Source organism: Mauremys mutica, chromosome 6, assembly GCF_020497125.1.
Source record: "Mauremys mutica isolate MM-2020 ecotype Southern chromosome 6, ASM2049712v1, whole genome shotgun sequence".
Classification (NCBI taxonomy): Eukaryota; Metazoa; Chordata; order Testudines; family Geoemydidae; genus Mauremys; species Mauremys mutica.
Window position 1 is genome coordinate 115,495,780 of NC_059077.1, and position 287,633 is coordinate 115,783,412.

At 43.7% G+C, this 287,633-nt stretch overlaps 3 protein-coding genes and 3 long non-coding RNA genes across 19 annotated transcripts; 3 read left to right on the forward strand and 3 right to left on the reverse strand.

The window, feature by feature from the left end:
- The first annotated feature begins 2,759 nt into the window (after positions 1-2,759).
- LOC123372128 lies at positions 2,760-11,778 on the forward strand. Its single transcript, XR_006580121.1, has 3 exons — positions 2,760-2,883; positions 8,289-8,402; positions 11,701-11,778. It is a non-coding gene; the product is annotated as an uncharacterized LOC123372128 (long non-coding RNA).
- Positions 11,779-30,073: 18,295 nt separating this feature from the next.
- HSDL2 (hydroxysteroid dehydrogenase like 2) lies at positions 30,074-61,346 on the forward strand. The gene is made up of 11 exons (XM_045022096.1): positions 30,074-30,271; positions 33,542-33,705; positions 36,483-36,581; positions 36,768-36,882; positions 41,197-41,300; positions 42,339-42,437; positions 53,486-53,680; positions 54,222-54,293; positions 58,388-58,621; positions 58,956-59,084; positions 60,260-61,346. Exons 1-11 carry the CDS (start codon positions 30,078-30,080, stop codon positions 60,370-60,372), a joined length of 1,518 nt encoding a protein of 505 aa, XP_044878031.1. The 5' UTR covers positions 30,074-30,077; the 3' UTR covers positions 60,373-61,346.
- Positions 61,347-89,538: 28,192 nt separating this feature from the next.
- KIAA1958 (KIAA1958 ortholog) lies at positions 89,539-214,918 on the forward strand. 7 transcript variants are annotated; one of them, XM_045021515.1, is made up of 5 exons: positions 90,816-91,047; positions 104,717-104,850; positions 149,394-150,591; positions 208,321-208,493; positions 210,490-214,918. In XM_045021515.1, exons 3-5 carry the CDS (start codon positions 149,418-149,420, stop codon positions 211,300-211,302), a joined length of 2,160 nt encoding a protein of 719 aa, XP_044877450.1. In that variant the 5' UTR covers positions 90,816-91,047; positions 104,717-104,850; positions 149,394-149,417; the 3' UTR covers positions 211,303-214,918. The 7 variants fall into 7 exon arrangements, with proteins under 7 accessions (XP_044877445.1, XP_044877449.1, XP_044877450.1 ...); XM_045021510.1 differs by lacking the exons at positions 90,816-91,047; positions 208,321-208,493; positions 210,490-214,918 and adding exons at positions 89,539-89,657; positions 179,948-181,845; XM_045021509.1 differs by lacking the exons at positions 208,321-208,493; positions 210,490-214,918 and adding an exon at positions 179,948-181,845 and having other exon boundaries at positions 90,820-91,047.
- Positions 157,646-162,648, reverse strand: LOC123372901. Its single transcript, XR_006580481.1, has 2 exons — positions 162,514-162,648; positions 157,646-159,764 (listed from the first exon to the last, which is right to left on the reverse strand). It is a non-coding gene; the product is annotated as an uncharacterized LOC123372901 (long non-coding RNA).
- A 26,078-nt stretch (positions 214,919-240,996) lies between the features above and the next one.
- LOC123372886 (INTS3 and NABP interacting protein) lies at positions 240,997-256,096 on the reverse strand. Of its 8 annotated transcripts, none has more exons than XM_045021481.1 (6): positions 255,915-256,070; positions 253,911-253,994; positions 246,089-246,191; positions 244,631-244,690; positions 244,103-244,193; positions 240,997-242,132 (listed from the first exon to the last, which is right to left on the reverse strand). In XM_045021481.1, exons 2-6 carry the CDS (start codon positions 253,933-253,935, stop codon positions 242,037-242,039), a joined length of 375 nt encoding a protein of 124 aa, XP_044877416.1. In that variant the 5' UTR covers positions 253,936-253,994; positions 255,915-256,070; the 3' UTR covers positions 240,997-242,036. The 8 variants fall into 8 exon arrangements, with proteins under 8 accessions (XP_044877416.1, XP_044877417.1, XP_044877411.1 ...); XM_045021476.1 differs by having other exon boundaries at positions 242,107-243,056; positions 255,922-256,096; XM_045021475.1 differs by having other exon boundaries at positions 242,107-243,056; positions 255,915-256,093.
- Positions 256,097-283,053: 26,957 nt separating this feature from the next.
- On the reverse strand, positions 283,054-285,069 carry LOC123373002. The gene is made up of 3 exons (XR_006580512.1): positions 284,950-285,069; positions 284,428-284,460; positions 283,054-283,171 (listed from the first exon to the last, which is right to left on the reverse strand). It is a non-coding gene; the product is annotated as an uncharacterized LOC123373002 (long non-coding RNA).
- Between the last annotated feature and the right edge of the window lie 2,564 nt (positions 285,070-287,633).

A 287,633-nucleotide genomic window follows, 5' to 3' on the forward strand; every position in this document is an offset into this window, starting at 1 on the left:
TTACTCAAAACGGCATCAAACTGTCCTTTATCTAGTACACTGAATATCTATTCTATTCTCCAAACTTAGGCCTTGATCCTGTAAACGCCTAACCAGGTGTGTATTTTTTTTATTATTGTAACACAGTAGGCCTCAACCAAGATCAGAGCCCCATTGCGCTAGTCACTGTTTACGAACACATTCGGAGAAAGTCTCTGTCCTGAGGAGTTTACACTCTAAGCAAGGCAGACAAAAGGATGGAGGGGAAACAAGCACAGATGTAAAGTGAGTTGCCCACTGTCACACAGCCAGTCAGCCAGTGAGCTGGGGCTTGAACCCTTCTAAATTCCAGTCTAATGCCCTTCCACTAGACAACACTGCCTCCTTAACTTTACCCACATGAGGAAGTCCCATTGAATGTAAGTAAAGTTACAAACATGCTGAAGTGTTTACAAGGTTGTGTCCCTTTGACGTGTTATTAATCAAAATTGTAATGCGTGTGATGTCTTTGCCCATCTTCTACTCAGAACTCAGAGGCGTAACAGACACTGTCAGTGTTGCCTATGCAATTTTTCACTCTTTTTGAAAATGCCTTCCTCACCCAGTATATAACAAATATCCACCATGTTTAATAGTACAGCAGGTATATGAAATTTTAAAATCTGGTTCTATGTATCTCAATGGTAAATCATTCCAAGTGCAAAATGTGCATTATATATACCCTCTTGTCTGTCAGCCTTCTGAAGGATAGAGTGGTATGAAGACCGAAAACAAGGGAGAAGTACAAGATGTTTTGAACAATGTATGTTTAATTTACTTGACATAAATAAAGCCACCTGTAATTTCATTTTCCAGATTTCACATTTCTGATTTAAATAATTTGTAATAAGAATGTGAGAAGCCCAATGCTGTGCAGAACAAATTTGGGTTTAAAGTGAGGTCTGTTATCTTGGGAGGAATGGTCTCGACTATCTGTAGTTAGCTTTATCACATCAAATGAGTAAAGAATGCAGCAGCAGGAGTCTTTTTAATTAGTCTACATGTTTACATTGGTGATCTGGTTCTTTGTTCATGTGTGGGAAGGAGAGGGGGGCTGCTACCTTGGTTAATGTGTGATTTACTGAAGTTGTGCTTTTCTTGTTAGCTTAGCTTTTATGGTGGTTGTATTGATTGATGATTTATTGCACTGTTATTAAGAAACTAACCTTGAAGAATAAGATAATGGCTACCAAGGGGGGGGGGGAGTTTAAACTAAAAACTAAAATCTTCTGAAATTGAGGCATCAAACAGAAGTGACAGATTGCCCTTTACACTTTGCCTAGCCATTCAGTTTTTGTATGCCATCAGCAACTTTGTATGTCCTCTTACTCATCTCTACTTGTATAGCCTCTGATACTGTGAAGGTGATATGTTAGATATTCCTTTGTCCTTTTTTTGCTTATTCTTTTATTTATGATATCAATTTGCTAATCTGCACACTGCATGATCTCTCCCCTCAGCACAGATTTAATGTAATAGCAGGAACAGCAGTGTAATGATACCACCCTCCTACTACTAAGACAGCATTACTTTTACAAGACAAGCGACAAAACATTTCATAGTGCACGGTGAAGTACTATCTGTTAAAATTAAATGCAGGTTCCGGTTCCTTGCTTTGATTGTTTGATATCTGCAAGTAAGGCCGCCTCCTTCATTACGACTTTCAATGGAAGAAGAATCTGAATGTAAACAAGCAATCAGATCTGCCTGGCAGGCTCTTGCCCCTATGTGCAGCTGGTCCATTAAAGTCATTGCATAGCCTGGAGTCGCTTATGTCAGTGGTTTTCAAACATTTTTTCTGGGGACCCAGTTGAAGAAAATTGTTGATGCCTGTGACCCAATGGAGTGGGGATGAGAGGTTTGGGGTCTGGGAGGGGTTCAGGACTGAGGCAGAGGGTTGGGGTGTGAGGTGGGGCTGGGAATGAGGGGTTTGGGCTGTGGGAGGGGGCTCTGGACTGGAGCAGGGGGTTAGGATGTGGGAGGGGGTCAGGGCTCTGTGGTGGGGCTGGGGATGAGGGGTTGAGGTACAGGAGGCCCTCTGGGTTTGGGGGGGCTCAAGGCTGGGGCAGGGGCGTTGGACGCGGGAGGGGGATCAGTGCTCTGGGCTGGGGATGGAGTCTCGGGTGGGGCCAGGGATGAGGGGTTTGGGGCGGCTTTCGTTCCATTCCTTCCAAATTTGAGTGATTTACCTGCTAAATGTCTCAACTTAGTTTTGTTGTGATTATTCTGCATTCCACACCAATGTCGATTTTGAAATTCACTTATTTCTAGGGTTGCCAATTTTGGTCAGATGTATTCCTGGAGATTTAATTACATGACCAGAGGTGAAAGTAAGCTGGTATGGTATAGTATAGCAAGAGCCGGTACACAGCCGACCATACCGGCAGGGGGCAGCTTCCCCAGGCAGGCAATTTAAAAGGGCCCTGGGTGCCCAGCAGCAACCAGAGGCCCGGCCCTTTAAATCACCAGCAGAGCTCTGGGGTAGCAGTGGTGGCTGGGAGCCCCGGGGCTCTCGGCAGCAGACGGAACCCCTGGCCCTTTAAATCACAGCCAGAACCTCGGGGCTCCGGGCTGCCACCATAGCTACCGCTACCATGGGGCTCAGGACCCAGGCCCTGCGTACCGGTAAGTCCCTTAAATTACTTTCAGCCCTGTACATGACATAATCTTTCATTCTTGGAGACTCCAGGCCAGTCCTGGAGGGTTGGCAACCGTACTTATTTCATCACACAAACCAGTGTTGTAAAACCTTCCTTTGTAAAATGTATTGATTGACTCAAACAACTGTTTCTATATTATCAGAGCTTTGCCATCTAGCTGGATGTTCATGATGTCTTTTGCATTTGAATTTCTTCGCAATTTTTGGTGAGTGCAATATACTTTTGCAGAATAATTGCTTTTGTTGCATGTGTGATCCTGGCCGTCTTACGTTAGACATCCTTTCACTGTTTTATGATCGCCCTTACATTTACTGCAAACAAATCTAGTCTCTGTCCCTTGTTTTCCCTTGTATTCTGGTTTTCTGAATTTCTAATTAGTGCGCTTCAGTTCTTTTCCTGCTTTGCTAGGACTTTCATTTGGGAAGCATAATTTTTAATAGCCCTGCATATACCCAGTGTTTCAATGGCAAGTCCTTTGATGCATCTGATGAAGTGGGGTTTAGCCCACGAAAGCTTATGCCCAAATAAATGTGTTAATCTCTAAGGTGCCACAAGGACTCCTCGTTGTTTTTGCGGATACAGACTAACACAGCGACCGCTCTGAAACTTGATTTGACCTGGTGATCAATTATATTGCAAATAGTTGTTAGCTATTCAGTTTCCATTGACTTAGAAATGTAGTCTTTTTATATAACATTAATTGTCACAATGTGCAAGATTTTACCCTCTTCGGTTTGTCCTCCTTGCTTCCAGGAAAACTGGGAAACACTGCAATCACTTCCTCCACTTCTCTGCCATGTTCCCTTCTTAACTGATATTTGGGTGGGTTCATTTGCTCCAAATTTCCTTCTGGGCAGGGTGTATTGATTTAAATCAGCGAGCAGGAAACTTTAATTTAATTAATTGGATTGTGTTTTGCATTTGTGCTTTTAGATTATTTTCCTAAAGAAAGGTTGATTCTTATGGGTTGGTAACCATTAAACATGTTGATTTGCAACTAAATACACTTTACACTAAAGGTGGTGCTTCTTCTTACATAAGAACGGCCATACTGGCTCAGATCAAAGGTCCATGTATCCCAGTGTCCTGTGTTCCGACAGTGGCCAGTGCCAGGTGCCCCAGAGGGAATGAACAAAACTGGTAATCATCAAGTGATCTATCCCCTGTTGCCCATTCCCAGCTTCTGGCAAACAGAGGCTAGGGACACCATCCCTGCCCATCCTGGCTAATAGCCATTGATAGACCTATCCTCCATGAACGTATCTAGTTCTTTTTCAACCCTGTTATAGTCTTGGCCTTCATAACATCCTCTGGCAAAGCGTTCCACAGGTTGACTGTGCCTTGTGTGAAAAAAAACTTCCTTTTGTTTGTTTTAAACCTGCAGCCTATTAATTTCATTTGATGGCCCCTCGTTCTTGTGTTATGAGGAGTAAATAACACTTTCTTATTTACTTTCTCCACACCAGTCATGATTTTATAGACCCTATCATATCCCTCCTTAGTCGTCTCTTTTCCAAGCTGAAAAATCCCAGTTTTATTAATCTCTCCTCATATGGCAGCTGTTCCAGACCCTTAATCATTTTTGTTGCCTTTTTCTGAACCTTTTCCAATTCCAATATATCTTTTTTGAGATGGGGCGACCACATGTGCACTTTTTTTGTGGACTGTTATAAATTTACAACAAAATACCCAACCAATTAATTGTTTGTCGGTTTCAAGGCCATTCCTCCCACACAATTTGCTACTAGGTGGAAATCTTACAGATCAGTTCTCATCCCTAGAGTAATTTTGTATGGTTAAGTAAGAAAACAGAGACGTTTATAAAATAAATGCTAACAAACTCTTACCCATAGCAACCCAAACAGTGGCACCACATCTGCATCATTCATGTATTCCAAATTTTTTGGAAGATTTTTTTCCTCCCCTATTTTATGATTAAAGATAAAAAGATGACATTTTTGAGGAATATATTTCTATTCTTCCTTTTTTGCAGCAACTGTCGTTGCCACACTGTTTTTGTTGTTGCTATCATTTTATGTGTGCATTCAAATCTTCCACAATATGATTGGACACCTCCTTACAATCTCATTCTTTCACCAGGTTTCAATTCACCTAGAGTTAGTTATACTGAGGTAAGTAAAAATAATGCTGTATACTGAATGCAAATCTGGCAAACTGATGTAGTAACTGCAGTGTTATTTATTTTTGCTGATTTAAGCAAGATATTAAAATATCAAAAGTTCATAATGTGTCTATGACTTAAGTAAACTACAGGTATCTCCTTATGTATATGCATGAATATAACGAGGAGTCCAGTGGCACCTTAAAGACTAACAGATGTATTTGGGCATAAGCTTTTGTGTGTAAAAAACCACTTCTTCAGTTGCAACAGATACAGACTAACATGGCTACCTCTCTGATGTATGAATATCTGAATATTCTTGATAACCAGAGGGATATACTGTATCTATACACATTTAAGCAATTGTATATCTTAATATAAATTTATTCAGATTCTTAATTTTCCATTTTTATGTTAGAAAATGGTGAATGATACCTTTCTTATTTACTAGATGATGATTAATGTTTTATTTAGCTCTATTTTATCCAAGCTCTATTTGGATGGAAATTCAAATTCAAATAAAATGCACAAAATCATTTTATTTTATTTTTTAAATTAAACTACCTTAAAAGTGCTGGGTACGAAGGAAAAAGTTTATTTAAACATGTTTTGCATTTGAAACTAACTGATATATTAAACAAAGGAAGTATTATCTGCAGTTAGTGACTTTAACTGAGTGTTTCTGGTCACCATGTCCTTCATGATTTTAGATCTAGTAGATCTCATCCTCTCAAATGTAGTTTTTATTCATAGATTGAAAGAGGAAAACAAGCTTTTCTGCTTTTTCAACTCTCAGTAGTTGTCTTAACTTTGAATGAATTAGTTGAATAAACTGAAATGAAGAAAATATTCTCTCTGCAGCTACAGAAGACGCTACTTCTGTCAACACCTGGTTTAGAATTTAATAAACGCTAATTCTAGATCCTGAGCCAGTAACTTTTGCTAATTCAGTAGTTTGACTTTCTTTAAAACTTGGCGGGAAACACATCTCGTTTAATATTTTTTGTATTTATTTTAAATTATTTTAACAGATTGTAATAAGTTTAGGCCTTAACATAAGCTGTCAATTTCAAATTTAATTTTAAATAGGTTTATTTTTTAAATTAAATCTGTATTTTATTATTATTATTTTTAAACAGTGAATTTTATCCACCCTGCTTCTGGGTATAGAGTAATTACTGTAACAAATATTGGGATAAATTTATGCCGACTTACAACCTGTAGGATGTAGTTACTGATTGATTTACACAGTAATGGGATTGCTTGAGATGTTACATCACCATAGAATTTGGTCCCAAATGTTTAAAAAGTTGTTAGAATTGGTTTAATTTATTGTCTATCATAGTTGAGACTGGGGTGTCAATAAGAAGAATTTGTATGGAATTTTACACTCTTTATTGTTACTGCAATCTACATTATTTTAGAGTAGCATGATTTACTTTATCATATTAGTTATATGCTGCTCGATAATCTATTGCTGTTTGCAGTGTTGTTGTAGCTGTGCTGGTCCCAGGATATTAGAGAGACCAGGTGGGTGAGGTAATATCTTTCATTAGACTAACTTGTGTAGGTGAAAGACAACCTGAAGAAGAGCTCAAAAGCTTGTCTCTTTCCTCAGCAGAAGTTGGTCCCAAAAAAATATTACCTCACCCACCTTGTCTCGCTAGATAATCTAGTAATTCAGTACATGTTATATTATTAACCCTAATGATAGCCAGAATACTGGAACCAGGTGATGTAACAAACTTCTGCATGCTGATTTGTTGTTTGGTATAACATTCTGACAGAAGTCAAGCAAGCTGTTGTAAAAATCCTTTTTCCTGGACTTTGAAAGTCTGATGCTTTTCTAGTACATCTTACATATGTTCCAGATGTGATGAGAATCAAGCTTGTAAAGGCATACATGTTCTTGATAACAAAAGAGAAATCAAGAAAATTGTCTTAAGTGCCTTTATTTGGACTCATTCTGCATGATCGAGAAGATTAAAGCCATTATTCAATTTTTTTAAATGAAAGAGCAGATTAGCCCATACAGCTTGCATTGCATTAAACCAAAGCTGACTTTTTCTTGGCTCAGTTTGAGACAGGGCCGGCTCCAGGCACCAGCTTTCCAAGCAGGTGCTTGGGGTGACAATCTGCAAGGGGCGGCAGTCTGTGTGCTTTTGCCTGCCCAAGCAGCGTACCAAATTGCCGCTGCGGACAGCAGGGGCAGTCCATGTGTCGTTAGGGCGGCACGCACGTTTCCGCAGCGGCGGCAATTCGGTGGCAGCTTCTGTCTTCAGCCGGAAGACAGAAGCTGCGCCCCTGCAGACAGCTGAAGACAGAAGCTGCCGCCGAATTGCCGCCGCCGCGGAAACGCGCAAGCCGCCCTAATGGCACATGGACTGCACCCACCGTCCGCAGCGGCAATTCGGCGTGCTGCTTGGGGCAGCAAAAACAGTAGAGCCGGCCCTGGTTTGAAACACTGTTCTGGCAGTCTAGCCAGTGTGTTAAGGACCTGATCCTGCAAGATGTCGAACACTGATTTCCATATGGAATTGCCGGTGCTCAGCACCTTGCAGTATCGGGCAGATAGTATATCTGTTGTGCTGCAATCCAATGAAGCTTTCCAGTGAATTGTGGGAGAACTTGTCTGACCTTCTGGACAAGAAGGGGAGGGCAATTGTGGAAAGGCAGTGGAGGAGGACTATCAGCACTCAAGTGATTTAGTCTGCATCCTCACTGCGAAGTGGGTGGGTTACCAATCTGAGTGAAAGCCTCTTTCAAGCTTTAGCCTACAGTCCCAGATGAGCCAGCCAGCCATGGTTAAAAGCACCCATAAACCTAGGAGAGAGGGTTTGTGTGCAGATGGGAGGGGGATTGGGGCCAGAGCCGGCTCCAGACCCCAGCGCGCCAAGCGCTTGTTTGGGGCGGCATGCCGCGGGGGGCGCTCTGCCTGTTGCCGGGAGGGCGGCAGGCGGCTCCGGTGGACCTCCCGCAGGCGTGCCTGCGGATGCTCCACCGGAGCCGCAGGAGCAGCGGACCCTCCGCAGGCACATCTGCAGGAGGTCCACCGGAGCCGCGGGACCGGCGACTGCCAGAGCGCCCCCCGCGATGTGCCGCCATGCTTGGGGCGGCGAAATTCCTAGAGCCGCCCCTGATTGGGACAACACCTGAATGAGAGCCTGAGTTAACCCTGCAGTGACAACATATGCTAATTCACGGGGGTAGTCCCATTTAAGTTAATGTTGCCGAGTTTATGAGTAAGGATTGAAGGATCAGACCCTAAATGCATAGTTTTTATAACATAGTTTCCCCTAGATTAAATATAATCTGTCAAAGAAATTTTCAAAAGTCCCTATATAGTGGAAAAGCTACTGCAACCTTCTTGAAGTTGCACTAAATTTTTTTAGTTACTAATTGTTTGGTACATAGTCCAAAACAATGGTAAGGTTTTCAACTAAGTGAATTAAAGATTGAGAGCAGCAATTTGTTTTCTTTTTTTTTAGTCATTGGAAACATAACATTGACTGACTGGATTCCCCTTCTAATATCCGTGACTGACAGCTTGTAACTTACCTTCGTGTTACTGCTGACAAACACACCCTGCTAGCTATGTACTGGTGGGTAAAATATTACATTTCCCTCTTATATCCTAGCACCTACAATCTATAGTTTTCCTCAATGTTTTTAGTGTTCTCTCTTACTCTTGTTTGTCTAGGTAACTGGATTACAATCGGCTCATATTGAAAATATTAACACCTTTCAAGTGTTACTTTAATTTTTCCTCAGGTCTTACAAATGTATTGACCTCAGTGGTTACTAAGGCCATGTCTACATTACCAATTTTTGTCAACAAAAGTGATGGAGACATCCAAAAGTCAACATAATAAAAATCGGAACCTCATGTTCACACTTGCTCCTTCTGTCAGCAGATCGCATCCAGAGTGGGGGAACTATCATCGACAGTGTAAGCATTGCACTGTGGGTACCTATCCCACAGTCCAGGTCAACACCTTCTGTCGCTAGGTCTTGTGGGAAAGCAGAGTGGATTGCAGTGCATCTTGGGAGCTGGCTAAGTGTCCTGTGATGCATTGCTTTATGTCCAGCAGTCCATGGGGTTCCAGCTTTCTTTTGTGTCATTTTTGCAACAGCTATTTTCTGCTGTGCATCCCGGCATCTTTGTGGGAAGTGATGATCTCTTATGCTCTGTTAACTGTCATGAAGACATAGTGGACATAGTGGATGCAGTTCAGTTAATTGCCAAGTTCCTAACTGAAGAAGACTTGCAGGTGCCCAATATTCTGCTTGATGTGGATAGGAGCAATTTTAGATTGCTTTTGGCATTCACAGAGCAGCTGCATAGGGTAGACTGTTGCTTTTGGGCTCGGGAAACAAGCACTGAATGGTGGGATCACATTGTCATGCAGGTTTGGGATGAAGAGCAGTGACTACAGAACTTTCAGATGCAGAAAGCCACCTTTCTGGAACTGTGTGCCGAGCTCGCCCCAGACCTGCAGCGCAAGGACACCAAAATGAGAGCTGCCCTCTCGGTAGAGAAGCATGTGGCAATCGCTGTGTAGAACTCCAGACTGCTACCGGTCAGTGGCAGATCAACTTGGAATGGGGAAGTCAACTGTTGGGTCTGTGTTAATGCAAATGTGCAGAGCAATTAATTGCATCCTGCTACAAAGGACTGTGATTCTGGGAAATGTGCATGAAATAGTGGATGGCTTTGCAGAAATGGGGTTCCCTAACTGTGGAGGGACAATAGATGGCACACATATTCCAATTTGGAATCAGACCACCTTGCGACAGAGTACATCAATAGGAAGGGGCACTTCTCCATGGTATTGCAGGCACTTGTGGATCACCGAGGGTATTTTACTGGCGTCAATCTGGGACGGTGCATGACATGCACATCTTCAGGAACACTGGCCTGTACAGAAAGCTACAAGTGGGGACTTTCTTTCCAAACCAGACAATGACAGTGGGGGGTGTTGAAATGTACATAGTGATCCTGGGAGACCCGGCATACTCCTTACAGCCATGGCTCATGAAACCTTACACAGGACACCTGGACAGCAGTAAGGAGTGGTTCAACAACAGGCTGAGTAGGTGCCAGATGACAGTTGAATGTGCTTTTGGCAGATTAAAGGCAGGTTGGTGATGCCTTTATGGCAGGCTAGGCCTTAATAAGGATAATATTCCCATGGTCATAGCTGCGCACTGTACGTTGCATAATCTCTGTGAAGCTAAAGGTGAAAGGTTTGCTTGGGTAGAGTGCTGAGGCAGAGCGTTTGGCCACTGATTTTGAACAGCCAGATACCAGGGCTGTCAGAGGAGCCCAGAGGGAGGCAGTTCAAATCAGGGAGGCTTTGAGGCAGCACTTTGACAATGAGCGGCAGTAATGTATATCTCTGTCACCGGTGCTAGTTTTCCTAGGATGCAATGGTATCATTTTTGGCCTTATATGCCTGTAAGACAATGATAACAATGCCTGTGCATGTATTGGTAGTGCCTGCAATCTCAAGTTGTAGAAAAAAAATAAAGGTGATTCACCATTAAAGAACTCCTTGATTTTATTGAAAAAGAAACAGCACACACAAACACCTGATGGGAAAGGAGGAACCAGGGAAGGACAGACTTTCACAACTGTGTGTAGGTCCAGCTATCATTGTGAAAGTTGTCCGAGGGGATAGAGTGAAGGGGAAACTGAGAACTTGGGGGTTGGACTAGATGACCTCCTGAGGTCTCTTCCAAACCTAATCTTCTATGATTCTAACTCCCAGGAAGTGAAAAGGACTAGGCGGGCAGAGGGGGCATGGAAAAGTGTTCTGAATGTGCTTCAGGGGAGGGCGTGTCGGAGGGCATGAAAGTACCCATGGGGTTCTTGGCAGTGGAGGTGGGGTCGCCACCAAGGATAGTGTCCAGCTCCTTCTAGACGTAGGTCTTTGGTGAAGCACCAGAGCGACGGTTTGCCTCCCTCGCCTTATGGTTAATCTGCCTCAGCTCCTTTATCTTCGCTCTGCACTGCTGCGTGTCCCGATCATAGCCCTTTTCACACAAGCCTCGAGAAATGTGCCCATAGATATCCCAATTCCTACAGCTCAAGCGCAGCTGGGACTGCACAGCCTCCTCTCCCCATATACTGATCAGATCCAACAGCTCCACAGTGGTCTAAGCAGGAGAGAGTTTGGTGCAATAAGCTGCCAGGATCACCTGGGAAGATGCGAGGAGATCTCTCCATGCTGAGCCAGCAGGAAATGGAATTTCAAAAATTCCTGGGGCTTTTACGGGGTGGGGCGGATGATTGTTTACCTGGCTGCAGGGCAGTGGAGTTCAAACTGCTGACCAGAGCGGTCAGGATGGGCAGGCCCTGGTTGTGTTACACTGCAAGTTAATAGCAAGACTATACATTCAAAAAAGAAAAAGGTTGTGGATTTAAAAAAAAACAACAACTTTATTTTAATGAGCTTTTGCAATGTTTTGAACAAAAGCAGCATTTTATATCTACAATGATCTGAGTCTATCACTCATTTCATCACATCACTTCATCTCTCACATTCCCTCAGCTTGGTACTTCCATGCTAAAAACAAGTACATTTTTCACCACCGAATTACTGAGCTTGAGCTATCACAAGGTAAATACACAGTGAGGACAAGGCACTTCAGGTTTATCAGAAGGTGAACTTGCTGAGGTCATCTCTATATCCCCACGTGAGATTACCGTGGCGAGTTAACTTTGCAGTAAAACTAAAGTGCCTTGTCTTCACTGGTTTTTTTACCTCAGGATAGCTCATGTGTGTTAGGTACCCTGAAGTAAAAGTTGCAGCTTTTTTACTAGTGAAGACAAGCCTTGAGTATTTACACTGATTCCTTTGTCAGTAATTCATCTGAGAACTTTGCTTTCCTGTGTAGGTCCAGGGGCATAACTGTTAAAGGAGGAAATTGAAACCCCGCATCCAAGCATCAGGGGAATTTGCTGGTGCACAGGAGTTGTAAGGATCATCCCCTCCAGGGTATACTCCTGACACAAGAAACTCTGTACATGAGCCATTCTGGAGCAGGAGGGGGTGTGATGACTAATGTAGCCTACACTCTGACTATTCTTGCTAGTGCAGTGGCCCATAGGAGAGGGTGCAAGTTACGGCAACCCTCACACAGTCAATTATGGGCACATGCAAGTTTCATTTCTGATGTAGTGATAGCAAGTTTTACCTAAACAAAATGTTTGTAATGGCACTTCTTTTTAAAATCATTTCCCTGCAATGTTCAGTAGCAGTATGTACACTGAGAATACTCTGTTGGGATGGGTAACGCCCCAATCCTTCGAACACTTATACACATGTTTAACTTCACTATCACAAGCAGTCCCATTGATTTCAGTGGGACAATCCAGGAAGTTAAGCATGTTTCAATGTTTGCAGGATCAGGACCTCATGTACATCCTTCTGCTGAGGAAAAGACGAACATCTCAGACCTACAGTGAGAAGCAAGAACACAGAATTACTCCTTAGCTATCTGAAACCATTATTTTTACAAATACCATTGCAGGTATATTAAACTTCTGTGATAAATGCAGGCACACTTCAACATTCTTTATCGATTTTGATTTACAGCTAAAATGACAAACGCAATTAAGTGTCTAACCAGTGCTAAATATTCAGATATTTTCAGAGTTTTAATAAAGATCTTTGTTTCATGTACTTAAAATAGATAAATACTTGTTTCTCAACATTATAATTTTTGTCCGACTTCTGTTTAGGAAGAGATAAAATAGCAAAATTACCTTATTTTAAAATTAATCTTCTGTACCCTTATGAAAGAGCCCTATAGAACATAATAGAAAATGGTAACCTCGTATGCATTTTGTAAACTTAATAGAGAAGAGACTCCCTGATACAGAATTTTATATGAATTCATATAGGGGATATACCGGTAATTGTCATGTTGTATAGGTTGAAAGAGTAATTGCTGTAGAATCCTATTGGTTTCATCCTTATAAAATTCCAAGGGACTCTCCCATATTGTCTTATAATTACTGATGTCAACAGGGAAACATTTTAAAGAGTTATGCTCCAATTCTGCAAACATTTAACTTTAAACATGTGAATAATCCCATTGATTTCAGTGGGACTATCTGAAGCATTGAAAGGTAAACTGGGCTTAACTGTTTGCAGCATTGAGGTCTTAAAACAGTTTTAGAACTTTTAAAACTGTGAAACTGGGGTATGATACCTTCCTTTCTCCATCCATAGTGCCAAATCAGAGAATATGTATTTATAACTCTTCTAATCTGAAATAGTCCTTCTATTATTTTCCTCCTAATGGTGGTCTTACACTTAGTGTATTAAAACAAATTTTAAAAAGATGAAAATAAAGTCCAAGAGCCCACCAAGATACTTTGCTTAATTAAATTTCCTCCTGTCTCATGAGTCACTCTGAATAATTGCTAAATTGTTTACCAAAGATGTATATACAAGATAAGAAGTCTGTGGCTCACATACTCAGTCCTGGGTCACATATCAGAGTGTTATTCAGATTCTTTTAAATGTAACTCTCCTCCTGGTTAAGTTTAAAAGAAAAAAAGAGGAAGTCCAGAAATAATGGAATGTTTCTCTTTGTAATGCACATGCATATTTACTGGGAACAGGGAAAGAAGCTTTGATGCCCTCTTCTTGGAATTGTTTTAATTAATTAATTAAATCAATAAATCTCATGTCTTTTGACCTGATTGTGAAGGCTCAGGTCAGGGAGAATTAAATTTTTCCCATATTCAAGAAATAATTCTCTGTTGTTACTAGCTTCCGTTCAGATTCTTTTCTTATCTTGAAGGACAGTTGAAGACATTAGTGCACCAGAATTACATCCACTCTGTTAGATTCCTTGAGAGGACTTTGTAGCCTGGCCCTAACGTAACAGTTAATTTTTGTCTTGTAACAGTGCAATTAACGTAACAGTTAATTTTTGTCTGAACAGTGCAATCAAGCTCAGTAGGATCTAGCCATACAAGCGCTTCCACAATTTTAAAGCTCCTTGACCTTAGCTATTTGTCAAGCTGTTCCGAACATCTTTCAGTGATTAGATTAGTTGCAAGAAATATTTTCATATAATTCTCTGGTTCCTGAGCAGCTTTCATTCCCTGATTGTTTGGATTTTTCTCAGTCTGCTTTTCACTGCCAGTGATCCGTTTGCCCAGTTTTTATAAGTTGCAATATACATTTTAAATTGTTTTCTTTTAACAGGGGAGGGAGAATGTCAGCTGTGGGTTAATTTTTGTGTAGCATTCCCCCAGAACTGTGCTCTTCTAGTTGCACTTACTGTTAACACAAGGCCTGCTGTTACCTGTGTAGGGATTTCTGCATCTGATAGTCTCTTAGCCCTGGTCTACACACAGCCCCTGGTTCGAACTAGGGTACGCGAATTCAGCTACGTGAATAACGTAGCTGAATTCGAACTACCCTAGTTCGAATGACTTACCGTCCAGACGCCGCGGAAGCGAACTCCGCGGCTCCAAGGTCGACTCCGGCAACTCCTCCTGCTGCGGTGGAGTACCGGAGTCGACCGCGGCGCTTCCGGAGTTCAAACTATCGCGTCTAGACAGACGCGATAGTTCGAACTCCGAGAAGTCGAACTCGCCGCGTCAACCCGGCGGGTAAGTATAGACGTGGCCTTAGATTATAAACTCTTCAGAGCAGGGGTGGCCAACCTGAGCCTGAGAAGGAGCCGAATTTACCCATGTATATTGCCAAAGAGCTACAGTAATACTTCAGCAGCCCCCCCATCAGCTCCCCCACCCTGGTCCCAGCGCTTCCCACCCACCGGCAGCCCCGCTGATCAGCACCTTCCCCTCCCAATCAGCTGTTTCTTGCCGTGCAGGAGGCTCTGGCGGGGAGGGGGAAGGAGTGAGGGCACTGCAGGCTCAGGGCAGGGTGCGGGAAGGGGTGGAGGGGGGGGCAGGGCCTGTGGCAGAGCCTGAGGTTGAGCAGTGAGCACCCCCCAGCACACTGGAAAGTTGGCACCTGTAGCTCCAGCCCCGGAGTCGGTGCCTATAGAAGCCGCCGCATATTAACCTTGCGACCCCTCCCCCCAACTCCTTTTTGGGTCAGGACCCCTGCAGTTACAACACCGTGAAATTTCAAATTTAAATATTTGAAATAATGAAATTTAGGATTTTAAAAATCCTATGAGTGTGAAATTGACCAAATGGATCGTGAATTTGTGTACATATATGTACAGCACCTGGCACAACTGGGTCCCAATCCTGAATTAGGGCTTCTAGGCACTATTGCAATGCAAAATGATTATATGGCTTACTTAGCTTTAAAGTAATCCTTCTTTTTGTGCTTGTTTTATTCTCTTGTCTTGCATGGTCATATTTTTATTTTACCATCCTGTTAGTACAATCAAAGCACTTGCTGTCCCAAATGTAGCTTTTAGTGATTTATTTTAGCTTATGTAATTGCATATATGTTTTATGCTCATCTGAACCTAGGGTCTGATCCAATGCCTAGTGAAGTTTGTGGGAGTCTTTCCATTGACTTCTATGGGTTTTGGTTCAAGCCATTAAGAGGCTGCTTCATTCCAACAACTGTAGCTTCTACACAAGACTCTCTCTTACCTCAAACTCAAGTTTTGCTAATCATAGAATACCAGAGTTGGAAGGGACTTCAGGAGGTCATCTAGTCCAACCTCCTGCTCAAAGCAGGACCAATCCCCAGAGAGATTTTTGCCCCAGATCCCTAAATGGCCCCCTCAAGGATTGAACTCACAACCCACTGAGCTATGCCTCTAGAAGCCTTAATTGTCTTACTGTCACTTGAAGTGATCTGGTGGTGGGGTCCCATCCCAGCTGGTAATACTTCAGTAATTTGGGTTTCAGATGTGTTCAAATTATCTAAGAGGAGCACTCTTCAGTATTTTCCAGTCTTACAGGCAAGACACGAGCCAAACGACCATTTAAGTATAACATTCTTTATACTCTGCAGCATTGGTTGTATTATCCTGGAAAGACTCTAAACTGCATACTGCCCTACCGTTTCCAGCTGGAATGGTGGTTTGTCCATGGCACCCTCAAATCCTAAAGTCACGGCTCCACCAGTGTTGACCAACCATGGCACCAATCCTACTCAGCAGTGTTAGATGGATTTATACTCTCCGTTACTCTGGAGTGACTGCTGCCAAGGTCACTTATTTTCTCTCTCTCAGCAACAGTTGGCTACATCTCAGGTGACAGCCGTGATTAGTATTGTGTAAGTAAAATGCGGAATAGCAAGTATCCCAAGAGGCATCAACAGAACAAGCAAGGGTCAGGCGCACGGAATTCTGAATTATAAAGTTCTTTCTCTAGTCAGAGAATATTTTTCATTACTGAAAAGCACTTTGCTTTTTCCCTGCCATTTTTAAACATTCTATCCTCATGCTAGAGCTGGTAAAAACAAATTTGAAAAAATTGTTATGACAGAAAATATCTTTTTCCACTCCCCACACCCAAAAATGTATTAGCCTTTCAAAAAATTGTTCACCTTAAGAGAGTCCTGTAAAGTTTCATTCCGGTATATGCCTGTATCAGAAAATTATGAGTGACTGAAAACATGGCTTTAGGATGGAAACTGAACTAACCTTAACTAGAACTGTTGCTGGCATTCAGGCTGTTATGATAGTAGTTCCATGTAGCACTATCTATTCAATGCACTTGTACAAACATTAATTGATTTTAAAAGGCCAATAATATATACCAGTAAAAACTTCACAGCAAGTTCTGACACAGCCTGAACATTCCCATACCATATATGATGTTGCATTTCCTTATTATTGTAGCTTTCCATGGGATTCCTCCCATCCCATCCCATCACAGGGACCTTGTGGACTAATGGGAATGGAGGAAAGGTGTAGTACAGGCGGTCTTTCCACGGTATCAGGAAGGCATCCGGTACGGAACCCGGGGAGTGCCCCTGGAGAGAGCAGAACACCTTGGCACTTCCAATTCTTGCGATAGGCGAAAAGGTCTATCTGGGGAAACCCCCACTTCCAGAAAACAGAATGGATAATGTCCAGGCAAATTGACCAATCGTGAGCCAGAAAGGATCTGCTGAGACGATCTGCCAAGGTGTTTTGGACTCCTGGGAGAAATGACGTCACCAGGTCAGTCGAGTGGGCTATGCAAAATTCCCACAGGCGAATGGCTTCCTGACAGAGGGGGGACAATCACGCTCCCCCTTGTTTGTTGATATAAAACATGGCTATTGTGTTGTCTGTGAAAACTACAACACAATGGCTGGGGTATATATCTGGCGTCATAAAGGTGCCACTCCAGGGGGCGCCTCAGCCAATCCACCGAGTGTTGCTAGCAGGGGCGGCTCCAGGCACCAGCACGCCAAGTGTGTGCCTGGGGCGGCAAGCCACGGGGGGCGCGCTGCTGGTCGCTGCGAGGGCGGCATGCCTGCGGAGGGTCCGCTGGTCCTGTGGCTTCGGCGGACCTCCCGCAGGCGTGCCGCCGAATCTGCGGGACCGGGGACCTCCCGCAGGCAAGCCGCCGAAGGCAGCCTGCCTGCCATGCTTGGGGCGGCAAAATACCTAGAGCCGCCCCTGGTTGCTAGGGTAAAAATCTTCCGATGGCGCGTGCACACCTAAATTAGAATCGATATGAGCAAGCACTCAAAGAAGAATCTTTAATCTCCACCCCATCTTCAGTGCTTAGTGGTCCCACTTCTCTCCATGTTTTCTTCTTATTTATATGGCTATAGAACCTTTGACTACTGATTTTAATTCCCTTTGAAAGGTCCAACCCTACTTGGCTTTTGGCAGCTCTCAGTTCAACTTTACACTTTCTGACCTCCAAGAGGTAGCTTTCCTTGCAGATCTCCTCCCACCTTCCATTCCTTGTAGGGCTTGCTCATCCAGCTTGGTCTGCAACCCTTCCCTACAAATTTTGTCCCTGTGCTTGGGATGCAGGCTTCAGATAGTTTCTGCAACTTTCCTGAATCGCACATACCTGTACCATTCCCAGAGAGTAATTATGAAGTGAGGCCCCACAGGGATGAGTTCTGGGTCTGGTTCTCTTCAATACCAAAATAAAAAGGACTACTATACCAATTTTATTATTCATTTTCATTCACATTTAGTTCAATAAAACCAAGTATCAGAGGGGTAGCCGTGTTAGTCTGGTTCTGTAGAAGCAGCAAAGAATCCTGTGGCACCTTATAGACTAACAGACATTTTGCAGCATGAGCTTTCGTGGGTGAATACCCACTTCTTCGGATGCAAGCAGTGGAAATTTCCAGGGGCAGGTGTATATATAAGCAAGCAAGAAGCAAGCTAGAGATAACGAGGTTAGATCAATCAGGGAGGATGAGGCCCTGTTCCAGCAGCTGAGGTGTGAAAACCAAGGGAGGAGAAACTGGTTCTGTAATTGGCAAGCCATTCACAGTCTTTGTTTAGTCCTGAGCTGATGGTGTTAAATTTGCAGATGAACTGGAGCTCAGCAGTTTCTCTTTGAAGTCTGGTCCTAAATTTTTTTGCTGTAGGATGGCCACGGACCAGACTTCAAAGAGAAACTGCTGAGCTCCAGTTCATCTGCAAATTTAACACCATCAGCTCAGGACTAAACAAAGACTGTGAATGGCTTGCCAATTACAGAACCAGTTTCTCCTCCCTTGGTTTTCACACCTCAGCTGCTGGAACAGGGGCCCCCAAGAGAACAGCGGAGGCTCCCACCTCCGCCCCTCTCCTGGAGCCTCAGCGCATCAAGCGCCGTGTCTCCGGCGGAGCCCCTGAGCCCCGTGGTGAGGGGGCGGGGCTGCGAGCTCCGGGATGAGCTCTGCTCCCTCCGCTCGGCGTGGAGCTCCCAGCCTCGCCCCCTCCCCACGCAGCTCTGAGCGGGACGGAGCTCAGGCCCCGCCGGAGGCACGCCGCAGCTGTCGGGCGAGGCGCTGAGACTCCGGGTGAGGAGGGAGCCGGGGGTAAGAGGCTGGGGCCGGGGCGGGGGGGAAGCAGGACCCGCCGCCGAAGCGCAGCCTGGTCTTCGGCGGCGGGGGGCCCTTCCGTTCCGGGACCCGCTGCCGAAGTGCCCCGAAGACCCGCGGCGGGGACCCCCCCACCGCACTTCGGCGGCGGGTCCCGCTTCGGCGGTAATTCGGCGGCGGGGGGCTCTCGCCGCGGGTCTTCGGGGCACTTCGGTGGCGGGTCCCGGAACGGAAGGGCCCCCCGCCGCCGAAGACCCCAGGCCCCCGGAATCCTCTGGGCGGCCCTGTATACATACCATGTGTTCATCAGAGGATCCTTTACTGCTCTGTCAGGTATGGCTTTGATTCATTTAAATAAGGTGTTTTACACACAGCATCACCTAGTGGCTGAACAGTACAATACAGTTTAGCATTCCACTATATCTCCCCCTTTAAGTTCTACATTCTTGCCACTTACACTCCTGCTGTCTTTGAAGTTCTGTACATATCAGTCTGTTAAGTGTCTCTGAATACTACTGGTTTTCCAATTACATTACCTGAATGTGTAACAGCTTAGTCATCTGGTTATCTATTAGTTGCAAAGACTGAATGTGGTCAATTTGGAGTTGTCGTCTTCTTATTCTGCATCTGCTATCTGTAAAGTTTCTCTGTTTATAGTTCTTTCTGAGGAACTGTAGCTGTCAATAGTTTTTTTGCTGAACCCTCCACTGTCAGTGCTGATCACATATGGTCACAGTGCTGAATTCTTTTTCTTTACCACAGCTGGAGTTGTTCATCTTTTTTTCTCCAACCAATTTGACATGAACACAGTCACTAGGTCATAGACCCAGCATTTCTTTAACTGAGTGACGTCTGTTGTAAAAGTGTTAATAAGCTCTTTTAGCCTTTTTAACAAAATTTGGCTACTCTCTTCATGTCTAGCCACTTTGGAGATAGAGCTTCTGTTCCAACTTGGGAAGACCATTCAGATTCTGTTCCAATCAGGAGTTGTGCTGGTTTATATCCAATAGCTGCTACTGATGTTGATCTGTAACTCAGAAGAGCAAGGAATGAATTTTCCTGATGCAAGATTTTCTTGGCTGTCTATATAGCTCTCTCAGCCTCTCCATTCACTTGTGAATAAAGTGGGCTGTAATAATATGATCACAATCATATTTCATTTAGAATTAAATTCTTCTGCAGTGAATTGTAGTACATTGTCCATTGCTAGTTGTTCTGGAATATCAAAATGAACAAAAGTGAACTTCAGTTTCTTGATAACCCTGCAATGCAGGGCTTTGGAGCTGTGCTCCGGCTCTGCTCCAGCACCAGGCAAAAACCTGCAGCTCCACTGCTCTGGAGCTGCTCTGGGCTCCAGCTCCAGGCTCTGCTCCAAAGCCTTCTGCAATATTATGTCTTTCATGTACATTATTTCTATATACCTGGAAAAATAGCCCCCTATGACCAGGTAATGATATCCTCTGAATCACGTAAATCTGTGGTTAGTTTCTTTCTTCCAAGGTCTCTCTGGTTAAGATCGTTTGTACACTGTAGATTTGTACTGGATGTTTTTTCAAGAGTCCAAAATTCTCCACAAATTCTTTCATCCTTCTCACTATGCCAATCGTGGCTGTCACGCGGTGGCTGAGAAAGCTGTTTATCGTTGATCACATACAAAGACAAAAGCTAGGCATTCGGAATGTAGGTTGCTTCTGTGGTGAACTGGCTCATACAGTTCAGAACTGCCAGAGGTAACTTCAGCTCTGGGAGGGGTTGAAGGTGATTGTAACTCCCTTCTGAATGCAAGGGTTGAAGGTGATTGTAACTCCCTTTTGAGAGAACTGTGCCATAAGCTCCTAAATCGAAGTCAATAGTCTTGCCATCAATATTCAGTTTCACTCTCCAGGCAGTCTCCATGTTATCACAAGTGATAGATCCCAGAAACAATGGCTCTTGATTGTTTGTAATATGAGTCAACTCCCTGACTGCTTTGGTATAGCTAACAGCTACAAAATAATCATATTTCATGCAGTTATTACCACCATGTGCTTCTGGCTGACGTGCATAATCTCTTGGGATCTTTTTCCACATCTTGTGCATGTTGGCTGGAATTTGTCCCTCTTACCAGGGAGTTCTCTTTCTCTCTCTCCTTACCTGAAGGGTTTTATGATAAACTGTAAACAGACACTTGTGTTAAAAGTTCTCAGCTAGTTTCAGGTTTTTCAAGTTTGTCGGGTTCTTCTAGGTTTTGCTATTTCACCAGCTCAGAATGCTTTGCTCTCTGTCTAGCTGTAGCTAGAGTTAAATCTCTTTTCAATTGTAGCTACTGTGAAAAGTTTGTGTGTGTTAACCCAGTAACCAACCTCTCTGATATTTTCATGTTTTGCATTCTTAAAAATCAGTTTCCAGCCAATGTGTGCAGAGCTCTTATAAAACATTAAAAATTTTCCCCTGGTTCTTGAATTCTCTGGTGAAAATATGCTTTTTCATAAATCACATTTCTCTGAGGTATAAAGCATGCATCACATAGTCAGAACTTTCAAAGTCATCTTTGTGATGGTCTTCAGTAAAGTAAAAGGATTTAAAGATATGTTCTGCTGGCTTCCCCGTAGCATAAATTAATGAAGATACCTGTATATCATCAGTTTCCTTGTGGAGATTGGTAGCAATGCAAGATCTTGCAAATACTGTTTCCAGTCAGTTCATTCTGAAGGTTTGTCAAAGTTGAAGTTCTCTGGGTGCATTGAAGAGTGGCATATTGATGAGATCCTGCAACCTTTGTAGCTTTGTTCCTTCAGTTTCTATTCGTAGTTTACTCTTTACACAATATCATGTTCCTGTACCTGATATGGACTTGCTTATATATACCATAAGATCTTTCAATGCTCTGACAGCTATGAGTGAGGTTCCTTTAAATAAGGTTGTCATGGTCTCACCCTCACTTGAAACTGGGGGGTTTCAAGTTGAGGACCAGCATGTATCCCCCCACCCTAAAATCCTAGGGTAGGTCTCCTTTTTGCTGCCACCACCCGGTCAATTTACATGGGCCGGGACACCCCTGTTTTCCCCCTCCTCTTTCCAAAGACGTTCCCTGGGGAAACACAGATCAACTCACAGGGGGAGAAACCTCCCCTTCTCCTCCCTCCCTTCTCTGCCCGGAGATAAGCCTGTCTCACCACCGAGAGAGAGTCTCTTAGCTCCCTCCCCCTGTATCCACAGTAGAAGGGATTTAATCAAATCGTTACAGAAAGAATTTATTAAAAGAAAAACAAGAAAATATACAAATAAAGGTATTTTATACATATCGCCACCTAGTGGCCAAACAGTATAATACAGTTTAGTATTCCGTTACAAAGAGGATCAACAAGGGGGCAGATATGGTAGGAGTAGCAGAAGAAAGATGATCCAACCACAAACATTTTGGATTAACTGTAGAAGCAAAAGGTGAGATGCAGGGAGACTGCAGTAATTGAGATGAAATGTAATCAAAGTTCTGTTTAAGAGATGAAATGTCTCATGTCCCATGGGCCAGTGCTGGAAACCATTGTACTATAGCTAGGATGAAAAAATGTCATAAGACACTATGTTTAGAGGCAATATTAAGAGGGGAGTAGGCACGAGTTGCACAACACAAGATGCTTCCAGGTGTCCTTGCTGTTATACAGAGGTGAGATTTTAAAAAGAAAAAAATAATTTATCTGCATTTATTTTCTAACTTGTTTTAGGTTGGTAGTTACTATATCAATTACATGTTTTACTCCTCCAATCCAATCTCCCACCCCCAGAATATGACTAATGGTCCTATAAAAAAGCTGCCCCACCATCCTCAGATTTTGATTCAGTATGGTTCTTATCCTCTCTGCATTCGGATCAGGCACTCTCCTCTTCCTTGGATGATGGTCATTGAAACTACAGTTTTCAGAGTAGCAGCCACATTAGTCTGTATCCGCAAAAAGAACAGGAGTACTTGTGGCACCTTAGAGACTAACAAATTTAACTGAGCATAAGCTTTCATGGGCTACAGCCCACTTCATCAGATGCATAGAATGGAACATATAGTAAGAAGATATATATACATACAGAGAACATGAAAAAGTGGAAGTAGCCATACCAACTGTAAGAGTCTAATTAATTAAGATGAGCTATTGTCAGCAGGAGAAAAAAAAAACCTTTTGTAGTGATAATCAAGATGGCCCATTTTAGACAGTTGACAAGAAGGTATGAGGATACTTAACATGGGGAAATAGATTCAATATGTGTAATGACCCAGCCACTCCCAGTCTCTATTCAAACCCTAGTTTGCATATTAATTCAAGCTCAGCAGTTTCTCGTTGGAGTATGTTTTTGAAGCTTTTCTGTTGTAAAATTGCCACCTTTAAGTCTGGTACTGAGTGACCAGAGAGGTTGAAGTGTTCTACTGGTTTTTGAATGTTACGATTCCTGATGTCAGATGTGTCCATTTATTCTTTTGCATAGTGACCAATGTACATGGCAGAGGGGCATTGCTGGCACATGATGGCATATATCACATTGGTAAACTACAGGAAAAGGCAGCTGCCTGCTCTCCGTTCTATTGCCCGGCTGGTTCCCAGCCTGCAGCAGCCCATAGCTGCAACTGCACCGAAAGTCCTGCTCAGGCCCAGCTTGGAGCATGCCTAGTGTGGAAATAATATTTGGAATTTAATTGCTAAAACCTAAGAAGTTTCTATTGAGCATGTGCAAACTGCAAATTTTCAAAGGCTAATAACTTGGCCAAATTTCAACAGTTTTTCTACAAGGATGACAAAAGGCACATCCTTGATAAAAAGCCCCCCTGCTGAATTTCAAGTCTCGGTTTTAAAGAAAGGGTGGCGCTAGAGACTGTTGAAAAAAATATCACAAGAAATTTTTCACATTGACAGAACAATGTATTCTTTCCCCAAGTCTCAGTCTCAGAAATGACAATCGTTTGGGCTGAAATTTTCAAAAAAGTCAGTCTGAAGCAAACAGCTGGCATGGAAAATATCAGTCCAAACAGTTAAAGTCTGGGAAAGTTATAAGCTACTTAAAAAAAATAAAGTCTTATAATGGGATGTATCAGGCAACTTTAAGTAATACTGCTGCCAGCCCCACCTATAATGTTTACTGTAAAAAAAATAAATTCACCAGAGACATTTTTTGCAGAGGTCTTCTGGAATGTGAGGTATTTCCTTGGGGCACAACCTGAATTTGTGGCAAGATACAGCATTTCAGTATGAGGGCGACTATGCCAAGCTAGATTTTCAGCTATCTAAAATTCAGTTATATTAGCATAAGACTTTGTTCTGCTCTGAAAAGTGACAGTAAAATCGTATCTGGTAGTGGTCATCACTGAAGCACCATGCCGTCAGGGAGGAGGCAGCACTGGGCACAGAACAAAGTGTAGCAAGTTTGGGACAAGGTGCCGACATAGTAAGACTGGTTGGGGGGAGCATAGGCGGCAGGTTTGTATAATTTTTGGTGGGGCCCAAAATGGTGGTGCCTGCAAGATGCCAACTGAAGGTGTTGGGGACAAAGAGATCAGGTGGCCTCCTTGTTGGTTCTGGGCTCCCCACCCCCCAAGATGGACCTGACAGAGGGGTTCTGTTTTCTGTACCAACAAGCTCTGTTTAAACTGTGTTCCCGTCATCTAATAAACCTTCTGTTTTACTGTCTGGCTGAGAGTCACATCTGACTGCAGAGTTTGACTGGCTTTGTATGGAGATGTTCCAAAGCATCACAGCATCCCCTTCCACACCGTGCACTTCCCAGAAGTCCGCACAGGCACTGACACTCCCTCCTCCGGCCTTTGTCTCTTTTCCAGGCATTAGGAGGCCACCTGATCTCTCTGTTCTCCAACACCTTCAGTTGGCACCTTGCAGGGGAAACTGATTTGGGAGAAATGAAGTAAAAGCTGCCCAAACCGAGCTTGAGCACTCCTGAATTTTGAGGTGTTCAAATCTGGAAGGCAGGTGCTGGGGGTGGGAGAGGGCTGTGGGCTCCATGGGGGAGCATGGCAGCAACTGTCTGGAGCTGCACGGAGCCAGACACGCTGGTCTGAGTGGCACAGTAAGCAGTTTGGGGGTTGGAGAAGAGGTAGGGAGTTCCGGGGGGCAGTCAAGGGACAAGGAGCAGGGGAGTTGGATGGGGCAGAGGTTCGAAGGGGCAGTCAGGGGACAGGCAGCAATTGGATAGGCATGGGAGTCTAAGAGGTTTATCAGGGGACAGGTAGGGGGTGCGGTCCTGGGGGGGGGAAGTTGGGTGGGGTCTCAGGAGGGGGCAGTTGGGGACAAGGAGAAGGGAGGCTTAGATAGGGGCTGAGGTCCCAAGGGGCAGTTAGGGGCAGGGGTCTCGGGAGGGGGTAATTGGGGAACAAGGACCAGTGGGGCTTAGATAGGGGGTGGAGGTTCTGGGGGGCAGTTGGGGCAGGGGTCTGGGGAGGGCAATCAGCGGACAGAGGCTGGGATTCAAAGGGCTCTGGGCTGCTAGCAGCCGCGGGGACCCCAGAGCCCTTTGAATCCCAGCCCCGGCTGGGAGTCAGAGGACTCTGGGCTGCCTGCAACCGCAGGGAGCCCAGAGCCTTTTAAATCCCAGCCGGGCCGGGAATCAGAGGGCTCTGGGCTGCCCGCTGCGGCGGGGAGCCCAGAACTTAAATCTCAGCCGCTGCTGGGATTTAAAGGGCTCTGGGCTGCCTGCAACCGCGGGGAGCCCGCAGCCTTAAAACTCAGCCGCGGCAGGGATTTAAAGGGCTCTGGGCTGCCTGCAACCGGGGGGAGCTGAGACCCTTTTAAATCCCAGCCGCAGCCGGGAATCAGAGGGCTCTGCGCTGCCCGCTGCGGCGGGGAGCCCAGAGCCCTTTACATCTCAGCCGCGGCTGGGATTTAAAGGGCTCTGGGCTGCCTGCACCCGCGGGGAGCACAGAGCTTTTAAAATCCCAGCCGCGGCGGAATCAGAGGGCTCTGGGCTTCCCGCCGCAGCAGGCAGCCCAGAGCCCTCTGATTCCCGGCCGCGGCTGGGATTTAAAAGGCTCTGGGCTGCCCGCCGCGGCGGGGAGCCCAGAGCCCTCTGATTCCCGGACGCGGCTCGGATTTAAAAGGCTCTGTGCTCCCCGCGGTTGCAGGCAGCCCAGAGCCCTTTAAATCCCAGCCGCGGCCGGGAATCAGAGGGCTCTGGGCTGCCTGCTGCGGCGGGGAGCCCAGAGCCCTCTGATTCCCGGCCGCGGCTGGGATTTTAAAAGCTCTGTGCTCCCCGCGGTTGCAGGCAGCCCAGAGCCCTCTGATTCCCGGCCGCGGCGGGGCGTTAAAAGGCTCTGGGCGCCCCGCCGCCGCAGACAGCCCAGAGCCCTCTGATTCCCGGCGATTTAACGGGCTCTGGGCTCCCCGCCGCAGCGGGAAGCCCAGAGCCCTCTGATTCCCGGCTGCGGCTGGGATTTAAAAGGCTCTGCGCTCCCCGCGGTTGCAGGCAGCCCAGAGCCCTTTAAATCCCGGCCGCGGCCGGGAATCAGAGGGCTCTGGGCTGCCTGCTGCGGCGGGGAGCCCAGAGCCCTCTGATTCCCGGCCGCGGCTGGGATTTTAAAAGCTCTGTGCTCCCCGCGGTTGCAGGCAGCCCAGAGCCCTCTGATTCCCGGCCGCGGCTGGGATTTAAAAGGCTCTGGGCTGCCCGCCGCAGCAGACAGCCCAGAGCCCTCTGATTCCCGGCCGCGGCTGGGATTTAAAGGGCTCTGGGCTCCCCGCCGCAGCGGGAAGCCCAGAGCCCTCTGATTCCCGGCTGCGGCTGGGATTTAAAAGGCTCTGGGCTCCCCGCGTTTGCAGGCAGCCCAGAGCCCTTTAAATCCCAGCCGCGGCTGGGATTTAAAAGGCTCTGCGCTCCCCGCGGTTGCAGGCAGCCCAGAGCCCTTTAAATCCCAGCCGCGGCCGGGAATCAGGGCTCTGGGCTGTCTGCTGCGGGCAGCCCAGAGCCTTTTAAATCCCAGCCGCCGCCGGGAATCAGAGGGCTCTGGGCTGCCTGCAACCGCGGGGAGCCCAGAGCCTTTTAAATCTCAGCCGCTGCTGGGATTTAAAGGGCTCTGGGCTGCCTGCAACCGCGGGAAGCCCAGAGCCTTTTAAATCCCAGCTGCCGCCGGGAATCAGAGGGCTCTGGGCTGCCTGCAACCGCGGGGAGCCCAGAGCCTTTTAAATCTCAGCCGCTGCTGGGATTTAAAGGGCTCTGGGCTGCCTGCAACCGCGGGAAGCCCCGAGCCTTTTAAATCCCAGCCGCCGCCGGGAATCAGAGGGCTCTGGGCGTCCCGCTGCGGCAGGCAGCCCAGAGCCCTCTGATTCCCGGCGGCGGCTGGGATTTAAAGGGCTCTGGGCTGCCTGCAACCGCGGGGAGCCCAGAGCCTTTTAAATCTCAGCCGCTGCTGGGATTTAAAGGGCTCTGGGCAGCCCTGGCGGCGGCGGCGGCAGCGGCGGGGGGGCGCTCCAAGCAGGGGAGAAAAAACATTGGTGGGGCAGAGCCCCTGCTTGGGATTTATTCATGGGGCTAAAGCCCCAGAGCCCCATATAAGTCGGCGCCTATGGGGGGGAGGGCAGAGGAAAATAGCTTTACATCCACAAGGGCTCCATGTAGCCAAATAGTTATGCTGGAGTGTAACACCTGTCCTCAGCAGGGATTCCCTGTCATCATTTCAGTACAATAGAACAAGGGAAGCTTACAAGCAAAAGCTAAGTTATCTGCAAAATGGAAGCAGGCTGATTCTATCTCCTGTCCATCTCCCATTGTTTTCTGTGTCCTTCTTTCAGCCTCTGTTCCCCCACAATTTTCCCTGCCCAGTCACTGTCTTTGCTGGTAGAGCATGCTACTGACATAGTAGAAGAGTGACACCAGGGGAAATAGAGAAGGCAGAAAAATAAATTACATAATCTGCCCGCAGTGTCTCTGTAACACAGAGGTTCCCCTGGTGGTCAGCACGGGAAGCTTCAGGAGTATACCTGAAACCTGGCTGAATGCATAATGATCCTGAAAGGTTATATAGCATAGATAGAACCCTACCATTTTGGTCAATTTCACAGTCTTAGGATTCATTATTTTAGATATTTAAATCTGAAATTTCAGTGTTATAACTGTAGGGGTCCTGACCCAAAAGGGGGTCATGGGCTGGTCACAAGCTTATTATAAGGGGAGAGCTCAGTATCGCCACCCTTACTTAGTACTGTTGGTGGTGGCAGTGCTACTTTCAGAGCTGGGCGGCCAGAGAGCAGCAGCTGCTGGCCAGGAGCCCAGCTCTGAAGACAGCACCACCACCAGCAGCGGTGCAGAAGTAAGGATGGCATGGTATGTTGTTGCTACCCTTACTTCTGCACTGATGCCTTCAGAGCTTGACCCTCGGCTAGCAGCCGCCACTCTCCAGCTGCCCAACTGTAAAGGCAGCGCAGAAGTATGGGTGGCAGTACCCTGACCCTCTACACCTTGTAACACCCCCCCAACCCTTTATGGATCAGGACCCCCAGTTTGAGAAACACTGGTCTGGTCTCCCCCATGAAATCTGTATAGAATAGGATAAAAATACAAAAGAGACCAGATTTCACAGTCCATGACACGTTTTTCACGGCCTTGAATTTGGTAGAGCCCTAAGCATAAGTGTGAAAAGGCTGGTAAACACCAGACTGTCATGGAAGATGCCCAACTCCTGTCAGCCCTGTGCCCTATGACTTTAGTGCAGAGGTGGGCAAACTACGGCCTGCAGGCCACATCTGGCCCTTAAGCTCCCAGCCGGGGAGAGTAGCCCCCGCTGCCCCCCTCCCCCACAGCCACGCAGGACTTGCTGCTCTGAACAGCATGGTAAGGGGGCTGGGGCCAGGGAGTTGGATAAGGGGCAGGGGGTCCTGGGGAGCAGTCAGGGGACAGGGAGTGGTTGGATGGGGCGGAGGTTCTGGGGGAGGGGTGGTTAGGGGATGGGAAATGGCAGGGGGCTGGATAAGCGTGGGAGTCCCAGGGGCCTGTCAGGGGGCCAGGGTGTGGATAGGGGTTGGGGCAGTCAGGGGACAGGGGGGTTTGGATAAGGCGTGTGGTCCTGAGAGGGGCAGTTAGGGGCACAGAGTCCCTGAAAGGTGCAGTCAGGGGACAGTGAGCAGGGGGGTTGGATGGGGTCCTGGAGGTGGTTGGGGGCTGGGGGTCCCAGGAGGGGGCAGTTGGGGACAAGGAGCAGGGGAGGTTGGATAGGTGTGGGAGTCCCACGGGGTCTGTCAGGGGGTGGAGGTGTGGATAAGGGTCAGGGCAGTTAGGGAACAGGTAGCAGGGGAGGTTGGATAGGGGTTGGGGCCCCAGGGAGTAGTTAGGGGCAGGGGTCCCTGGAGGGGGCAGTCAGGGGACAAGGAGTAGGGGGTTTGGTTGGGTCAGGGGGTCTGAGGGAGGCAGATAGGGGGCAGGGGCCAGGCTGTTTGGGGAGGCACAGCCTTCCCTACCCAGCCCCCCATACAGTTTTGCAACCCCAATGTGGCCCTCAGGCCAAAAAGTTTGCCCACCCCTGCTTCAGAAGCAAGAAGTGACTAGTTCCAGCACCAAAAAGTGAAGACTCCCCAGCCTGCCTCTCTGTTGATCTACACAGGCCCTTGACTCTTTAGTCACACACACAACTAATACTCACCTCACCAATCACCCTCCCAGCTCCTGCCACTCCTCCCAGATACCCCCCTCTGCCCCCCATTCCTCCTGCTCCTCCCAGATACCCCCCACTGCCTCCTGCTCCTTCCAGATACCCTCCACTTCCCCTGCTCTTCCCAGATACCCCCCACTTCCCCTGCTCCTCCCAGATACCCCCCATTCCTCCTGCTCCTCCCAGATACCCCCCACTGCCTCCTGCTCCTCCCAGATACCCCCCCCAATCCTCCCAGATACCCCCCACTTCCCCTGCTCTTCCCAGATACCCCCCACTTCCCCTGCTCTTCCCAGATACCCCCCTCTGCCCCCCACTCCCCTGCTCCTCCCAGATACCCCCCAATCCTCCCAGATACCCTCCACTGCCTCCTGCTCCTCCCAGACACCCCCCACTACTCCTCGCACTCCCCCTGCTACCAGACACCGCCCACTGCTCTCCCCGCTGCTGCCCCTCCGTTACCGCCCCCTGCTCTTCCCCCCCCCGCGCGCCCGGCCCCGCCCTCTAGCCTCGTTTCCGGTGAGCCCCTGAGGTTTCGCCCCACCCCTCCCGCTCCTCCTGTCGGCCCCGCCCATCACGGGGGCGGAGTCCGGCGAGGACACGTCGCTGCGAGAATAGTGCCCCGGCCGCTGGTTGCCATGGGGGTGGAGCCAGGTAACCAGGAGGCGGGCGGTGGGCGGTGGCAGGGGCGGGGCTAGCGGTGACGTGTCGCCCCCATTGTTATGCCCTTTCCCCCAGTGCCGCTCGGCCGTTGGAATCCGGCGCGCCAGGCCCGAGCCTGCGAGACACGCGTCGCGCGCCGGCCTTGGGGCTCCCCTTCCACCACCCCGCCCCCCGCGCCGCTGTCCCTCTCGCCGTCCGGGGGCTCGGCCTCCTCCCGGCGCACGCGGCTCTCGGCCATGCTGCCCAACACCGGGTAAGCGGCACCTCGCTGTCCCTGCGCGTGTCCCCGTCTGCGTGCCCCCCCCCCCCCGTCTGCGTGCACCCGTCCCGCCTGCTTGCCCTTCTCTGTCAGCCAGGTGTCCATCCCCAGCCCCCCCCCCCGTGTCTGTGCCATTCCCACCTCTGTCCCACGCCACGTCCATCCCTGCCGCCTTGTGCTCGTCTGTCTGCCCCCCGCCTCCAGTCTGTCTGCACCTGTCATATGCTCCCCCCCCATGGTGCTTAACATGGTTGTGTGTGTGTGTGTGTGTGCGGGGGGGGGTGTCCATCGTAATAGGGAAGCAGCAGCTTTGGTAAGAGGGGAGAGTAAAGCTCAGTGACCCTTGCCCACTTTCCTTTTTTTTTTGCTCAGTTTCTGACCCTTTTTGACCCCCCCCTTCCACTTTAAGCATTGGGGACCCCTCCCCATTTCAACTGATGCCCCCCCCCCGCTGCCCTGCACTCGTGTCTCAAGCTGTGAGCCAGGGTGCAGGTGTCTATGGTGCATGGTGCTGTGAAATGCGATCATCTCCCTTATGGGGTATTTCGAACTTTGTGGGCGCTATAATTGTGCATTCTGGACAAAGCAACCAGTTACGTAAAATATTCTTGAGGGTGTTACATTTTTTTTTTTAGTAGAGTTAATGTAACGGAGTGTTCCTTATTTCTCACAGTAGTTTACCTGATTATTCACAAAGCGGTGTGAGAGTACTAAGTAACTGCCCCAAAGGACTTGCAATATATAGGCTCCCTCATGCGCAATTGGACAGAATAGCAATGCAGAGTGGGCTAGCTGGGTTTAATTGATTCATTATTAATCATATTTATTACTGTATTGCCTAAGGACCAACCATGAATGGGATCCTGTTATGCCAGGCGCGGTACAAATATAGAGTAGTTGACAGTCCCTGCCTTGAAGACTTTACAATCTAAATAGATGTAAAAGATGGAGGGAGGGAGAAAGGGGTATAACATACAAGTAAGTGTCTTAGTGACTGGTTAACCCCAAAAAGGCTTATTGAAAAAGAAGAGAGGTATGTGAGCGTTCACTGATAGTGATGCTCCCCTTGTCCCCATGAGTTTTCAAGGCTATGCTCCAAAGTCTGGGAGAGCTAGAGCCCTTCAAATAAAAGGATGCCAGAATTGTTTTAATATGAGCAAAAAACTGCACTTTTCCATAGTCTTGTTTTCAGAAACTGCTAAACCATTTTGTCTGAAATTTTCCAAAAAGCAGCCTGAGGTAGAAACCTAGCATGGACATTTTTTGCCCAAACAGTTAAAGTTTGGCAAAGTTGTAAGCAACTGAAAACAAGATGTTATAATGGGATGTGTCAGGTATCCTTAATCATGGGCAGTGCTAACAACCCCACATACAACCTTTATATAATAAAAATGTATCCTGTGTTTTCTATATTATAGATCTAAAAGGATCATTTTTTCTTTTCCATAATGGCCATTTTCCCCTTAATAAGTTGGTTTTCTTTGTGTAGAACAAACCAAATTACAAAACTATGTTATAACATCCATGTTGTAACTGGGATCCTGATTTTGTAACTGCAGATGGGATCAAAGAGAGCTGCCAGGAGAGAAGTTTCAGCAGGGCAAAGGGCGTGAGGGCGGTGGTGGGAGGAATTGAATGCAGAGATATGGGCAATGAGAGAGCTATGGAGAGTTTTGTATGACTTGCTGAGCAATATATTTAAGACTAGAAGATTTTGCAATGAAAATGATTAATCCAAATTACGTAGTGTAGCTCTACTCTAAAATGTGGATCAGAAGATATAAACACATGAAGTTGAATTTAGGGACAACTACTGCTTTTTCCTTTTATTGGGTGTGCTGGCTCTGTGGAGCCAAGAAGAAGTGAATTTTGAGTCTTTGTGCTCCTCTTTATTATCAACAGTGTTGGTTAGTAAATTTCAGTTAGTTACACCAACCCCCTAACAAGAATCTAGTCAAGTAACTTTTGAGCTTTATTTGCGTTCTCTTGATCTTATAGCTGTAAATTCACCAGTTGACCTCAATCTTGCAGTGGGATCTGCTAGACCAGGGCTCTGTTGACTTCAGTGGAACTCTGCAGGGGTTATACATATACATATACATATACATATTTGTGCTAGTGGATCCAGTTGCTGGAACAGGGGACTGGGTTCCAATCTTGCCCTTTCAAGGCCAGAGAATTTTCTCTTTTGAGTGCATTGGGAATAGGAGCATGCTCAGAGTTTGCAGAGAGCTAGCTGAGACTCAGAGAAAAGTTATGAATAAAGACTGGCCCGGATTTTCAACAGGATGTATGCTGAAGTGCATGTGTGCACAGCACTGTGTGTGTGTATGGAAATTGGGATTGCTCTTGCGTGGATTTGTGCACATTTGAAAATTTAGATCTTTGGTTTTTCACAAAATAATTGACAGTTACAGATTTTATGCAGAAGAAAATACACTTCCCATTATTTAGAAAACCTATCACTTAAGAGAAAAAGTATTGTCAAATACTTTTTACAATTTTTTTTTTAAATTCAGTAATACTTTGTACTTGTACCAGATTTTGACCTCAGCCTGTAATATGTTTACAAAGATAAGCTAGTTTTACTGCAATCATTTTAAAGTTAGCTTAAACCAAGGTACAGGGAGAGTATAAAGGCCATAATTTTTAAACTTGACATCAATAGGAGCTCACCAACTCTGAAAATCAGAACACTTATTTTTGGTTCCTACACTTCCCTGCAGCCCCTGGCATAGTATGTTCGTGTTGTGATTATGAACTGAAACATCAGATCATGTTTAAGTTAGAACCCTGCTATTTTTGTGTTTAGAATTCTGTAATTTATAACACACTTGGCAAGCTGTGTAAGTGGATTATGCTATACAGAGGAAGTTTGAGATATTGTTGAGATTACACTTCAGACACTGCACTCTTACTCTGTTATCGGACTGCAGCACTTATAAAAGTTATTGTTTGAAATGGTGTATTGAGTATTCTTGCAAAACAGAGATGATCCATTTGTGTGGCCCAAGTGGTCTTTTTGGCCCTACTATCTATAAACATATTAAGTTACCCACCTGCACTGACTTTGTCATATAATGTTGTATTGCAGCTTAATAAGTTTCTAGTATACCTACATTAATACTTATATATAAGAAACAGTCACAAGTTTTAGCACTAATTGTCATTATTTTTGCCCTTAAAGATAACTTAGAAGTCACTTAATTTATTGTTTTCACACTGGAATAAATGAACCCTTGTCATGTCCCCCCCGGTTTCTAGGAAATTAGCAGGATGTACTCTCTTCATCACGGGTGCAAGCCGGGGCATTGGGAAAGCAATTGCTTTGAAGGCTGCAAAGGACGGTGCAAACATTGTGATAGCTGCTAAGACAGGCGAGCCTCATCGCACTCTCCCAGGAACGATCTACACTGCTGCAGAAGAGAGTAAGTTTTAAAGAGAGAGAGGATGGTCTTGTTAAGATGTTTGACTGGGATTCTGGAGACCCAAGTTCATTTCGTGGCACTATAGACTGTGTGACCTTGGGCAAATCATTTAGTCTCTCTCAGCCCCGGTTGCCCATACGTAAACTAGGGATAATACTTGCTCTGTCTTACAGGGGTGTTGTCAAGGCAAACTATGGTGATGGAGACTGTGTATCTGTGTAAAGTGTGTGTTTGCATTTGTATACATGATAGCTTACGATGTTGGCACATACTATTCATTTTAAAGTTTCTTTTCAGTGTTTATTAAATAGTATTCAAAGAATTAAAGTGTTATATTATTATATTATATTAAATATTCCAATTTAAAAAAAAAGTCCTAGAATTTGATTGTTGTAATGAAACAATAGTTGGTTAGTTATGACTTGAGTTTCTTTAATTCTAAATTTTTTACAATTAAAAATATCGAACCATTAATTTAACATGCACCGCACCTAACAAACACGTTAAAAGTATTTTATTTTAAAGAAAAAGCGCCACTACAGTTGTTTCCTTACTTTAAGCCAAGCTACTATTTGTTGTCAAAATAACATGTTCAAATTTACAGCATTAGAACAGTCAACCCAGGTGCACCCCTATGCCTACGCACATACATTTGTAGGATCTAGCCCTAAAACAGTATCTAGTTTGGTTATTTCTTTCAAGCATTTTCATAAAAGGAAGAGCATGAGTTAAATTACTCCTGTACATTTTTTAATAGCGGTATGCTGTGGTCTCCATAATTTATTTGGGAGAAGCAGTATGATAGAGCGAGCAGCAGCAATCCTTATTTAGGTTGCCTAGCATTTTTAATTATAAACATTCTTCAGACCATTTTAAAGTGCTCTAGTACTTCTGTGGTTTGCAGCAGGTCTTCAAAATTTGTCAGGGGAATAGTTCTGAGGTCAGGAGCCATGTAATTCCATGCAGGTTTGGTAGGCTTATGAGCCACCTCTCACTGGTTTTATTCACCGCTTCCTGCTTTTAACTTGTTACCAGCCTTCCTCCTCTCCCACCCCCCAACTTTGCATATGCGGTGCCCCATCATGCCTCTCACAAAACACATCTGGACAGGACACAGACAAAATAGATTCTCCGTCCATTCCCCCTGTCCCCTCAAAATACCCTGTGGCCTAGTGAGACCTCTGCTCACTAGGGCTTACTCTGTTCTTTAAATAAATAAATCCGCTTGCCAGAGAAACACTTCCTTCTCATTTTTCCTGGCTCCGAGGTGTAGAATCAGTGATGAGCTGCCAAAATCTTAACAACCGGTTCCCTATAAAAAGTTCTGATTTAAGGGGGGGAGCAGGGTAGGGGCCGGTGCGGAGGGAGACATACTCGTGGGGCCAGGGGCCCCTGCAGGGCCTAGGGCAAATTGCCCCACTTGCCCCCCCCCGGCAACCCTAGAGCTTGCAGCCCCCTCCCATCATACCTTGCCGGCAGCTCAAAGCAGCAGGACGACTCAGGAGCTCAGCTGAGCTGCCCAGCTGCTGGCCATGCTGCTGCTCTGCAGGGGGGGGCTGGGGGGCGACATCCTCGTGGGGCCAGGGGCCTGGGGCAAATTGCCCCACTTGCCCCCCTCAAGGCCCTGGAGCTTGCAGCCCCCTTACCTTGCCGGTAGCCCAGACCTCAGCTGAGCTGCCCAGCTGCTGGCCATGCTGCGGCTCTTCGGGGTGGGGGAAGCAGAGGAGGGCCCGGGGAGACATCCTCGTTGGGCCAGGGCCCCCTGCAGGGCCTGGGCCAATTGCCCCACTTGCCCTCTCCCCTCCCCTCTGGCCAGCCCTGGAGCTTGCAGCAGGACCCCCCCGCACACCTTGCCGGGCCTCTCAAAAAGACTCCAGAGCTCAGCTGAGCTGCCCAGGTGGTGCCGGCGGCTGGCGACGCTGCAGCTGGGGGGAAGCGGGGGAAGAGCCGGGGGAGCTTCAACTTCCCCAGCTGGGAATCCTGGCAGCAACAGGATAGTCCGGCCCGCGGACCGGAGTTCTTTGCCCACCCCCTGGCCCTTTAACTACCGGTTCTCCACGGAGGTCTAATTTTAGCAACCGGTTCTTGGGAACCTGTGGGAACCAGCTCCAGCTCACCACTGTATAGAATTCCTCCCTCTATATCCACAAATTATCCTGGCATGAAGCTCAGGATGAGCAATATTTACTCCTGGACTTGTGACTGGCCCCTTTCCAGTCAGTTTAAGCAGTATGCCGTTGGTTATTCTAAAACAAATTTTATTTTCTTAAAGGTACATTTGGAGCACTATAAATTTATAGTGACTGAAGAACAGGCCATACTTTAACTTTTAGCTTTTTCCCCCAATAACTTGAAATATTCCCCCTTTCTCTAAGGAAGTCTCGGTGAGGAATGCATGGTTGCAGATTCCCCTTTACCTTTCATCGTCAAACAGTAGAAGATATTGCTATATAGGAAAGTTAGTGTTCTCTTAAGAATGAATGTGTCTGTGTGTTCTGACCTCTAATGCCACTGTGTGGGCTTGTGATCCTTTGCAGCTCTTAAATTTTCTGGCTTGCCACAGTTATTAACTCATTCCTGTGAGGTGCTGAGCAGCTTTGACTCCCATTGAAGCCAGTGGAAGTTGATGGTGCTCAATACTTGTAAAGATTGCATCATATGTTTTTGAAGTCTGTTGATAATCATCACCAACTCTGAGAATATTTTACCCCATGTTGGTTGCTCAGTGTAAGAGCAAGTTCAAAATGAAAAAAAAATATATTTTTTTCACTGTGCAGTTGAAGCTGCTGGAGGAAAGGCTTTACCATGCATCGTTAATGTGAGGGAAGAACAGCAAATCGCTGACGCAGTGGAGAAAGCTGTACAGAAATTTGGAGGTAAAATTAGTGATCATGAGGGTGGGGTGTGTGTGTGTGTTAATGAAAAGCCTTCTAAATTTTCAGTCAAAATAGTCAAAAGGTTAGCTTGAAAAAATTGAATAGTACACTTTGTTTTTTCCCTGCTTTTTGTTTTACATGGTGGAGTTTAAAATATTAATGCAAAATTAATTATTTTAAATCCAGGAATAGACATTTTGGTGAACAATGCGAGTGCTATCTCCTTGACTGGCACCTTGGAAACTCCTACAAAGAAAGTGGATCTTATGATGAGTGCTAACACAAGAGGAACCTATCTTGCGTAAGTACTGTATCTGGGAAACTAAATTGTTTAAAGAACAGGAGTACTTGTGGCACCTTAGAGACTACCAAATTTACTTTAGCATGAGCTTTCGTGAGCTGCAGCTCACTTCTTCGGATGCATAGAATGGAACACACAGACAGGAGATATTTATACATACAGAGAACATGAAAAGGTGGAAGTATGCATACCAACTGGAACAGGCCAATCAATTGAGATGAGCTATCATCAGCAGGAGAAAAAAAACTTTTGAAGTGATAATTAAAGCTCATGCTGAAATAAATTTGGTAGTCTCTAAGGTGCCACAAGTACTCCTGTTCTTTTTGCGGATACAGACTAACACGGCTGCTACTCTGTAAATTGTTTAAATACATCAGTAGATTTAATTACATTTTCAACCTCCTTAACAATATCACTTCATGCATTCTTATTACGCTAACTTTTTAATTTGAGGTGAAAGTTTAAGGTACAAGGCGTGTGTGTACACACACGTACATACATGAATAAATAATTGGGAGATTATGAATGAATGGTTGAAGATTAACTCTTGCAACTCTATTATGGGTTGAAAGACTAAAGGATGTGCCATGTGTCATTGGAAAGGTTTTCCCCTAGGTTTGCAGCAAGATCTAGGGCCCAGATCTACAAAGATATTTAGGTCCCTAACGTACTTTGAAAGCAATGGAAGTAAGGAGCATAAATACCTTTGTGGATCTGGTCCTTAATGTTTGATCTTGAATGCTGGTGACCGGTGACTTTGTGACACAAAAGTATTCAGGCTCTCTATACAGGAAACAAGTTAATGCAGGCTAAGTTAATGCAGTTCTGGCAAATGAACTTCAGATCATAAGACCCAGGATTTGATGAAACTTTCCTGCTTTCTTGTTGTAATTGAAATCATTATAAATGTTAACTCACTTTGTATCTTTTTGTGATGGGTGTATCTTAATTGTAAATTGCCTTCTTACCAGTGTTCCTTTTCAGCCCTATGAAGGAAAAAAGGCCTGTCAGATGATTTACAGTAAACAAATCAGAATCATTAAGAAGGAAGTCCATTTTCAGTGAAAGAAAATATGGTCTACCATTCCATCATAACAATATTGGTTTCATTACTTCATCAAATATCACTGAGAGTTGACTCCACAATTGTATGGCTCTTTTTATATTTTGTTCATCTTTCCAAATTGGTAATACACTAAAATGAAATCTTATATTTTCTAAACACTTAGTGTTTTTGTTTTTTTTAAATTGTTGAGAGTTAAAATGGAAACCTTAATTTTGAGGCTTTCATTCAATTAATGTTTGTGGTGATCAAGGAGCTCTTTGATCTTTTGAATTCTATTCTTAGAGCAACATCTGTAGTGCAACATTATAAAGATGAATTTGTTTTTATTGTCTGAGTAATGAACCTAACATAGTGAAAAGTATATTTGAAATTATTCTGATCTTTTAAAAATAGTATAAAAACTGTGTGTGTGTGGGGGGGAAAGGGCGTTGCTCTAAAAGTACACCTCTACCCCGATATAACACAAATTCAGATATAACGCGGTAATGCAGCGCTCCAGGGGCTGCACACTCCAGTGGATCAAAGCAAGTTCGATATAACACAATTTCATGTATAACGTGGTAAGATTTTTTTGGCTCCCGAGGACAGCGTTATATCGGGGTAGATGTGTAGTTTAAAAATGATAAACAACAAAAACTTCTGTTTGTTATACTAAAGGTGGTGGTTTTGGTTTTTTCCTCACATAGTCCTGGAACGTTTTACTTACCTATGGGTAAAGTGCCACAGTTCATTAGGGAAAATCATCTTTTAGAATAACAGGCAGGAAAATGTTTCAAGAAACTATTGAAAAGCACCCTATGGACGGCTGTTGCCACATCTCTGAATAAGTACTCTTCTCATTTTCAATATTACAGTATTATTTTTCTCAATAATGGCAACCACATTTCCTCGGTGGTGACATTAACTCTGATTAATATCTGTAAGGAGTGCTGATATTGCTATTTTTTTACAGGGATCGCTCTCTCTCCTTTGATTTCTACAGTGCATTAAAAGGGGAAAATAGCTTTAGTTTTGTGTTGTTAAACATTGAAAAATATGAAAGATAAATGACACCCAAAGGAAAAAAACAAACAAGTGTTGTCAGTTAGTGTGCGTGTATGCTCTCTCCGTAATGCTGTCCCAGCCATGCAGATAGTTGGTTCAGCAGACCTCGATAGTACTACCCAGAAAGAAAGATCACAGGCATGGTTCAGTGACAAAGGCACTCGGCCAGGTTTATTGCCCTCAAGGCAAAGTTAGGTACACTAACACACGAGTGCCCAGTGGCAAGGAGCAGCTCAATCAGCAGGAGGAATTTCTGCTGTCCCCTCAGCCTCACAAATGGTTACGGTGATGTATCCCGACATTTATAGACTGAGACGAACAACTTACATGCCACCGTACATGTTTCACGACCGTTGCTTGTTACCTCCCCAGTATCTTGCTCCAGGTGTTTCTGCTGTCAACCCTCTCATCTGGTGTTAGGTCAGGCTGTATCTGGGCTAATCTTTGGCTGGCACACAGACACACCTCTCTCTCTTCTTAGGAGTGCCTGTGTCCTAGCAATACCTTTGTCAAGGTCAGGTATCAGACAGTAAACTTGTAAGCATCAGCTTTAATATATGGCCTGACTTTGGTTCATGACATGACCTAACTTTGATGGTTCAGGCCTTAGATCTTACACCAGGCCCACTGCTCCAGGCTCTCTCTCTCTCCTACACCAGGGAATGGTCTTAGTTACAGTGGTAGTAACAATCAGTTCAGAAGACCTAATGCATAACCTATCCACACACTTCATCCCCTTTTTTCTTCTTCCCGTGCTGCTTATGTAGCCAGGTTCTATTAATAAATGTGTGAAAAGTCAGTTCTTTAATGAGATTTGTGGTAAATTCCACATGCAGGATATTGCATTTATTAAGATTAGTAGCATGGTTGTGTGTGGTTTTTAAATTTTCTATTTTATACATATTCTTGTCAACGTGTTCTTGGTTCATACACTTGCAGAAAATTAAACATTAACTTGAGTTATACAGCGTCAAAAAAATTGCTTTGAAAGGCACGCTCCATCTCAACCAAAACCATCCTTGCCCAACCCTCCCACTGAGAGAGAGAATGGAGTGCACAGCTGGGCCTTACAAAGTGCCCAGAAGGTGAATGGACTTGGGCTCGTTGGACCAAAAGAAGCAGCAGATTTCATAGTCATGGCTGTAGCCTGTGGAATTCAATGCAAACATTTTTCGTCAGATGAGAAGTAATTTAATGTCTGATAACATTAAAAATTAAACATTTTGTTTAAATATTTGAGTTCTGGTTGACTATGAATCAGTTATTAAAGTAGACTGGAAATTTGTTAAATCCTACTTACTATTTTAATACTTTATTGTGGCATAACCTAGAGATCTTAATCAGGTTCAGGCCCCATTGTGCTGTGCACTGTTCAGACTTGCAGTAAATGACCGTCTCTGCTCCCAAAGAGCTGACAGTCTGAAGCTGCACCCCTGCAATTGATTGCACATAACTGCATGTAGTCAGTTGTGGGATTGGGGTCTAAAAGCTTACATCAGTTTCTCGCTACTAACTATCGTAAATTACATCACTTTCCAGCAGATATCCATTTGCAGCACTAGGTTTAGAAATGGCAATTATATTGACCAGCTTTTATAAAATACAGTTTGCGTCTTGTGACAAGTGCCATGTACGCTGTAAAGTCTTTGGGCTTTTGAACTGAAGAAAATGGGTGAAGTTTTCCTTTTAATGGAGAATGGGATTTTCCCTATAGTATGTTTTTGTGAAAGGGAAAATACTTAAAGGATGACGTACATGGCTAATGTGGAAGAAAAATCTCTCTGCTTAATACATTGGAGAAATGGTTTAACAGTCTGAAAAAGTCTAGCTAAAGTGTCACAATTAGAGCTGCTGAGTGCTGAGCACTTCTGAAAATCTGATTCCATTTGTAGGTTTTAAGTTGTTTTGGAAAATCTGGCCCAATGTGAATGCATAAATATTAGGAAGGACTTTTCATTCAGATAAGATGATATTATTATATTGGTTCTCTGTTTAGATTAAGCAGAATATGGATATGAGGACAGGTGCAAAGTAATGAGATCAAAGTAATGAGTAGATTACAGCATCTTTTAAAATAAAAGATCTCAAAGTATGTCCACTGGCATCTTTAAAACATAGTGGCATTTGCCAGAATTATAAAACTTTTACTTAAAAGAGACGCACCTGACAACTACTAACATGTCTAATTTTTGTTTCATTTTCAGGTCTAAAATATGCCTTCCTTACTTAAGAAAGAGTAACATTGCTCATATCCTTAACATTAGCCCACCAATTAACCTGAATCCCATATGGTTCAAAAATCATTGTGGTAGGTGGTGTTATATTTACTTATTTTTAAAATGTTTTAAAAATGAATGAGTAGTTATGAAAGGCACAAGAGTGATAGGCCTGGTTACTGAAGCCCTTACTTTACCACAGCCTGTACTGTACCAGTTGTTGCTGGGGAAGACTAGAAGACATGCCTCATGACTGTTTCAGGGGTAAGAGGGTAATTTGATCTCCATGGTCCTGCCAGTCCTTTCCCATATAAGGAATACTATTGACAATTCCATGAAACACCATGGTACACTAATAGTTGTCTTCATTTCCTTACCTGAAAATCAGACAAAACTACCCCTGATTTGTCATTCTTTTATAAGAATAATGAAATACAATTTTCTGGTATTGTGGGCCAGAAGCAGGTCATAGACCCTATGTGTACGGAACAGCTTGATGACAATTCTGCTGTCTCTGTGCTCTTCAAAGCATTTTGTGCCAAAGGATGGTAAAAACTTAATTTTTCAAACCTACAGTGAAACTAGATCACCTTTTTTGTCTGTTAAAAGTTTTTGTAGTTGCCATTTTAATGCAAGTGAAACAATAATAAAGAAGTTAATCTTGACAGAACAAGGAGCAATGGTCTCGGGTTGCAGTGAGGGAGGTCTAGGTTGGATATTAGGAAACATTATTTCACTAGGAGGGTGGTGAAGCACTGGAATGGGTTACCTAGGGAGGTGGTGGAATCTCCATCCTTAGAGGTTTTTAAGGCCCAGCTTGACAAATCCCTGGCTGGGATGATTTAGTTGGGGTTAGTCCTGCTTTGAGCAGGGCATTGGATAGATGACCTGCTGAGGTCTCTTCCAACCCTAATCTTCTGTGATTCTATGTTCAAAACATTTAGTTAATAAAAAGTTCAATGCAGACCCATTCTCCTCCCAGTTCTTACTTTATGTAGATTGTTCCACTCTAAGGAACTTCTTTTTAATAAATTACACTACATCAAGGAGTAAAGAATTAAATCAGTGAATCTTAAAATTTCAGACATCATATTTGTACCTTACTAAATAAAATTCTTACTTTGTCTTAGCTTATACCATTTCTAAATATGGCATGTCCATGTGCGTGTTGGGGATGGCAGAAGAATTTAGAGGAGAAGTTGCAGTCAATGCTTTATGGCCTCAAACAGGTGACTTGTTTTAAGATACTATAATGTTCTCTTTGATGTTGTTAGTTGGATTTCTTCTCTGCTCAGCCTTCCGTCTTGCAGACCTCATGTATGTCACTCTGAATAGGCTTTCTTAAGATTGTTCAGAGCAGGGATTTGAAAATGAGCTCACTGTCCTGAGGGTTTTTTTCATATTCCGTGTTTTTCCTACAAAATACTCTTCCATAGTTCTCAGTTGTTAGGCCACTGTGACTTTAATCAAATGGCTGACCGCATGCGCTGCAAATAGTGAGTGGCTGCTTGCTAACGGCTTATTTATGCCTTACGTTTGACTGAAGCAACCTGTGGAGTGGTTGGCTCACTGACCCACTTTAAAAAAAATATATTTTTAAAAGTTTAATTTGCCCATTGGTTTTCTTAAGTTCTGTTCCCTTTTTAATGTGCCCAGGACTCTGATGTAAACAGCATCACAAAAGGATCATTTGTTATGTTATCTTTTTAATATATGCTGTGCCTCTGAGAAGATATTTGACAAGAAGCACGTTCTGATAGTGTTTGGAATGCCTGACTGCTTTGTCCTGCCTCGGCACAGAGAGCTGGGCTTGATAACTTCTTTAGATCCTTTCCAGTCCTAGGTTTTTATGCTTCTATGATATTTAAATACTTACCAGATCCCTCTCAGCCTTCTCTTCTCTAGAATAAATGTACCCAGTTATTTCAACTTCTCCTTTTAGGTTTTATGTTTTCTAAACCTCTTATTTTTGTTGCTTTCCTCTAGACTCTCTCTCTCTCTCTAGTTTGTTCACATCTTTCTTATAGTGTGGTGTCCAAAACTGGACACTGTACTACCACTCAGGGCCCCCCGGTGCCAAGTAAAGTGGGACAATTACCTCCCATGTCTTACATGCAACACTGCTGTTACTACATCCCAGAATATTTGCCTTTTTTGCAGCTGCATCACGTTCACTCGTATTCAATTTGTGATCCACTATAACCCCCAGATCCTTTTCAGCTGTACTTTCGCCTAGTCAGTTATGCCCCATTTTGTAGATGTGCATTTGATTTTTTTCCCCCCATTATAAGTGAAGTGCTGTGCACATTGTTGAATTTAATCTTGTTGATTTCAGACCAATTCTCCAATTTGTCAAGGTTATTTTGAATTCTAATCCTGCCCTCCAAAGTGCTCATAAACGGTCATTATAAAGAGGACTATGATCAGTTGGTCTCCATGTCCACTGAAGTTGGGACAAGAAATGATCGACTTATTCTGCAGCAAGGGAGATTTAGGTTGGATGTTAGGAAAAGTAAGGTTAGTTAAGTACTGGAACACAGGGTTTGTGGAATCCCCATCACTGGAAGCTTTTAAGAACAGGTTAGAAAAAACACCTGTCAAGGATGGTCTAGATCAGGGGCAGGCAAACTTTTTGGCCTGAGGGCTGCATCGGGTTCCCAAAATTGTATGGAGGGCCCATTAGCGGAAGCTGTGCCTCCCCAAACAGCCAGACATGGCCCGTCCCGGCCCCCATCCGACCCCTCTTGCTTCTCACCCCCTGATGGCCCCCTTGGGACTCCTGCCTCATCCAACCCCACAGTTCCCTGTCCCTTGACAGACCCCAGAACCCCGCTTCGACTGCCCCCCCGCCACCCCATCCAACCCCTCCTCTCATTCCTGACTGCCCCCCCAAGATCCCTGCCCCATCCAAGCACCCCCTTTTCCCTGACTGCCCCTGGAACTCCTGCCCTTGACTGCCCCCTTTTGCCCCATCCAAGCACCCCCTTCCTGACTGCCCTCCCGGGACCCTTGCCCCCATTCAACCCCCCTGTTCCCAACTCTGTGAGCACCCTGACCCCTATCCACACCCCTGCACCCTCACCACCACCACCCCAAACTCCCCTGCCCTCTATCCAATCCCCCCCGCTCCCTGACCACGCTGCACCAGTGGCTGGTGGCGCTACAGCTGCACCGCCCAGAGCACCAGGACAGGCAGCTGCGCTGCCCGGCTGGAGCCAGCCACGCCACAGTGCAGCACAGAGCACCAGGTCAGGCCAGGCTCTGCAGCTGTGCCGCCCCAGGAGCTCACAGCCCCACCGCCCAGAGCATTGTGCTGGCAGCGGAGCGAGCTGAGGCTGCGGGGGGAGGAGGAACAGCAGGGGAGGGCCTGGGGGCTAGCCTCCTTGGGACAGGAGCTCAGGGGCCGGGCAGGAGGGTCCCACAGGCCAGATGTGGCCCGCGGGCCATAGTTTGCCCACCTCTGGTCTAGATATACTCGGTTCTCCCTCAGCATGGGGTGACAGACTAAATGAGATTGTACTGGCACAACAACTTTGGTTTTAAAAAAGTCACATACCTAATTGAAATAATTATGCTAGTATAAAAAAAGGTAAGTAGACCAGTCCTTAGTCTCTCACTTAGAAGAAAACAATAATTGAACCAAGTAAGAATATTTTGAGAATCAAAGGTATGGGCTACATTATGCTTTATTCTAGTCTTTTCCTTTGCAAAATTTAGATATTTTCCTTCTCTTCCACCTGCACAATAAGTTACACTATCTCTGTAAAAACAGCCAGATCTACACATTAGTGATTTAAAGCAAATGAATGTAGGAAGGTCCAAATGTGTTTAACATTTGTTCTTATTTCTCATCAGTCTAGAGCTGCTATTTATGTCTTAAAGTAATGAATTTAACTAAAAACTTCCTATGACCCCTTGAGTAGCAGAGTAAATGTGTCAAGTTAGTTTTAAAGATTTTGATTTTTTTTTTTTTTGGATGTTTAATTGTTTAAGTGTTCAGTTTGTAATGCTTTGACTGGAGGTAACCAGATTCAAAGTTGCGTGGAACAGCTTGAAAAATAGAACATAACTCTTCTCGGTATTTTATCCATCTTCTAAGGCTTACCCTCCCTGCAGGTAGGCCAATCTGGCTTAAATGTCTTTTTAATTTAGGATGTATTATAAACGTGACGGTGGGAGACTCACTGCCACAGCACCTCCTGCTGGTCATCTCAGGGATTTAACTCTCCAGCCTCCAGAGCGCACTCTGCAGGCCGGTGTCCCACTGCTGCTTGGCCCCCATGTCCCTCCCAGGACTCAGGTGCCCCATTATCTGGGATGTTGCCCCTTGGCAGTAACCCCTTTCTCTCAGGGTCTCCCCAGGGAACCTCCACCCCCTATCCCACCTCACCTCAGTCATAGGCTACTGCCAGTCACCAACTCACCCCCACACCCTGGGGCAGACTGCAGTGTCAGCCACTCATCATAGGTAAGGTTGCTGCCTCTCTCTGCAACCCAGTGCCACTATGGGGCCTTGGACAAGGCCCTGCAGCCAGCCTGGAGCTCCCCAGCCCCTCTGGCCTTTCCTCAGCCCTGCCTCACTCTAGGCACCCTGAGCTTCCCAGCAGCCAGGCCCTTCTCTCTCTGAAGGTGGAGAGAGACTAACTGCTCTCACTCCACTGCCCTCTTATAAGGGCCAGCTGCGGCCTGATTGGGGCATGGCCCAGCTGTGGCTACTTCCCCAATCCGCCCAGGTTTCCCCTACCCTACCCCTCGCCAAGGGCAGTTTTAAGCCCTTCAGGGCAGGAGCAGGTGACCACCCCGCTACATAAGGTATAGCCACTTACAGATGTGATTTGAAAAAAGGAAGAGTGCTATACACGATCGTAGGGACAGCTTTCATATGCTGCTTATTTATACTCATTCGAGTATGAAGAGTACATGTATGCTTAGAATTCTACCATATTGGGCACATAAACTAAGTAATAAGGTTCGCACCTTTGCATCACTAATACATTTCAAAATTGTATTTTAATTGTACTGTTAAAAGATTCAACTTACGTGCTTCAAAAGAAGGTGTGAAATAGTTCCCGCAAAACAACTGTGGAACTAGAAAATTTCAAACTCTAGTGTGGCAGTCCAATAAAAAAGGCACTTGTTGCTGTTGATTAAAATATCCAAAAAAAGAAATCAGATGTTTCTATCAATTACATCTTTGTGAATCTGTGTCTGAGAAGTAGTTGGAATTCTCTCTCTTCCTTTCCCTCCCTCCTTTGCTCCAAAAACTTTATGGGCATTTTGATCTACTGCTATTAACATAAGTTAAACTATCAAACAAAGTTAAAAAACCAAATTAAATTCTGTATGTGAATTTAGTACTTACAACAGGTGGTGAATTGACACTCTCCAAGACTGAAGTCCTTTATTTGAACAAAAGAACAGGTAGAACAGATGGCAAAAATGAAGCTTCTGCATGCTGCCCTGCCAATATGCTTCAGCCCTGACCTGGGGAGATCACCTCTAGCATTTATCTGTACGAGGAGACTTTCCTGGTTAAACACAGTTCATAATAGCTAAGTTAGCTGCCATGGTGCTAACCACAACTTTCTGACGAGTATAGAAAAGGGCAAGTTAGGGTGAGCCACTAGTAATTAAAACCCTCTGGGATCAGACATGATACTGACCACATCATGTTCTTGTCGAAACTGATCACAGAATTGTGGTCCACATCATGTCGGCCGACTTGTTAAGAATCATGTTCAACCAGGATAACATTTCCTAATGTAGACAAGTTTTGGCGCTCAGTTCTTGATCTCCCTGCTCACACTATTGTTGTAGTGCTGTGGATTTTCCTGTGTGTGTCTGGCGTGTAGACCACACATGGAAACAATGAATATCCTCAGCCTATAGGATCTGGAGTTCTTCTTTTGAGACAGTGCAGCTTCTCCACCCTCACTTCCCCGTTGAGATGCATCTGCACACTGCACCAATCCAGGAACTCTCTGGAAAGCTCTGATTCATGGCTTTGGTGCAGACCGTGTCTCAAGCTGTAAAACGTTTGAGGTGAGATTGTATAAGGAGACTGAGGATACAGCTACACAACCTGTGGCAGCTAGCCTCCCAGCCCGGGTCGACAGGCTTGGGCTCACGCTACTGCTCTCAAAATAGTCGGTGTAGATGTTGCAACTCATGCTGGAGCTCAGGGTTGGGGGTGGGCTTCAGAGCCTAAGCTCCAGCATGAGCTGCAACTTCAGTGCACTCTCTATTGCAGCTATTTTAGCATGGTAGCACAAACCCACATCTGTCAACCCGGCTTTGGTGGCTACGCTGCCGTGAATTGTGTAGACTTACCCTGAAGCAGCAAGCTGGAATTACTACCTCAGGTTCCTTGACTTTAGCTCTTGTCAGCCAGTTTCTTGCTTTTTCTCCTTTTGTTGGGAGTTTTTTAAGATTTAAATAGGTCTGATTCCATAGCAACTGCCTCTCCTAACCCAACTGAGTTATTCTTGTGTCTTCTTTTTTTCCTGCCCTGACACCGGATTCTGTAGGAGAGGCTAAGCTTAAAGACTGTGTTCCTTGCAGAGGCAAAATGTCTGTGAGAGACTCCCGTATACCTGATGTTCTTGTGGCTTGGGTAGAAGGGCTTTTGCCCAACAGATGTTTGCTACTCTGGCCCATAAGGATCTTGAGTATTGGCTTCAGTGTTTGCCGATGAAAGAGGCTCCTGGTAGCTCTTCAGGTTCACAGTCTCTGCTCCTTCAAAACCCTGATCCCTATGGCTGTCCACGTTCATGTCTGAGAGATGCTCTATTCTGAGAGGGCCTTGGAGGCCAAAAACAGCATGGCATTTGTCACCAAAGTTGTCTCTCATTATCAAGTACCAAGAAGAAACAAAAGAGAGGGTACCAAAATGGATTGATTTAAATCAACAAATAGTAAACCTTGGTTTACATAATTGATTTTAATCTTGTTTTGCATGTGTACTTTTTAGTTTTTTTCCTAAAGAAAGGTTGATGCTCATTGGTTGGTAACCATTAAAACGTGTTGATTTGCAACTAAATGTACCATTTACACAAAATTTGGTGTTACTTCTTGCCACCCAGGAGCATACATTGTATTTATACATATTTATTTAAGCAATTATATAGTTTAACATCTATTTATTCAGATTCCTAACTTTTTTCCATTTTTATTATGTTAGAAAATGGTGATTGACACATTTCTTATTTACTAGAGGATTAATCTTTTTACTCACAGTTTTGCGTGAAGCTCTACTTGGATAGAAAGTGAAATTCAATTAAAAATGCATCATGTAAGGGTTTTTTTTTTAAAAATTAGATTAAATAAAACTACCTTAAATCTGCTGGATACATAAGAGAAAAAAGTAGTTTTAATCAAATATGTCTTGCATTTTAAAGTGATTTAAAAAAAAAAGTATTATAAAGGTATACTTCATTGGGTGGAGGGATGCACTAGTTTACCTTATGAGGTCCCTTCCAGCTCTACATTTCTATGATTATTTGTAGTTAGCAAAGTAACAAAGTAAACTGATTTTAGGGTTATCATATCCATCAGGATTTTAGAACTAGTGGATCTCATCCACTCACACCAGTTTTTATTCCTACATTGGAAGAGGAAAAAAGGCTTGCCTGCTTTTTCAACTCCAAGTTGGAGTCTTACATTTAAATGAACTAGTCAGTGAACTAAACTAGTTTAGTAAACTGAAATGAAGATATTCTCTCTGCACTTCAACAAACTCTGGGTCCAGATGCTTAGTCAGTGACTTCTACCAGCTCAGTAGTTTGATTTTTGTTAAAAACTTTTTCAGCAAATGTGTACTGCTTGAATATTTTTCAATTTAAATTATCTTTATATGCTAAGTAATATTGTAAGTTTAGGGCTTAACATAGGTTGCAGAATTTCAAATTTAATTTCAAATATTTTTATTTTTAAAAAGGAAAATGTATTTTTATCAACCAGTTTTTTGGCCATTCATCACTTTGTTTTTTTAAATCCACTCTGGATGGAACCTCACTCCCTCTGAGTTCCAGTTCTGTTGTAAGAGATCTAAGTGTGGTGCATTCAGCAGGGAAATTGTCCAGTTCCAAAAGAGGGACTTTTAATTCTTGGAGTACTGAGGGAGAAGTCTTCATCCACTGTTCTAGGGCCTGTGTTGCCTTCCCTGCTGCTGAATGAAGGATCAGCTTCCCCCAGAGATGTTGCACTCCCTTATTCTGTCCTCAGTCCCTCTTGGCTCTGTAGGAGATTCAAGAGAGAGACTATCCACTCTCCCCTGTCCTAGATTCTAACCTTCATTTAAGTTGAGGAGAAGCCCATTTCCAATTACTTCATCACTGAGGATTGTGCCAAGGGTTTCCACAGTCTGCCTTGCTGTTATCTGGAATAGAGCCTGAGCCTCGCTGTTTTGGAGGCCCTTATTTCCCTACACCTCATACTACACCTCATACTAGGGTGTTCCTTGGTTCTACTTTCAGTATTTCAGTACAAGCCCTACTTTGGCCTTCATGGGCTAACTTCAGTGTATTATGGAAGCTGTCTGCCATCTCCCACCATGGAGTCAGCAATCTCAGAGGTGCGGTGGGAGAGGAAATTGTTCTTTTGTCTCCCCACACCATACTCCAACTCCGATGAAATCGGCCTCTAAACCTGCATAATTCCAAAAGGGTGGTAGAACTAACAGCACCTGTGCAATCACACATAAAAGGAGCTCCTAGTTCTGGCTATTATTATTAAAGGATTTCTTAGATTAGGATAAGTAAACATGTTCAAACTTAATATTTTTGTGTGGAAAGTTACTACTTTTAATTATACACCTCTGCCTCGATATAACGCGACCCGATTTAGCTCAAATTCGGATATAACTTGGTAAAGCAGTGCTCCAGGGGGGCGAGGCTGCGCACTCCGGCAGATCAAAGCAAGTTTGATATAACGCGGTTTCACCTATAACGTGGTAAGATTTTTTGTCTCCCAAGGACAGCATTATATCGGGGTAGAGGTGTATTTGAATATATATCACAGTATTTTTTTTTTAAAGCACTTGTATCTTACAAACTAAGTATTTAAAAATACAATTGGACACACTAGAAGCGCTCTCTATTTTGAGTGTGGCTTATCACAGGAGCCTTCAAAACCTGATGCACTGAAGAGCTAGTCTTCAAGCAACAACAACATTATAAATAAAAGAAATTTATTAGAATAAGTGCCCTCTGTGAGAGTCTGCACAGTAATTTATAAGGTAATTAAAAACTTCCTGTAAAATCAGCTATTCTATATGCAGACTAAGCTTTATAGTAGTGAATATCTGTCTTCCCTAATTCACTTTAAGAGCATTAGAAATATAAGGCAAGGCTTTTAAAGTATCTGTAATTCAATATCTCCCTCCGTGATCACAGAATCCTAAATTAAAAAAGGGGAATAATCGCTTAAAATCTTTTGAATGTACAAAAGGAGTCTCAAAATGTTTATCTTCAAAATACATGAAAAACAAAGATAACATATTTCAGGTAACCACGTCCTAAGACAGAAGAATTAAGTAGTTGTGTGGCATCTAAAATACTGTGAACCTTTATCTTTTTAATGAATCCCCTGAAATTTAATGTGAATCCATTTGATTAACTTTGTTCGCTGTAGCTTATCACCTCGCTAAAATGGATGCAAATTATTTCTTCTTTACAGTTGATTTTGATTTAAGCAAATGTCTGGTCTTCTACTTGTGGAGAAAAGCAAGCTTGTCTGAAACCAAAGGAATAAATGTATTTGACTGAAGTCCTGCCTGCTCTGTGGGGATCATAAAGATCCCATGGAACTTTTCTGAAGAGTAAGGGTGAAGCCTATTGTCCTTGGACAATTTCCCCTTCTCCCCCCCGCTGGGTAGTACCGTGTCCTTTTGCTAATAATTATCCTTTTTCCCGTGGGTGGTTGAATTTCGCTGATGCTGTAGCTTTTTTTATTATTATTTTTATTAAAGCGTTGTAGAATCTTTCTGATTGTAAAGTGCTAATAGTATTTTAAAACATGTTAATGATGCCTAGAACTTGGGGAAACATGACATTTGTCTTTTTTACCACATAGAAATAAACTATACATTGAAATATATAATATTTTTACAGTGCCATAAGTGCACATAGATAGATAATACAGATGCTGGTTACATAAGCCACAACTGCTGGCATATTTAGGCATCTTTCATATAGTGAATTTGCTTGCTAAATTTTTTCGAAACGTATTTACATTTCAGTGTGGACAGATTTTCAGTAGCGTGTAGGTCTCTATTACATAACCATAGTTCAAGTAACTTACACTTTATGTACAGTAAGTCTGTTTGCTATTTGTTCTTTAGGGTATCTATGAAAGGGTCCAACTATTAAAAACAAATTGGGGATACTGATCAGACCGTCACCAGATCTATAGATTAGACTTCCCTACAATGAGGGATGAATGGGTTTGTATACTTACTAGAACAGTGTTTCCCAAACTGGGGACGCCGCTTGTATAGGGAAAGCTCCTGGCGGGCCGGTTTGTTTACCTGCCGTGTCTGCAGGTCTGGCCGATCGTGGCTCCCACTGGCCGCGGTTTGCCGCTGCAGGCCAATGGGAGCTGCTGGAAGCGGTGCGGGCCGAGGGACGTACTGGCTGCCAGACCTGCAGACACGGCAGGTAAACAAACCGGCCAGGCCCGCCAGAGGCTTTCCCTACACAAGCGGCGTCCCTGTACTAGAAGAAGGTCAGAGCACAGACTGGAAGTGAGATGTCATTGGTTGCTGTAACAGCACACAGTCAGTTTTCCCAGGAATTGAAGTTAGGGGTCACTTTTCACTGCTGTACCTGGACAATTGAAATCTGTGGAAGTTGATGGAACTTTGCAGGATTAGGCCCTTAGTACCTCCATATACATATAAATGTACCCTGTATCCTTCATCTTCCTCCTTACATCTTGTTTGTTATTCCCATGAGATTGGACGTGTTTAGGTACATTCAGTACTGCAGTTTATGGAACAGGGATTACCTAATGGTACATTGAAATCTTAACTACTTTCTGTGCATGCCTGATGGTTGCTTACACTGAGGCTTTACACTCATCTGCCAGTGCAAAGAATCCTTTAAAATGAGTGGAAGAGGTCCCCTGAGAAGACTCTTCGTGCAGAGCGCTTCCCTAGCTAGCATAGAGGTGGTATAAGAGCTATATTGTGACCTTGTTCCCAGCCCATGGTGTAGGGGAGTATTGGGGGCATAACCAAAGTGTATTGTGCAGTTGCTGCTATTTGCTTTCCAAGGACTATTGGAAGCAACAGTGGCTGCTTTAACTTGCATGGAAACAGGAGTGGTCAGACTTGCTCCTGTATGATTGTAGAATACGAAGTGGCTTAAATAGAACTTTATTCCCCAATTTCAATGCAGGAGGATAATTGACATTCACTCCCAAAGCTTCTTGAGGAAAAGATACAGGGCCTTGAGCAGCAGATGGAGTCATTGTAAGGAGTCACAAAACAAAACCACAAGAGGAACAAAAGAAGGAACTGGGAAATATAAGTTAAAATTGTAATGGGGCAGTTCTGGAGGAGCAAGAAAGTCTGAAATAAATATATGGTAACTAGGAAGAGTAGTATGAAGAGCAAAGTGCAAACCTCTGTGAAGCATTCCAACTTACGATATTCTTCCCTTGAATAGAAGGCAGAAGACTAGCAGGAACAGAACCGCTAGAATAGATCAATAACCTAACCAAAGACTCGGTAGAGCTGCCTTTTATTCCTGGTTCTGCCACAGCCTTTCTGTGAGGCCTTGGGCAAGCAATTGAGTCAACTCTCTGACTCAGTTCTCAATCTTTAAAATGAAGGTGCTACTTACCAATATCACAGAAGTTGTTGTGAAGCTAAATTTAGTAATGATTGTGAGGTGCTCAAATACTGTAGTAGTGATCATCGTAGAAAAGACTATCAATAAATAGTGAGCTATATGAGAATATGTTACAGTGTTCCTAGGGAAGAGATAGAAGTCTCATTGTTTAGGACATTTAAAACTAGGCTGGACAAAAACATTAGAAAAAAATACTGTACTAGATCAATCTTATACTGGTAAAGAGAGGGACTTGAAGGTCTCTTTTCCATCTCATTCTTTTAGTAATAATATAGTGAGTTTTTTCAGTATGCTACATATCTGCTCTTTGCATGAAAATAAAACAATGTACTTCAAGTGTGTGTGTGCAGTAGGAGAAAGGAGAAGAACTTTAAAACATCAGTGCTGACCACCAAATTTTCTGTTTTTCCCCCTGAACTTTTTAGCTATACATACGTCTGCTATGGATATGCTGGGAGGAGCTGGTGTGGAACAGCAATGCAGAAAAACTGATATCCTTGCAGATGCTGCATATTGCATTTTAACAAAACCAAAAAGTTTCACAGGAAACTTCGTTATTGATGAAAATCTGCTGAGAGAAGAAGGAATTAAGAATTTTGATGTGTATGCAGTTGCACCAGGTAAGAAAGGTCATAATGTTAAGAAAGGAAATAAGCTACAAGTAAGTTTATAATCCGTTCTTCTGTTAACGACCTGTGGATGTTCAGTCCCATGGTACCCTTCTGCATTCCCAGAAACAGTTGGCCCAATCTTCCAGAGCCTCTACCCGTGAAACTTCCACTAACTAAATATCTGTTAATGAATGGAAAATGCTTCCATGTCGCTGACTTATGCAGTCTGTTATTCCTCAGCCTGTGATTTCTCTCCCCACCTCCTCAGGCCCCTTCTGCTTTTTCTCTTCAATGAAAGATTTTCCATTATGACTCCACAAGACTTCTAGTTGTGTTTTACACCCACTGGAGAACAGACCCAAATCTAAGTAAAATCTGTCTCTAAGACAAAATATTAGGTACCTGGCTTTCCCTTGTCACTGACTTTTGCTTTCCAGAAGCTGTACAATACCTATTTAGAAGCCTAGACTTTGTTTAATACTGATACAAAAATAGATTATTATTTTTGCTGTTTTCACTTTACTCACAATTTTTATTTATTTTATTTTAGGTCATCCATTGCTACCAGACTTCTTTCTAGATGTAGATCCTGATACTCTAGCTATGAAAATGGAAGCACATGGTAAGAAATTAAAGTACTTCCATCAGATTCATTCACTAAAGCTAATTTCCAGTGATGAAGCTGAAACATAAAGGTTGTTAAATATATTTCCTTCCAAGAATGTGGTCTCATGTAAGATATTTGGGGGGGAAAAATGATTTCTCTGTGTGTGTGTCCGTGTCCGTGTCCGTCCTTGACAGGACCTTCACTGTTTCTGAGAATTTTGCCTTACTTTAAAAATTAAAAGCGGGAAGCACTCTTCATAGGTCTGAGTTTTGGGGGGAATCGGGGACATCAGTGCTTCCTGGAAAAAGAAATAAACAGTCAAAAGCATACTTCTCAGAAATCTTTTGTGATCTGCCTCACCTAATTGTATACCCTTCAGTATAATAATTATAGCTAACTTCCACATTCACACAGATGTAATTGTCACCCTGGTTGGAACTGTCACCCTCTTTTTGGGAAATCTTATACTCTCTTCAAAAACTGACATTTTCCTAGTTAACCAAAATAAAATCACCAAAATGGAGCTACAGTTTCTGCAGCAATGTCAAGAATGTGGCAGGGGCTCAGTGCAGGAGGAAGAAAAGGTGAGAGAGATCACCTTCCTTTCCCTCAGAAATACCATTTGGGTTTGGGGAAGGTGCACTGGATTAGGAGCTCTGGAGATGATGAGTTCAAGTCTGACCTCTCTCTAGGTGTCATAATTTTATGGGTTTCACAGCCCTTTTTATTGAGTAAGACCTGAAGTATCATTTCCCAGCTCCTCATTTTACAGATGAGATGACTGAGTAGCTGAGAAGTTGCTTTAAAAGATCACCTCCGGCAGAGATGGGAATAGAACCCAGGTCTCTATTCTAGCAGAACCAAGTCTCATCCACTTAAGTCATATTGCCTCTCAGAAACATTAGGCTAAATGTATGTGCTTGTTTATACTGTCTGTAAAATGGGGTTTCTCCTATGTACCCACCTCTAAAGCAACGCAAAACAAGCAGATGACTACTAGAGTCTATAAAAGTATGATTACATATTGTTCTGCAGGCTGGCCTTATGGTTAAGGCACTGGAGTGGCATCCAGGATAATTGTGTGGTTTGTTTTTTTGTTTTCCTTTCTCCCAGCTCTGCCACAGACATCTGAGATGATGGTAGTCATTTAAGCCACAGTTTTCAGAGGCAATATTATTTGTTAGTCTTTAGTTGTTTCTGTAATTTGAGTAATCTGAAAATGATTAAAATGTTGTATATGTGCTTTTTAAAAAAGCAAACTTTACATAAGAAAACAATGAGCAAGAACAAATCACTTCAGAGAATATTCAGAACTATTTTATCACTCAGCTAACTTATTATAGAATTAATTTTATAAAATATTTTTAAAAAACACTATGCAACCTAATATTCAGTGTAAATTACAAATAAAATCCACTTAGTTAAACACTTCTATCGTGCTTAATGTATACGTATCTACTAATCAAAACTCTGACCATCAGTATGGTAGGAGGATGGATCAATTTACATCTTACAAGTCTTCTTGATAACTAACAGCTGAAACAGACTGTGCACACACATACTTTATGCAAAATATGTTACTCTTTTGCCTGTGTTGCAATAATTGCCCTGATTCAATATATACAGCAGATTTGCAGATGACACTAAACTGGGAGGAGTGGTAGATACGCTGGAGGGTAGGGATAGGATACAGAGGGACCTAGACAAATTAGAGGATTGTGCCAAAATAAATCTGATGAGGTTCAACAAGGACAAGTGCAGAGTCCTGCACTTAGGACGGAAGAATCCCATGCACTGTTACAGAATAGGGACCGAATGGCTAGGTATCAGTTCTGCAGAAAAGGACCTAGAGGTTACAGTGGACGAGAAGATGGATATGAGTCAACAGTGTGCCCTTGTTTCCAAGGCTAACGGCATTTTGGGCTGTATAAGTAGGAGCATTGCCAGCAGATCGAGGGACATGATCATTCCCCTCTATTTGGCATTGGTGAGGCCTCATCTGGAGTACGGTGTCCAGTTTTGGGCCCCACACTACAAGAAGGATGTGGAAAAGTTGAAAAGAGTCGAGTGGAGGGCAACAAAAACGATTAGGGGGCTGGAGCACATGATTTATGAGGAGAGGCTGAGGGAACTGGGATTATTTAGTCTGCAGAAGAGAAGAATGAGGGGGGATTCCAAAGAGGATGTATCTATACTGTTCTCAGTGGTACCAGATAATAGAACGAGGAGTAATGGTCTCAAGTTGCTGTGGGGGAGGTTTAGGTTGGATATAAGGAAAAACTTTTTCACTAGGAGGGTGGTGAAGCACTGGAATGCTTAAGGAGGTGGTGGAATTTCCTTCCTTAGAGGTTTTTAAGGTCAGGCTTGATAAAGCCCTGGCTGGGATGATTTAGTGGAGGACTGGTCATGCTTTGAGCAGGGGGTTGGACTAGATGATCTCCTGAGATCCCTTCCAACTCTGATATTCTATGGTTCTATGATACATAACCATTTAAAAGAAAGCATAGAAAATAATTTTAGTATTGTATAATGTTACACTCTTTACATAGAGTTTGTTGTAAATAAATTCATGGGAGGTGAAATATGAACCATAGAATCATAGAAATGTAGGACTGGCAGAGTCCTTGAAAGGTCATCTAGGCCAGTGATTCTCAACCTTTTTGGGCTCATTTGTAAATATTTATGGTCCATTGCAACCCAGCAAATAGTCTGGGGGTGGAGGCCCTGGGGTGGTTTCATTTGGGTCCTGCCCTCCTCCCCCACCAGGGGGGAGGGTTGGGTCCTGCCTGGCACTTACCCCACAGTGGCAGCTCCTACAGCTCTTGTGCTGTGGGGCTGGCTCTGTGCACCACGCGTTGCAACCTCCAATGTTGCAGTGCTGCTCAGGTTTGTCCCTGTCTTTGGATTGGACCAAATTTGTGTGAGTAGAGTTGTGACCTGGCTTATAGGGTTGCAGTGCCCTCTCTCAAATTTGGCCTACCCAGACTTCCGTCATTATGATGGCTGGGCAAAACCTGAGTGGTGCTGGGACCCCAGAGCAGTGTTTCTCAGGACTAACTTTTCGGTAGCCTCAGAGTGCGTTTTCACACCTTTTCCCTAAAATACTTAATTAGCTTTAAGAAAAACAAATATGCACATATACATGTCCAAATCATTGTTATTTATTTATTGATAGCTAGTAAGTCTGTTGTGAAAAGTGTTATTAACATACAAATATCACTTTTCACAGCAGACTTACTCAGCCCTGCCAAGCCTGGGGAGAAATTAAGCCCTGGATGAGGGATTAGGGGAGGCAGGTGGGGCTAGAGCCTGAAGCCCCGCCACTGGAGCCTAAGGCCTGCCACTGTGCAGCTGGAGCCTGGGACTGGAGCCCAAGGTCCTGCTGCCAGAGCCCACCACCTCAGAAGCTCAAAGCCTGAGCCCCACAGCCCTTGGGAAGGTGGGGAACTCACCAGCTGCCTGCTCCTCCAGCATTGTGCCCCAGGTGTCTCCAGAGGGGGGCAGGGCCCAATCCCTGCTGGCAGCCCCAGCCAAGGTGGTGCATCCTGGAGCAACAGGGAGAGGGAGGGGCTGTTACTACACACAGACAACCCAGGGCGCTGTGGCCACCAGGGCCGCATTTGAGAAACGCTGCCCCAGAGTTTGCAGTGCCTGGAGCAGGGAGGTGAGCCCTAGCCAGTCCTGTGGGAAAGGATCCGCCACGCGACCCTTTGAAACATTCTGGCAGCTCAATTTTATGTCCCAACCCATCAGTTTTGAGACACCCTGATGTAGTCCATCCCATCCCCGTCCATCTCCTATTTTGAGGCAGGGCCAATATAGCTACGCCGTCTCTCAGTGGAGCGTGGGTCATCGCAGTATAAGCTTCAGTTCTCCATCCCCTTTCTTCTTAATATTCACGTTGACTAAAAATGCACTTTTCAGCCTTAATTCTAAATTAGCAAATTCTTTCTTTTGTTTGGCAGTTGATAAAATATATTTCCTCAGTCTTAAGATCTAGAATGCTGTTGATGTTTTAAAATGCAGTAGGTACTTTTAAACAGATTTTTCTAGCACGATGGTGTAAAAAAGTATCTACTTCATTCAGTGGAAAAAACCCCATCTTCTAGGTGCTTCTCCAGTGTTCAGAGAGGGGAAGAAAATAGAATCAGACAAGCCTGAAGGCCCCGATGGAGCAAAGCATGAAGGCCCCAATGGAGCCAAGCCTGAAGGCCTCGACGGAGCTGAGTCTGCTGCGGTTAAGCCTTTGGGACCTGTTGAAGAAACATTTAAAATTATTAAGGGAGCAATCAGTGAAGATGTTGTAAGGTCTACCCAAGGTGTTTATCTGTTTGAACTATCTGGTAAGGAAGACTTTCTTCTATTAAATCTTCACCTACAAATTTACAGTGAAATACCTTCAGCATTTGCACAGAGAAATACTTCATTCTTAGTTTGTCCAAAGGTACAGTGAGTGAAGAGGTTTTTTGTTTGACACCTTGAAGAATGTGGACACACGACCCCTTACCTTCCGTTCATGAAACACTAAACCATTTAAATTACCATAACACTATTATCATAATTAATGTCTTATTACACAGTTGACATGAAGAAAAGTTATCTCATAGATGGTCAGGAGTTAGGCACAAACCTTGTGTTTGATGTGCTGTAAACTATTTCCATTGTTCTTGTTTGTAGGTGACGAAGGGGGGACTTGGTACATTGATCTTAAGAACAAAGCTGGGAGTGCAGGAATTGGAGAACCACCTGTGAAAGTAGATGTGGTTATGAGCATGTCTAGTGGTGACTTTGTGAAAATGTTTTCAGGTGAGTAACAAAAGGTTTTTACCAAAGTTGAGCCAGTTTTATTACTGTTTAGAATTATTCAAATGACTAATTGATAATTATATATTTCTCTCGTTATATGTTCTCATAACCAGATGAATCTTAGGCTTTTGGTAGCGCTAGTGAAAAAATATTCCCTTGATCTCTCTCCATCTCTTCACTTGTTCTGGTCTGAGAATATAAAGTGTGGTGCTATCTTCATGTCGCTGAAATCTTAACAGCTAGTTCAGACACTCTGACTTTCCTTACCAACTTTTAAGATGTTTGAGAAAGGACTCAATAGGTCCATTGATCTTTCTACAGGGTCCCCTCCAGGCCCAGATCACCTCTCTAAAATTTTACACGCTTACAGTGCGTGAGTATAATGCATCGACAGAGTGCACAAAATTTAGTTTTGTTCCAATGCACTGATATCAAATGCACACTCCAGCGCTTGTTTTTAAGTGGTATTCAGTGATTAAAAAGTAGTTTCTATTAAGTGTTTGTAGTCTAAAACTAAACTTTTTAGCTAACGCTGAATAGTTGAGATCAATTTTAACTACAGATGTTGGTAGCAGAATAAGTTAGTGCATTTGTCTCTCTGACCCCTGGAGACTTGAGTTCAAAATACTCAGCTCAAGTAAGACTACTGTTCTTAATCTAGTCCTTGTTTGGTCAAATAACAAAGCCACAATGTTCTGCTGCACTCTGGCATTGTTAGCAGGCCCAGAATAGGGCTAACAGGAAGCGTATTGGTGAGAAGGAATTGAAAATACTTTTGGAAAGGGAAAATTTCTCCACAGGTTTTTTAAATTGTATTTGGATGCTGTATTATATGACACTTTTTTCCCAGTTTTATTACTCCTTGAAATAACTATTAGCATTCATAGATATTCAAAAGAGACAGAGTCAAAATCAGAAATTCGTCACATACAAAACTGTACATCAGTCACTATGAAAAAGTCCACAAACAATCACCATAGACTTGTTGGCTCAAAAAGGGGAGTATCTCTTAAGCCCTGATTCGTCAGTTCATTCCTGTTCAGTGAAACACTTCAGCACGTACTTAAGTTTTTATAGCATCTGAGAATTAGTAGAGTCTTTTAGTGATGTGTTGTCCTCAGTCACATCTATACTACTTTTCATTTTCCTGATAACATTTTATTCCCTTTTTTTAGGCAAACTAAAGCCAACCATGGCCTTCATGTCAGGAAAACTGAAAATTAAAGGTAACATGGCCTTAGCAATGAAGTTGGAAAAAATGATGACTCAGTTCAGCTCCAAACTGTGATGGGAAGGCTTATTGTGTGGAACATTGTCCTTTAATAAAAATGTAGCACTGTTTGTTGTTTAAAACACTAACCCTGGCCTTTTTTGGATGTATTATGAAAAATATGGAATTGACCTGATGAAATGTGGAATTGCTAGAGGAAGAATAACTTGACATTATTCTAATTAGGACAACAGATCCATCATTTGGCATCACATTCAGGTCTCTTCTTCCTCTCCACTGGGGTCTTGCACTCTGTGTGGGGCTGGAGGGTATTTCCATTTCTTCTTTAGGCTCCTCCTTGGCTTTGAGACTTCCATGTCCCAATCATCATTTTCCTAATGAAGGAGGCTTATATTGGATTTTCGTCAAGCTACGCAGTTGTACTGAGGAGCAGTAAAATAGAGTGAAGGTGACCGCAGGTGTTTTCTTTCTTCAAGGGCTATAAACTCTCTGTCTCCTGTGCTGGAGGAGATTGGAATCAGTTTACCATAATAGCCTTGCAGGGCTATATGATTAGTAGTCTAACAATTTAAAATTATTTACACTTTTTTTTTCTTGTGCTCTCAATATAAAAATCTGAATTGCTGTTTTGAGGGTGTACCTTTTATGTTTTAAAGAAATTTTCTGTACTAAACCTTTTACTGTGGAAACTGATTTCTGCTAAAGAATTCTAAAACTTCTAAGCCAAACTCAGGAACTCTTAGTAAAAGTATACTAATAAAAAAAAAAACTATAAGCCTTTGTGGCTAGGTGCCTAAATAATTCAATCAAATAGCAATGTTTTTTACAGATAATATTTTTAACATAATTGATTTGTTGCCGGAAACTATTCCTGCCAAGTTGTACTCAAATTAATTGAAATAAACAGCAGTATTTACTATCAGAGTGCATGAGCAAACGTGTCTAGAAGTGCCAAATAAGGAACAATTTTGTTTATTTTGAATATCTTGCTATTATAATTAAAAGAAATAAAGGTATTGACAGAATTCTGATCTTCAAGGAAAAATTGCCTTCATGAAAGAACTTTATTAACAAAGAACACTGTGTTACAAAAAAATATTAAGTGCATTCTGAAATTTCCTGATAGCAGAAAATATTTCACAAATCTCAAATGAACACACATGTTCATGGAGCATGTTTCTAACCCCTTTCATACAAACTTGCAGAAAGTTGAACAGAGCAATGAGTCCAAGCTATGGGAGCAAGATTACTTACTTGTATTTCTTCTCCTTCATCAACCCCATGTCCTTAAAATTTCTACCTTATGAGGCCATAACCCTAGGGGGAGTTTTGTAAGCAAGACATGAAAAGTCATTCTTCGCTGATTAGGCCTCAACTAGCATATTGTGTCCTGTTCTGGGAGCCACATTTAGGAAAGAGGTGGACAAATTGGAGATACTCCAGAGAAGAGCAACAGAAATGATTAAAGGTTTAGAAAACATGACCTATGAGGGAAGATTGAAAAAAATTGTTTGTTTAGTTTGGAGAAGAGAAGTCAGAAGGGATATGATAACAATTTTCAAGTACATAAAGGGTTGTTACCAGGAGGAGAGAGGAAAATTGTTGTCCTATCCTCAGAGGTTAAGGAGAAGAAGCAATGGACCTTAATTTACAGCAAAGGGGGTTTAGGTTGGACATTAAAAAAACTTCCTAACTGTCGGGCAGTTAAGCACTGGAATAAATTGCCTAGGGAGGTTGTGGAATCTCTGTCACTGGAGATTTTTAAGAGCAGGTTAGACGAACACCTGTCAGGGACGGTCTAGATAATACTTAGTCCTGCCAAGTGTGCAGCAGACTGGACTCAATGACCTCTCAGGGTTCTTCCAGTCCTATGATTCTGTGGTACCATAAGCAAACTAGGGAAATGGGATCTAGATGAAATTACTATAAGGTAGGCGCACAGCTGCTTGACAGACTGTACTCAAGAGGAGTTATCAATGGTTTGCTGTCAAAATAGGAGGTTGTATCTAATACTGGTCCCAGTCCTGGGTCCAGTACTATTCAATATTTTAAAAAATGACTTGGATAATGGAGTGGAGAATATGCTTATAAAATTTGCAGATGACATCAAGCTGGGAGGGGTTGCAAGCACTTTGGAAGACACGATTAGAATTAAAAATGACTCTCAAACCTGGAGAATTGGTCTGAATTCAGCAGGAGAAAATTCAATAAAGCAGTGGTTCTCAACTTACTACACATTGTGGAGTGTCCAGCTACCTGGCCCAGACCCCTGCCGTGTGGCTGCCCCAGACCTTTCAGGGCTGGCTATCTGCCCTGGACTCTGCGGGGCTGGCTGGCAGCCCCGGACTCCAGAGGGTGGGCCCGCTGCTCCAATCCCAGACCTCACCACATGGGGCGGGCAGCCATGCAGCTGCCCCGGATCCCAGAGTTTGCAGGGCGAGCTGGCTGACCCGCAGCTTGCGTGGCTGGGCAGCGGCAGCCCTGGACCCTGCCATGTGGGGTGGGCTAGCTGCACTAGCTCCCTGCCATGTGGCTGCCCTGGGGATGGCTGGTAACCCCAGACCCCGCCACGCGGGGCTGGATAGGAGCCTCTGAGCCCAGACTCCCATCATGTGGGGAGAGCCGGCAGCCACGCCCCAGCCGTGCTGCGCAACAGGGCAGCCCGGACCCCTCTCCGTCGGGTAGCCAGAAAGCTGGTGGGTCCCTAGCCCGTGGGCTGCCCTTTAGCACACAGCTCAGCTGGGCTGCAGCTGTGCACTGAGAACCACTGCAATAAAGACAAATGCAAAGTACTTCACTTAGGAAGGAAAAATCAAACGCACAACTACAAAATGGGGAATAACTGGCTAGATCAGGGGTAGGCAACCTATGGCACGTGTGCCAAAGGTGGCACGTGAGCGAATTTTCAGTGGTACTTGCACTGCCGGGGTCCTGGCCACTTGTCCGGGGGGCTCTGCATTTTAATTTAATTTTAAATGAAACTTCTTAAACATTTTAAAAACCTTATTTACTTTACATACAACAATTATTTAGTTATATATTATAGACTTATAGAAAGAGACCTTCTAAAAACATTAAAATATATTACTGGCACGTGAAACCTTAATGAGAGTGAATAAATGAGGACTCGGCACACCGTGTCTGAAAGGTTTCAACCCCTGGGCTAGATGGTAGTACTGCTGAAAAGGATGTGGGGGTTATAGTGTATTATAAATTCAATATGAGTCAACAATGTGATACAGCTGCAGCAAAAAAGGTTAATATGATTCTGGGGTGCATAAAGAGGGGTGCAGTATGTAACTACAAGAGGTAATTATCCCATTCTACTTTGCACTGCTGAGGTCTCAGCTGGAGTAGTGTCCCCAGTTCTGGGTGCCATACGGACAAATTGGGGAGAGTCCAGAGGAGAGCAACAAAAATGATAAAAAGGTCTAGAAAACCTGACCTATGAGGAAAGGTTAAAAAAACTGGGCATGTTTAGTCTTGAGAAAAGAAGACTAAGGGCTGTTATAAAAAAGATGCTGATCAATTTTTCTCCATGTCCATTGAAGGAAGGATGAGAAGTAATGGGCTTAATCTGCAATAAGGGAGATCTAGGTTAAATATTAAGAAAACCTTTCTAACTATAAGAATAGTTAAGTCCTAGAATAGGCTTCCAAGGGAGTTGATGGAATCCCTGCTGTTTGAGGTTTGTAAGAACAGGATAGAGAAACAGCTGTTGGAGATGAGTTAGGTAGGGGGCTGGACTAGATAACATCTCAAAGTCCCTTTGTGCCCTACATTTCTATTATTCTGCATTACACAAGTTATGTTAAAAGAATATTATGGATGCCAAGTTGAGAACTTAGGAAATGCCACCATTAGTTGCTGATGCAACCTCAACTGGGTCCTCTTGTGTGTATGCATTATTATGATCTAGTAAAATTACATGATCACAAACTATTTTTTATACAGGACCCCTGCCTCATTCAGTGCATAGGATGGACAGTGTTTTGGGGGTGAAGGGGGCGGTTGTCAGTAGGACCCTTGCCTCATTTGTTGCAGATGCTGGAAGCTGTGTAGTGAATGGTTGCAGGAAGAAAAAGGATGCTCATGTGGTTAAGAAAGTTGAAGGAAACTCCTGGAGAAATTGGATTCAGCCTCTGCCACAGAGTTTCTGTGTGGTGGTAGGCAAGTCACTTTAAACCAAACTGTTAATAGGTGGCTCCTGCTTGTGTGTCCCTCATTTTTTGGATGCCCAGTGTGAGACCCTGGGGTCTTATTTGTGAGTGTTCAACGCTTGTGCAGCTGCAGCTGCAATCAATGGGAGCTGTGCTTTGAACATAAGAAGTGCTATATAATGCTAAGTGCTCTGAAAAATCACATCCAAGGCATCGCAAATTGTACCCCCAACATTAGAGTGTGTTTTATTCTTTGTGGCTCAGTTCCCATCCGTAAAATTGGGATGATACTACCTCATTTTGCAGGGTATTGTGCAAACCATGTGTGTAAAGCACTTAAATACTCTAGTTTCAAGCATCATAAAAATGTCCATGAGGAAATGAATAACTAATAAAGAGTAGAGTTTGAATAGTGTTCAGTGCATAGGGCTTAGGGCCACCCATTGAACAATGAAAAGAAAACATATTAAATAGCTGCTCAAGTGAGCACTGATCATCCTCTGCACTAAATGTATCATTAATGCTCTTTTAATGTTGTGTGTGTGTGATTTTCTAGGTTTTTTTTAAAAAGCAAACTGAAAAACAGTAATTGCTTTGTATGGGATCATATTGACACCCAAGGGCTGGAGCCTTCATATCCTCAGCCCAGAGCTCTGCCACTTGAGTTAGCAGAGCACCCGAAAGCAGTAGTAGGTTGTCCTGCATCTGGTCCAGCCACTAGAGGCAGGAGGGGAATGAGGCACACCCTTTGCTAGTGGGTTTCAGTTGTTTGCTGACAGCAAAGGAATATTGATATTCAGAAATCACAGGTTCTATCTTAGGCTTGAGGGGAGTGTGCTCTAGTGGTTTCAGACCCTTCTGAGCCTGTCCTGTCATACGTCCCCGGCCTCCTCATTCATTCTCAGTCTCCTGCCAGGCTCCTTGTCCCAGTCTGCTCCCTCTGCCTTGCCCCCCATGTTGGCCCTTGTGTCCTCTGCAATTGCCTCCGACTGTTTTCTCCTCCACAGTGCCTGGGCCCAGCAGAGGGAGCAAAGGAGATACAGCCGGGAGCAGGATTTTCCAGGGACTTGGAGCAAGCTCCATACAAAATGAATCTTTGCAGAAGCTAACTGCCAAACCCTAACAAGTCTTCACTGAGCATTTGTAAACCATGATTTATTTTTTGTAGATGAATGAGTTGGCCAGATTTGGGTGCTTTTTCCTGGGAGCCGCCAAAGGCATATCCCAGTTACAAAGTTCAAGTCCCTGCTCCGAAGCATGAAGGTACTAGAGCTTCTCAGTGAGATGGTTGTAAGGATTTTTTAAAATATGGATAAAATATGTTTTGCCCTCTTCTCATTCTCAGAACTGACTGAACCATTCGTGCTGAAGCTTTTGAAAATAATTCAGCCTAAGGCAGATACCTGGCATGGAAAACTTCAGCCCAAATGGGTAAAGTTTGTCAAAGTTTAGAAGCCTCCGAGAACAGGATTTTATATGCAAAATGTTGGGCAATGTAAACTAAAGATGGTTCTACCAGCTCTGCATAGAATAAAATGTTGATATTTTATAAAATTAACTAAATACAAAAAAAATCACCCCCCCCCTTTTTGTATGGTAATAAAAAACTCCAGACCTATTCATTCTTTGTTCAATGCATGGAGAGAGCCCTTAGATGTACTACTTTCCTATGGTTTCACATTTTTAATACATTTAGAGCAGACCTCTTTAAGCCTTTTTAAAAAAAAGTGAATACATTTATTTTCAAATAAGCTGTGAAATAAACCTCTTCAGAGAGATTATCTCTGCTGTGAGCAATGATAGATTTTCATGAAAGCTTTTTGTAACTTTCTTATGCATGTGGTGTTTGTGTGTTCTGACCTTTTATGTTTGTTTCAGACAGAACAGCTTTGACCTTTTGAGATGTACCAGAACTGGATAGAAGTACATGTACAAACTCCCAGTGTGATGTGCATTTCAGTTAGTCCAGATCCTTAGTGCAGGATTAAATACATCTTGTTTTTGTTTGTTTTACCTTTTCAGCAGGATTTTTCTTTTCCTACAGGATAAAAGCCTGATTAACAGGTTATAAAATGAAAGCGCACATGGCAAAGTGAGCTTGTTCAAAAGTCACTAATCCTCAGACTATCATCATGGCATACTATTGTATATTGACCAAGAAACTCTGCTCCCCAGGAACAATGGAAGTCCATAGGTACAAAAGACTCTTTTGAATCATGGCTCTCTTCGGTGGGGTCTGGGGACTGCTCCCAAATGAGAGCTAGTCAATATTTTCAACAACATTTCTATCTTTGATTAATACATTTTTTTAAATTTACTAAATTTTCAACCACGTTGACTATGCTATGTGCTATTTTCCACTCAGATATCTCTCACCTCTTCAGCATGACTTTCTTGCATGGCAAGCATATCTAAAATAAGTGATTTAACTAAATAAGAATCTGGAATGGAGGGGGAAAAAATAATACCATTAATGTCATCCTGATCTATATTTCTATCAGGTGCTCTCAGTATGGTGCTGTTTATTGTAAAAACCTGCATGTAAGAATTCTTGAAGCGCTTTGATCTTGAGGTGGCTTGCATTTGCTGCTCTTTAGCAGCAGGTGTCACTGCTAGCTAATTACTACTATTGTACATGGGTGGCTTATTTATCCTCTGATTTTTTGGCTCTGCTAGGGTACATTTTATATCTTGGTTACAAGGTATGAGGAGGATGCACTCTTTACCAAACCTTCCCTGCTTTTAAAGTTACTGATTGACAAGGTTAACATGCACCCAAGGTGACTGGGCAACTTCACTGGCTAGAATGAATTTGCACACGCAACTTGGTAGATGGGGATTGTCAGTGTTAGAAATGTGTAGCATTATTGTTACACTTGTTACAGGCAGGACCAGCCCACAACATTTTGGCACCTGAGGCGGGGAGCTCAGATGACAGCCCCATGCCTGTCACTTGGGCCAAAACTTTGAAAGATTTCAATTCTGCCTTCTTCCTGTTCTATTCCTCTCATGGTTCTGCTCTGCTACCTGCCCCAGTAAAGGAGAACTAACAACTTAAAATGCCTTGTTCAAAAATTTTAAGTAACACTGAACTTTCAGACGCCTGAATAGCAAATATAACTTTTCTTGTCTGCATAGTAAACACTGGCATTTTTATCTGTTTGAATAATCAGAGTGGTGCTTTCTGTGCCTTCTTGGTTGCAAAGATTTGAACTGCTTCCTGAAGATCCACAGTCTGGGCCAGCTCATGCTCTACTGAGATGGTTGCAAGGCCGACCAGCCTCTCCTGTGTCATTGTGGAGCATAGGTGTGTTTTTATTAACTTCAGCTTGGAGAAGCTGTGTTCTCCACTGGCAACTGTTACAGGAAGTGTTAGAAGTATGCGCAGAGCAAAAAAGCATTTGGAAAGAGGGTGGTCATCTTATTTGTGCACATATATTCCAGAACAGCCTTTGGAGTTGATCCTGCTGAAATGTAACTTGAAAGGGCTTTCAGTTCATCACCTAAATCACTCGCATCAATATCGGACATGTCATCATGCGTCAACACTGTCTCTAGTGCCCTGCATTGCTGGTGTAGGTCTTCTTCAGGTACAGTGAAGAGTTTTGAAATATCATACAACATCCCAAATATACTGCTGTGTTCCTTGAGCTGCATGAAACGTTCTTCAGCTGACTGTATTGCACAATCTAGCACCTGGTTAAAGAACCAACTTTGAATTGTTGTTTGGGGTCTCTTATGGGATTATCCTGTGCCTTGGAATCAAAATGTCTTCTTCGGTGACTCTTCTGTTCTTGAATGGGTGGGAAAATAGCTTCAGTCTGAAGTTCCTCTGCCAACTTCTGTGCACTCTTCAGAACGTTTTGAAATCTTTCATCTGACCAGTAAGACTGTAGGTACGACTTTGCTTTGTCCAGTTGTTCCATTGCTCCAGATATATCAAGGTCAACACCTTGGAGTCTCTTGCTTACAACATTTATTTCAAACAGTATGTCATGCCACAACACTAAGTAACACAGAAATTTGAAGTTATGTATGTTTCTGGTGATTCCATTTCCCTCTGCCACTGTTCTCCTACAAACAGTTCCTGTCATAGCCTTATCCTCCATAATGGTAACTATAGCATCATCTATCTTCCAAATTCCAAATCTTCCAAATTTGGTGTTTGATAGGCTTTATCGCCTCCACTCGACTTTCCCATTGTGTGGCACTCAGTGGTTTCACTGTCAGAGAGGATGTTCCCAGATGTTGCTTCAAAATTTGCCATCAAGGAGTTGATGCAGAGAAAAATACATAGATGCTTTGAATTACATTAAAAAATTCAGCAGCCTCACTAGAAGCTGATGCTGCATCACTGACCACCTAGTTCAATGAATGAGAGCTGCATGGGACAAAAAGAGCTTGAGGGTTTAACTCTCGGAGCCGTGTCTGCACTCCTCTGTTCTTTCTTCTCATGTTGGCACCATTATCGTAGCCCTGACCTCTCATGTCAGCTATCGCAATTCCCGTGTCTTCCAGCTTTTTAAGAAGCACATTTGTCACACCAGCTCCTGTAGTATCACCAATGTCAATAAATTCTAGAAAATGCTCTGACAGTCACCATTGCAGGGACATTTTCACTAGGTTCTGTTGTTGTTACAAAACACACCATTAAAGTCATTTGTTCCGTATGGCTGATGTCAGGTGTGCAGTCCAGAATAACAGAGTAATATCTTGCTGACTTCAGATCTGCCACAATCTTCGGTTTGACTTTTGTTGCCAGTAACTCTATGATCTCATTTTGATTGTTTTTCCAAGGTAGTGGTGTGTATACTCTTGGGGGGCGGGGGGGGTGACTCTTCTTAGATGCTCCTGGAGTACAGCATCAAACTCAGCCATCAGCGCCACAATTTTAAGGAAGTTTCCATTGTTTGGCACATACAGCTGATCTGAAGTGCCACGCAGTGCTAGGTTTTGGGTAGCAAGCATTCTCACAATGGCAATGAGCCTTTCCAGAACATTTTGCCAGTAAAGAGACTCTGATGCAATCTTCTCTTGATGCTGATCATCTATGGTGGCCTTTAACCTCAATCTCATCTCAAGCTCTTTCCACCTATGGAATGCTCTCTGGTGATTTGCTGCCTTCTCATGGCATGCCAGATTTCTAGCCAGATTTTTCCAATCCTTTGTTCCTGTAGAACCCAGTGTGGCTGGAACATTAGACTAGAAGAGTTTGCAACAAAAACAGTATGCAGCATTCTGGGTTTTTGAGTACATAAGCCATGGCCTCTCCACTTTGTCACCATTGGGGATTTCACATCAGTAATGTGTTGGATGGAAACTTCTATTTTCATTGTCTTAGGGGAACATGACTTTTTCACTTGCTGTGGCCCATGCAATACAAGGAAGTCACTCAGGCTACTGCTCAGGTGGGTTCACAGTCCTGGATCATCTAGATTTAAAGAACTAAACTCAGCAGCAGCTGTTTCTTGTGCCTCCATCACACTCTTCTCTGATCTACACTTTTCTTCAGGAATGTGCATGTTTACATCCATTTGAGATGGAGATATGGATGCTGCAGTAGCTGCCAGATCACCTGCACTCTGACTAACTGGAATATCAGGCATCTCCTCACCACTCACATCCTTACTGGGGTCAGAAGGCTCACCATGAAGATTTGTGTCTGTATCTCAGGAGACCTCCTTCCTGCTTAGATAGAAAAGCTTCCTTTGCTTTCTTTTTCTGAATGCTGCCCCAAAGGGGCATTTTCTTCTTTCACTCATGACTGCTGTTCTGTGCCAGCTATAGTGGCTCTCAACACTCAATTGAAGGGGACAAATAAGCAGGCTAGTAGCAGAGCTTGAGTGATATCAGCATCTTAAGGGCTTAACTGGCTCCTACTACAGTTGACTGCCTGCAGGGCCGGTGCAACCATTTAGGCAACCTAGGCGGTCGCCTAGGGCACTGGGATTTGGGGGGCGCCATTTTCTTCGGTAGCGACCGCGGCGGCTGAAGATCCAACTGCTCCAGTCGCCATCGGCATTTAGGCAGAGGGAGCTGGGGCAGGGGAGCACGGGCAGGGCTGTCTGCAGCAAGTGACGGGGGTGGCATGCAGGGGAACTCCCCGCCCCAGCTCACCCGTGCCCCACCTCCTCCCCGAGCACGCCATGGCTGCTTCACTTCTCCCGCCTCCCAGGCTTGCGGCACCTGAGCTGATTGGTGCGGCAAGCCTGGGAGGCGGGAGAAGTGAAGCAGCGACGGCGTGCTCGTGCGTGGAGCAGGGGTGAGCTGCGATGGGGGGGGGTGCCTCAGGGCGGAGGGTGGGGAGCTGCTGCAAGGGGGGCACCTCAGGGCAGAGGGGGGGAACTGCTGTGGGGGGGGTGTGCCTCAGGGCAGGGGCACAGGGGGGGCGCAAGGTGGAAGTTTCGCCTAGGGCGTGAAACATCCTTGCACCGGCCCTGACTGCCTGTTCTCCTTAAGTGGGTCCAGGGAAGCAGCAGGAAACAGGAAGCTCCCGGAGAAGCTGGTGTAAATGAGTCCAGGATCCTGGGGGTGCTAGAAAGGTACATAAGAGGCTCCTCCTCCTCTCTCTCCCTGCAGCTCCTGCTGCTTTCTGTTATTCCCTCTCACCTTTTCTCCTGCCTACCTGTTATGTCTCTTGTGCTGTCTCTTGTGCCCTCCTTCCTCCAGCACAGCACTCCACCATCTCTGTGCATCTAGAGCAGAGAGAATACATATGCACCAGCAGCAGACACAATTTTCTACACACTGGGTCCTAGTGGCGCCCCCCCCCCCCACAGTCTGGCACCTGAGGCGGCCGCCTCAGTTCGCCTCATGGTAAGGCCAGCCCTGGTTACAGGAGCTGTGCAAAGTAAATGCAGTAGTTACTCCTCTACCCTTCCCCATGTAGATCAAAAGTAGAAACAGGAATACAGAGTGGGAAAGTGAACAAATGTTATGGATTCCTCTTGCCCTGCCACAAGCCACAGTAACTCCTGTGATGCACTCAGTAACTCCACAGTAACTCCTGTGACATTCCTTCCCCATGAAAGCTTCTGGACTCTAGGAATTTTATTCCCACACTGGTCTGCCAGAGCCCAGACTGGTTAATCTGGGCACAGAACAAGCCCTACCTGTTCTATAAGGCAGACTGTGGGATAGGACGTTTGGTTAGTTTTGATTGGCAGGTGGTGCACAAAGCAATGTAAGCGGGTTTCATTGCATTTTATTGTAAATTTTGTATGTAATTATTCTGATTTTGTTATGGTTGAAAAAGTACCCAGAATCCTGCGTGGAGGCTTTCTAATAATATATATAAAATATATGAAAGTGAGTGAGAGTTTTGCATAGAATCATAGACTATCAGGGTTGGAAGGGACCTCAGGAGGTCATCTAGTCCAAGCCCCTGCTCAAAGCAGGACCAATCCCCAACTAAATCATCCCAGCCAGGGCTTTGTCAAGCCTGACCTTAAAAACCTCTAAGGAAGGAGATTCCACCACCTCCCTAGCGTTACCAGATGTGCCCGTTACTTTGGGGTATGCTCATTTATTCGGGTTACTCTTCAGGGGAGGGGGGTTTCTGTAATTCTATCAATGTGCTGCTTGTGTCACTTGTGTGTTCTTATGGAGCTCTACTTCTCCCTTCTGCAAGTCCCCTCCCAATGGAGCTACCCTGCAGGACCTGGGTTCCCCAGGGCTGGGTTCCTCGAGCCCCAGAATCAGATGAACACACACACACACGCATACTAACAGAGCAAGTCTGAGTTGACCGGGTCAATCAGCACTCTCAAGCTGACCCCCTTATATGTCCCTGTACTCAATTGGCTGGGCCAAGCAGCACTTTCAGCTGCCACCCTTATATGCCACTTGATGAGCAAACCCCACAGGATTTTTGGGCATTACAGGGATCTTTAGCTTAGGTAAAAGAAGTGTTGCTGCAGAGTATCTGGGGAAGCTAAAAACACAAAAGAGTAAAGTTCAGAGAGAGAGAGAGAGAAGCAACCAGCTTAACCATAAAAGTTATTTATTGAATAATAGTGATAACTACACAAGGAGCCTAAACCAACAGAACAGTTACATTATTAAAGCTTAATACCTGAGGTAGAAAAGAAAAACAGAGAGAGAGAGAGGGAGTGATCTCACCCACTCCATGAGGCTTGAACTGTTCAGGGTTCCCAGAGGATAGTGGTAGCTCAGGGTCCTGAGTGCTGGAGACAGGCAGAGACAGACGGAGCCCCCGGCATGGTCAGTCAGGAGATGGAATTCCAGTGGAACTGATGCAGAGTTTGAGTCCAGGCATCAGAACACTTACTTGGGCATAGGTAGGGGATTTTGTAGAGAAAATAAATGGTTCCAGGGAGAACACTAGATTTGTTTATGGGTAAACTGATAACTCAAGGGTTTTCTTTATGCTAGACCAGGGGTTCTCAAATTGGGGGTTGCCACCCCTAAGGGGGTCACAAGGTTATTACATGGGAGGTCATGAGCTGTCAACCTCCACCCCAAACCCTGCTTTGCCTCCAGCATTTATAATGGTGTTAAACACTTTTTAATAGATTTAATTTATAAGGGGGGGGATGTCACACTCAGAGGCTTGCTGTGTGAAAGAGGTCACCAGTAAAAAAGTTTGAGAGCCACTGGCCTAGACAGTAGGAGCTGATCACTCTTGGCTATGGGTGGTGTTTTCTTCCAGGGAGCTCACAATGCAATTAGGCTGCTTCAGTATTTTGGATATCAATCAAGGATTCATTACTAGAATTGGTCTGATAACTGCTGAGCTGGGTATGTCCAGGCGTAGGTTCATTAACATCTGGAGAAGAGATCCCCCATGATGCAGTGCTTCCCTGCTTTTCTGGTCCCAGAGTTCAGTGCGATTCTCTGTTCTCCATTCTGTATGCTAATGGAGACTCCTCTCTGTCCCATCTCTCATGCAGATGAGGCTAGGGGGGTTGTCTCTGTTCCCCATTCTGTATGCTAATGGAGATGTCTTAATCTTGTCACCCTTGTCAGTCTATTAGGACTGGCTTTGGCCTGGGCAGAGCTCAGGCAGCCAGCAAACAAAACAGTCTACAGGTGAGCTGGGCCTGAGCTTGAGTAGGCTCTGGGGGCCAGCAAGCACACCAGTCTTTCAGGGCTACTGGTAAGAGAAGCTCCTCTTTAGAGCTAGAGCCTCTTGGCACAGTGGAGGGGGATCAGCCACCCCAGGGTGGGGCAGCAGGGGGACGTGGGCCCACCCTACTCCACTGAATCCCAGCCCAGGGCCCTGGCAGGGGCAGGATTGGCTGCCCCTGCATTGGCGGGGATCCAGCCACAACACGCCAACAGTCACACCGGGCTCTGCAGCTGGCTGCTCTGTGGCTGCCCCTGGGATACTTCCTGCCTCCCTGGGGTTCGGTACCTGTGGTCTCCAGGCCTCTTCCAGTTCCTCGGGGTACATGGCGGCAGGCATTCCGGGTCAGTCCTCGTCAGCATCTGGGGATCAGGAAGAGCCAGGCGTAGATTCCAGGGACGTGGCAGAACCGGCAGAGCATCTTTCTCCTTCACAGGCTCCCCTCCAATTGAGCAGCAGGGCCAGCCTTTTATACTTCCAGCCACGCCCTGGTACTTCTGGTGAGGGTGGGGCGATCTAGGCTCCGCCCTCCAAGGAGAGTGGAATGGTCCCTCGCTCTCCCGCTCTCCTGCTTGGAGGGAGGCCGCTTGGCCTCACTACAGTGTGTCTCCGAATGCCCTTCACTGCTTTCTGCAAGCCTTTTCTCTGGTTGGTTTTGGTTCAAGCAGAGACTTGTCGAGGAGTGTCTTTCATGAGTCATACCGGCTGGATACTGCACTCTGGTTCCCCAAGAACACAGAGCTGACTGGTATCACTAGGTAACCTACATAATCTGCTGAGTATTATTTTGTTACAATGTGTATCGACATTGTATGTGGAGTTGTGAAATTTTGCCATATGTTTGTAACTCAAACATTTGAGCCTGAGAAACACCCACAGGTTAGCTCTTCAGGAATAACAAAGGAACTGTAAACAAGTTTCTCTGCATGTCATTTCTGAAGACACCTCAAATGGCAGCTACGCAGAAGGTGCAAGCAAAATTTTGCAATTCATATGAAGGACTGATGGCAAAGCACACACGCCATGGAACTGCCTGACTCATGATACAGCCAGGATTTTTCCAGCAAAAAGTGTCAAGATATAAAAAGGGAGGAAAAAAGGTCCCTGGCCACCTTCACTCTACCCCATCCGTGGACTGGTGAATTCTGACAGGAAATTTTGAACAAAAGGACTGAAGTCCCCAAAAACTGTTTGATCAACCCAGAGAGACATATAGAAAACTAAGAGTTTTAACATCACCGCTATCATTTTGGAATACATACTTTGATCTAACTGTAGTGTATTTTATTTGCTTTAATTTTTTAATAACTCTCATTTCTTTTTCTTAGGGTATGTCTGTACTACCAAATTAGGTTGATTTAATAGAAGTCAATTTTTTAGAAATCGATTTGATACAGTCGATTGTGTATGTCCCCACTAAGCGCATTAAGTCGGCGGTGTGCGTCCACAGTACCGAGGCTAGCGTTGACTTTCGTAGCTGTCCCACAGTTCTCTCAGTCTCCGCTGCCCATTGGAATTCTGAGTTGAGCTCCGAATGCCTGATGGGACAAAAACATTGTCGCGGGTGGTTCTGGGTACATGTCATCAGCCCCCTTCCCTCCGTGAAAGCAACAGCAAAAAATAGTTTCTCACCTTTTTTCCTGGGTTACCCGTGCAGACGACATACCACGGCAAACATGGAGCCCACTCAGCTCACTGTCACCATATGTCTCCTGGGTGCTGCTGGCAGACGCGGTACTGCAGTGCTACACAGCAGCATCCCCTTGCCTTGCCTTGCGGACGGCAGACGGTGCAATACGACTGCTAGCCGTTGTTGTTGTCCTGTGGAAGCTCCTGGCCGACCTCGGTTAGGTTGGTTGGGGGTGCCTGGGCAGATATGGGTGCTCCTGGCCGGCCTCAGTGAGGTTGGTCAGGGGTGCCTGGGCAGACATGGGTGCTCCTGGCCGGCCTCGGTGAGGTCGGTCGGGGGTGCCTGGACAAAAATCGGAATGACTCCAGATCATTCTCTTCTTTAAGTTTCATCTAATGGAGATTCAGTCCTGCCTGGAATATCATGCCAGCTGGAGGCTTCTGCCTCAGTCTGCTCTCCCAGTCGACAGCACCGCACGGTTGCACCTACCCCAGCCTACCCCTTACTCCCATGGTTCATGAAGCCTGGACAGTAGTAAGGAGCAGTTCAACTATAGGCTGAGCAAGTGCATAATGGTGGTAGAATGTGCTTTTGGACATTTAAAAGCTCACTGGTGCAGTTTACTGACTCGGTTAGCCCTCAGCGAAACCAATATTCCCATTGTTATTACCGCTTGCTATGTGCTCCACAAGATCTGTGAGAGTAAGGGGGAGACATTTATGGCAAGGTGGGAGGTTGAGGCAAATCACCTGACCACTGATTACGTGCAGAGACACCCGGGCAGTTAGAGCACAGCAGGGTGCGCTGTGCATCAGAGAAGCTTAGAAAACCAGTTTCATGACTGGCCAGGCTATGGTGTGAAAGTTCTGTTTGTTTCTCCTTGATGAAAACCCACCCCCTTGGTTCACTCTACTTCCCTGTAAGCCAACTGCCCTCCCCTCTCCCCTTTGATCTCCATTTGCAGAGGCAATGAAGTCATTGTTGTTTCAAATTCATGCATTCTTTATTAATTCGTCACACAAACGGTGGGATAACTGCCAAGGCAGCCTGGAGGGGTGGCGGAGGAGGGAAGCACAGGGGTGGGGTAGTTGTAGGGGCACCCCCTAGAATGGCACACAGCTCATCATAGAAGCAGCACATCTGGGGCTCTGACCCGGAGTGGCCGTTTGCCTCTCTGGTTCTTTGGTAGGCTTCACACGGCACTGCTGCGGGTCCCTGTTATAACCTCTGTCCTTCATGCCCTTGGAGATTTTTTCAAATATTCCGGCATTTCATCTTTTGGAATGGAGTTCGGATAGCACGGATTTGTCTCCCCATACAGCGATCAGATGCAGTACCTCCCGTTCGGTCCATGCTGGAGTTCTTTTGCGGTTCTGGGACTCCATGGTCACCTCTGCTGACGAGCTCTGCATGGTCACCTGTGCTGATCAGCTTGCCACGCTGGCCAAACAGGAAATGAAATTCAAAAGTTCGCGGGGCTTTTCCTGTCTACCTGGCCAGTGCATCTGAGTTGAGAGCGCTGTCCAGAGTGGTCACAATGGAGCACTCTGGGATATCTCCCAGAGGCCAATACCATCGAATTGCATCCACACCACCCCAAATTTGACCCAGCAGGGTCGATTTCAGCGCTAATCCCCTCATCGGGGAGGAGTACAGAAATCAATTTTAAGAGCCCTTTAAGTTAACAAAAATGGCTTCGTCATGTGGATGGGTGCAGGGTTAAATCGATCTAACGCTGCTAAATTCGACCTAAACTCGTAGTGTAGACCAGGGTTTAGTTAATAAATCTTTAGTTAGTTTAGTAAAGGATTGGCTACAACATTGGCTTTGGTGTAAGGTTCTGAGCATTCATTGATCTGGGTAAGTGACTGTCCCCCTGGGGCTGGAAGTCTTAGTGTATGATGATTTTGGTTTTAATAACCTGTCATAGAACTGGAAGGGACCTTGAGAGGTTATCTAGTCCAGTCCCCTGCACTCAAGGCAGGACTAACTATTATCTAGACCATCCCTGACGGGTGTTTGTCCAACCTGCTCTTAAAAATCCCCAATGATGGAGATTCTACAACCTCCCTAGGCAATTTATTCCAGTGCTTAACCACCCGACAGGAAGTTTTTCCTAATGTCCAACCTAAACTCCCTTAGCTGCAGTTTAAGCCCGTTGCTTCTTGTCCTATCTAGAGGTTAAGAAGAACAATTCTTCTCCCTCCTCCTTGTAACAACCTTTTATGTACTTGAAAACTGTTATAATGTCCCCTCTCAGTCTTCCTTTCTCCAGACTAAACAAACCCAATTTTTTCAATCTTCCCTCATAGGTCATGTTTTCTAGACCTTTAATGATTTTTGTTGCTCTTCTGTGAACTTTCTCCAGTTTGTCCACATCTTTCCTGAAATGTGATGCCGAGAACTGGACACAATAATCCAGTTGAGGCCTAATCAGCACTGTTGTAGCCTGCGTTGCAAGATATTTAAGTGCCAGATTCGCTAAAGATTCATATGCCCCTTCATGCTTCAACCATCATTCCAGGGGACATGCATCCTTGCTGATGGCAGGTTCTGCTCGATAACAATCCAAAGCAGTGTGGACCGACGCATGTTCATTTTCATTATCTGAGTCAGATGCCACCAGCAGAAGGTTGATTTTCTTTTTTGGGAGTTTGGGTTCTGTAGTTTCTGCATCGGAATGTTGCTCTTTTAAGGCTTCTGAAAGCATGCTCCACGCCTCGTCCCTCTCAGATTTTGGATGGCACTTCAGATTCTTAAACCTTAGATTGAATGCTGTAGCTATTTTTAGAAATCTCATGTTGGTACCTGCTTTGTGTTTTGTCAAATCTGCAGTGAAAGTGTTTTTAAAATGAACAACATGTGCTGGGTCATCATTCAAGACTTCTATAACATGAAATATGTGGCAGAATTAGGGTGACCAGATGTCCCGATTTTATAGGGACAGTCCCGATTCTGAGTCTTTTTCTTATATAGGCTCCTATTACCCTCCACCTCCTGGTGGTTTGGCAAATGGTGACTTTCTAATGATTAGGACTCTATGCATTTTGTGACACTTCTTTATCCCCTGTTCCGGTGTCTTTTTGGCTTGACTTCCACACTTTTTTCCAGCTCTTGTGCAGTATTTCCCCAGCATATGGAATTTTTATTTAAAATAGAATGAATCGCTAACGCTGAAAGAGATTTCTTCTTAATATGGTTTTTTTGCAGGGGGGAGAGTTCATAAGTGCTTTGTCTTGGAAGCCAGTGTTCAAAGGTATCAGAAGTCCTTTTAATCCATATTACATGGTTTATTCAGAGATTACAATGTGAATTCCATTTATATGTTCATGGGTAAGTTTCCAGCTGCTTTCTTGAGGCCTTAAAAACCATAAGCAGAGCTGAACAGGACACCTGTCCAATAGCCCCAAACCACACTGGATAACAGATGGCTGCAGAAGTGAATCAAATGCTGCATTTTATTTGAGGCCCTTGGATGACATTGTAAACCTTGAGAACAGTGTAGGACCTTCACCTAACCATTATCTTTGGACTGTTCAGTCCAGTAGCTGCACCAGGCCCCAATTTTCAGCTGAAGTCAGCCTGAGCTAGGCACATAGAACGACTGTGCACTCATGATTTTTGAGGGCCAAGAGCCTGATTTTTAGTGGTCTTTAGGCACCTAAAGATGCTGATAGATACATAGTGGGGATGTTCGAAAGCACATCGGTGCTTAACTTCTGTTGAAATCAATGGAAATTAGGAGCCTGAATACCGTTTAAGGATCTGGACCTTGGTAGCCTGAAGCTTCTTCCTAAGTTACTAACAAAGAAAATATATTTGTTAATTGAAATCATGCCAATAAATCTTTCAAGTCCCTCTTACAGAGCTGGATCAGATTTCTGTATAGTAAGGAACAGGAAGCTATGTGAGATTTCCTTTGGGGTTTCCTCTGCTTCTTCTAGTAGCTGATGGGGTTTGTACCCATCCCAACCCCCCGCCCCCATGGAGAAAAATAAGTGACTGGCATCCTGTGCTTCTGCATTGGCTCTGGGCCCCCATCTGATGTCCCCTCTTATGGTGCCAAGGACTTCTCAGCCAGTGCCTGCCCCTACTGCCCCCTTTAAGGGTGCTCCCCAATGCAGAGAGGGCTCCTCCATGTTTGCACTGGCTGCAGAGGGGAATGATGCACCCACTTCTCACTTCTAGACCCTTACAGAGCCCTTCACGGGGTCTAGCAGATGGGAGAGACGATACTATGAAGGTGACTGGTTCCCTCATTCCACCTGCAGAGGGAAGAGCCTCAGTCAGTGACCCCTTGGTGCACACATTCCAAGGGCATATTGATCTAGCTTTCACTTCTTTTGTGTTGCTCACAAGAAATGAGTCATTAGCTTAAAATAAAAAAGTTATTTCTCCCCCGAGCTTCCCAATACCGCCTCTCCACTCTGGCTGCAATCTTCTCAGGCCAGGGACCACCTAGTCCTTGTGCAGAGCCTGTCAGCAGCATGTTAAAACAGAGAGGAAGGATGGTCCTGTGGTTAGAGCAGTAGGCAGTCCTTGCTGTGTTATAGTGTTCCTGTGTGACTGTGGACATGTCACTTGGTTTTTCTGTGCCTCAGTTCCCCCTCTGTAAAGCAGGGATGATCATACTTCTCTACCTCACAGAGGTGTTGTGAATTTAAATACATTGCAGGTTACAAGGTGTTCAGATCTATGGTAATGGAGGCCATACAAGTACCTAAGACAACAGAATGAACATTCGCCGCTGAAGGCGGAGTTGTCACTGATCTTGCCAAGGTCTAAGTCTCAGGCTCTTGGCTTTTCTCTATGTGGTGATAAATGTCAGCTGCATCTCCCACAATGCTTTGGGTGTGTCTGTGTTGCCCTCGGTGGCCTCAGAAGAAACATGCCCCAGCACATGCCAGGTAAGTGAAGGACAAAATAATTGACAAAAATGTATTATTTTGCTAATTTTGAACAATACGTATTCTGTTCCTGCTCTTAAATTCAGTGGACCAGGACCTGACCCTCAAGTGATTTTAGTTCTTAAATAACTTTCTTTACATAATAATACAAACTTTTTATTTGCTTGATTTTTCACCTGTAAGGACCAGTATCCCATACTCAGTGAATATGGATTAATGTTGCTTTATTGTGATTTGATACAGAAGCTCAAATCTGGAGTTTCCAAGTTTTGTTTTGTTTGTTGTAATATTATCAAAACCCTCATTTTCTATATTTTGTTATGTGAATTGCTGCTGTTTGGTTCTACTCCTTACATTGGGCAGTTCCATGGAAAATATCTAAATACAACAACTCCTGATCTGTAAAGAGGTCTCTACTCATTCACTAAAATCAGGGTGCTTATTTTGGCTGCACGTATTCCCATTTACAGGTCAGACTTTTTCCTGACCTGCACAGTGAGGTTAATGCAATTAGACTGGGTCTAGAAACCTTGGCTCAGATTCTGATCTCAGCTACACCAGTGTAAATCCAGAGAAATGCTATTGAAGATGCTCGTTTACCAAGAGCCCCTCTGCACCCAGCGTTGGGCCTTGTCTCTGCCTCAGTTTCCCATTAGTGTCAGTCATTCACTGGCTCCCAGCAATGTCAGATTCTGCAATGACCTAGCCCTCCAGCTACATCCAAAAAGTTCATCCCATCCTGGTGAACCAGAGTCCAAGTGAAACACTGTCCTCCTGGGCGCTAGTCATACTATTCAGCCTCCAGTTGTTAGCAGGGGTTGCTGCACCCCAAGAAAAGGTGGCAGTATAGAGGGAACCTATACCCACCCTCTACTATGAGTTCCCTGTTCTGAGAACCCCCTGCTCTTCCCTCATAGTGGAAAGCTGCCCTATTTTCTTCCCAAGGCCCCTTCGTATGCTCCCATCCCTCCTGGCTGCCCTCCCAAGCTTTAGCGAGCGCTGACTTCCACGTCTACTCTTGTTTCCTCTCCCTGCAGTCCCCCTTTGTTCAGCTGTGTAGGCTGACCCACAGACCTGCTCCCAGTCACCTCTTTGGGAAGGTGAGTTAAGTCTGGCACAGGTACAGCTGAGCTCCAGCCCATCCTGTGACAGAAGTCTGATGGAGGTACATTTGAGTGCCCGAGATCGGAACGGTGCCCATCATGATGCATGAGACGAGTGCAGCATTCTGTGAGGTTCCAGATGAAAACTGAAGCGAGTTCATCTGCCCGGGGCTGACTAACACTTGTTTGATAACTTTGATGCCAAAATGATCCTCCTGCCGTACATAAACCAGCTGATTGTGCTGTAACCCCACCTGAGCCCGACACAGAAAATGAGACATAGAAGAGGATGATTCTTGTGACGGCTTTTGGTTCAATTCATTTTCACAGGGTCTGCATCCTGCAAGAGACTGCAGCTTGTGCAAATAAATGACATCCCAGTTCAACGCTTTGCACTTAGGAGCCAGTTTTGTGTGTGTATCTGAGTGGCTTTGGGTGGGGTGGGGAAGTTAGGAGAGTGGGTGAGGGGTGATTAGATCAGTATTTAAAAAGGATCAAGAACCTGAGGAATGCTCCATCGAAGAAGGTGGAATATTTATATCAAAATCTGGAGTCCTGACTCTGATATGTTTTACTGGTGTCGGACAGGAGTCCATCCCCTGAAGCTGGAGGAGGTATGCTGCTGTTATCCTTGTGTATGTAAGATCAGAATCAGTTCCTAAGTTGGTGCTGGCTCCACTGATTTCATGATGACTTCTCTGGCATTGATGCTTTACTGCACTTGGAGATTAGCTCCAATTAAGCCATTGAAGCATCTCTGTGAAGCTGTGTGTCAGCTCCATTGATTTCAGTGGAGCTGCATTCCAAATGCACTAGCACAGTGTGGCTAAATTAGGTCCTGCTCGCTCTAAAAATAGCAAAAGGCAGCCGTCCTGATTAAAATCTAATTATGGTTGGGAGACTAATTCTTTCCTTCTCGGTTCTTTTTGGTCTCATCCCAACTGCTCCTATGATGGCTCCTTAACATATGTCCAACCTCTTGTCAGAAGCAGGGACCACACCATTTATGTTATTCTTCCCATGTCTCTCCTTCTCTCCCATTCAGCCAGCTCAGCAGCTTTCCTGCTGCTCCTCTCCTGCGGACGGAGCTGGGGGACTTCCAAATTACACTGTTACTTTTCACCTTTTTGCCTCAAAGCCCCCAGGGGTGCAGAGCAGAGCCTGGCTGTTACATCTGCTGTGCCACTGGCGTCGAGCCTTCATGGATTCACTTTAAAGCCCTGCTCTGTGAAAAGTACAGAGGGCTGTGGAGCAGCCTGGACCTGGTGAGAAAAGGCCACAGATGGGGGATGGGGTTGGAGAGAAGAGAGGTGTGGGTGGATGGGTGGAATGGAAGTGGGAATCTGGGGAGAGAAGAGGGAGAAGGAAGGGCATGGCAGAGATAAAGAGTAAGAGACACAAGAACAGGGAGGCTGCTGCCTGCCACCTTGCTGACACTGTTGGTGGTCTTGAGGTGCAATACACCGTGGTCTCTCCCACCATTCCTCAGCATTCACAGGCATTCAGTCTCCTTGAAGAGCATGGCTGGGTCTAGGGTGTGTGTGTCTCAACAGAGAAAACCACTTCTCTCCTCTGCTTCCTGCGCTGGCTGTTTGTGCCAAGTGCAGTAGGAAGTGCTGCTCATCAGGAACTGGGGCAGGAGATTAGACCATGATCCAGCAGCTCCTCCACACTGGCAGCAGGAATCCAGGGTGAGGTGACAGGATCAGAGGGAGGAAGCAAAGCTCTAGACAAAATCCAGATCTCCCTCCAGAATCCAAGACCTCTCCCCTCAGGATTCTGGCTGGAACTGGCAGCCTCTGCTCTTCAGCAGAAGACATGGCACTGATATCAGCTCCTTCAGCTGCGAAAACCTGCCCCCACTTTGTGACTCAGGTTTGCAAGGGGGAGCTTTTTCTAGATCCTCAGCTGCTTCTCTGTGTGTGGGTGTCAGCAGCTGCCAAGGTTACTTTCCGTCACCTACGTTTGCTCAGGAGGCGAGGTCCTTGTGCATGCAAAGTTTGCCAGGGTGATTCATACCTTTGTCCCATGAAGCTATACCTGCAGACTGCTCAGAAAGTTCAGGTGATGCAGATGAGGCTGCTGGCTTGTTGGGTGCTATTCTGTGCAAGGAGTTCATCAAGCCAGCGCTCTGTGCCAGCTTCCAGCCTGTTGCTAGGAACAATGGAAGGTGTTTGGTCTGGGGTTTCTGCGTCCCACTCTCTTCATGTCATACCACAGCAGTTGAGGTCACTTCAGCACACAGTCCTCCAGTTTTACGCAGAAGGCAAAAATGTTTCTTGGCTTTCCCCATTAGTACACAACAGCTCACATTTGTTGACCCTTCTGGCCTATCTGTTCTCCAAGCTTTTTCTGTGGGGTGTTGGAGGGTTTTGAATTTGTACACTGTTTTAAGTTGTTCTGTTTTTATTGATATAGAGTCTGATCTTGCAGAGGTATGTGTGATGGAACATACCCTCCACACTGTTGTAACCTTTCTATGACATATGCCCTGCGAGGCATCATTTGAAAACTTGTAACTTGCTGATCAATAATATGGTAAAGTGCACATAGCAACATTATATGTAAAGTTATGAACATAAGCTGAAATCATGACTGAGGTGTGTTTTCCAGATCTGGGGAGTGCTTATACCAGTTTCTCAAAGACAAAGTGCAAGCTGACATCCCATCCAGGTGCTAATGAAGCTGATGGGCTGGGCCTGTTACCTTCCAAGTGGCCATTCTTTGGCAAGGAAGGGAGGCAGGGACAAAGATCTGCATATTAGCAAAGAAACAACATGGAGTCTCTATCCTCCAGCAGACTGTCTCCTGGTTCTCAGCTAGAAATGTTTTTCAGGGAATTAAAAAACTATGAAAGGAGGGACAAATGCCCCAAGACACCCCGCCCCCTTTGGCTTTGCATCTAAGAAGACAAAGGAAAACAGAAAACAGCTGTTGGAGTTTGAGGGAAGGGATCCTGACCTAAAGAGTTTGGTCAGTAATACTGCTGGAAGCATGGGGTGAGAAACTTTGCTTTGAATCTAATATACTTTGTTAAGTTAGGCACTACAAAGCATTTTATCTTTTTTTTTTCTTGTAACCATTTCTGACTTTTATGCCTCATTACTTGTACTCCCTTAAAATCTCTCTCTCTGTGTAGTTAAATAAACTTGTTTTATGTAATCCAGTGTGTTCAAGTGTCAGGGTAACTCCATTTAGGGTGGCAAGTCGTGTGTATGTTATTCCCTCAAAGGAATAATGGACTTAATATGTTTGTACTGTCCAGGAGCGGGCTAGGCAGTGCAGTGCAGGACACACATTTCTGGGGGGAAAGCTAGGACTGGGGGTGTGTTGGGGTCATCCTGCAGTATAACCCAGGCTGGTGAAAGCCAGGGTGTGACTAACAGGCTGTATTTACACAAACATATGGGAATAGCCTGCATGCTGGTGGCTGTTTGTGAGCAGTCCAGGTTGCAGCAAGACATTGCAAGGTACCCTAGGTTACAGAGCAGGGATGACACAGCCTCCTACTGGTCTGGCTTGCACCCTGGTATATCACAGCATGGAGCTCCCACTGACTACAGTGAGACCTCTTACTAGGTGTTCTGTGGTACTCTTCTCCACAGGATCTTTGGTGCCTCACTTCTAATACACCTTCATCCTCACAACACCCTTCTCATGTGAGACTAGGAAGTATGATTATTACACATAGGGAAACTGAGAAGTTAAATGACTTGTCTGAGGTTTCACAAGAAAGTCTGTGGTAGAGGTTGGAATAGCACTCAGCTCGCTTCCTTCCCTGTCTACTGCCTTAACTATAAGATTATGCCTCTTCTCTCCAGGGCACACACCAAACAGTGAGAGGTGCTTAGCATCTGACAGAATCGGGCTCACTGTTTTTATGTTCACCCAGCGCTCTGGCTGGATGCATTTTAAACAAACTGAATTAAACAATGTGAGGGGAAAAAATTACTAGTAAGAACGTAACTCATAGCACAGCTCATCAGTAGAGTTACACATAGGACCTTCAACACCAGGCACTGACCTCTACCACTTGAGCTAAAGAAGTAACTCCATTACCTGGTAGCAGCAGTATGCAATTATCCTTCATTGAGGGCAGGGTTCCACTGCAATGGAAAGAAAAGCACACTGTGCAATCATGCTTCAAGAATAGTTATTAATATAAGCCGCTCATGAATACTCTTCATCTGAAATTGTAATTCAGTGCTGACCTGATGGTGACATTATTAAGCTAGTTGGGCTCTTCTGTAGTGTGTATGATGTGAACCAGAAGCCTCTGATACAATTACAGGCCTATGTACAACATGCTGATAATAGGGTGGAAGCAACTACGTCAGAGCTTTGAGAAGCATTTTCAAACCTCTCCTTAATTAATGAGTGTGCACACAGTTTTTGCCTGTGGCCATCACCAATTACCAAGAAGGGGCTGAAAGAAAAACCAAGTGGGGGATGGGTGCTGTTTTGGCCTATGACCAAATAAAATTGAGTAATGAGAAAGAAGATAAACAACAGGGAAAGAAAAAAATAGAAAGGAAGAGGGAGAAAAAAGCAGGCACTAGAAATGGGAAAGAAAAGGCAATAGATATAGGATAGTGCTAAATGTTAGTCACTTTGATTTTATTGGCATATATTACTTCCTAAATTGTATTGCTCCAGCAGATAATATTTAGATGTCTCACAGCTCCGCATGTTAGGAGGAGGAGAAAGGGATGGGGGGCTGCTATCAGGTTGCTGTTAATGGCTTTGGGAATTTCTCTTTCATTTTGCTGCTGAGGGTGTAACTAGATATATGAGGTATGTATTGTAAAAAGTTCTGTTCCACAGGTGAAATCCTGGCCCCTTTCAAGTAAATGGCAACACTCCCATTGACTTCAGTGGGGCTTGGATTTCACCCCACACATCACAAACACATTTACTCCAGATTACAAGTCCTGGATAATTCTGATATTGAGGGGAAGTGACAGGTCAAGGCACTAAAAATAAGAGATTATGAAAGAAGAGAGATTCTTTGGGACCCAATCCTGCAGCCCTTACATGATTGCTCATTATTACTCAAGGCTTATTCCCTTCAATAAGGACTTCTTCCATGTGCAAGGATTGCAGGATTGTGACTTTGACTTTTAAAGATTTAAAGGATTGTGTAGAATTGTAGTAACAGGATGGTAACTTCTTACTGTAAATAAAAACAGATTAACAAGATTAACTTTATGATCAAATTAGCAGCCCTACATCAAAGTCAATCCTGGAAAGAGCATTGTTTTGGCATTAATATGCTACCAGATTGCATCTATTACACTGTTGTTTAAGCAATATTGCCACTGAAGCTAGTAACATGTTAGCCCATTCAAATTTACTGAAAGTTGGCACAAGGAAGACAAGAAGAAGAAAGCACTGGGTACAGGGCAGCCAGTTCTTTTTTCCAGCAGCACCTGTCCCTTTCTCCCTCTGGAGTGACACAATGGAGAAGGGAGGAAATCCCAACTCAAGAGTGGAACAGTAAAGAGAATTCAGTTTGGCAAGAGTCCTGTTCATTGCAGGAGAAACCAAACACACTGAGATAATAATGCAAAGTGCATGTTCAGTTATTTATAATTAAATGCAAAAAACCTATCAGTGTCATGTTACATGTGAGATTTTTCATTACACACTGTGACAGAGCAACTTCTTGCAATATATTTGGGAAACTATATTGTATTAAGTATGTAAATGGTTTATGTATTATTGTGGGCCATGGATTGTATGCACTGCGTGTGGGGAGGGTTACCAGGGCTCTGCCAGGTAATTAAAACAGTTGGGAATGATTAAGGCTAATCACACAGGTTATAAGACCTCCAGAGAGATACCATGCCTCCTGGGGAGGCTTGCATATTCTTTTTCAAACTGTGTTTGCCAGAGACCAGCAGACAAATAAGAGACTTTTGGATAAATAATTTAAGCTTAAACTGTCTTACAACCTTCATTCTTGTTCCTGATCTAAACATTGGTATGAACTTGTTGTGGCAGATGTGAGACCTGGGCGTTCAAAGGGCCATACTGAACAATGTGCTAGACAAGAATAAACTCTTGGAACAAAACGCATTAAGTGGTTTTGCTGGGGAATATCTAGGGGGAGGAGAATGCAAACTTTCTATCTCCGGTTATGCAAAAATCCAGCATTTTGAAGCTAGCAATGCTTAATTTGTGCCGGAGCTGGTCGGAGCTGAGCTCCAGCACCTCTAGCCTTGGCAGTTCATAGTCTGGGCACCTCTGAGCTCTCAGCCAGCAGCTGCCGCGCTCTGGCCAGCGAGCTCTGAAGGCAGCATCACTGCCAGCAGCAGCACAGAAGTAAGGGTGGCAATACCCCATACCATGCCACCCCTACTTCTGCGTTGCTGCAGTGGCAGCTCTGCTTTCAGAGCTGGGCCCCCACCAACAGCTGCCACTCTCTGGCCACCCAGCTTGAGCCCTGGCATCTCTCTCATTACAAATTAAACACTGGAAGCTATGCGCTGAGGAGTAAGCCATTGTCTGCTGATTACCTGTTACATGAGTCCAAGATCAAGGGCCCATGCTATATAAAAAAAAGACTGGGCTATTCATGATTGTTCTGGTTCTGAATCTGAGAGAGTTATGAACTTGTAACCATGGGGAAAACCCAGCTGTGGGGTTTGAAAGACTGACACCTACCAAAGCCCTATATTGGAGTTGGGGGTAACCACTGGTAAGTATGGTGTAGGTTCTTTTATTGTTTTTCTCTGTAAAGCATCTAACTTAAGAATAAATGTGCTTGCTTAGAAGAAGCTGTGTGGTTGTAACTTGTAACTGCTGGCAATACTCTGGTCATAGCCCTCAGAGAGAAAGTGAAGTGCAGGCGGTGGACTTTTAGGCAGATGGACTTGCTAGAGATATCACTGAGAGCTGTGCAGCCTTAAAACCCTGGTCAGGAGGGAGTGGGACACAGGTCTCCACCAAAACAAGGTGATGGCTGGAAGTCAGAAACCTTTAAGTGTCCTTGGGGGACCATGGCAGGGGAAACAGAGGTGCAATTAACCTGAAACTGTGATGCACACAAGTCAGGAAATTCAATTATTTGGTTTCCACAGCAAACATCATTTGGCTTCTTGCATATATGGAGTATTTTTGTTACTATATATAGTGTTATGTACATGTATGCATATATATGTGCGTACATGTATGCATATATATGTGCATACACGTCATGCACTCACACACTCATCTTTGCACTCATGGTACTATGTACAAATGTTAAATAATAATATATTTATATACACATACAATGGCCAAGTAGCAGCTGCTGTGGGAACTATGGACCAAAACCTGAGCTGGTATAAATCAACTTAACTCCATTGGAATGATTGCAATTTACACCAGCTGAGAATCAGGCTCCTTAACTTTGGCATTCTTGATGTTTATCCATTCAAAATTTCAGCAATAATCTTGTTTTTTTATTTCATTCCTTGTTTTTTAGGGTTTTTTTATATTTTCTTTTTTAAAAATACTATACATATGTGGTTGGATTAAAGCCCCCTGTGTTTGAATGATACTCCATGTAGCTGTACATGATTTTCAAATACAGAACTGGACAGGACCATATACTATCCCGAGTTGGTTTTCCAGAGCAGGGTTTAGAATTCACAGGATCCACTTACAGTTGCTAACCTCATTCTGATTCAGCATAGCACTTAAGCACATGCTTAACTTTAAGCACAGGAGTAGTCCAAATGACTTCAGTGGCTCTACTCATTTGCTTGAAGTTAAGCATGTGCACACACAATTTAGGACCAGGTGTGCGTTGCTAGGTCTGGGGTCAGAGAACAGTAATCTAGCAGAGGTATTCAAAGAAGTCTGAGAAATGTTGGTTAAATACATGTTTACATCTTTGCCTGCAATAGTAAATGCTGCTTCTCTCTCACTCACTCACAGTCACTGGCCTGGTCTTCTCTAGGGAAAAGGTGTATTTTTAACAGGTTAGAGTAGCCAAGGCAGCTTTAGCTTTAACATATGCTATTTGGTCAAGGAAAATGTGAAGGTTAGCGCTTGGGAGCTAACACATGTCAAAACTACTGTCGTTTTTTTAAAGGCTCACACACACACACACCTCTCTTCCCTCTCCTTTCTTTCCCTTCAGACTCTTTCCTTTAGTTTAACACCAGCGTTTACTCTCCCACGGCCAAAGCCAGGAGGGGGAAGGATTCCTGTGCAATTTCCAGCAGCTCCACCAAGCAGCAGCACTGCCTCATGAAACAACTGGGGAGAGAGAAGTAGCCCAGCACTTTAATTAATTCCTGTTTACCACCCCCCCCCCATCTCCCAAATAAAAACCGCAAAGAATATGGCCAGAGCTGCTTTAATTTAATAAGAGTGAGGCACAGATGTGTCTCCCGCGGTGAGTTCCCTGCTGCTTCTCCTTGGACCCAGAGGAAGGGAAGAGGTTTCACAGATGTCCTAAGGCGGGTATTTGCTTGAGATTGTGTTTAAAGTGCTGTTTATTGCCTCGCCATTGAATAACAGGCTCCCTCCCTCTCCCTCCAGCTCCTCCATCTTTCTCCCTCCTGGATGAGATATTAACCACCACAGCCCTCTGGCTGGCAGAGGGGAGGGGGAATTTCTGCACAAAGCAATCACAGCCAGCGCCAAATGCAAGCTGCTTTCACCTCTCTTTGTCCCCCCTCCCCGTCTAAAAATAATACATTCGAGAGGGGCTGGGGGGGTGTTTTCCGGGGCGGGGAGGGTGGAATTAGCTGTTAGGAGCCCATTTTAAGTAGCACTTGTAAATTCCCCAATTAGCGATACATATCGCATGATTCAATATTTACAATAGAAATATAAAATAACATTAAATGGCAGCTCATTGGGGATGGGGGGGGTTCATTCCTGGCTGGCTCCGACTGAGGGATGGGGAATGTTTGCATTTCAGTGAAATTCACAATTTCGGAGAGCGGGTTTTAAAAGCTCCTTCAGTCCAATTGTCCTTTACAACCCGTGTGTGTGTGTAATATAAAATCCTGTATATGTGTAGATGTATACACACAGACACTACAGCTATGCATGTGTACTGTGTGTGTGTGTGTGTGTATAGGTAGTATATAACACATCGTGTGTATAGATCCTGGATATGCGTATCTATACACACATGCTATATGTGCGTTTAGTGTGTGGGTCTATACATGCTGCTATACTATACACAAGCTGTGTTATATTATTCATAGGATGCATGTGTGTGTCTATAAAGACATTATTAAGCTATATGCGCGTATACCCATGTCCAGTGGGTCTATATTACGTCTGCACAGCAATCTATACACTAGGGCAGGCACTATAATTTCTAGTGTACATAGGTATAGTGTCTGTGTGCCACAGCTGTGTGGAATGCGGATTTCTAGCTAGCACCTCTCTGGAGCTGGAGATACACAGAATATTATTCTGCTGAGCAACCCCCTTTCTCCACCCCACCCCCATCTGCAGGCAGAGTCCGGGCTGGCAGCGGGAGGGCGAGGGCAGCGCTCTGTGTGTGTGTGTGTGTGTGTGTGTTATTGCACACTTCCTGTGGTATATTTATGACCAGGGCTTCGATTTCCGGTAGCTGATACGAGCTCTCTGTGTGTGTCTCTCTCCCTGAGCATTGAATATCCGCGGGCGGAGGCGGAGGGGAGCCTGGCGCACGCACACACACCCGGTGGGGGGGTGGAGGAGGACACAGAGAGAAGCCAGTGACCGGGGGATGGGAGACACTTTCCCCTCCCCACAGCCACCCCCTCACCATATCACCCTGCCCGCCCCAGGCAATACAGGGAATAGACCACAGCCTCCCCCGCCCCGCATTCCTATGGACAGACACCTGCAGGTAGGTGACCGCTGGGGGGGGGGGACAGCAGGGTGTGGGTGTGTGTGGGGGGGTACATACAGTGTCTCTCTTTGTGTGTAGGGGAAGGAGGGTGCTTATGAAAGCTGTGTGGCTCTAGACTCAGTGTCCCTCTCTCTGTGTAGGGGCAGTTAGGAAGTGTGGGGGGGGGGGATGGAGATCTGTGTGTGTGCATATGCACACAGAGACTCTCTTTTGTGTTGGAGGATGAGGGGGGAGATGGGATGGTTATTGAATGGCGGAGAGAGGTATAGGTGAGAGAAGTTACGTACTGTGTGTGTGTGTGTGTTGGGGGTAAGTGGAGGAGGGTCAGGAGAGCATCAACCAAATGATTCAGATGAGTCAACCCTAGATAACTTAGTAGAGATCAGGGCTTGTTTGTTTGTTTGTTTTTTAACAAAGTTTTTAGGGCATGAATGAATCAGCTGAACCCACCTTTCCTCCTATCCCCTAGTTTTTTCTGCCCCTGTCTGGATGGTGGTGTGTTATGTGGGGGGAGCTCTTGGGCTGTGAGGTGTGTATTGGGAGGGGGTTGGCTGTGTATAGAGGTGTGTGTGGTTTAAAAAAAAGGTGTGTGTGTATGTTGGGGAGGAATGGTTGTGTGGAGAGGGGTGTGTGTGTGTGTGTGTGTGTGTTGGGGAGGAATGGTTGTGTGGAGAGGGGTGTGTGTGTGTTGGGGAGGAATGGTTGAGTGGAAAGGGTGTCTGTGTGTGTGTGTGTTGAGAGGGTGGCATGGGGTTGTGAGGAGAAGAGATTGTGTTGGGGAGGCTATGTGTGTGTGTGGTATGGCTTGTGGAGGGAAAGGACTATATTGGGGAGGAATGTTTATGTGGAGAGGGATGAGTGCGTTGGGGAAGAATGGTTGTGTGGAGAGGGGTGTGTATGTGTGCTGGGGAAGAATGGCTGTGTGGAGAGGTGTGGTATGTGTGTGTGTTGGAGAGGAATGGTTGTGTGGAGAGGTGTGGTATGTGTGTGTGTTGGAGAGGAATGGTTGTGTGGAGAGGTGTGGTATGTGTGTGTGTTGGGGAGGAATGGCTGTGTGGAGAGGGGTGTGTATGTATGTGTTTGTGTGATGGGGAGGAATGGCTGTGTGGAGAGAGGTATGTGTTGGAGAGGAATGGCTGCGTGGAGAGGAGTGTGTGTGTTGGAGAGGAATGGCTGCGTGGAGAGGAGTGTGTGTGTGTGTTGGGGAGGAGGAATGGTTATGTGGAGAGGGGTGTGTGTGTGTGTTGGGGAGGAGGAATGGTTGTGTGGAGAGGGGTGTGTGTGTTGGGGAGGAGGAATGGTTGTGTGGAGAGGGGTGTGTGTTGGGGAGGAGGAATGGTTGTGTGGAGAGGGGTGTGTGTGTTGGGGAGGAGGAATGGTTGTGTGGAGAGGGGTGTGTGTGTAGGGGAGGAGGAATGGTTGTGTGGAGAGCGGTGTGTGAGTGTAGGAATGGTTGTGTGGAGAGGGGTGTGTGTGTTGGGGAGGAGGAATGGTTGTGTGGAGAGGGGTGTGTGTGTGTGTGTTGGGGAGGAGGAATGGTTGTGTGGAGAGGGGTGTGTGGGTGTGTGTTGGGGAGGAGGAATGGTTGTGTGGAGAGGGGTGGGTGTGTTGGGGAGGAGGAATGGTTGTGTGGAGAGGGGTGTGTGTGTGTGTGGGAGGAGGAATGGTTGTGTGGAGAGGGGTGTGTGTGTGTTGGGGAGGAGGAATGGTTGTGTGGAGAGGGGTGTGTGTGTGTGTGTGTGAGGAATGGTTGTGTGGAGAGGGGTGTGTGTGTGTTGGGAAGGAGGAATGGTTGTGTGGAGAGGGGTGTGTGTGTGTGTGTGTTGGGAAGGAGGAATGGTTGTGTGGAGAGGGGTGTGTGTGTGTGTGTTGGGAAGGAGGAATGGTTGTGTGGAGAGGTGTGTGTGTGTGTTGGGAAGGAGGAATGGTTGTGTGGAGAGGGGTGTGTGTGTTGGGGAGGAGGAATGGTTGTGTGGAGAGGGATGTGTGTGTGTGTGTGTTGGGGAGGAGGAATGGTTGTGTGGAGAGGGGTGTGTGTAGGGGGGACAGACCCTCTCTGTGTGTGAGATCGGTTCAGACAGAGGGGCAGAATGGGTTGATTTCCCTTTTCACTTCGACTCCTTCCCGCGAGAAGCCGCCCCGCGCTCTGCCTCCCCGGCCCCCAGCGGGCCGAGCGAGCAGGAGGGAGAGTTTCCCACTCCCCGAGCGGCGGGTGCTGCGGGGCAGCGCCGGCCGGCCGGGGGCGGGAAGGGAAGGGGCCGCTGGCTCTTGTTTGCTGCTCGCTGCGTTATTTATTGTTTCTAACGGGGGAGGAGGAGGAGGTGTCTCTGTCTCTGTCTCTGTCCGCGAGGCTGCGCACAGGGGCTGGGGTTTGCTATCAAAGACATCAAGGAAGCCCCCCACCCAGGGGTGGGCTTGGCTGGCAGCACTGGCGAGAGGCTGCAGGAGCTGAGCTGTTAGGTTATTGCACAGTTCAGATTCCAGCGCGGGGGGGTGTCTCTGCATTTTGGATGGCTGGGATCTAGTTTATTTCTTTGTTTTTAACGCACTCCTGGAAACAAAAGTTCTGCATTATTTTTGCCATTGCTTTTAGGATTTGGGATGTACAATACCCCGCCCCCAACCTCTCCCCACCTGACATGTTTACATAGGTGGCTTATTTAAGCAAAAGTGTAGTGAAGTGTTATCGGTACATCTTTAGAGACAGAGGCTGAGGTATCTGTGTAGTAGGGGAAAGCCTGGACCTGTTTTTATAGGGCAAACAGAGTTTCTCTCTAGAGCTGTAGTGCGTTTAGGTAAATAGCTTGATGCTGATTGTGGTACCTTGAACATATGCAGAAACGATTAGAGGATGAACTGGATTTAGCTGTTGTTGTTCAGACTCTGATCAACCCTCCATCCCCTTTTAGTATAGCTTCGCAGCTGCAAGTATGGTTGTGTGGACACAACCTTTAAATAGCTTAATCTTCCCCACCCCCCATGTATTGAGAAGCAGGATCTTTTACAATAAATGTGATTTTTGTAGTAAGTTTTGTATATCAAACGTTGGAAGCGTCTCTCGTGAATGATTATTGCAGGAAAAGCAAAAGATGCAATTGTTGGTAATGAATAAGCAGTAGAAGCATTTAAAACCATAACCCATCTTGAACCTGGCTTGTCAGAAAGACAAATCAGGAGTGAGGGAGGAAACCAGAGCATTGTAAAACAAGTACAGAAAGACACTCGAGCAAAGGAAAATAAAGAAACATGTTGTAGTGGAAAGAGATATTGAGCCTTCTATGGTTTAATTTCAGCAGTTAAAAGCAGACTCTCTTCCCATCAGAAAGAACTAGTATGATATGTTAAAACTCACCTCCCTCCCTGGGGTTAATGGTTATAAATAGCACTTGTTACTCAGCTGGATATTAAATAATACTAAATTAAAATTAATGTTATTTCCTAAAAAAAAAATCAAGCTGAGTGATTAGTGACAATAGGCAATTCAATGGGTACAAATAAAATCTGCAATATAGGTTTGATTTCAATAGTAGAATTTTTATTATAGGATGCTTGCCCCGCCCCCACCCCATATTATCAACATTAGTTGTGCCGTATAGTTAGAATTGTACATAGGGTTTGATCCTGCATCATTAAGCTTAATTGGAGTTTTTCTATTGATTTTTATGGGAGCAGGAGCAAGCCCTTAGTGTACTTCCTAATATATACAAGAATGTGCAAAATAATCGCGTCCCTTTGACATTCATTGTGCTTAGGTTTTATTTATTTAATTTATTTATTTTTGAGATTTAAAAGAAAAATATCCTGAAAATGTTGACTGGGGTGTAAGATCGTCTTCTTTTTTTTTTTTTAAATCACCTAAACCCTTCTTTTTCCTAACTTTACAGTTACTCTTAAGCCAAAAGTACAACCAGTCCTGTAACTTCCTCAGGCTCCTACAATGAATCTGCCACTCAACTTGGATTAAAACCCAGGACTGCCTCCTCCTTATTTTTAACTTTAAGCAAAATATATTTTTCAATGTTGTGCTAAAGTTTATCAGCCCTTTGAAGTGTTATAAAAAGTAAACTAACAAATTGAATGGGTTGTTTACATACTTTACACCCTGCCAGCAGTAGAGATAAGACTTAACAAAGAGATATTGTATAAACTAAATATTAACAGAAAGTGTTCAGGGGGATAATGGATTGTGTTAAGTTATGTGCAGTTTAAGGCTCTTCTGAGATATGTAGTGTAGTTATTCTTTGTAACAGTGACAGAAAACCAGTTCTCAGTTAAACAGCATTACACAGACCTTCTTTGTTTTCTGTTTAGAATAGCTGAATTTCTGCAAGGTAAACACATTTTTGCTGACAAACAGTAACACCTTTCTATCATCTTTAACATTTTTTATTTGGTTACTATTGATAGGCTGATTTTTATTGTGCAGATATATAGTTAACTTTCTCTCTTTTAATCTTCTCCTGTATGCTCTTGCAATTAATGCATTCTACATGTTAATACTGTAGCTTCCAATGTGCATACACTAAGAAGTTCCCTGAATTTGAATTCTTAGAGGAGGAAATGCTGTATACTTTTTTGTATAGTTCCAAAATAATGGCTCACTGTGGCTGTGTTTACAGAGCGCTAAAATTCAGTTTACTTTGTTAGCCTTTCACCTTTGACAGTTATCAAATAAATCTTCATTAAAGTGTGCCTTAAATCTCATCTTGATGTTAGGTTAGTTGAATGTTTTAAATGAGCAGTGTTGTGACTAATTTTAACTGAGTTGAAAACCAGAGAGTTACAGTAATATGATTGTTTGGTATGTCCAATATGCCTTTTAACCTTGCAGCTTGCTTGTTAGCTTTGCTGTAGATGGTTGTCTGTGGTCTGTTGCTTTGAACACACCAAAGGGAACTAGAAAGATTCTAATACAGTTTTGGCACTGATTCTCTTTTACCCTTTGGGCGAGTCACTCAGTTTCCTTCATCTGTGAAATGGGGATACTACTACTTACTTACCCAATTCACAAGGGTGTTGTGAAGATTAACTAGTGTTTGTAAAGGACTTCAAAGAAACATATATGGAAATTAATCCTCTCTAGGATTATTATGCATCTGATAATTCAAGTGATAATTCAAACTGAGTGCAAGGCTTTGCTTTCAAATGCTATCACTTATAGATTTTTTTTGCAAAACAAAGTAGAGAGATGTGAATAGGGAAGAAAAGGTAAATGAGCATGAATTCTAGACAGTTTTACACAGTTCACGTTTGTAATGACAAATATTTTAAATAAAACAAAAACTTAAGTTACATGTTTTCTTAATGTATCTGCATAGTAGCCCAAAGCAACTTGAAAGAGTTCTGTCTTTTAAAAAGACCCATGGAGAATGACCGCTTCATCTTAAATTATTTGACCTTGGTGCTGATTTGTTGATTTATGAACTTTATTTACCCGCAGGACTGGAGAATTCTGTCTCAAGACAGAAATTACAGTGTACCAGTCCTCTAGTTTGTTTCCTAGGTAACAAATATACTGCTTGGATTCCATAATGAGGCCCTTGGTTGGCTAGTTATTATGTACATTTTCTTGTTTAGTAAATCGGAGTCCTGAAATAAATAAATAAAGTCTTGTTTATATGACTGTTCCAAACACAAACTATCAAAAGGAAAATGGAAATGAAAAATGGAAGCTTTCTACCTTGTGGGAATTTATTGCATTCTATCCACAGTAATACATAGATATAAAGGGATGTTTCAATATGAATGAATGTTATAGACAGTTATACACTGGTCCTATTTGAAAAGTCTTTGGTGAAAAGAATAAATCTAAAAACTGTACTGCATTTTGCTCAAGCTTGTGTACCTCTCTCAAGTTTGACATTACATTTGCAAGGCAATAAGTTATTTAGTATCTTCACTGTGCTGCTCTCATTGGCTATAATAAATGGTCCCTCATTTCCCAGGCCACCAGTTATCAAAATTCCATGTTGTTTGCATTGCTGAACAGTTCTTTCCTTTATCCAGTCCTCTTCTCTGTTACTTTCCCCTGTGTCTGTTGTCTGGCACCCTTCCAGTGGAAACCTTTACAGGAGCAAAGGTTCTCATGTGAGTAGGAATTTGCAGGATTGGGCCCAACAATATTTTAGGTTTAATTCTGTGATCTTTCCCGATAGGAAATATTCACTCATTGCTTTTTCTTTTCTATGATATGAACTGAAGAGTTATTGTCTTAAAAATCTGTCTGATTTTTTTTTTAACCTACAGTTATAAATAACACCTAAACTGAAGGAAATTAGAGGGGGGAAAAACAGTCGCTCTCTGCTACCCCCTACCCCCAGTTTGTTTATGTCCTGCATTTGACAGCTCTTTTTATGTGCTCAGTTCCATTTTTAACCCTGTTGAATTAGTAAATCAGTGAGTTTCCCCTGTTGTCTGTGAGTCTTTCATACAGCAACAGGTGAGAGAAAAACATTTTTTAAAATAGGAACAATTGACTGTAAATTCACAAAAAAGGGCAAGTGTAGTACCTGAAACCACTTTACAACTCATCTTTTAAAATTGATTAGATTTCAAGTTGTTGATGTCCTCTTCAATGATCAATACCATATATCAAAAGCCTTAATTATTTTCTACTCTCCCACTTTCCAGGTCCAACTTTAACCAGTAACTTCTTAGCAAAAGGCTGGGGCAACAGAAATCTACCAAAAAACTGACTTTTGTGATGGTCTGATTCAAAATCCATGGAATTCTGCAGCAATTTTTGTTGATTTTTATTTTACTTGGATATGTTCTTACATTGTAATGCCAAGGAGAAGTAGAGTCAATTAGAAAATATTTATTAGTCAATTAAACGGAAATGCTTTCTCTGCTGCTGTGCAGCACCTGTTCCAGGAGCAGTTTTGAATTAGACCTGATGTGATTAACTGAATATTTTCAGTGTTGGATTAAAATGGTAGGGCAATTAAAAAGAAAAAGCAACAACTTTGATCATGTAACAAATTACTAATCTAAGCTGACATCACAACTAAAAATGAAAAAGTAATAAAAAAAAAACTGTTTCAATTTGTAGCTTCATAATGACTTACACCTTCATCTTAAACTTGGAATCATTTTAAAGCACCAGTCCCACATGCTTTCGGGCATGTTGGCATGTAAACAAACAGCAGTAATTTTAAAAAAGATGATAATGTCAGGTACTGTCAATTTGACCATAGATTTAGGATGTTATTTTTTAAAAGGTCTGCAAATGCAAAAATTCATAGGCTACCACAACTGACAGCTGCCACCACTCGGCTAATAATCGTACATACTGCTAGTTAGTGCAACAAATACAATACGATATTTCAATACAATCTTCCAACTTTTCTCTTCCACCTCTTATGTCTTGTCTTTCAGGCCCTGATTCTGCTAAGACCTATGCACATGCTTAACTTTATGAACGTGAGTAATCCCAATAATTTCAATATGGCTATTCACATGTGTAAAATTAAGCATGGAGGTTAATCTTTGCAAGATCAGGGACTTCGATTGTAAGCTCTTTTGGGTCGTATTTGTCATTTATTGTATATAGTATATATATGGCCTATCCTCGTTGATGCCTCCACGAACTACCGTAAATAACAACAAATATTGTCAGGAAATGGATTTTTTTTAAATGTCCATAACCATTATTAAAAGCTTTGATTTATGATACATAAGGATAAGATTTTGTCACTGAGGTCACGGGTTCCGTGACTTTCAGAGACCTCCATGACATTTTCTACATCTTCAGCCCTGAGCCAGGGGTGGTGGGGCCAGAGCTCCAATCTGCCACAGGGTGGCCTAGCGCTGTCATTCTCTCCTTCCTGCTCCCTTTCAGCCCTTAGTTATTTTTAGTAAAAGTCACAGACAGATCACAGGCTTCCGTGAATTTTTGTTTATTGCCCACAACCCGTCCGTGACTTTTACTAAAAATAACGGAGACAAAATCTTAACCTTACTGATGTACTTTTATGGATTTAAACATCCTCGGCAGTGTCTGAAACCCAAATCCCTGTATCTTAGTCTCTTGCTAGTACATGAGAAACGGCCACTGAAACTGACTAGATACAGTGTGAAAAAGCCAAACTGATCACTCTGTTTTGTCCAAACTGAGTCAAATAAAGTATTCAAACAGCATAAATAGTGAAAATTAAATAGTTATTTAAAATTCTCCTAGTTTTTATGATCTCAGGAATTGTATTTCCAGAGGAGTGTGATTTCGTGGGTAGAGTAGCTAACTATGACTCAAGCGTCTGAGTTGTTTAAGTGATTTTTTTCACCGACTTGTGTGCGACCGTGAACGAGACACTTAGTGTATGTCCTCAGTACAGAGTAAACTCTAGTTACCCACACTCAAGTTGCTCCTCTCAAGTTAGCCTAGCTCATGTGAGAGTGGCTACACTGCAAAATAACACTCAAGTTGCTGTGTCTACGCTTGCACTGTATGCATCCATATGTGGTACTAAGGGTACATCTACACTTTTTGAGCTCAGGTGTGATTGCCAGCTGGAGGAGACATACTCTAGTGAGCTCAGACTAAGCTAGCACGCTAAAAATAGATGAGTAGCCGTGGTGGTGCACATGGCGGAGGGGCTAGCTGGTATCCAAGTAACATACCTAGGGTCTCAGAGGTAATCCTTCTCGGGGCAGTTAGCTGCTCCTCCTGCCACAGTGGCTACACCTCTATTTTTATTGCACCCGCTTAATCAAATGTAGCACAGGTATGTCTCCTTGAGCTGGAAATTACAGCTCAAAGTGTAGGTGTACCCCAAGACTTTTGGGGTTGCATTGCAGTAAGCTGAGCTGCTCTATGAATTCTTTCCCTTTCTGGGCTCATGGAAGGAATTGTGGGAAAGCATTGGAGGACTAGCAGCCCTTGAGTGGAACTAGTCTGTGTCCACACTGCAGAGTTGCTAACCGCTTATGAGATGTGCTATCTCCAGCTTTAACCTAGATCAGGGTAATCAATTGTTTTTTGTCAAGGTCCACATTTCTTGGTCAAAGTATAGTCAAAGTCCAGCCTCCAGAGAAAATTAATATAATAATAATAAGTAAAAATGTCATGGTCCGGTTAAAAGCATCTGGTGGTCTGGATTTGATTGCAGTTCACCTATTGACTGCCTTGGTATATCCTTTGACAGGCCAGCTAACTTGAATTAAAAGCACCAATGCACTTGATTTAAGACCTTTTGCATAGGACAGGACCCAAGTTAAAGGCACCACTAGTCTAGTTAACGTTGCAGAGATGACAAGCCCCAAGTATCTGACCCTGATTTCTCCTAGCTGTAAAACGGAATCATTCTTGTCTATTTCTCAGGGATATTGAGAGGAGTAATCTATTAATGTCTGTAAAGTGCTTGGAGTTCTGTGAAAGAGCAGTGCTATAGAAGTGCAGAGGAAATTAATTTTTATAATGTAACTTCTATTAACCTAACAATGTCCCTTTAATAAATAGAAACAGAGGTGCTGAGCTGGAAAGCCAAAAGTGGCTGCAAAAGTTATGGGAAAGCCCCACATTATTTTTGTGAAAATAATTTTTACTCCTGTTCTTTAAATCCTTTGCTATTGCAGCAAATATATAAATGGCACGTCTGCATTTGTGTTCTCCGCCTGCTCTCTCATTGGTGGCCTGTGTTGTTTTTTCTTAGACATGTCTTCAGCTTTATCCCTCTGAGATATGCCACTGATACTAGTCCCCCTCCAAAGATGGTCTCTGGGTGCCAGTTCAGGAAAGTATGTAAGCAGTGCTTAAGTCCATCCTTATTCAGAAGAGTACTTAAGCACATGTTTAAAGCTAACCACATGTGCAAAGTTAAGCGTGTTAAAGTGATGTCTATGGGACTTAAGAATGTGTTTAAGTGCTGTTCTGAATAGGGAGGTTTAGACGAAATGACTATAAGCTAGGTGCATAGATAGTCTCACCTTTGCTCAGAGAGTAAATGTGGAAAATTTCAGTCCAAAAGGCAAATGTTTTGGGATAAAATGTGAAAAAGTGGGATACAATTGATATTCTTTTATAACCTTACCTATAGCAGCTGTAGCCTGTACCTGCTATATATCCTAGCATCTTTTTCCCATAGATCTGAGTTTTCACTGGATTTAATTTATTTGCATTAACAATTTGAAGGGATACTATTCAACTCTTTGTTTTAATTTCATATCATCCAAGTATAAAATGCACTTGTATGCTGTGTGTGCTTCCACATGGCGGTCTGAAATTTAACATACAGACTGGATTTGAAAAAACCCATGTAATTTTTGAACTTGTGCAGTTTTAGAGACAGCTATGAGGTGTCCATGACATGGAATGATTCTGTGCTGTAAACCAAGCCAAACATTTTTCTGTAGACTTTCTTTATGCTCACTTTGCTGGAATGGGTAATGTGCCTGTAATTGGGTCGGAATTTGAATTGGACTTATTATAGGTAAAATGGAAGGTGACCCAGCTTTTCCTCATAGATACAAACTTTGAGGCTTGCAGAGACCCTGGGTCTGCCTAGACTAGAGTGGGAGGGTGTAGGTTCCAGCTTGAGGAGACATATCCGCACTAGCTCTGATTGAGCTGGTGCACTAAAAATAGAAATGAAGCCATAGAGGCAGGGGTTAGCTGCCCTGAGTATGATCCCATCTGAGTATGGCTGGCTGTCCCAACTATGATCCCCTCCTGCTGCTTGTGCTGTCATGGCTACACTTAGCTTGATCTGAGCTAGTATGGGTGAGTCTCCTCCATCTGGAATTTACATCTTCCAGCTCTGCACACTTGGCTGCCTGAAATGGAGCTGGCTCCATTCACTGGCATCTAATGTAATCTTTTGCCACAAGGAGAGACAGCTCAATAGCGTGAGAATCATCAATGCCTAGTGGACTGACCACAAGAGACTCTTCTGTTTTAATTCCAGCTCTGACACTTACTTCCTTTGTGGCATTGGTCAAATCACTTATGTTTTGTGACTTAATTTCCTTCTCTGTAAAATGGAGATAATGATGATTATAATGCACACTTATTATACCCACCCAACAGGGATTTTGTGTTGGTGAATCAGTTAACGTTTCCAAAATGCAATATAAAAATTAAGTTTTGCCAACACATTAAGCCTGGGGAAGACATGGGAGAGAGATGTGGAAACAGAAGTGGCAGAGAAATGGCACTCTGGAGCAAAGAACATGGAAAATGTAATTGGTACACTTTTGTTTTCTTCCAAGAGACCTGCATGCGAGTTTGTCCCAGGATGGTAGAGAAATATGTTAGTGAAAATTAGCTGACACACCTCTAATCAGGAACTTTTCATAGTTGTTACACGGAGTGTGCTTTTTGATCCAGGACTGACTATTGCTCATTCCATACCTCACACCTATATGTTTTGGGGGGCAGTGGAATTCTAAATTTGGTAGTGGAGGGCAAGAGGCAGAATGGGAGAGACAACATTTCTCTGCACAGTTCTAATTGATTGCTGTTGAACTCGCTTGAATACGAGTAATTTTACCAGATGATTCATATTCAGCATAGGGAAATATGGTCACCCTAAATAGAGCAGAATCTCCTCAGATTTCTTTTATCTGCATAGGGCATGAATGTCTTGAACGTCTTCCTTTGACTCTATATGGCAGCTTTACGTGAATAAAATCTCCTGTTTCAAACTTTTGAGGTTTAGCCTCTGGCTTATGATCTGCTTCCAGTTTGTATTTCTCTTGTTTCTTCTTAACACATTCATGAATAGTTTCATTGGAAGGTTTGGTTGAAAAAGAGAATGTGTAAGCCCTTGACAGGTAGTAAGTTGTGCATTGGCCTTGCATCCTCTTAACAGTTCAAAGGATGATACTCTTGTTGTTGAGTGCGGAGTGGTCCTGTAAGCAAACAGTGTTTTGCGTAAAGCTTTCTATGGTTTGTTCATTCTCATTGACTCTCAATGGTATAAAAAAACTGTTTGTGCTCAGTACCATTGCTACTCAGGTAGTGTTGCTTTTCAGCAGAGGTCAATTGCATTCCACTGTCAGATACCAGTTCCTTGGGAAACCTTCGTGAGTGAAGACTAATGACAGGAACTGTATCATTAATTCAGTGGTAACCTTTCCAGTGAACGTAACTTCCTACCACTTTGAATGATAGTCTACCATAACTATGACAAACCTTTGCGTAACAGACTGATCTTCTTCAAATGATCCCATTATATCGAGAACCATTTTCTTTCATGGACAGTTGGGATAGTCAACTGGTGTGAGAGGGATGCTGAAGGTTTTCCATGACTTATAACTACTCGCACAAGCCATGCAATTCTTGATTATTTCCTCAACCTGACATTAGAAGTCTTGTCACAGTTGTCTTTCAGTTAGACTCCTCCTGAGATGTCCTTCATGTGCCAGGTGGATCAATCATTCTCTCAGACACGTAGGCACAACAAGATGGCCAATTCTCAAAATGCATTAATTGACAAGGACAGTTCTTGTGATGCATGTTTATATGGTTGCAAGTGTTCTGTCATCCTCATCTTATAAGGCCGCCCATTGAATGTATAAGTCTTTAGGACCTGAAGTACCTTGTCTTCTCTCATGGCTGTTGCTCACTCTGATTCTGTGATCACTCCTTGAGTTGCAGCAGAGATCTGTGCAAAGATGATCTCTTCATCACTGTTCACAATTGAACCCTCATGATAAGATATGAGCAGGCCAGGCAGACGGTCTTCAGTGATGTTCTTGGTACCTGCAAGGTACACTGTCTGGAAATCAAAGTCCACTAGTTTGGTGGCCCACTTGACAATTCTTGGTGCTGCTCATCCAGAGCCTCACGTGGTGAAGAAAACTGAAAGAGGTTTGATCAGATCTTAAGATAAATCTCCTATCCCATGGGTAAGTTCTGAACATTCTTACTGCCCAGAAACATGCCAGAGCTTCTTCTCAATGACCGAATAGGAGTTTTCTGGATCAGTCAGGGCTCTGGAGGCAAATGCAATAGTGACTTCTTGTCCATTTTTTTTAGCTGAGTCAAGACAGCACCATACTCTCAAGCATCTGTTGTGACAATTGTTTGCTTCTCAGAATCAAAAGGGCTAAGAGCCAGGCTGGTGGAAATTGCATGTTTTATCTCATTAAAGCTGTTCTTGCACACTTCATCTCATTCAATGCTCACATCCTTTTTTAGGTGATGACTCAAAGGAACTACTTTTATAGTAAATTGTTGTAAAAACATAAAGTAGTATTCACGCAATCCCAAGAAGGATTGAAATTAGTCCTTGTTGTCAGGCTCTGGTGAATCCTGAATGGCTTTCGCCAGGTCTTCTTTTGGTTGTATGCCATTCTGAGAGAATGCGTGTACTAGATATGTCAGATTGTACAGAATTGCCATTTCTTGTTGCTGTTGGTAAGTCTATGTAGCCAAAGTTTTTCTAGAACCTATTTTAGGATGACATCATGTTTGGATACATTTTTGCTATACACTAGAATGACAAGGTGGGTGAGGTAATATCCAGCTTTTCTTTTATTGTTCTGAAGAAGAGCTCTGTGTAGCTTGAAAGCTTGTCTCTTGCACCAACAGAAGTTGGTCCAATAAAAGATATTACCTCACCCACCTTGTCTCTCTAATATCCTGGGACCAACAGAGCTACAACAACACTGTATATAAACTAGAATGTCATCTTGAAAGTAAGTAACGCCCCTTGTCTCTCCAAAGATCCCATGCATCATTCTCTGGAATACGGATGCTGCAGAGACTATCCCAAATGGCATCCGCTTGAATTGGAACAAACCTTCTGGAGTGATGAAAGCTGTGTACTTGCGGGATTCTTCCATTAAGGGGATCTGGAGGTAAGCGGTGGGTAAATCAAGGGTTGTAAAGACTCTTGCCTCCTTCAAGGTGAGCAGCATTTTGTTGATGTTGGGTAGAGGATGGCAATCCACAACATGTTGGAGTTTAGTGCTCTCAAGTCCACACACATGCAGATAGCACTATTAGCCTTCTTGGCAACAATGACGGGAGAAATTCATTCTGATGACTCAACTGGTTCAATGATCTCTGCTTTGCATAGTTTCAGAATCTCCCCATTGAGAGGTTGTCTCAATGCAATTGGTATGTTTACACTTTATGCTAGACAGGCACCACTTTGTTTTGTAGCTGGATCTTGTGCTTTGAACTTTTTTGCTACACCTGTGGTATCAGTGAAAACTTCTGGAAAGTTGGAGACAATTCCTGGCTGTAGCCTATCCTCAGTTTGCAGGACAGGTTCTATACTATTCAGATCTAATGTCATCTGAAGATCCCTTTGATGATTCTTTCCTAAACTAGAAATTGCCTTTTGGACTACGTAGATTTTCCCTCGGGTATTATGGCCTTTGTACTTGAGAGCAGCTGCAAAAAAGACCATTGGTGGGGTTGGGAGATGCACCATACCCTCTGGGGTATTTCTCTGGAGGATGCAACTCAGTTAGGAGTTGAAAAATAGCACAGTTTAGAGGTGGCTGGGAATTATAGTGTAAGCAGAACCAGAATGCACTAATGTACTCCTCTCGGGGCTATTGACTCACACTTGGTAGTGTGGTGATCTCTCACATTCCAAACACCATCAGGATTCAGTTCACCATCATCCTCATGTGTGAAGACTCCAGATGCAACACTGCTGGCAGACTTATTAATTTTAGCAAACTTTGTTGCAGTTCTTGCATACTGATTTCTTAGCAGGGCATCCTTGAAAGTCTGCCTTATGACCTGTGCACTGCTTCTGTAGCTTTGGTAGCAATGTGGTGTGTGGGAGGCAAACGTGGATGTAGACTTAGGTATGTTGCAGGTTGCAGTCTTGCACTGGACTACATTAACCTCTGCAGGCAGGAAGACATCTGGTGTCATGGAAAGTGACTTAAAACAGTGGATGGCATTTTCCATTCATCAGGTGGTTTCTCCAAGGTAAGTCCTTTTGTCATGAGGAATCATTCACAAATCTGAAAACTGGTCATCCTCATGACAATTTGATTTCTGATAATTTCATCTGGGAAACTGGCAAAATTCACAGATTGCACTGAACTCACATAATATAGTGACGTAGTGGTTGACGGGTTCGTGAGGCATCTGTGCATCGGAATAGAACTTGACGCGTTTGGCAACAGCATTTAATAGAGAATTTAAATGATCATCCGGGCTCAGAGAGCAGCATCATATGGATCTTGTCATATCTTGCGGCAAATCAGTAATGGGAGGCAGATGCCTGAAGATTCACTGCCCTTCAGGACCAAGGCATTGAAACAGTAAGGCTTTCCACTTTTCTGGGGTGTAAGTAGAAGGTTTCATAGCAATCGTACACTTGCTGACGTAAGACTTCTGGGTGAAGTTGTTCCCGTGGGAGTGGAGGATCTCTTGGGGTTGGCATGAAGAACAGCGGAAGCGGAACTTGTGCCATGGTAATAAGTGTGGAAGCAAGTTGGGGTAGTCAGAACTGCAGAGGAATGTCCTGGCTGGGAAAAGGGAGCCCTATGAAAAAATAGGCACGGCCCCTTTAAATTTCTCTTCTCAGCAAGCAGAATTTGCAGATAGCAGCAGCTTTAGGCCCGTGGAGTTTTCCTGGGAGCAGCAACAGGAGATCACAGCAACAGGAATCATGAGGCACTTGGTTAAGTTAGATTTCTGTTTCTCTGTGGTTCTTTTGTGCTTGTTGCCAGTTAGTTCTGTACCTGGACCCCTTTTGAAGAAGACTTGGAAGCTTTATAATCGCAAAGGCAAAGTTTATTCTCCCCTCACTCTTTCACAGAGCTCACTTTCTTTCTTTCCTTCTCCTCTCTCTCCTCCTCCTTCCCCGATGCATCCTGGGAATTCTTTTGTTGACCTAGCTACCACCTCTTGGTAAGGTGAATTACTTACGCCAACAGGAAAATGCCTCTCTTTGGCATAGGAAGTGTCTACTGAAGCTGTAGCACTGCAGCTGTACTGTTTGTAGTGGTTTAAGAGTGGGCATACTCTACGTTGCCAGATGAATTCTTCCATCAGCCTAGCTGCTTCCTCTCGAGGAAGTGAATTTACTTCAGTGACGGAAAAACCTCTTCTATCACAGTAGCAAGTGGCTACACTATAGCCTTACAGCAGCATAGCTGCAGTGCCCCTGCTGTGCCATTGTAGTGCTGGTAGTGTAGACAGACCCTAACTCTCCATGCAGACACCGTTGCAGCGTGCTGAAAGTCGCAGAGTGCAGTAAGCTAGTGCGCTGTAGATTCACCTGGCTTGCCACATGCTAACTTGCTGCATAGGCAAGCCTTCAGTATCAATTAACATAATCAGGCTCTGGTGACAAATTCAACTCTAAGATTTACATACACAAATTCAGACACCCTACAACCTCATGCAGCTCTCTCATTTAATTGTATAAAAATATTAGCAATTTTTTATTCTACCAGACCCCTCCCCCCTCCGTCCACACAACTTCCCTTCCTGGAGTAATATTCCTAAGAATTTTATTAATGGTACATGTTCAGATTTTACTACCGTTGAAATTTATACTATACATTTAATGAACAACATACACATCCCCCAAATATATCCAACACCATATATCGATTTAACAACCAAATTAAAGTTTTTGTTAAAATTAAAGAGGTTAAAGTTTTGTTGAATGGATTGTGTAAATCTATTGGGATGATAATGACAGACTAAAGATTATATGCCTGTGTGGAACTGGCTGGATAACTTAGATGTATGATTCTTGATTTCCAGTGTAAAAGTACTACTTAAATTTTTTTCTCTATTTTCTTCTGTTTTCCCTCCCATCTCTACCCCATAAATCAGTTTAATTGACTTGGCTATCTGTAAATGCACTATGGGTTCAATCCTACAACGTGCTGAGCACGCTGGCTCCAGTCCAGCAAAGCACCAGGGCCACCCAGAGGATTCCGGGGGCCCGGGGTCTTCGGCGGCGGGGGGCCCTTCCGTTCCGGGACCCGCCGCCAAAGTGCCCCGAAGACCCGCGGCGGAGCCCCCCCGCGACCGAATTACTGCCGGACCCGCCGCCGAAGTGCGGCGGTGGGGGGGGTTACCCGCCACGGGTCTTTGGGGCACTTTGGTAGCGGGTCCCGGAACGGAAGGGGCCCCCGCCGCCGAAGACCGGGCTGCGCTTCGGCGGCGGGTCCCGCTTCCCCCCCGCCCCGGCCCCAGCCTCTTACCCCCGGCTCCCTCCTCGCCCGGAGTCTCAGCACCTCGCCGGAACAGCGGCAGCGTGTGGCCGGCGGGGCCTGAGCTCCGTCCCGCTCCGAGCCGCGTGGTGAGGGGGCGGGGCTGGGAGCTCCACGCCGAGCGGAGGCAGCTGAGCTCCCAGCCCCGCCCCCTCACCACGCGGCTCTGAGCAGGGCGGGGCTCAGGGGCTCCGCCGGAGACATCAAGCGCTGAGGCTCCAGGAGAGGGGCGGAGGCGGGAGCCTCCGCTGTTCTCTTGGGGGCCCCTGCGGAGCCCGGGGCCCGGGGCAAATTGCCCCCTTTGCCCCCCCCCCCTCTGGGCGGCCCTGCAAAGCACTTAAGGACATGCTTAACTTTAAGTGTGTGAGTAGTCCTACTGAAGTCAGTAGTGTATATGTGGTAGAACTGGTCAAACTATATTAGTGAACAATGTTCCCAGGGAATTATTTTTCCTGTCAATTGCCAAATTATCTGTGAATATATACACTTTTTTTTCATTCTTCTGTTTGCTCCCGTGTCTAATTAATCTGCTCTGAAATGCAGAGCACTCTGATCATGCTCTCGGGGAGTAAGGCAGGCCTTGGTAGTGGTGGAGCCACAAAAAGCTATTTGGCACATAAAAAATAGACTTTACAGTTCTTTTGAAATGAGGGAATATTCATTACATTGAGCCTTGCAATTAAGTTATATTTTGAAGCTGCTCTGCATGATAGTAGAACATTGTTGGAATATAGAAATAGACAATTTTGTATGGAAGATGGCTATTCAACAGGGCATTAATTTAAAAGAAACATTCCACACTTTAATTGAGCACTTTTAAATACACTGCATCTGCTTTAATAGACTGCTCTCACTGTATGCATATGTACAATCTCATAAAGATGGATAAAAATTGTTTCAGTCTAGCTGGGAACCTAGGAGAAATAGCAGCTTAGAGCCATATAGCTATGCATTATTAAACATTGGAAATTTGTTTTGTTTTTGTGTTAACATCCAATACTTTCCTGTTGGCTAGTTAACCCCATAAAGCTAAGTGACCTGGTTTTCAATCAGACACTGAAAACTATTTTTCTCATGTATACTGTCCGCTTAGCTACTAATTAAATTGTGCTGCTTTGTTAGATTAGCTCTTGGTTTTTACAGGCCATTTAACTCTTGAAAAAGTATTTAAATAGGGTAGTACAATGAGGATTAAAATGAGAGAAATAAAAACCAGGTATATTTGCTGATTGATTGTTATAAATTCTACCAGAATTCTTTGCTTTCTATTTATTTAAAAAATGTAAAATGTTTTATAAGGACACAGAACTTGTCCTACTGGATCAGCCAATTTATTCATCTACTCAGGCTCCCTGCCTGAAGCAGAAGCCAACACTCAATGCTTCAGTGGACACTTCTCTCCTCACTCCAGTAATTTGCTTATGGCCAAATCCCAGTGCTAGTTCCCTGCCCATGTATCTGAACTGGGCACCGGGTAGATGTACAGGGAGAACACACTTATTATTTAGATTTGTGGAGGTTTGGCTATGGATTTTATTACATTAGTATTAATTATTGTTAGTGCCGTGACTTTATGGGCATTAAAAAGTTGCAAAGGTGAATACAACATTTATACAAGAAAAATCTAGCTGCACCATGTCTTTGAGTAGCCTGTAAAATTTATAAATTCCGCAGGTTGACATTACTGTACACTGCTTACAGCAGGGTTTTCTTTTCTTTGTTCTGAATGTGCTAATCTCTTGTTCTGGTGTTGTGGGGCAGCGTGAGTTGCAGGGCTGATGTTTTTTCACTGTCCTATTTAACACTTTGACTACTTTAGTCAAGTCCTCTCTAAATCTTCTCCTTTCTAGTCTAAATAGCCATAGAGTTTTGCCATTCCTCTAACCATCTTTCTTCCTGCCCTTTGGGTCTTTTTAGTTTCCGCAGTATCTCTTTAAGGCAAATATTGTGGGTGTTGGTTTTTTTTTAAGTAAAACTTTCCATTCGCATGACGTGAGATGCACCTTGGTTCAATTTAATAATATTATATTTCCTACCTCGTTCTTTTAGTGGCCTTTCTTAACTGCTCATGTGCACTGGGCGGACGGCTTCACTGAGCCTGTCTAAATTGGCCCTCCAGACTTTTTCTGTAGAGGATCCTGCATGTTGGAGGAGGAATGCGAGTTGGTCATCTCAAGTCATTAATCAACACGGAGCCAGTCATATGGTATGATCATGAAGGGGGCCATCTACTAGTGCATCACATGCCTCCTGTGCGGAAAGGGGTGCCAGCTCTCTCTGCAGCAGAGTTCCTCTTTGTCCTTGGGCCTATTGAAGAGGGAGGGGGTTTGTGGCACATGCATCATCCTAACTCCAATGTTATAGAGAATTCCCCCACCCAGTGAATACAGTCCTGGCCTGTATTAACTTTCTGTACCCTTCCCCACTCCCAGTGAGGGAATGACCTCTGAGGAGAGTGCCTGGGGCAGCCTCGAGATGTGTGGGGAAGCCCTGGCACTACAGAGAGCACAGGGCTTCCACGTGGCTTCCTGCTGTTCCGCCAGAATTTGTGGAAATTATGGGCCAGCCCTATGGGGGTGGGGGTGGAGGAGGAGGAAACTCTGCCCCATGATACAATGGTAGGGGAGAAATCTTCTGAGAGAGACCTCGTGAGATGAGCACTTGGGGCCTTAATATCCAATACCATCCCCATACCATTCAGGGACTTTCCACTGTTAACGTGCACAGGCCTCTCCATGATGAGGAGGAGTTGTTCATCTTTACCCTTTGGTCTGTCTGTGGTAACCATGGCATAAAACCATGTACTAGGGCAGGGGTGGGCAAACCTTTTGGCCCGAGGGCCATAAATGGGTGAGGAAATTGCATGCAGGGCCTTGAATGTAGGCCTGGGGCAGGGGGTTGGGGGGCAGGGTGCGGGAGAGGTGCTGGGTGCAGGAAGAGACTCAGGGCAGGAGGTTGGAGTGCAGAAGGGGTGTGGGGTGTGGCAGGGCATTGGGGTGCAGGGTGCGGGAGAGGGTGTGGGGTGCAGCAAGAGACTCAGGGTTGGAGTGCAGAAGGGGTGTGGGGTGCAGCAGGGGGTTGGGGTGCAGGCAGGGTGTAGCAGGGGGCTCAGGGCAGGGAGTTGGGATGCAGGGTGCAAGAGGGGCTCTGGCCTGATGCAATAGCTTACTTGGTGGCAGCAGTGCACACTGGGGCCAGGGCAGGCCCCCTGCCTGCCCTGGCCCCGCGCTGCTCCTGGAAATGGCCGACACCATGTCCCTGCGGCCCCTGGGGTGGGGGGCAGAGGACTCTGCGTGCTGCCCTCGCCTGTGGGTACCTTCCCCGAAGCTCCCATTGGCCACGGTTCCCCGTTCCCGGCCAATGAGAGCTGCAGGAGGTGGTGTGTGCAGGTGAGGGCAGTGCGTGGAGCCCTCTACCCTTCCCCCGGGGGCCGTATGGACGTGGTGCAGGCCACTTCCAGGAGTGGCATGGGGCCCATGGCACCACGCGGGTGGCAGTCCCGCGGGACGGATCCAAAGCCCTGAGGGGCCGGATCTGGCATGCAGGTCATAGTTTGCCCACCTCTGTACTAGGGGGTTCCACATTCTTACATGCCTCTTTATCTACTACTGTTATGGATGGGAAAACATGATTGTGGAACTGCATTTTAGCCTAGGTTAAGCCCAGGTCCGTAATGCACTTCTAGAAATGTTTTCTCCATGCAGACTGGACATAGGAGAAGAGTTAGAGCTCACTCGCTCCTAACGAGTGGAGAGCATCACATACTAGCATGGTCCTTATAGTGTGGACAGGTCCTCTGTTCCCATCACTTAAAACAATTTTAATTCATAAAGTTGAACCTTTTCTGTATTTTCCCTCATAATCTCTTTATAAAATATCTTATTAAAAGCTAAAAGACCAAGTGGCTCACCTTCATCCATTTTATCCACCTTTAGCTACATTTATTAACTGTTTCTAAGATCTCATTAGAGACTAACAACTTTCCCTTTCACAAGCCACGCAGGTTTGACCATATCAGGTTATATTTGTTCAAGTGTTGCACAATTCTGTCCTTAATTATCCTCTCAGTCAGTGGAATAATATACCGCATATTCTGAAAGCTAATATGTGTATATCACTTTCTCTGTGTTTACAGTTATACTGTAAGGAGTTTAGTAGGATGTCAGCATAAGATTTCTGCTGATATGACATCTTATTTGAACAACAATGTCTTGTTTTGGTAGGTTTCTGGGGATTGACAAAAGAAAACAACGTTACCATTTTTCACATGGTTTGACCCATTTGGTTGTTTAGTGGAAAGTATTTGAGTAGGTGGCAAATGAAATTGTTTTTACATTTTCAAGACACTTAAGATGGAAAATAGAAAAGACAGCACTAGATAAACATGCTGCATATATAATAATATTACTGCCAAGGAAATTTAATTCAGTCCTCAGTGATGGATTTGGGCAGATGTGTTGTACTGAGTTAGAGATAAGGTAATGCATGTGGTGCGGTCTCAAGTAACTAGGAACAGAATGAAATTGATATTTTGCATTCGTCGTGTATTATTTATTGTATCTGATATAAGCGTACAGCAGATACCTGATACTGCCACCATCTGCATGATATCAGATACTCTCTGTCTATATGGCAGGGAGGAATGGGGGTTATTTTAACTTCCTGCAATAGCTGATGCAGACAAAATTAAATTGACTTAAAAACTTCTACTGTTGCATTAGTGCATGTTTGGATTAGTTATTGTTTCTCTGAGAAATGCTATAATTTAAAATCAGTGTTTCTACTTGGAGTTAAAAAGTTAGTCCCTAGTAAACACAGTGCTGTCCTTCAGGGGCTGATGGTATTAAAAAAATCAGCAATTATGATTAACCCTACAATAACAAACCAGAATTCATGTACGAAAAAAGGAGGAAAATATCTGCAAGAAGACGTTTCAATTTCAAGCTATTTTGACATTACTGTACCTGGACTTAAATGGTTCTTATATGTCTTCCGTCATTGTAGTATAGGCATGCATCGCATATATTAATGTGTTTATCCTCACAAAAAGAACAGGAGTACTTGTGGCACCTTCGAGACTAACAAATTTATTTGAGCATAAGCTTTCGTGGGCTACAGCCCACTTCATCAGATGCATAGAATGGAACATATAGTAAGGAGTGATATATACATACAGAACATGAAAATTGGAAGTAGCCATACCAACTGTAAGAGGCTAATTAATTAAGATGAGCTATTATCAGCAGGAGAAAAAACAACTTTTGTAGTGATAATCAAGATGGCCCATTTCAGACAGTTGACAAGAGCTGTGAGGATACTTAACATGGGGAAATAGATTCAATCTGTGTAATGACTCAGCCATTCCCAGTCTCTGTTCAAGCCTAAATTAATGGTGTCTAGTTTGCATAATAATTCAAGTTCAGCAGTTTCTCACTGGAGTCTGTTTTTGAAGCTTTTCTGTTGCAAAATTGCCACCTTCAAGTCTGTTACTGAGTGATCAGAGAGGTTGAAGTGTTCTCCTGCTGGTTTTTGAATGTTATGATTCCTGATGTCAGATTTGTGTCCATTTATTCTTTTGCGTAGTGACTGTCCAGTTTGGCCAATGTAATGGCAGAGGGGCATTGCTGGCACATGATGGCATATATCACATTAGTAGATGTGCAAGTGAATGAGCCCCTGATGGCATGGCTGATGTGATTAGGTCCTATGATGGTGTCACTTGAATAGATATGTGGACAAAGTTGGCATTGGACTTTGTTGCAAGCATAGGTTCCTGGGTTAGTGTTTTTGTTGTGTGGTGTCTGGTGGCTGGTGAGTATTTGCTTCAGGTTGGGGGGCCATCTGTAAGCAAGGACTAGTCTGTCTCCCAAGATCTGTGAGAGTCAGAGATCATCTTTCAGGATAGGGTGTAGATCTCTGATGATGCGCTGGAGAGGTTTTAGTTGGGGGCTGAAGGTGACGGCTAGTGGCGTTCTGTTGTTTTCTTTGTTGGGCCTGTCCTGTAATAGGTGACTTCTGGGTACTCTTCTGGCTCTGTCAATCTGTTTCTTCACTTCCCCAGGTGGGTATTGTAGTTTTAAGAATGCTTGATGGAGATCTTGTAGATGTTTGTCTCTGTCTGAGGGATTGGAACAAATGTGGTTGTATCTTAGAGCTTGGCTGTAGACCATGGATCGTGTGGTGTGTTCTGGATGGAAGCTGGAGGCATGTAGGTAAGTATTGCGGTCAGTAGGTTTCCGATATAGGATGGTGTTTATGTGACCATCACTTATTAGCACAGTAGTGTCCAGGAAATGGACTGCTTGTGTGGATTGTTCTACCCTGAAGTTGATGGTGGGATGGAAATTATTGAAATCATGGTGGAATTCCTCAAAGGCTTCTTTTCCATAGGTCCAGATGATGAAGATGTCATCAATGTAGCGCAAGTAGAGTAGGACCATTAGGGGACAAGAACTGAGGAAGCGTTGTTCTAAGTCAGCCATAAAAATGTTGGCATACTATGGGGCCATGCGGGTACCCATAGCAGTGCTGCTGACTTGAAGGTATATATTGTCCCCAAATGTGAAATAGTTGTGGGTGAGGACAAAGTCACAAAGTTCAGCCACCAGGTTTGCTGTGACATTATCAGGGATACTGTTCCTGATGGCTTGTAGTCCATCTTTGTGTGGAATGTTGGTGTAGAGAGCTTCTGCGTCCATAGTGGCCAGGATGATGTTTTCTGGAAGATCACCGATGGATTGTAGTTTCCTCAGGAAGTCAGTGGTGTCTCAAAGATAGCTAGGAGTGCTGGTAGGATAGGGCCTGAGGAGAGAGTCCACATAGCCAGACAATCCTGCTGTTAGGGTGCCAATGCCTGAGATGATGGGGCATCCAGGATTTCCAGGTTTATGGATCTTGGGTAGCAAACAGAATACCCCTGGTCGGAGTCCTGTGCTTTTTCAGGGAGTTTCTTGAGCAGATGGTGCAATTTCTTTTGGTAACCCTCAGTGGGATCAGAGGATAATGGCCTATAGAAGGTGGAGTTAGAGAGCTGCCTAGCAGCCTCTTGTTCATATTCCAACTTATTCACGATGACGACAGCACTCCTTTGTCAGCCTTTTTGATTATGATGTCAGAGTTGTTCCTGAGGCTGTTGATGGCGTTGTGTTCAGCACAGCTGAGGTTATGGGGCAAGTGATGCTGCTTTTCCACAATTTCAGCCCAAGCACCTCGACAGAAGCAATCTATGTAGAAGTCCAGTCCGTTGTTTCGACTTTCAGGAGGAGTCCATGCAGAATCCTTCTTTTTGAAGTGCTAGTAGGAAGGATTCTGTGGGTTAGTGTGTTGTTCAGAGGTGTGTTAGAAATATTCTTTGAGTCGGAGAGGTCGAAAGTAGGCTTCTAGGTCACCGCAGGCCTAGAGGAACAAAAGGAGAGGCCCCGAGATAGGACAGACTCTTCTGCCGGGCTAAGAGTATAGCTGGAAAGATTAACAATATCGTTGGGTGGGGTAAGAGAAGTACTGTTGTGGCTCCTTGTGGCATGTAGCAGTACTCTATTTTATAGATGGGGACCAGAGGCACAGAGACAAAGTGACTTGCCCAAAGTCAAACATGGCCGAGTGGGGAACTGGATCCTGGTCTCGCAACTGCAAGGCAAGGGCTGTAACCATGAGACTGCCCTTCCTTTCTACCTGTCAGATAATAGGTACTATAGGATAACAGAAGGAATCTAGGTGGCTCTGTGACGTGTTTTTCTAGACCTGCGCAATCCCTTCCAAGTTCACACATTCTGAAATGTGAAAATGTTTTTCCTGTGGCTGCGTCTCACTGTTGAAGGCAAAGGCAGAGCCTGGGTTTGACATGCTAGTTTTCTGTTTCACTGATGGAACAGAACTCTGATTTCCCTTTGTAAAACCGGACTAGAATTATTACATGAACCAAAATATAAATGAATAATGAGACAGTTCCCTATAACATCGCCCCTTCTGCAACTCCCCATTTATAGGCCACTCAGACAGACATGAAGGCGAGAGAAAATGAGTCTCCTCTCGCTCTTCCACCTGGATCAGAGAGCACAACTAAATTGCATCTGATCTCTGTAATCACCAGAAAATGACTTCTGCAGAGCTAGGCTGATGCTCCCAATCACGTGGGATAGGCTCAGCCAATGACGGACACAGGAAAAATATATGTGACTTGTCCAGTGTATTTCTACTGCAGTGAGCCAGGCTCAAATTCAAAATGCATGAGACACTGTAGCCCTGGTAAAACTTGTGCATCTCCAGATGGAGCAAAAAAGTTTGGAAAAAAACTTTCTACAAACAGTTCAGGCTGATTTTTCAGGTCAAGTCTGTCAATCCATCATGAGGGAGGCTCCAGAGTTGACAAAAAGCGGTGAGGAAACCTTAAACCAACTACAAGAACCAACCGGTACAAAAATGTAACAAAAACATTTTCTGTGAACAACTAAACGGCGGTGGCCTGGCTGTCTAGTGGCAACTTGTCACATGTGAGTGCACACTCCTTCCCTGGTGCTTAGAAGAGCGAGGAGGGTTGAGGAAGCAGAACACACAGCAGAGAGGACAAAGAGAGTAACCTCAAATACCTCCTTAGCAACTCTTTCTGGTGGAAGCATGGAGCAGCAGTCACAGACTCCTGGGGGCCGGGCACAGCTGTCTCTTTGGAGAAGAGGTCTCTAGGAAGCTACACCTTTAAGACAAAGGGGTATGTGTCGTGGTTTTGGGGCAAAACCAGAGGAAAACATGACACGTCAAGTTGGAGAGAAGGAAGAGAAAGGGATTAATTTGAAATGCACGGGACTCACTCGTTTATGACATTGAGACAGACCATACAGTAACCCTGCGTGTGTGAAGGAAGGAAAATGGTTAAATTAGAGTACACACCCTATTTTACCCTTACTTGCCTAGCATGTCCATCAGGGACTCTATTGAACAAGCAGGGGATGAAGTGGGCTGAGAGAATGTTGCAGGCAGTTGTGGGTGGACAGGTTCTGAGGATGTGGAACTGGCTGCTAGGAGTGACAGTCCAGACCCTGTCGTGGTGCCAGATTATTCCCCATAGTTAAGGCTACGTTTATGTCATGGAAGTCATGGAATCCATGGCTTCCAGCGACCTCCGTGACACTCTCTGCTTCAGCCCCAAGGGCTGCAGGACTCTGGAGCTGACAGCTAAGGGGCCCTGGCAGGGTTCTGCGGGCAGAGGGGGAATCCCACAGCTCCCAGCCACCACAGTGATGGGGGGATACCATGGAGCCGCAGCAGCAAAAGTCAGACAGGTCCCGACTTCCGTGAATTTTTGTTTATTGCCAGGGCCGGCTCTAACATTTTTGCCGCCCCAAGCGAAAACAAAGAGCCCCGCCCCCCCCAAGCGTCGCGCCGCCCATGTCCCCCGCCCCCCCCAGCGCCGCACTGCGCCGCCCAAGTCCCCGCCCCCCCGAGCGCCGTGCCGCTGAAGCCCGCCCCAGCCGAGCACTGCACGCCCCCCCAGCACGGTGCTACGCCTCCCAAGCCCCGCCTCCCCCCAGCGCCGCCCGGCCGAACCAAAAAAACCCCAAAACAAACCCTGAGTGCCGCCCCATCCCAAGGTGCTGCCCCAAGCACGTGCTTGGTAGGCTGGTGTCTGGAGCCGGCCCTGTTTATTGCCCATGACCTGTCCGTGACTTTTACTAAAAATAACCATGACAAAATCTTAGCCTTACCCATAGTTAATGGAGAAATTCAGCTAGAAACTATCCTAAAGGATAATCCGTATTTTGTGTGATAAGGCATCTTAGATAAATTCTGCAAGCATGACAAAGGTAGTCCTAGATATGTCTGTGCTCACACAGTTCACATTCTACTGTATGAAGTGAGTAGTACTGACAAGTCCAGTTTGAGCCAAATTCTATGCTGACTTATAGCCTGGGCCATCATTCAAATGATGTGATGTGCAAAATTGGTTATGATGGGCTATAAATTAACACAGAATTTGGCCCAGTGTGTCTTAAGTGTTGCAAAGGCTCTTGTTGCCAGGGAAGCAAGTGTGACTAAACAAGCAAACCTGTTGTACACCACTCAAAAATGTTACACCTGTATGCCCACCTGGGAGCTTTCGCAGATGTGAGGCTCACTTATGCCATGCATGGCATGAAACTAAGCGACTGAGCTGCAGATCTCTGTGGACCACCACTTATTCTCCTGTCTCTTCTTCCTCCAGGGGTGTGGAGGAACCTTTGGCAGTGGAACCAATGTGGTTCTGCTGTGACTGTGTGGGGCTCGAGTTGTGCACCACCTGTGTGTCATGAGACCCCATCTGCAGGACTTTCTGAGTGACCTTATACTGGGAGAACTGGAGGAGGGGCCAAAGTTTCCACTAGCCTCCCTCCTCCCTTCACCCCTAGAGGACTGTTGGGACCAGAGCAGCCTCAGCACAGTGGCTCCAGTCCCACTATGGTCTGGGATGGACAATTCCTCCCTTCTTGCGCCTTTAACCACCCCCATGTTAGAGTAAAGGACTCTACGATTGTTTCACAAAAAGGATGGATGACCTTGTGATTAAAGCATTGGACTGGGACAAAGGCGATCTGGTTTCATTCCTGCCTCTGCCACAGATCTTTTGTGTCATCTTGGGCAAGTCACTTAATCTCTCCGTGCCTCCGTTCCCCATCCATGAGTAGGAATGATAAAATCAGTAATGCTTTGAAGGGCTCAGATACTGTAGTGAAGGGGGCCATAGGGTAACTTAGAAATTCTCAGTGGGCATGAGCATCCCTGGAAGCTGATTAATGAATTTTCAAGTTAGACGGATTCTGATTTTTTTTCAGTGTGCTAATTGTTAAAATTTTCTCTAACTTTTCCACATGCTTCATATATGTATTTAGTCAGATATAAACTATAAAAAGAAAAATCTTACAACTAAGACCAATGATCCTGTCCTCTGTCGTCACTGAAAGAAACCTAGCACATGGCATCAGCATTGTTTTCTCGACTGATGTAATTTAATAAATTCAGTCTGGGGGCTTTTTGCTAACATTCCTTCCTTAATTTTGATTTTTCTGACTTTTTTCAGTTTGTGGTACAACCTAATTTGTGACTTCAGTTTCTACAGGTTGAACCTCTCTAGTCTGGCACCCTTGGGACCTGACCAGTGACGAACCACGGGAGGTCAGTGCAGAATGCCAGCGGGTCCCAATAGACACAGGAAGTAGTGGTGCAAGGGGTGCTGCAGCACCCCCAGGCTTTATGCCCAGAGTGGCCCCCACCTGGGGTCTCAGATGGCGGCCACAGGTCCCAGCCGCTGGCCCTTTGCCCAGGGTCCCAGCTGTCAGCCCCAGATCCTCCCCCTCCCTCCCGGAGCTTGAATGCCACAAAGTTGGCTCCTATGCTGGACCACAGATGTTGCCGGACCAGGGTGTGCCGGATTAGAGAGGTTCAACCTGTATTAAATTCCTTGGCCAGAGGAAACAGTCAGATTGGTATTTAAGCATGTAAATTGCACAGTAGTAAAAAAAACAAATTGACACACTCGTTTAGCCGTACATCTGAGATGTGACTGTGATTTGTGGTTGCACAGCTTTCCTTTGGCAGGCAGGCAGGTTCTGTGTTTGTTCTGAATTACTTGGGTAAGGAAGACAAGGTGGGTCCTTCTAAGTTGGTCCAGTAAAAGATATTACCTCACCCACCTTGTCTCTCTAATTTCCTGGGACCGACACAGCTTCAACAACACTGCACACATCAGATAAGGAAGTCCATTTTAAAAGTCACCATGTGATTGGAACTGGGTAGAAGTTTGTCAACGTGATATTCAGCTTTGTGATTTGAAACTGGGAGGGTGGGGGGGGGCATATGACTTGATAGCATCTCATTCCACCAGGTTGACCTAAAAAAAAACAAAAACAAAAAAAACATGGTGGGATTGAATTAGGAAATAGCAAAACTTGCTTTTCCTGCTGTAACCTTATCTTGTGCTTTGGGGTCCAGACTCTGTTAAATTACAACTCCACACTCTGCCCAGCAGTAGCTCTGACTGTGCTGGACTCAGGAGCAATGGGCCAAATTTTCTGCTGGTGTAAATGGGTGCTGCTCCATTAACTTCAGTGAAGTCCAGGCGTTCCAGTGGAAGGCAGACCAGAGGGCTCTATGCTGCACCCTTTGAGACTGCGATTCGATCGCTTCCTCACTTTTGGGACGATGTCCAAAATAAAGCTGTTTGCCAGAAAATGTTTGCCCCAAACACTCCTTTTACCTCACCCCATTTATTTATTTTGCACATTGAAGACAACATCTAGATGCCTTTCCTGTGTTTTTGTTTGTTGAGCGTGCTGTTCTTAGCTGCGAAGAGTTAAACTTGCACAGCTGTGCTGCAGAGAGAGGGTCTTTCTGACTGTCATTATTGCTATGTAGCATCTTTTAAAAGTAAGCAGACAAGAGTTTTTAATTTGTTGCCTTTTTGGTTTTGGCAGAATTAATCTTCAGCTCAACAGTTATTCTAAACACAAGCCTTTTAAAATGCTCTACATGGCTTTATTTTTGTATATGTCCATTTTAGAACTACCATATTTCTCAGACAGTGTGTTCCAATTTGGCACATATTAAGCAGGCTAAATTTCCATTGACTTCAGTGTGTGTGGGGGTGCTTGCTTTGCAGACTTCAGGATTAGGCTCCAGCCCAGGAGCGGCGCCAGGGTTTCTGGCGCCCTAGGCAGAATTCGAGGGGCGGCATTTTGTGCGCTCCCCACGGGGCGCGCGGGAGCTTCCAGTTCCACTCCCATCGCGCCGCCGAAGAAGGACCCTCCCCCAAAATGCCGCAGGCGACAGCAGCAGTCATTGAGCTGCTCAATTGCCTGCCACTGTTTCCCGCGGCACGTCGGCAGAAGGTCCTTCTTCGGCGGCGCAACGGGAGCTGAATCGGAAGCTCCTGTGCATCCCGTGGGGAGCGCACAAAATGCCGCCCCCCCCGAATCCTGGTGCCCTAGGCGCCCGCGTAGGGTCGCCTAATGGAAGCGCCTGCTCCAGCCTAGTATGTCATGGCCATGGGGTGGCTCTAAATCTGATTTTTAACACGGGTTGCTTCATCTGCTACCAAACTAAAGTGGGTCATAACCTGGACCACCACAGAATTTAAGCCCAGCAAGCCTCATAGTGTAACCAGAGCCTAAAAAACTATTTTGGGGCCAGTATGGTCTAATTACTTGTTGGGGTATATGAAGTGAAAGTACCCTCCAACAGAGTATGAATGATCAATTGCAAGATATTCCGAGAATTGTTTGACCCTGGAATATGTAGAAAGGGTCACATGGGCAGTGAGACTGTTGATCTGATTCCAATCTCCCTTACAAACACGTAAATCAGGAGAAGCTTCATGGAAATCAGTGGAGTTTTACTGCAGGAAAACGAATGGGGGAGATACTGGAGATCCACTTTCTTCATGTTGGGAATGCACCACACTGCATGGCTGAGTTAGCTCATCATAATTTGCCGAAAGCTCTGAGTTTTAAATGGATCTATCTGGTGGGTGGTAAAAACCTCTTCCTAAATTTGTGTCATCTTAGCAAGAGTGACTGAGAATGGGTTTTTCAACGGTGTAAGAATAAGCCACAGAAACAGCTCTTGGAGATCAGATTCCACTTTGGGATCAAAAACCAGGACACAAAACTGTCGGAGGAAAAAATAGTTTGAATGCAAAATGAATGGTAATCCCATGAATCCAGATTTAAAATAGCATGGTGCTCATTTCACAACTTGATCAGTTCTTTCTCTTCCTCTTGATATGTGCTGTGATTGTGCATAGATAGCAACCAGGAAGTTATAGAGGGTCTTTGTTTGAATGACCACCTTTGTGGGACAAAGTCACTTGAGGGACTGTGCCAGCAGACGGCCCCAGAGATAGAAAATCCAGCATGGGGGCGATTACTCCTCCATACCAGAGACATATTGGGGTTAACACTAGGCAAAAACTGAGCAGCATCGGCCGGGAAAGAGACAAGGCCACTCATCCCCACTTCGGCCTGCATGGGCACGGCTCCACAGGAACCCCCAACAGGACTTCAATTTGTTCTCTCCCTCCCCAACCTCTTTGTAAACCCTGAGAGAGGCAAGTGGGGTACTAAGAAGTGCCCTCCTTTAGTAGAACGCCCCCTAGAGTGCAACAGGCCAGACTGGCACATGGAAATGTGCCATGTATGTCCCTGTGCCAGCATTAGTGAGTATGGCCGCTTGTTTGCAAACATGATTCAGGATGCCTGAACTTCCAAACACGGGTTGCATTTTAAAAAGCATTTCAGAGCATTGTTTCAACTCGCTTGTTTTCATTGACAATTATCAGTAGTTTCGTTACAAACAGATGTAATTACAATAGTGATAGCATTCACACTTCATCAGAAGCAACGTTTCAGAGCTCATGTTTGTAGCGTGGTAAAGTAGCTTAATTTGAAAGGGTGATTTCACAGATTTTGACTTTTTTTTTTGTTGAAATTGCCAATCACACCAGCTTAAAATAAATGTTGCCCTTGGAAAGCTGGAAAACAAAACGTGTTCATCTAGCTGTGTTTTGTAGCAACTCTATTTCTACAGCTATAGCATAGTTTATGCTATGGAAAAGATTGTGTCGGTAATTCTAATATAACCTCTGTGGGGAGGGCATATTGCTCCTTCATCTAGATGTGAACTGATATCAGTCCTTAAATTTTGCACTCCACTGTGAGGGAAGAGTCTTAGTGGAACTATGAGGTCTTCTAGTGTGACTAGATGTCCCGATTTTTGGGTCTTTTTCTCATATAGGCTCCTATTACCCTACGGTTACCAGACAGCAAATGTGAAAAATCGGGATGGGTGTGGGGGGTAATAGAAGCCTATATAAGAAAAAGACCCAAAAATTGGGATTGTCCCTATAAAATCGGGACATCTGGTCACCCTATATTACCCCCCATCCCCTGTCCTGATATTTCACACTTGCTGTCTGGTAACCTTAAATTGTCTTCACACAGTGCCCCATATCCTGCCATTCACTGTCTACCCAGAACAGGATTACCATTGAAGAAGCAGTTCATTGACTCTCCAATCCTCTGCAATACCACTGAAAAGACATATACTATCAGAATGTTAGACCATATAAAAAAATTGGTGGTGCTATGAGATGAAACGAAGCACGGATATTGGCATCTGTCTTATGGTGCAAATCGTAATAGCCCATCCCAATCCGCTTTCTTTTTGTTATCAACATTTATACTTCCATCGCAATTTGATTGTGGGGTTGGAGGGGAGGCTGTCAAATAAAATGAGTCTGTTTCTCCTCTGCGTTGCACCTTGTGCTGTTTACACCTGTGGAAGGTAGATGTAAAATGATGCCATTCTGATTTTGTAGCATTTTGTACCCCCTTTGCACTGGTGTCCGTGACTGTATCAGGTGCAGGGCAGTGGGGAATCAGACGTGGTATTTCTTAGTTTTTGTAAGTTGGGTTGACGTTGCTAAAGAACTTTTCAAAGCTGCTGGCTGCATTCTAAGATAAAATATTACATGACAGTTGTATTTATTTATACTGCTGCAGCATTTGGGAGCCCCAGTCATGGAGGAGGGCCCTAGTGTGCTAGGTGCTGTACAAATAGACAAGAAGACGGACCCTGCCCCCAATGAGGTTACAATCTAAGGGCAGGTCTGCACTTAAAATGTTGCAGCGATGCAGCCGCAGCGCTTCAGTGAAGCCGGGATAGCTTACTGGTCAGAGACGATACCGATCAGAATTCTGGGCAGTAGTCTCAGCATGGCAGCTGCCAAACTATTAAGATATATATGTCCACAGAAGGGCTTTGTATATTTTAGTGGCTATATCTCTATTGCTTTTTGAGCAAGATGGTTCTGCCCAGTAATAATTTTGCAGGTACAATGAGTGTTTAGAGCTACATTTTCAAAATTAAGCAGCTAAGTTGTGCCTGGAAAATGAATGTACAGTGGTAGTCATTCTCAAGCCTCCTGCACACCCACTCCTTTGCTTGCAAAGGTACGGGGTAAAAAGGGAATTGGGCAGGAGCAAAAAAGAATGTCCTTGAGTGATTTGGGCTTCACGGCATTTGAATGAGGTGCTCAAGTGTGTAATCCCCTTTTATTTGTGAAACTAGCCAGGAATAGCTTGGTGGCCACACACCAGCGCTCACTAACTCGGAAACATGATCTGTATTCTGTATCTTCCTTGTCAGTTTTTACCCTGCCCCTGTAGTCACAAGCCTCTATACTTACAATGTGCAGGATCAGGCTCACAATGCATAGTTGTAATCGCAAAATGCATATTTGTTGACACAACACAAGTTCCGGCCTGCCCACGTGCAGTGCCTGTTAGCAATCACCTGTTTATCTATACACGTGCACATTTCGCAAACACCATTTAAGGACCTGTATTGAAATTTTGCTACCTGCTCTTTTCTAGTGGCTTCCAGCCCAGAAAAACTGCAGTTGTAAGAAAACTGACCTTCTTTTCCAAATGTGCACAAACACGGTCTGCTGCTGTGACTTTCTAGAGGTCTAGTAAATACTGTATTGAAGGACATTGTGTCCCTGTGTCATTAAAGATTTTTAAAATATATAGTAACTGATGCCCCTCTATCAGAGTAAATAATCGGTAGCTCTGATTACTCTGGTTCTTTCTGGAATCTGAGGGGCGGGGAATTCTCCAAGCTAATTGGATACGTTCTTCTGAAAAAAACAGGCAGAAGTTTGAGAAAATGTAGCAGAACAGTACCATGACCTATTTTGTGTTCAACTTATGCACTGCTACCAGTGTGCACACTTAACAGTGCTGACCTTTTTTCTCAACTGTTTTCCAGCTGATACTTTGAGGACTCAGATTCAAATTTCATTCCTAATTAGATATTCCAGGGTAGATTTTATTCAGACAAGTTAGGTGCACAAAAAGCATGTTCAATTGTCCATTTAATTTACGTGAAGAATTACTCCAGCTGTGTGTGCAAATTGGGAAAATACATGTGCAAATGTACCTAATTAGCTAGTCGGGTACAATTACCTAATTTGTGCTGTTAAATTTGCCATTTGTCATTCAGCAGCTCAAGCTGCAGGTTATTCTGAATCCCAGTTGTCTAATCTACCAAAAGGAATCCAGGCTCTAAGATTCATCAGAGAACTTTATTTACTAGCGTTCTTATTCCTGAGTGTCTCATTGTAGACATACGGTACTCTGCAGGCAATCACAAACTGCTCACCATCATTAAATACAGATGCTAAATGGACATAGGGTGATGCTCTGTGTTTGTTGATCTTAGATATGCCCCAGCCCTGCATTCCTGATGCATCCAAATGTCCCGTTGACTCTAATGGGAGTTTTGCTTGCATAAAAATTCAAAGATGCGTCCTGTGGCCAGATCTTTCAAACTAGGTGCCTAAAGTTCAAGTCTATAGTTAGTCATTTAGCACCAGATTTTAAAGGTAATTAGGGACCTAAAGAGGCACTTTTGAAAATCCCACTAGGTGCCTAATTGCATCCTTTGGTGTTTAAGCCCCAGATCCTCAAAGGGAGGTTTGGTTTCAATGGGAGTTAGGCACCTAAATCTATTTGAGAATATGGGGCTAAATACTTTAATGAATGTTAGGTCAGGTACCAAAGATTTTTTAAAGTCAACGGGAGCCTTTCCACTGACTTTAATGGGCATTGGATCAGGTTCTTATTGAAGTGGTCTGATTTTTTTCAGAGATACTGAGCACCCACTGTTCCACTGATGTCTGTATACTGAAGGCTTACAAGAATTGATCCAATGTAAAACAGTCCACGATAGCATTGAAATTTGTGGCTACTAAATCAGGCCACATCCTGGTCCCTGCCTATCCTACATAGGCCACAGCATTCGACACCCTCCCCAAAACTTGTGGGTACCTACTTGTGTGCTGCTCATGTTGGCACAGGGTTCTGGATTTCTCCCTTGGTGAATTCTGCCAGAGGGCAATTGGCTGTAGATTAGATTGTAAACTCTTTGGGGTAAGGATCACCGTGAGGTCTCAGTCTTGGCTGGGGCCTTTGCACACTTCCACAGAACGAATTTTAATAATTTTAGGCATAATCTATTTTTATCCCTTAATTTAAAGTTTATGACTTTCAAGGCTGATGATGAGGCTAGTACTTTCTCTATGAGGGAAATAAGTAAAGAGTTATTAATGGAATATAAAAGACAGTGGCATGGTGTGATTTAAAAGTATTTTTTATCCATTAGGCCTTGATTACAGTATGTTACCCAATATTTCTAACTGGCTTTAAATTTGGATGCAAATCTTTTCATATCCTGGCTCATCTCTAGGAGAGCTTTCATGTTACTATTTTTTTCATATAACTTCAAAGTCTTGTCTAGGGACTATTTTAGGGACTTAACTGCATATGATCTATTATGCACAGTTGGATACCAGCCTGTTCGCAAATTAGTCTTCTGCCTATTTCTAGTATTTTTGCCAGTCTGTACTCTTCTGCAGTTTTTAAAGAATCTTTTCCAGCTTGGCATTTGAAAGAGAGAGCCTTGTATGTAAACTGCAGAGCATGACCTGCATGGTTCTGCTAGTATTCTAAAATTCCTGACCATTATTCATAAACTGCAAGGTTGCAAGGTTTAAAAGACTGCTTAGAATTTCACTCTTAGTGAGAACTGAGTCTTTAAAAATTCTCTTGCTCTGCTCAAAATCATCTGTGAATAAAAATATAACAATACATGTTTAAAAAATCTAAATTCTAGTGTAGAGCAGTTTCCTCCTCATGCAGAAAAGTTGCGAGTTCCTGCAAGAGTTTTCATTTTCTGTAAAAGGTTCACTTCTATTTAGTGTAATAGCTGCTAAATTGCAGTCTGTGACCATACTCATGACATTTAAGCTGAGCCAGTGGCATAGCCAGGACAGGACACTTGAGTGGGCCCTGATTTCAGGTGGGTGGTCAATGCCGGAGCGCGGGAGGGGAGGCAAGAGGGATGGGGCAGGAGGGATCAGGGCTGCCTCCCGTCACCAGCTGTCATTGTGGGAGGTGATGGGCACTCTGGCCAAGACCCCCTCCGGCCCCAGGCACGCAGCCAGGGAGTGGGGTCAGGGACTCATCCTGCTCCGCCTGCCCGGCACTCCAGATGGGGAGCGAGGTCGGGGCGCAGGGGTTTACCCCACTCCATCTACCTGGCATTCCAGCTGGGGAGAAGGCAAGCCCCTGTGCCCAGACCCCGCTCCCTGGCTGGAGCATGGGGCAGACAGAGCAGAGCCTGGGCTGGGGGGCGAGGGCCTGGATGCTAAGTGAGTGGGCCATGGCCCACCCAGGCCCACCTGTGCCTTCGCCCCTGAGCTGAGAATTTGTCTATATTAAGAGAATTTACACTGGTTACCCTTGTGCCAGCTTCCTTATTGTAGACAATTGTATTGTAGTCGGAGAAATCCTATAAATCAAAAAGACAAACCAACACTGAAAAAGTAAAATCTCTCTGAAAGAAATGGTGCTCTCACTTCTGCATCAGCAACTGCACTGGCTTTGCATACTTCAGACAGCCTAGTAAAAGAACTAACAGCATCAGCATTCCACAGTATTTCGTGTGCATATCGACAATAGCATTCTTTTATGTTTTCACAAACTAAGTATGGACTTTCTCTTTAGAGGCAAATGTTCTGGAAAACAAGAAAGAGAAGGGAAACATCTCACTTTCAGGATCTGAATTTGATCCCTCTTATTGCATTCACATGAAACTAGAGATGACGTACACTGATGATTGTGGACTCAGAAAATTATTAAATTTTAAAATCTTTCAAGTGTGTCTCACATTTTCAGCATTTGGGGGTGGTAAACTTTGACAATTTTGATACAGCAAACATATAACATGTGACTTTATGTTCAGATCACACTGAAAAATTGTATATATAAAAAAGAGACCATTCAGGAGCAGATACAAAAAAAAAGGTTTGGTCCACAAAACCCCTTTTTGCTAGCTACATTGTTTTAGAATGTTTAAGATATTACATTTATTTGCAACATACCGTTCAGTGATGATTTTACAGATAACATTCTCTTAATCTAAAATGCCCCTAGGGTGAACTTGGTACTAGTGAAAAAGAAAGATTAATAGGACTGATTTGAGGTTACCACAGAGTTTTTTACCTGCCTTGGCAACATGCCTCCATTCTGACACACAACACCATTGCCATTTCCGTCCTGGCACTCCATTGTCTGTGACTGTCAGCTGCATTATACTATATGTTGGTTTCTCCATTGTATTTGCAAAAACCCTAGCTATTTTATGCAGGGTTGATAAGCATCTGTCAGAGATGATGCTGGTCTTGAACCTGCTGACTGAGTCCCATCAACAAAACCTGTAAGATTATTATACAGAAGTTTTATCCAAACATTCACTCAGCAGCCTTTGATATGTCAGATGGAGTTGCCAGATCTTTAGCATCCAGAGTCCTGTTAGGGTATGTCTACGCAGCAGCTGGGAGGGTGTTTCCAAGCATGGGTAGATAGATACACGCTAGCTCCGCTTGAGTTAGTGCACTAAAAACAGCCGTGCAGTCATCACAGCATGAGAGGCAGCGTGGGCTGGCTGCCCGAGTACAACCCTGCTCAACCCTCTGGGTATGTACTCAAGCGATTAGCCTGAGCTGCTGTCAATGTTGTCTCAGTCACGCTGCTATTTTTAGGTGCTAGCTCAAACATGTCTACCCCAGCTGGGAAGTGCCCCTCCCTGCTGCTGTGTAGATGCACCCCGTCTTTAGGTGAGGCAGTGTAGCCTTTAACGTGTGTTTGCTGATCAAGTTGCAGTCTAGCCTTTTCTCAACCAGTTTTTCCTTCTGCCTCTTTCAAAATTTCCTGGATTTTCATTCTCTGCATGTATCATGACAATGCTCTGGTAATGCTTGTACATCTCATAAACTCATAGACTTTAAGGCCAGAAGGGACCATCATGATCATCTAGTCTGACCTCCTGCACATTGCAGGCCACAGACCCTCACCCACCCACTCCTGTAATAGACCCCTAACCTCTGGCTGAGTTACTGAAGTCCTCAAGTCATGACTTAAAGACTTCAAGTTACAGAGAATCCACCGTTTACACTCATTTAAACCTGCAGGTGACCTTTGCCCCATGCTGAAGAGGAAGGCGAAACACCCTCCCCCCTGGGGTGTCTGCTAATCTGACTCAGGGGGAAATTCCTTCCGGAACCTGAATATAGTGATTAGTTAGACCCTGAGCATGTGGGCAAGACCCACCAGCCAGAGACCTGGGAAAGAATTCTCTGTAGTAACTCAGAGCCCTCCCCATCTAGTGTCCCATCACCGGCCATTAGAGATATTTGCTACTAGCAGTCACAGATTGGCTACCATGGCATGGTAGGCAGACTTCTCACGTAATCCCCTCCATAAATTTATCAAGCTCAGTCTTGAAGCCAGTTAGGTAGTTTTGCCCTCACTGGTCCCCTTGAAAGGCTGTTCCAGCACTTCACTCCTCTGGTGGTTAGAAACCTTCGCCTAAATTCAAGCCTGAACTTGTTGATGGCCAATTTATATCCATTTGTTCTTGTGTCCACATTGACACTTAACATAAATAATTCCTTTCCCTCCCTGGTGTTTATCCTTCTGATGTATTTATAGAGAGCAATCATATCTCCACTCAGCCTTCTTTTGGTTAGGCTAAACAAGCCTTATGAGTCTCCTCTCATAAGATAGGTTTTCCATTCCTTGGATCATCCTACTAGTCCTTCTCTGCACCTGTTCTAGTTTGAATTCATCTTTCTTAAACATGGGAGACCAGAATTGCACACAGTATTCCAGATGAGGTCTCACCAATGCCTTGTATAATGTTATTAACACTTCCCTGTCTCTGGCTGGAAATAGCTCATCTGATGCATCCTAGGAGTGAATTAGCTTTTTTCACAGTTGCATCAGTGGCGTTCATAGTCATCCTGTGATCAACCCAGGTTTTTCTCCTCCTCTGTCACTTCCAATTGATAAGTCCCCAGTGTATAACAAAAATTCTTGTTGTTGGTCCCTAAATGCATGACCTTGCACTTTGCACTATTAAATTTCATCACAGTTCTATTACTCCAGTTTTCAAGGTCATCCAGATCTTCTAGTATGATATTCCGGTCCTCCTCCATACTGGCAATACCTCCCAACTGTGTGTCATCTGTAGATTTTATTAGCACACTTTTTGGGCATGGATCATTAATAAAAATGTTAAATAAGATTGGTCCAAGGACCGATCCCCAAGGAACTCCACCAGTAACCTCTCTCAAGCCTGACAGCTCACCTTTCTGTTTGACCCATTGTAATCTCCCCTTTGACCAGTTCCTTATCCACCTTTCAATTCTCATATTAATCCCCATCTTCTCCAATTTAACTAATAATTTCCCATGTGGAACTGTATCAAATGCCAGCTAGATTAGATCTACTGCATTTCCTTTGTCTAAAAAATCAGTTATCTTCTCTTTCAATTGGTTACGTCTTTCCTTGATCTTTCTCCAGTGCTGACAGTACTTTCTTCCCCACCACCCTGTCATCTTTTTTACACCACATGCATCTTGGGCAAGTTTTGCACTGTCTTAAAAAGTGGCCAAGATCAGTTTTTCCCTTTGTATAGTAAAGCCCAGGTTTCCCTTTGCAAATGAGACACCAGATGCTCTAGCAAAGTCTACCCCACTTTCTGGGATTCTGTATTTATTTTAGACTCTTACAGAACAACATTTGAAAAAAGCAAGCAAGCAAACAAACGAAACATCCCAAATTCCAAAACACCCACCACTGGGCTCTCTACCTCATCTCTGAGGTCAGATGCTTCTGTTGTAGTCTTTAACAGCAGCAGTTTTAAAGCACCCCCTCCCAAAAATGTAGATAATCCAAAGCATAGAATAATCACTTCTCTCAACTAGCTGAGCTAGGATCCTTATTGTGAGCTCAGTGGCTGGTCTGTGCTCCTAAGGAAGAGCAATGTTTCCTGGCAGGTTAATTGGCAGCATTATGAGGGTCTCCTGCCAAACAAACCAATTTGCTGAACCCCTTGTTGGTCCGAGATAACTCCCTGCAATAGAGCCTGAAGCAGTGGGGTTTCTTTCCAGCGAGTGTCTTCCAGTTTAGAGTGTTTTTTTCCCCCAGTCCAGAAGGGTCATTTTCTTGCACCATGACACACCCCTAAAGCTAGGTTTGAGCCCAGACTGCATTTTCACATACTGCTTAGAAAACTCTGAAAAGGGTTTGAAATGTGAAGAACAGGTGACAGTCTTATCTAGCGAACAGACACCATTTTTCAAAGTGGTGTTATATGCACATGCTAAATTCTTCAGTAAAGTGTAATTGAAGGTGGACCTCAATAAACCATCAGTGTATTTCTCCTATTCTTATCTAGACCAGGGGTCTGCAACCCGCGGCTCCGGAGCCGCATGCGGCTCTTCAGCCTCCTTGTTGTGGCTCCCTTCGGCCTTGACAAAAGAAAAAAAAAGAAAAAAAAAGAATAACGGTTATTTATTAATTTAATTTTTATTTATATATTTTATTTTTGTTTATTTTGTTGCACAGTTATCTTGGAGTTCGAGGTGATACTTTAACATTGAATTTTTAAAAAGTTTTTATAATTTGTCAATTAAAATATGCGTCACATCCACGTCTATAGCCCTCGCCTTTACCTGCAGGCAGCTTCTTGAGTGTGCGACCCCCGTGGTAAGCTAACCATGAATACATCCCCAAAAAGAAAAATCTCAGAAGAAAATAGAGAGTTTAATTCTGCATGGACAGATTCCTTTGCCTTCACTGCCAACGACGCTGGCTTACCTGTGTGCTTGATATGTGGCGAGAAATTAGCAAACAACAAAAAATGTAACGTTGAAAGACATTTTCAAAACAAGCACTCAGCATTTTCTGAAAAGTACCCAACTGAAGATGGGCGAAAGAGAGCGATTTCGGAACTACTACGGAAAGTTGAGCAGAGCAAACATACTTTCAAGAAGTGGATCAACTCTCCAAACTCAACTACAGCTGCTAGTTTTGTGGCAGCTCATGAGATCGTAAGGAGGGGGAAGCCGTTCACAGATGGAGAATACATGAAAGAATCGTTCATAAAAATATCAGAGCATCTATTCTCCGAATTCAAAAACAAACAGGAAATTATTCAGAAAATTAAAGAAATGCCTCTCTCTGCAAAGACCGTCAAGGACAGGACCATTAAAATGGCAACAAACATCACCAGTAAGCAAATTGATGACATCAATTCAGCTCAAGCATATTCAATTGCCTGTGATGAGTCAAGTGATGTAAACGATATTGAGCAGACAGCACTGTTATGCAGATATGTGAACTCTGATGGGCCGCAGGAAGAACTGATTGAACTCATACCGTTAAAGGGCCAAATGCGGGGACAGGACATTTGTGAGGCTGTTTTGAGTTGTCTAAAAGCCAAAGGAATAAACACCACTCACCTGGTGTCAGTGTCTACTGATGGTGCACCCAGTATAAGAGGAGCACAGAAGGGCTTTGTGAATTTACTTCAAAAGTCGCTGGATCAAGAGCTGATGACGTTTCACTGCATCTTGCACCAAGAAGCACTGTGCGCTCAAACATTCCCCCCTGAATGTGTGGAAGTGATGAACCTCGTTATTAAGATAGAACAAAATAATTGCAAACGGGTTAAACCACCGACAGTTTTGTTCATGGTTCGATGAAGTCGAGAGCGCATATTTGGATCTCCTGCTGCACAACAGAGTTCGGTGGCTGTCAAGGGGAGACGTGCTGAAACGCTTCGCTGCTTGTCTGGAACATGTGAAAACCTTCTTGGAAAGCAAAGGCCTCAGCTATCCCGAACTGGGAGACCTCGATTGGCTGGAAAAGTTTTATTTCATGGTGGATATGACAAGTCACTTAAACACGCTGAATAAAAATCTCCAGGGAAAGGGAAGCACGGCCCTGCCGTTGCTGGAGGATGTTCTGGCGTTTGAGCGCAAGATGACAGTGTTTGCCAGAGATGTACAGAGAGGTACGCTCTCTCACTTCTCCTCCCTGAGAGAGTTCAAAGAAGAGAACAATCACATAAATTGTGATTATTTACACCGTGCAATTATGGCAACGCAAGCTGCTTTTGGAGAAAGATTCAGCGAGTTCAGAAAGGAAAAAAACACTCTGTCCTTCCCTGTCACACCGCTGGACATCGACCCATCCCTGCTGAACATATCCGCATTCACAGGGATAAGTCAGCCCGATCTTGAAATTGAACTGGCCGACATAGCGGATAAAGACTTATGGGTGTCCAAGTTCAAAAGCCTGACAGCGGATCTCGAAGAAGTCGCCCGTCAGAAGGCCACTCTCGCTAAAGAGCACAAATGGAATTATATTGAAAACCTCCCCAAACCCGACAAACTTGTTTTTGAAACATGGAGTGCCATTCCCGACACGTATATGAACATGAAGAAGTATGCATTTGGAGTCCTATCCATCTTTGGCTCAACATACTTAAGCGAGCAAGTTTTCTCGAGCATGAACTTCATAAAGTCCAAATATCGCTCCCGCCTCACAAATGAGAGCCTACAGTCCTGTGTGAAGATCAAAGTCACATCTTACAGCCCCGACAAAGAGAAGATCAGCATCGAGCTTCAGAAACAGAAGTCACATTAAACAGGTGAGAACACTAGCATTTAATAGGCTATTATTATTCAGAAAAAAACATTTATTTCAGACCCGGAGCTGATGTAGTTTTTTATTGTATGTTCAGGTGCTTCGGTTGATTGCTGGCCGAGAAAGAAACCCGAAGAGGATGAGAGCACACTGAAATGGACTTGTCAAAAAACGTTCCTAATTTTATGTTTACTTTTTTAAAACTGCTAAGCTGCAACTATGTTTTTTTATATTAAAGTGGGCTACGTTTTATTTTAATTTTACACAAATACGGGAAGGACTCAAAAAGGCCTGCATAGTTCAGTGTTTAATTTATTTCAAAGTAGGCCTACACATGCACACTGCACTTCTGTTTGTTGTATTCTGTTGTTGTAACAGGCAAAATTAAAAAAAGATTAAAACTTTTAAAAGTTTATAAGCAGTGTTATGTTTTGCGGCTCCAGACTATTTTTCTTTAGTGGAAGAGGGGGCAAAATGGCTCTTTTGATAGTAAAGGTTGCCGACCCCTGATCTAGACTTTGGAGCAAAAGGGTTCTGCAACCTACATGGAATGGATGAATTCCTTTAGAAATACCATGATTTATTTACTGTTGTGGGTGACCCCACAACAAGTCACTGTGTTTCCATGAAAACTAGGCCAGGGCAGGTATTTACATGAATATTTTCTGGTCTATCAGGGAACATGGCTGAAGTTCATTCAGTCAGACAAGTGACGGGAGCAGACAGCAGTAATAAGCCTGGGCCAGGCCACAGGTTGGGATTTGTGAGTTAGCCATTGGAGGCCTGATCCAAAGATCAGTGAAGTCAGTGGAAAGACTCCTGTTGACCTCAGTGGGCTTTGGATCAGGGCCTAGATGACAAGTAGGAGCCTAACTACATCTGGGCCCAGGAACCTTGATAATCACGAGATTTTGCCAGTGAACTTTACTTCTGGTAATTTGGCTCGGTCACAGCAGCTGTTTGTAACTGACTATCTCATTACCACCCTTTCGGTCTGTGTAATTTAAAGTGAACAGCTGGCGAATTAATATTCCTTTCAGAACTATGGGGCTTACATCGTCTTGATGGTTAAATGCGGAAGTTTAAGTCTCAACTCCTTTAGTGGAAACGCAAAACTCTGAAGACAGTGGATTGTAAGTGGAGGAAGAAATGATTTTCATAATAGGTCCTCTCATCTTTGCCTGTGCATCATAGGTACACATGGGGTCACCTGGGCACTTCTGGTAACAGCCTCTTAGATAGAACATCTTGAATAGAGGCCCTTAGCTCTGGAAAGCAGCTGGTAGTCATCAGGGCTTGGTGCAAAGTCCATCTCTGTTCTGAAGATTGCAGTGAGAAATGTCTACCATGAGGAAGCCCATTATATTATGTAAATGCACCTAGAGGATGCTTGATCTTCAATAAATATAACATGAAATATGAGCAATTTTGGGTTTGCTTTAAAATTCACGTGGTTACATTTCCCAGTCTACACTTATGTTTTGTTAATGATTTGAGAGCTCAATGTTTTAAAAAATTAATCTTAAAATCTTGCGGTTTCACTCTAAACATTCCTCATCATTCAGAAATTAGTATTCACTTGTATATTATCGCCTGGATCTTGCAAGCCTTTGCGTAGTACGTAGCAAGGAGCACACAGGTTTGTGCCTTAGCATGAGGCAGCAGGGAGGGTACATGTGGGTGACAGTAAAGCTAAGCACTATGGGTTTGATTTCTAGAGCACCTGCAGTCATTGAAGTTAATAGGAGCTCTGGGTGCTCAGCAGCTCTGTAAATCAGTCCATAATTACAGCCCCCCAAACTGAGCAGTAGAAAGTCCAAAGATCCTTTCATGTCTGGTCCCTAAGGGTCCTTTGTCTGGCACCTGCCAGACGAAAAGGTTGGGGACTGCTGGAGTAAATGATCATCTCTGCAGCACTGCTATCATTCCTCTGCACTTCACTTCCTGAACTGCTCACCCTCTCTCTTTACCTTGCATTTATACCACAACACGCTTCTGCAATCTTGCAGCTGCACCAGGCAGGTTCAAGGCCTACATAGCTGATATTGTTTCAGTGTGAGCAGAGTGAAGTGATGATAGCCACTTAGAAATAAATACAAGCAGCAACAACATTGTTTCATAATGTTTTTAATTGGGGGAGAGGGGAAATTCTCCAGCCAGTTCTGTTAGTGGTTTGTAGAGGGTTTAAATTTTGTGAAAAATACCAAATGCTCTTGGGCTAATAACCTGATGATATTCTTCAAAGTCAAAATAAATCATCATCTTCTTCAGCTGGCTAAAGGAATCTCCTCAGCAAAACTGTTTGCTGCCTGTTAAGCATTTGTTGTGTTGGCAGTTGTAGTTGAAACCATGCCATACTTGGCAGTGAAAGAAGCTTCCCTGAAGACATGCCATCAACTGAGGAATAGCTGTAGGCCAATGGAAAGGGTGTGGCAGAGTGCCATGATATTTTAATGAATGGAAAACTATATTGTCCATTAAGATGTGCCACTTTTTAACATCCCATTCTGGAAAAGAAGAATTCTTAATACCGTTTATTATATCTGTTACTGGTATTATTATTGTTATTTGTTATGGGTGAAATTCTGATCCCACTGGAGTCAACTCCCATTGACTTCAGTGGGGTGAGGATTTTATCCTATATGTTGGCGTATGTAAAAATGAAAACGCTTGCTACCCAAAATGATTCGATAGACACAAAACATTGGACTCACTTGGAAATGGGGTTTTTCTATTTTAATCATTGTGTGCTTCTAAATAACTTCTTGTGGCGCTGTTTAAAAACATTAACAAATAATACAGGATCCCCAAATGTGTAGCTGCTATATGGATTGATTATGGAGAGATGCCACTTTCTATTTCTAGGCTGCCGGTTGGAATTCACGCCAGGCCGATTGGAAATAATGTCTAATTATTTGGGTTGGGGGAATCTCTTGTAGTTCCCAGGCTCAGAAACTTGTTAAACTATTTTTGAGATTTGCAAAACTAACCTGAATCCATGACCCTTTTCCCTGTACTTTTTACCTTTTATTTCCCCAGGAAATAGTTACCTTAAAAATGTTGTTTTTGGATTAAAAAGAATCATTGCTATTTATTAGGGATGAGAAATTGCTGTTTACTCAAACAGTAGCATGGCACAAATTGGGTGTCTTACACCTGGTCTATTACAATGCAACTATTTTTAACAAGTTTTTCTTTCTCCTGTCTGCGCCTCTCTTCATAGTCTCTCTCTTAAGCAGAATAGAAATGCAATAATATTTGAGTTTGAATTCAACTTTCAAACCCCTAATGTCTGAGTGGGTTTGAAATTAGAGAAAATTAGTTCACCCAACCCTAGTCGTTACTATCTGATGACTGACCGGTGGCCTGTGTGAAATGACTGAATCGTTGTCAGTCTAGGTCCTAATGATCAGGGTCCATATCACAAGTGACATCTCTGTGGCAACTTCAGCAAAGAGGTCAAAAATTGGTGGGGCCTGGAGACTGAACTCTCCCAGCTAGTGGTGCTTGCTTCAGGATGTGGGCTGAGACTGCAGCAGGACACTGGGGGGAAGTTTGCACAGCTGCTGCCCTGTTTGCAGATAAACAGAAAAAGGCTTGTCAATTTCAGTAGTTCTACAAGCATTACAGATTTCACTTAAGAAAATAAACAAGCTGGTAAAATAATATATAATTGTCCAATGGCCAAAACTTTTAATCAGCTAGACGTATATATAACACCAATAAAACTGCTAGTGTAAAAGTTGCAAGCCTTGTGGGTTAAAGGCTCAGATTTCTCTCTTTATACGTGTGAAAATAAAGAAACTTGCAAATGAAACTTCCGCTTCCCTTCTCTTTGGTGGTGGAATAACATCCCAGTGGCAGCCACAGTGTTTGCTCACATGGAAGAGTTATATTAAGGAAGTGTTGATGTATTTCAAGCTGCTGCTTAGTGTGATTTAGCAGCTGGAAATGAGCAGTGCTAGCACAATGTCACCAACCAGCAAGTGTTCAGTAGTGGTTTGAGACCCACTGGTGTAGGGGTTAATACAGAATTGCCAGTCCCATGCATTAAAAATCATGAGTCAGGCCCCAAATATCATGAGATTGGCTTAAAAATCAAGAACTTTTTTGAAAAATAAGAAACTTGAGGGGGGTCTTCTCATTTGCCTTCTGGTGTCGGAGCCATGAGGGTTCATGTTTTCATGCTTTTCACTGCAACCAGGAGGGTTAGAAACGTACTTTGTTTATTTTAATGAAAGCTTGGTTTTTGAGTAATAACATGGCTCCAGTAACTTGGGCTTTAAGCAAAACACTAAATATCATAAGTCTCACGAGAAATTCCTGCGAGATGGGAACAGTGTTGATAGACCCCTGGGCCATACTATTATCTTTGGTGCAAATCCATGCAGAAGGCACTGAAGTCCGAAAAGATATGCCAGAAGTGCTAATGGATGTTGTTGTGACTTACAGGCTGCTCAGCATGAGTCAGTGCTGATTTGGACAGAGTTAGCCATCAGAGGAAATCCATTCTTATCTTACAAGGCTTTGTGAGGCCAAAGTGTTGCATACTGCTGCAGTCTCCTATCTCCTTGGATCCATTTCCCCAGGTCATGCCTAGGGTGACCAGACGGCAAGTGTGAAAAATCGGGATGGGGTAGGGGGTAATAGGATCCTATATAAGAAAAAGACCCAAAAATCAGGACTGTCCCTATAAAATCGGGATATCTGGTCACCCTAGTCATGCCTCAGGCATATACATGGCATGGAGGGTACAGGTGGTGCTGTATGGCATAATATCACATAGCTGCACTTCACCTCATATATTCACAGATCTATCCAGTTCTGTGTATAGTCCCTGAGCCTCTTCACTGCTTTCTGTTCCTTGCCAGCCTGTCTCCAATGGAGCCAGGACCCTCAGTTGCCTCGCTGCCTGCAGAGCCCATTCATGGGGTGATTTCAGAGCAAGGAAGGGGAACTTTGCCTAAGCCACCAGTGACCTAGTCAGCACTACTAGAGGCAGAAAAAAGGGCAGATGTTGCTGTTCCCCCATCTCCAGTGTTTTCCCCAGGAATTGAAATGGGGGGGGTGTGTTGGAATATTCACGGGGGATGAGAGCTGTATGGCACTATAGTAAAAACTAAAAAATGTTTCATCACCATTTTATTAGCTTTAACTCATGTTTTAAAATCATTACAAAAATTAAAGTTGGCTACTCAAGCCTACTAGAAAGCACAACATCTACAGCCATCTTGGTTTCTTGCTCTCCTTGGTGTCTTCTTGTGTGTCCATTACTTCCAGTCCTTCGTGACATACTCATGATCAGGCAGAAGGCGATTTCTTTCAGGACACAAAATTCTATTCAATGAGGAAAAAGAACACTCAACTGTAGCTGTTGTGACTGGGAGTAGCAAAAGATATATTCCTACTTCTTTCATCCCAGGAAACATAGCACAAAAATTGGGTCTAACCACTAGTGATGATAAAGAAGGTGAAGTTAAATCTTCATTTGTTCGTCATATGATATTCACCTCTGTGTTCAAATTCTCTATTCTGTCCTGATCACATGGCAGCCCCATTGCTGGTAGTGCCTCACTCCACTTAGCTGTTGGTGTTTTATAAAACAGGCATCGGTAAAAACCAGGTGGAGGTTGATAGAATCCAGAAATTGCTACTGTAGATTTGTAAGAATCAAGTCTGTGTATTTTTTCAGCTGTCTTAACAAACACTTCTTGTCCTCTTCACTTAAGGAGTCAATATAAGTACCTTCATTAGTCAACTTCTGAACTGAAATCTTTGCTTCTTCCAATACACTTTCAATGGATAGCTCTGATTGATACAAGGGTAGCTTCTATTGCTGGACAAAGATCTACTAGTGTTGTAGCAGATGCCTGGAAGGCATTGTATAATGACCAAGTGGTTTCAACAGTAGACTTTAAAGAGAGAGAATGGCAATAGTCTTCTCTGAACATAGTAGCAAAAGTAGTTCACCAGCCTCACTACTTAGATCCATCCTATCTTGGTGGATACTTTCCAAAGCCATTAATAATGGTTGCAGTAATTTTAAGATAACAGCTAAGGATCGCTCATGAGAAAGCCAGCAGGTTTTCCAAGGTTGGACTAATTTGAACTTCAATCCCAGTGTATCTTCTATTTGTTACCAAGACGTTCAGTCCTTTTGGACTCTTGCTTGGAAAAAAATAATATAAAAAGCCATTAAATTTATGTTTTTTTAATGTCTTTTGAAGATTCTGCAACTTGTACTAGTTCTAGTGGGAGTAGATGGCTTCTGCAGTGTGGATAGGAGAGATTATGGTTACACGTTTCTCTGAGCAAAGCTTGTACTCCACTATGTCTTCCAGAGAAGTTTGTTGCTCCATCAGATGCACAAGCAGCCACCCATTTGGGGTTCAATTTACATGCATTTAACTCTTCTAAGATGTCACAGATGCAGCTGATGTGTCTTCTATAACTTGAACATCTAGAATGCATCTATTGGCCTATCACAGACATCAAGATAACATACGCAATGACTTAATACTTGATGCCTATTTGCACTGGTGCATTCATCAGCTATGTATGCACGTATTTTGAATATGGTGAGAGAGTTCTTCACTTTTTCAACTGTTGAGCCTTTCATGGTTGCACCGCATGCTTCTAGAGAGTCAGCTGAGTTGTTTCAGAAAGATAGCGAGCATTTGCCAGTCTTGTTCGAAACCAGTGTCGAACTTCAGGATTAACAAGTGACAGTGCACTATAAACTGGAGGCTAATGTTAAGTGTGTGGTATGATGCAGCAGCCATGTTGGTTCACATAAACTGTGTTGTGTCTCCAGCATTCTTAACAGCCTCATTAAGTTCTTCTAAAATTGGCTTTGGCAGTGACTGGCTTACAAGGCTTTCTACATGTTGATGCAGTACAGAGGCATGGTGTTTTGCAGCCTTTTCATATAGGTTGCCAGTATTGACTTAGCTGGTCAGTCTGGCAAACCAAGATCCTCCACATTTACTATATAAATCCATGATATGCCCACATCTTGAATACTGCATGTAGTTCTGGTCAGCCCATCTCAAAAATGATATATTGGCATTGGAAAAGGTACAGAGAAGGGCAACAAAAATGATTAGGGGTGCGGAACAGATTCCATATGAGGAGAGATTAAAAAAACTTGGACTTTTCAACTTGGAAAAGAGACGACTAAGAGAGGATATGATAGAGGCTTATAAAATCTTGACTGTTGTGGAGAAAATGAATAAGGAAGTGTTATTTACCCCTTCACTTAACACAGGAACCAGGGGTCACCCAATGAAATTAATAGCAGGTTTAAAACAAACAAAAAGGAAGTATTTGTTCACACAGTGCACAGTCACCCGTGGAACTTTTTGCCAGGGATGTTGTGAAGACCAAAATTATAACAGGGTTCAAAAAAGAGCTAGATAAGTTCATAGAGGTTAGGTCCATCAATGGCTATTAGCCAGGATGGGCAGAGATGCAACACCGTGCTCTGAGTGTCCCTAGCCTCTGTTCACCAGAAGCTGAAAGTGGACAACGGGATGGATCTCTCCATGATGCCCTGTTCTGTTCATTTCCTCTGAAGCACCTGGAATAGTCGCTGTCAGAAGACAGGATACTGGGATAGATGGACCATTGTTCTGACTCAATATGTCCGTTCTTACATAAAAATAATTATAATAATAAAAAAGCTTAGTACAGAAACGCCCCAAGATAATGACCTCTTGAGAAAGTGATGTTGTGAGATAACGATCTTGGCCAGTAATGCATTTTAAAAATCTTGGCCTACTAGGAACCCTGTATTTGTAAGTTTGCCAGTCACAAATCTAGCATTCTGGAGCGAAGTCACTAAAACATAGTCCAATGCTCTGGCCACTGTTTGTCATGCCACTGTTCACTCTACCGCTCCATCCCCAATGGCCCTGCACAGTCACCTTCTGCTGCCACCTGCCACTGTGACCTCTGTGAGTCGGTCTCTCGAGGTTCCACCCAGCTCTCAGTGATTTCAGCTCTCAGTGGGGGAACCTCGCTGCTAGTGCAGGCTGGGCCGTCTCTTCCACAGAAACACTGTCCCACAGCAGGTCTAGGCACTTAACAAACCAAAAGACTCTGTATGGAGCCTAATCAGCTCCATCTCTCTAAACAGGAGAGAGGGGCAGGTCATATAGTGCCTGTGACTCTTAGGCAGAGCCCACACCACCAAGCAAAACAAGCTGTCCCCACCCTCTCTCTCTTCACTAGGATCTGGCATCCAAACCTCCTGCTTAGCGAGTACAGTTCAGTTGCGGGTGACCAGTGCTTAATTTGTAATGAAAGAGGTGCCAGGGCTCAAGGAAGTTTGTTACTTTCATAACTGATGTGACAAGCCCAGAGGTCCCAGGGCTATGAACTGCCAAGCCTAAGGTGCTGGGGGTCAGCCCTGGCAAGCCCTAGCACAAAATAAGCCCTGAGGGAGACCCCCTCATTCAGTCAGGCTAAGCACAGTTCTGCTGCCCTTTACTCAGACAATCAGGAGAACGTGACCCCACATTTAATACTTCAGTGATTTGTAACCCACCACCAGCCAAAATTGATCACTTGGGCAGCACGGCTCTGCCTGCTGGATACCTAGGCGGAGTCGGTGTGTTCATGTAAATACAGTCTGGTGCTGAAACCTTCCCCCACCCCCCTCCCCGGCTCATCACTAGCTGTCAGGGGAGAGCTCAGTCAGACCTTGCTGATCAATAATCACTTGAAATTATTAGGTAGGCCAACATTGCCGAAACAAATATGCTGACATTGTCATAAATAGCAGCTGTATGAGGAGGCTAGTCTATGTTCATATTTTTCAAACCCATTATGCTTTCTCAAGTACGAGTATTTTCTCGTCTACTGTGCATGCTTCTAAAGTGTGTATTAATGTTTCAATTTCAATTCAAATTTCCAATCAACAACTAAATTGGCAACACTGCATGTAACTGGGGGGGGTGTTGGGGAAATTCGGGGGGGGTGTACACCCCTCGTAGGGGGAGTCTAGGGAAATCTCTGCCCATCCCTGTCCTCTCCAGCCTCTGGCTGACTCACTCCTCGCTTGTCAAACCACCACTGGAAGAGCTTGTAGAGAGCCGAGAGGAAGGGGAAATGATGCAATGTAGGTGGCACTCTCTCTCTTCCCTGCCCCTCTCTTTAGCCCTCGCTTTCCGAGGTATTCATTCTTCCCTCTAGGCAAGCGGCCAGAGGAGACACCTTGGTACATGGCTGGCACCTTTGTCAAATGCATTCCACAGTGTAGGTTAGTGAGGGAGGGACTCGAGTCAGACTGGTTACTGATACTGGGGCTAGCAATTGGACAATGCTTACGCTGGTGTAGTGTCTAGGAGAGAGCACTTTGGGGCTGCTTCCTGCCATCCTTTGGACTGTTAGAACTCAACAGTTTTGCCTGCATGAGGCAGCCTGACATGCTCCTGTGTTATAACGGGAAAGAGGGATTGTAAGAGATCCCTTTGCTATTATTTAAAATAGTTTGGTCATTAAATATCTACTGTGAAGAGAGACGTTCTTGGTTACAGCCAATCACTTTCTGGGGTTGTACAATCAAATGCGGACTTATTGAATGTCCTCCTTTGCCTGGAGGGAAGGGGGTTGCAACCTTAACACAGGCTAGCAGAGAGAGGCTCGTGGTGTGTACTCAAATGAAAGTTTGCAGTAATCACCATAGCAGCTGGTAGTAAATGAGGTTAAAAACCTAAATATGTCAAGGCATGCGGAGATCAAGCCTGATTCTTAATTTAGGGTCCAGATTACTGTATTGAATTTTCAGCACCTAGAGATGATTCACACAGGATTAGACATTGCTGGGCTCTAACCAGCAGAAAATCCCTCTAGAATAGTAAGGCTTTGCAGTTTTTAATGCAGTTAAAATACCAGCATTATTAACACTGGAGATTTAGCTCAGTTTTGCCAGCTACTGTATGATTTCCGAGTACTCATGTGAGTAGGCTGTAAAGCATGAATCATCTTATTGAATCCTGCCAGTTAGACAGAAAGACTTAAACAACCTTCACAATGTGATATAGCAAGTAAGACTGTACTGCCAGCCAGCAAAGAGCCATCTGAATGAATGGAAAAACTGCCCCTTTGGGAAGCCAATTCTTTTTTACCTTTTTTTTTCTGACAACTGAATATAATTTTTCCCCTCTTCTATGAAGTTTCCAAAATAAGCTTCTAGGGTCAAATCATTTCCCTTTGCTGAGACAGAAGAGAGAGGTTTGGCACAGGGCACTAGGGGAAGCGATTTCTCTGTACGCTACTGCAGTCTCAGGATAATCCCTATTGTTTCTGCACCTTCGGTTTGCAGAAGGGTGTGGCCAGTGTGTCTGCAGCATGGTGGTTCCACCAGATTCATACTTAATCTTTTCTAGTGTGGTTCTACTCTGCAGAAGTGGCATTATGGGGTCCCATGTTTATTGTCTCTGTAATAACCTCTGTATCAAATGCACTCAATTTACGAGTAAAAAGATGTTGTTTTCTTCAGACTTCCAGCCCTTCAGACTCAACCTGAGCTCCCAGGGCCAAGCTGGGTTCTTTCCATCTTCTGCATTGTCACTAGCAATAAAGGTTCTGCCAGCCAAAATGGGCCTCCCACTGCATCTGTGCAATAGCACTGCCCTCCAGTTATGCCCATAGCTATACCTCCAGAAGCCTGGGCTTGTCAGAGGATTGGCACAGGTGTAGCTTATTGGACCGTAGTGAACAATGCTCCTGCAAACAGAATCTGAGGCTCATTCCACCTTCCCTGTCCGCAGTGCTAAAAGGAGCCAATGGTAGCATCTGCTTATTTCTATCAATGAAGTGAGCAGACAGAATTCTGAGAATGGTTGAGTAAGAAGGTGCCACGTTTACATAATTGCATTGCACAGTAAAATGACTCTTAAGCCTTCCTACATGGAGAAGAGCAGGGAGCCCCGTGGAACTGGTCTATCCAGTGTGCTGAGTCCCAGGCACTCTGCAAGAGTTTCTCAGGTTCAGTGGTGAAGCACTGGTTCCACTGCACCTGGGGACCTCAGGAACCAGGGAGGTGGGCACAGATCCTGTTTGTTCATGCGAAAAAGGGAGGAGAGAGTTGGAAGAGCAATCTAGAATGGGCACGTCTGACGTCCTGAGCTGTACTTTTACTAGGCTGTCTTTGCCCCTTTTTAGATACATTTTAAATCAACTTTCTCCAGAAGACAATTTTCTGCTACCCTGCCAGTGAAACTTATATGGCCTGAAATGTCAAGAATGTGCATTTACACTCTAATGGAAATACCAATAACGTCACCTTTTTTAAAAAAAGCACAGATGTGTAATATATTGTACAAATTCTTAGTCCTGGGCATAGGATTTACTAGCTTGAACAGTGCCATTGAAAACAATAAGGTTACTCAAGTGAATATGCCTGGCAGGTTTTTCATGATCAGGCCCTTAACTGTATTTATTATTCTGCATGTAGGTCCCAATCCTGCAATGACCTCTGGGTGGGCACTGGGAATCAGCTTTAAAATGAAAGGAAGTATTTTTTCATACAGCGCACAGTCAATCTGTGGAACTCCTTGCCAGAAGATGGTGTGAAGACTAAGACTATAACAGGGTTCAAAAAAGAATTAGATACGTTCATGGAGGATAGGTCCATCAATAGCTATTAGCCAGGATGGGCAGGGATGGTGTCCTTAGCCTCTGTTTGCCACAATCTGAGAATGGGCGACTGGGGATGGGTCACTTGATGATCACCTGTTCTGTTCATTCCCTCTGAATCACCTGGCAGTGGCCACTGTCGGAAGACAGGCTGCTGGGCTAGAAGGACCTTTGATCTGACCCCGTATGGCTGTCTTATATTCTTTATATGCACAAAGCTCATTGTGGCATCAGGGCCACAGTTTGCAAAGCTTGTTGGGAATAAAAGAAGCTGTATTATAAAAATGGTATTTTCTATGGTATGGTTTGAACTGTTAAATTGGAGCCAGCCTTTTCCTAATGATAAAATGTACTTGACATTTACATAATTTTTTAGCTAATTTTTTAGCTTTGGGACACACACAGAGTGGCCAAGTATTTACCTGTTGGTGTTACTAGGTTAAATGTCAGTTTGATGCATTATCAAGAGAAGATCAGTAACAATATACGTATCTTAGAGCAATATTATTATTATTTTTGCCTCTAAAATATTTTTGTGGGGATGGGTAGAGATATGGAACTTAAGGTGCGAGTGAGCTCCACATTAAATTGGTTTTAGGAAACTATGTAGGGCCTGATTTTCAAACATGCAAAACACCCATGACTTCAACTAAAGTCAGCAGGATCTATAGGTGCTCAGCATCTCTCAGAAGTCAGGCCAATGGGGTTCAGAAATCACCAGAAGGAAAAAGTAAAGGCATGCCTCCCTGCCAGTGTGTAAAGATTGATCCCATTAGAGAGTCCAGATTCTATTTAACTGGCTCAGGAAGTCCATGGACTTACACCAGGTGTAAGTGAGAAGCGAATCAGACCCCATGTATCTGTTCTTCTATAAGTGTTATAATTTCACAGGTATATTCTGATTAAGTAACCTGTGGGGAGGTAGCCAATGGCAAGTTAGAGAATACAGTGATATACTCTGGAGAACATAAACATAAACTTAATCTCTGTTATTTTTAGAAGAAGAACTCAGGTCATTTAAATTCAATTTTGTGCCAAATAAAGATGAAATTTCAAGTTATGTGCATTCCTTCTCGGTAAACCTTTCTTGCAGTTGAAATAGCCTTTAGTTTAAAAGTAAGACTGCACTACAAAAAGGGATAGTGTCAAGTTAGCTTTTTAAGGATTTACATTTTTTAGAAAGTGTTTTCAAACTTACATACTTCTTTTCAGAGTTTTTGCTTCAGAGAATGTTCTAAGAATCCCTGTAGTTTGGCTAGATTTGCCGTATAACTGCCATTAGTAAAGCAGCGTTGTGGTAGCCCTGTCAGTCTCAGGATATGAGAGAGAGAAGGTGGGTGAATAAAAGATATCACCTCACCCATCGTGTCACTCTAATACTGAAAGCAGGGCAATGGGGAAAAGGTTCCTATAAATCTTGCCGTTCGGAATCGAAAAACTGAAGTGCTCAAAGAGTTGACGTACTCCTTACTTTCCAACTGGTTAAAACAGTAGACTGGGGCAGCAGAGTCCTGTGTTCAATTCCTGGCTCTGCTATAGACTTCTGGTGTGAATGTAGGCAAGTCACATAAAGTGAATTCCTGACCATAATTTAAGTCAAAGGGAGTTTTGCCAATGACTTTCACGGAGATGAGGATTTCACCCACAGTCTCGCTGAACCTGAGATGGGAATAATAGTACTTTCCCACCTCATAGATATATTACGAGGCTAAATATATTAACAATTATGAGGTGCTCAGATATTACGGTAGCTAGAGTAGATCATTTGACTCTATCTAGGTTCATCTACAGATTCTATCTTGAAGTCAGAGTAGGTTGATTTTTGTTTTGGGTTTTTTTGTCATTAATCTAGAGTTGTATTGAACATTTGACTAACTGGACCTCCTTTCCAGCTCTGGCCAAAGAAGATTTTTGTTGCTTAATTAAACGTGAAAAGGTTTGGATAACAATAGGAGATATTCCAATCTCCTAGAACTGGAAGGGACCTTGAAAGGTCACCAAGTCCAGCCCCCTGCCTTCACTATCAGGACCAACTTTGGCCCCAGATCCTTAAGTGGTCCCCTCAAGGATTGAACTCACAACCTTGGGTTTAGCAGGCCAATGCTCAAACCACTGAGCTATCCCTCCTCTCTATGAATACTGACTATAGATGATAAAGTCCAAAATAGTGTTCACAAGTACTGCAACTACCACAACAAATGGATTTTCATTTGAATTTTTAAGTGAATTTGCTTTCACAGTTTTTGCTAATTGTAAACATTCTGGTGAACAAGTTTACTGACAAAAATGCAAAGGTGTCTGCTGGAATAGTAAACTTTATGCAAACATTGGATGCTAGCTGGAAATGAATATTTTGAATTAGTAAAAATGAGCATTCACATTGAAATCTTAATTCTAAATATTATATTAATCCAGTCAGAGAACAGAAATATATCAATACCATATCTAATTGTACAATGAAAAACTAACTCCTGGAGTTTCAGTATCAAAATAGTTGCAACAAACTGCTTAGAAATATATCTACAGTCCAAAAGCTATGTGGAGAAATTACTTGTGAACAGTTTCTATGTTTCTAGCTCAGTTATGTTCCATTTCCTTGCTTTTCTTTAACATATCTATGCCAGCATTGTATGGCTCTGAATTTTCCCATTCCGCTATTGAATCTTTCTGTTTGCTTAAGTGAATGAAGCATCTCTCCCATCTCAGATTGTCTATTTTATGGCTGCACGTGATGCAAGGGGCTGAGAAACCATTATAAAATCTATTAGACAGTTTAATGCTTGCTTGGCCAGATGTAAACTCTGCTGCACTCCTCAGCAGTCTTTGGGCTTGATCCTGAAAGGTGCTTGGCAGCCTCAATTTCCATTGAAATCAATTGGAGTTGCGTGTTCTCACTAGTGGGATGAGACTTTGGCTTAGGCTAACTTTATGTGAAAGATGGAACATGAGCAGGACATGCAGTTTGGGGCAAGTAAAAGACTGAACATTCAACAATTTCTTGTCCTCTGTGTGGAGTGCTAGAAATTATATTTTTCCAGTATTTATTAACTTGGCCCCAGATTTCAATGCCTCTTGTTTCCGGGTTTCTAGATGGACATTTTTGAGAAGGGGACAAATGCTGTGTTTTGCTATTGATGCCAATGGACTCAAGATTTGGCTCTATGAACATGGAAGATTTGATAAAACTTCTCAATATTCAGTATTCTCAATATTCACTCTTCTAAACTAGCTTGAAGCTAGTAGAAAACAGGGATTTCTATTAGCCACTGGACACTTAGCGGCTACCAGTAGCCAGGCGGAAGCTAACAAAGAACCAATCACACAGTTATTTTGTCTTTAATACAAGGAAAGATTATCAATCTTAGGCCCTCAAGTGGGTTTCTTTGCATCTTTAAAAAGGAAGATGCATTTGAAATAGTTCAAGAATTACATTAAATCTGATCAATGTGTGTGTAAGATTGGACTCAGTGCCTATAATGCTAGTTTCAGATTCAGGCTAAAAATTATAGTTAGAGGTTTTTTGGTTTTTTTTATTCAGTCTATCAGATATAAAGATTTGTACATGCACTTGTTTTAGATTTAAGTGTCAACATGTCGAATTTGATTGTCAATAGTAGCGAACTTGCCTGTTTAAAAAGCTGTTTTATCTCACTGTAGATTTGAGGTGCATAGAGATTTTTTTTTGCCCTATTATTTTAAAGACAGCATTATATAGACAGAGCGAGAAGAGAGAAGGAGCTTAAAAATTAATGCTATGTTGAGAAGTGTCTTTTAGAGCCTATAAAAAGATGATTTATCAAACTTGTATATGATTATATGCCTTTGTAAACATTTTTGTATAAGGAACATATAGAAATAGGTCTCAGCTCCTTTATTTGTAGAAAAAGAACGTGTTATGTTCTTATTTAACAGTACACAGTTACAACTGTTGAAAACATGTAACCTAAAAATTGCCTTTAATTTCCTTTTCCTTAGGAAAGGAGTTGTTGATCCTATAACATGGAGGATTGCCTTCATACCTCTTCTGAAAACCTTTCCAAACTGGTCAGTTGGGCCCACAGCCATGGGACCATCTGCAGCCTCATTCCAAATCTAAAGCACTTGCTTTCTGAAGGTTCTCATGGCAACCTGACAGCTATGTGGGGCTGTAGCGCAGGCCATGCGTATCATTGGCCACTGACTGCTACCTGCAGGGCTGGGTCCCAGGAAAGAGTATGTTTCCAGGACAACAGAAGCTTCAACTCGGACAGTCCCAGCATCATAGGTGTGCCCTCGGAGACGCAGACTAGCCCAGTCGAGAGGTACCCTGGGAGATCGGTGAAAGCAAAGTTGGACTGTAACAGAACCAGGGACTCCTGTGATTTCTCTTACTGCAGTGAGCCTTCAGAGCTAGATGAAGCCGTGGAAGAATACGAAGATGAGGCTACCCTCTTTGACATGGTCTGCGAGTCCTCGGTGACAGATGAGGATAGTGACTTTGAACCTCATACCCAAAGATCTCAAACCATTTCCCGCAAAAGGCCTGGAGCGGGCCAAGCCTCATCATCTCTTTCAGGCTCCCAGTCTCAGGTCATCGATGAAAGCAGTAACAATGTGATCGTCAAAAAGATTAAGCAAGAAATCCCTGAAGATTATTATATTGTGGCTAATGCAGAACTTACCGGTGGCATTGATGGACCTGCATTATCGCTGACGCAGATGTCAAAGCCCAAGCCTCAAACTCATGCTGGACCTTCCTATGTTGGCCCCTCTAAGCCCACCCCCGCTGTAGCGCCTTCTCTCAGTGCTGAGCTAGACTTACAAAATGTGTCTGCTTCTCCCCCTGTCATATCGAGGCCTGCAGTTCAGAAGCCTGCAAGAGTAACTCTGGCTTCCCCAAACAGAGGACCAGCTAGCACCCCTACAGCCAACCAACAGGTAGCGCTCCAGATGCCAGTCAGTACTTCCAACTCCAGCAAACAGATTAGCATTCCTTTATCAGCCCTGCAGCTCCCTGGACAAGAAGAGCAAGCTGCTTCAGAAGACCTTCTCCAACCCGTGCCAAATCAGGTTGCAGCCGGCGAAGTAGCATTATCTCCTTCAATTAGCGCGGAGCCGGAAGTCAGCTCTAGTCAGCAACAACCTAACACTGCTCCTATCATCGCCGCTGAGGCAACAGCACAGTCCATACCAGGTACGAAACGATGGAAAGCTCATACGGTCATGCAGGGAATTCAGTCATTCTAAAGGACACATTTCTAAGCCAAGAATTGCAGCTGAGAAAGTGAAATATTGATCCTGGTCACCATAGGTTACAGGAAGGTATTACTAGATAAATCAGTAGCTAAGCACTCTACATTGGAAGGGTGTTAGGAAAGCTTTCATTTAATAGAGCCCATAAGCACTTGATGTAGGATAATGTTAATCCAGGGATACTTCATAAAGGAACAACAGACTTTTTCTCTAAAACAGATAGATCTCAAAGTAGGTTACATTTGACAGTCACATAGTTCTGTAGTGCAATATCTATACGGGACAGTATGCCGCTATCTAGTTATATATAAGGAGTTTTGAGACAGAAAAGCAGACTGTTTGGTTCATTTGCTACATCAGAAAGATAAAATCTTAGTAAAGCAGCCTACAGTAGTGGCAAGAGCTTTCCCCTCCCTTCCTAATTCCTATCAAGAGAGCTGACATTTGAAATGCAGAAGCAGGGGAGAGGTGTAACAGTAATGGCTGGAGGGAAGTTTGTCCTATTATAAATCTTTATTACGTTTTTTCACTAACTTGTAAATCACAGGAGAATGGAGAGAGAGACACATACCTTTAAACCTTAAAGTAATAGTGCTTATACTTTAAACGAAGTAAAAGAGATTCTTTCCCATTTTTAGTGAACATTTTATTTTCAACGTATCCTTGTGTTTCTTTGTGCTGCCCTCAATGCAATGATGATAAGTCTAACCAAATAAGTATTATAAAAACATAAATTTCTCAAAACAACATATTTCTGTTGATTAATCTTTTCATGCCAGCAATTCTGGAGGGAAATCAAATGCTTTGCATGGGGAAATCTGGTTCTCAGCACCAGGTTATTGAACAGTTAGATACTACCTGTTACACTGTGATCTTTAATGTTGTCGTGAAACAAAATGTTAGCTGTATGTTAAATTTTCAATGTTATTCTGTAAAACCCAGCAAAGCACCGTAAGTTAGAAAATGCAGAAGTTAGTGTTTTTCATTTTGCAACCAGTGACTCTCATTTGTCCATTAGACACTTCCTCACAGCAGTCCTGTCATGTGTAAATTATTTGATGGGGATCCTTCTATAAAACCCCAGCTAAATTCAGATCTGATTCTGTAGGTTAGTCCTAGGGAGATGAATTGGTGGGCAGAGGTCAGACGTGGTAGTCAAAGGTTCATGGTAAATTCGTTTATCACATAGTTCTTCAATTCATCACCTTCACATATGTTAGCAAGCCAGGTTCTGCAGTCAGTGATAGCTGTGGAATTTCAGCTTGCTGAGCCACAAACTTCAGTGGGTGCATTGGTATAACCCAGGGCAGAATTTTACTCTGATGTGTGTTATCTCTGAGATTCCTTTGTTTTCTACAGGGTAGTAAAAATAATTTCAGTCTGCTGTAGCCAGCAGTTAACAGAGGAATGACTTGCAGCTGTCCTGCCATGGGCAATGTTTTCATCAGCTCTTAGAAACTAAGCAACCTCAGGCCTGGTTATTACTTGGAATGGAGACTGCTAATGAAAATCTGGCTGCTGCCCCTGAAGTGCTGCTGGTGATTCTGTAGGGTGACCTCTTCCATGTGAATCAGTTCTGAACTAGTGTCCCAGGGGGATAGAGGTCGTCTCTAGGACAATGGTTCCCAAACTTGGTTCGCAGCTTGTTAAGGGTAAGCCCTTGGTGTCTGCGAGACGCTTTGAGCAGCTGTACCTGCGGACGCTCCAGGTAAATAAAGCGGCTCATGGCCCGCCAGGGGCTTACCCTGAACAAGCCCGTGAACCAAGTTTGGGAACCACTGCTCTAGGATAAGATGCAAAATCAAAGCTTTCGTTAAAGATATCACAGCACTTTTTGCAAAGGCTGTGATGTTATCTTAGTTTCCTAGTAGTTTTAGCTAACTAAAATATTGTACACTTCCTGTCTTAACTCTTATGTAGTATTCCTATATGCTGTTAAACAGCTTCCATGTTCCACCCCAGATGTTACTGCATTTCAGCAAAGGGTAAAGGGGTTGCTGTGTAGGTAAGGCTTGATCCTGCAACCCTTAGTCGTGCCAGTAATGTATTGAATTCAATGGGGACTTCTCATGTGGGAAAGGAGTAACTGGGCTAATAAATGTTTGTTTGAACCACACATTTGTATTAATAAGTGTTTGTACCAAAAAACCCATAATTCTGCAAAGATGACCGAGCTGCTAAAATGTGAGACGTGATTTTAAAACAGAGTGGGGTTAATTGAAAAGTGAAAGAGATTCCGCACCTATTGTAAATTTTTTAGGTTGTCTCCGGGCTGGATTTCTTAACGGAGAGTGAGTGACTAGAAGCGGTAAATGATTTCACATGGAATTTGAATTCCACTAAATCGTGAGAGGAGGATTGTCCAGCCTATGTGACACTTTTCTATTCTAAACTCATTATAAACCAGGAGCAATATAACTTTTTACTCAGTAGGGAGAATGAATTGGATTTTGAAACAGGAATCTTTGCCATTGGTTTAGAGACTCAATTGTAGTGATAGTTTCTTAACAAAATATTAGTTCTGTAATATTAGTTCTTAACTGAAAATAAGCATGGAGTTTAAATTCTGTCTTTTCCCCCAACAAATGCTTCCTTATTTCCAAAGTAACATCTAAGGCCCTGATCCGGCTAAGATTGGTGCACATGCTTAACTTTATGCACTGCTGATGTCAGTGGGACTAACTCAGTGTGTAAAGCTAAACACATGGGTAGGTCTTTGCAGGATCAGGGCCCACATTGGTTAGTTGTGATTACTAGCTGCAGCCACCACAGTGAAGAGATATTGATTAACATATTCCTGTAACAGGGTATGCACTCTTGAGCAATTTTTTCCAAAGATTATAGTACATGCTCTGCAAAGTAAAAAGGTTGATAATGATATGTTTGGTAGTGGACTGGATTCGGATCAGGCTTTAAAATGCGTGGGTCATACTGTTTTTTACAGTTCTTCCTATCTACACCGTCCATCCAGCCTGACTGCCTGCTTCAGACCTGTGAACAGGCAGAGGATTGAAGAATTTAATATTTGCACAAGATTCTTGTCCATTGTACTTCCTTGCTTGCTCATAAAAAACTTGGTAGACAGAGTAGGGCGGTCAGTAAAACATGCAAACTTGGCCAGGAATCAGAATAAAAAACCTCTTCCTGCTCCCATTGAATTCAGTGATAAAACTCCCATTGATTTTATTGGTATCAGGGTACGGCTTGTGTCTTGTAGATGGAGTGATGCAACTGGGATTCAACTCTTAGGTCTTGAAAGCCCTCAAACTTGTCTCTGCTTTAACTAAGGTTGTGTTTTTTGAACCGATTTAGTTAAATCAGCTCAGTCCCCTGGGTGGAAAACTCTTAAATCAGTTTTAAAATGTCTTAAATCAATTTAGCTTAATTCATTAAGGAATCGGCTTAAGTTGCATCAATATAAGCCCGCTTGAAATCAGTTTGTGTGTCCACACTGGGGTTTTGCACTGGTTTAACTTAATCTAATTTTAAAGTGATTTTAGTTTATCTGGTACAACTTTCTATATAGACAGAGGACCAGATTTACAAAGATATTTAGGCCCCAAAAATGCAATTAAACATTTATTGGGATTTATAAAAGCACTAGGTGCTAACTTGGAATGAGTTCAGGGTTCAGTCTGAGGATGGTGGCTTATATTGAATTAATTTCTTAAATTTTATAGTTTATTTTTTAAGCATAACACATGGGAACTCCTCTATGTGTTTACAAGTTAAAAATAAAAACCGATTACTGTAACCTGCTATACTCATTAACTCTAGGCAATTCTCCATCTTATGCCATGCAAGAAATGGCTAACATCTAGGATTTTCTTGTGGAGCCACTGAGGGAGCTATGTCAGAGAAACCTGTCCTCCCAGAAAGATCTTTGTCACCTTTCCTCTTGCCAATTCCTGACATGTCCTTCAGGCCAGGAACTGGCAAGGGGAAGGTCTGTTGCACTGCTGAAGCTGTAATGCAGGGGTCGGCAACCTTTCAGAAGTGGTGTGCCGAGTCTTCATTCATTCACTCTAATTTAAGGTTTCGCGTGCCAGTAATACATTTTAACGTTCTTAGAAGGTCTCTTTCTATAAGTCTATAATATATAACTAAACTATTGTTGTATGTAAAGTAAATTAGGTTTTTAAAATGTTTAAGAAGCTTCATTTAAAATTAAACAAAATGCAGAACCCTCTGGACCAGTGGCCAGGACCCAGGCAGTGTGAGTGCCACTGAAAATCAGCTCACGTGCCGCCTTCGGCACCCGTGTCATAGGTTGCCTACCCCGCTGTAATGTGACTAGGAAGCATCAGGCTTTCAGAGGGCAAGGCGTGGCGTGGCGGGATGGCCTCTGGGAGAATATAGCTACACGTGGGAATGGTCTTGTTTACTTGCTGGAGGGCACGGAGGGAGCTGTAGCTCAGAGGGAGATGTAGGGAGATAGCAGTGCTTAAGACGAATGACTAGTCTTCAGTACTGCGTTGGAGAATGCTCAGGGTGTGTGTGTCCTAGGAGTCAACAATACAACATTTTAATTTATCTCTTTGGTCAGACACTATCCGAGCAACATGAGCACAACAGAAGAGGGTTCCATTAAGATTCATTGAGAGCTTTTCACATTCAAATATACTAACTGGGAAAAGGACACTAACTGGGTGAGGTTCTCTGGCCTATGTTATGCAGTATGTCAGTATGTTATGCAGTATGATCATAGTAAAATCTCTGAACGGTAAGTGTGATAATGAGATTTGTCAGCTCCATGGCAAATCCTATCCATCCCTCACCAGCCTGATGGTGGTTACAAAGTTGGATGCTGCTTTTCCATAAAGGTAGAGACAAGGAACGGGACCCCTTCAGCCACCATCCCTCTCTCTGGCAGCGGCCTCAAACATCCTTCCTCCCCACGTGGTAACCAGAAATTATCTACAAACCAGAATGTGCGAGAGCCTACGCTGGATCTGCGCACAGCTGCACTGGCCCTTAGGGAGCTTTGGGAGGCATCCTGCTGCACCATCCTTTGCAAGGCTGAAGCATGCTCCTTGTTGTGCATTTGGCTAATCTTGCTGTCCCGTGTGGGTGTATTGCCTTCTCCTCATCCCAGGGGGTGCTAGCAGGGATTCCTGGATTCTGTATACGCTCTTTATATCCTTCCCTTGCCATGCACAGCTTATGCTGTCACGTCCCCACAAAAATCATGAGATTTATAAAAATATAACACATTTTTGATTTTTTTTATTTTCTTTCTTTTTGTTTGTTTGTTTGTTTGTTTTTGAGCTTTTCAGGGACACATTTTCATTTTTTTCTCTGCAACCAGAAGGACTAGAAACGTCCTTTTTATAGAAGCAGCAAAGAATCCTGTGGCACCTTATAGACTAACAGAAGTTTTGCAGCATGAGCTTTCGTGGGTGAATACCCACTTCTTCGGATGCAAGCAGTGCACCCAAGTATTCACCCACGAAAGCTCATGCTGCAAAACTTCTGTTAGTCTATAAGGTGCCACAGGATTCTTTGCTGCTTCTACAGAACCAGACTAACACGGCTACCCCTCTGGTCCTTTTTATATTAAATGAAAGCACATAATCACATGACTCCAGTATCTGGGACTTTCAGAGAAACACCAAATTATCACAAGACTTATGATAAAATCACAGGAGCTGGCAACAATATGACAGGGTCTAGCCATAGACTGACACTAAACTAAATCATAGGTTCCCCATACACTGTAAGTACTATTTTATCAGGATATTTTAAGAATATGCTCCTAATAAGCAGAGAAGGCTCCTCCTTGCATGGGTAAGTATATATGCATATGGATAGCTCTTTGGGAGACAGAGGGTCAAATTCATCCCTGATGTAACTCAGCTGAAGGTAGTGGAATTATGCCACGGTAAATGTAGCACAGAGTGATCAATCATGTGAAAGTTACAAAACCTGATTTAAAATCCTCTCCGAACACTAAAAAAAACCCTGCTAATAGATCTCTGTAATTATAATTTTACATGGCAGAATTGATGGCTTTTGGCTAAATCAGTTGCTGAAGGCTGCCTCTGGGGTCATATATTGCTGAAAGTGGTCAAATGAACAATTAAACCACTGTTGTAGATGAGTGAGACAGTTTTTCTCTTAGCCTTAGAGTGAAGAGATCAGAGGCCACTGGCAACTCATTCAACATCATAATTTATTTTGATTCTAGCTCCATAGCTGAACTAAAAATAACTTGAGCAGAGATAAATAATTTTAAAATATACCTCTATGTTTGTAAAAGCTGCAAAGACCCTGCTTACATGGAAGAATAAAATGAAATAATTATCCTTGAATCATCAGAAAATCCAGTAAGTTAAATTAACCTCCTCCTACATTACTATTGGCCTCTGATCTGCCAACACTGGTTTCACTGCTTGAGTCCCACCCATAGCAAGAATATACCTTGGAGATTACATATAATATTGCTCAGCAGAATATCAGGCTGTGTATTTTTATAAGCACTCTGTATGTTTATGTCCCAAAGCAGTCAAATGATAAATTAATGTTTTGGGGCCTTAAATCTGGAAGCTTTGCTTCTCAGGCTGACGTTTGAATTTGTCAGATATTGTGAAGGGGGGACCAATTTGAAAACAAAACAGGAAAATATTAACGAAAATGTATTTCACCCTTGAATAGTTGTATTAATATATTGTTTATGTCCTCAGTATCTACAACATAGCAATAGAAGTTTAATAATAATAATACAAAATTATGTATTATTATGATGTGCTTCCTGCTATAGGTATTTATGGTTTGCAAGAGAATCCTGAACTTAGCTCTCAGCAAGCATTATCAAATCTTTTAGTTTACTTTATAAATGTATCTATTTCAATTTTTAAAGTTCCATATATGTTTTCTTTGGTCAAAATTCACCCTTCATTTATATGAAGGCTCATATAAAACCCTCAGCAATGCAGACAATCAGCAGTGGGGTGCCCACGCAAAGGGTGTCATGAATGATACACGGAATCACAGCATACCTTAAATAGGAAGCATTTATTAAAGAAAGCAACTGCAAACTACAGGTGCAAAAATAGGTTTCTACACCACTTGAGTTCTGCCTTTGTCTCCTTGGTTTACCATAGACCACACCCTGTCTGGAACTCTGTACAGCAGAGACATCTAGTGGCTGTATAATATATTGCAACATATAAACATAGACTGGTGTCTTCACACCCTGCTCAGCCCTCAAGTGGGCTGGCATGTAAGCAAGGGGAAACAGCAGCTTGGAGATATGCTGGGACCATAGAATCTGCAATTACACAGATCCAGAGGCCAAGAATTCTGATGTAATATCAGCAGCTACTATTATAGCTTATGAGGGTTCTGTGTCTGGAACAGGGAAGGGAGTGGAATCTATGCCCCTACACCCTCATAGACTTCCCTACAGTTTTTGCATTTATTTTCTTAAAACATATTTTCAGTTCAACTTCAAAATGGTGACTGTCTCCTGGGGAATGTTCTCTGGGTTCTAAGGAGAATTGTTTTAAACACAGATCCACACTGCCGAGAATCTTTTAAATGAATTTTTAAATGGAAGGTTTTCAGATGAAAAAACAACAGCGCATAAAATGTCAAATGAGAATGTATGAAAGGAAAATGGGCCGTTTCAACAAATTGTGTAGCAATGACACCTAATGTAAACTCAAAAAATACCCCCACTCTGGCACAAATGAAAAAAGAAAGGGGGGTGGGGATGAAAAGTGGAGAAGAGGAGTAGTAGAAAGCAACCATTTTTGCAGAACCCATATAAACCACTTTGTGCTCGCTCTCTCTCTCTGCCAGCTCTGCAGAAGGTTATCTAACAAATGTTATTGCTAGGAACATCCCAAGTCTTTAACGATACTGATACACGCAGGAAGACAACAAGACTCGTATGAATTCCAGATCCATTGAAAACCCAGGAGAAAACACTGGCGAGAGCCAGCATGTCTGGGCTGGACACTTATTTATTTGTTTTGTGGGGTGAGAGGTCACTTTCTATTCAATGTGATGCTTTCGGACGGTGCTCAGTGTTCCACTTAATACTGGGGCAACCCTGGTCTTACGAATTGTGGTGCCCAAAGCTAGAGAGAGGATGGGAGGGGTCCGGTTGTGAGGTTCACTGTTAGCGGAGCAGATGGGGTGGACAAGACGAGTGAGGCAACAAGCCTGTTTGGGACGCCTAGCAGTCCCTTGCTTTGCTGGCCCCCTCTACCTTAAAACAGGAACTGCAAATAGGGTCTGCCCCAAAGCCCATTGACATCGATGGAAGGACTCGCACTGATGTCTGTGGGTTTTGGAGCACGCCCCTACTTTGGCAAACGTGTGTATCAGCGAGTTGTCTGGTTTTGTTGAATCCGAACACTTTCAACAGCAACGGCGTCCCAGGGGGCTGTGCTTCCACCTGTCTCAGTGACGAGAGAAGGCCACTTTTACAAGGGCTCTTCTACAAAGCCAGGGCACCTTGAGCTTCCAGTACTTCCGACTCCCTTTTATATTCGTTACTTGGCTTGTTAGGGAGCTTGCTCTAGCTCGTCTCCCTGTTTGTGCCCTTGCACCGATGCCAAAATCCACATATAAAATCAAATGGAATTCTACCCATTGCCCAGAGTCCATTGTTTTCTAGGTGTAGGTACTAACAAGAAAAAGATTTGCTGAAGAGAGAAAATATGTTTTTAAAATTAGTTTGGGAACACACAACACTCCCAAGAAACCTGGTAGCAGATTTTTTTTTATCACCTCTGGTGCAATCCAGTGTATTGTTTATTGAGGGCCCCAATTCAGCAAAGCATTTAAGCATGTGCGTAAGTCCATCCTTGTTCAATAAAGCACGCTTCATGTTAAGCACGTGCTTAGGAGTATTTCTGAAGAGATGAGGTGTTGTCTGGAGCATTACAGGTGAGCTGCATGGCAGGAACAAATTGAAGTGTTTGTTTCCTTAATTGCTCCATTATAAAGTCAGACTCGTGAACTCTCTTCACCAAATCTTTTGTTTTCTCCTGCTTGTTCTGTCAGATGCCGCCTCTTTTCTCCTTTGTGAGGGGAGAGAGCTGCAGCTCAGGTTACGGCCTTGTGACATCCCTGTTCAGGTCCCCAAAAGATCCTCCCGGGACCCTTCAGAAAAGAGTGAGAAGTGAGAACCTGACCATTCAAATGAACAAAACCAAGCAGAAAATAGGTATGGAGATTGTTACTAACATCCCAGTGGGTCAGAAAAGGGCAAAACCAATTTCTTTTTGTTGTTGCTTTGCAGTTAATCTGTAAGTTGAGAGACATGGGTAGCTGAGAGAGCCTCATAAATAAGCATTAACATCCACGTGTTTTACAGTATGATGTCTTGAAATGTTAAGAGTAAGTGTAAAATCCTGACCATATTGAACTCAGTGGCAAATTTACTATTGACTTCAGTGCAGCCAGGATTTCACCTTGGGGTGTGTGCCCACACTGCCACTGATGGTGTAATTTCTAGCTTGGGTAGATGTACATGCACTAGCTTTGACTGAGCTTTCGCATTAAAACTAGCAACATAGCCACAGCACCTCGGGCAGCCGCTCAGGCTAGGCAACCAAGCACGATTTCTTCCAAAATCCTAAGTACATGAGTGTTGTTCACCAGAAAGCAACCTTTGTGGCTGATGGCTCATGGAAACTCCATTAGTCTGTTAGTTACAGAGGCAGCTCCCTTTTTATTTCAAGGGGTAGGGGTTAAGAACATAAGAAGGGCCATATTGGGTCAGACCAAAGGTCTATCTAGCCCAGTATCCTGTCCTCTGACAGTGACCAATGCCAGGTGCTCCAGAGGGAATGAACAGAACAGGGAATCACCAAGTGACCCATCCCCTGTCACCCATTCTCAGCTTCTGGCAAACAGGCTAGGGACACCCTTCCTGCCTATCCTGGCTAATAGCCATTGATGGACCGATCCTCCATGAATTTATCTAGTTATTTCTACAACAGTAGTGGCTACATAGTGCCTAAATTGACATGACATGGACAGCTAGCACCACTCCCTTCCAGGACATGACATTTGCTATGTGTTTGTTTATAAAAATTGACTCAAAAAATGATTCAGGGACACACTGATCATAGTCAGTTTGTCCCCTCCTGGAGAAAGGTGTCTTCCCCAAATGACTGACACATGGGACCTGACTTTTAAAAAGTCAGGTATGCAATTGTACATGCACAACTTAGCACATAATTGTTCACCTCCTATGCACATGCAATCACTATGATTGCACCCTTGTCCCATAATATTAAATGGGATTTACATGACACAGCTCATTGGCTTTTAACATTTATCTTGAAATATTTGCTGTCTTCTCTAATGAATATCACAAAAGCATTGTGTTCAAATATTCTTTCTATTCTTGAAAAGAACAGCCACTGTTTTCTTATTTCCTTTGTGTGGATACTGGAGTCTCAGATGCCATATGTAAAATTACTCTGGTACCTTACATTAATTAGTAGCAATTTTCCAAGATACGATTCTATCATATCTTTTGGCCTACTTACAGAAATTAGCATCTCCGTACCCATTAGGGTTATTACTTTCTCGATAGATGGTAATGAATATTAAGCTTTGCATGTAGGGCCTAATTCATTAGCATGTATGTCTCCATTTCTTTGCAATGTATTGTGTTCATTTTTATATTTTTGTACCGTATATCTTTGTTTGAAAGCTGCCCTTGATTAGTAAGAGTTGCCTCACAATGCCGTTCAAGCCACAGAGGACAGTATGTATATTTAACAGAGGACACTGTCAATTTAAAGCCACAGGGGGAAGTAATGAAATTAAATAAAATAGACCCTGCAGGTGAGATCCTTGCTCTGGCCTCTTTATGCTGGATAATAGAACTACAGCGGCAGAAAGGGGGAAATAAAAGCCCTGTTTCTGGCCACAGGAGGGATTCTTCCAGTGCAGACACTGCAGAAAACAACCATAAGGCTACCCTTTGTGGACAACCCCCTCCCACCACCACCACAAGCCCAGGAGCAAGACTGGTGTCAGGAGAGGTGTGTCAGAGCAGCGATCCAGCCCCCAGGGCTGTCTAAGTTATACTGGAGGCCTCTCCAGCCCCGAAACAGCCAGGGATTGGGAGAATGCAAAGGTGGCTGAAAGCTGCCTTATCCCCTTCCTCTCCTGGGCTGTAAGTGAGAGGCCCAGCACAGAATCTCACCTTGCATCTCCCATAAGAAGGTACACAGTAATTAGTCGCCTTAGAGTGACAGTATTTTATCTTCACGTTTCGATAAATAAGAGACCCATTTTATGTCAAAGCCTGGTCCCACTGAAATCAGCGGGAGTTTTGCCATTGACTTTGGTAAGACCAAGATTTGACTATTTATATTTAACCCTCATAGGTCACCAAGGCCCTAGTTCAGGAAAGCACTTAAATACATGCTTAAATCCACCCTGTTCAGGAAGGAATGGATCTTAAGTACATGCTTAAAGTTGAACCTGTGCTCAAGTGCTTTCCTGTATAGGGATGCTTTCCTGACTCTGGGACTGAGGGCTTGTCTACACTTGAAACGCTACAGTGGCATAAAAAGTTGGATCCAAAGTGACAAGGTTTAAATCTAAATGCAAAGCACATTTTGAGTAACACATTCTTATTCTAACAGTTTTGTTGAACTTTTACCCTCTTTTTTTTCTATTTGTTGCAATTTTACAGAAATGGTTGAAGTAAAAATTATTTTCCCTACAAACTACACTATGACCATATTGAAATATTTTAATAGTTCTAGATTTTTAAAATTAACTACATTGTAATAGAACATTCTATTCATTTGTGAGGAAAACATACAGCGAACCTTTCAAAATTACATGCTGCTATTTACACAGGATATATAATAGAGAAAATTACCAGTGGAAATTGAACTCAAAAGTCCACCTGGAACATTCTGCAGGGGTGAGGCTTCTGGGTCTGATGGGAGCAGCTAAGTGGAGTTTGCAGGGGACAGCTGCCCAAATAGGCTCAAAACTGTGCTCACAAGATTTTTGAGAGCGGGGACTGAGGTTTGCAAATGGTGCGGACTTGGAGCTCTTGACTCTGCTCAAATGGATTTGAGCTTTAGGCCTATTGCATGAACCACCAAACAGCTGATCTACAGATAATGACTTTTGATAACTAATGAGCTGGGCTGGATTAGAACCACTGACCTGCGGGTAAAAGATTCTGTGTTTAATCATATTTAGGCCAGTTAGTGTGTTGGCTACATTTTACTCTCAGCATGCACCTATGGCTCCCATTCACAGTAATAATAACAGTAGGGCACATGGAATGAGAGTATATAAGCCTATACATTGAATAAACTTACTGTAGGCTTTACATTAACAATAACACTGTATTCTGCTATTGTTTTTCAGTAACTACATATGCATGATGAAAACAACCCTTCAAGCTAAACATATAACCGTTGGGGTAATACTTAACCACTAATTTGCTAAAATATCTATGTACGTGTGTAATTATTTTGTTCTGTGTTTGTGCAGCACTTCACACAGTGGGATTCTGGTCCATGACTGAAGCTCTTAGGTGCTACAGTAATGCAAATTAATAATAATATTGTGATAGCACCATAGGCACGCATGGCACTTCAAAGAATGAATAAAGGCAGACTGCAATCTAAATTAAGACTCTTGACAGGAGGAGATAACGGCATAGAATTGGGGATAGAAAAGAGGAGGGAGAAAGCAAGAATATGGAATTATGCAGTCGCTAAGGAAGCTAGGATGGGACTTTCAGAAATGCCTAACTCTTCTCCAGTGGGAGTTTTGCTGTTGACTGCAGTTATGCCAATGCTGAGAACTTTTGCTAATCTCCACCCCCCTCCCCGTGTCCTATGTCTAGGTGGTGACGCTTTTTACAAAGTGAATATTGTTTGGATTTGATGTAATGAAACACATCTGTATTTTCTAATTAGGGCTGTCAAGCGATTAAAAAAATTAATCATGATTAATCGTACGATTAAACAATAATAGAATAACATTTAAATATTTTGGATGTTTTTCTACATTTTCAAATATATTGATTTTAATTACAACACAGAATACAAAGTGTACAGTGCTCACTTTATTTTTTATTATAAATATTTGCTCTGTAAAACAACAAAAGAAATCTTATTTTTCAATTCACCTAATACAAGTTCTCTATCATGAACGTTGAACTTAAAAATGTTATTGTTAATCTAAAGCCTACAGTAAATTTATTCAACGTTTAGGCAGATTTTCAGTTGGATTTTCCCGGAAAGCTGCCTTGTTTGGAACTGGGGGTGCTGGAGAAACTTGGCTAAAAATATGTTTGTGTTCAGAAACATTCGGAGATGGGAGAAGTCCCATGCATATCTGTTCTGAACTAGATCACCCGTCTGTAATGCAAATCTTAATTTGGCTGTGTGCCAGACATTACACTCAGGGTGTGACAGTATCAATAGATCTAACCTTTGAAAAATCTGGATATACGTGTGTCCCAATTACCTTTGCCCTAGATTGCTTTATTCTTTTTCTATCCCACTCTGGCCCTCACCGAATCTATTTATCTATTTACTGCCCTCATATTGTGGCCAGTAAGGCCTGCTAGATGGAGGAACTACATAAATTAGGACATTTTTTTAATGTGAATTGGTGTCATTTTCTCTCCTGTCCACTAATCTGGGCAATCTTTCCCTGAGTGTCGTGTGCTCATGCCTTTATTCATGTATGTGCCGCCTTATGGGTCTGTTCCCCTCTCACTGATTCTTCTGAAATGCAAATGTACACGCAGCACTCATCCTGCCAGTTCTTTGGGACTTGCCCTGTGTTGCTGACTAGACCTCAGGAAACAAATTAAGGGACAGGAAAATTATTATTAGCAGCATTCCAGCTCCAGTTGTTCAGCCATATGCTGTTGTCTGTTTTGCTTTTCACTAATTTTCTCTCTCTGTTTTGCTTTTTACTGCCTCCCTCTTCCAGTCTCTTGGTTTCTGCTAGCTGTCAAGTGAAGGGACGTCAGGTGTTGACAAATAACGTGCCCAACACACCACGCACTAATGTGGTTCTTAAATAAATCGGAATAACTTACGTTAGCACAAAGTAGGATAGCCATAAATATATACATAAACCATGCATCCATAATTATGTACATAAAACTGTAGCCCATCTTAGCCCTGGCAGGAATTAGTCAATGTAGTGTCTGCTCTGAATTCATTCAGTAGCAGCGGTGCAGATTATTCATATGCTATTGGGGAATAACAAATTATTTTTATGGAAATAACAAAACAAAACTAACAGCAAAAACTCCCCTGTATAATTATGGCAGAGAGATAGCAATATCCTGAGCTCCATGGGCATACGCACATGCTATGAGAGAGGAAAAGATTTCAAAATCCTGAACATATTTGAACAGACTCTATGGCAAACTGGAAACTTCAGCTTAATGTGAAACCAACACAGCTAAAATAAAGTGGGTTTAAATGTGAATCTAAAGATGGAAAGAAAAAATGAACCTTTTGAAAATTATTTGCGGTGTTAAGTGTAATATTTTACTCTTTGTAAAGATTTTCTACCCTACAAAGAATCTTGTAAACAGCTGGATGCTAGACATAATTAAAGGGCATGTATGTAGGTATGTAACCTGACAGAAAGAAAGGAAATTCAGTTGGTAAATATCCATTAAAAATAGTCCTCCTGCATTGTAAATTGTGAAGCCTTTGGATATTGCGTTCTTGTTCTGCATAATTTGCTCCATTCATATGGGATAATATACAGTCAGGAAAGGAAAGGTAAATTGTTTAAGCCAGTCACTCTGCCCAGCTAGAATCTTAGAAATAAAAGCACAGATTCTTTAATAAGGCTGTGTTAGGTCTATTACTACACTAAATCAAAGGGGAAAAGAGTGTTTAAATGAGCTTCTCTGGGAACCGTGGCACCATGTTTTGTGTTATCAGAGGGCGATGGCCATAGCTCACTACACACGTTATGTATTACACCTGCAGTAGATAGTTCAGACAGATCAGAACAGGGTACCTTTTGATTCACTATCATCGGCAGTATAATAAAACGGGGCGTATGTGAGGGGGAAAATGTCTGCAGTCTCTAATAAGCAATATATCAACTAAGCACTGTCAGGTTTTTGTAGAAAGTTCCCCAGCATGATTTATTGCATTAATTACAGTCATGTGGGCTTCATGTTCCTAAGCCTGAAATTGCAATCATATTCTAAAGTTGATTTAAGAATATGCTTTGGCCAAGACTAAAGTACAGCTTATTATGATTAATATAATAAAATATTGATTACATACGTCTTTTTCTTTTCTTTGTTTCTCTGTTTGCTGCACTAGTTAGTGTCTCTTTCCAAAGCTGTGACATACATTTAGATTTCAAATGACAAGGATCCTCATCTGTTTTTCATCCACCTCTTCATTGTTTCCCTTGTTTTTACATCTTTTTTGTTCATTTTCTCGCTGCATTTTCTAGCTCTCTGTTTCTTATCTGCTGGCTGGAGTGCATTTAAATCAAGAGCAGGCAAATTGTGCTCTGTGAACGTGGCTCTCCCCTTTGAGATCAAGTGCATTGTTATCGCCAATGTGCTCATTAAAATAAAGGCATCTAAGTGCCCTAGTACAACACTGTGACCCTTCTGGGGCCATGCATGGGAATGTGTTAATCCTCTATTAGTATTGAGTGGGAACTAGAGGTCAGTCAGCCTAACTTCGATTCCTGGAAAGCTACTGGAACAAATTAAACAATCAAGGATAATAGGGTGCTAGGTAATAGCTAACATGGATTTGTCGAGAATAAACCCTGCCAAACCAACCTACTTTCCTTCTTTGAAAGGGTTACTGGCCTAGCAGATGAGGGTAGGGGAAGCTGTAGGTGTGATATATCTAGACTTTAGTGAGGATTTTGATACAGTCCCACATGACAATCTTATTAGCAAACTAGGAAATTGTGATCTAGATGATATTACTATAAGGTGGGTGCACAACTGGTTGAAAGATCATACTTAAAGAGCAGTAATCAAGGGTTTGCTGTCAAACTGGCAGGATGTATCTAGTTGGGTCCCCCAAGGTTCCGTTATTCAATATTTTCATTCATGACTTGGATAATGGAGTGGAGAGCATGCTTATACAATTTGCAGATGACACCAAGCTGGGAGGATTGGAAGCACTTTGTTGGGCAGGATTAGGATTCAAAATGACCGTGACAAATTAGAGAATTGGTCTGAAATCAACTGAATGAAATTCCATAAAGACAAATGCAAAGGTATTTCATTAAGGAAGGAAAAAGCAAATGCCCAGTTATAAAATGGGGAATGACTGGCTAGGCGGTAGTATGGCAGAAAAGGATTTGAGGGTTATAGTGGATCACAAACTGAAGATGAGCTAACCATGTGATGCAGTTGCAAAAAAGGCTAATATCATTCTGGAGTGTATTAACAGGAGTGTCATATGTAAGACATGGGAGGTAATTGTCCTGCTTTACTCAGCACTGGTGAGGCCTCAGCTGGAGAACTGGGTCCAGTTCTGGGCGCTGCACTTTAAGAAAGATATAGACACATTGGAGCAAGAATAATGATAAAAGGTTTAGAGAACCTGATTAATGAGGAAAGGTTAAAAAAAACGGGCATGTTTAGTCTTGAGAAAAGATGACTGAAGACTGTAATCGGTCCCCCTGAAAGGGCTGCTATAAAGAGGACTGTGATCAGTTGTTCTCCATGTCCACTGACGGTAGGACAAAAAGGAATGGGCTTAACCTGCAGCAAGAGAGATTTCGGTTAGATGTTAGGAAAATTTTTTAACTATAAGGATAGTTAGGAACTGGAATAGGCTTCCAAGGGAGGTTGTGGAATCCCCATTATTGGAGGTTTTTAAGAACAGATGAGAAAAACACCTGTTGGGGGGAGGGATAGCTCAGTGGTTTGAGCATGGACCTGCTAAACCCAGGGTTGTGAGTTCAATCCCTGAAAGGGCCAACTAGGGATCTGGGGCAAAATCAGTACTTGGTCCTGCTAGTGAAGGCAGGGGGCTGGACTTGATGACCTTTCAAGGTCTCTCCCAGTCCTATGAGACAGGTATATCTCCATATATTATATCAGGGGTGGGCAAGGTTTATTTGGCCTGCTTTAGTACAAGGGGCTGGACTAGATGGCTTCATGAGGTCCCTTCCCATCTTACATTTCTATGATTCTATAAAGAGGAGACTAAAAGGTTAGTGGGTACATGTTCCTCCTGTTCTCTTCCCCTTTCCTCCTTGCCTCTGAGGGGAATAAATACTGTGTATTATTTATCTGATATGATCCACAGCAAAACAGGCACCCAAAAAGGCATCTTCGGTAACTCTAACCTTAATCAATATGATCACAACATACTATATTCTCATCATCATTGTGGTAATTCCTAGAGTGCACAAACTGGGATTAAGGTTCCTTTTTGTATTTTAGGCACTGTACAAAGAAATAACAGAGTTCATGCCCCTGCGTGCTCACCATCTAGGAAATGGTGGTATTGGGAGCCTTGCCTGTAGCGTGGCATCTCTAGTGGACCCAAATACCATTGGGCTTGAGATTGTTTTTGGCACGAACCATGGAGGGCCACATTTTCAAACATGGCATAGAAATTTGTGCTTGCAGTTTTGCATGAGTAATCCAGGTAGATAGGCATCTAGCTTCGCAGCTTGCATTCATAAGTTCTGTTTGCAAATCTCACTCTTCGAGTGTGCAGATACACTGACACAAATGTTGAGGCTGAGGCGTCGTGCAAAATACGGGCCCTGGTTTTATTTATAGCCCAGGAGCTTTTGTATTTTGTGTTTTTTCCTTCTGCTCCCAGATTAATTAAAAATATATGTAATTCAACCAAGGAGGCATTTCTAAGAGTGTCACAACGTTTTTCTTTGTCTCCCCGAACGTCATGTTTTTCTTTGTCTGCCTTCGTTCTGAGCTGTTTTCTGCTTTCCTCTCTTCTCCTATCTCAGAATACATTCAATACCGTACATGGATGATATTGACTGTGGCCCTGACTCAGCAAGTAACCCATCTTAAGTGAAACATTAAGCACACACTTAAGTTCCATTGATTCCAATGTATTTTAAGCATGTGCTTAAGTGTTTCCTGAACTGTGCTTTGCTCAGTTGGGGCCTCACTGGGGAGAAAGGTTGAAATTCTGTGGGAGGGTTGTGTGTGATGCCTTTCCTGGATTGGTACTAGCTAGCCAAGTCCTCTTGGAATGCATCACTTCTATAATGTATCATCCAACCTCTAGTTCCCAGGGTAAATTACATGGTCACTGACACGTTGTTCTGATTTTCCTCAGCCAAATAATCCACAAAGCTAATAGGTTACTATATAGTAATTGACATGAAAGGTCACCTGTACCAAGTCATTAATACAAAGTCGTGGGCAAAAAGGGAGTATGTTTTCTATACTTAATATTAACACCAGCAAAATTACATTTGCTAAAATTGTCTCCTGCTCTATACTTTGCTTTAAAATCTACATTTTCAATTTAAAGCATCTCTTTCAGAAAAGAGAGCTCTACATTTGACTATTTCTAGTCAGAAATTATGGAAAGATTACACTCTCTCCACAGTTGATATTTACATGGTAGCTTTACAATATAAACCTATTTTGACACATACCATCCCTAGAATTAATCTAATCATCCTGAGTTTTTTCATGTGTGCTGCTCTGACAGAAGAGCACTTTTTCCTAAAGTTGGAGGTGATTGAATAAGGCTTAGTCAAGATCAGGTACCACGGTTTGAATAATCCGTTTTCATATTTTTGAGACATTTTCTAATCTCTTGAGATGCTCCCATGTAGCTCAAAAACAACTTGGCCAGGAAAGTTCAGATGTGGGTTATTATATTGTCCTCCCTGAGGAGAAATGTTTTTGGGTGTAGTTTGCTGGGTTAAGGAGGGAGGGTTTTAGAGAGGTGTGATCCAAACCAATGAGAAGTCAGTGGAATTCATATAATCTGCAAATTGTATTGGCAGAGATTATAAATCTGTAGCTGAGCCAGAAGAGTATATGGGGTGTTAGATCTCCTCAGTCATAGGTTGCAGGCATTTGAAACTTGTTTTTGAAGCTGGCCAAGCATATGTGACTAAGGGCCTGATCCTGCAAAGACATATGCACGTACTTTGAACTTAACTTCATGTGCTTGACAGTAAATATGTTCACAGTCTTTGTGGGATTGGATCCTTATGATGTACTGAGACGGAATTGCAAACTATTACTTTTAAGTGTGTGTGAAGCTGCAGGTGGGCGGGAGGAGATTCCTGGTCCAGATCATAGGCTACAGGGGCTCTGTAATGAAGCATGGGATCTGGGTTTCAGAAAAAGAAGACAGTATAGAACAGAGGTCGGCGACCTTTGAGAAGTGGTGTGCCAAGTCTTCATTAATTTCAGGTTTCACATGCCAGTGAAAGGTTTCACGTGCCACACCGGCAGCGTGGGTGGCAGACGGAACCCCAGACCGGCAGCGGGCTAAGCCGCTCAGCCTGCGGCTGGTCTGGGGTTCCATAATCCAGGCTGGCAGTGGGTTGAGCGGGGCCGGCGACCGGGACCCCGGCTGGCAGCAGCGTGCCACTAAAAATCAGCCTGCTTGCCGCCTTTGGCACGCGTGCCGCAGGTTGTGGATCCCTGATATAGAAAGAGCCAGCCTAGAACAAGGTGGGGGTGAGTTGTGCCTCTCTGCCTTAGGGAGCAACCTGCTTTGTCTCTTTCTGATTTTGGCTATTGTATGTTATCCTCCTGGTTTCTAAGAATAAAAGTAGTGTTGTATTGCAACCTTCCAGCCAGAATATTTTATGTGTTGTATCTAACTTCTCTGTGTGTATGCTGTGAAACATAGATCCATGTTTATAGATCTTAGATGGTCTAAAGAGTCTCATAGATCATAAAGGGGTCCAAGTATTTCTCTGAACTACCGCCAAGAATCCTGCAGGGGTTATAACTAATATGCGGAGACACAGTAGGCACTCATACAGAGCATATAAACCTCACAAGGGCTCCTGGGGTGGTGTGCCTCATGTGAATACATTACCAGTGCAGAAGTAGTGCATTCCATCTTCCCAAGCCAGTGATGCACACCAATGCATCACACAGCAGTTGAGGTTTAAAAAAAATTAGGTATTCGCAGACAAAATCTTCATGCAGAGCTAAGGCTGTAAATAAGTTTCAGTAGCTTAAGTGGGAAACAATGTAAAATAACGTTGTAGTTAAAAAACACCAACCCAAACACACAAACAAACAGTCTCCAAATCAGACAGCCAGAAGTGTCAATGTTAAGGTTACACTTAAAACAAAATAAAATAAAAACAACCAAAAACTTTGAAAGTACGTTTCAGGCCCTGCATTCCGAGGTTGCTACTAAAGTGTTGCAGATATTGAAAAGGAGAAGCACCAATCTCCTAAATAAATAAAAGAAGGGTGGGTCAGGAAGGGGGGTGAGGAAAGTGTCTGTTTAATTTTAATTTGAGGTAGGTTGTTTTCTTCTAAATAACTAAACAGCCAGGGCCAGATCCTCTGCTGGTGCACATCTGCCAAGCTCCACGGAAGCCAAAGGAACTCTGCCAATTTACACCAGCTGAGGAGGTGACCATCTGTGTATCAGTTGCACTCACTGTTTATGGGCCTGATCCTGTAAGGTTCTGAGGGAGTTCAGAGAACTCAGAGCCTTGTAGAGTTGGGCTTCAAATTTTGTAGCATTCCTGGGTAAAATCTTGGCCCCATTAAAGTCAATGGCAGGTCTGCCATTGATTTCAATGGGGCCAGGATTTTACCCCATATCTTTAAAGGGTCTGGTGGTCAGGTCTGGATTTGGGGCAAGTGATCCAGGCAACTGCCAGGGTTGCCTGGCTTGGGAAGTGCCGGGCTTGGGGTGTTGTGCATGAATAAATATAGATTTACAGATCCTAGCGTGCAAATTATTCATCTTGTATGACAGGGATAAATCATGCATGCAAATTATGCATCAAAGTTGTGAAATGGGCTACAAATGCAATAAAAAATAAGGTATTCAAAAGTTTAACAAACTGGGTGGGGCGGGGATGTGCCGAAGATGCTCCTCACCTGGGGTGTTATCTGGTCTAGGGCCGGCCCTGATTGTGGTAAAAGTGGGAGAAAAGAATACATGCTGAAAAACCAAACTAAAACTACAGCCTGCCTTAACATCTGTTCAGATGTACATCCTGTAAAAAATGGACAGATAACTAATGTTTATTTTAGAAACTCTTACTTTATTGAGATATCAGGTTACAAATATTCTTGTGCTCATTTACTTGGAATCTGCATTCACTTTTCTTCAAGGAAATCTGAATATGTCTTAATTTTGGACTCACAAAATATTTCACTTGTAATTTTGGGGACGTTAATTGATCATAAATGTAATTTGTGTTGACCAGAAAACCTTAAGAGCATGTGCAAATGGATTTTTAAGAAATATTAGCAATCTTAGAGATTTTTCATGCAATTGAAAGCACTTGATGAAAACATAAAAATATAGAGTCTTTGGCCTAAGCATTGTGGTGTTTAGAGGAGGGAAGTTTAACTGATTGGTAGAATTCCATGGCAATATAAATGACTAGGGTAAAAATTCAAGCAAAGTGTCTGGTGTGGGTTTTTTTCTTAAAAGTGTTAAAAGCCACCGTGTTGTTCCTTTGATTCTGCAGAATTCAGAAGTCGTTATATGTCAAAACCCATAAATATATATTTTGCAACTGAGTTAGTGTGGGTGGGTGGGTGGAGGAGGAGCTGCCAAGCAAAGTCAATTCTTAATAGATAGCGAGGGAATAAAAATGCCAGAAATATCATTCTACAAGTGCTGTGCTGTCTGTTATTATGGGAGCTCTTACTCTTGGAATGGTTCTGCATAGTTTCAGGCATGATTTATCAATGAGACCTCCGAGTCTGGGATGAGGTGGTTTCCCACCTTTACAACACTGAGAAGAGAGAATGACTTTCCAATGTTATTTCTAGGACAGAACGAAGAGCCAGATTGCTCTCTTCTGAATTCTGTGATCATAGAAGTTGCTTGTATTCTGGGTATGGCCTTGCCTGTTAAATGTAACATTAGCATTTACTGTGAGCAAGTCTCTAGAATAACTGTGTTGTAGTGCTAGGCACGAAGCCTGCAAGGTGCCGTGTGTTGTGTTTTCAGCACGGAGTTGTGAGCACTTAGCACCACACTGGCATGTTTTTGACATCAGGGCACGTTTTTGTTCGCTTGTATTAAAATATTCTCTAGGCAGTAGGTTTGCACTTAAGAATCTGTTCTAATCAGAGAGAGAATTGGGCAGTGAACAAACGTTGGGTATGTATACGCTGGAAAGGAATGTGTGATTGCAGTGCGGACAGGCATAGACACGCTAGCTTGAACCTAGCTAGCCAAGGTAACAATAGTGGTGTAGACGTAGAGGCATGGGCTTCAGGACAGGCTGACAACTTGAGAATGTAGCCCAGCTCCCTGGTGGGCTTGTCCTTTGGTTGCTAGTCTGTGCTGAAGCCCGTCCCACCACGTCTTCACTACTGTAGATTAAAGTGATCACAGGGATGCCTACCTGTGCTGCAATCTAGGGTGACCAAATAGCAAGTGTGAAAATTCGGGACAGGTGGTAATAGGCACCTATCTAAGACACAGCCCTGAAGATCAGGGCTGTCCCTATAAAATCAGGATATCTGGTCACCCTACTGCAATCAGACCTTCCCTTGCAGTATAGATATTCCTTTTGACACGTGCAGCTTATAAGAAAACCACATCACAACTAGCATCATATTTCTGCCAAGATCTAACTATCTATAGGTTCAGTTTAACTGTATTTGAGATTCCCTGTAGTAGCTCAATCTGGTGACGCTCAGTAATGTTATAAACCATATGCTTTTGAACCTTAAAGAAACCAGCATCTGAATCTAACTAAAGCAAATATTTGTTTCCTTTGTGTATAACTACAGAAGAGTTGAAATGCAGCTGTCTTATTCAGTGTTACCCGATGACTTTTCATGCTGAAATAAAAAAAACCCCTCAATTTGTAATTCAATTGTTAGTGTTAGGCCTTATCCGTACTGCAATCAGAACAGAAAAAAATCCGAACCATGGTAGTTCAACTGAGTTAAACACAGCTGTAGTTTAGTGAAGAAGGATGATCTGGTTGTTAAGTTACTTGTCTGGGAATCTGAAGCAGTTCCTGCTCCACCACAGACTTTCTGTGTGACTTTGGGCAAGTCACTTAGGACCAGATCCATTAAGGTAGTTAGGTGCCTAAATATCTTTGAAGATCTGTCCCTTAGTCTCTTTGTGCCTCAGTTTCCCTTCTGTAAAAGGAGAATAATAGTATTTCCCCACCTTGAGAGGTGTTGTGAGCACAAATACATTAAACAACTCGAGGTGCTTCAATACTACAATAAAGTGGGGCTGCATAGACCAGTATGGACAATTTTATTTGTTTCAAAGCTATTTTATTAACTAGTGCTGCCAGCAAACTCAGTCAAGTACAGTTTGAGTAGACTAGATTCTCAGAAAAAAACTGGTCAGAGCTCTGTACTGAATGGAACCCAGCAGTGTTTCAGGTTGTTACCAGCAGGGTTCTGGCCTGAGAATACACAAGGCCGTATCAATGCTATAGATGTTTTTAATTTTTTTTTCTTTCTATCAAGCAGCAAAATAATTTGCTAGGACTTCAGAAAAGTGCATAATGCAAATCCAGCATGACACAGCAAGGGTGGGATATGGACAGGTAAAGAGGAAAAGCGAGACAAGGGTGACTGACAGGAACCTGTAGTTACTCAGTTAAGAGTAACATTAGGCACCAGGTGGATCAGTGGATATTGACCGCTCTCCTGGGACAGGGATGTAGACCTTCAGATCATATGGCTGAGACCAGGAAATGAACTCCAGTTCCTTACCAGCACTCCTAAGTGTCAGATCCTTATTAGATAAGGCCCGTACATTTTTGTGGCTACATTAACTTTTTTTTTAAACCTTCCCTTCTTCCTCATTTCCTCTAGGTGAGATGGGGGGAGTTAAGATTTTAATGAGGCCAGGGAGAATAGAAACTGAATTAGTGGCCCCCTTCCAACTCTCGTGGAATACAGGTTGCTGTTTGAAATCTCTGTTGGGTCGACATGGGTTGTGTCAGAATTATATCTCTACAGCGTGATTCTGCACGGCATTACCCCTGGCTTACGCCAATGGAGGTGCGGCGTTTTAACATAATGGGCATGATTCACCACAGTTACATCGGGATAAAATCAGAGTAACACAGTGGCAAATCGGGCCCATTTTGCCAGACTCTCAGCTGACGTAAATTGCTGTAGGTCTGCTGACTACCATGAATCTCTGCTGATTTACACCAGTGGAGCACCTGCCCCATTATGGTTAAAAGTCCCTGCCTCCCCTGCAAAGTGACAAGCCAGACCACTGAAATAGTTAATCAGAAGATAGTGAAGGCACTGCTTTGTTAATAGTTAATAGTAACTACCAGACATCTTTAAAGCACAGAGGATTTATAACAGCTTACTTGCAGATACGAAATTTATCTTCACAAGTTCAGAAAAGAAGAGTGACTGTGTGTTGCTCCTGTGTTGTGACAAGCCATCCTTTAACAAGTGATGATTTATGGCATATTTAACAGGAAGCCGTTGTATGTGCTATATATACAGAAACAGTATTTTAAAAGTGTGTATGAGGGTGGGGGCGGAAATGTGGGCTGCCAGTCAAAATACTGATGACTTATAAATGGTGGTTGATGTACTGAAGTAAATGTTTCTTCCTGTGCTTTAAACAGCATCAGCTCTTTATTTCAACACTGTACCCTACCAGAATAAAAGGATTTCCCCCAGGCATTGACAGGTTAGTCTCCATTGTGGTATACTGAGGGTACTTTTATATCAACATCAATATTGTTGACATGCATCCAACGAAGTGGGTATTCACCCACGAAAGCTCATGCTCCAATACGTCTGTTAGTCTATAAGGTGCCACAGGATTCTTTGCTGCTTTTACAGATCCAGACTAACACGGCTACCCCTCTGATACTAAACATCAATATTGTGGTTAGTCTTCAAAACAGAGGTGTTACTTTTTATTCGCATGTTCACTGCAGAAATCTGATTCAGCAGTGTTCTTTTGACAGCTGCCATGTGCTTCAAAGGGGATGTTTACAGTCCCAGACCTTTACAATTCTATTTATCCTGCATGAGGATCAACGTCCCATGGGTGGGTTCCACTGAATGCCTGGCCTTGTGGTTAAGAAGCAAGATTGGGACCAGGAGATCTGATATGGGTTCTGTTCCTGGCCCTTCTGCGTGACTTTAGGCAAGTCACTTAATCTCGCTGAGCCTCAGTTTCTCGATCCATAAAATGGGGCTGCCAAAACTAGTTGTCTACTCTGGAGGACTGCACCGTCCCAATCTTGGGTTGCTCTGGGGGCTGGAGAGGCCCCCAGGATAATTTAGGCAGCCCTGTCTGAAATCCCTGGAGCCCCATCTGTCCTTGACACAGCCTTCTGCTCCCAGACGCACCCTGGGACACCCCCTGCTCTGCAGCTTTTGATGGGGGTCCTCGGAGAGTAGCCTTTTGTCTGTGTTCTCCAGTGCCGGTCCTGGGGGAATCTTCCCCCGGCTGGAACCAGGGCTTTTAGGGCCCCTTTACACTGTGCCGGCCTAGTGTATAGGGGCCAGAGCAGGAGTGAGGCTCTCATTCCAGGACAGAATTAAGCAGCATCACTCAGGTGGATTAGGGACTGAACCTACAAGATACCGAGCACCTCGTATGTGGAGCTGATCTCTCTCTGCTCCCCCCGGCGTTAAGGAGAACACTCAGAGCCTCACAGGAGGTGTTCAAGGGAGATGATCTTCAGACATAGGCAAAAGCCGGTTTTGTCCTATGCGGAGGTTCTATACATGCTGTCCACCATCACCTAGACAGCAGAGATGACCTATTTCACTTACACAGGGAGACAGGATCATTCTGCTCTTAGGCCCTGATTCAGCAAAGCACTGAAGCACATGAGTCAATGGGATACTCATGTGCTTTGTTGAATCAAGGCTTTAATAGCGTAATAAGGCTACACTGTACATACACAGAAATGGAAGGAAATGATAACGTAACCCTTTATGGTGACAGCAAGGGCAGGATTTAGACTTGTGTCTCTTTCAAACCATGTCGGTTTAGTTCCCTGACCTCCCTCAGCCCCCCTCTCCATAAGGTTTTACTAGTGCTAGTAGTGCAGAAATAATGCAGCTGTTGAAAAACAGTTCCTTTATATTCATCATTAGCAGAAGTGCCAGCTGATTTCTGATTCCAGATCCTTATTGTTGGTGATGATGAGGTTGAAAGTAGATAGACTACAGTTGGATTTTCAGATACTAAAGTCATCATGTTTTGCTGGTTATTAGAGAAAAAAACATAGTTACTTATAAACTAAGCAATTTTCAATGTGGAAGTAATTAATGGACAATGAATGTGGAGCAGCATTTTTGCAGAACTCCTGTTTTGATCCTAATTACTCTTGGAAACATGCATCAGACGATAAACAGTCTGGTGACTGTATTATGCTTTTTTCTTTGTCTGGATAAGTGAATATAGATACTATAACTCCTATATCAGAGGGGTAGCCGTGTTAGTCTGGATCTGTAAAAGCAGCAAAGAATCCTGTGGCACCTTATAGACTAACAGACGTTTTGGAGCATGAGCTTTCGTGGGTGAATACCCACTTCGTCGGATGCAAGTGGGTGAATACCGACTTGCATCCGACGAAGTGGGTATTCACCCACGAAAGCTCATGCTCCAAAATGTCTGTTAGTCTATAAGGTGCCACAGGATTCTTTGCTGCTTATAACTCCTATGTTTATCTGAACAATAGGTGAAATACTGGAGTTGGATAGATATCTCAAGATGCATCCATGTTGAGTCCTTGGAGACTCACTAGTTCTCTTGAATTATGTGTATATTAGAAACATTTCATGTTTGTCACAAAGATCAAAGGAAAAATGTAAATATGACGCCTTGTCAAACTTAAACATCTGATGTCCAAATTACATACCTGTCAACTTTTCAGGAAGAAAATGAAAGTGATAAATAGCAATCAAAGAGGGCAGGCATCCAGTACGTTGTTTGGCCCTTGGTCCTGTCTCCTCTTTAAATTTCACAGATTTCCTCTTCCTCCTGCAATTCACTGCAATGAGCAGGGGATCTGGGGTGACTGGAGAGCAACCCTGAATGTCATTGTTATGGTATGTCACAGTGCCGTCAGGGCACGTGAGCTCCATACAGTGCTTCTTTCCCTTCTGCAGGCAGGGCTGAGAGTGAGAACCATTCACAGGGCTAACAGGAGGGGGAGCTGGAGGTGCTGAGAGTGTTTTTCATGAGAGAACGGACTCTTCTAATCAAATCTGGGAAAGTGGCCAGTTCCAGCTCCTCCTAGTGCCCAGAACTGAGGTCCAGATGATATGTAGCTTCTGACCAACTGAAAATCCGACTTATCCTCCAAAACGCTTTAAAATGTGGAGAATTTGTGAGCATTATCCACCAAACATGGGTGAGTTAACTGGCCTGGTGTTATTTTGGCCTGATTTAAACAGGAAGAGTGGGTAGTGCACATTGCCTTGTACAACATTTGTAAGTGATATGTAAGTTGGATAAATCCAGCTGGTCGCTAGGTGTTACTGTGTTCTCACTGAAATGCAAATGCCAGGACCTATCAGCGGTTATAAATAAGGACACTTTTAAAGGTGACCTGCAAAGGGCAAAACACAATGAAATTGTATGTAGTGTTTTTTTTTAATAACATATAAAAAAAGCCTGAATCATTTCTGCTTGTTAATTGGAAAAATGTCAGAACTGAGTTCCTTTAACTACAACAGAGCATAGCTAATTCTTTGTGCTTGTCACTGAAATATTGCCTCTTTGTGTTTGTTGTTTATCATTTTCTAATACCATTAAGCATTGTCATATACCTGAAGAGACCATTCCACCTTTTGTGCTTCTAAATTACATTCTCGTATAGATGGGTAATTTGCACATGTAAAGAAGATAGTCTTTCAATATCACATGTAATTTAAATGTAAGGACCATTTTCCTTTTTATGCTTTTCATGCCATGATCAGCAAGAAAATTAGTAGCTCAACAAAAGTTATCTTTAGTGCTGGCTTGAACTCTGATTAACAACTGTGGTTTGATTTGTCGCTGATCACAAAGGCCTATAAAATATCCTTGTAGACCAGCATAAAATTGTTTCCAGATTTTGATCTTCTGCCAAGGTTTCCAGCATGAAAGAAAGGTCAGTTCCTCAAGGAGAAATGGTTCCACTCTCAAGAAGAAACCTGATTGTGTAGGTGATCTTAAGTCTAAGTGAATTTGTGGAGTGCTGTCTTGGTAGCTACTGATGTTTTTCCTTTCTGTCCCCTAAAGACGAAATATTCTTTATCTTTCATATCTGTATACTTGTAAACAGGGGCGGATCTAGGGGCAGGTGACCCAGGCAACTGCCTGGGGTGCTGAGCTCAGGGTACTGTGCATGAATAAATACAGATTTACAGATCCTAATGTGCAAATTTATCATCTTATATGACCGGGATAAATCATGCATGCAAATTGTGCATCAAAGTCGTGAAATGGGCTACAAATGCAATAAAAAATAAGGTATTCAGAAGTTTAACAAATCGGAGTGGGGGGGGGGGCCAAAGATGGTCCTCGCCTGGGGTGCCATTTGGTCTAGGGCCGGCCCTGCTTGTAAACTATGCATTGCATTGTAGTATGTTTTTTTGCAAACCCTTTGTGTCTGGGTGTGTTGTGCTATAATACTGTTCTGTACGTTTCTGTCTATATTTATTTAGCACTTGAAACCGCATCTCATTAAAGATACTTTTTAATGGAATAAATATGATGATTTAGTTTTGTTTTGTTTTTTAATTGGAACCAGTACAACCTCTGGTTTCACAAATGAAGCAATTCAGAATGGGTTTAGCTACTCGAATTGGGCCCCTGCGCACAGCAGTGGAATCAATCTACAAGTTTTCTATCTCACATTTGTTCGAAAATGCAGACTTGCCTCTAGTCCCAGACTTTTCCACAAATCTCCAGGCGCCCAAGTGTGCGCCAGTGACAGGAGGAGCTCATTTTGATTGTTTTTTTGCGATACTCTAGTAACATCATTTGTGAAACTGAAGTTGGCTTTTCAAACATGAGACAGGTATGTAATAATGTTTTCCAATGATCTTTGTGAAATTGATTTTTTTTCCTTTCTTAAGGAAATTATTTTGGGGGAAAACATGTCGCACAAACTCATTGTTCACTTGTCTATTCTTTTTCCTCTGTCAGACCAGGATGAGAGAGCAGCGGAACTCAGCAGGGAGCAGAATGAGAAAACCATTCGCAGCACTCAGACGGCTCTCCGTAACTTCAGAGAGTTCCTCATCTCCAAATATCCCTCAGAAACCCGGGAAATCTATGTCATCCCTTGCAAAGAGCTCGATGCATACCTAGCTTCCTTCTTTGTGGATGCCAGACAGAAGGATGGCTCAGAATATGAGCCAAACAGCTTGGCCAACTATCAGTGCGGGCTGGAGCGCTATCTCAAAGAACACAGGTATGGATACAGTATTACAAGGGATAAGGAGTTCAAGAGATCTCAAGAAGCTTTGAAGCAAAAGCAGATAGAGCTGAGGTGTAAAGGTAAAGGAAACAAGCCACACAAATCCATGAAGCTGACCTTTGCTGATGAGCTTATCCTACGCAAAAGAGGCTTGTTGAGTCGATATAATCCCGAGGGGCTGCTGAACCTTGTCTGGCTAAATAATACTAAGGCGTTTGGACACTGCACAGGTTTTCATGGGTCCACCCTCAAATGGGGGGATATCAGGCTCCGGGTGACAGAAACAGGCTTGGAATACTTGGAGTGGATGGGGCAAGAGACCGGGGATTTGAATGCCAAAACCAAGAGAGGAGGGACTGATTCCAGAGTCTATGCCACCCAGCATGCTCCGCAGACCTGCCCGGTGCAAGACTACAAGGAGTATGCTCAAAGACGGCCCCCCGCAATGCGATACGAAGATGCTCCTTTCTATCTGTCCATCAAGCCGGTTGTCAACCTGGCTGCACTTCATTGGTACAACTGTCAAGCCCTGGGGAAAAACAAGCTTGCAAAGATGGTAAAGACGATGTGCGAGAAGGGCAACATCCCTGGCAGAAAGACCAACTTCAGCGTCTACCAGAGCTGCAGCACCCTGTCCGAAGCACAGAGTAACCAGCTGGTGCTCATCTGTAACAATTTAAGTCAACAAGCTGCCCAGTCTATGGCAAGCCACTCCAGTTCTGGCAACTTCGTAGTGTCGGCTTCCTATGACTCTTCCTCCGACACGGCCTGAAAGGTGGATTTCAGTTGAACAGTTTTTTTTTGTTAAGCTCTGAATTTATGCCCAATAATACACATCAGCTGTGATTGTACACTACTTCCCTACACCTTCCCAGTGTTAATTCACTTTATAAAAAATATAAATATATAATATATTTTTCTTTTTATAAATAAGTCGATAGAAATAGTTTAGTATTACTAACATAGTATTTATAGTGTTTAATACAAAAATGAAAGCTACTTATGGGTTATAATATAATTGCAGATTTTACAAAGGCAAAATGGTTCTCAGGCAACACAAGAGAGACTGGAAATACAGTTTTTATCATGCATGCAAACAATGAGTGTAAATCCCCATGGAGGCTTACATCTCAAATCTGTTTAAATCATTTTGTAAAGCTTCTTATTTTAACAGCATGATCTCCAAGGTAGAGGGAGACCAACTTATCACTGGCTACCTGAAAGCTTGTTCTTGTTCAGCCAGACCAGGAAATAAGAGATGTATCAGTGTAAGCTTGTGAAATCATTTAGAGCAGTTCTTGTTTTCTTATTGTTGTGGTTCCTGAGGCTCATTTATGCCACCTGGAAAAAGAGAGAATATTCCTAAACAAAGTCCACTGAAGACTATTTTAAACTATTTTTTGTTGTTGATTTTCTGTGATCAAAAATGTCGCTGGTCTTTAGACTATGAAATATTGTTTTGAACAATATGCAAAGGTGTAATGGCAAAAAGACTGTTATACAAATAATCTTTACTGTTTCAAACTAAGCATTGGTCATTAGTATTTTGTTTTATGTCATCCATGGAAATGCAACGTGAGCTTCTACTAAATTAGAATTTCAGCTACTCTTTCAATGTTCCAGGGAATGCAACAGTGCTAAAAAATCAGAAATCTTTTCCCAAGCCATAAAAATAGACTACAGATAAATCAACTGTGTCTTAAATTGTCATTCAAAATCCATAGAAGGCATAATGGACAATTTAAATCATTTTTATATTTAATACGTGAGGGGGGAAAAACTAAATTCTTAAAATACTAGAAAACACAGTGAGCTAAATTCAGCTAACAACACACAATTCCCATTGAAGACAATATGTGTGACTATGAAAGCAGAATTTGGCTCTTAAAGATGAAATAATGACTGCTATCTTTCCAGCTGATTTACTTTGCAGTATAATTGTTCATTAAGCACAGGGAAGACACTAACAAATTAAACATTTCAGTTGGAACCATTACATTATAATCCCTAACCTTTAAAATTAAGTATGATCATTTTGGTGGTAATTGAACTGAGTTTATGCTGCATTACATATGAAAATGCTTTGCTAAGGTACCCTAGCACTGCAAAGATGAGACTTTAGACAAAACCACTAGCAACTTGATCTGATGGCCATTGAAGTTAATGGGAGTCCATCCATTGACTTCAATGGGTGCTCGATCTGGCTATAGGTGAGCAAGCTGACTGTTTCTTTATTGGCGTTCTTTAGATCTGCAACTCTGTAGTGAGTGACATTTAAACCAGTGGAGAATAATGGGAAGATGAGAATAAGGGTAGCAAAAAGAAGTAGAAACGGACCAACCCAACACTGTGTTTGACTATACTTTAACTGATGTGAGGATGAAATTTTCTCCTATGAAGAGGATTAGTGCAAGGTTCTAAGCATCACTTCAGCCTTATTTTGAGGTCTTTGGTGGAACATTAGTAGCACATCGGCCTTGTGATGGCCCTCTGCACAAGCATGAATTTCACCCCAATGAATCTCTCTCTACACCTTAGCAGCTTGTAACACATATCAGCTGTAAAGTAACTTGCGTGTGGCACAATCTGCTTTTGAACTCCCAGTAATACCTACATATCAGTGCACCAGTGGCACTGCTGGCTTTGATTTCTTGTGTGCTTGCTAAGCCAGAGTTTTGCACAAGAGGGTAAAATCACCAAGAGCTACTACTCCACCCATCTTTCCGGCCCCTGAGTTACTAGCAGATACCGTACCCTTTCTTCCTCACTGTTGAGGACTTTGGGGTAGACGTTGGTTTGGCTGGAGTCAGGTGAGGGTAGCTGATAGTTCATACTGCAAGTTCTTACTGGCTCTACAAGAGGCATTGGTCTTGATTTTGAACATTGCATTTGAGGCCAAAACTTGCGCCCATGGATATTAGCGTCAGGTGTGCCACTGAGTTCAGTGGATCAGGATATTTGGCCCTTTAGAGTGTGTCTACACTGCAGTTGGAGGTGTGATTGGAGAACAGATTGGCGTACCCATGCTAGCTGAACCTAGCTAGCACACCTAAAAATAGCAGTGCAGGTGCGGCGGCATGGGCTAGCACCATGAGTATGTACCCAGGCCCACTGATGTGCTTGTGCAGCCTGTGCTGAGCTAGCTTGGGTATGCAACCTGAGCTGCAGTCAGACCTCCAATTGCAGTGTAGACATAACCTTAGTGAAGGAGGAGGAAAAATAAGGGACAGTAGTCACGGTGATGGGCCTTCCAGAACTTCTAGATGGTGCCTGCAAATAAATGTGCCAATGCCCCACACAGTTTGGGTATCCAAATGCCATTCCTGTGACTCACCCACGTGCCCTGTCCTAACATGCTTCCTTGGAGAGGCGACTGTCTCTGTGATGTGCAAGGTGCTGTAGAATCCCCCTGCTTGGCATCTCTGCTCCCACAGAACAGAACTGCAGTGTCTTTAGGGCATCCGGCTCCTCCCGTGGCTGAGCAGGAGACACAGGGGACCCATTGAACCTAGTGGCAACACCACCATGAGAGGTGGTAATGCATCCCTCTCTTGGGAACCCGGACCTGGAATTGTTAGCTCAGGTGAATTGGTCTGCGGTGTGATTTCTGCCTTGTCATATTTTCTGATCAAGCTTTGTCTCCCTGATTGGCCCCATGCAGCCTAAAAAGAAACACATTTCTCCACCAAACACTTGAAATGTTGCTTTGTGCACGTGAGTGTTGTGTTTAGGGTATGTGTCTACACAGCAGCTGCAGTAGAATGGGCAGCGGCTTGCTCTAGCCAACCAAGTACGTCCCCAAAGGGTCAGGTGACATTGTACTCGGGTGGGTGGCCGGAGTTGCTGCTCATATTGCTGCAGCCTCCAGCTGTGTTTAGCATCCTAGCAACTGCAGAGCTAGCGCATGTCTGTCTACCCATGCTGGGAATTATACCTCCAAGCTGCAGTGTAGTCATCCACTTAGACTTACCAGAGCCTTTTACTCTGGCTGGCCGGAGGAAAGTATAATCAGAGTAGATCATTAAGGAAGAAAAGGCACTAAGATTGCTGAACGCACTTGGGGGACAAAAGCAGTTCCATTGCTTTTTGCTTCTCAATCCATATTTCCCATACCCTTCCTGCCAGCTCCCATTCCCACAGCGTTTGTCTGCTGGGCCTTTACAAGTGTGAGTTTGGGATCACGTCATAGGCAGGGTGTTAATCTTGGTATAGCCATGAAAGACAGCAGCTCTGCTAGTTCCCATGCCTAGGAATCAGTGTGTAGTTTGGAGATTGGGAGGGAGGGGTGTGTTTATTGCATTTATTTTATTTTTAAATACATGTTTTAGCCTTTTCTTTTGTACGTTATGACAACCCTAATGAGTAACTCAGGGTTACAATGCTGAGCTTGCCATGCCAGTGGCAGAATGCTGAGAGCTTTGCTAGGGATGCTCAGCGCAATACAGAGCTCTCTAGTTAGACTCTTTGTTGAGGTAGCTTTGAACACATAGGGCCAGAATCTGATATCTGTATAGGAGGGTTGCCACTGGCTGTGCCTCCACTGCCAGCCTGACCCTCTTCTTCCCAGCAGTTTGCCCCCACACCCATCCCACCCCAGGAGCCCCTGGCATGTCTCACACACACACAGCAAGACCAGGGCATTGGCTGGATTTCAGCGTGTTGTTGTCCCCTTGCTGCCACGCACATGGCCGGCAGCAAATAAAACCTGGCATGCCACATCCGCTGACCAGGAACCAGCAAGGCAGCAGAAAAACTGGCCAAGCCAGGTGGCAACCCTCCTGAGTAGCTCCATATTCCAACAGTAGACCCATTGATGTCAAAGGGCTGTTGGAGGAAGGTACTATTCAGTCTGAGTAATGGTATCAGAATCTGGCCCATAAAGGAGGTGCTCTATACGTCTTTATTAATATGCCCGTTGTACGTTTTAATGTAACCTGTCAAAACAGAGCTTTGAGAAGTGAATTTCAAGTACCCATCTCTTTTTTAACTTTGAGAAAATGAGTGTAATGACTCTTCCTGTGCGATATTTGCTTGTTGAAATAGCTGTAAGTGGGAATGTTGTTGTCTCTGCAGCGTGAAGCTTTCCTGTTAGTAAAGCCACGACAGTGCAGCCAGGACACAGTTCTAAAAGTTGCCACAAGCCTTTTAACCCTTTATTTCTACAGAAACCAAGGGCCAGATTCTGTCACCCATACTCCATGATTGGTCCCACTGAAACCAAAGGGACTAGTCGTGAAATAAGGTATTACTCATAGCCAATGACCTGAGCCATGTGAAATGATGGAGTTGGGTAACTTGTAAAAATGCATTGAGTCTTTGTCTATGCTATTGACTGACTTCTGTCCTAATGAAAACACTGGCATGGGCTCTGTGCATTTTAAACCAAGTTAAGAAAAGTAGCACAGTTTAAAAGTGTTTAGTATGGTTTGCAGCAATGTGACGGCCCTCATTTACACCTGAGCAAACCCACTGGCTCGAGTGGGGTAACTTGGGCATAACTGAGTAAAAAATTTGGCCCTCTAATTTTTTTTAAAGTCTTAATACAGCTACTCCAACCTTGAGCAGGAGAGAGATTTCCGACCCACTGTTTTTGTTGTGCAAAGTAGGCTTTGCTGAGGTTACTACATTACCACATTGTCTGTTCTTGCAAAACATCTCACATTAAAAAGCATGACACTAAAAAGTGTAGGAAATGTAAGGAAAACAGTCTGTTTAAAAAGCCAAGAAACAAACCTGGAAGTGTGATATGATCACCCATTAAAATAGACACAGGTGAGTTCATCTGAAAGTGACCCTTCAAATACATGCATATGAGTCTATTTGAATGATTGGACATTCAGATATGTGCTCCTCTGGATACTAGAACTGAATGCTTATGCCTTGTTTTAATAATCACTGGTGTGTATCTCTGGTGTTATTGTGTGTTTGCATAACACACTTGTTTCACTATGTGACACTCCATACTTGAGATGGGTGAACTCTGGAGTTTTGTGAACCGTACAGTCTATTATTTGTGTCTGAAAAGGCTTGCACAACTAGTTCAAGTATGTGAATCTTACCTGGTTACACCAACTTCCACATAGCTATGATTTTAAATACATGCAGTTAGCATAAAAAGCCTACAGGTTAACTGTAGTTACATTGCAATGTGCATAAAAAAAACCCTCTTCAGTTATTTTGTGTAATAATTCTACAATAAGTGTACAAGCAATGTCATGTTGGACAATATAACCGTGCAGAACAGCAGTACTTGTCACACACGTCTGTTTCTTGAAGGATACCAACATTAAGGAACTATTTCCTATTAATGTGCACTTCTCAGAAGCTACAGACCATTGGTATTTAATCTACAATGTACTTACAGCTCTGTTTCTGCATATGAGGTGTTTTACAGGTTTAATGTAACACACACTTTGCTCAAGTATTTGATTAGAAGGAAAACCACATTTTATTACTCTGCGGGTATAGCTGATGTGCAGCACAAAACAGCATTGCCTAGTAGGGGGTAGCTTCGTGCTTTCACACTGCCTGGATTCTGGGCTGGACAAGGGGCCAAAATGGCCCTAATGTAAATTAAAATCCCCATAGCACCATGTCCTAGCCCTATTCTATTCAGATTCTTATATGGCCCTCATTGCCGTGGTATCTGAACACCTTCCAAGCGTGCATTAAATGACATGACTAGCATCTGCTATGTATGGTTCTTCCTTTCTCTCTTCCCCTCCCCCAAGACAAGTTGTAGAAGTTTGTGATGGGGTCCTGACCCCTGCCATCCTCGACCCACCCCCTCCTATCCTGATCCTGACATGTCCCTTACACCAGTGAGTGTGAGAGAGCAGCTCACTTTCCCTGCACCCGGAGAATCCTTCCTCTGCCTATTGTGGCAGATTCATGGCACCTGCACACTGGAGCAGGGGACAGAATCTTTCCACTGAGTGTGCCTACTTCTGCTCCTAACAGACATACCTGTGGTCCCTGGAGCACCGGGCCCCAGCATTCTGGTAACTGCAGGCTTAGATCTTGGAGTATGCGATCACAGAAAGGAACACCAGTGTGTCTATTTGAATGACCACACAAGCAGAGAGATGCACCTTATTGGTTTATCTCAGACCTTGAAATCATTTAACACGTGTTGCAGGAGATCTTTCCCACCCTGCCATGCAGGTGAGCATAGGTGAAATTCACCATTGCACAAGGTCTATGCACCATTCAAGTCTAACAAAAGTCCTCAAAATAGGATTCAAATGGGACCTAGTGTACTTGGCACAGGGGGTTAATTTCACCCTATAAATAGTGCCAGGTATAAGGAAATAGAACTGTGTCTTGTCCCGTAGCTCCTTGCGTTCATAAGGGGGCTAGTGGAGCTGTGAAATCATGCTAATTTAACACAGGTATATGGTATAATCTGTCCTAAGTTAAATTAAACCATTTTTTCCCTTTGTGCTCATATGGACCAGGTTTAAGATGTACGGTACATAGTTAAACGTGACTGGAAACAGACATGCATTTTGTTACATGAGATGCTACTTCTGTTGTCACATACAAAGGCCATTCTGTTCTGACTCGGGCTAGATTGGTATCCTAACCCACCCAGGGACGATGAACTTTCTTCTTGTGCTTTCATGTATATACTGGAATCTATTCTCCCATTAAGGGGGAATAGTACATAGAGAAAAAAATCCCAAAACATGGATTTATTCATGGACAGTTAACTCAAATTGTACCTTAGAACTATTTTTTAAAGTTCTGATTCTGAATCCTTTTAATTAAAAACCTTTAGTTGAAATACTCCCATCAGAGTAGGAGCCAGGGAAGCCCTCCAAGACAATTAAACCAGTGGTCCCCAACACGGTGCCCGCGGGCGCCAGGGGCATCTTAGTGCGCCCATGTCCTGGACCCTGGGAGAGCACCCGCCAAAATGCCATCGAATTTCAGTGGCATTTTGGCGGGGACGCCTCTCGATGACGACGCTTGTCACCAACAAGTGATGTCATCGAGAGGCGTCATCCCCAAATTTTGGCGGGGATGCCTCTCGATGACACCACTTGCCGTTGACTAGTGACGTCATCGAGAGGCATCCCCGCCGAAATTCGGGAGCTATGCCTCTCGATGATGTCACTTGCTACTTGCCGTCGACAAGTGACATCATCGAGAGGCGTCACTCCCGAATTTCGGCGGGGATGCCTCTCCATGATGTCACTTGTCGACAGCAAGCGGCGATATCGAGAGGCGTCCCCGCCGAAATTCGGGAGCGACACCTCTCGATGACGTCACTTGTCGACGGCAAGTGGTGTCATCGAGAGGCGTCCCCGCCGAAATTCGGGGGTGATGCCTCTCGATGACATCACTTGTTGGCGACAAGCGTTGTCATCGAGAGGCGTCACCGCCGAAATGCCGCCGAAATTTGGCGCCATTTCGGTTGGTGCTCCACCACCGCAGTGGTCCTTCATCTGGTGCCCGCCAGACGAAAAGGTTGGGGACCACTGAATTAAACCACTGTGGTTCTGCTACCATGCAGGCTGGAGGCTGCAAAGTAGACACACAAGGCTACGATATAGCTCCTTCTTGTTCTAGGAATCCCAAATGTTATGAAACAATGTGTTACCATAGACACTGGGCACTGGCTTCTCCAAACTGTTCCAGCAGTTTTATGGCGGTGTACCTCCACCGTAGCTGATAGTTACCCCAGTGGAACCTCGTGGAAAATCAGTCTGCGATAGTAAAGTGACTGCAGAGGTCAATATGGCAGCCATTATAAACTCAGCAACAGAGCCTTAGTTCTAGTGTATCATATGTGTCTGTGTATAAGTAGTAGCTTTCCTCCTGATCGTACAGGATAAGAGTGTCAGAACACAGCCGGTCATTCTGATGCGAAGTACAGCTTTCTTTACCCTATTTTTCGTAACATCTCTCAGCAGTGCAGTATCACCAACGCAGCGCCGCTCGTGATAGAAACGATAAGAGTGCTAGCATAGATGAGCCGCCGTGCCAGTACTTTGATCACCCTGTCATCTCGATGGGATCAGAACAGGGTTACGTGAAGCATTGGTAAAAGCACCACACCAGTGCTCCGATCATTCCAGGCACCAGCACAGCTGCCCCAGTGGGAGTGTAATCCTGGGAGATTTAAAGACAATTGCCAGGGTAAATACAGGTAGCTATTCGTGGCTTGCAGTGTCAGGAAGGAGATAGCTAGTTTGTTATTCTTGATAATAAGCCTTCACGTTGGGGAAATGGTCAAACCGACAGTGATATGAGGATTCCTAGTTCCTTCTGGTGAGGAAACGTCAGTTTAGTACAAAATTGGCTTGTAACATGGAAGTAACATTTTTCATACAATATAGTTTCCCTGTTGGTGTGAGGAATTTCTTTTCCCATCTTCTGTATTCTCACTGAATCGATTAATATTAGGAGGTAATAGATACAAAATTCTATTAGTTTGATTGTGCAAATGATATATTTGCTGCTAAATGAGTTCTCTTTGTATCGATAATGGATCTACACTGGAAAAGGGATTAGCAGGTTAGTTCATTACAGAGCAGTGTGAGGTATCTTTAACAGTCATCTGTTTTGCAGTTTAATTTGGATCTTCAGTAATGAATGGACACTACGTTCATTATAGTTGGGATTTTCAATAGCCTAAGGGAGTTAGATGCTCAGTCTCAATAAAATTCAGTGGGATTTTGGGGCCTAAAGCTGTTACACCCCTTTGAAAACCCCAGTTTATATCCATTGCATTAATGGGTTATGTGTTTTTATCCCACTGTTATTTTCTACCGTCTATAAATCTCATGTAAGTAATTGAGTTGCCAACTGAGGTGAAAAATTAACAAAACACACGTTTTTATTTGGCACAAAAATTCTGATTATTTGATGCTGAAAGAAAATAGACCTTTTAATTCAGTTTCAGAGATATTATCCTTGCTATTTTTTAATAGTCTACTTGTTATAAAAAGACAGTCTGACACTTCCCAAGCCTGGAATTTGACCTGCTTTATAATGACTATAATCTTGTGGAAAATGTCCTGCACATCCTCAGGGCAATCATTTCAGCTTGTGTAAATTGGTGTGTGGCTCCATTGACTTTCATGGAGTTAGGCCATCTTAACCCAGTGGAGAATCCAACCCAGAGTATTTATTGGATTTGGGTATTTTTATTGAAATCCACCTCTCCTTCATTAAGAAATTTAAAACACCTCAGGCAATAACCATGGCTTTTATAGGGCCTAGACTTTTTTTTTAAAGTTTTTTGTGCTCTGCTTATGCAGCTACATCAGAGACAGTGCAAAAAAAAACAACAACCCCACAACATCTAAAACCCTAATGAATTCTAGAGGTGAGTTTATATCCTCTGTAATGTAAGTGGTCAAAAAAGTTATATTTAGTGCTATTTTAACTAATAGGCATTCTTTACAGGAAACTAGAAAATTTGAAGGGTGCTGGGTCATCAGAAAGGGAGCATTTCCCTTATAGGGGGTCACGGGTTTAAACCACGTTGACAGTGACTAGAGTTCATTCTTTCTCATAGTGATTTGGCTAGTTACCGTATATGAGATGACTTGGTGGTCTCAATGTAATGCCTAATGAAGATAATTGATTAATGTGTCCATATCACTAAAAACATCACTGTTGTTTACAGCAGCCAGAATACTTGGTGGTAGTCTCAGTAAAGGCCGAGTGTTGAATGGGTTGTGGAGAGTAAACTATCCTCTTTTTCCTATAAGTGGTCCCTCCAGATCAGAGATGAGGAATCTAGTCCAGTCCCCTGCATTCAAGGCAGGACTATGTAATAAGTAGCCCATTTCTGACAGGTGTTTGACTAACCAGTTCTTAAAAACTTCCCGTGATGGAGATTCCACAACCTCCTTTCGTCTTTGTTAGCAGGAATAGAGCTCAGGAGCTTTAATTCCAAATGATATGCCATTACCATCTGAGCTGAAGCTGCCGGTGGTAGAAGTGCTCTTTACCTTTTGTGGGCCAACATGTAGAGGACAACATAACCACATACACTTAACCAGCATTGCACTTTGACCCACAACCATTGACATCCTTTTTTTCCTCTTGAGTTATGCTTTGACTATCAGTCTTGAGAAAACCCAAAGTGAAACTAAATCAAAACAACTGATTTCCCCCCCCCCCCCCAATTTCAAAACTTTCACTTGGTTTCAACAGGAAACCATTAATCAGCCCAAGGATACGTCCAGACTACCCGCCGTATCGGTGGGTAGCGATCGATTTTTCAGGGATTGATATATCGCGTCTCATCTAGACGCGATATATCGATCCCCAAACGCGCTCCCGTTGACTCCGGAACTCCACCGGAGCGGCGTCGACACGGGGAACGGCGGACATTGATCCCGCGCCGTGAGGACCTGAGGTAAATCGATCTAAGATACTTCGACTTCAGCTGCGCTAACTTTGCATCGCGCAACCCGAAACAGAACCTGCAACCCAGTAACAATTTTGCAATGATTTCAGATTTTATTATGTGTCCTGCTCTCATGGCAGCCATCCAGCCTTGTGTTACAACAGAAAGCTTTGTAAAGGAGATAGAAGGGGTCTAGATGTTTTTATTTAATATGTTAACAGGTTGTACTAGTTTTCCTTGTCTTAGTGTTTGCTTACAGGATACCGTAATGTAAATGGCTTCTAGAATTTTACTGGTCAAATTAGACTGTGAAATGACTATGCAACTTTCACTCTGGGGTAATCCCCGGTTTGCTCTGCATTGCTGCTGATTGGATTCCCCATCTGTGGTTAAAAGTATTTAATGTTTTTACTTCTCACCTAAGGAACATGAGGCTTGAGAACAGACCAGTTAAAGAAATAATTTCCCAGGATTTAAGGCTTGAGAAATAAAAGCAAAATTTAGAAGAAAAGGCAAAAAGGATATTTACTGGGCTTCTATATGATTTTGAATAACTTCATTCAGGAAGACAAATATGCTCATAGCAAAGAAGAGGCAGAGCAGCCAATGAGTTATGATTGTGCTAGTAATTTTCTTATGAGTTAATTTTTTCCTGTGTGCCAGTTATAGGTCCAAATCTTCCAAGCCCTGACTTAAATGGGAATTCTATGCATGACGTACTTGCAAGATTGGCTCCTAAATGTAACTCATATATATGGGTGTGTGTGACTTATACTACGTCTCTATTCATAATATATATACTGTACATTTATATAGCTACCAAAAGTATTAGAGCATATACAGAAAAAATCTTACTCATTTGTTCATTAATTTTATTTCAGAATTGTTTTCTGAATATCTGTGACCTAGATAATATGTTTTTGGGCCTTATTCCTCCTCCTTTGCTCAGGAAGACTCAGGCTTGTTTTAGGGAATGTTTTAGCTGAAAAATGAGATCTTAATAGATTATAAAATCATACCATAGTGATTCTTGCCAGTTTCGTAGCACGAGATGAAGGAAGAAAAGAAAATGTTTTCTAAACAAACATGCTTCCTGCCCATTGATCCGTACTCACAACTTCCATGTAGTAGAGGAGGAGTTTTACAGGCTTGATTGACTAAACTCTTTGAGGGTTGCATGCAGTTTAAATGAGGGCAGAACTTTGTCCTAAATGTGTAAATTTTAGCCAAACTCCAACTGTTCTCTGCAGAATAGAAAGGAGGGATTTCATTAGGTAGGGGGCATAAGACTGCCAAGTGACATAAGCGACTACAGAAATAAATTTGGTGCTGTACACACTCACTTCATTTCACTTCTGAACTCCTTTTGCCATTACACGGGGATGGAGGTGTCCATAGTTCTTCGGCACTTCTTCTGGTCGATGACTTATAGATGTGTTCATAGATCTTGGAGTTCAGTCCTTTTCTCTTCAAACTTCTCTTCACCAGTGTCTTTCTGTCATATCCTGTCTTGCTGTCCTCTTCTTCCCATGCTTTCTTTGCTGGTTGTTCTTCTCCAGTTCTCCTCCAGTCCATCTCAAACATGCAGTGTCCAGCCTATTTGTCATTGAGAGCTAGGGTGATCAGATGTCCTATTTTATAGGGACAGTCCTGATATTTGGGGCTTTTACTTACATAGGTGCCTAATACCCCCGACTCCCATCCCAATTTTTCACATTTGCTATCTGGTCACCCTATTGAGAGCCCCAAGTTCATCTTCTCCCAATCTCTTCCATGTACATCCTGTCTACTTTCTGCTTGCCCGCCATCCTCCTCAATATGTTATTTTCCACCGCCTGTTTCTTCTTTTCTTCCAGCTACGCAAAACACACCGTATATCAGGCAGGGACAAACTCACGCAGCATACACTTTTCCTTTCAGTTCGTTACTTAACTTCCAGTCCCACAGGTCACCTTTTCCACTGCCACTTATGCACACTGGGTGCTGTGTACACTCAGCTGAAATATAAAGTAAACAATTGTCAAGCCTGGCTCCCAGCTCTCCTTTTTGGTTTTCAATGGACACTGACATGCCCAAATTTAGTCTTTGGGTTTCTGACATGCTAGTTTGAGAGCTCAGGTGTGGAACTGGCTGCCCTCACTTGGGCACGTGTGTTCTTTGGGCCCTACTCTTCCAAAGATAAGGACCTATTCTCTTTGTCCCCTAGGACTCTGCACAGAACTCGCATTGAAATGAGGGTGAATCTCATACATAGAACAAAGGGTCATTTTGGCTTTTAGAAATACAATCCATATTGTCTTTTACTATAGGTCTAAAAATTAAATAAATCCGGCATTTTTTTGTATTCTTGATATTTCAGGTCACATATTCAGTCTCCACCATCTACACTGCTGAAATCTGAGAATCCCTACATTTGATAATAAAAACAGCAGCAGAGATAACACAGAATCTGGAATGTCCTACGGAGATTCAGATCTTTAGCATGTGAGAAAATAATGTTTCCATTTTGGGGCTTAATTCTGCTCTCAGTTACTGTCATGCAACACCACTGGGATAACTTCAGTGGCATTGCACCACTATAGACTAGAGCAGAATTTGGCTTTTTGATAGGACCCAATTCAACAAGGAATTTATCATAAGCAGTGGGACTTAAGCACGTGCCTTATGCCTGATCCAGCAAAGCATGTACTTCAAGCATGTGAATAGATACTGACTTCACTGAGACGACTCATATGTTTAAAGCTAAGCACATGCATAAGTGCTTTGCTGGATCAGTATCTTTGTATCTATATTATTTCTTGTCTTGGTGAACAATACCCGTGCAATGTAGTGTTCTTGAGCTGTCACAATCTACCAGGTCATGGCAAGGTAGAAGAGAAAGAAATTGGATTACCAAGAAGAATGTAAGTAAAATGTTGATGAAGATAATCTAATGGCTCAGAGAAAGAGAGAAAGTTTTGAAAACACAATAGAGCTCTTTGTCTTCTTTCTAAAGAATGCAAACATAATCTTGGTCTTTGACCAGCCTTTTAATGTCCTGTTTTGTTTTACATGGGAATTAAAAAATATTTTCCATTTGTTTAATTATCTGCTCACTTTAACTTTGACCTTTGAAAAGTGTTTTGCTATGACAACCGTTGGTCTCATGGTGAGCAGTGCTAGGAAAACAGCAGCAAAAATAAATCTTTTAATTTATTTTACCTACTATGTTTAATCCCTTTAATCTGTTAATGATTTGTGTTTTCTTCCTTTTTGCAAAACAGCAGGTTTAGCACTGTTTAGCGTGAGTTTCGGGGACATATGTTGTTTCACTATCACAAAATTTTCACCTAACAATTTTCCTAAGTGATCAATCCATTTTCAGTTTTAAATCTTACTCTAAAACCAACTTTATCTTACTGACTTTTTCTAACTGAGCCCTCATTATAGTTAAAACTCAGCTTTTTAACAGAACATTTTTTAAAAAGTAGATTTTGTTATTTTTCTTTTGTTTTATAAACAGTGTTTGTTAAAAAAAAAAATTACTGTCTTGCCAAAAAAATGATGATTTCTATGCATTGTGTGATTCAGTGATGTTGAGATTTTGCATGTCTTGTAGGTGCTCTTACATATGTACATTTGTGATATTTGTAGAAATGTTAACCATGTCAATCAATGGCTATTAGCCAGGATGGGCAGGGATGCAAAACCATACTCTGAAGTGTCCCTAGCCTCCTTTTGCCAGAAGTTGGGAATGGGTGACGGTATGGATCACTTGATGATAACCTGTCTGTTCATTCCCTCTGGGGCACCTGGCATTGGCCACTGTCAGAAGACAGGATACTGGGCTAGATGGACCATTGGTATGACCCAGTATGGCCATTCTTATGTATTGCTGCTATAACCACTTATTGTAGTTAATGGAAAAATCTGTACTAAGAGGCTGTGCCAGTTAACAGATTTATGTATGACATGATAAACTGTGTACTCTGTTGTTTGTTTAATGTTGTGAGCCAGTATTTAGTGCCTTCTGTAGAAGGAGACAATATGTTGTGGTAGACAGGAGGTGCCAAATTTACAATATCCTGTCCCACACAAGTGACCACACACCAGGTTAAAAAAAAATCATTTCCATCTCTTAAAAAAAAAAATTCTAAAAGTGACTGGAAAATATCATGGATTTTTCTTATTTTTATGTTGGAAAAAAAAACTCGATAAAGTTAATCAAAATGTATTATTTACTAAATCAGATACATATGAAAACACAGAGTGATTGGTAAGAAGGGACATGTTGCTGGACAGCATTTTTTTTTTTTTTTGGTCTGCATGTGTTGCAGAATAACGGGAGAAGAGTTTGATATCTGAAGTGGTGATTTTAGTATCAAATCAAATAATTAGGGAAACCTTTTAAATTAGTAATGGAACAGAATAAAAACATCATTGACCTTAAACTGAAGTGATACAGTAATTATGCTTTTCTATGTTAGCTTTCTTAGTGGTTCTGATTCTGATCTCCCTTGCACCCTGTGTAAATGAGGAGTAACTCCACCAAAGTCAATGGAGCTCCATTCCATTGTTCAGCTCTATTGGAATCAATGGAATTACGCTGCTGCAAAACTAGTGTGAGATCAGAGTCAAGCCAAATATTTTTGGCCTCACTCTTTTTGGGTATCTTCATGCCAGACCCTTTGTACCATAATTCTGACATTTCATTTTCAAAAAGTTACTTTTGTATTCTCACTGAAGAAGCTGAAAATATGAACGTAAAAACAAAGTAGATGAATTCATCTTAATTTTGGTGTGAGTTTTAACAGGGTGAAATCTGTAGATTCCTTTTTTAAGTGGAAAACCAAATAACATGAGTTTACTGGAAGGGTTTAGGGTGGAGAGGGATGATCTACTGAAAAACTTGGGAAGACTTTTCAAACCAAAATACCAAGTTGCCAGAAAAGCAGTATTACTTGAAAAATATCAGTGATTAACATTCATCCCTCGACTAACTGTGTTAAAGTCAAGTCTATACCCCAGGAATGAATTTGACCTAAAAAAATCTTAAAAGCACTTGTAATTGCAACCTTCCTCCAAAAAGACTGTTAAGCCAAGATTTTCCAAAGTGACTAGTGGGCGCATCGCTTTTTGGGTGTCCAATTTGTGACCCCTTAAGACCTGATTTTCTGAAGGTGGGTGCTCAGCACTTACTGAAAATCATGCCCCTATGTCTCCCAAAAATCAAGGCAAGCAAAATCACTAGTCACTTCTGAAAATTGTATCCACATTTAAATGTATAATGTCTAGTTATGACTCTTTGGTGTGTCCCAACCTCCTACATAGTGCTTTTCAACAGTAGACCTCAAAGCACTTCATAAGCTTTTTAATATATTACTCTGTGTAACACCCCTGGGCAGTAGGGCGGTACTATTATCCCTATTTTACAGATGGGGAACTGAGGCTCAGAGAGGCTAAGTGACTTTCCCAAGGTCACAGAGGAAATCCGTGGCGGAGCAGAGAGTTGAATCTCTGTCCCCCATGTCCTAGGCTAATGCCATAACCCTTTCATCATCTCCAGAGCTTTTGGGCCTAATTACCAACTGGTGTAAATTGATGTAGCTCCATTGGCTTCAGTTTGGCTCCTCTGTTGCTGAGATGATTCCATTTAATATTTGCTACTTTTAAAGTCAGCTTTGACCAACTGCAAGTTGATTCTCCACGGCTTTGTCCGTCTGGTAGCCATTGGCACCTGAACAAAACGCATGTAAAATGCCATCACTGGCATGAGTACAAAATTCTGATTTGGGAGTGTTTACACCCACTTGGTACAGCTGTTAAATGGCCACCCGAAGTGTGAAGCAGTGGAGGACCATGCCCTTCATCTGCGCTACTTCCTGTGCTCCTACGCTAGTCACTGCTGTATCCTGCTCTTCAGTCTCTCACTGATCAGAGTCACTGCTTCGGAGGTAAACAGCAGCACAACAGCAACAGCTATTCGACATTTTTCTATCCAATGCCCCAGTCTGCCAAAAATTACACTGGGTACCTACAGTACAAAAGCTGTTTTTTCATGGCTTTCATGCCTCTGTCACTCATTGCGGAAGCTGGATATGTTTTTGCTAAACTAGATTACCGTAGTGATTGATGTAATTCAGTTCATGCACTGAAATCTGGAAAGGTGATCATAACCTGGGAATAGGAATGGACTGCTGCCCTCCGGGTGTAAAAGGCTCTGCTGGTTCATGTTCATCTCCTACCACTGCTTATGGAGTCCCCAGCTCTGTGAAAGCTACCAATTTGGTTGTGGTAGGTGCACTGAATACTGCTTTCCACTTGTGTGAGGCCTTCTACTCACTTACTCTGTTGTCAATTATGCACCCTTGGGGTCATTTCTTTTACAATCACTGATGTGTCCGGGGAAACCTTATATCAGTTTAACCACATTACAGGAAAAGGTATTTGTAGAAAATATTTTAATGTTCTAGGCTGGGATTCTGAAAAGAGCCTAAGGGAGTTACATATCCAAATTCTACTGACATTCAGGTGCCTAATTCTCTTAGGCTCCTTTGAAAATCCCAGCCCTAAACGTAACCAGTTATTTTAAAACATAGATCTCCGTATGAAAAAGTAATCTATTTTTAGTATGAAAATGTGGTTCTGTGTAAAAATGGCATCCTCTTCCTCAGCAAATCTGCTCCCTCTGTGTATTCTGAGTCTCATTTGCTTGTTTTAGTGGGGAAAATGTATTTTAATTCTTCAGAACCAGTTCATCTCTGGGAAAGTTATTTGGATTCTTTTCTGATTTGTGCATCATCAACAAAACTGTTAAATAAGATCCATTTGCAGAGCCATCCATTCAGCCCCATTGCCTTCAAATTATGCCCTCAGTGGAGGAAATAAGATTGCACCAATGTAACAGAGTAGGGAATATATGAGGAAAATGAGACTGAACAGTGGTAACTGAGGACATAATCTTGGTCACTTGATCTTTGTTACTGGTGGTGGGTGATCCATAAAGAACCCATCTTGGGACTCAGATCCTAGGCTAAGATTGCCACTTGTTATCTTTGCACATTTGATTTGGAGTCAGCAAGGAGCAGTAAGTGTGGAACCCCATAATGCCATTTTTACAAAGTAACTTATCACAGTAGAACTGCATGAAGTGTCAGATCTTTGGCTGGTGTCAACCACTGAAATCAATGAAGTTACTGCTGTTTGCATCAGCAGCGGATCTGGCCCTTATGCAGGGCCGGCTCCAGACCCCAGCGCGCCAAGCGTGCGCTTGGGGCGGCATTTTGCCGGCAGGGCAGCAGCCGGCTCCGGCGGACCTTCCGCAGGCATGACTGCGGAAGCTCCCCCGGAGCCGTGGGACCAGCGACCGCCAGAGCGCGCCCCGCGGCACGCCGCCCTGCTTGGGGCGGCGGGATTCCTAGAGCCGCCCCTGCCCTTATGTACATTAGATGTGATTAAAATAGTCCATTTTTCTATAAGGTCTATTTACCTCTTCACAAAGATAGATGTCACCTTTTGTTCTCATACGTCTGACTCTCAGATTTTAACTGGGATGGAATAAATACTTTATGCCGTACATCTGCTTCCCGGTAATTTATTTCAGAGCTCTCCTGGAAAAGTGCTGCTGTTACACACTTTGCAAAAGAAACAGGGAAACACTGACTAGGTAAGGAGAAGAAAGTGAAAACAAGAATTTCATACGGTGGCTGTGTTCCTGCCTTTTCTCCCCTCTCAGATCATTTTAAGTATTTCAAAAGAACAGGTTAAGTTGCTTATTCATTGGAGTAGATCACTAACTTTTGTCTTGCCATTGACTGATCTTCCAATTGCTAAACGATTCTGATGTTTTAGCGTTTCAGCTCATTGTTTATTTCCCCCCATGAGCACATTTTAAAAGTCTAGTTTTGCTGAACAACAGATTGATTTCACAGTACGTACAATGTTTGCTACTATTGTAGTGTGACTTTGTTTTTAAATATTTGTTTTGGTACAGCCTTAAACTTCTAGAACTAAGAAGATCATTTCAAAATTAAGCAACCGATAACGTCATTGATGTCTGTGATAAGTGCATGCTTTATTCACAGTATTTTGTCTGTACTTGGGTATGGTGACCAATTCTCATTTATGTAATAAACTGTTTTCTGCAAAGGTGGCTGCTTTCTTTAATCACGTGAAAACAATGTACTTGAAAATTTGAAGCACATTATAGAAAAGAACCCAATGCACTCACAAGCCTTTCAGGTATGGATATCAACACAGCTGTGAAATTCTTGTGAGCCTGTAAAACATTCTGAGAAGTGGCATACAAACAAGCCCACCAAAGACTAGTTCTTACCCTGCCCTGTATAACTTCATTGACTTCACAGAGGCTCTGGTTCGGGAAAGCATTAGGTACATGCTTAAGCCCATCCTTATTCAAGAAAGTGCTTAAACATGTGCTTTAGTCACAGTGACTTCAATGGGATTGGAACCCATGCTTCTAGGATGCTTTCCTGAATCTGGGCCTGAGGTTGGAGTTGGTGAAGATGGGGGTATATTTTGGCTCCAAGTGTCCCATTTTGCTTTTAGAACTTCCATAACCAGGACTGTTCCTCTCACAAGAGAGCAACATTCTCAATTGAAATGGGGTTTTCCAAGCCCAAGGCGGTGTCTGTGTTTTGTCCAACTAGCCAGCGTGGTGACATGCCTTCCTAATGGCTAATCTGTGCATGTGTGTGTATGTGTGTGAGCAATTTTAAAAGTTCTTTACGTAGTCAACAGAAATTACTTAAGGAAGGGGTTTGACTTAAACCTAGAACAGAAATAGACTCAGATCCAAGGCTGTAAATCTAGCATGACCTGTAAGACAAATCTGAGTAGGGTGACCAGATGTCCCGATTTTATAGGGACAGTCCCGTTTTTTGGGTCTCTTTCTTATATAGGCTCCTATTACCTCCCCACCCCCTGTCCCGATTTTTCACATTTGCTTTCCGGTCACCCTAAATCCGAGTCACAAACTCTATTATTTTAACGATGCCAATAAAGCAAAATATCCCAAATTAAAAAGCTGCAAGAGAAGCCCCCAAAGCAGCTGCTGGTATGATGACCGCAGTGTTGAAGGAAGAGATTATCTGACAATCTCAAGTGCTTACAATAGGGGCATGACAAAAAGATAGAAATAAAACAACGGATGACAACTGCTAACTAAGCAAAGGCAGCATGTCCCGGGTTTGCTTGGGGAGAATAGGGCAGGCAAATGTGAGAGGATTAAGCAGGGGGCAGGGGAAGAGCTAGTGAGTTGTTTTCTCCGTTTGTCTCGGCTTTGGATCCCCATAAATTGACAAACTCGGCTAAACGGGGAACCATGTTGCTGAGCAGTAGCCGTTTGTGAGGTCATTGTGGTGCTCCTCTGTCCAAGCCCATGAAATCTCTTCTGAATGTCTGGTGATCTTGGGACGCATTGAAGAACTGGTTAAAAGTTAGTTTTAATGCTGGTTAGCTTTAAAGCCTCTGCAGTGACTCCAGCAGTAGGCAGAAAGGGGGACCAGGGGCGATTTATATCAGATCTCCATACTCAGAACATCTCTGCTTCTGTAAACAGTAGAATGGGTGCAGGTTCCCTCCTCTCCCATTATGCACTTGGCTAACCATCCCTGGGACAGGTCAGCGTGATCTGCAGCCATTGTACATGGCCCTCTGGGACTTAGACATGCCATGAAGCTGTGTAAATGCTGATCAGGACTGGGCCTTAAATGTTTCTTGCCGGTATTTATTCCTCAAACTGATCTTGTAAGCTTTGCTGTATCTCTCAGCTGTGCAACTAACCCATATCCCTGTCATGCTTTTATTGAAATTTCATAATCCAGACATTGTTTACAAATGACATGTTAATTGATGTAGAAGTAGCTCAGGGATATTATGGCACAATGCCTGTTCAGATGTGTTTTAAGAGACAAGCGCTCACACATTAGTGAACTAGGGTTTGAAATTAGTTTATAATTTATTCCAAAAACAAGTGGAACTTGGCGGCTGTCCCTGGAAAGACATGTGAGATATCTCTTTAGAATAAACCAGTGTTTGTCTGTGTTATAACGGTAAGTTTTGGCAATGAGAGCCATCTTGCAGCAGTTTGGGAGAATACTTTGAAAAAAGAATGAGATAGAGCTATGAAGTTACCTCTTTTTTTATGTAAACACTCTCTGTTTGTAGATCCAAATTCTGGTAGGTACCTAATGGAAAATCTACAGGTCGGAGTGGAAATGTGGGGCAGAAACTGACCATTGCAATCCCTCCAAAACCTATGGAGAAACCACCCCGAAGTCCCTTCGTGAGAAGAGCAAAGACTGAAATGGTGGTAGCTCAAGGTTAGAATTGTAGATGGGGCTTTGTAACTCACCTTAGCTCTACTTGTGCTTGTTCATTAAGCGCTCTTGTTTTGGCATAGACTTCTCGCTTTCTCTTCCATACAAAACAATTCGTAAGATATATGGTATTGAGGAAGATTCTGTGATACTCAGCATTTGGAAGGAGATTCCGGAATGTAGTAAGCATGGCGCTCTAGTCAAAGAGCACTTTTGGAAGCATCACTCAGTGCTGGGTTGTGTTCGGGGAGCTGCATATGTCTGTTCTCCAAGAGAGAATAGTGGAAAGTGTGTCCTTGTTTGTTTTGATAGGGTTGCCCTGGACAGTAATTTCAGATTACAGGATCAACTACCACTCTTGCTCTGTGCACAGAGCTCCCTTTTATGTCAGGGAGCCGTGTGCATGCTGATCAGTGAGTGGCTCACAGTAACTTGCAGGCCTCCTTTTGGAGGAAAACTACATCTTTTGGAAGTAGGCATGATGCTGAGATATTAAAACAAATCATGTTTTCAGCCTCTCCATCTTGATGGTGTCTCATTAACCCGCCTTGCAAACTTCTACGTCCTTGCTCACCTTAAACACAAAAGATATAACCCCTGTCTCAAGGACAGTGCAGAGAGTATAGAGCTTTCGGACCCATAGGGAAACGTAAAGTTCTGGTATACTGTAAACACACTACAGCCCTTGTTGGACAGACATGGAGCATGTACATATTTTTGACAGGGAGGAAATAATATAACTAGGTTTTTTTGATCATCTTAATTGTAGAAGGCTAGTGAGCAGATTTTGCACTGGGTAAATTTTCGCTATGATTTTGCAACGTGCTTTAAAAAACATTGACATTGCGGGAGCGCCCTAGAGAGAGTCAAACAAAAACGAAAAGGGAACATTTTCCAACGAGCCTGTCACTTGCCTGTACCATTGCAACTCAGGCTCCACGCTCCTATCCATGCATGAAGCTATCCTTCATGTGCGCTACAATGTGTCCATACATAATTTTAAACAGTTAGAACTTGACTCTGCTGCAGACTGATGAATAGGCATGAGATATTTTTGCAAGTGCATAAATACCCTGACGTTAATGGGATTTTGGGATGATAAAAACAAGGAGGATTTGGCACACACTACACAGACAAAAAATGCAAATGACACTGTCTCCTGGCAGCCTTGGGCATCTCTGATTTAGGCCATGATCTGATCTGGATTTCCATTGATTTCCATGGCTTTGGATCAAGCCCCAAGACACTTAAGCATGTTTTTAACTTTAAGCACATGCTTAATTGTAATGACTTTGTTGGGATTTAAGCATGTGCTTAAAGTTAAAAACATGCTTAAGTGTCTTGGGGCTTGATCCAAAGCCATGGAAATCAATGGAAATCCAGATGGCAACCTGCCTTCCTCGTTACCATCTTATTACTTCAGCTTCGTTTTGTTAAAAATAAGCTCTTCTTCTGTGTATACCTGAGCTACCCTTGGTGATCCTGGTAACTATCAATTTGTGAATCAGCTAGTTTGGTTCTCAAGTTTTAGTAACAACGTAAGCTGAGTTAGATGGTCGCTTCAATCGAAAGGAAAAGGCAGGGGAGAGCGGGGAGCTGTGTGTAGAATAAAAGAGTTATGAGGATTTTATTTGACATGAGTAACATCTTACAAGTATATTGAGTGTTTCAGCCAAAGTATCGCAAAACAGCTGTCTTTTTGTTCTGAGCTTGTTCAGTGCCGAGCTCTTAGTTGCTACCACAATACAAATAAATAGTAATAAAATATTAGAGACGAGCCTGAACCAAACCTCAATGTCTTGAACACCCTGGAACTTTGGAAAAGTTTGGGCCCAGGGCTTAACCACCAGTACTTAACCACCTGTCAGATTATATCCTGTACCTCAGAAACGTCTGCCTTCTGCTGGGACTCGAGGAAGCTGCATCGGTGATGCTGTCTCTCAAAAATGTAGTCCACAATTTTCAAATGTGTGTGTGTCTAAAATTAGGCTCCTATGTGGATTTTTTAAAAAGCATCTATGGCTATTAGGAGCTCAAGTCCCACTGATTTTAAGTGACAGCGGTGCTCCTAAATCCCTTGGGCACTTTTGAAACTCTTTCCCTCCTCCAGATCCCATATTTAGGCTCATAACCAGAAGTGGCCTGGTTTTCAAAAGGACTGGGTGGTTGCTGCTCTCAGTGATCGCCCTTGGGCCAGCTGGCAGTGTGACAGAATCCTAGAAATGTCGGGCTGGCAGGCACCTCGAGGGGTCATCAAGTCCAGCCGGAGGATGCCTTCACAGCAGGCACTCCGGGAAAGCAGAGGGGGGCAGGTGGCTTGTACAGAAATTTGGCACAAAGTGGATTCTGTTGATTAGGTGTGCTCAGCAATTGCTTCAGGCAAGTAGAAGGCATCAAATACAGGGAAAGGGCTTGCCTGTGGGTTGCCAGAAGCAGGGGGCACAAAGTACCGAGGGACCTTTGCCTCCTGTCGTCACTGGAAGGTGAGCTAACACGATGGGGGACTCATCCAAGAGGACCCACCGGAAGAGTGCACCTGTGATGCCTGCAGTTCCCTTCTGTGCTTGACCGGAGACATGCTCAATGCAGCTGAGGAGAGGGGCTGCAGAGGGGGCTGGGGCTGCTCTGACAGCTGTTCTAATTTGCATTGATAGTGCAATCGGGTGAGAGATGCCCCAGGCATGCTCTCCACAGCAGCAGCTGGGATGGCATAGGAGCTACCACTGTGACACTACCCAGGGATGGCCTTGCACTGGGAGGGAAGGCTCTAGAAGCTGGATCTCCTGACTATAGGGAGCAGCGCAGAGCAGCGCCAACGTGCCAGGGCATCAAGTCCCAGATCTGCACCAGTTAGAAACAAACCAGTGTGGACAGTATCAAGCCTTGCTTGGAGATGAGCCAATCATAGCAGTTCTGGCAGTGCTTGTGCAGCATTAGGAAGGCCTCGGTGTGTGAACGCAGAGGGTTTACAAGGCGAGCAGGTATCTCCTCAACGGGCAGTGGCCACAGCTTAGTTCAGTACTGCAGGCAGACTTTCAAAGAGAAGAGTGCTAGCTACCCATAACATTTCCCGCAGTAGCCTGGATTTTCTTTAGCTATCTCCTATTCAGTTACATACCAGGGCCAGCCCACCTCAGCTTGTGATATCGCAAGCCAGGATGGCCAATGCTCCTGGCTATTGCCAAATGTTCTTCTGCAGCGTCACGTGCAATAGTGAGAAAGTAACTAGGCAGCCAAACCTTGCAAAAATTTGATTGCAAACAGAGGAACATGGGAACGTCATGCCTTCTGAATTGTTTGCTGTGAACATTTTTGCGGATAGTGAATCCTATGCTGCCTGAAAATTGCCTTTCCAATCGAAAGGAGAATACTCAGCTGTCTTCAGAAGTCCTTTGTATGTTTATTTAATAGTTGTAGTACATAGAAAGAGGGTAGTATCCCTTTTAATAGTTTGTAAGCTCTTTGGGGGCACTTACCATGCTCTCTGTGTTCTAGAAGCTGCTAGAAACCAAGCCGAGAAACAGCATGTATATATAGGCAGGCCTTGCATGCTGTTTATAGTCAGTAAACATAGTGATTTGTTCCCACGTGGTTCCGTCATATGCTGTGCAAGAGTAAAAGTCACAGTAGTCTTACCCATAAAAACCCTCCAAACGCTCATTGATTGTATAAAGGGTTTGAGGCTGGTTTGTCAGTTTTTAAGATCTTTCTAAGGGTACGTCTACATTGCAATAAAAGCCCCGTGGCGGTGAGTCTCAGAGCCCAGCTGGTCAATTAACATGGGTGCCAGGGCTAAAAATAGCAGCGTAGACATCCCGGCTCAGGCTGGAGGCCTGGTGTGAGGAGGGCTCAGAGCCCGGGCTGCAGCCCGAGCAACACAGCTCTTTTTAGCCCTCTAAGCATGAGTCAATTGACCCAGGCACCGAGACTCGCCGGCACGGGGCTTTTATTGCAGTGCAGCCATTCCCGAAGGTGGCTGCAGACACTGCATATTTTGCATTGCCTAACGGCTGGGGCTTACCATTGACTTGAACGGGAGTGGGGGTGGCGCGGGAGTGGGGGTGCTTTTGAAGTGCATGAAGAGTGTTATAAGGTCTAGTCCTGGTCCCAGCAGCATCCAAGCCAGATGCTTAGATGGAGCCTGTGGGTTGGAGGGGGGACGACACTTTTACCTCCCTGCATAAAGCTGACATGGCCCCCAGCCCAACTACACACCGTTCCCAGGCGTGGAGCCACAGTGCAGTTGCCATCTACAGTCATCAGGCACTGGGAAACGATGGCGGGGAGTCTGGGAATGGCTGGGTCATTACACTAATTTAATCTATTTCCCCATGTTAAGTTCTCCTCACACCTTCTATGGATCATCTCGATGATCACTTCAAAGGTTTTTTTTTCTCCTGCTGATGATAGCTCATCTCAGTTGATTGGCCTCTTACAGCTGGCATGGCTACTTCCACCTTTTCATGTTCTCTCTATGCAGGGGCGGCTCCAGGCCCCAGCATGCCAAGCGCGTGCTTGGGGCGGCATGCCACGGGGGTGCTCTGCAGGTCGCCGGAAGGGCGGCAGGCAGGGTGCCTTCAGGACCAGCGGACCCTCCGCAGGCACGCCTGCGGGAAGTCCACCGGAGCCGCGGGACCGGCGACTGGCAGAGCGCCCACCGCAGCATGACGCCGTGCTTGGGGCGGCGAAATGTCTAGAGCCGCCCCTGTCTCTATGTATAAATATCTTCTGTCTGTGTGTTCCATTCTGTGCATCCGATGAAGTGGGCTGTAGCCCATGAAAGTTTATGCTCAAATAAATTTGTTAGTCTCTAAGGTGCCACAAGTACTCCTGATCTTTTTACTGAGCATCCAGCCTCCCTTTAGGGCAGTGGTTTTCAAACGTGTGTACTGGGGACCCCTTTCACACAGCAAGCCTCTGAGTGCAACCCCCCCTTATAAATTAAAAACACTTTTAAATATATTTAACACCATTATAAACCCTGGATGCAAAGCGGGGTTTGGGGTGGAGGCTGGCAGCTCGCAACCCCCCATGTAATAACCTCGCGACCCCCTGAGGAGTCCTGACCCCCCCAGTTTGAGAACCCCCTGCTTTAGGGCCAGGAGCCTTCCTGGCTGACTTATAGGTGGGGAGAAAATGCATGGGGCATTGTGGAAGCAGAGCTGAGGGCCCTCAGGCTGCCCGCTGAGAACTGGAGGGGAAAGCCCTTCGTGACACCCCCTCCCCACCATATGACACTCTCATTATTTAAGGAGGCTGGGAACCTGCTCTTCCTCTCTCCTCCCACGCTGCTGGCGAGCTGCAGTGATCACCAGAACCCTAGAGCTGCAAAAAGCAACAGAGAGTCCTGTGGCCCCTTATACACTAACAAAGAACCCAGAACCCTAGAGCTGCAGTAACTTCTGCACCCTCTGTGGCTGCAATGTTAGGGGCAGGGGACCTGGGGAGGTATATAGGGCTGCTTCTGAGGGGATCCCCTTTCCACGAGTTCTCACATTGCTGGGATGTGGCTCCCCTCCCCTTCATCTGCCACCCCGGCTGGCAGTCCGCAGAGCAGCCAACTGGGTGCACAGATGAGTTAAGCAGCCTGTTGGGGCTTACATGGCCTGGGCTGCCACATAAACAGGCTTCCGGCCCATAAAAAGTACACTTAAATATAGTGGATGTAATAAAAGTATAGTGGTATCATAAAAATGTATTACTCTCTCATAAGAGAGAGTAAGGGCCTAAATATCCACAATAGGGTCCTTCATCAATCCACTCCATTCTGTTCCCGCCTGTGCTGCTGAGGAGAATTTAAGAAACGAGCACTGTAATCCTGGCCTCACATCAGCTCACAGCTGCCTCTGTTGGCTCCACTACGTCTCTGGGCCTGATCCTGCACTGAGGGCAAAGCAGGTGAAAGCCCCTTGGTGGGAGAGATTGGGGAATTCCGACTGAGTAGCGTTTCACACCCAGTTTGCACAGGTATGCCTGAGGGCAGTGCAGAATCAGGACCAATATGCAATGGAGCCTTTCTTTTTAACAGCTAAGGTAGTTCATTAAGGCAAACCCTTGATATTTCTCCCCACTGGTTTTTCCCCTCATTGCACCAGTCCTCCCCTCCCCCTCAGTAAAAGGTTCTGCATTGCTCCATCTGTATCATTTACTGTATTTAGCGCAAAAAAAATTAACTCTGGGGCAACCTCAAGATGATCCCGTATTGATCTGATACTGGAAATACTATTCCACATTCTAGAGTTCCAATAAAAATGCTTTAATGGCTTCATGGGACTTCACCGTTTCAGTGACTTCATTTCTCAATATTTCTACTCGGGCCCATGTAAACAATTCCGAGTTGCTTTAAACCTGAGTGACTAAAGAGTCCAAGAAGGTTACATTGTTTTTATCCCTCTCTTTGTCTGTTTTCTAGCATACTCGACTAAACTCAACAAATTTCCTGTCTTTAATTTCGACGATGACCTGAAGTACCTGTGTATCAGCGCGGTGAGCCCAAACACTACAAAGGCTACTCTGTATGCTCTGAACGTGTGGAGATACTGGTGCATGACAAAAGGACTTAAAGACTACATGGACATCACTAAGGTAAGCACTGTTAAATCCCTGAGACCGCTCCTTTGGTCAAGACAAGCTGACCCACGAATGGGAGAGACACGGCTGGGTAAAGGTGAGGATTTAAACCTTCTCTATGCTCCCATGATCCCAGTATTAGCCAGGGACCAGCCCAGTCCCCAGAATAAGTCTTCGGTCTTCTTTCCCCGTGAGGCTGTCCCAGCAGCCAGGGACAAACTAGGCACAGGGGAGTTCTGGCCACACCCTGTTTTGCCCAGCCACGCCCCCTGCGCTGGCAGCCCAGAGATGGCAGGATATTCATGTCCTTGCCCTAAGAATACGCTTTTTATCTAAGGGGCCTTATTTCTCTCTAGGGGTAAAGCATTAAGGCCCCAGTCCAGCAAGCACTTAAGCATGCGCTTAACTTTAAGTCTGTAGTTCTACTTAGATGTTTCAAGTTAAGCATGTACTCTGCTAGAGTGGAGCCTAAGAATTTGTCTTGTCTGAAGTAATACAGAAAAAAAAAATAATAACCCTGTAACAGTGATAAAAATCTACTCTATGGACAAAGCAGTAACAGGGACGTTTGATACCAGCACTCAGCACACAAGGGTGCAGAGTTGAGACATCTTTACAACTGATGCAATGGAGATCCTAGAAGCCGTGTGTATCAGGCAGCCTGCTGGTTAAGGGAAGGGTTTCCTGTGTTGTTGAGATTAATGACAGTGCATGCTGGGCATCTGAGGAATGTCACTCGAGTCCCAAGGATGTGATACAACATTAGAATGCCAAGGCCTGCGTGTCCCACTACGACCTGTAATGTCAGGAAGTATTTTTGTTTTCAGATTTGAAGGTGTCCATTTTAAGAAGGCTGTTGCCACTTGGGCCTGCATCTGTTTGCATAGTTTACAGATGTGTTTGTAATCCAGAAGCAGAAATGCGAGCGCTGAAATAAACCTATGCGGGCAGGTTAACAAAGTCTGATTGCAGGGCAAGTACGACATACAAATGGCCCAGATAAGTGCTTGTGATAAGTGCTTGTGATTACGGACAAAGGGTCCCTGAATGCTTCTTAATTCTCATACTCTAGGAATCAAAGGCGATATTGTCATCCATCTCTCCTGTTATCGCAAGCATCTCATTATAACCAGCTTAATGCTTTCCTTTAATTATGAGATTTATAGAGGCTGAAAGTATATCTCGGTGAACAGGAGGAATGGAAAGTTTCCATGGATAGAGCTTAACAGGGAAAAGTACAGAATATAAGGCATGCACCAGACTATATTCATACTAGGTGAAATCCTGATCCTAGTGAAGTCAATGGCAAAACTCCCATTGACTTCAGTGGGGCCAGGATTTCACCCTCTGTTTCTTAAAAGGTGGGGATTGGTGTTCTGGTGTTGTAGTGGAAGGGGCCCCACCCTAAACATCGGAACGTGTCAGCTCTCTCACCTTACATTAATTCTGGTCCCCTAATACCAGTGGTGTCCTCATCTCTGCAAAGCAGTGTCCTAGCAGGGGAGTGCTAAGGACCTCAACTCTTTTATTCTAGGCTGCCTTTTTTGCTCCATACAGCTACATTTCCCATTCCTGTCAGTACAGCAGCCATATGCATTGCATTCTCCTTGTAGTTATGCAAATATGCACCCTTCTTCCAAAACTGCAAGGTTACTACATTCTTTTTGGGAGCATGTTGCATCTTGCACCTTTCCTCTTTGCAGAGTGTGAAAAGAGCTGAAATTTGGGTCTTCCCACTTAGTAGCATCTTTCACTATCCACAAGCAGGCTGACCTATGCCAGCGACAGAATAGAAATCGACCTGAACCACAACCTTGGATCTGAAAAGTGCTACATTTTGGAGAAATCTGAAACTGAAGTTCACTGCTGGTCAATGTCTGTCATGGGACAGGCCTAAGCCCTAGATGTGAACATCACTGCTGTTTGGGAAAATTTGGATCTAGATCCAAACTTGTCAGAATTTTATCCCATGCATGTAGTAACACTGACATTTGCATTTCTCTTGTTCCAGATTCCAGCCTCGAAGCTGAATGAACTCCTTGAGGACTTCTACATCACGGTGAAGAAAACGGATGGTTCGGACTTCCTAGCCACGTCTTTGCATGCTATCCGCCGAGGCCTGGACCGGATTCTGAAGAATGCTGGGGTGGGATTTTCCATTACCAGCAGCACCTTCACATCCTCCACCAAAAAGCTGAAGGAGAAACTCCGGGTGCTCAGTAAGGCTGGGATGTCTGGCGCTCGCTCTCGCAACATCGTCTATTTTTCCCTGTCCGACGAAGAAGAGATGTGGAGAACAGGATGCTTGAGTGATGAGAGTCCGGTAGCCCTGCTATCCACTGTGGTAAAATATAACAGCCAGTACCTCAACATGAGGACTTTGCAGGAGCATGCAGACTTAATGTACGGAGACATTGAATTACTCAAAGATTCACAAAACAGGCCCTTTTTTGCCCGAACGGACAGCGTGAAACGAGAACACAGGGTGAGCTCTAACAAAGTGTGTTATGGGCAGATATACCACGAGCACTCCAAAGGACACAAGCGGTGTCCCTACTGCCTCCTTTATAAGTACATGTACATCCACCGGCCCCCAACCCAGATGGAAGCGAAGTCTCCTTTCTATCTGACTGCACGGAAGGAGATTAGCGGCATGGGCAATGTGTGGTACGAGGAACAAAGGATGGGTCTCCGCTCCCTGAGGGGAGTCGTCCCAAAGCTGGCTAAAAAAGTCAAACTTGACCACTGTGAAAACTTCACTTTTGTTTCATTCACTCAGGCTTCCAGAAAGTTTGGCTCTCTGAACTCCTATCAACAAGTCTGACATCCATGTTCTAACACCACACGTTTATTCAGTCAGTTGTACATGATGAAGGGGGCATTGAACTAAAGGAGCTTATTTCAGTAGCCAGACCTCTATAAACAAGCAGAAAGATGGTGGCCTGCTGACAACTTGCTTTGATCCTTATCGAAGCGGCTGCTACTGAGAAAAATTGAGCTCTTTTCCAAATGTGTGTTAATTATATTCTATTATTGAGACTATATATTGCTGCATATACAAGAATGCTACAAGAGTGAGGAAATCAGTTAATTACAGTGCCTTTTAGCACAGGTTTTTCTCAACAACTACCACATTAAACTGGTCCAGAAATAAAATTCCCACCAGGTCAGTAGCTTTAGTCCATTGTGAAGAAAGTAAGTTGCTATTAAGTAATAATTTAAAAAGTGGAAAGAGCGAGAGATTAAATATTTCCTGGGGAAAAATTGCACTTGACACTTTTGTGTTTGGTTGATGGATAATCTACTTCTGAAAAGCAAGCAGCATCACTTGATGGAAGATCCTGCAGCTTTCTTCTGTCACAATGTTTGGAAAGCATGAACTTGGGTTACGGAAGCTCTCTGTAGTGGTTGTCACCTGCTTTCCATTGTCAACGGGGGCAATTTTATGAAGCCAGATTCATGTACACACATGCATTTGAGAACTATATTTCCTACGCTACGGATGACCTGTGCTATCATGGATTTTTCTCCTTAACAAGTATGGCTTGGATTAAGGGAGCTATTATCAAAGACTGGTAACTCTTGAAGCAGAAGTGCCTATGTTTTCTTTCATAGTTACCATACAAAGGTTATTTTCTTGTGAACCATTCTTAGATTTTCCCATCTGGGCGGTATATAATGAATATAGATATTTTTCCAATATACAGTAATTTACACTGGATCTGTAGATACTGCTAGAAGTAATTCCTGGATTTACCAAACAGACAAACAAACATGGTTACAGCATCCTCGAAGGACAGCTCTTTAAACCAATTTATAAAAGTTAAGTCCAAATTTTTCCAAAAGGCCAACTAGTGATTTTGGATGCCCCACTTTTGAGACACCCTAAAGGGACCTGATTTCAGCATTGTCTGAAAGTCAGGTCCCTTTACAATGTCTCAAGTTTGCCACCCAAACACCGAGGCTCTCAAAATCACTTTTGTACAACCTTGGTCTAAACTCTTAGGGTTCAATCCAGCTGCCATTCAAGTCAATGGGAAGATCCCTATTGACTGAAATGGGAGATGTATCAAGCCCTTAAGTCAAAAGAAGCTGTGTCATAGAAGACCTTGCCCCTGTTTTAGGGAAGTAGGAGTTTTACCATTCATTGTTCTAGTACAAATGACCTGGCTGTCATCTTCCAATATATCACAAAGTTGTGACATCATTATGGAATCTAGGGACACATCAAGCAAGTGACAGAATCATTTGTATACCAAGATTGTGCTACACCTTTAAATCATAGCTCAAGATCCATAGTTATGTGAATACAGATATATAGAAATAAAATCGGGCTTTATTTTTCGGAAGATTCACACACACGTTGCTAGTATACTTCTAGCAAGAACTTGATTTCTAGTATCTATTTATTATCCATGAGTTCTAAAATATAATTTTACTTCTGTCTTTTAAATGTGTGTGCACAGCATTAAATGTTACTTTAGTTTTAAGAAAGTCATTCACTGGACTGGGAAAGACAGAGCAGCATTAGCAAGGGAAATATCCATCGTACGCTACCAACTAGACCCTTCTGCAGGCTGTGTAACTTATTTTCCTCCTTCTGTTTGTTTCCTTACTAAGGACCTGATCCTTTGGGGTCTGAGTACCCTCCACTCCCCTTTGACTGCAGGGTGAGCTGAAGATGCTCATGAGTATACACGATCAGACTCCTAGTAAATGTAATGTGATAGCTGTGGAGTTAGGAACTTTGGTTAAGCGGTATTTCTTTCAGAGAACTGTACATTGTAGCTTGATGCATATTTCTGAGTATTGTTGGTGCTGATGTCTGAAAGAAAACATGCATTTCTCTAAACACTGTACCTCTTCTTGGTTTACATTGTTTTCCTTTATTTGACTGACTCTGGTAAAGGGAATATCCTGTTGAAGCAAGGTTTTGTCAGTTCTCTGAGGCTGCTCTTCATGTAGGAGACTGGCATGTAGGAGACTGTATGTGCAGTACACTGTAGCATCACAAAGGCATTATAGCAAATAACCGGACATTACTGAAAAAAAAAGCAAAAGTTATATTTATATAGTATGGGTAGTTTTCCTTTTCTTTCGGCTCTCACATCTGCCTTGCACCTTTGTGCAGTCATTTGCACCTCTGCAAAGTCAGTGCAAAATGCTGACAGATTAGTAGCATATACTGGTTAGTACTATACCTCTGCCCAGATATAAATGGCAGCCCGAGAGGCAGGGCAGTGAAGAATTTAGTCTTGGACGTGTCAGTTTTAATGGCAAAAATTTCCAAACCTAGATGCATAAAGTCAGGCTTTTAAATCCACAGTTGGCACCTAAATATGTGGCCCAATCTTCAGAGATCCTGAACTTCTGCAGCTCCCTTGGGAGTTGATGTTGCTCAGCAATTTCCAGGATCAGGCGTTGGGAGCGGGCGTCACTATTAAAAGTATTAGGGAAGAGATTTCCAAATGCACAAAGGGGCACTAGGCACGAATCTAAACGTGACTGCTTGTAGCAGAATTTGGCTATAATTTCGTTAATTCCCTTCTGAACTCTATTAGGACAGAAGAATTGCATTTCATTATTGGATTCCAGAATTCTCTCTACAAGGAGAAACTAGTTCACAAGTATTATCTGATAAAACAGTATACAATGAGGAAAAATCCTACTTCTTTGCTTTAAGAAGCGATTAGTGCTAATAAGATTTTTTTTTTTAGTACTAGTATAGATTCCCTCCCACCCCCAAACATTTTTTTCATGGCATTAATAGCCATCATTTGAACTAAATGGTGCCCCTCTGTCCTAACATGTGAATCTATATTATTCAAGGAAAGCATTTATCCTATTCCTGATCTGCTAGCAGTGAAGATGAGCTTTCCGGGTTTTGCAAACATTTGTATTATGTGCATTTGAAAAGCAAATAGAGCACTGAAGGGCAGCAGATGCCAGACAAGCTCAGATGGGCATAGAATCAGCCAGCTTGTTATCCTACATTTGGCCTATCAATCTGATACCTGATACTTCACAGGATACTCATAATGCACCTGTGTACCACTAAGCTTTTTGTAGGGATTGTGTGAGAATATGCTACCCTATGAGCTGAAAAAAATAATACCTAATGCTTTTGTGAAGGAAAGTCTCTCTTGATCCTGTTTAACAATGTCTTTTTTTTAAATGTTCTTAAGTTAGATAATTTGGTGGCTCTGTTCTGATTTATAATCAGTGTTTGCTCTGAAATAAAAGCAATATTCATCTTTGCAAAATGTGAGAAGTGACTAAATATTTCAGAATCTAATTTTTTTTGCAGTAGAGAACAACATTTGATAGTTTAATGATGAATTTTTTAAAAAATTATTTGTTTATTCCCTAAACTTTCTCTGTGGTACAGTCAGTAAAAGATCTTCATTTTGTCTTTTAACTTTTAGAATTAATGATCCTGGAGCCACTGTTACTTATCTAAATAAATTTAATTTTTAAAAGCATCAAAGATAGGCTCGGGTTATTGTTATTTGTATTCTAGTGGTGTCTAGAGGCCTCATCTGAGATCAGGGCCACATTGTGCTGGGCAGCGCCCATACACAATCCATGTTGCAAATGGCTTACAATTGAAATAGACAAGAAATGAGAAGTTAAAAAGGCACAGAGATCTGAACTGACTTCCCCCAGGTCACACAGCAGGTCAAGGGGAATAGCATCCAGGTCTCCTGAATCCCAGTCTACTGCCCTATCCCCTGGGCTAGGCAATCAATCTTGCATTCCTTATGCATTCACAAAGCTACCCTTCCCAACCAACCAACCAGTCCTCTGAGTGTAACAGGAAGGCAGCATCATTCTAGACCATAAGCATTAATGAACTGAAAAGTATTGGGATGTTACCCAGAGGAGATTGCATCACTGTTTATTTAACTGTGTGGCTGAACTATGGTGACAAGCTGCATTTGTGCATCATCGCTTTGTGTTTGTGAAAGACCCAGAGCTGGAAGCTTTGCCAGAGCAGGGACTGCAGAGCAGGCCACCGGTGGAATTACCACCCAAAAGCCCCATTGGAAACTGTCGTGCTGGTCCTGAGCTGCTGCTGAGGAGCACTCGGTGCACCTGGAGCTTTACGCCAGCTTTTTACACTCCTGCAGTCCTGAGGCTGCCCCCCCGGATGCCAGCCCAGTCCCTGGCACTAATTAGAATGGCCTGAAGCTGCTCCAATTTATATTTCCTGCCGAGAGCCCCAACTGGCCCTTCCGAGAGCCCTCATGGGGCACAGTGGCACCCTGGCCATGCCCACGTTCCCACAGCCAACTCCCAGAGCACCCCTCTGTGCTGGGGGAACCCCAGTGGCCTGCTAAGCCGGCTTCAGGTCAGCTTTGTGTTGCCACAACACACTGGGGAATCAGACCCTGCGTTTTATGTTTGCAAAGGGCTCGCTCACTTACACCTTGGGTTTTGCTCTATCCCTGTTCAGAACGCGGACAGTGTAGACACCCTTCGGCAAAAGTCAGGTATAAATACTGTAAATGCATATTTCTTGTGATTCCATATAGAGGGGGTGCCGTTAAAATTCCTCCGATATCACTGGATTGTAACACTTGGCAAAGGCTGACTTCTGAACAAGGGTCACTGCACTGTTTAGTATGTTGTGCTTTAAAAAAGGAAAATTTCAAAGATCTTTTTCCCCCCGTATTTTCCCTCTCCCAGATCAATTGTCCTCATAACCTAAGGATCATATCTTTATCTTGATGTGCTGGGCACCATCGTCAAGGTTTTCAAAGGTCATTAGTATGACCTTACCAAATTTACAGCCATGAAAAGCTCATCATGGACCATGAAATCTGGTCTCCCCTGTGAAATCTGGTCTTTTTTTGTACTTTTACCCTTTACTATACAGATTTCACGGCGGAGGCCAGTGTTTCTCAAACTGGGGTCCTGACCCAAAAGATTATTGTAGGGGGGGGTCACGGTATTGCCACCCTTGCTTCTGTGCTGCCTTCAGAGCTGGGGAGCTGGAGAGCGGCTCCTTACCTGCCAACCTTACTTCTGCGCTGCTGCTGGCAGTGGCGCTGCCTTCAGAGCTGGTCTCCCAGCCAGCAGCCGCTGCTCTTTGGCCACCGAGCTCCGAAGGCAGTGCTGCCATCAGCAGCAGTGCAGAAGTAAGGGAGGCAATACTGAGTCCCCCCCTACAATAACCTTGAGACCTCCCCAACCCATTTTGGGTCAGGACCCCTACAGTTACAACACCGTGACATTTCAGATTTAAAAATCTAAAATCATGAAATTTATGATTTTAAAAGTCCTATGACTGTGAAATTGACCAAAATGGACTGTGAATTTCGTAGGTCCCTAGTCATTAGTGACTAGTGAGAGCCCTGGGATTTGGGGGATCATCTTGACACATCCGCAGGGGCCTGATTTTCAGAGGGTGGGTATTCAGGGCCCTTTCAAATGTCTGAAGTTGGGCGCTCCAATACTGAGGTATCCAAACTCACTATTTACTTTTTGAAATCTTGCCAAGGCTGGGAACAACTCCTATTTGCATGGATGGGAGTTACGCGTGTTAATCGCCTCGTCAAGATGGGACTATAGAGCTAAGTGCTTTATAGTAAACAGATCTGGGTTTATTAGCTTAACTTCCTTTGCAACAGCATGTTCTGGAAATCCTGAATCCTGATAACAAAGTACATCATCCTTAATGCGGGGGCTCTTAAACTCCTCAGTGCCAAGGCATTAGGTCAACATTTATGCTACACAGAGTAGAGAATTACCTTTATTCCAAATGTGTGTTTGTCTCTTCTCAGTGTTCTCATTTTGAAGAGTGTCCTTTTGGTGGCTGGACATGCAAGGGCATGATGCCAGGAAAGCATCTGGTCCAGTGTAGTGAATCCCCTGGGTCTAAGTTCAAAAGAACTGGTGTTTTTAGTTGTGTTCCAGCAAATTGTTTTCTCAAGCTAATTTAAGAAATCCACTTCATTTAATTAAGTAACGCTTCTGTTCTTTGGCAGCCTTTCAGACACTCAGAATGCTAATTTTAGTCCTTCCTGTTTGTTATTATTTAATTGCAGTGGTGTTGTAGCCATGTTGATCCCAGGATAGGAGAGAGGCAAGGTGGGTGAGGTAATATCTTTCATTGGCCCAACTTCTGTTGGTGAAGGGGACAACCTTTCAAGCTGCACAGAGCACTCTGGATATCTTCTCCAGATCTGAAGAAAAGCTCTATGAAGCTCGAAAGCTTGTCCCTTCCACCAAGAGAAGTTGGTCCAATAAAAGATATTATCTGACCCATTCTATCTCTATTATTATTTAGTAAGATTCTCTGAAAAATGTGCGTGCACTTAGCACATTCACTCACACGTATGTACATACGTACGTATCACCAGGAACCAGAAGTAACAACTTTCTAAATTCATTGTATGTAATCGGTATAATGGAGTAAATGCTGTTCTGTGTAAACAGAACAAAGTGAATTTGGAGCAGGTTGGGAGTATAGCAAATGTGGGGAAGGAGATGATTGGCTGAATCTCTTTGTCAATCACAGCTCCAGAGGGGATCAATTAGCAAAATATTCTATATGAACGACATCTTTCAAATATTCATGTCTGGGAGTCCTGGCCTTTCCCATTGGTTGCAAATTAAAGTTACAGGAAGAGTTCAACGTACTTTTTATTTTCCATAACACTCAACCATTTCCTTTTAATCTAGCAATAAAACATTGTCGTTTATTTTTCTTTCTGAAGCACATTTATCCTCTTTTTTCAGAGATATTCCATGATGTAAGGAAGAATTTCCATGCACAAATCCCCCCAGCCCCTGGTACTTGCATTCTGTGTGATTCATTCTCTCTCTCTCACTCACTCACTCAAAAGAATGTAAGAGCCAAGGTGATAGGTGGCCTCAAATATTATAGTTACTAACAATGATTTTGTTAAGGAATAAATATGTTTAATAAAAGGAGGGGTTTTTTTCTTAAACAGCCCCAGCATATTGACCAAGAATATTCTAATGCTTTCATTTGCTCTGCATGTATTTTACAAAATAACGTAGAAAGTCACATAGTCATTGCTTTCCTTTTTAATGCACCGGACATCTTCCCACTCCTACTTCAGAGTGCAACAGGCAATCAATTAACATCAAGAATGATTTTCTTGTATTTCTTTGATCTTTCTCCTCTGCACATATACTGACTCCTGTGTATGAATGTATCATCATATCTATTTCTGTGTCGTCTCTAGGTAAGCAGGTTTGCAAGAAGGTATGTTTCAGTTTTGGTAAATGATACTTAATCGCTTTATCCAGATTGGTGAAAAATAAAACAATAAAAAGCTTTTTAATGGACTTATGATGGAGGCATCATCCAAGCTATTGAAATAAAGCATGGGTCACTGCATGTCTGTCTGAACACGGACCGTGAACCAGATTTTGCCTTTAGATTTGTCCCTGGGAGTGTTCTATATGAGCATGCCAAGGTATAACTTAGCGTCGCAGATACATAAGAGTCCATATTTCCAAGTTAAATCCAGCTGTCACTTTAAATTAATAAATGATGAATAGGTGTATTAATAAATGATTATTCAATTGTTATAGGGCCCAACAGGTCGATAGGTTGCTTATTACAATGGAATATAGCCATTTTACTGCACCTTCTACTGATATGCTTGTAACAATCTATAATACATATTGTCGTGTCTGTAACACACCTAAAACATCTATTAATCATATGTATTCACTTTTTGTAAACAGAACCTTAATATAAAGTGGCCAAAATCCAAGTTCTTTCAAAAAGTTGTTTAGCCTAAGATTTCTGAAGCGTGTTTTGAAACAGACATCTGCCTCTCTTGGCAGGAGCGCACACTATAACATGGGTTAAGGAAAGGATTAATGTCAGGTTAACTTTTCTCTTTTGAAAGAAACATCTGATATAAAATCAGGACCATCAGTTGCCTCTCCAGTGACGTCCAAACCTTCCTTCCAAAGCAAAAGTTAATCATGCCAGAGGTAAGTGTTTTAAAAGAAACGCCATGGAGGTGTTAAAAGGACTGAAGTCACTGGGCCAGATTCAACTCACTCATTTTGTTTGTAATAATCCTTTTCCTTATTTTTTAATCAGGCAAAACAACTAAAACACACCTGGTAAGAAAAAAACCAGCAAAGGGAAAATGAAGGATCTATTTCGCCACTGCTGTGTAGCCCCGTTGATTTCACTTCCATCGATTGGGGGGGGGGGTGACTTCAGGAGAATGGACCCCTTAGTGTAGAAAGCAGGAAAAGAACATGCTATCAAGCACAATGGTGCTGAAGGGCCTTATCTTTATCCAACATATTGGAAGTACAGCAACGGCTAGAGAGAAGCTGAGCCAAATTGAACCAGGTTTGTCTCAGGATGGAGCCAACTCTAATTCTGGGCATTTAAAACAGCCAGGGGAAATCAAAGCAGGCGCTGACTAAAGGAGAGGAGCTGGACCTAACTACGTCAGGTGGGAAAGTGTGAGTGTTGGGCCGTCAGGAGAGGAGGCCTGTCTGCCCACAGGCCAGCCTCCATCACCAGACACTCATCCCTTGTGGTGGGGAAGGCTAGAAGAGCTGAGGTAGGACAACACAATATGATTTGGGGTTTGAAGAATCCTTGTGTAGGTTCCAGGTCTCTCTCAGTTCCCCTCATCATAGATACTAACACACACGGAAAGGGGTTTAGCTAGATGCTAGGGGTACTACGTAATGGTTCTATGTGGGCAAATCTGTTGCTTTAAACCATTCAAAGTTTATGTGTGTATTCCCAGAGTGCCTAAGGGGGAAAAGTCAATCTCTGCAGGGGAGGGGTAATTAGAGACAGAATTCTGCCCTTGCTGAAAGGCAGTCAAGAGTTTTAACCACTAGGATTCTCCTGTATCCCTGTACAAAACCTACACACCCGTTCTCTGTTTTTCCACACTTTAGACCTCAACCCGTAGGCCCTTCTTTGAGCCTGCTGTCCTTCCGATGGAGGGCAGGGCTCCTAAGTCAGTCAGAGTTTAGTTGATACACGACATTCCCTTTCCCTGTGGGCTGCCTGAGCTGCAGACATATAAGGGGAGACCCTCGCTGATGGTTTAGTCGGTGAGTGGGTTCCCTGGAGTCCTTTTCCAGTTAAGCTACAACCTACGCCAACTCCAGAGTCTGCTGTTTGATGTTATCATCTGTGTCGGCACAGTGTACTGCGGCGCAGCGATACAGGCTTAAGCGTAACCTGGCTTGGGTACAGGAGAATCCAGCACTGACCCTGGGGAGGTCAGGGTGGTGAAAGGGCACCGCTGCCCCGTATCACAAATATTCTCTGGGTTTCTACGCCTGATTCATGCTCACACAGATGGCTGCACCATGGATTAGGGATGCTGTACCACCATTGTTTGGGGATATGTTGGCTGATAGCCAACGGTTATTGACTTCTGACAGGTGAGGATTCCAAATCTGCATATTGATTGTATAGGGAGGGAACCAAGCAATGGGCGGGAGGGTGGCTGGAAGGTGAAAAGGAGCAGAGGCAGGTTTCTGGAGCAGAGGCTGCGGTTGCAGGAAGGAATCCATGTAAGGGCTCTGGGGGCAGGATGCAGGAAGGAGAGTCAGCAGGTCAGAGCAGGTGGAGGGGAATCTGGAGCTGAGGTTGTGAGGGAGAGAAGAGACTGGAGTGGTGAGAGGGATGAGGGAGGCGTAGGTGGCAAGAATACAGCCTCCGAGATAGGCTATCAGTAGTGCCAGTCGTAGAGCTGAGGTGGGGGGAAAGTTGCACGTAGGACAGCCAGCAGGGGCTGGCAGGATTTGGGTGATACTTTGAGACTGCTGCCATGTAATGTCAACCATTTTAACTGTGGGTTGAATTGGGCCAGCTCACACTGACTCGGCAAACCAGTGCTTTTCCCTTGGTGCTTCAGCTTGTGTTCCAGAATCTGTTTGCATTTTAGAAGAAGCTAGTCTCTAGCACTTGCAAAGAGTTTGCAAAGAGTGCCCAACAAAGCGGCTATGGCTGCCTGAGTCTGCAGACAGCCTGAAAGACTAGCTCTGAAAGGCATGGACTGATTCATCTGAGCAGGACGTTGATTCTGAAGCGAAGCTGAATGATAACTATTTTGCTGCTGATTAAAACATACCAAAAAGCAAAGGGGTGCCCATATTATGAGGATCTGGACAATTTCATAGAATCATAGAATCATAGAATCCAAGATCAGAAGGGACCAATATGATCATCTAGTCTGACCTCCTGCAAGATGCAGGCCACATTAGCCGATCCCCCCACTCCTTTAGCAAGCGACCCCTGCCCCATGCTTCGGAGGAAGGCGAAAAACCTCCAGGGCCACAGCCAATCTACCCTGGAGGAAAATTCCTTCCCGACCCCAAATATGGCGGTCAGCTGAACCCCGAGCATGCGGGCAAGACTCTCCAGCCATACCCTCTGGAAAAAGATTAAGAATATCATATCATTGACCCATTGTACTATTTACCAGTGTGGCACTTAATTAACCTATTGACTAAGCCCGGTATCCTATCATACCATCTCCTCCATAAACTTATCTAGCTTATTCTTGAAGTCATGGAGGTCCTTCGCCCCCACTGTTTCCCTCGGTAGGCTGTTCCAGTATTGCACTCCCCTGATAGTTAGAAACCTTCGTCTAATTTCAAGCCTAAATTTCCTAACTGACAATTTATATCCGTTTGTCCTCGTGTCCACATTAGCACTGAGCTGAAATAATTTACTTGAGTTGCAACTTGCTTTGGCACTGCATGTGAGTAGACCAGTGTGTTATCATCAAAATTCAGAAAAGTATCCCACCCTTTCAATTTTTCACTTTTCCCTGATCCCTGATCTTTCAGAAGGGACAAACCCGAACCAAAATTTCAGATCCAAACTCTGGGGAAGCTTGCACCCCGATGTGAACTTCTGTGGCTTGGGTCCATGCAATGCTTTCATAACTGACGTGGCAAGTCCAGACGTGCTGAGGCTCTGAACTGCTAAGCCTGGATGTGTCACAGCTACGGAACTGCCAGGCCCAGAGGTGCCGGGCTCTGAACTGCCAAGCCGGGACATTGCTGGGCTCTGAACTGCCAGGCCCGGACGTGCCAGGGCTCTGAGGTGCCAAGCCCAGACGTGCCAGGGCTCTGAGGTGCCAAGCCCAGACATGCCGGGGCTCTGAGGTGTCAGGCCCGGACGTGCCGGGGGGCTGAGGTGCCAAGCCCGGACGTGCCAGGGCTCTGAGGTGCCAAGCCCAGACATGCCGGGGCTCTGAGGTGTCAGGCCCGGACGTGCCGGGGGGCTGAGGTGCCAAGCCCGGACGTGCCGGGGCTAGGAACTGCCAAGCCTAGAGCTGCTGGGGCTCAGTCCTGACACAAATTAAACACTGTGTCTGTGACCATCTATATCTCCAGAATCCAATATGCAACCTTCTTGTTATGAGGCTGTGCTTGGAAAGAAACCAGATTGGAGATAGACATTCATTGTGGCTTCAACACAAATGGTGAGTCCAGGGTCATGTCCCATATTAAAGTTATGTTGCTACAGTTAACAAAAAATGTTATGCAACTTACCCCCAAATAGAAAAGCTGCTGAGTAATAATAACTGGCAGAAATGAATGACAGAGCATGTAAGTGGCCTTAGTATTTGCTTGTTAATCAAATGTCAAGGGAGATTTTTCTCCAGTAAAGGGAATCGGTGGGGGGGAAATGGTGAATAACTCTTGTTTAATGGAAGCTGGCATCTCTTTCACTTCTCAGAAGCAAGGATTTACTGGAAAAGAATGCTCAAAGGTGTAATACAGGTCTTCAGTTCCTGGCCCCCATCACGATATGTTTGTTCTTTAGCAGCTAATAGCATCTCCGAAATCTATACAGGGAGCTGCATTCCTCACACTGCTGTGTGTCATCTAGGCCTCATCTACACGAGCCTTCTTTCCCTAATGTCTCATGCCAACAGCAGCCGCAGACGCAGTGAGAGCACTAATGTAGACCCAGTGTTAGCAGCCACTGGTGTTCTAACAACCCAGCTGGTCTAGACCTGCTCTGAGCAGCTTTACATGACACAATGGTTAAATTGCCCCATGCACCTCGTCTACACTAGAGCTCAGTTGGTAACAATGGTGGGAAACTTTAGAGAGAGGAAAGTTTAGTGTAGACGTGGTCCTGTGGTAGAAAACACTGTTACCTTCGCTCACTTCTTAACAGATGAGAGCAGGAGGAACTGAGATCCAGATACTTTGTTTCAGAGTGTATATAGCTCTAAATGCTGGGTTGATGTATGTGGCCTGTTAATTCTTTAGGCACCTGTGCTGGCAGAGCCAGCAGTCACTATTCCCTAACTAGTGCTTGCTAGGGGAATGCCCATTCGGAGATGTCATACAGCATATAGACCAACATTTTACAAATGCTTTTTCTGACAGTCAGCAGCAGACATCCTGTCTTCTCCTAAAGTTAAGTCTGAGTGATTGATTCTGCTCCACTGCTCCATGTGGGGTCATCTGCCATCTGGAACAAGGTCCTGTGACTATCTTTCTAGTTGCTGAAGTGGTCCCTGTGCTGCCTGTTCCTGCACTTTCTTCTTCATCAGCTTTAGAAGACCTTTCGGTCTGTGCTTTCTCGCACTAGTGAAAAGCAGTCAGGATTCTGCTGCACACACCAACCTGCTCCACAGAGCCGCCTTCCCAGGTCCCAGCTCCTTGCAGAACTAACTAGAGCGTGTGAGACTTCGCTGTTTCCTACTTGCAGCAAAATGATTTGCCCTCTTGGTTGCAGGGAGCCTGTGTCCTCAGATTCTCCTGCATTGTATCAGAAGCAGTGGAACAGCATGTTTGTGGCCATCAGAATGAGCAGCAGCAGAATCCTAGGAAGCAGAAGGTGGATTTGCAGCAGCACTAAGAATGGAAATGAGCTCTGGCAGAAGCCAGGAAGCCAGCAGCCCCTCCCAGGCTACATTGACAGGTAGCAGGATCAGGCCCCATTTGTTGCATATTTAATAAGCTAAACAGGCAGAGTTTCTCCAAATCTATAAGCAGTCTCAACACAGGGAACTGATAAAAAGCCTTCTCCTGACCTGTAGGTGGCGGTATTGGTGCATCACAAATAGTGACAAGGAAGAAGACTACCCCATACCCTGAGCCAGGCAGAAAATCCCTGGTAAATACTGGGGAAATGGGCATGCAATGAAGAGAGATGAGAATAGGCTTGTTAGTCTCTAGAGGGATTATGCTCTCCCTCGTCCACCCCTGCACTCACTGATTTATGAGTCTGCATTTGCAGTGGTCTAAGAGGCAGCCAGATGTCTGCATTCCAAGCTAAGGGGCGAGGCACAAGCTCAACAGCTGCAGACAGATGCTCTTCTTTGCCCTAAACCCATTTTACATTTAAAATGGAATGTGTGAAAATCCACAGGTTCCTTTGAGTCAACCTTATCCCCAGTCACTGGAGTTCAGAGGCAGAGTTCTTGGGAGTGATGAGTTCTGTAACTTAGAGGAAAGCACCAATAAATAATAAGAAGAAAATCATCCCTCCATCTCCTCACTCTGGCAGGTTTACAGTGCTATATATGAGAGCACACTCAGTGGCAGAGGGGCTTTCATGCTGTAACATTCAATTTTCCAGCCCGCAAGCAGGAACACCTTGTTACTTGCTCGAAATTTCATCTCCTTCAGGGCCAAAGGCTTGATCCTGCATTCCTAGCACACCCTCATCATTCCCCATTGACTTCACTGGGGTATTTAGATGCAGGATTAGGTCCCAAGTGAGAGTAGCAAAAAGGTGCTGTTAATATTTGCAATTGGATGTGCAGTGAAGGGAGAGCTCGTTGAAGGTCACAATAAAACACTGTGGCTACCACAATTGCAAATGTTGCAGATATTTAATAGACCTGTCAAAGAAGGAGATTTATTTTAAATAATGTGTTTCTGATTTGCAAGAGGGCTTCAATCCATTTTGGGTGGGTATGTCTCTAAGATTTTTTTTAATGGATATCTAAAATTAATTAGTCACCTAAATAAGCATCGGCAGCTTCAGTGTTCGGTACAGTGTTCGGACAGAACTGCAAAAATCTCTGAATATTACCTGAAATAGTTTTTCTATACCTAAAAGGTCACATCCTTAAACGTCATGGCCTTTCAGAGCAAGAGGTTGGCTAAATTTTTCAGGGCACTGAAACTATTATCAACTTCAGGTCAAATTCACAAATAGTTTGGGCAGAAAAAACATTTTCGTTTTGGCCATTTTCATTTCAAAAGGGTATTTTGTTTCAAAATATAGCTATGTAAAAAAATCAAAAAGCACTTGAGCGTTTGCAGAACTATGAGAACATGACTGGTCCAGCTGATTGCAGTAAGACTACTTCTGGGCTTAAACCAGAATGAAACCAGGGAGAACTGAGAGTGCTTAGCACTTTGAAGGAGTCTCAAAGCAAGGAAGATTTGAAGTGTCCACGCTTCCTGTTCTTGCTCACAATGATATATAGCTCAATTGGGGGCTATTTGAGGCTCAGCCTTCTGTGACTGCTAATGACAGTGAAATATTACATTTTGATTTACATGGAAGGGGAATATGTAAATCACAAAATCATGGCTTGTGCCTCGTCTGAGTTTTGACTTCTTTTTCACTTTCAAATCTTTTACTTGGATCTGAAGACAAAAGAATTAAAGACACGGTTACAATCCTGTATGTGAAAGACCAATATAATATGATATAGAAAAGTTAATGTTAGCGGGTAAATAATGTATTATAGTCCGGACTGGGAAAATCCAACAGGGGATCACGTTGTTGGCTTTGTTCCTCACAAAAACGTTCTCGGTTTTGAAAAGCTGACCTATTTACTGGGGGACTATAGGCTGCCTTTTGCAACTCACTGTAATTATTATTTACAGTGATATTTCTGAAGTTGGTGTGGCTGTCAGATTGACTACAATTTACACTACACTGCGTGCATTAGGAAATCCCTGAGGCATATTACCTTCTGCTACTTGAAATCAATACAGCAGGAAATAGATCAGAGGAAATAAATTTTTTAAAAAGTGTCGGGGGAAAGAAGGGTGGGGGATGGGCTTCCATTCTTAAGGTTATTTAAGAAAAGAGAGGGAGAAAATATTCCCCTTAGTGTTTGTATCCTAGTGATGGATCTTTATAAGGACGTATACTGAACAGACCCAGAGGAAGTGGCATACAGTGAACTGTGATATAATGCAACTCTGCTTCTCGTGCAGGGGGTTGAAAGTCCTGAATTGGTTCCATGCTTAGCAATATTCCTGTGGCAATTTGCGGGTGAAATTCACCCCTCCTTGCACAGAGCTGGTGTTATCAGGCTTTGTGGGGGGCACACTGTGGGGTAAGAGGGCTGACGTTCACCACCCTTCCGGGCTACGGGATGGGGATGCCCTTGTGCTGCCTGGTTCAGTCTATGAGATAGAGGAGCACTGCTGCCTCTGCCATCCCACCTCGCACCCGGTGGGTTCACTGGATCTGTGTAAGCCTGGAGCCTGTGGCCACTAGCCCACTTTACCCCTGGCTCTGCCCAAGTCATCCCTTCGATGCAGTGGGAAGGACAAGAGTGGGCAGTGGACCCATTACTACATGAATCCACTGTCAATTGCCTTCCACTGAGCTGGGGAAGGGAAATGAGTCACAGTAGCTACTGGGAACCAGGGAACACCTTCTTCATGCTCCACGGCCTGTGGGGAAGGATTCCTCCGCACAACCAGCACAGAATTCTATGTGCCAAGCCCGATAACTCATGCTCTGTGTAGGGGAAAAGGGAGGACTTGGGATCACGATGCATCTAATAACTATTCCTGCAAGAGACCATGCCTTTGTAATGACCGGAAGTGTGGTAGCTTTTACAATTGCTTCTGATTTATGGGAGTCTTTCCACTGACTTCAGTGGTCTTTGGATCAGGCGCTATAAGAATCAGTCTGCAGCTCTTTTTTCCTTGCTTTGCCAGGGTTTAGACACTCAAATATAAAAACCTAACTGTTCATGCTGAGCACTGCCAAAGACTAAATCTTCATCAGCAGCCCAGCTGAGTGCATTACAAATCTGATGAGTTACCTTCCTGATTGTGTCATGAAACATTTCTGTAGCTGATCATACTTTAAATGTTCCCAAAAGGAAATTTCCTCTCCTCTCTGATCCTTGTCTTGACTGTATCTCCTGAAATATATACGTGAGCTCATTTATTGCTGTAATAGATCTTGTTTAATGCTCCTGGCATTCGTCAGTGGTGTCACAAACCAGCAAAAGTGGGAGTAATAAAAGAGCGAGGCCAAGGTGAGAATGAAGAAGTGGAATTGAAAGAGAAATAAAGAACCACCTATGCGGCTCCTGCCTGAAGCCGCTCCCGTTAAGGTCTGTCAAGGTCTCCAGCTCCAAAGCAGAGCAGCGTTAATAAAATGTGCATGAAACTGCAGCACTAGGAAGTTGTACCCCGGAAAGCTTGGAGAAAGGGCTAAAAATAGACCATAAAATTAGAGAGCTAAAAGTCCATGAGAAATAGGTTAGCTAGGAGAGGGAAGGGAAATAGACACGTCACATTTGTAAGGGAGGGCTGAGCAATAAACCCATGCAAGACTGAGAAACAGGTCAAGAGAAATCTTTGTTTCCATTGAGACCCCAATTCAGCAGTGCAGCCCTAGCCAGGAAAGTGCAGAAGCAAAACTTAAGTGCTTTGCTAAATAAGGACTGACACAAGCACGCTAAGCTTTGCTGAATTGGGGCCCGAGTGAATGAACAATGTCATTAGACATGAGCTCTCCCATTTTCATATGGATTAATCCCTTGTGCTGTCCTAAACCTATGTGAATAGATTATATGGTTATCCCACGTCCCAAACCTACGATGAATAGACTGTTCCTTGTCCGGATACTGAAACTCTGGCTAACTAATGCCAATCTTGTAATGTAGTTTGGAGGGGAAATTCTGTTCTGAAGTAATTGAAATCTATTACTTAATTAGCTCTCTGAACTGCTGTGTTTAGGAGTCTTCTTCAGATCCAAATTCTGTCAGACACAGGCTCAGACACTTTCTTTATAGCGTCTTATTCATCTGAACTACTTAATCCATCTTCCGCTCCTTTTCTCAGATGAAATGGAACATGCCTAGGGGGACTGTACCACAGTCAGCCAATGGAGCTGAGTGCTGAGCTCCTCTGAAAACCAGGCCTCCTTTTAATTTAGGTGCTTTGTAGTGGTGCAGTGGCCCACTCCAGCAGAGGATGGGGCAGAAGCAGCCAGGGCGGCTGTGGAAACCTGCAGCTCATTAGGGTGGGGCTTGTTAGGAGCCAGACAGGAGGCAGCTGCTGGGGCAGCCAGATATAAGGAGCTGCCCCACAGAGCAGGGGGGAGTCTCTCCCTGACAAGCAGGGAGGAGGACTGGCTCCTAGGGATAGCACCTGAGATAGACCAGTGCTGGGCAGGCTCAGGGTGGTGGAGGGTGAGCTCTGGCCTGTTACCTGTTAGGCCGCAGGCCCCTGCTAGAAAGGGCCAAGAAGGTGCAAGGGCCAAGGGGAAGTGGCCCAGGGACGATAAGCAGACAAGGGGAGAGAAGCAGGGCAGAGAGGCTGCTGCTAGAGGGTCCCTGGGTCGGGACCCAGAGTAGCGGGCGGGCCTGGGTCCCCCCTTGCACTGCACCTGGCCGTGGAGGAGCATAGCCGATACAGACTGCAACTTGCCCCTGAAGTGAGGGGCTAGACTTTGGGTTGTGGGTGCCAGCCAAAGGACGGCCGTGACCCCCGGAAGGGGGGGTAAGAATGGAGTAGTGGGCACTGCTGGAGGATAGTGTCCTGAAGAGGACACTGCGGAGCAGGGGAGCAACGTGGGTCTGAAACAGCAGAGCAGATAACAGGCACGACACCACCAGCAGAGGGTGCTCTGGAACTGAACTGAGCTAATTCCCGGAGAAACCAGCAGGAGGTACCACGGTGGTGAGTCTGCAACCTCTTACAGGCTTGCACAGGGTGCCTCACTTTAGGCCCCTTAACTTTGAACATTTTGGCTTCTTTTGACTTGCCCCAGGTTGCACAGTGAATCAGTGATGGAGGCAATAGGGAAAGGGAATCCAGGAGTCCTGACGGTCCGCTCCATTCGCCAACTATTAGACAAACACTCCCCTTATAATTGGAAAGGAAATCAAGGTACAAACACTCTAAACCCAAATTAGAGCTCTCTTGAACTCAGCTGAGCAGTCCTGGAGGCATGTTCTCGCTCTCCATTGTTGTTTGTGTTGCAGTAGAGATGGGAGCCCCATCACATGAGGCACTGTACACACACATAACAAAACAAGGGTCTCTATCCTAAAGAACTTGCAATCCAAGTACAAGACAAAGAGATGGAGGGAGCACAAGGTAGCAGTGAGACATTCATGATCAGGGTGATTAAAATCTCTGCCATGGCTCCATGAGATCTCATCTGATGACAAAACACTAATACGTAAGTCAGGCTAGAGGTATTACTATTATTATTAATAATTTGTGTTCCTGTAATGACTAGGAGCCCCAGTCATACACTGGATCCCCGTTATGCTAGGTATCATGCACCCACAGAGCCAAATGATGAGTCCTGCCCCAATGAGCTCAGGAATTATACTGCAGTACCGCCTGGTTCCAGGCTTTAAATGAGCAGTCAATTAGAACTGCTGCAGTGCCGAAAGATAGGGGGACGTGAGTGGGGCAATGCCCAGCGGGACTGCACAGCATTCAAAAGCAAGTCTGAAGAGAGCAGGGACATGGTTGATGGCCCTCCTTGTTGTATGTAGAGATGTTTCACTGAAAGCCAGAACCGGACCATATGTCTTAATTTGGATAAGATGACAACCACCTAGTGCTTGCAGAGGATGCCAAGAGCTCTTAACTCAGCAACATGTCTGCCAGTTGTGCACAGTTCAGATCACGGCCATTCTGGGCTGACAAACCATCTGTTAGGGCAGAATTTGAGACCTGTTTACCCTAACTGCATCCGCTTCATACAGACTGTGCTGATCCATGGCGGCAAACACACAGGCCCTACCGTCCCCAGCTGGCTGATTATGGCTCCCACTGGCATGTGGAACAGAGGGTGGCTCTGACTCACCTAGTAGTAGCTCTAACAGTTCACCCACAAGTGGCCACCTACGGACCGTGCACTGAAGGTCTGACATGATCCAACCAAGAGAGGGCACTAGTGCGCTGCTGCCTAATACATTACAAACTAGGCAGACAACATTATGCAGCCAAATCATTTTAGCTGCGCTGGCATTACAGGGGTGTCTTCCTGCAGATTCTCTCCAGTGCCAGCATGGATGGGGTATCTGCTGCATCTGTGGCACCATCCTCCCTAGTCCACACCTCAACCATCAGAGTCCCAGGCTCTTGCCTTCAGCAACCTGGGCAAAAATGTAACGACTCGAGCCAAGTGAGCAACTCTTGGAAACAGAGTTAAGAAGCAGAGAAATCAAAGAACCCTCAAGTTTTCTAGCCTGTAGGGAAAAGGTGATGCCTTGAACATAAAATGGAATGGAAGGCGGCACTAGAGGATGAGGGATGCTGAGATCTAATAGCCCACATATAGATATGGGAACCAGCAGCTCCTGGGTTCTAATCCTGTCTCTGCTACTGACTTGCTGTGATCTTAGAGATGCTACTTCATCTCTCTGACTGTCTTCTTTTGCAAAATGGGGATGAGATAGTTAACGACATGCCTCACATAGTTGTAATGAGATTCTCTGAAGAGGCTACATAAATGATAGGTATTATATTTATTATTTATTATTATTCATTATTATTAATGATGGCAAAGCATTTCTGTGATAGGAATGAGTCCCTCTCTCCATCGGCCACTAACCTATATGTAGGCTCACTGGTCTTTAATTCACACTTTTTAAAATTAATATAACCCTTGGATAAGGTCAGGCAAGCTTCAAACAACTGATTTTTACATATAAAGCTGGAGTCTACAAAAACTCCATGTCAACAGCAGCATCTGCTGTCACAAAAGCATCCAGATTACCAAGCTTAATGATAACAGAGAGAACTCCATGTAGCTGCCTTGCATAATTCAATGCCTGGATGAGCTTGGCTAGGAGGAGTAACTGATGAGAGAGGGTAGCATCAGTGGCTGATCAGCAGCCTGGCATCATATTTCAGACTCCCACTGCAGCAATGATTTTTCACCCCAGAGTGACTGAAACTCTTTCCCCTGCTCTCATTTACACTCCCTGCATTAAAGGAAAGAGTAGAAATCATTTTCCTCAGGGGAAAATTGTTCCTATTGTCCGTTAAGGAGGCCCCTTCCAGCAGATGACAAAGTGCCATCTACAGTACGCTGTAGTATTTTGTGTAAATCCAGCAATGGTGCAGACTTTCCTTGTGGGGGGTTTATTTCCTGGCCGTGTGTGAAATCTACTTAGCCTAGTAGTCTTCAAATTGCCTTTGCTGGTTGTTACCGAAAGCTCTGTCAAGTACATGTCTGCCCCGAGAAGGATTTTCCATTGACTACGTGAGTTTCACAGCTTATTACCTACAGAATAACCATACAGACATGATGGGTTTACTAGCAGTGTTGACAGGATTTTCAGCCAGCCTTTAGTAGAACATGCATCAGGCGTATTGACTTATTCTGAGCTCTGGCTGACTGAGCTTTTCCAGCTGGGTGAGGGCATGCCTCACCTCAGTGTTCCCAAATTAGGAGCACCTCTGTAGCCACCAAGCCATCACAGCCACAAAGGGGAGGGGCTTCCTGACCCTCATCTAGCTTTTGCCCTGATGAGCCACGGATCCACTGCGTTCTGCATCCATAGTGGGATGAGGGAATTGCCTTCAGCAGAGGTGGAGCTACCCATTCAGTGAGCATGCCCAAACTACTGCCCTCTGGGAATCACTACAGGAAAGCTGGTTGAGGAGCAATTATAAGGTCCATGACCTTGCCCTTCAGTGCTGCCAGCTGCTTGTCTTGTGTGGCCTTATTCAGCATGGGCTCTCTCTGGAGAATACAGATTCTATCATCTGTCTCCACCACTCCACCGCAACATAGAGGCCATGTTGTATCTGGCACCGTCCCAACGGTACTGTGAGTGGCAGAAGTAGTCTCCAACAGAACCTTTCAGAGTGTTCAGGGCACAACAGGTGCCCCACAGCCTCCCCAATGTCTCAGCCTTTGATAGGGTCACCAGTGCCCACGGGGTTGTTTTTAAAGGGGATGCAGCATTTGCCAATGAGGAAGAACATCTTGTGGGCATGACAGCTAATTTTAGCAAGTGATTCTTGCTGGGTGGGAATGTCACAGCTGGGTACAGCTACCAGAAATGAGAGTGGAGCACTGCCAGGGTTCCACTGCCTCTGTTGCTACCCTGTGGCTCCATGTTTCACTAGTCTAGAGTGACTGGCCTTTCCTGAGTAATTGCCTTTGGTGCCTGATATCGTGCAGAAGCTAAGGAATGCAAGGACCCAGAAAGCTGGGCTTTGTCTGTGATTAGGCATCCAAGATATCCCTACTTATGGAAAAGCTTTCACAAGTGGTGACTCAGTTTCCTCTAGCCTCTGGTCTACTGTCAATATCCTCCTTATCTTTGTTCTTTTAAGTCGGGGGGGTTAAACATTGACTTCAGTAGAGGCAGGCTTTCAAGCATGGTGCTGAGTGGTCCATGGGATATTTGTCTCATACATTGGAACTGTATTGTTTCAACCTAAGCCACAGGCAGGGGATCCAGATACTATTCATCAGCAGAATTAAAGTGCCTGTAATAAATAAAAACAAAATAATAAATATTGGGATTAAAATGCTAGAGCAATTCTGATGAGATGTGAGGCTTTGACATGCAGATGGCTCCATTCTGCTGAGCCTCAATATTAGGTAGGAGACCAGTGACTTTAGTATATAAATGTGTATATTAAAAATAATTAAGGAACAAGAGGGGGAGGGAACAAGCAAAGGCAGGGGCGGCTCTACAAATTTGGCCGCCCCAAGCAATCATGCCCGGGAGGCGCCCCCGAGCCGCGGGAGCAGCGGACCTCCCGCGGGCATGACTGCGGAGGGTCCGCTGGTCGCGCGGCTCGGCTGGACCTCCCGCAGCTGCGGGCGGTTCGCTGGTCCGGCGGCTCCGGTTGAGCTGCCGCAGGCATGCCTGCGGGAGGTCCAGCCGAGCCGCGGGACCAGCGAACCGTCCGCAGTCATGCCTGCAGGAGGTCCACTGGAGCCGCCGGCCGAGCGTCCCCTCCGCAGTCATGCCTGCGGCAGGTCCGCTGCTCCCGGGGCTCCGGTGGACCTCCCGCAGGCATGACTGCGGCAGGTCCCCCGGCCCAGTCTGCCGCCACCCCGGAAAGGGCCGCCCCAGGCGGGTGCTTGCCCCGCTGGGCTCTGGAGCCGGCCCTGAGCAAAGGCTCTAGACCTGGAAAAGGACTTGAGAAAAAGAGCACTGGTAAGGGGAAGGCTGCTGTTGTGGTTAATGCAGTGGGCTTGGACTCAGGAGTGCTAGGTTCAATTCCTGCCATTGCCACAGCCTTAGTGTGGAACTCTGGGTATGGGATATTTAAAAGCAATTGGGTGCCTAACTCCCATTGATTTAAATAGGAGTTAGGCACTTTGGTCTGAACCTCTCTAGCTACCTATCTGCAGCTTCAAGTGGCTACATATCTTCAAAAATCTGACCTGTGGTTTTTCTCTACTTCAGTTCCTCACCTGTAAAATGAGTACGTTATCTGTTCCCACCTTTCATCTGCCCTGTCTGTTTAGTTTGCAAGTTCTTCAGTGCAGGGATTGTCTCTCTCTTTTCACATGTATGGGTAGCCCCCAGCACAAAGGGGCTCTGATCCAAGATGGATCCTAGAGGTGCTCCCATAGTAAAAATAATAAATAAACATAAGAAGCTAGAGTAGAGAAAATGCCTGTTGGGAAAACCGGGGTGGATCACACTGGAGTTTTATAGGAGCTCAAACTTCATTAGTAAACCTCTTGTAAGGGGCAGCAGATGAAAATGTTGAAAGAACTCACTCCGTACAATCATGTTGACTTGACCTAATTTAGGCAGAAAATGCTGCAATCCAAAAGTGTACATAAGTAACTGGTCAAAGCATTTGTATGTGCTTCATGTTTGGAAACACAGCCAGGGAGCTACTCAAATGGAGTAGGTTCAGCATCTGTGACTACTGTAACAGGGACTATTCCAGAACACTCAGGAACTTTCTAGAACTAATTAAGGCAGGCAGGCTAATTAGGACATCTGTAGCCAATTGGGAAGTTACTAGAATGAATTAAGGCTAATCAGGACACCTGGTATAAAAAAGGCTCTCACTCCAGTTAGTGAGGTGTGCGTAAGGAGCTGGGAGTGAGAGGGTGAGCTGCTGGAGGACTGAGGAGTACAAGCGTTATCAGACATCAGGAGGAAGGTCTGGTGGTGAGGACAAAGAAGGTGTTGGGAGGAGGCCATGGGGAAGTAGCCCAGGGAGTTGTAGCTGTCGTGTAGCTGTTCCAGAAGGCACTCTAGACAGCTGCAATCCACAGGGCCCTGGGCTGGAACCCGGCGTAGAGGGTGGGTCTGGGTTCACCCCCAAACCTCCCAACTCCTGAGCCAACTCAGGAAGATCTCTGAGGCTAGCAAAATCCGCCAGTAAGCGCAGGACCCACCAAGGTAGAGGAGGAACTTTATCACAGTACACCTTGGAAACTTTTCTTCAGCTGCAAGTGTTCAGCCACAACTAGCCATGTCTGTTATTGCCAAATCGCTAATGCTTTCACACTGTGCTCAGCTTTTAAATTGTAGAGCATGGATCTGTTGTACCCAAGAAAATTATCTGGCATTTACTTTGTTCGTTCCACCTCCAGTACATTGTCCTTGAGGAAATAGTGTGGGAAGTGAACCACAGAAAATAGCAAATCATGGATGGCAGGCTGTGTGTAAGCTAAAGAGCACATCTCCATATTCCATGGTCTAGACTATTAGGGTTGTGCAGTTAACAACTCAATATCAGGAAATGCCAGGGTTAAGGCTGCACCTGTATAAAAGGCCCTGGAATTTAGTTCAGCCACAACATGATAGTCTCTGTGGAACTTCTCGGTGATCCGAAGGACAGGATCAGGGCCGGCTCCAGGCACCAGCAGAGGAAGCATGTGCCTAGCGGCACATGCTAAGGGGCGGCATTCCGTCCATTCTTGGGGTGGCACAGTCCGAGTGGTGTGTGGGGTTTTTTTTTTTTGTTTTGCTTGGGGCGACAAAAATGGTAGAGCCGGCTCTGGACAGGATTCATCCCCTAGCTACTCAGGAAGACACACCCTAATTCTGCTCTCAGGAATCCCACATGAACGGCCATACTGCCTTGCTGCTGCATGCAGAAGGCCCCATGTGCCCACATTCCCTTTTCTTTTTGTATCACCATGCAAGCCGGGGCACCACTAAAAACTAAGGTAGGGGTGGGCTGGTTTAAGTGCAATGCCTTGAGATGCTGTGTATGGCAGGATACGTTTTAAAAAAGGTTAAAGCTTTCCTATGCTTGTATCTGGACGATTACAATATCCAGTGCCAGAGAGGTGAACAGCCACCTCCTGTGAAATATTGCTTATTAGAGCTGGGACCACACCAAAAGGGATCAAAGAGCCCTTGGCACTGGAAAAGTTCAGAAAAACTCTGAACCTCAAGCCCACCATAATTATATCCTCCCCCCCACACTTCCCTTATGCATGTGGCCTCTGAGGAACTGATTTTTCAGAAGGACAGTGAAGGAGTAATTACAGTAGATGGGAGAAGGTCAGAGGCAGGGTGCAGCCAGATAGCCACCCAGGCCTCCCTACAGCACACCTACTTGTTCAAACAGCTCCTCTTTTTTGTATTCAAAGCATCGCTCCAGTGTGAGTGCTGCAGTAGGGATGGGCGGGCACTCAGCACTCAAACCTTTAACAAATGCTCTTCAGGGAACTCTTTTATATCACTAGGCCAGTACTGGGGCAGCACTGTCAATAGAAAAGCATCTGGAAGGACTGCCCATGAAGAGTAAGACTACCTCCTAGGAACAGCAGCTGAATGCTTCAGAAGAAACCACTCCTGGCCTCACTGCCCTGGGTTTGTCATCACACCCGCCCCTGAGATAATAAAGGCAGGGAATCCTCCAGTCCTTCTCCATATTTATTCTCCTATTCCCTTTGGAAAGTGTCATGAGGAAATTGTCAGGGCTTCAGTACAAGAAGCCACTTTATGATGACATCAAAGGGAATAGAATGGCTCAGAGCCAGGACCGGGTAGGTGGCCCCACACTCTAATGCAGGGGTTGGCAACCTCTGGCAGGTGGCTCACCAGGGTAAGCACCCTGGCGGGCTGGGTCAGTTTGTTTACCTGCCGTGTCCGGAGGTTCAGCTGCTCGCAGCTCCTACTGACTGCGGTTCGCCACTCCAGGCCAATGGGGGCTGCGGGAAGTGGTGCTGTCCGAACTTGTGGACGATTTTTCCCCACACTACCTTTCCCTTTGAGGAAGGGTCACCTGGTATTACTTACCTATATTTGTGTTGGGCTTGATAAGACTGCATTTCTGAAGAGAAGCATGAAGGTGGCTATAGGACGCTATTTTCTGCATATCACATCAGGATGAATGAGAGGAGTTGTCTTGTTTTGGTATAAACATTTCTATTCAAGAGCCGCATTGAGCAAGATGTAGAGCCGGGAGAGCCAGATCTTCAGCTGGGCTAAGTCAACATAACACTGTTGGCTTTGATGGAGATTTATCAATGTACACTGAGACTCTGGCCCTGAGAGGCAAACCTACCTGAGCAGGTTCTGGCCACATTGCCAAGGCACTGTGAGGGGAGGAAGTGATAGTGCTGCATGAAGTATATCTGTCTGACTCCAGAATAACAGGTGACAACACAGGTACGGAACATATATAATAGCCAAATTATAGAAGATTCCCCCAATGTAGATGGACTAGAAGTTGCAGCAATCCTTTTGTAACTTTTGAGAAGCTCTAATTACTAGTATCAGAGGGGTAGCCGTATTAGTCTGGATCTGTAAAAGCAACAAAGAATCCTGTGGCACCTTATAGACTAACAGACGTTTTGCAGCATGAGCTTTCGTGGGTGAATACCCACTTCTTCGGATGCAAAGTGGGATGCATCCGAAGAAGTGGGTATTCACCCACGAAAGCTCATGCTGCAAAACGTCTGTTAGTCTATAAGGTGCCACAGGATTCTTTGTTGCTTCTAATTACTAGCTAATTACTATCATAATTGACTAGTGTCTGAAGAAAAGGAAGCATCAGAAAAAAGGGAAGATTTAATTGAGTTGTGAGCATGGCAAACAAAACCAGCTAAGAGAATTCAAGGTTAAGGCTGACATTGCCCTCAGACTCTGAGTCCCAACAGGGCCGGCTCTAGACTCCAGCGCACCAAGCGCGTGCGTGGGGCGGCATTTTCCCGGGAGGGCGGCAGGCGGGTCCGGCGGACCTTCCGCAGTCATGCCTGCAGAAGCTCCACCAGAGCCGCGGACCAGCTGCAAGAGGTCCCGCGGAGGCGCGGGACCGGCGCCCGGCAGCGCGCCCCCTGCGGCGTGCTGCCCTGCTTGGGGCCGCCGAATTCGTAGAGCTGCCCCTGAGTCCCAAACATTTTAGCATTGTGGCTCCCTTACAGCTATTTTAAAACTTGGTGGCTCCCCACAACCACTTTTTTTTTTTTAAACCAGCTCGGGACACTAGATTCAACACACGCACAGCGCAGATGGTTTTGTGACTTTATTCAACTAAATAGTTTAATTATATACATTATATACATATTTAATCTAATATGGGTTTTAAAAAATAAAATTGAAAATATGGATTTTTTTTTGGTGTTCAGAAACAGCATGCAAATTTAGTGAAGATGGGCCTGTTTCAAACTCCATCATCATGCAATGTTTAGTTGAATCTCTGATAACACCAGCTGTAAGTCATTGTCAAAGATCAAACAATTTCTGTTTAATTTTTTCACATTGCTGAAAACCCAGACTCTCAGAACTAACTGGAAGCAAACGGAAGCTTTACCACTGAGTTCTTCATAATTGCCTTTAACAGAAAACCTTAGTCTTCAGCATATGATCACTTGACAATTCTGAGATTTTTCTTGAGCTGAGATGCTTAAGGTTGCAATGGACTCAACTGCTACTGAGAACAGCCTTCAAATCCACTCGGTATCAACTTCAGCTGAACACCTCAGACCTACGCTTAGCACTTGGTAAAAATCATTCCATTACAAAGATAATCTGTACCTGTCTCTCCCTCACCCACTTCCCCTATCTGCTGGTGCTACTAGCCCTGGGAGTATCTCTTTGCTCTTCACTCCAGCAGGGGGTTTTCACCCAAAGAACTTCTTACCGAATGCTTCCCCCATCGGGGAACCTCTCTGCTGAAGGCGCCCTAGGACAGGACTGTGAAAGCCAAATCTGGCTGAGCGTAAGCCTCACCTTGAACATTCTGTGTGATTAGCAATTCTGCCCACTATGTAAATGGCTCTTGTGAATGTCCAACTTTTTTTGTTAACAGTAGGGGAATTTTGTGTAGAAGTCACTCAGACATGATGATTGGTTTTTTTAAATGATGGATCACCTGACCAGACATTGGGACTGCTCCCTTCCCCCCATTTTCATAGATACTGTGGTCTAGAGTCTGATCTAGAGTATATCTGAAGTAAGGCTACTGACTTACTGTCCATGTATACCCACGTGAAGTCAGAATCTGTCCTGGGCATACAGGTGGGCAACAGGTATTATAGCGATTTGATTAACAGGGTTCTTGTGTAAATATCACTGTTCCAAGTATGTTTAAATACAGAGATACAAAATAGATGGAAAAACATGGCTTGTATGCATGAGCACAGTAATGGATATCAGCAGAAGTCTGACCACTAGATTTTCCTCATGTATAGAGGCATCTTATGAAGCCCAAGCAAGTGGTGTTGGTTGCGGTGATTACAATTGTTAATCATTTGAACATACAATTTCAGTATGAAAGACTGCTGCTTAGATGACTGTATAGGTGATGTATGAATTAGTTTAATGCTGATTAATAGTGGAAAAGAAAAGGTAAGTGTGGTAAGACAAATTGAGGCATATGACACTAATTGCTAGACTCTGGTTTCAGACAGAAGCTTCCACATACACTATTTGTATCGTTGACAGTTAATTATACCTAGATGTATTACCAAGTCCCTTGCAATTACACAGAACAGTTATAAGCATTATAGCTTAAAAATACCCTTCCAGCTTCTCCACACTGGGAGTATTTTTAAAATACTCCCACCTTTGAGCCTAGGTTCTCTTCCTCCTATTGCAAATTCTTCTGTAACTAGCTGAATGCGTTATCCCACCGTATGTTGGGCCTGGGCCCCAGCTAGTGTAAATGGGCATAGGTCCATCTTCTTCACTGGACCTATGCTGATTTAGACAAGGTGAGGGTCTTGCTTGTTTTGGTGCTTGTACCACTTATAATCTGTAACCTGTATGAGACCACTGAAAAGTTATCTTTCAATTCTTTTCTATTGAGAAGCTGGTGGCTGGGGCAGGCAAACCCTCCCCCTCCTCCACAAAACCCCACTCCTAACTATAAAACTAAAATCCATCTCCTTGTTTTACATTTCTGAATCCTGGATATTTGGGTCTGGTAGTTGCCATTTCAGTAAGATTCCACATTTTCTCAATTTGTAGAGAAATATTTGATGTTCTCCACACAGATTCATGCGTGTCAACTTTTTCAACACACCCACAGCCATTTGGCTCATGTTGTAGAACAGGAGCTGGAAGTTTCCATTTGTAAAGTAAAGCAAGTTTTAAAGATACAGAGTCACAAAATAGCCATCACCAGGAATGGGAAGCGTGTTTGGGTGTGGGTGTGTGTGTGTGGAAAAGGGGGATATTCTTTCAAGTCTTACCCGCAAAATAAACCCCACACATTTCAGTGATCAAAGTGAGATGCTGCTCATAGTAGATTGTGCAGCTAGTCAAAATATGACTGTACAGCTGAGTTCCACTGGGCTCCTGGAGCATGGCTTCACTTTGCTGGGACTTCAATATGCCCACTGTTTGTGCTATGTTCCTTGGCTAGGCTCCTTCACAGAGATGAATGAAAAATGGTATTTTAGACACCACATTCTTGTGGTACCAATTCGAGGTGGTACTTGCTGCAAACTGCAGATCAATGACTCGCCCTCTTCTTTCTCATACATGAAAACTGAAACATTGAGATTTAAATCATCATCACTGGGGTACCTGAGTTAACCTCTCCCGGTGATGAGTAGAGCAGTTCTAAGCTATTGGTCCCAGCTCCCTGCACACTCACTTCTGCATCATTTATACTCTGTTCACATTTTTGAAGTTTTCTTTACAACCACAATAGCTAATGACTTACTTTTTTTTTAAATGAAAGCTGAGATTTCAGAGAATAAGATAGGCACCAGTATAATATATGGGAGTGTACCAGCAGATTCCAAGCCCAGATCTTCACTACTTTTTTTTTTTTAGCTCCTTGGCACCAATATCCCACAGTTGGTCTACATGGGAAAACTGACCAGCAGAACGATAGCAGTATAACTATACCGATAAAGCTACACCAGTATTGTGCAAACTCTATTCCAAAATAAGTGTCTTTATTCCAGTATTGTTCTGCTTCCAAAGTAATTTATCCAACCAATAGACTTTGTATGCCAAGCTTCAGCCTAGTGCTGAAATGGGATGCCAGAATTGAAATGAGCCTGGAAAAGGATTTACAGAGACAGAATCTAAACTTTGACTTGGGCAGCACAAACACACACTTTCAAAGGCACTGAAAGAACAAAACCCTAACAGCATGACATTTTGAATTCAAGGGTAGATCTTGAACTTTTATGGGTAACATTTTCAAAAGTGCCTAAGTACCTTATGATAAGTTTCATGGGACTTAAATGCTTTGGGAATTTTTACCCCCTGTCACTAGAAAAGATGAGGATAATTGGACACAAACAAGATTATTTGTTCACAAGGTTAATAATTCAGTTTTATATACTCTAAAACTGACAATAGCACATAGTATCTCTAACTACCTGGGAAACCAGGAAACTGTTACAAAGACTAAACATAAAAAACATTAGGGTGCACTAATGTTCCTGCACAGAGCGAATGAAAGTGACTGATCTACCTACTGAATCCATGTCTGTCTTAGGATAGACAATGACAACTTTGTCTGCTTTCATTAAGGTCAAGTACAGTACATAGATACTATGACAGATACTTTAGAAATGCAGATTAGAACAAGCGTCTCAAATTCTGGGTGGGGCATCCTTCCTTCCAACTGAATGAAAGAAGAGAGGAAATCAGAAAAATAAAATGTAGGAGTGATATGTCAGGCAAACAGTCTTACTGAGCTGACAAAAGAAATTAAGTAAAGAAGAATACTGTCAGTTCCATAATAATCTACAGCACCTCTTCTCAGGTGAAGCCAGACTCAACCATGGAAGACAAGCATATGAATCCAGAATGAAACAGGCTTTTTAAAATAAAAAGGTCAAATATAAAAAAATTTTAAACAGCTCACAATCTGTTTTCCAAATCATATAAAGTAGTTCTGAAAGATGGCAGCTTCGACAATGGACAACATATCCATCTCCTTCATTCTGAGAAATAACAGCCCTCATTCCGACTCTAGTCGAGGTAAGACAGGAAGAATAAGATTTCCAAATGCAGAGTCTTGGGTTATGAAATATCCTGAAGAATGTGCATGTGCATGCTGGAAAGAGGAAAACACTTGTTTAAATCATTAATTCCACCCCCAGCTCCAAAATAATTCAGGGTTTAAACTTCATGTTTTGCATTTATTTTACATTTGTCTGAGCCTGCTGATACGCTTTGGTTTCAAACTTCCAAACAGATGAATTAGATAGTCTGCTTCTAATATCCCACTGGGATTCCAATTGGGGACCAACTCCTGCTCCCATTGATTTGGGACCTCTATTGGTCCGTTGGACCCAAATGAGTCACAAACCATATGCCGAGACCTGTCAGTATAGATCCCTACTCTTGATTGGGCTTGTTGTGTATGTGATGTTTCACTCCATATTCTTTATGAAAATATGCTTACGATATGAATGAATAACTGAGATGTACCTTATGCAAGATGGGTCTTGCAAGACACCATTGGAAAGGTTATAATTTACTGAATGTGATTAATCCCATTTGTATGCCTGTATCATTTCTGTATCTGAAGTTAAGAATATGGACTATGAATCTGTATTTCAACTATGCTATTTTGGGTGATGCCCACTACTAACACCATGAACCATGGTACAACCATGGAAAAGCCAGACAGGGCTGATGGCCCATCAGCGAGGACAATGGACTGTGGTAAGGCTTAGCCTTCCTGTGGACGCTCCATACTGCCACTGACTCATGGATGCTGTGATACTACAGAGTCAGGGGGTCTTGCCACCCGACATTAAACATTACCTGGGACGACTTGTAACTTTCCACTGGAAGGGAAAGAGAGTCAAGTTTGGGAAACAAAGGATTCCTGTCTTATGTAAATCCTATTAAACGGTGGGGAGGAAGGCAAATGAGACTCCTCCTCTCTATGGCCTGTTTGCACATTAAGAAAGACTGCTAAAGCCACCTGAAGGAAAGGCCAGGCAGGAGTCCAGTCAGACAGGGGTCCAGTCTGAAAAGGAATATAACTGGAACTCAACCACAGAATCTTTGCAACCTGCCTAAAATAACATTTAGGGTGAGAATTTACATTTTGTAACCTTTCTTAAGTACACTGAGCTTAGCTTGTGTATTTTGCTTTATTTGGTCAGACAGAACAAAGCAGATTAATCTCATACTCAATTCACCTTTTGTAGTTAAACTTATTTCTTGTTTATAACATAACCCAGTTTATGTGATTTCTAACTGGGTGGGCAAGGAGTTGTGCATATCTCCCTCCACATTGAAGGAGGGGGTGAATTTCATAAACCCTTTGGGTTTGTACCCCTTAAAAGGAGTGGGGACCAGAGGGTTGGGGCAAGCCCCTAAAGCTGAATCTTTCCAGAGCAGATCTGTTTCTGTGCAGCTAGGTGTGACCCTGCCTGTGTGCATGGCTAGAAGAGGCTTCTGAGCCTAACCTAGCAAGGCCAAGTAAAGGGGACCCAGGCTGGCAGAACAGTCTGACTCAGTGGTACCCCAGCACATCAGGTGACACCCCAAAGGGCCCAAACCTGTCAATGTACTTAAGTCAGAGCTATCTAAAAAAGCCACAGGCACAGGCCACCATGCACATGTTTTCTTGCAGTACCAAGTGTTCCTATAAGGTCAGGTTAGTCAAAGCTCCCTTGCTACTTCCCACTGCCAAAGTGATGAGGCCAGAGATCTCTACCTTCTCTCCACCTCTGCTTTTTTTTATTGTGATGCCAGCTAGAATTTTGCCTCGAGTTCATTTGTGTGCTAGCATTTGGGGGGGGGGGGGGTTAAATTGTTTTACAACAATGTAATGGTGTAACAGCAATTTGGTAGTGCAAACCAACTACTGATATTGTATCATGGAAATAAGGATTTGGAGGCATGGCGGAGGGGTTGGAATTTTATTTATGTTGCCAAATATAGAAAAATCTTCGAGAAGAAACCTTTCTAAGGATACTTTACCTAAGCTCTGTAGGTACAAGGTTGTTCTCTGCCTGGGTTAGAAAACAGAAGTAAAACCAAAGGAAGGAGGATCTGGCCACTCACCTGTAATGCTGCTTTTTGTTGTGCTGCTATGTGCTGCTGCTCAGCATGATCCCGGAAATCCTTATTAAGGGAAGATCTTGCAAGTGCAATGCTGTAATAAAGACGAGGCAGGTAGAATTGATCATCTGTAAGAAAAGCTGCATTTTTGTCATGTGGGGTCATGGGCATAATGGATTCCAAGATTTTATATGGATTTGGGGTTTTGTTTTTAAATCCATAACTTGACATTTTGAATTTTTGTATATGCCAGTGACAATATGCAATAGCAATAGCTGGACCATTTTGCTGAGAATACCAAATATTGCCACGCTAAACCCAGAAGCCTGACAGATTTGGAGCCCGATTCTGATTTCACTTTTCTTGGTGTAACTCCACCGATGTCAATCAAAATCCGCTGGCATCATGCCAGTCGTTTGACATTCAGTTTCTTAACTATAGCTTTTGCCCTTTTCACCATTGCCACCCAGTGACTCGCCTAAAATAGTATTTGTGATGAAACAATGTATGTGATAAAACAATAGCACTAACCATGGGTCCATATTCTTCATGATGGGAAGATCAGATGTTTGGCAGAATGGCTGCAGAACTCTGCATATAGGAAAAGGGTTTCCTATTGATACAGAACTCAGATGAAGGCCCTTTTTTTGCTAAATAAGCTATAGACTATAAAATGAGTGCTCATATCTGTGGGCAAATATTATTTTAGGTTTCAGTTTAAAAAAGTAATTGAGACATGAGTCCAAACAAAATATTACCTTTTCCTTAAATTTTTTTTTAATAGAGAGCCCAATCCAGCTCTCACTGATTTTGATGGGAGTAAGTGCCAGATTTTTAAAAGAGCTCATCACCCAGCAGCTCCCATTAAGGACAATCAGAGTTGCTTCATGCTAAACACTTCTGAACTGGGGGGAAATCTCTAAAAGTAGTAGTAAAGAACGTAAGAATGCCCATACTGGGTCAGACCAAAAGTCCATCCAGCCCAGTATCCTGTCTACCGACAGTGGCCAATGCCAGGTGCCCCAGAGGGAGTGAACCTAACAGGTAATAATCAAGTGATCTCTCTCCTGCCATCCATCTCCACCCTCTGACAAACAGAGGCTAGGGACACCATTCCTTACCCATCCTGGCTAATAGCCATTAATGGACTTAACCTCCATGAATTTATCCAGTTCTCTTTTAAACCCTGTTATAGTCCTAGCCTTCACAACCTCCTCAGGCAAGGAGTCCCACAAGTTGACTGTGCACTGTGTGAAGAAGAACTTCCTTTTATTTGTTTTAAACCTGCTGCCCATTAATTTTATTTGGTGGCCCCAAGTTCTTATATTATGGGAACAAGTAAATAACTTTTCCTTATTCACTTTATCCACACCACTCATGATTTTATATACCTCTATCATATCCCCCCTTAGTCTCCTCTTTTCCAAGCTGAAAAGTCCTAGCCTCTTTAATCTCTCCTCATATGGGACCTGTTCCAAACCCATAATCATTGTAGTTGCTCTCTTGTTAAGACCTATGTGAATACTTGGAGCTAAGTAGTGACCCTCTGAACAGAAGGATTTATAACAAACACTGAACTGCACTGCTTTAAAAAAAATACTGGAATAGAATACTAATTTTCACTTATTTTATTAGGGGAAGATATTGTTTTGTTATCTAGATTTAAAAGGATATTTTGAAGCACAAAAGAAATACCATATTAGCTTAATAAACGAACATTTTCTGGGAGCATGCTCCTTTAAGAGGGCTTGCTTAGCGGCTGTGAAGCACCCCATTTTTCTCTCTCTCACACACACACAAAGGGAAAGCATGTAGGTCAAGATTCAGAATCCAGAAACAAACACAATCATCATTCTTGCACTGGTTATTGGGGGCATGCAGCACACAACTCTATTGTGTATTTTGTTTAGATCTACTGTAAGGAAAGAACATACTTGTACATCAAAGAAAATCAAATATTGTCCAAACAGGTATATGAACATAAAGTACCTGGCTCCAGGGTGATTCGTGGAAGACTGGTTTTGCATAAGTAATTTTCTCTTCTCCTTGTCTAGTTCTGCCAAGATTGCAACCCTATTTTTATTCTGAAAACCTGGTAAGAATCAGAAAAATATTAGATTTGCCTTTTTAAATGGGGCACCTATAACCTTATGGAATTAAAGTCACTGCACAGTATGACATTATGATGAATATACTAATCTTCAAAGCTTTGCACCAATCTGAAAGGCTATTAATAAATAGGTTTTATTTTTCCCTCTCATTTTACAACATGAAATGGCTTCCTAAAGATATCATACATATTAATATATTTTAAAATATATTAGCTATCATCTCTAGTTAGGTTTTGTTCAGGAACCAGTTTTACAGCTATAGCCAAGAGGTGTATCTGCTAAATATTTGGCTTTTTGATAGTGTCAGAGACTTTTTTTTTTAAGTGAATGGACATACAATTTGAAAGCATGACAAGAATGAATGAATTAATGCATTCATAGGGCATGATTCTTTATACCAGAGTCAGGGAGAACTCTGGAACTATAATGAGAGTTTTGCTTGAATAATGAGTAAATGATCAGGCCTATTTGCTCTAAAATTAGACACGACAAAACTCTCCTTTCCGATATATCTAGTCTATCTCAGACGCAAGTATTCTGCTTTCTCTACACCGCCATAACCTCTCACTGAAGTCAGGGAGTTCTGGTGTGTCTGGTAATCAGAGTATTGCAGTTAAGTTCTACTGTATAGATCTAAAAAAAGTTTTGCCCTTACTTGGTTCATTGAATGTTCTTAGGGAGCAGAAAGGAATCTTTGGCGCAAGGGATGGTTTCAGGAGACAGAATGAGTAAGGAGGGAAACTGGGACACACTTAAAATGGCTGCCATCTTAAGGAGCCACTATTTGTGTATTTTATATCTGTTTTAAAAGACTTGTACCACTACAAATCTACGATAAGGCTTGGTCCCCCGCAAGGATCAACTGTCAAGAACTTACTGCCTGTTACTCTGATTTCTCTCACTGCCTCATTCCTAAATCACAAAACACTGTTGAAAAAAAAAATAGCCCCACGTTTAGGCTTTCAGTGACCAATGCAAGATCAGTTGTCAAGAAAATGAGAAACCATCCATCACCCGAGGAACCTGATGTTTTCAGTATAACATCTGTCTAGATGACTCAGTTGCCCCTGCTCTAAGACAGCTGAGCCTTGGCAGAGGAAAACAGCTGTAATATTTGCACTCTGATCTTAGATATTTGAGATACCAGTACCATCCCAAGGACATTTTAAGTACCTCTACATATTACACAAGGTCTGAGCTAAATCCAAAATGTCAACAGCGTATCTACTCCAGGCAGACTTTAGCCACATGTTTACAAGTGAACAACTAGATCTGATCAGTGGAATGGGGGTAGGCTTTGTATAGAGAACCACCCCCACTGCAATCTGACCTTTCTTAAAATACATGGACCAAATGCATACTTGACAATCAGAGCACCAGGCGGGGAAAATGAGGGACACCTTTTTAACTGGTATTTTTTAGCTAAGATTTACATTATGCTGGTTATATAAATTCATGGAATCATAGGACTGGAAGGGACCTCGAGAGGTTATCTAGTCCAGTCCCCTGCACTTATGGCAGGATTAAATATTAACTAGACCATCCCTGACAGGTGTTTGTCTAATTTGCTCTTAAAAATCTCCAAAGAGGGAGATTCCACAACCTCTCTCGGCAATTTATTCCAGGGCTTAACCACCCTGACAGTTAGGAAGTTTTTCCTAATGTCCAACCTAAACCTCCTTTGCTGCAATTTAAGCCCATTGTTTCTTGTCCTACCCTCAGAGGTTAAGAAGAACAATTCTTCTCCCTCCTCCTTGTAACAACCTTTTATGTACTTGAAAAGTGTGATCATATCCCCTTGGTCTTCTCTTTTCCCAGACTGAAGAAACACAATTTTTCAATCTTTTCTCATAGGTCATGTTTTCTAGACCTTTAATCATTTTTGTTGCTCCTCTCTGGACTTTCCAACTTGTCCACATCTTTCCTGAAATGTGGCACCCAGAACTGGACACAATACTCCAGCTGAGGCCTGAGTAGAGCGGAAGAATTATTCTCAAGTCTTGCTTACAACACTCGTGCTAATACATCCCAGAATGATGTGTTTTTTGTTGTTGTTGTTTTTTGCAACAGTGTTACTGTTAACTCATATTTCGCTTCTGATCCACTATGACCCCCAGATCCCTTTCTGTAGTACTCCTTCCTAGGCAGTCATTTCCCATTTTGTATGTGTGCAACTGATTGTTCCTTCCTAAATAGAGTACTTTGCATTTGTCCTTATCGAATTTCATGCTATTTACTTCAGACCATTTCTCCAGTTTGTCCAGATCATTTTGAATTTTAATCCTATCCTCCAAAGCACTTGCAACCTCTCCCAGCTTGGTATCGTCTGCAAATTTTTTAAGTGTACTATTATCTAAATCACAGATTAACAGAATGGGACCCAGAACTGATCCCTGCGGAATCCCACTTGTTATGCCCTTCCAGCATGACTGTGGACCACTGATAACTATTCTCTGCGAATGGTTTTCCAAACAGTTTTGCACCCCCAATTAATCTTGTTTTCATCATGAAACTGGTTGTATGCCTCAATTTTAGAGATGTAGGATAAAATAAGCTATTTTAAACTGCAATCCAAATGTCTGAAAAGGATTATGAATTAAGTATGATTAGCAACATACTTGCCACAGTGGAAGGTAGTGTTATATATTGAAAACACTACAGGGGAACAGCAGGGATCTTTGTCCTACTACCTCTTCTCTTTCCCCATCTCCCCAATACTAAAGCGTAAAGTGATTGTTTGCTCTGAAACTATATAGTCAGGCATAGCACAAAGGGAGGAATAAAGCATTGGCAAGGCTGCTGTCCATTAAGCAATTTGATTCAGTAATTATAATTTTAACTGTAAGTAATCTGATTAACAGTATTCATGTAACTGAAGGGTGTTCTGTGGGGGGAAAATACCCAAACATTTATATAAAATCACAGGAAAAAGGTCCTATTTAGAGAGAAACTGGCATCTTCAGTAAATTCATTCTTATCAGATCTGGCAATACTTAAGAGGAAAACAGTCTTGCTTAAAAGCACTTCATTAAAGACCAACTGAAGAAGCTACAAAGATCCCATGCTGCAATTATGTTTTTAATTCCTCTGTTCTGCCTTTATACAATTCCTATACCAAAATGTGGTTATACAAGAAGCATATTACCACTGTCACTAAGGGCCTGATTTAAACATAAAAATGCAAAGGGCTTTAGACTAAGAATTCTTCTAATGAAGAACTTTCAATTCACACCTTCACTAATCGAGTAGTTTCCTTCTAATAGCCTTAGAATGTCTACACTTTACCAAAATTTAACCTCAGAACATCCCTGTTATGTAGATGGGCAAGCAGTATTATTCCTCTTTTGCTGACAGGGATGGTGAGATGAAATGATTTGCCCAAGGCCACATAAGTCAATGGCAGAGCTGGCTCTAAAACTCAGGACAAGATATTTACAGCTCAAATCTGCCCTTTTAAAGTTTGGTTTTTCTAACTTCAAGTGCCATGTTCAGTGGGTGAGCTGAAAACCTACTTGCATCATTTTGATTTTTCACATGCAAAACAAATGTGGCACATCCCCTGAATTGCATGAGAATCCACTTCAGAGAAGCAAAAAGCACAGTTTACTGCAACTGATGCCATAGAGGGCTTAGCTTACACAAGGGGGGGAATTCCTGTTCATGGAATTCTGGACTTTGGGCCCCAAAGCAAGAGAAAGCTGCATGGATTTCTTTACAAACTATCTTCTGCTTCCCCAATGCCTTTTCTTCTCCCAGAGTGAACATGACCCCTACCCAAAGGATATTTTTACAGGAAAATTTGAAACAATAAAAGCAATGACCTATGAAGATTCCCCTCATAAGACTTACCAGGCTTGAACACCAAGTTACAGATTGTATAAATGTGACTGACTGGCCTAATTTGGCCAATAAAACCATGTTTCCCCTACTGATGAGGCTATGCAATATGGGGCAGGCAGGGGGGACGGGGACGGGACACTGGCTTTTAAAAAGTGAGGTTGAGATAGAGTTGGCAGTTAGAAGAATCTTTTTACTTGTAATCTGAGCACATGTGAACTGGAAATCACTGAGAAACACTGAAACTCGTAATGCCACTTTTGGGACCACTTTTCAGAAAAGAGCCACACCTTGAACCCAGATGTAGATACATACTGTACAGAGTCTCAGAGCATTTAAAAATATACCACCACCACATTCCTTGTTCTTTCTGCTCAATTCAGAATACGTTTCAAAGAAATTTCTCTATCAAAATACAAATCATCATCATGGTGATCTTCATTCTATGAGGCAATATCTGAAATAGCAGAATCCTAACAACTTATGCAACATATTTTGGGTTTCTAGGCAATCTGTAAGTAATTACTCCACCATTTTTCATATGTTAATTGCGACTACTGCAATCACAAAATTCAATATAGCAGACTATTACACAATTTTTGTGGTAATTTACATTCTATGGTCTCACATATGTTCTGCAGCAGTTAAGCAAAATGAATATTAGTAACTCATTAAATTACACTTGAATTATTAAAGGATTATTAATATTTTATCTGTCCCTCATGACTATGACCACATATACATATGAATATAATTTGTTCATTAGGTTATGGATGCAAAGTCCTCCAGGGAATGTCAAATCTACTAATGCCCTCAAGGGCGAGGTTTTGCATTTGGATCTCTGAAGAGTTGTACAATTGCTAGATGACTCCCTCTTGATTACATCATCCAAAGCAAAAGTACAATTTTCTTCTTTACACTGAATTGTGGCTTAAATTGGATTAATGATTCGCCAGTTTCATAAGACTGCACTTGGTTAACACACATTTTTAAACCAATCCCTGCACCCTCTATATGAGGCTTTGTCAGCATGAAAGAAAAAATGTTTAACCAAAAATCGGTACTACTTAAAGTGAATAAATAGCAACTAGAAGACATACAAGAGCACCTAACAGAGGGAGAATAACAGCACATTGAAAATTACACTTTTGGGCCAACATCAGTGCCTCCAAAGTTTATCTTATGTTAAATTGCAGAGGTCTGTTGTGCAGGTCAGCTGGCAGAATTTAGCCCTGTGAGAGAAAAATAGGCAGAACTTATTTCTTCCATTTCTCTGAAGTGGGGCCTAGAGGAAGAGTACTTTCTAAAAACGTAACTATTGTGTTGCTACCATCTCACTAATGCTTACAGGAAGGTCACATGTAGAATAAAACCTATGATGCTGTCACCCAAGACAGATGCCTTCTTTGTTCCCAGCTTTGTGCATGAGTATATCATCAGCAGCAGCACCAGTCCTATTAATACATGTAACAAATGGTTAAGAATGTATTACCATTTATTGCCAAGCACTCAGTTTATTTCTTGCTTTAAAAGCTTATTTTCAAAGCCACAGTGGTCTGTAAACACTTCCTAAAGACACTGTACACCACACTAAAAGCTTTTCCTTTTCTTTATTAGAGGAAATTTATAAGTGCTCCATGATATAAAAGCCACAAAGTAAGGCTTTTATTCAGAGTCCTATTTGGCTTTTCAGTCCTCCTACACATCTCACCTTTGGAACTCTAATGAAGGAGTATTTTATAATGTGTTCCAATGAAACTAAAATAAACCTGTTTAGCAAAACCTTAACATTTATAGTTTGAGTTCACAGCTGTAAGGACATGGAGTTACACTGCTGATAAAATATTTTTTAAAAAGTTTGCTCACTTGCTTGAAGCAAAAATATACAAGATGCTGTTTACTTATATAACAAGTGTGTGTGTATGTTTCTTTTGGTAAGTCTGAATAAGTTACCTGTTCAAAAATTAAGCAGAATGGGTGTGAAGTCCTTAACCTTGAGCTTTTAATTAAGAAGCAACGCATCAAAGAATAAATTCCCTGAATAGCATCAATATTTGTGCTATACTGCAAGCCTGATAACAAGCGATGCATGAGCCAAGTGTGTCTATCAGTCTGCACCTAGGCTAGTACTCTTTGGCCAGGCAGAACTAGGAGATCATTGCTGAATCCTTCTGACACCCGATTTCTTCTTTTTCTCTTAGAGTCCTGTTCTTTTGCCCATTTACCTTTTGGTTCTTTAAAGAGTTAAGAGGGTTTTTTGAATACTTTTGTTTATAATATTTATACTATAAAATAAATATTCAGCTCCTTGAGTGATTCTTAAGGGAGTACTTGAGCAATAAAATTAAATAATTGCAGTTTTCCTTTCTAAGTTATAAACTTTGGGGGAGGAGGAAGAAGAAGAAATCACGTGAGTCAGACTTGTAAATCTGTATTCAAATCTTTGGAAGTGAAGCTCTAAATTCAGCATTGGAATATTTGTTAGTCTCTGTAATGATGGAGTTAAACTGATTTTTATAGCCAAAAACAAGGTTTATTATGTATTTACAAGTTTGGTGTTTAAGGCCAAATCCTACAAAAGTATGCCCATGCTGACTCCCATTTGAAGTCAATGGGACTATCCCTCCATCTTTTTTTGCAAAATTCCACAAAGCTTTTTATAAGTACTTTCTTCTGCAAATCAGCGCATCTGTCCCCCCATTCCCAAATCCATCTATTTGATACAACAATCTCTTTCTTTCATGTCCAATATTGGTCTGGGCTTATAAACAAGCCCTATGTTCCACTTCAGAGGTGGCTGTACTTCAGTGACAGGTGAAGCAACTTCTGTATTTAAAAGTCTGGTATTGCAAACACTTATGTGGGAGAGTAGCCCCATTGCATTTAGGTGTACAGTTACTTGTGTGCTACTGTTTACAGGTTTGGGGGCACAGACCACTACCCTGGAAGACATTCTGTGCAGGGGGCTGCTCATGGGACTCTACCCACACAGGACAACTTGGAATTGGGGCCATACTTTGTAAACCACATTGGGATCACTGTGTTCAACAAACCAGTATTTCTCAATAACCAAGCACACTATTTTTTGCCTCCTGTTGCTGTTCTTTTAATTTCAATCTTTGCCATGGTAACATGTTAAAATAAGCCAGATTTTCCACTGAGTTCTTTGGTTATTAAATTTGCACTTAAATTTAAATATACAACATTTGTCATAATATAAACAAGCTTTATAAAAATAGTTAGCATTACTTTGTTTTGTGTTTCTTTGTGGTCTCAAGCTCTTGTTATCTATTCTTGATGGCTAATATCTCTTCTCATCTTTTGTTCTCACTTGCAGAACTGTGCCTCTTTGGACCTTCAGTATGCTCCCAGATGCACAGCTTGGCAACCAAGAGCCAAATTCAGTGTACAAGAACTGCTGAGAATAGCAAAATAACTGGAACTTTAAAAAAAAAATACTTCATCACTGAAAAGTCTCATTTGTTTTCTTTTGGGATTTGAGTTTAAAGAGACATGCACTAACTCTGTGCTCCCAGTATAATTAGTAGTTTTGTATTTCTCTTACCCCTTTTCCCACCCTTAAAAAAGTTAAAACAAAAAAGGGAATCTAGTCCTATTGAAATCTTGCTTGTTTTCTGATCTACAATCTTGGAAACTGGATTCCTGCCTCAAAAAATGGTAGAAATTGTTTCCCCTTAAATTATACTTATAGGATGAAATCCTGGTCCCAATGACTTCAATGGGACCAGAACGTCACCTCTAATTTTTCTCCTTAAACACACCTGAACAATGAATGAATAAAACGAAAGCAAAGTGTTTGCAGTTGAATAGATATCAACAAGAATACCTAGTTTAAAAATTACCTTGACCTGGAGGGTTTGCTGCCATCTTGCTACTTTCAGTAGTAATTACCCAATTACAGTTGGAACTCTCAACTTAATGCAAATCTGCAAAAATGGACAAAACATAAAATATTAACATTCTTTGAAATTAAATCCTAGCTCTCATTCAATGTGGGTTATGAAAGAGACCGTACTTTAGCACCTGTTACAATGTGTCACTCTGATTCAATGTAACAGTTGATCAGATTGTTGAAGTCCCTATTATTGTATTGTTGGCTGAGTGTTATTTTGAAATCTGAGTTTTTACAAGACAGTCTTTCGTGACAGGAACCAACAGTGTTTAATATTTGTTTCTCCCACTCCTGTCTTCTAGATGGTTTACACCAAGAACATATTTAAGTTTATTAAATGGGGCATTAAGTTTCACTTATATACTTTTCTATCATTAACTCATCTAGAAAGATTCCAAAGTGTTATTAGCTAGACAATTAAGTTTCTAATCAACACATCATCTCCCTAAGAGAGCCAGAACCACTTTCTGACTCAGTCATGAGACTTGATTTTGCTCCCAATGAGTTCTATGATGAGACTTGCATAGACTTCAGGATCTGATCCATACTTTAAAGTCTGCTGTAGTACCTTAGCTGCATGCAGAAATTAATTTAAGAACTTGTACTATGTGATTTATTATAGTAAGTTATTTATATAGCACCAAAAACCTATATCACACACTTTATGATTTATTATTTATATGGGGATGGCTCAGGCAACACAATATGCACTGATCTCTCTCTCTCATACAAAAAATCCCTATCCTAAAACATTTTATTATTTACGGTGCTGATTCTTCAACCCCTTATTACTGGGTTTAATGCTTATTACCTGTAAGGTAACAACAAGGTACTAAGGCTACACCTGGCAGTAAGTATTTGAAGCAGCAGACCCTAAGGCTTTATTCCCTTAGACTTTATTCCCTAACATTGATGCCACTGGTGCAGCTCCACCAAGGAGGCAACAGTGGGACTGCTAGCTCAGACTTGGGGCTTGATCCATGCTCAGAGCAGGACTAGCTGCAATGGTAAGTAAGGTGCCAAGGACCCACCAGTCACCTGATCTCACTGGTTGGTGCCGGTGATGGTAGCCATGGTGGGTTGTTTTAGGTAGAAATATTAATGCCAACAATGGCAAAGGGAAGGTAAATACACCGGGGGGGGGGGGGAGGGGCAGGTCAACCTGTGGCAGTAAGATCTGGTGGTTCCTTTGCTTATCAGGGCGTGTAGCGGGAGAGCAATGTAGGCTGGCTCTGGTGTGGTTCGGAGGGGAAGCCTCCAGCGGGGAGAGGGGCTGGGGGAGGAGACAGGAGGTGGGGGCTCCAGGTGTAGGAGGGCTTGAGGAGATGGGGCAGTCCAGGCCTGGAGATGTCAGGGCAGGGACACAGCACCCCCCACTGGCTGCCAGAGAACCGGGCCGGGCATCACCTCCTAACGGTCCTGGTGGGCCCGGGAGCCAGGAGTGCACATGGCCCAGATCCCGCCAGCAGCCTGGGCGCACCCAGGCCGTGGAAGGCCAGTGAGTTCAGGGGCCCCTACCCCCAGGGCCAGCCACCGCCCCCCCCCCTCCCCGCCCTGACACTGCTGAGGGGCAGCTCCCCAGGCTGAGCACCCCCCATTGCAGGCTTGGACTCTTCCCTTCCCCCCCCGCCGCTGTAGGCTTGGACTCTTCCCCTCCACCCCCCCCCCCAGCTCCACATCACCCCGCTCTACCCCCGGCCCCCGCTTCAGGGGCGGACTCTTCTCCTCCCCTCTCTCCAGGCTTGGACTCTTCCACCCCCCCCCCCCCCCCCGAGCTGCAGGCTTGGACTCTTCCTTCTCCCCCCCGCCTTCCCAACCCACCCATCTTCCTCACGCCCCTCAACGCTGGGCGCGCCCCCCAGCTGCAAAGTTGGACTGTCCCCGCCCGCAGAGATGGGCTCTTCCCCCCTCCCTCCGCTGCACGGTTGGACTCCCCCAAAGCAGATGAACTCACCCCACACCCCGCTCATGACGCAAAGCACAGGCGACACTCACGCCCGGCCTCCGTTTTGTTCCCCGGGCGATACTGAAACACGTCACCGCTCCCGTGGGCGGGCTCAAGCGTGGTGTGACGGGCAGCCTTTGGTGGCCAATCACCTTCAAGCCGTTCAAGCGGCGAGTCGGTGGCGCAACGCCACCTTCCGAGCGCGCGGCGAGCTGGAGGGCGGGAGCCTGTGTCTTGGCAACAAGAAGGGGGCGGAGCGACCGTGCATCGCCCTATCAGTGCCCAGGCTTCGCTTGACCCGAGCAACCTCGGCCGCTAATAGGGCGCGGCGGAGCGGGGTGGGGAGGCTCCCCTGCCTTGGGTAGTGGGGGGCTCACTGAGGGGGCACCTTGGGGTGTTGGACCTGTCCATAGAGCCTGGGGGGCACCCTGAGGTGGGGGACCTGGCCGTAGAGCCTGGGGGGCACCCTGAGGTGGGGGACCTGGCCGTAGAGCCTGGGGGGCACGCTGGGGTGGGGGACCTGGCCGTAGAGCCTGGGGGGCACCCTGGGGTGTTGGACCTGGCCGTAGAGCCTGGGGGGCACGCTGGGGTGGGGGACCTGGCCGTAGAGCCTGGGGAGCACCCTGGGGTGGGAGACCTGGCCGTAGAGCCTGGGGGGCACCCTGAGGTGGGGGACCTGGCCGTAGAGCCTGGGGGGCACCCTGGGGTGTTGGACCTCGCCGTAGAGCCTGGGGAGCACCCTGGGGTGGGGGACCTGGCCGTAGAGCCTGGGGAGCACGCTGGGGTGGGGGACCTGGCCGTAGAGCCTGGGGGGCACCCTGAGGTGGGGGACCTGGCCGTAGAGCCTGGGGGGCACGCTGGGGTGGGGGACCTGGCCGTAGAGCCTGGGGAGCACCCTGGGGTGTTGGACCTGGCCGTAGAGCCTGGGGGCACCCTGGGGTGGGGGACCTGGCCGTAGAGCCTGGGGGGCACGCTGGGGTGGGGGACCTGGCCGTAGAGCCTGGGGGGCACCCTGAGGTGGGGGACCTGGCCGTAGAGCCTGGGGGGCACGCTGGGGTGGGGGACCTGGCCGTAGAGCCTGGGGAGCACCCTGGGGTGTTGGACCTGGCCGTAGAGCCTGGGGGGCACGCTGGGGTGGGGGACCTGGCCATAGAGCCTGGGGACACCCTGGGGTGGGGGACCTGGCCATAGAGCCTGGGGGGTGGTGGTGGGAGGCAGCTACTGGGGGTAGGTCCCAGGCAGAGGCACACCAGGGCCCAGGGTGAGAGTGGCCTCTGACCTGAGGGCAGCTCCCTTTCTCTCCTTAGCTTGCCGGAGCTGCACCTAATTTTGAAAACCCAGGCCACTGATTTCCTTTTAAGTTTATGTCTTTGATTTTATTGACCCTACACTAAACCCCTTTTAATCCTTACCTTCCCCCTGTTTAATCTAACGTTCCTGATGCTGTCAGAACATTTAGGATACAGATTTTTCCTGTAACTGAAAACGAAATGTAAGGCGTTAGAGCCCTGGTCCTGCAATGTGCTTTGTGTGGTTCTGTGCCTGTGTGAACCCCACAGAATATGGGGTGCTATGCAGCATCCCAAGACAGACAAACAAAAGGCAGAACTACAGCCAGTATGAACCATTGTTTAAAGGTATTGCAATGATTTCATAAATTCAAACTGAGACTGCAAGTGGCTTGTTGTCTGATGGCTTGTTTTTCCTAGAAGGTCTTGAAGTGAAATAGATAGTACTGTGATTTTGCAAATAATAATGCAAGCCCCAGAAAAATATATAGAGGAACATACATTCAGGGGCTACAACACTAGGCCCTGATTTAGCACAGTAGTTGAGCATATGCTTAATTTGTAAAGTGATTTTCCTTATTGAAGTCAATGGGACTACTGCTTAAATCCTTTGCAGGATTGAGGATTTATTTAATGTTTAGAACCAGAGAATAGCTTACTTAGAGGAGGGTGAGTGTTTTCCTGGCTCACACTTGCGCACGTTTACTTTTTAAAAATACGGCAATACAGAGTGTGACACTGGCAGACTAGGTGCCAGCTCTTGCCAAGGCTTTAGGCATCAGCCAAGCACTGACAAATTCATTGCTGAAAACCAATCCAGCTCACCTGTGTGTTAAGGAGGGTATTGGATTTATAATAATGTGTTTAGACTTTATGAACTGCTTGTAAATGGCTACATCTGTTCATCCTGTGTATAATACCCATAGCCTGTGCTATAAGGTAGTACTTGAGTGTTTGCTATATAGCAGTAAAATGTTTGTTATGAACTATGTATCTCACCAAACAAGAGAAAACATACCTACTGTAAAATGCCAAATGCCTAAAAAAGGTATCACCTCTTCTTGCCTGTCAGGAAGGACTATCAAAACTAAATGGGCCATTGTGAAACATCACAATACAAAGACTTTACTAACCATGCACAGGTTATGTTCAAAAGGGCTTCTCCCATCTTAAATTAATTTTGAAAGAAGGAAATAAAGATAGCTGACTTGAAAAATGTTCATCTCTTTGTTGTTTGCACTCTCACAGGGCTGGAGCTATGAAACAGAAGGAGGGATTCCCCGGGGTCAGCTGGTTTAGCTGTAAAAGATATTCAGTGATGATGGATTATTACAACTCTGTCACCTTTTGGAACTGCAGAATGTAACTCATTTGTGTGTATATGTTTGCCTGCTTTAAGCTGTAAATAATTTCTCATTTCTTTTTCCTAGTTAAAAAAACCTTAGCTAGTTTCCTATAGGATTGTGTACAAGCGTTGTCTTTGGTATGAGATCTGAGGTACAAATTGTCCTGGGGTAAGTGACTGGTCTCTTGGGACTGGAAGCAACCTGAATCTTTTGTGATCATTGGTGTCTGGGAACCAACTATCACTAAGTCCAGCTTGCCAGGGTGGCAAGATGGACTGAAATGCCCAAGGGAACTGTTTGTGACTCCATGGTAAGACTGTTATAGTGCTTCAGGAATTCACATTTGTTGCTGGGTTGGTGAATTCTAATTATAGAACATACAACCTGTATGGGGTGTCTGCCCTGCTTTTTGACAGTCTGCTCTGAGGTTGGCATGCACGGTTGTGACCAATTCCAGGCAGCATGATACAGAGTTCAAAACATTAAAAAGGATTTTGAATGGTTCACATGTGACACACCAATATGAATGCAGGAACAATTTATGGCAAAGTGCAAAGATCACAAATTCTGAGGGTATTTTAATCGGAAAAATTTAATTTTAAATGGAAAAAATGTGGTCAAGAATTGAACAGACCTGTTTAATGATGGCCATGACGCAGGGCCGGCTTTTGGAAGTGCGGGGCCCAATTCAGACAGTTTCGACGACGCCCTGGCAGGGATGACTTTTTTTTAAAAAAAAAAAAAGAAGTAAAAAAACACGTGGGGCTTGTATTCACCGGGCGGTGCTCTGAGTCTTTGGCGGCACTTTGGCGGTGGGTCCTTCACTCACTCCAGGTCTTCAGTGGCACTGAAGGACCCGCTGTCGAAGTGTCGCCGAAGACCCAGAGTAAGCGAAGGACCCGCCGCTGAAGTGCCGCTGAAGACACACAGTGCCGCCACGTAAGTAAAAATTAAAAAGGTGCCTCTAGCCAGGGAAGGGATTCTCTCTGGGTGCGGGGCCATATTAGGGGTGGGGCCAGATTTGGGGGAATTGGTGGAAGACGGCCCTGCCTAAGGGTAGGGCACTTGGAGCTAGGGTTTGGGTTCCTGTGGGTAGGGCACTTGGAGCTAGGGTTTGGATTCCTATGGGTAGGGCGCCCCGCCCTAGGGTTACGGTTCCTAAGGGTAGGGCACATAGAGCTAGGGTTTGGAGCTAGGGTTAGGGTTCCTATACGTAGGGTTCTTGGTGCTAGCGTTAGGGTTCTTATGGTTAGGGCTTCCCGTTCTAGGGCTAGAGTTGCTAAGGGTAGGGCATTTTGAGCTAGGGTTAGGGTTCCTATGGTTAGGGCCTCTCACCCTAGGGTTAGGGTTCCTATAGGTAGGGCACTTGGAGCTAGGGTTAGGGTTCCTATGGGTAGGGCACTTGGAGCTAGGGTTAGGGTTCCTATGGGTAGGGCTTCCTGCCCTAGGGTTAGGGTTCCTATGGGTAGGGCACTTGGAAATAGGGTTAGGGTTCCTAAGGCTAGGGTACTTGGAGCTAGGGTTAGGGTTCCTATGGGTAGGGCAATTGGAGCTAGGGCTAGTGTTGCTAAGGGTAGGGCACTTGGAGCTACGATTAGGGTTCCTATGGGTAAGGCTCCCTGCCCTAGGGTTAGGGTTCCTAAGGGTAGAGCACTTGGAGCTAGGGTTAGGGTTTCTATGGGTAGGGCGCTCCGCCTTAAGGTTAGGGTTCCTAAGGGTAGGGCACTTGGAGCTATGGTTAGGATACCTATGGTTAGGGCACTTGGAGCTAGGGTTAGGGTTCCCATGGGTAGGGCTTCCCGCCCTAGGGTTAGGGTTCCTATAGGTAGGGCACCTGGAGCTAGGGTTAGGGTTCCTATGGGTAGGACACTGGGAGCTAGGGTTACGGTTCCTATGATTAGGGCTTCCCACCCTAGGGTTAGGGTTCCACTGGGTAGGGCATTTGGACCTTGGGTTTGGATTCCTATGCGTAGTGCTTCCCGCCCTCGTTTTAGGGTTCCTAATAGTAGGGCACTTGGAGCTAGGGTTAGGATATCTATGGTTAGGGCACTTGGAGCTAGGGTTAGGGTTCCTGTGGGTAGGGCACTTGGAGCAAGGGTGAGGGTTCCGAAGGGTAGGGCACTTGGAGCTAGGGTTAGGATTCCTATGGGTAGGGCACTTGGAGCTAGGGTCAGTGTTCCTATGGATAGGGATTCCTGCCCTAGGGTTAGGGTTCGTAAGGGTAGGGCATTTGGAGCTAGGGTTAGGGTTCCTATGGGTAGGGCACTTGGAGCTAGGGTTAGGGTTCCTATGGGTAAGAATTCTCCCCCTATAGTTAGGGTTCCTAAGGGTAGGGCCTCCTGCTGTAGGGGTAGGGTTCCTAAGGGTAGGGAAGTTGCAGCTAGGATTAGGGTTCCTCTGGGTAGGGCACATGGACCTCGGGTTTGGATTCCTATGTGTAGGGCTTCCCGCCCTAGGGTTAAGGTTCCTATGGGTAGGGCACTTGGAGCTAGGGTTAGGATTCCGAAGGGTAGGGCACTTGGAGCTAGGATTAGGGTTCCTATGGGTAGGGCAATTGGAGCTAGGGTTAGTGTTCCTATGGGTAGGGGTTCCCGCCCTAGGGTTAGGGTTCCTAAGGGTAGGGAACTTGGAGCTAGGGTTAGGGTTCCTATGGGTAGGGCAATTGAAGTTAGGGTTAGTGTTCCTATGGGTAGGGATTCCCGCCCTAGGGTTAGGGTTCCTATGGGTAGGTCTTCCATCCCTAGGGTTAGGTTTCAAAGGGTAGGGCACTTGGAGGTAGGGTTAGGGCACTTGGAGCTGGGGTTAGGGTTCCTATGGGTAGAGCACTTGGAGCCAGGTTTAGGGTTCCTATGGGTAGAGCACTTGGAGCCAGGTTTAGGGTTCCTATAGGTAGGGCACTTGGAACTAGGGTTAGGGTTCCTATGGGTAGGGCAATTGGAGCTCAGGTTAGTGTTCCTATGGGTAGTGATTCCCCCTCCTAGGGTTAGGGTTCCTAAGGGTAGGGCACATGGAGCTAGGGTTAGGGTTCCTATGGGTAGGGATTCCCCCCCTAGGGTTAGGGTTCCTAAGGGTAGGGAACTTTTAGCTAGGGTTAGGGTTCCTATGTGTAGGGCAATTGGAGCTCGGGTTAGTGTTCCTATGGGTAGGGAATCCCCCCCTAGGGTTAGGGTTCCTAATGGTAGGGCACATGGAGCTAGGGTTAAGGTTCGTATGCGTAGGGCACTTGGAGCTAGGGTTTGGGTTCCTACGGGTATGGGACTTGGAGCTAGGGTTAGGGTTCCTATGGGTAGGGCACTTGGAGCTAGGGTTAGGGATCCTATGGTTAGGGTACCCCGACCTAGGGTTATGGTTTCTATGGGTTGGGGACTTGGAGCTAGGGTTAGGGTTCCTATGTGTAGGGCTTCCTGCCCTAGTGTTAGGGTTCCTAATGGAACGGTACTTGGAGGTAGCGTTAGGGTTCATATGCGTAGTGCACCCTGCCCTAGGGTTTGGGTTCCTAAGGGTAGAGCACTTGGATCTAGGATTATAGTTTCTATGAGTAGAGCACTTTGAGCTAGGTTTAGGGTTCCTAAGGGTAGGGCTTCCCGCCCTAGGATTAGGTTTCCTAAGGGTAGGGCACTTGGTGCTAGGGTTAGGGTTCCTATGGGTAGGTCTTCCAGCCCTAGAGTCAGGGTTCCTATGGGTCGGGCACTTGGAGATAGGGTTAAGTTCCTATGGGTAGAGCGCCCCGCCCTAGGGTTAGGATTCCTTAGGGTAGGGCACTTGGAGCTAGGGTTAGGGTTCCTATGGGTAGGGCACTTGGAGCTAGGGTTAGGGTTCCTATGGGTAGGGCGCCCCGCTCTAGGGTTAGGGTTCCTATCGGTAGGGCACTTGGATCTAGGCTTTGGGTTCATATTGGTAGGGCACTTGGAGCTAGGGTTAGGGTTCCTATGGGTAGGGCGCCCTGCCCTAGGGTTAGGGTTCCTATAGGTAGGGCACTTGGAGCTAGGCTTTGGGTTCATATGGGATGGGCACTTGGAGCTAGGGTTAGGGTTACTATGGGTATGGTATTTGGAGCTAGAATTAGGGTTCCTATGGGCAGGGCACCCCGCCCTAGGGTTAGGGTTCCTATGGTTAGGGAACCACGCCCTAGGGTTAGCGTTCCTATAGGGAAGGTTTCCCCCCCTGGGATTAGGGTTCCTAAGCGTAGGGCACTTGGAGCTAGGTTTAGCGTTCCTAAGCAGGGAGGGCTTTAGGAAGTGCAGGGTCCATTTCAAAGAGTTTCGACGAGGTCCTGGCAGGGATGACTTAAAAAAAAAAAAGTAAAAAAACACATGCGGCTCTTATTTACTGGGCGGTGATCTGAGTCTTTGGCGGCACTTTGGCAGTGGGTCCTTCACTCACTCCAGGTCTTCAGCGGCACTGAAGGACCCGCTGCCGAAGTGTCGCCCAAGACCCAGAGTAAGCGAAGGATCCGCTGCTGAAGTGCCGTCGAAGACCCGGAGAGAATTAAGGACCTGCCGCTGAAGACCCATAGCGCTTCCAGGTGAGTAAAAATTAAAAAGGTGTCTCTTGCCAGGGAAGGGATTCTCACTGGGCACGGGGCCCTCTTAGGCGTGGGGCCCGATTCGGGTGAATTAGTGGAATAGGCCTAAAGCCGGCCCTGCTTGTATGAATTCCAGAAGAGTTTGTATATCCATGTTGTAAATCATTTTTAAAGTTATTTATGGGCACCAAGTGACAGCATTGCAGATAAGAACATCCTTTGGTGGGAGATTAATGCTAACCTGAAGAACAATCATCCCATCATCTACAGCTTAATTGTTACATTACTTGGAACCTAAAATACTTTAAACCCATCAAATCAAAATCATTAATACTGTTATTTGAAGTGTGGTCCTGTATGTGTGTAAGTTTGCTCACCTAATAAAACCTCTCAACAACAAATAATCCACTGCTAAAAATATAAATAAATATTTTACCCTTAGGCTGCAAACAGGTGTGGAAGGGGGGTGTTAAATTTAGCAAACCAAAAATAGTGGTTTTTGTATATTCAAATCTCTTTTCAGGCTGATGCCACATAGACTCTATTTAAGTTTTCAACTCCATTTTTTTAAAGCGGCAGCAGGCTTTTTCATGTAGTAAGGAGGATGAATTTTATGCAAATCAAGTGGAAAATATAAATACAGAAAATGTTACAATATTAATAATGGCAAGTGTCAGATCAAAGGCTCGGACCAGCCAAAGACTGGAGTTTATTACTGGCAATCAAATCTTGTAATATTGAGTTTTAGGACTCAGGGGATCTGAGTCAATTTATATGACAGACATCTTAAGAGTTTACAAAAATGAGAGACTGTTACATACAACTATTTTATATTGCATCTTTTCTCATTTGAGTGATTTTAATGTATTAATCAGTGGGCTGGATGCCCATGGCAACATCCAGAGATTTAAAAAAAGGAAAAATTTTAAACCTTTTTTTTATATTCATGCTGTCTTGACTTGAACAGGTGTTTTGCTCTGGTTCATAGGACTGCTATCATATCATTTGCACATTGTTGCTAAGGTAGTCATGTGTATACCTGAAGCTTTGCCTGTTTGCTGAATTTGGTGCCTATAATAGAGGCAGTTTATGCGTGGTGGCATAAGCAAATTCAACTCATGTGCAAATGCAACAGTAAAATTGTGCAATTAGGTGAAATAGAAAATAGTCTGATACATATGCATGAATTAAAGCTGTGTAAGTCTAGAAATTCTCAGAAAGAAGTTCCAGGACTTTGTTATTAGGTAGGAAACAATTCTGCATGTTGCTGAGTGCCTCAACCAAAATGCTAGTGTCAACTCCCAGTCTGAATAGCATGTTGATGCTCAACACCTATCTACATTAAGTGTTTACAAGACTCTAGTTTTACTGTAGTATCTGAGTATCTCACAATCTTTTTATATATTTAATCTTACAGCACGCCTGTATTATCCCTCTTTTATAGATGGGGAACTGCGGCTCAGAGAGATTGTGACCTGCTCAAGATAACAGGGAATTGAACCTGATTATCATAACCTATCACTGTCTCTTCCATGTTCTTCTGTGTAACTACTGACAGCTCCATTTTCCTCTCTATTTGTTAGTGCTTATTACCTTGATGGATCAGGCTCTGAACTATAGGAAATACCTTGAATATATCAAATACTGAGGTTATCTAATTGCAAATACTTATTTAATTAAGGTATATGGCAAGTTTTCAAGGTCCAGTTATAGAAAACAATGAAAATGTACATATTTCTTGGTGCACAAATATCCTGTCAATAATAAAAATAAGTGAATTACATTTATTTCAAACAAAATGCAGTCCAGTCCATCCCAATTTAAAATATTCAAAGTGTCATATGTGCATTCGGATTCACTGAGAGGAGGAGAATACTGTATCCTATTAACCAAGGATGCCCTCTGCCAGTGACATTTGTACATATTTTTCAAAACTTCAATAAGGTTTAAAACTGGACAAGTTCCTCACTATCAGTTCATAACTTTCAGGTTTATAGTTAGATTATGCAACCAAAACCAACACGTGAACAGCAAATAAACATCTGGCAAACTTAGAGCTGCCTTGCTGTTTGTTTTAGGACAGTTTAAAAGTTATGCTAGTAACTTTCTACTATTGAAAGTAAATGGCTGACATTACTATGGATTTCCGTTATTTTCAGCTCTTTTCTATGACTATCTAAATCCTGTTTAAAGTCAATGGAAAAAACTCCCATTAGCTGGGGAGCTGGATCAGTCCCTAAGGCAACAAGCTGACAATTTTTATGCTCCTCTCCCTTGTGCATCAGGGAGGGGAACAAAATTGCATTAGTGATTGTTCAAATGCGGTGGCATTTGGAGGGGAATGGTGGCTACGTGGCATGTCTCTTCCTTGTTCTTCTGTGTAACTACTGACAGCTCCCCTGCGCCAACAAGATATGATGGAGTTCAGTGCATACCGAGAGGCAGATGTATGTGAAATCCGGGAAAAGCCTCTGCAAGTGTCATGTTCCCATAGGAAAGAATTGTAACATACAGAGCAAACCGGCAGCGTAAATTGATGCTGAAAATTTAAACATTAACTACTCCTGCAAATTTCATATGTGCGCAGAGGGGTCAAGGGACAACCTAGATGGGAGAGCAACTGAAAGGCAAACTTAGGGACAGATATTATTCATGGCTGTAATGAGATCTCTGAGGTTAGGCCCACAATTCCTTGCCAATCCTTTAGACTAACATACTGCCAGCTGCTGTTTGTGACACATTTTCAGGGCAAGGACTGCCCTCCTCTCCTTTCCTCTTCTAAACAAGTGTTGTTTTAGCAATTTATCATCTCTTCCCTCATTTGTCAGTGCAATAGTTTGCTTTTCCTGGGCCTATCAGGCAGGGGCGCCTGCGGGAGGTCCGTCGAAGCCACGGGACCAGCGCGCTGGTGCCTGGAGCCGCCCCTGCTATCAGGTGCTCATTTGTTACTTCTGATTATTATGTTACTCTGTTATCTATACCCAGTGATCTGGATCAGAGTGTTTTTTGATTTTTTTAACAAAGGTAATGAACATCACCTACAATTGTAGCACTGAGTATCTGGTTTTAAAGAAGACCCTATGGCTGCAGTTAGAAATACTTTTAATGCTGCAGGATAATTTTATCACTGACTCATGCGATGTATCAGCATTAAAGAATTTTGCTTCAAAAATACTGTTTAGGTGAAATGTTAGTATTGGATTCCTTAAAGATTTGTATTGATATTTGTCATGTTTCATGCACTGATAGGTTATATTTTAACCATATTGTGATAAATCCTATCTTTTTCTAATTTTCTATAACTTTTACAATAATTCATGACAAAATCTTAAGTTAGAAATGTCTTGAAACTCACCTAACCAATCTGGCCTTGTTTTCTGCCCGTCTGCTCTAGCTATCTATTTGTAAAGCTCCTGTCACCATAGTACTGAACATAAATGCAATGCTCAAAGCTAATGAGCTACAGCCTTTCAGGGTGGGTTTGGCCAGCAGCATAAACATATTACCCACTAAAGGCTGCTTGTGGCTGGAGAAGTTGAGATACAGTTTAGGATAGTATCAGAGGGGTAGCCGTGTTAGTCTGGATCTGTAAAAGTAGCAAAGTTTAGGATAATTTTACATGAACAATTTACAGATTGCTTGGCATATGTGTAAATGGTATACGAGATGGCTCACTGGGCTGTAAAGGCTTAGCAGGAGTTTGGGATGGATCCATTACTCATGAGTGACAAATCAGTGAGTTATGGAGGTCACTGCAAATACACCCTCTTGTATTCTGTATTTGCCATGTGTATTACAAAACAAACAAACTATTCTAGGAATGTTTTAGTGAGTTAAACATTTTATTAAAGATATTTTATATCCCTTTGCCTGTAAAGCCAGATGCCTTAGTTACCATGAATCCAACTGTGCAAGCTAAAGGCACATAATCAATTCATTTCTTGCTTGGCTGCATTTTATCACAAGCTTCCATAATTTTTCACATGCTTATTAGCTTCACAAAAGTGCATATATTACCTCCACAGCCTTAAAGGCTTTGACCCAGCAAAGATTCACAAACAACACTACTTGCTTAACTTTATATGTACATCACTGGCCTCCCTGACTACAACGGGACTTCTCCCATGTATAAAGTTAAGCATATATGTCAGTCTTTTTAGTAGAGGGAGGGGGGCATAAACCTTATCCTGCAGCTCTGCGGGACAAGAAACAGGAGCTGCATGCTGTTGGGAAGGAGATATTCTGTCCTTCCAAAAGGAACACATGAAGTCATTGTATCTTACATTCATGAGTCATTATGTATTTCATTATAATTTTATACATGCGTGTGTGTGTGTGTGTGTGTGTGTGTGTGTGTGTGTAAAATACCAACATAGATACTCTCTGCAAATAGAACAAAAAGAAAAATGAAGACTAAGGAAGCAGATAAGGGAGAGAGTCAAGGGAGGAGCATCAAAAAGTGGGGAGAGTTTTCATTTGCAGACATGACCAACTGGCTAAACTTTAAGGTATGTTTTGAACACACTCTAACTCATCTTATCTACAGTACCTTTACTGTAGGAAGCAGGGTGGATTTGATTTAAATCACTAGTCAGGAAGACTCTATTTAGTCATGGATTTCTATATAAAAGTGCATTCTTGTTGGTTGTTATAACCTTAATACATATTCTTCACAACTCAGAGATAGATGTAGGTTTCATTTTTAGAAGGGACACACTATACATTTTTAAAGTGATTTATTTGGAAAACTTTTCAGATTCATTTTACAGCTATATCAGAAAATGAATGATTGTTTATTTCATTTACCAAAGGTAATTGAAGCAGATATTTATGAAGTGATTGGGAGGTGAACTATCTCCAGTTCAACAGGTTAATCATTAATATTTGGAGGATTTTTTTGCCATGATGTATTAGGAGGAGAACATCACCTGACAGACATTTAAATTGTCTTATTTAACTAAAACAACAATGTTATGTATTCTGGATTTTTTTCTTCAACAGCAAACATATAATATTTTAACAAAACAAGCATGTAAATCTTTGAATTTAGTTAAGCATTCAAGTTTTTTAAATCAGATTTGTTTTTCTTAAAATTGTTTATCAGAAATAGTTAAATAATTAAAAAAATTAAATTGACTACATCAGCTAGGTCAACATGAGAAACTTAATATATTGGTTTCTGCAGGTCAGTCATCTTCACTTTCATTTTCCTGTTTGTTCATAATCTAGAAAAGAAAAACAAGCTTTCCTGCTTTTTCAGGTCCCAAATGATTTCTGTTTGGAATGAATTAGTCCAAAGGAAGAAAATATTCTTTCTACACGGGCAGAAGAAGCTACTGCTGTTAAAAGTAAGATTATCACTTCAACAGTCTCTGAATCCAAGTGCTTAAGTGACTTCTACCAGTTCACTGGTGTGACTTTCTTTAAAACATCAGCAAACATATATTTACTGCTGCCATTATAGGTTTTCCAATCTAGAGAGAGAATGGTATGGTAGATCTCAAATCAATGAAGGCTACACTCAGAAAGACCTCAAGCCTTCTGGAATAGTTGGTATGGCTACTTCCACCTTGTCATGTTCTCTGTATGTATAAATATCTTCTTGCTGTATGTTCCAGTCTATGCATCCGATGAAGTGGTCTGTAGCCCATGAAAGCTTATGCTCAAATAAATTTGTTAGTCTCTAAGGTGCCACAAGTACGCCTGTTCTTTTTGCGGATACAGACTAACGCGGCTGCTACTCCGAAAAAAGTTTCATTTTTGTTTCTACTGCCTATCCCTCCCTTCTCCCATTTATCTCCAGACTTCTTCTCCTTGTCTAGAGCTATTCCATCTCCAAAAATCTTCTATTCATTGAACTTTTTGAAACTTTGCACTTTTAGAGAGAGGTAAGGGATTGACTCTGTGTACACAAATTTGCAGAGGGACAATAGGGTTGAGGTCTGTTATTTCTCACCTCTATATATTATTTATTTAAAAACATTTTTGCTGTTAAGCATGTTATCTTGGAAGACACAAATCCACAGTTTGAGAACTGCAAAACTAAGCATCTCTGATAGTATCTTCTAGACTGAGCATTGAGTCCCATTGGGTAGATAGAAAGATTAACCTAAATAATCTATACAGAAGCCCCTGAAACCTCATAAAATTGGGTCCCTAATCCATGAACTATTGGAACTCATTTACAAAACTTTTCTTAAACATTACATGACTATATTGTCTCATACTGTAGAATTAGAATTTATAATCCCTATTCCATGATGAGGTATCTTTGAGCTATAATGTATCTTAATTAAAACTATCTTTAGATAGGTTTTGAGGGAAAAAAACTTTATCAAAAAAATCCAATTTAAATAAAAAAAAATCATTGATTTTTATGCACCCTGGTAGGAAGTGTACACTGGAGTAGGCTCCTAAACACTTATGTGTTAATGTTAATAACATACTAAACAATAAGATGGAGAGCTATGGCATCTCCTGTAGAGCAACAGCTGTTCTGGAAAGTAAATTCAACCTCAGTCATTCCTCTCCCCCCTCTCTCCCTCTACAATTATAAGCCTAGGTGCCATTTTACACATTATCCTCTAAACAACTAGGTAAAGATAAAGGCAAAGATACATAATCAGAAGAGTTCTTATGATTTGTTGTAAGCTAATTGAGGGACTCCTCGTCTCCCACACTGAGCAACTGTGATGCCATCTGCCATGGTAAATACATACTTGGAATAAATACCCGATTGTCTGTCTGCAACTCCAGGGACAAAATAGCAGTTTTGCATCAATGCCGGTTTGTGGTGCCTACCCTTGGATCTGTAAATGGGCTATCATGCAGGTATTTCCCATTACTCAGTAAGAAGATTAATAGCAATTGCTACAATTCTTGCTGTGAATAAAAGCACCTTATTACCTGAATGTTGTATTGCTGACTTCGTTAGTGCTGGTGCTTGTTGCTGTTTTTATTTAGTCCTCTTTTCTCCTCCAATATCTTTTAAAATTGTAATTATATATAGATATAAAAATGTGTAAACTTGTTAGGGATTTTGATTAGCACTAAATGAAAGATCAAATTCTGCCCCGCAGATCTGTACAGACAGCTGCTACCAAAGTCCCCTGTGTATCTGAGGGTGGAGTTTGTCTATACTAAGATTTTTGCATATAAATTCCCACTCTTGCTAACGTTGGCCCATTTCCAACGATGCTATGTAGCAACCATGGGAGCTGTGGTGAAGAGGAGGCTTCTATGGCTGTCAGGTTTTAACACTGTGGTTTAGACCTGCTCTGAGGAGGTTAAGATAATATAACATTAAACACCAAAAGCAGCACTCCCTTGTCTACACTAGTGCTCCCACGATTGCTGCCACCAGTTGAAGACCAAGAATGGGACTTTTTTTTTCCAAAAGATCCCTAGGGTAGACACCGGTATCTCCGAGTAAGGCAAGATTTCCAAGAGTACATTTTAAGCATGTAGTTGGGGCAATGATGTCCAAGTGCAAAGGATCAGAATTCTGTTCAGGAGTTAATTGAATCGTGCTGCAAATCAAAATGTAGGCTATAAGCTGACCTGGTTGTACACTGATCCTACAACCACCCACTGCATGAAGAGCTCCCAGTGAAGGCAAATGGAGTGGGTGCAGGGTCAGGGCTAGGCCCCTAACAGACTGAACAGCTTCTCAGATTTTCAGCAAATGTCAAGAAAAACGTAAGTGTCCCCAAGTGGACACCTGTCCATACCCACTTGCTCATTAACACAGGGGCCCCATTCAATTTGTGTTCTCATTTGAGCTGCATGTCAGATTGTGACATTTAGCCGCATGTCTAAATGGAGATAGTGCAGAGCTGAGCTGCCCCAAGGAGCTCAGGGATCTTTGAACTCTAGCCAGGCCCCTGTGTCCACACAGTATCTGTGATGGGTGGTGCACTATCCAGGCCAGTGTGAGCACTATCCAGGCCAGTCTGTAGTGAATAGAGAAAGTCCTAGCCCCAGATTCTCCCTGCCCCCTTAGGACCACACTGAGAAGCAATCCTTATGCTCCCCCAAGAAGAGAGCCTACCGTCATGTGAGGCTCTTTGCTCACTGCCTCCTCATGCATCCATGTAAAAACCTATCACAGCCTGGCCCTGCTCAGACAGCTGCTATCAGATCCTTTCCCCTCCTCATTTAAGCAAACAACAATCCTTGCAATAAAGGGGGAAAAAAACAAAACAAAGTAGCATGTGAAAATTTATGTGAAGTGATGGAGAGATGAAAGGTTTTCTTCCGAAATAGTCATTGTAATTCAACATATGCGATATCTGAAATTCTTGATCCCCTGAACCAGCTCAAAAACTAACCCTTTGCCTGTTTACCCAATTATAGCAGCATAAAAATGTCCTCTGTTCTGTTTTGTTGTTTTTCAGCAGGTATGATGGAACAATGAATAATTGTTAGGATTTTGCTTAGCGTGTTTGTCAGCTTTTCATTTGGCATGAGAGAGAGAGAGAGAGAGAGAAATTGAATTTGAGCCTCTCTTGAATTAGTTATTTGGCATGTTAATTACTTAATTTTCATCTCACGTGCTGTATTTTGATAGGGTTGGTTGTTTGGCAGCTGATTTTCAAACTTGGTAACATCCTACTTCAAAATAAATTCAAAATAAAAAGAGCAATGAAAACATTTTCTGTATATGGTCACAATCAGAGTCATAGCATGGTAATTTGACCTATAGGGAACAGAACAGAACATTGCGAACAGCACTTTTAAATCACAATTTCTTAAGTATGAGATCCCTAGACAAACTGTAGGAGCCTATTTCTGTACTCCTAATTATGTAGAAAATACACTTTTCTTCTTCAATACTTGGCTGTCACTCTCTGGGCCTGCTTGCATAGGGCCAGATCTTGCAACTGGATCTTTTTGAGAAGATCCATGCATCCCAGTCTCTGATGCAATAGGAGTGCTGTGTGGGTTGAGGGGTCCTGCTACCTGGATTCAGGACCTGGCTGTATTTTTTGTTCTTTTATTTAACGCACAATAGGTTTTGGGCTTCTCAGTGCTCCCTGTTGAAAAATGTTGAAGCTCACACAAGTGCTTCCAATCAAGCTTATAACAGAGTGTTGCCAACTCTTGTGCGTTTAACACAAGTCTCGTGATATTGTGGGTTTTTCCTCAAAGCACCAGCTCCCAGAGTCAAGTGATTACATGACAACCTCAGGACCCTTTTAAAAAAGAAATTAAGTTCCTGTCTGTTGCAGTTCAGGAGAAAGCTGGAAAGTGTGACTTGAGTCTCCGAGACCAGAAAGCAAAGAAAAAGAACCCAAGTGTTACCGTTATTTTTAAAAAGTCCCAGGATTTCTAAGCTAATTTAATGATTTTTTGAGGCCTGACTCCTGATTTTTTAACTTTTTGGGTTGGCAATGCTATGTTTTGTACCTGCAACTCAACCGGCTACACAAACATCATTGGAAGATAGGAGCGTAAAATATCTTTGAGATCTGAACCCTTCACCTTTAAGCGATTCATGTTAATACTAATCAGTACAAAATTGTGGATATTCAAGGTTTTGCAGAACACAACTTATTAAGAAAAAAGTTATTTGGCAAAGGTTCAAAGTTAAATAACCCATGAATGATGCAGCAAAGAGAACTACTGTACAATTAAATTTTTGGCATTCTAGTAATGTGCAGAAAAATAAGAGACGTGTAAGTGAAGCATGAGAATAATTTCTGTCCATCTGCACTGTAGGACATTAAGAACATAACAAGAACAAGATAAAAAGCAAAGTGTGGTTCATATAATCTGAGATTTGTATGAAAATTTGCAGCTTTCAATCTGGCAAAATTACCTGTGGTTTAAATGTAGTGGTGTTTGTTTGTTTTCCTTAGTATGAACTGCAGGATCAAGTGTAAAGTTATCTAAAAGGAGGAAAAAACAAATTTTAACTTTGCATTTGATCTTTTCTAACAAACCCAGTACACTGCATGATTTTCACAACATGTAAATTTAACAAAGCATATTCATAGAAATCATAGAACTGGAAGGGAGCTTGTAACTGTGCCTTAGTAGGTCATAACTGAGACTGTCAAATTCAGGACGAACTGCTGAGATATAGGGCAAACACAACCCCAAACTGGTGGTTTATTCTTTTATAAAAGATATGCCAAACCAGCCACAAAACTAAACTCCTGTTTCACCACACTGGCTAACAAGAAAACATAAAGGCAGTTTCCTCAGGCAGGGCCACCGGGGGGTGCAAGTGGGGCAATTTGCCCCAGGCGCCAGACCCTGCAGGGGCCCCGCGAGCCCTGGCCTGGTGGTGATCTGCCGGCAGCGGGGGGTCCTTCAGTGCTGCCAAAGACGCGGAGCAACTGAAGGGCCCCCTGCCACTGAAATGCCGCCGAAGACCCGGACCGCCGCCGGGTGAGTACAAGCGCCACAGCTCCCCCGCTTTGCCCCAGGCCCCCTGAATCCTTTGGGCAGCCCTGTCCTCAGGCATTCCAGTTCTTATATCACCACCAAAAACACTGGATTCAGAGATGAGTGGTTCTTTACAACTGGTCTCATCAAAGTTCTTCTGATCCCAAAGGACCAGCCACACACTCAGGTCAATATATAACTTAGAGTCTAGGGGTAGGCAACCTCTGGCACGCATGTCAAAGGCAGCACACAAGCTGATTTTCAGTGGCACTCACACTGCCTGGGTCCTGGCCACCAGTCCGGGGGGGCTCTGCATTTTAATTTAATTTTAAATGAAGTTCCTTAAACATTTTAAAAACCTTATTTACTTTACATACAACAATAGTTTAGTTATATATTATAAACTTATAGAAAGAGACCTTCTAAAAACATTAAAATGTATTACTGGCACGCGAAACCTTAAATTAGAGTGAATAAATGAAGACTCGGCACACCACTTCTGAAAGGCTGCCGTTCCCGACCCCTGACTTAGATCTTACCCAAAAATCACGCTGGTGCCAATCCTTTAGTAACTAAAATCTACAGGTTTACTCATAAAAAGAAAGGTGAGAGTTAAAATTGGTTAAAGGAATCAATTACATACAGAAATGGCAAATTTCTTGGTTTAGGCTTGTAGCAGTGATGGACTAAACTGCTGACTTAAGTCTCTGGAGTACGTCCACAGCTTAGATGGGTCATTCAGTCCATTGTTCAGAGCTTCACTTTGTAGCAAACTTGCTCTAGAGGTAAGAAGCAGGACTGGAGACAAAATGGAGATGATGCAGCTGCCTTTTATAGCTTTTGCCATGCGGAGGGCATCCCATTGTTCTTACTGTGGAAAATTACAGCAACAAGATGGAGTTTGGAGTCACATGGGCAAGTCACATGTCCATTCATTTCATCTAGTCATAGAAGGAAATTCCATTAAGTGTAGATGGGCATCTCCCATGGTCCATTAAATGTTCTTTGGATGGGCCACTCAATTTGAATAGTCCCTCCAAGATGTGCTGGCTAATTACTTTGTGGGTGTTACCCCTGGAGCAAACATTTGAAATCCAACTATAGAGCAAATTTAGGCTTGAAATTAGACGAAGGTTTCTAACCATCAGGGGAGTGCAATACTGGAACAGCCTACCGAGGGAAACAGTGGGGGCGAAGGACCTCCATGACTTTAAGATTAAGCTAGATAAGTTTATGGAGGAGATGGTATAATAGGATAACGGGCTTAGTCAATAGGTCAATTAAGTGCCACACTGGTAAATAGTACAATGGGTCAATGATATGATATTCTTAACCTTTTTCCAGAGGGTATGGCTGGAGAGTCTTGCCCGCATGCTCGGGGTTCAGCTGACCGCCATATTTGGGGTCGGGAAGGAATTTTCCTCCAGGGCAGATTGGCAGTGGCCCTGGAGGTTTTTCGCCTTCCTCCGAAGCATGGGGCAGGGGTCGCTTGCTAAAGGAGTGGGTAGATCGGCTTATGTGGCCTGCATCTTGCAGGAGTTCAGACTAGATGATCATAATGGTCCCTTCTGATCTTGAATTCTATGATCTATGATCTTCTTCTATGATCTACTTATATCTTCACATACAAAAATGATGCATGCATGCAGATAGCATAATCATAACCAGCAAATCATAAACTTTTCATAGACACCTTACTCTACAACCTTTGTACAATATTTGCTACAAATATATAACTGGTTGCAACAATGATCTATATGGTCATATTTTAATCAGATAACCTCACAGACCTCAAGAGGTCATCTAGTCCAATCCCCTGCACTCAAGTCAGGATTAAGTATTATCTAGACCATCCCTGACAGGTGTTTGTCTAACCTGTCTTAAAAATCCCCAATGATGGAGATTCCATAACATCCCTCCGCAATTTAGTCCGATGCTTAACCACTCCAACAGTTAGGAACTTTTTCCTAATGTCCAACCTAAACCGCCCTTGCTGCAATTTAAGCCCATTGCTTCTTGTCCTATCCTCAGAGGTTAAGAAAAACAATTTTTCTCTCTTCTCCTTGTAACAACCTTTTATGTACTTGAAAACTGTTATGTCCCCTCTCAGTCTTCTCTTCTCCAGACTAAACAAACCCAATTTTCTCAATCTTCCCTCATAGGTCATGTTTTCTAGACCTTTAATCATTTTTGTTGCTCTCCTCTGGACTTTCTCCAATTTGTCCACATCTTTCCTGAAATGTGGTGCCCAGAACTGGACACAATACTCCAGTTGAGGCCTAATCAGCATGGAGTAAAGCGGAAGAATTACTTCTCGTGTCTTGCTTATGAAACCCTTCTGCCAGGCCGAAACAATAGCAGCAAGGGCCGGGTTCAATACATATGGGTCCCTTCCCTACAAAGTAATGCAAAACCAGCTCTAGCCCCCACCCAGTGACCTGGGAAAATCTTACACACACCCCTGGGCGCCTCAAGGAGGCAATACTTCCCCTCTCGCAAGCACAGAGTCTTGGTGTAGCAAAAAAGATTTAATTACATGAGGTAAACAACAAGCATTACATTGGGAAAATACCTCAGCTAGAGTTCATAGATCAAACCGTGAGCAAAGACCCACCCAAGGAAATTGGGCCGTGTCCTTCTCTCTGGTCTCTTGAGTCCAGCAACCCCCCAAATCACCCACAGTCCCAAAAGTCCCACAATCCAAAAGTCTCTGTCCCGGGTCAGGCAGCCCCAGAGTTTGAGAGTCTACCTGCAGAGGTCCCCCTCCCCAGCCTCGGTAGCAAGGGGCACCTTACGTGGTTTGGGGCCAACTGCCCTGCCTCTTCACGGGGTTCTGCTTCCACTAGTCGTCCCCGCAACTGCTCAGCTCCGCTCGCTCCGTGGGCTGCTCCACCCGTCCCACAGCTGCTCCACTCTACCAGCTGCTCTGGTCCACTAGCTGTCCTGTGAGCCGCTCCAGCCGTCCTCGGAAACTGCTCGCTCCACTCTGCCAGCTGCTCTGCTCCACAGTATAGCTTCAGGCTCCCCCACTGGTTAGCACAGTACTCAGTGCTCTTAGCTCAGCGATTCCAGTGATTTCAGCTCTTAGTGATTTCAGCTTTTAGTGATTTCAGCTCACAGTAGGGGAGCCCAGTGCCAGTGCACTACTGGTCCAAAGTGAGTTCAGCTCAGTAACCTGTATCTAGATTCTTAAGGGAATCAAAAATTAACTCTGACATTCCACAGTGGAGAGAGGCATAGGCAAAACTGGGGCCTCTGGCTCACACAAGGAGCCTGCACCACCAAGTACAGATACCTGTCCCCAGCCTCTCTCAATTCACTGGGTTTTGGAACCCATGTCCCTTGTCTAGCAAGTACTATTTAATGTAGGTTGAGTCATTTCTGTCATAAAGCAGTCTCATAGTTCCTCATTCACATAATTAAGGTAACAGCACTTTTTTTTCCTTCATGCCCCAATAACTGGGGATTCCACAGTGTGAAAATAACCATCCCATGCTGCCGTGTGTTATGCTAAGTGGAGTGGGTTTACCAATGCAAATGCACATTCCTAAAATTCCTTTGCCCACTCCTCATAATGTACCACCAGATGTCAGGGTAGATCTCATCCTGACTCTGCTTACACTTACAATACTCCTGCTAATACATCCCAGAATGTTTGCTTTTTTTTCCAACAGTGTTACACCATCGACTCATATTTAGATTGTGATCCACTATGACCCCTAGATTCCTTTCCACAGTACTCCTTCCTAGGCAGTTATTTCCCATTTTGTATGTGTGCAACTGATTGTTCCTTCCTAAATGAAGTACTTTGCATTTGTCCTTATTGAATTTCATCCTATTTACTTCAGACCATTTCTCCAGTTTGTCCAGATCATTTTGAATTTTAATCCTATTCTCCAAAGCACTTGCAACCCCTCCCAGCTTGGTATCGTCTGCAAATTTTATAAGTGTCCTCTGTATGCCATTAGCTAAATCATTGATTAAGATATTAAACAGAACCGGACCCAGAACTGATTCCTGCAGAACCCCACTCGTTATGCCCTTCCAGCATGACTGTGAACCACTGATAACTACTCTCTGGGAACAATTTTCCAGCCAGTTATGCACCCACCTTATAGTAGCTCCATCTAGGTTGTATTTCCCTAGTTTGTTTATGAGGTCATGCGAGACAGTATCAAAAGCCATACTAAAGTCAAGATATACCACATCTACCTCTTCCCCCCATCCACAAGGCTTGTTACCCTGTCAAAGAAAGCTATCAAGTTGGTTTGACATTATTTGTTCTTGACAAATCCATGCTGATTGTTATTTATCACCTTATTATATTCTAGGTGTTTGCAAATTGATTGCTTAATTATTTGCTCCATTATCTTTCCAGGTACAGAAGTTAAGCTGACTGGTCTGTAATTCCCTGGGTTGTCTTTATTTCCCTTTTTATAGATGGGCACTATTTTTGTCCTTTTCCAATCTTCTGGAATGTCTCCCATCTTCCATGACTTTTCAAAGATAATTGCTGATGGCTCAGATATCTCCTCTGTCAGCTCCTTGAGTACTCTAGGATGCATTTCATCAGGCCCTGGTGATTTGAAGACATCTAACTTGTCTAAGTAATTTTTGACTTGTTCTTTCCCTATTTTAGACTCTGATCCTACCTCATTTTCACGGGCAGTCACTATTTTAGACGTCCAGTCGCCACCAATCTTCTTGGTGAAAACCGAAAGAAGTCATTAAGCACCTCTGCCATTTCCACATTTTCTGTTATTCTCTTTCCCCCCTCGTTGAGTAATGGGCCTACTCTGTCCTCGGTCTTCCTCTTGCTTCTAATGTATGTGTAGAATGTTTTCTTGTTTCCTTCTATGTCCCTAGCTTATTTGATCTCATTTTGTGCTTTGGCTTTTCTAATTTTGTCCCTACATATTTGTGTTATTTGTTTATATTCATCCTTTGTAATTTGACTGAGTTTCCACTTTTTATAGGACTCTCTTTTGAGTTTTAGACCATCGAAGATCTCCTGGTTAAGCCAGGGTGGTCTCTTGCCATACTTCTTATCTTTCCTATGCAGTGGGATAGTTTGCTCTTGTGCCTTTAATAATGTCTCTTTGAAAAACTGCCAACTGTCTTCAGTTGTTTTTCCCCTTAGACTTGCTTCCCATGGGATTTTACATATCAACTCCCTGAGTTTGCTATATTCTCTTATGCAAATAAAACTACCTGTCGCCTATGTCAGGAGCTACCCAATACTAAACTCCAGGCATGGGACAGAGAGGAAGAGAAACAGATATAGCACAAATAGAAAGAACAATTGATTTTATTATACAACAAATGCAGAATGGACCTACAACTGAGCCTTAGGCCTGGTCTACACTAGGCGTTTAAATCGGTTTTAGGAGCCTAAAACCGATTTAACGCCACAACCGTCCACACTAGGAGGCACCTTATATCGATTTTAATGGCTCTTTAAATCGGTTTCTGTACTCCTGCCCGACGAGAGGAGTAGCGCTAATATCGGTATTAACATATCGGAATAGGGTTAGTGTGGCCGCAATCGACGGTATTGGCCTCCGGGAGCTATCCCACAGTGCACCACTGACCGCTCTGGACAGCATTCTCAACTCGGATGCACTGGCCAGGTAGACAGGAAAAGCCCCGCGAACTTTTGAAATTCATTTCCTGCTTCCCCAGCGTGGAGAGCTCATCATCACAGGTGACCACGCACAGCTCATCAGCACAGTTAACAATGCAGTCTCCTGAGAATCGAAAAAGAGCCCCAGCATGGACCGCTCGGGAGGTAATGGATCTGATCGCTATATGGGGAGAGGATTCAGTGCTAACAGAACTGCGTTCCAAAAGACGAAATGAAAAAGTATTTGAAAGAATTTCTAAGTCTATGACGGATAAAGGCCACAGCAGGGACTCCGTGCAGTGCAGAGTGAAAGTTAAGGAGCTCAGACAAGCCTACCAGAAAACCAAAGAAGCAAACGGAAGGTCCGGGGCAGGTCGAAAAACATGCCGCTTCTATGCTGAGCTGCATGCAATTTTAGGGGGCTGCGCCACAAGTACCCCACCCCTGACCGTGGATTCCGAGGTGGGGGTTGTAATCTCTGCCATGTCAGACGGGGAAGATGAAGATGAAGAAGAGGAGGAAGACCTCGCAGAGAGCACACAGCACTCCGTGACCCCCAGCAGCCAGGAGCTTTTTATCACCCTGACGGAATTACCCTGCTCCCAGCCCTCACAAGCAACTATTCCAGAGAATGACGCCATGGAAGGGAGCTCTGGTGAGTGTACCTTTGCAAATAGCAAACAGTGTTTTTTAAGCAAGCCTTTTTTAATGATTGATTTGCCCTGAGGACTTGGGACGCATTCGCAGACAGTATAGTTACTTAGAAAAGTTTGTTAACATGTCCGGGGATTGAGAGGAAATCCTCCAGGGACATCTCGATGAAGCGCTCCTGTAGGTACTCCAGAAGCCTTTGCAGAAGGTTTCTGGGCAAAGCATCCTTGTTCCGCCCACCATGGTAGGACACTTTACCATGCCATGCATGTAGCAAGTAATCAGGTATCATTGCGTGGCAAAGCATAGCGGCGTATGGTCCCGGTGACTGCTGGCATTCAAGAAGCATGCGCTCTTTATCTTGTTCTGTTATCCTCAGCAAAGTGATATCGTTCAGGATAACCTGGTTAGAAATCAGGAATTTAAGTAAGGGGGGGTGGCCATTTTTCTACTGGGTTCGTGGAATGCAGCAGCTTAAAAAAAACACTTTCCTGCACGTAGCGAAGCGGGGGGAGGGGAGGAGTGAAATGCCGATGATCTTTTCTGTGTGGTCACCGGCAAGGCGATCTTCCCCAAGCTACCGGACAAGCAGTGGGTGGGGGGGAGGGGGAAGGTTGTTGATTAGCAGGGAGCTAGCGTGGTATTAGCCATGCGTTGGGGGGGGAGGGGTAAATCACTGAGACAGTGGCTTACCATGGCCGCATGCAAGCTGAATCCTGATGCCTGGACCTGTGTCTGAGATCTGTAACCCAAGAGTTGCAAGCAGGCACTATTAAGATGAAAAATGCGACCTTGTAGGGAAATCACATGTGCTATGTAAGGTGAATAGTGCTTTTCACTGTGAAAGAGTATAACCATTGTTCTGTAAAATGTATCTTTCTAAATATTTATCTCCCTCATGCAGCTGCAAATATTTCAAGCGTCCCTCCTCCATCCCAAAGGCTAGCACAGATAAGGCGGAGGAAAAAGAAGACGCGAGATGAGATGTTCTCGGATATTATGGAAGTTACACGCAATGAAAGAGCTCATCTGAATGAGTGGAAGGACGTGGTTTCAAATTACAGGAAAGAGGCCAGTGAACGTGAGGACAGGAGGGATGAACGTGAGGACAGGAGGGACAACCGAGATGAGAGGTGGCGGCAGGAAGACCGGCAGGAAAATCAGCGGTGGCGGCAGGAAGATCAGCGGTGGCGGGATGCAACTCTGGGGCTGCTGCGTGATCAAACTGACATGCTCCGGCGTCTTGTGGAGCTTCAGGAACGGCAGCAGGATCACAGAGTGCCGCTGCAGCCCCTGTATAACCACCCTCCCCCCTCACCATGTTCCTTAGCCTCCTCACCCAGACGTGTAAGAACGCGTGGGGGGAGGCTCCGTGCACCCGCCCACTCCACCCCCGTGGACAGCCCAACCAGAAGGATGTCGTTACTCTGAATTTTATTTTTTTAATGGCCTTCTCCATCCCTCCTTTCCTCCTCCCAAAGCACACCCTTACTTCTCTCCCTCTTTTTATAATGAATCAATAAAGAATTCATGCTTTTTAAATGAGTGACTTTATTTGCATAAGTAAGCTGTACTCGAAGGGGGAGGGGGAGTTGCTTACAGGGACTGAGTCAATCAAGGGGGTTGGGTGTTCATCAACAAACACAGCAGTCACACTGTACCCTGGCCATTGATGAAGCTCGTTTTCAAAGCTTCTCTGATGCGCACCGCTTCCTGGTGTGCTCTTCTAATCTCCCTGGTGTCTGGCTGCGCGTAATCAGCGGCCAGGTGATTTGCCTCAGCCTCCCACCCCGCCATAAAGGTCTCCCCCTTACTCTCACAGAGATTGTGGAGAATACAGCAAGCAGCAATAACATAGGGGACATTGGTTTGGCTGAGGTCTGAGCGAGTCAGTAATGTGCGCCAGCGCGCCTTTAAACGGCCAAATGCACATTCCACCACCATTCTGCACTTGCTCAGCCTGTAATTGAACAGATCCTGACCACTGTCCAGGCTGCCTGTGTATGGCTTCATGAGCCATGGCATCAAGGGGTAGGCTGGGTCCCCCAGGATAACGACAGGCATTTCAACATCCCCAACTGTTATTTTCTGGTCTGGGAAGTAAGTCCCTTGTTGCAGCCGTTTAAACAGAGTAGTGCTTCTGAATACGCGAGCGTCATGAACCCTCCCTGGCCATCCCGCGTGGATGTTTGTGAAACGTCCCTTGTGATCCACCAGTGCTTGCAGCACCATTGAAAAGTACCCCTTCCGGTTTACGTACTGGGTGCCCTGGTGCTGCGGTGCCAAGATAGGGATATGGGTTCCATCTATCGCCCCCCCACAGTTAGGGAATCCCATTGCAGCAAAGCCATCCACTATGGCCTGCACGTTTCCCAGAGTCACAACCTTTCGTAGCAGCAGCTTAGTGATTGCTTTGGCTACTTGCATCACAGCAGCCCCCACAGTAGATTTTCCAACTCCAAATTGATTCCCGACTGACCGGTAGCTGTCTGGCGTTGCAAGCTTCCACAGGGCTATCGCCACTCGCTTCTCTACTGTGAGGGCTGCTCTCATCTTGGTATTATGGCGTTTCAGGGCAGGGGCAAGCAAGTCACAAAGTTCCATGAAAGTGCCCTTACGCATGCAAAAGTTTCGCAGCCACTGGGAATCGTCCCACACCTGCAACACAATGCGGTCCCACCAGTCAGTGCTTGTTTCCCGGGCCCAAAATCGGCGTTCAATGGATAGAATCTGCCCCATTACCATCAGGATCTCCAAAGCGCCGGGGCCCGCGGTTTGAGATAATTCTGTGTCCACGTCCTCATCACTGTCATCGCCGCGCTGCCGTATCCGCCTCTTACTCGCCTCGGTTCGAAGGTCCTGGTTCAGCATATACTGCACGAGAGTGCGCGAGGTGTTTAAAACATCCACGATTGCGGTATGGAGCTGAGCAGGGTCCATGCTTGCTGTGCTATGGCGTCTGCACGGTTCACCAAGCAAAAAAGGCGCGAAACGGTTGTCTGCCGCTGTCAGGGAGGGAGGGAGGGGTGAGGCTGTACCCAGAACCACCCGCGAAAATGATTTTTGCCCCATCAGGCACTGGGATCTCAACCCGGAAATGCCAAGGGGCGGGGGAGGCTGCGGGAACTATGGGATAGCTACGGGATAGCTACCCACAGTGCAACGCTCCAGAAATCGACGCTAGCCTCGGACCATGGACGCACACCACCGATTTAATGTGTTTAGTGTGGCCGCGCACACTCGATTTTATAAAATCTGTTTTACAAAACCGGTTTATGCAAATTCGGAATAGTCCCGTAGTGTAGACGTACCCTTACTGTAGCTGGGTTTGCCTGTTTGTCTGAGTCAGGGAGGCCCATGTTAAGTGCCTTTGCATTTCTTCCAACAAGACTTCAGCCTGTTTGTATCCTGGAGTTCGTAAATCTTCTTGCAGTTTGCATCTAGTGAGACAATTTATTACTTTAAAAATTGGTTTGGATCTAAAAGACTCCTTTTCCTCAGTAGTTAGTGTCAGATAGGAGGATAAGGATGACATGTATCAGATCCAGTTAGACACAGTCCAGGCAACTTACAGAAATGAGATTAGTAAGCAGAGAGGCAGAAAAATACATTGCTTGCACATACTACATTCTCTAGACCAATAAATAAATCATTGCGATGGAGCTCTGAGTTTTAACCATGTGCTGGGGAATTATACTAAGTAGTGACCTCACAACATCATTCTACAAACTGGTTGCTCAGGCATAGTGGTGGATGTGATATTAAAATATGCCTAGATAGATGGGTATAAATGAGAATGGTTTTCTGGTGTAATTGAGAGCAGCATTTTGCTCCAGAGAGGCAAGTTCTGAAATCACTGCGTGCATGCTTCATTTGGAGATTTGGTCTGGAGCTGGTAACTCTACTCAGTGGCTGTGGTTGAAGGAATGGATGAGAAGAACTGCTGCTAACTGGTAAGCCTCTGGTAAAAGAGGTATGGCATCCAAGGTTGCACAAATCCTCCTCTGAGGTCACCCTAAGAAAACTAATTCCCAAAAAGCATGCCAGATGAGAAAACCTGCCCAATGGGTGATCACAGTGGTTTCCACGTCATCTGTGTAGATTTTAGTTACATAGGAAAATAATTTAGAAAGTCTATGAAGATATGTGTGAGATGATTTGTGGTATTGGTATTGGTTTTTTTTCTGAAACAGTTGTTTAAAAAATATAGCTAGCAGGGGCGGCTCCAGGCACCAGCATGCCAAGCACGTACCTGGGGCGGCAAGCCGCGGGGGGCGCTCTGCCGGTCGCCGCAGGCGTGCTGCCGAATCCGCGGGACCGGGGACCTCCCGCAGGCAAGCCGCCGAAGGCAGCCTGCCTGCCGTGCTTGGGGCAGCAAAATACCTAGAGCCGCCCCTGATAGCTAGCAAGATATATAGTACAACACACATAGCATAATGGCAACTGGATTCTGACTGGGGCCTTTTGAGTGCTATCACAACATAAATATTAAATAATAGTAAAGTTATTTATAGTAGGAATTCAATTTCATAGCTTTTTGTTCACAAAACAGCACTTCCTTGTGTAATGAATGTGGATTGTGCTCCTATTCCTATATTTATACCTCTGCCATATTTATGTAGGCCCAAACCTGTTTACTCACATGCTTAACTTTACACAGTCAGTATGTACTACTCATATGCAAAAAATTACATACCTGCATAAATGCTTGCAGGATCAGGAGCCTAGGCTGTAATATTTAGAAAGGGATTATAATCAGAAGAGTTTTGCTTAATAGTGATCCTCTCTCCATAACATACTACTCTATTACAACTAATTAGTGCTGAACAAATAACAATTTATCCAACAACTGTAGCTTCTTTATCTGCTCAGGGAATATTTGAAAACAGGCCGCAATTTCCCCCAATTTGTTAATTATTCAAAAGCTTTCAGCACATTTTTAACTTTATGCATTGATGGCTAAATTCTCTCTGAGTTTTTGACACATGCTATCCAAATTGTGTTGGTTAGTTATGAAAGTTCACACAAATCGCTCATGGGTAAAGGTGCATAGGCATATAAAAAGGGCTGAGTTAAATAGTCCCAATTTAAGTTTGTTCTAAAAAGAAAAGTTTTTACAAAAACTAATATGAATGAAAAATCTAAAATATATTTTCTTTAAAAATGCATTTTTTTAAAAAACGTAAGTGTTCCTTTGCAGGGAAGTTAAATACATTACCTGATGGTGAAACTGACTAGTGATGACAGAGCCACTGAGTGATAGAGCTTGAAAAGTCTCCCGTCCTCAGGCCTAATTGGTCAGGAAATGTGCCCCATTACTAGGTCAGAGTGAGGTTTGAAAGTCAACGAACTAATTAGCCAGTTAACAGACAAGGGGTTTCAAAAGAGCACAGAAAGAGGAAGGAAGTGAGTGAGGAAAAAGGGGAGAGTGAGAGAGTTAACAGTCTGACAAGGGGCGCTCGCTGGTAAAGGCCTCAGCAAAGGTGTGCTGATATGTATTGGTGGGGGGGATTAGACACTGTAAATAAAGTACATTCTGATGTTTTCAGGCAAAATGGTTTCAGAGCCATTTGTGCTCATGGAAGAGACAGGGGCATGGTGGATGTACCCTGTCATGCTATTCTAGTACCAATGTTCACGTGGAGTGAAAGTAAACAAAGGAGAAATATTGAAAAGGGCATTATTTTATTTATTACAGAAACACCTAGTGGCCCCATTTGTGCAAGGCTCTGTACAAATACACATCTCAGTGTTGGATACTCTACAGATACGGAGCTGGTTACAACACTTCAAAATCTGGAATTTTCAGTGAAAAGTGGTGAAACATTTTCCTAGTATCTAATACCAGCTCCTTTTATGGTCTAAGGCCCAGATACTTTATATCAATGGAGCTGCCTACAGTGCATAAAGTTAAGCACATACATAAGTCTTTACAGAATCAGGGGTTAAATAAACAAGACGGAGAAAGGAAAATTGAGGGGTAAAGTGACTTGCCTGGGATACTATAGCAATTCAGTGGTAGACTCTAGGAGTGAAATCCTGGACACACTGAAGTCAATTGACTTCACTGAGGCCAGGATTTCACCCAGGTCTCCTGAGTCCCTGAGCAGTGCCCTATCCACTGGACCACATTACCTGTAAGGGGACCTATTGCCACTCCCATTAAATTACATGGGATTTTTGTTGAGCAGAATTGAGTCTAGGGTATCATATATTTGTTATGTTTTAGGAATCTGAAGTTTTATCCAAAATACAGAAAAGGCATTTGTTAAATATATGATTTTTACCTTGATAGTGTCTCTTTTACAATTACTGGTGATCATAGATTAACATAATTTGTTGGGAAATAGTCAACATGTTTTTTTGTAAAGGGAAATCATGCCTCACCAATCTACTAGAATTCTTGAAGGGGTCAATAAGCATGTGGACAAGGGGGATCCAGTGGATTTAGTGTATTTAGATTTTCGGAAAGACTTTGACAAGGTCCCTCACCAAAGGCTCTTAAGCAAAATAAGCTGTCATGGGATAAGAGGGAAGGTCCTCTCATGGTTTGGTAACTGGTTATAAGATAGGAAACAAAGGGTAGGAATAAATGGTCAGTTTTCAGAATGGAGAGAGGTAAATAGTGGTGTCTTCCAGGGATCTGTACTGGGCCTAGTCCTATTTAACATATTCATAAATGATCTGGAAAAAGGGGTAAATAGTGAGGTGGCAAAATTTGCAGATGATACAAAACTATTCAAGATAGTTAAGTCCCAGGCAGACTGTGAAGAGCTACAAAAGGATCTCACAAAACTGGGCAACAAAATGACAGATTAAATTTAATGTTGATAAATGCAAAGCAATGCACATTGGAAAACATAATCCCAACTATACGTATACAATGATGAGATCTAAATTAGCTGTTACCACTCAAGAAAGAGATCTTGGAGTCATTGTGGATAGTCCACTCAATGTGCAGTTGCAGTCAAAAAAGTGAACAGAATGTTGGGAATCATCAAGAAAGGGATGGATAATAAGACAGAAAATACAATATTGCCTCTGTATAAATCCATGGTACGTCCACACCTTGAATACTGCGTGTAGATATGGTTGCCACATCTCAAAAAAGATATATTGGAATTGGAAAAGGTTCAGGAAAGGGCAACAAAAATGATTAGGGGTATAGAATGGCTTCTGTATGAGGAGCGATTAATAAGACTGGGACTTTTCAGCTTCGAAAAGAGGCGACTAAGGGGAGATCTGATAGAGGTCTATAAAATCATGACTGGTATAGAGAAAGTAAATAAGGAAGTTTTATTTATTCCTTCTCATAATACAAGAACAAGGGGCCACCAAATGAAATTAATAGGTAGCAGGTTTAAAACAAACACGAGGAAGTATTTTTTTCACTCAACACACTGTCAAACTCTGGAACTCCTTGCCAGAGGATGTTGTGAAGGCCAATACTATAACGGGGTTCAAAAGGGAGCTAGATAGATTCATGGAAGATAGGTCCATCAATGGCTGTTAGCCAGGATGGGCAGGGATGGTGTCCTTAGCCTCTGTTTTCCAGAAGCTGGGATTGGGTGACAGGGCATGGATCACTTGATGGTAACCTGTCTGTTCATGCCCTTTGGGGCACTTGCCATTGGCCACTGTCAGAGGACAGGATACTGGGCTTGATGGGCCTTTGGTCTGACCCAGCATGGCCATTCTTATGTTCTCTGAAATTCAGATTCCCCTTGCAAAGATTTGTGCACATCCTTAACAGTTATTCACTGTGAGTATTCCCACTGAAATTTTGAAAATACTTATATGCATAATGGTCCTGACGTGGCCTCCAGTTGGGCAAAGATTTATCTTTAAGTATGTGAGTAGTCCCAAATTAAACCAGGTGCAATTTTTTGCTAGATTGGGGCC

Excerpts from the sequence above, each read along its gene's own strand:
- LOC123372886 (XM_045021476.1), bottom strand. The coding sequence starts at position 253,935 with ATGGCAGCAAACCCTCCAGGTCAAG. Across the intron at positions 246,192-253,910 it reads AGCAAACCCTCCAGGTCAAG|GTTTTCAGAATAAAAATAGG; the intron begins GTAATTTTTAAA and ends GATTCTTACCAG. Across the intron at positions 244,194-244,630 it reads ATGAAGAATATGGACCCATG|CATTGCACTTGCAAGATCTT; the intron begins GTTAGTGCTATT and ends TCTTTATTACAG.
- HSDL2 (XM_045022096.1), top strand. The coding sequence starts at position 30,078 with ATGCCCTTTCCCCCAGTGCCGCTCGGCCGTTGGAATCCGGCGCGCCAG. Across the intron at positions 33,706-36,482 it reads CTACACTGCTGCAGAAGAGA|TTGAAGCTGCTGGAGGAAAG; the intron begins GTAAGTTTTAAA and ends TTCACTGTGCAG. Across the intron at positions 53,681-54,221 it reads TGTGTATGCAGTTGCACCAG|GTCATCCATTGCTACCAGAC; the intron begins GTAAGAAAGGTC and ends ATTTTATTTTAG.
- KIAA1958 (XM_045021510.1), top strand. The coding sequence starts at position 149,418 with ATGGAGGATTGCCTTCATACCTCTTCTGAAAACCTTTCCAAACTGGTC. Across the intron at positions 150,592-179,947 it reads AACAGCACAGTCCATACCAG|ACCAGGATGAGAGAGCAGCG; the intron begins GTACGAAACGAT and ends TTCCTCTGTCAG.